We start from the raw sequence: 252,117 nt of genomic DNA on the forward strand, positions 1-252,117 counted from the left end.
GGGACGCTGCGGGGGATGCTGCGGGGGACACCGCTGGGGACACTGCTGGGGACACTGCTGGGGACGCTGCGGAGGACACTGCTGGGGACACTGCTGGGGAGGCTGCGGGGGACACTGCGGGGGACACTGCTGGGGACACTGCTGGGGACACTGCTGGGGAGGCTGCGGGGGACACTGCTGGGGACACTGCTGGGGACGCTGCGGGGGATGCTGCGGGGGACACTGCTGGGGACACTGCTGGGGACGCTGCGGGGGACACCACTGCGGACGTTGCTGTCACTTGGTATTCTCACCCTGTGATGCAGCCCAGCAGCTCTGAAGGGTGAGCACAGGACACAGTTCACCAGGGCTGCCAGGCTGAAACCAAACCTGCACAGCTTGTTTTGGGGAGGTGGTGTAGCATCTACCATTAGCCTTTGGTGTGTGAATGGTGACTATTGGATGCGGCACAGAAGCAAACTGTAAATAAGTGTATGCTCTGAGGACAAGGCCAACATTGCACAGTAGTTTTATTCCTTCTTATGGGGATCTTCCTCCTGGTACTTTGCACAAGTTCACTGACAGGTAGAGGTGTGCTCTGACACATGCAAATTCCTGTGGTAACTGCTCTGGAGCTCTGCCAGAGCATCTGGGCACCAACAGTCCTGTGGGGACATATTGGTCAGTACTTTTCCAGATGCCACATAACTTTTTCAGAGGTGTGTGATGATCTGACGTGACCACAGATGTGGCAATAAATAGGGTCTTTAAGGACACCAGACATTTTCTCTCTGTCAGATAGTTATCAGTCTCATACCCAAGGGCATGTTCTCCATCAGCTCACAAGCATTTCAATGACTTTTTATTGGTTTATATGTGCTAGGGCTGAAGGTGCTTCATACTGTAACAAACATAAACTAAAAAATCATGAGTGAAAATGTCAGATTTCTTCCTCTTTTTTTTTTTTTTTAATATTGGTTTCATGTGTGGATTCCCTGGTAGACAGGTTTATGACCCTGATACAGATCAAGATCAAGGATGACCCTGAGAAGGAGTGGCCTGAAACCTGTTCTATCCCAGATGCCCAATCTGGCATCAGTGTGGGTCCAGTCCAGAGCCTCTGGAAGGCCAGTGTCAGCTCCCTCTCACACAGAGGGCTGGGAGCTCTGCAGGGAGCACCAAATGAGCTGTGGGAATGCTCTTAAGACCTTTTCTATCCTTTGAAATGCAAACCTGAGGGTAAGTCTGCAGTTTCTTTTTTTCCCTTTAAAATATTTTCAGTCTTTTGGGAAACCTCTATCATATAAAATGTCTTTCCTTTTCCTTATTTCCACAGTGCTCAAAACAATCTGCTCCAAAGGTAAACATTTCAGAGCATGCTTCAGTAAAATGTAAGGTGTGTGTTGTGTTACCGTTCAAACTTATTTTTGAAGACCTCTGTGTTAATGCCCTCAAAAGAAAGTGCAGCAATGTTTTTGTTCAGGCTATTTACATCCCATCAGAGCTCAGAGCTGAGTTAATGTTTCACCTTAGACTGCAGTAAATCACATCAAACAGCATTTCCTTGTTCCCAGCGTAGCAGCAGTTACCCTTTTACTTCGTCCACACTGCTCTGTTGTGCTGATACAGGAAAAAAACATTGCTTAATCCCTTTTAATGACAATGGAGACTATTTTTAAACACAAAATATATTTCTTTACTGTATTGCCTGTTGCTGAGGCATTTTTTAAGACTACTAAGCCTCAACCCATGCTAGGTAGTGAGAGCTGACAAACCTACCACCCCTGTTTTATAAGTTACATAGAAAGCTAAGCCCATGCAAACTTCGGGGTGATTTTCCCACCTCCTTTTGTTTCACCCCAAAGCAGGAAATGCTTGCTCCTTGGACATTAATGTTGGAAATTCCCAAAGTGCTCTATAAGGAAGCTTTTCAGAAAGGTCCTTTGCAGTGGAGATCCCACCCACACACCTGGGCTCGATGCAGCTGACAAGGCTGTACCTGAGGGACCTTCTGCCAAAGAGCAGCTCCTGCTGGACCTCCTCAGCTGAGCAGCTCTGGAACTGGGGGTCACCTGTAACAGAGGGCAAGAATCTCAGGTAAGGTATTTATCTGCTCTTTTTCACTCATCTGCTGGGAGCACACATATCCCACAGGAAAAATGGGAAGGTAAGGTCCTCCATGAGCCAGAACTCCTCAGCAAGAATTACTGTTCTTCAATAGTGAAAATAGTAATAGAAATTGTTGTCTTATAACCAACATCCTGAGTGCTGGAGTGTGTCTGTGTCAGAATGGGAACACAGAGGGTTTGGAATTGGCAATGTTGCTGCAATGCTTGGGGAGATCCTCCTGTTCCAAGGCACTGTGGCTGCTCCAGTGGAGACACTGCTGTGCCACGGGGGCATGGATCCCACTGGTCAGTGCCATCTCATTTGCAGAGAAGTTTGAATCACTCAGATAGTAATTCAAAGTGTTCATCCAAGTGTTTTGGCTTCTTTTTTTTCTTAAAAATATTCCCCACCCCCCTCCTGACAGAACAATATAACAACATAGGCCTAGGTCCTTTGGGGGGAAAGTAAAATAAAATGGTCTTTTCATGAAATTCCTTTTATGCCTGTGTTGTTCAGAACAAATCCAAAGCCCAGGCACTACCAATAGAGATAACTTTCCATCTCTTGAACATGCAAACTACAAACTAGTACTTATTGCAGCTCATCTAATGAGTACATCTTGATCTGATCTGCTGTCTTGGAGTGTATTTCATCCTGTTAACATAAAAACATGCGATTATTTCCAATAGATCCTAATCTACTGCAGTTAAAATATCTGCCCAGCTTTTGACAGCTGAAGTCACTTTTATGGATGAAATATTTATTTAAGAAGTTTGAGAGCAAAGAGGAATGACATCATATCAGGTAAGAGCTCTGGCCAAAGATTAAACCAGATTTCTGCATTAATCTGAGATAGTAACAACACATTATGTACTTCAAACTGAGTGTCCAGCTAATTGTCTATTCCCAAACTCATTCCTGTATCTGACAAGAGAAGTGGTTAAACCCACTTTTTTACATTCAAAGTGTATCTTTTACCTTTAAAATGAAGTTTGAAAGCTGTGCAGGAGCCTGAGCATGAACATCGGGTGGTGATGTGCACACAGATAAAATGTTTTCAGCTTATAATAGGCAATGTCATAATGGAAATAATTAAATGGGGTTTCAGATTGGAAACAAGCATGACTGATGCTCGTCCAGAACTTTTGCTCTTGCTTGAAATGTTGCTTTGGTTCTGGCATTAGCAGCACTGGCACATTAGCCCTGCTCAGAACACAGCAGTGTTGGTGACAGAGCATTTGCCGTGTGCACAGCTTGTTTCTCAAAGGGCAGCTGGAACCTGCAGGCTGTTCCACAGCAAGAACTGCCTCTCCACGAGTCATGGGCAGTGTTGGGTAAGGTGCTGCACCAGCAACTCTGAGGGTTGCCCAGGGCTGCCCCAGTGGGCAGAGCTACACCTGCAGGCACAGCAGCTGGGCAGACCCATGGCCTGGCTGCCCTGGGCAGCCCCAGGCACACAGCTGTGCCCTGCCCTCCCCTCAACAGTGAGGATGGCATTTGAGGTAAAGGGACCACAGGGCTCTGTGTTTTATTGGTTTCCAATTAAGCAATTAAACACACTTTCTCACTGGGAAGAAAAAATTGCCGTGTTGGGTCTACCAAAAAATACAGCCCCACTAATGGCATCTCTCATAACTGTGGGTTTTAACCTGTGGGAGGAACCTGCTGCATTGAAGTCCCCTTTTGAGTGCAGCAGCAAACAACAGAGATGATGGGGGGACAGAGCTGTGTACTGAGGGCGTTGGTGTGTCCTGTTCTGCTCCCATGGGGCACATGAGGAAGGGGAGGGAAGGGTCACTCCCCAGATTACACCTTCCCTGGCAAAGGCCTCAGCCTTTGATGGTGATGGGTGACCTGCACTGCAGCCAGGGCTGGGGAGCACAGCCAGGGACCAGCACCTCGGGCAAGCACAGACCAAAGCAGTTCCTGTGCAGTCCAAGTCAGGTTTGAGGTTTGTGTTTGCTTTATCATTTCACCCAAAAAGAGCATACTGGTAACGACTGAGTGGTTTGTTTTCTCTGTTGCTGTAGACACTGTCGTCAAGCCACAGAGTTTGCTGTAAATAAGTCTACAGTATAAAATGGCATTTCTTTTCTCACATTGTCAGTTTTCTGCTTCCTCTTTCTAGCCTGACTTTCAGGCATTTATTTTCGAAATATACAGATAATATATATATTACAGATAATATAGACAGATAAGTTATGCTGTGGTCTGGCTTGGCAGTCCCCTTAAATGCTGGAATGAGGCAGGAATACTGTTGGTGTGATGGCACTTGGCTTCAGATCACTGGTGTAGCTGTACCCCCACCTTGCTCTGCCTATGGTTGGGGTAGTCTTTGGCAATAGCCCCATCCTGATCCCTCCTTGTAGCACAAGTGGGTGTTGCTGCTGTGTTAAGCTGCCAGGAGCCCAATGCACAGCTACAGAAAATAAACTTGCCACCAGCTGTTTGATTTATCTGCATTTTCTAACGCAGCAATTAATCCTGCTTTTGGGAGACAGAACCAAAGCAGCAAGCAGGCTGCACATCCAGATCAGAGCTGATAATGTATTTCTCCCTCTGTGGCTCTGTACTAGCACAGAGATCACCCTATTAAGGAATAATCTCGCAGAGCATTATCCGCCCCAGCGAGGATCATCGTCGCTGCGGAAGAGCTGAGCCTGGCAGAGCTCCGGACAGAGCGGGACCCAGAGGTGCCAGGGACAGAAGGGAGTGGCAGCAGGGGTGTGCAGGACGTGCTCACCCACTGCTGCTCTCCCCAGAAGCCCCGAGGATGCAACCTGCTGCTCAGGGCTGGCAAGTCACTGCTCTAACCTTACATTTTGCCAAATTGCTTTGAAACTCATTATTGCTGCACAGATACACTTTCTGGCCATCTGAAGAGCTCAGTGGCCCTAAATGTGGCACAGCCCTGTGTGGTGGCTGGTGGTGTCACCCGTGAGTGAGCATTGGCCACTGAGGCCAGCACGTGGGGCTGGTGGCTGCATGCAACTGGTAAATGTGAAGCTGGGGGGAAAGGGAGGCAGGAGTGAGTTTTCTGAGGAGCAGCACATGGAAAATGGTGCTCACAGGTGCCAGTGGATGCCCAGGGGCCTCATGGTAGCACAGGCACCACAATGGGCTCTCAGTCCTGGGGCTGTGAGGATCGGTGAGGAGGGAAGCAAGGGAGCTGATCTGGCCACTGCTTGTCTCTGCCCCACCCTGAGCAGGATGCATCCTCTCCCTGTCTGCACACTCTCTTTATCTCAGTTTCTCTGGAGAGTTGCTTTAAATTTATCCCAGCCCTCAGGGAGCTAAGAAGAGAATGCAGAAGCTGCAGGTAAAAACTACAGCACACAAGCACCATTCCTGCTGGGAGGGTTTGTGTCACCATCTCACTGATACACTCATTGCAAATGCAACACATACATGTGCAAAGTCAGTGCAGCAAAGAGAAGACACAGAGGAGGAGGCCCAGGCAAGGCCCCTGAGCCACTTGCAAAATTCCTTGTGTTTATGGGTTTCTGTGTGTGACTTCTGATGAAATTTTCCTCCATCTAAGGCAAAAGAATAAGCCAAATCTATGGTCTCTTCTACAAACCTCTCTGTTTCAGTCAAGTGGAATCTGTATGGCTGTTTTTTCATCACAAATTGTGTACTTTGTGTATATCTTGCAGTTCAGGGCTGTTCATGTACGTACAGAGCGAAAAGTAAAAACCAGAAATATTGCATCCACTTTGAGGGATGCTCTGATGTTCTTAAGTGATGGCCAAGAAAGTCATGTGATCACTTAACCAGCAAACAACAGGTTCTCAAAATTTAAAATCTCGTTAAATCGATACCTGAGCAAAAAGAAAAGACAGACTTTGTCTTCCACAGGGTATTCCTGTTTATTACTACTGCAGAAGGCATCCATTTACCTGCCCTGTCTTAGGAGTGTGTGTGTGTTTATGTTGAATTTTGAGCTAAGGCACATCCTTTGGGGAAATGCTGTCATGCTTCTCTCTCAGTGCAGCACACCCAGGTGTGCTCCATCCTGCTGCATGGACACAGCTCTGCACATCCCGTAGGCAGTGATGCCTGTCAGGTCCCACCAGGCAGCATTACCTGCACATCTCTTGTCTCACTTCTGTGGAGGGTGGTTTGATCCTTAAGGTCTATGCAGATGGAGCAAACAGGCTGTGCTCACCTGAGACAGTCGCTTTCTGAAGGGAGGCACTGAAACCAGAACAGGCTCTGTGTCTGTAGGATCTCCAAGTCTGGGGCCAAAGATGTAAATGGTGGGAGCACACCTAACAGCCAGACAAGGTGTTGCAGTGCTCTGGATTCAGCTTGCCAGGTCAGAGATTGGTAGAAGGATGCAAAGCTGTAATGCTCTTGTTGAAACATCTGGGGCCTTTGGTGTGAGTTTCAGCTCTCATTAACCGTGGTGCTCTGGCTTTCCCATCAGTATGGAGAGGGCAGATGCCATGTTGGGGATGGGCTGATGAATGGGCTGTGCCTGTTTTCTCTTTTGTTGAAATGACAGACACCTGTTGAGTCTGAAGCTTTATGGATGGACACCTGGTGAACTTTGAGGCACAGGAGAGTAGGAGATGGGGTGTTTCCAGCTGAAATGCTACTGCTGAAAGAACCACACTATGGCAGGCCTCGGGGTGTGGATGTTGTATGGGCTGGGCTGGAGCCTGGGTGACCTGGGGCAGGTGAGAGAACAGTAGCACTGGGCTGGCCTGGCCTCTCTTCTCAGCATATTGCAGAAACAGTTCCACCAAGTGTTGCCTGTGTTACCTACGCCTGAGTGAGTACTGGCCAGGGAGCTGCTCAGAGCATCAGACAGTTCTGCAGGGGTGAAAGGTGGCTGCTCTGTGCCCTGTGCCCCAGAGCAGCTCCAGGCTCCCCACAGCATGGGCAACAGCACCATGTGGCAGTTCTTTGCAGAGGGAGCTTTGTGCCCCAGAGGAGCAGCTTCTGGGGGGCAGTTCTGGCCCTGCTTCCACTGCCTGGAGTCCAGGTGTCTTCCCAGTGCTAGCAGCAAGTAAGAGAGCTCCTTTTTGCCAAAATTCAACCTCAGGGCAAGGCGGAATGACTCCCTCCAGCCCCAGGGATCCAGATGAAGTTTCCCAGAGCTGGTGGGCTGTGCCCTGTCAGCAGAGATGGGAGCAGTGCCACCATCCTGTCCCTCCCTGTGTCCTTCACTGTGCCCTGTGCCTGCAGGGATGTGTTGCCAATGGTGCTGGGCATCCCTCTGTAGCAGAAATCTGCATCTTTGCAGAAGTGAAATCATGAACCCAGAGCAAGAAATTGTAACAGTTTTCCAGATATTCCCCCCTCCCTTCCAAAAGAGGTGCCTTGAGTTTAAAACAAAGTAGTCCATTTAAAACAAAAGACTAATGAATATGGTAGCCCTTCCTCTTTTGCAAGTTTAAGCCCCTCATCTTTCCTCTGAAAACAGCTCTAAATCATTTTATTTGCAAGCCCTAAGCAGGAATTTGTATTCATGGTAAGACATTTATTGAGTTAATTTGTTTAAGGCTGGGGCATAATTTCTAATAGTGGAGGAGTCCCTAGGCCCAGTGCAATTGTCTCCCTGATAGGGCATTAATATTTTAAGGGGTTATAATACTCTGTCAATTGATCTGCATCTTTTAGGGAGTAGGTTAGCAGTTATTGATGGTCACTCGTCTGAAGGATTAGCTTAAATAAAGCTGGTGCTCGGTAGACCAGTGCCTGCCCCTCTGGGCTGTGTCCCACACCAGCAGGGAAGGTGCCCAGGGCCTGGGGCAATGGATCTGAATGGAATGTGGAGGGAAAATAACTCAGTGCACATCTGGAGGGTGATACTGCTCTGCAGCCCCAGGCTCAGAGAATGGCATGGGGGAAGACAGTGCTGCTTTCCTGTGGGTGGCAGCTCTGCAGGAGAGATGTGAGACTGGGTGTGATCTGAGCAAGGAGATGGATTGGGTATGATCTGAGAGAGGAGGTGCTGGCACATGTCCTGCAGGGAGCTTGTTCATCTTGCCAGATAGTCTGTTACTGATGATACTCAAGAGACAAATAACTTGACCTCCAAGTACGTTCATTTCTCTGTTCTTAGAAGTGGGGAACATTTATGCTATTTCTTGAGTTATTTAAAAACAGGATAATTCCAAGTAAAAGAAATCTTGCTTGTTTTATACTGCTGTATGACACTAACAAACACGGCCTTTAAAAACAAAGTAATGTGGAAACCAGATGAAATACCTTTTGGTAAAAACCTGTCTCAGGAAAGGCATGATGGGACCACTGTGGCTTGGACAGAGTTGACCAGGGCATGTTCAGACCCTTCAAGCCCAGGCTGAGGGTACTGAACTCAGTACTGAACTATCCCATTTGGGAGTGCCATGGCATAAGATGGGGGACAGTGTGAGCTGCAAAGCTGCTGCCAAACTGTTGGCAAGTTCTGACAAACCTGAAAGGATACCAAGGTGCTTTCAGAGCCTGTCACCTCATGTCTGGTATTTTGGGTGGACTAGCTTTTAAGTTTTTATCCCCCTCAGAAAGACCCAGTTGGTAGGAAGCACTGACTGCAGGAACCTGAGTGACAATTGAGACCATTTGAAGGTGGCTGTGTGGGGCCACAGCTCTGCCCCTTGGACAGTGGCACACAGCCCCTGTGCACATGGAGCAGAGGCAAACAGCAAGTGGGTCACTTGGATTCAAAGCAATGTCTTAGTGGCAACTGCTTTGGACCAGTCAGTCACAGCTCTTCAGTACTGTGTTTTCTTCTAACTACTGTCCAGAAGTGACTTTGTTTGTGTAAGGAGCTCTTTGCAGCTGTAAGGTCACCCAGGTAATGGGCACATGGGGACTGGGCTGCCAATCATGCAGCCAGGTAATCCTGCCATGCCAAAGCACTGTGACAGCATTACAAGTGTTATAAAGAAAGCTAAACTGTTCATACTAAGCTGCAGTGGCCTGTTGTGGGTGTCTTCACTGGCTTTGAGTATAAGGTTTTATTTATTCCTGTATAAATTATACCTCTTAATTCAACAGATAACAGTTAAATTCTAAAAGCTAAATTCTGCCCCATCAAATGCTCGCACTTTGTGTTTCTGTGTGCATGGCTTATCTTTGATATTGAGCATTTATTGAGATAAAATGAATCTTGGTGTGCAAGGACATGCAGCTGCAGTGTAGCTTTGACTGTGCTGCCTGCAAGATCAAAATAAATGTGCTGGGTGAAAGTGGGCTATGGAGGTCCTTAAGATATTACATGGCTGATTTTCCCCTAAAACTTACTGTGGGGAGGAGTGTTTCACTGCCCTGCAGAACCTCAGACTACTAGATGTGTAAGATGAATGATTATGTCTGAACAATGCTCCTTGAGGCCCCATCTCCCATTTTTTCTTCACATGCTCATTTGTTAGCACGTTGTCAGACCTTCAGTTCCTGCGTCACTGGCAGCTCTGCTCACCCTCCTCCCCCCTTCACCCCGCAGGATCCTTTCCCTCCCGGGCAGGTGCTGCTGGGGCAGACACAGCCCTCCCTGCTCGTGCTCTGGAGGGCAGGTGCTCAGCCAGAGCAGAGACAAGATAAAGTGATCCTGTCCATCACTGCTTTACTCCTTGGAGAGGGCAGCGAGTCCCTGCTGCCTTTCCTGCTGCAGGGCTGGGCCAGGGCACGTATCAACTGCTCGGCTGGATGAATTCCCTGCAGATCCCCCCACGGGCACAGGGCAAAAACCTGCCAGCACAGCACTGCAGGGGAAACTGGTTCCCTTTGTCAGTGCCATCAAAGATGGCCAAGGACAGTAATCCCATCTGCACAGCTTGTTTTACATTTACCTGCTACCTGGAAGCTTGGAAGAAAAATTTCCACATGTTCACTGAGGACTTTGTGGCCATATGTTTGCTGTAGCCTTTTGGTGTATTGGCCATGCCCTTGGTCTGATATACTGTGAAAATAATCAGATGACTGATGTGTTTCCTCTATGTGCCTTTGTCTTTCTGTCCCTCTATTCCATTCACTCTGAATGACACACTCTCATTCATTCTTTCCAAACTCTTTTCACATGAGAATCTTTCTGTAACAAGACCTTTTATGTCCCATTTCCTCCTCTAGCACGCTCAGAACTGAGCAGAGCACTTAGTAAAGATCCTCAGTAAACCACCTCTGCTTTATTTACTGTGCTGTTTATATACTGTACTATTTATATAATGTGCTGTGTACCTGTAGTTGTTACCCTCTTCTTTCCACGTGCAGTTTGCAGGTACTCAGGGGACACCTCTTTGTGTCCTGGGAGGGAGTTAATCTTGAGCACACACACCTCACCTGATTGGAAGGAGTGTAATTATGTCTCACATAAAATACTTGCACATACACAATGGACAAGCCACAGAGAGCAGAACTGCCGTGGTGGGAGGGACTGTACATACAGGGTTACAGTCACAGGGCTGGCAACAGAGAGCAGCAAAATCATTGAAAGCAGCGTGGCTGGGCTGTGATCTGTCTGCTGTCGGAGAAGGGCAGGTGACCTCTTTGCCCCTGAGCCCAGCCTGCACTGAGGGGCAGCTTTGCCACCCGACTGAAGCCTGAAGGCACTGCCCATCGTGCCGGAGCTCGCAGATCTGCAGCCACGGGGGAGTGACAATTGCAGGCAAGTTTAGATTAGACCTAGACTCAAGGTATCCAGTGCAGGAGAAAAAGAGCTGCCTGGAGCATGCCAAATTTCTGTATGAAATTGTAATTATTCATAAATATTATGAAGGTTGTATTTGTTCAAATGAATTGCCCAAACAGAAGTCAAACTTGATGTTTTGGAAGAAATAGTTATTTCATGTAAGTAAATCTCAGAATTCCTAGTTTTTATTTATAATTTAAGAATTTCTGTGTGCATTTAAGGAGTTCAGGTGTGCAAGCTGCAGCAGGACTGTGTACCATGTTGGAGGAGCAGATGTGAGCATAATCTACCACTTCCCATGAGCAGCTTGAAGGATGAGACTTTATATCTTGAATGCATTACCCCAGCCTGGGTTAAACATTCTTACAGAAAGACTGAATCTAGCTTTATGCCAACCCCTGTATCTTAGAGTTGCTTCTGGCTTTCACTGGCACAAATAAGGAAGGGACCAGGCCTGTGGTTTATGGGGTGTCATAAATGGCAACCCAGGGTCCCCCCTCTCCCATACTAAGACAGTACTATGTATAAAGGGTATGGATATGATGTACATACCACTCATGGTACCAGAGGGTATGAAACAAGGAGTGGGCTCTGTATCTGTAAGTTATCTGGTGTTGGTTTTTCTCACATATCCTGGGATGCTCTCTGGGGGTGCCAGTGGCCTGTGGGTGCAGGTGCTGCTCCCTGTCACCTGCTGTGGGGGGCTGGTCCTGCACAGCACTGAGGTCAGCGTTGTCCAAACACAAGGGAGTCATCTCAGCACTGCCCCAAACACAGGGGGATCACCTCAGCTATGCCTAAACACAGGGGGATCACCTCAGCCTTGCTTCCTGCTCCTGGAATGGAGAGGTCATTTTTCATGTGATGTAATGACAGTGACATGGATGGAAAGAATCTGTTTTGTTACCAAGAACAGAAGTTCACACGGGGTCTTGAAGGATTTCTGCAGGTACCATGAAGTGACCTTTTTAACTGTCCATGGTCCCAGATAACCACTCAGGGCTACTGTGACACAGCAAACAGCAGAAGGAAGCATTCGCTGTCTGTGCCTGAGCAGGCAGCTCTCAGCTCTGGGGTCACCCTGCCACAGCCAACACATGCCTTGCTGGTGCCTGGGCTGCTACTGTGCCTGCTCTGGAACACAACTCTTGCTCTGCCAGGCAAAAACTGGCCACATAATGATCTTCTAGGATTGGTCAAGTTAACAAACAACCTGGTTGAGTTTATATTTTCCTAGACAGGGAAACCAGCAGAACATAAAGAATTTCATCTCCAACCAAAGCAGAAACTTTCTGAAGTTTTGACAGAATGCAAAAACATGATAGACTTCAGTTAATATGAGACATTCCTTTAAACCCCAAATTATGTGCTTTGGTTTACCTTCTCTTATTTCACACACTGGAAGCCTTTTCTCAAAGATCTTGTTTTAGGCAGAAAATATGACAGGCATGAAAAGAGATTTTTGAAGGTAAAAGATCAGGAACAGTCTCACTGTTACCAACCCATGGGTACAGATGCTGTTTCCAGGTTCTCCCACGCCCTTTACTTCCATCAGCTTCTAATGTTCCCTTTTGTCCTGAACAGGCAAGGATCGACTTCACTTATCTGTTGACACATGGCAGGATCCCACCAGCTCTCTGCTTCTGTGATAATCGGATTTGTTCTTTCTGAATTTATTTTAATGTCAAATAACTAAGGTTTCCAGTAAGTGGCTTGTATCAAAAGGTGCAAAAATGTTTCCCTGTAGTTAACTCAATTCTCTTCCTTGTAGTTGCTTTGGATTTTCTTCTGGTCTGCAAAAGTATATATTCAGCATTCAAAAATTTTAAAATGTAGTAATTATTTTTTTCTTGGAAGAAAAACCTTTAAAGTTTAAAGTATTTCAAATTAAAGTTTAAAATGGAGAAAATTAAGAGGCCAAATAATTTCCAAGACTTTAATTTTCAGTTGATCTAATGATTTGTGTGGTCAAAAGTTAAAATTTGAACAGTCCTCATAATATATCATGAGCATGCCTGATTTCTCACAGCAGCTGTCATGCCATGAACCTTTCCTTACCAAATCCTGCCCATGCACTTCCCCAGAGAAGTTGTCCTTCAGGATCAGACAACTGCTCACAGTTCAGGCTGGGCAAAGGAGTAACAAAAAAAGAAACATTACAAAAAGAGAGAACGTGATATCTGGCTTAAATCACTCAAAACCTCTTCTAGATAAACAAATATGTTGAGTAGCAAGTGACATCTTGGCAAAGCCAACAGTCTGATCGCAGAGTGTGTGATGCTTTGTGCCTCTCCCATAACTGTGTACTTGGATGTGGCAATGATTCTATTTCTGCCAGTTGCCAAGGAAAGCTCAGCACAGCACAGGGCAGCCCTGAGGCTCCATCAGAGGATGGTGGAGGGATGTTTTCTCCCAAGAAGTTATTCTGCAGGACATTCAGGCAGCAAAAGGGGAGCCTGTGACTCTCCTCTCCCTGCATCCCCTTTGCTGTGTGCTGGTCACACTGATATTGGATGAGCAACATGACTGGACCTGGGCAGAGGCTGCCAGGGCTGTGCTGCTCCCCTGGCACAGAGCCATGGCACAGCCCAACAGTGCACAGCTCCATGTCTGGGGTGAAAACAAGCACCCTCATGTGATGGCTGTCAAACCTTGTCCTAGGAATCAAAGCACTTGGGAAAACACTCCAGTGAAATTGCCTGAAATTTTCGTATATGGTCTCACTTGTTTGGTTCAGGCAGGCTGAGTTTTCAGGAGTGAGGGTGTCCTGGGTGCTGTGGGGCCTGTGCAAGGCCAGAGGGGCACAGGCTGTCCAGGGACTGCTTGCACCCATTGTGCCCATGACCCCTGCCCATGGCACACACAGCCTGGGGGGGTTACCTGAAGAGCTTTCACTCCCAGAGAAATAATTTCCCTACAGGGAAAATAGAACAGACAAATTAGGCCTGAAAATCTTAAAATTTTGTTATAAATAGAGGCATAACCTAAATGGACAAATTAAATGCAATCTGGTTTCATTTCAGGATTTGTTTGTCTTCTCTGTCTCACCCATCCAGCCTTCATTCTGAGATGCACAATGCCCGTGCTGCATGTTCTGCAGTCAGAGACAATTTACTTCAGTAATGTTTGACCTTGTGAATTATGATCTCAAGCCCAGTAAATGGCTCACGTGGGCTTGGTTTTTGGGGTGGCATTTTAGCTTCCCATAAATGCTCCCTTTGCCGGGCACTGGATAGTCACTGGCCAGTGGAAAATCAGAGAATGTGCCAATCTGCTGCTGTGTGCAGTGACAAGGATGGCAGGTGGAAGGGGAGGAAGGGCTCCCTGGTCAGGCCCTTACATCTGGGAAGGAGTTTGTCACTCTGGGTTACACTGGCAGTGCTGCACAGGAGCCTGGGTATCACTTCAGGCCCCGTCAGGTGAGTGTGTAGATCTCTCTTACCTCACACCCCATTCCCGATAAACAGAATTACTCAAGCTGCCAGTGATTTTTCCTCCTTTTTTTTGTTTTCACTCCTACCACCCCTCCAAAGGCAGAGGAATAAAGCAGGATTAAGGAAGCACAGTCTGAACTGTAGTGGCAGATGCATACTGTTGCTGGTGGATGGTTTAACAAAGCATTGTTTCACAAAATTCTCTGGAAGTGGACACAGGCTTCCACAGACAACTCTAACAGGATCTATTTTGCCATAATACTTGCACCTTTTGATAATTTTCACAGCCAGTAGGGAGAGCTGAGTGGGCAAGTTCTCAAGGTTTTCCTTCTGAGTCTACATAATGACTGATTTTTTATAGCTTTGGCATTGGAAACAACTTTGGCACCAGTAGTACTGCTCTTCTGTATTGTCTGGGCCATGCTTTCACTGGCCAGACACAAATGTCCACATTAAACTGTGTTTAACAGTATATTTTTCTATTAGAATTAAATCCTTTACTGGACAGAGAAACATAAATACATAATCTTATTATATTTTCGTCACACTATATTGTACTGGAAATCTCTGATGAAAGCTCCTGTCCTGCAAAAGCAGAATTCCTATTGTATTAAACAATACACTCTGGACATTGATGTCCCTTTTTCTTGCCCAGGGGTACTTTGGCATGCCCTGTTTCCAGCTCTCTTCAGTACCTATAGATCTCTCTTTCACTGCCTTGCAGTCTTTCATGTATATCCTGTCTTTACAGTCATCCTGTGAAAAACAGATGGTCATGAGGGATACTCATGAGGTGTTCCTCTCTGAAAGTCATGAATTCTCATACTTGTACTAAAGTCTAATTTGTAAAATTAACTTCTTTTTAGAAGTTCTTCTTTAAACTACCTGGACTAATCCTCCTTCTTTTCCATCAAAATTGTGGTCTGACAGTGCTGTGAGTGAGGAGCACTTGTCAGCATCTGTAAATATCTGAACACCACGTTCAAAGAACAGGCTAGAAGTGCAAACCTTGTTGGGAATTCAGATGTTAGACCAGTATTAGAGCTTATTTTGTTTTGAAAACATATCCTTTCTCTAATGGGATGCCCTGCATTTGTCGTGCTTGAATGTTCAGGTGGGGCAATGTTTTTATTACCTGGAGCTCTGCTGTCTCATGGCACAGCACCAGAGCCAAGCTGAGCACTCACAGTGTCCTCTGGGCTGTGGGGAGCTACCACAGGAAGAATCTAACCCAAGCAGAAGATTCCTGATATTTGGGTTATTACAGAGCAGCCAGGTTGGAAGCTGAGGCCCTACTTGCCCTGTGTAATGAAAGAGGCACAGGGGCTGAAAAAAGGATGTGTGATTGGAGCAGCACTTCGAGACGGGGCAAAGCATTAGTGGGGTAGTGCACAGCTCAGAGCTGCCCACTGTGGCACCTGCTCCAAGGCCAGCATGAGTCCCTGGAATCTTGGGCCATAAGCCAAGGCTTGGTTCCACTCCCAGAAAAGTCAACAAAACCCATTTAAGGTGAAAGGATTTCCTGCTGTGCTGCCAGCACTACTGTGGATAGCGCGGGGTTGGCACTGGTACGAGTCAATGGAGCACAGAGTTCCAGCCCTTCTGCAGAGTGTTAGTGGAGCCTGAGGCTGAAAGGTGCTGAAACTGCCCTCTGTGGGCAGGATTTCACCTGACTGCTCTGGGAACTACCCAAACATTTTCCTGCTTAATAAATCCCTTCCCATGGTGCCATTCCCAACATCATCTAATGGCAATCCCATACTGATAGAAAAGGAGCTAAAATTTGTCAAGGACTTCAGTATCTGAGTTGTCAACAGGGTCTTTTATGTGGTGTTAAGATGGAATGTGCTGAAAAATGACATTACCCAGAAAAAAGGGCAGGAGCCACTGCGTATCAGGAATGTTAAACATCACACAGTGATAGTTCTGACTGTGCAGCATTTCTTTTTCTTATTCCCTTCCCTTAAATAGTCTTTCTTAAACCGCAAAGATCTGCTTTTCTTTTCTGCTTCACAGACAAGCAGAGCACATACAGAAACAACCTCCAGAGATGTTCTGCAGATATTTTTCCTTTTTCAGTCTGTGTTTTATCCTTCCAACTCAAAGGTAAGTAAAGGGTTTGTTTTGTTTTACAGGGAACATCTGAATTATGTTTCACATAAATAATGTGGGGCAAAAGGAAACTATGCTGGATAACTATTTCAGTTATCCAGCCCATCCAAAGGAAGCTGAGTGCAGTGAGGGCTGTGGCATAGAAGAGAGCACCCTGCACAGGTCCCTAAACCACAATAAACCACCATTACCAGTGCAACCCCTGATTTCCTGCTCAAAACCAGCACAGTTTTTAGGGTTTTTTTCCAGAAATGGCCCCTCCACGGGGCTCCCAGCTATGTTATTGTCATCTTTGGACCTACAAGTCTAAAATGTCTTGAATTCTTTGTGTATATAGTGTGTAAAAACTGGATCAGTTCTGCTGTGAGCTCCTGTTTGGCCTTAGAACCTGCAGCTCCAAGGTCTAGTAACCCACTTTTTAAGGGAACAGAAGGAAAAGCATTGGCCAGAGCTGTGAGTAACTCCATGGCTGCTTCCTACTCAGAGCAGAGGTCCTGAGACTGGGGAGTGGCAGAGGCTCTGCCTCCCCCCATGCCCAAAGCAATAACAAACTTAAGGAGTCACTCAATCACAGTTTCCTCAAGGGAGGTGTGACCACCAGGGGACACGGCACCAGGGCAGTACCCCTGTACAGTCCATCCCCCATCTCTCCCACTGTCTGTGTGGTGCTGCAGATCTGCCAGCATCACAATGCCAGCTCCTGGCTTCACTGTCATAGTTTGGACTCTGTAAGCTGGACCCAGGAGCTGGGATGGTGCTGTCCATGAAGCTTTGTGGGTGTCTGTGAAGGGCACTGTGCCCCACCTTCCCTCTCCCAGTGCTACTCCTGACAGTAGCTACAGTGAGATGCCTGCCACAGACATCTGAGGATGAAGCTTCTTTAGGGAGAAGGAGCTGTTGGACAGTAAAATTTGTCTCAGGTTGTCATAGGCAGGAGAAAAAAAAGAAATGCATATTCCTTATATAGATTGTATGAGAAGGAGTGGGAAGGGGAAACTGGGTGTTATTGTTAAGACTTGTGATCAACAGACCTTGTTTGATTTCTCTGTGATATTTTAAGAAGGTCCTTTAGGCAATGTGTGTACAACCTAAAGCTATCAGCTGAGGCAATTTGCCACTTTCCCACCTATTCAAGGTGCTAATTATTCAAGCAAGATAGCAATGTGAGCAAGTGCTTGTGATTTCAATTATCTACTTGTTTTTAATAACTTTTTTATGCAGTTTGTTTGCTTGTTTGAGGACAAGCTGGAAATACAGCTGCACACCAGATGTGCTCAGCTCACTCATAACAGAATGTGTTTGTGTCCCCAGGAGGTGCTCCCTGGGTCACCTCTCCAGCTTGCACAGCAGTGACACGGCATCCCTGCCTGGATTTGAGAACCTCACCATGGGATACAACAAATACCTCCGGCCCTGCTTTGGGGGTATGTTGTGTCCACACACGTGAGCGTTTCAAGAACAGTCTGTCTGCAAGGCTTGTGTGTGGGGGATGCTTTAAGTTTGCTGCAGTTTGAAAGGCTGTGTTTCTCTTAAATTTGGTGTTGGCCAGGGCTGCCCTCCTTCCTGTGCATCCACTGTTGTTTTGAATGGCTGGTGGATGCACGTGTGGGTCTTCAGAACGTGTCCATCCATGAGGCGAGAGCAAGGAATTTATAAACTCTCTATGAAAAACTTGCCTAAGTAACTAAATTCTGCTCTAATTGTACAAGCTTTGTTTAGAGCCTGAGAGTTTGATTTTCTGCTTTACTTTTGTTCATGTACAGCTACTTAGTAGATTACAGCTATAGAGGAACAAAGCCAGGAATTCTTGCCAGGAATATTGACTTTTGGCATGTGTTTCTGTGGTCAGCAACTGGAATGGGCTTCAAAAGTCTGAATAGATGGATGACATGAATGACACTTACTTAAAGAAAAAAGTCTTTTGCAAATGAAATATATTTTGGAACTGCTTAAAACAAATAAACAAACAAACAAACAAAGTGACAACCACCTGGGAAGCAATTTAGAAATTGTGTTCCCAAGTGTGATTTAGATGATGGAAAGAAGTTTTAGCAATGTCGTGAGGAAAGGCATCGCAGTGTTGGGGATGCCTTGGAACTCCCTGCTCGGAACCGCAGGTTCCTCCGGGCGCTCTGGCAAACCAGGCACACTCCACGGGGCAGTTCGTGCCTGTGGGCACGACCCGGTACATCTCTGCGGATCCCGGGCCATTCCTGGTGGTTCCCGGGCCGTTCCCGGCAGTTCCAGGGACATTCCCGGGACATTCCCGTCCGTTCCCCGCCGCTCCCGGCGGAGCCTGGGCTGTTCCCGGGCCATTCCCGGTCATTCCCGCCGGATCCCGGGCCATTCCGGGTAATTCCCGGCCACTCCCTGTGGATCCCGGGCCATTCCCGGCCAGTTCCCTGGTCATTCCCGGCCGCTCCCGGTGGTGCCGCCCTCTCGCGGTGGATCTCCTCCATCGGTGTCGGCTCAGATGCAGGACCCGAGCGCTGAAATTCGGTTTGCAAATAGAACAGTCTCTCGGAGGCAAAAGAGAGACAGAGGCTGCTGCACTGTGGTTTTCAGCCCGCGCCTGTTCTCGGGAGCCCGTGAATTCCCCGCACGCCCCCGATCCCAGGGATCGCTCGGGAGCGCCGGAGCCTGAGAAATGCCCTGTGCGAGGTACCGGCCCCATGGGCTGGCAGGCAAGGGACAGAGTGGCCCTGCCCACCCACCGCAAATGCCACTGAAATGCTGCTAATTCCAACTGCACCAGGCAGAGCTCCAGCTCCCCAGCAGTGGCTGCTGTATTTTGGATCAGGTCACTTATGAGCCTGATGCTCCGTGAAGGACCTTGTGGGTTTGGAGGCAAGATGGGAGGCTGGGGCAGGGCCCACCCCGCACAGCATCCTGAGCCACATTCCCGACCCCTTCTCTCTTCCCTTCCCTCTGCTGAAGCATTTCTTTCCCACCACAGGGGAACCTGTTCAGATTGTGGTGAGTCTGGACATTGCAAGCATTTCCAGTATATCCGAGAGCGACATGGTAAGGGAAAGAATTTTTATTTTATGAGTTAAGAGTGGGATCTGCCTGAAAGAATTTGCATGTATTCCTGTATGTTCAGCACAGAAATGGTGGCAGTGAAGCTCCTTTGCTATTCTGTGGCTATTGACCACTTTCAGAGGTCTGAAAACTGGGCTCGTTTCTGGCTGCAGACTGTAGTAATGTGGGCTTGCAAGTAAATAGAAGTGACTCCAAAGGTCCTACTGGTCAAAAATTCAGGACCTCCTGGAAATCAGGCCCCTTGAAAATGGAAAAAATCAATCTTGTTTGGCATTTTCTCTTCCTTATCTTTCCTCCATGTAGAAGGACAGGGTTTTGGAGGGACAGGGATGGGCTCTGTTGGATGTGCTGGCACTACCTGAAATCCCAGACAGGGTTTCTTCTCAAGGAGGAGAAGTAAGGCTTTGAGCTGTGACACAGTCTGAGGCTCAAAGGACTGGCCATCCCAAGAAAAGAAAAAAAAAACCTAAAACCCAACAGTTTTTAAATATACAGAAAATATCTTCCCACCACTGGTGAGTCTGGCTCATTCCACTTCTGATAACAGCTGGATTTCAAATACTGATCATTGAAAGCTCCTGTTTCAGGCTGACCAAAACTATAGGTAACTTGAGTAAATTCAGAAAATAATTTCAGTCCAAACAGTCAGAAGTTCAGTGAGGAAAAATTTCAACACTTCATTTCTGCATTTTCAAGACTACCACCACTAATTACGTTTTTCTACCCTCTCCCAACGAATTGAACAAGTTCACTAAATAACTTATTTTGCCTTTGCTAAAGCAATTCAATTTGGGGAAAGAGCAGAACCAACAAATCAATTATTCACAAACCTTTAACTTAATTGAAATGCCTTGTAAAATAGTTCCTGTTCTGAAGTTTTTCTTGTGATCCATCTAAATTTCTATGACCATATGGAAAATATTGAAGAGGCTCACTCTGTGCCTTGCTATAAGCTGGAAAATCAACCAGGATTCTTCACTCTTCTCACTACTATAACTCACTGTATTGAAAGCCATAACAATGCATTCTTTAACTTCTTTTTTCTCCATCACAGGCCAAGAGTAAAATTTTAAAAGTTGCTAAAGCTAACACTGATAACCCTTTAGAGCATTTTACAAATTAGAGGTGGAATTAAGCACAGCTGCTTGGTCTTCCACAGCCAGGCAGCAGTTCTGTGGTGAAACAGAGAATTCAGGCTGGTAGCACAAGTCCTAGTGTCAGTCAAACTGAGAAAAATGTTTTGAAATAAAAGGCATTACTGGTTGCATTTACTTGGACTGTAAGGAAGGAAGTTAAATAGTCCAACAGTGCCTGTGTGTGTCCAGAAGTCTCAGCAAAGCATTGGCTTCAGAACTGAGTGGATGCTGCTTATTCTTCTCTGTTGAGGCACTGTGAGAATGCTCCAGTCACTGCAGGTCGATTTTGACAGGCTAAACACAGGTTAATCTCAGTGTCCTTAAATTCAAAACTCAAAAGAGAAGGTACTAGTTTTGGGTTTCTTCATTTGTTTGGAGATTTTTTAAGACATCAATGAAATAAGGTGGGATTCACTCACCTTCCTCCAGTGCCAATGTCTCTTTGATGATCATATTTATAGTGTGTGTGGAATTTCCCAGCTCTAGACAATGATTGATCTGTAATGTCAATGATTTGCTGGGTGGCCTCAACTGTATGTTTCCCATCTGCTTTCATATATGCAAAAATTAACACAGAAATATCAGTCACAATAATTGCTCATTTAAATAAAAAAACCCCAACACTATAAGTATAATCTTTAACCCTCAAACACTAAAGAGGGTAAACTAACACTAAAGGTAAACTGGCAGGAGAAATGAACCCAGCTCAGGAGAGATTATAAATCAGAGTTACAACTTAATAACAATATTACAGTAAATGCAATGACACAAAGAGAAATTGGTTTTAACCCACAAAACCCAGTAGTATAACCCAGCCCCCTGGGGCACAAACACAGTGGAGTTTGTTGGCCTCTGTGCTGAGCCCTACATGTTTTCCCTGAGTCCAGAGCAAAAGGAAAGGAAAAACCTGTTGGTGCACATGATGGTCACTATCTGGTCAAGAGTGGTGGTCGCAGTCCTGTCAAGGTTCTGCTCCTCCTCTGGATCCAACAAAAAGGTCCAGAAGTCCCCAAACCCCAAGATTATATCCCCTCAGGTCCAGGTGGGAATGCCCAGTAGCTCCCCCAGGGCAGGGAGTTCTACAATGGGTGATCCGAGTCTGTGAGTTATGGGGTATTTTGGAATTGTTGCTGGCCCATGAGCAGACATGACCCCTCAGGTGGGTGTGGAGATGCCAATGACTTCCTGGAGAGCAGTTATCACAGATCCTTTCTCACAGGCTTCTTTAACACCCAGCTTATATCCTGAGGGATCAGGTGTGCCCTGGGCCACTGCTGCAAATGGCCCATTGTTAACAGTTCATGGGAAATGAATAGAGGGCGTAGAATACACAGCTTTGGTCACCCCCATACAGTGATAAACTGGTCCCACCTGCTGAACTGGGACAACACCTTAGAGTATAGTATATTAAAATGTTACAGAATAAATAAACCTATGATGAAAATAAAGCTTGAAGCATGGCCAGGACAGGTTAAACGAATGTGTGTTCTGTCCCTTGTCACACGTGGCTGTGTTGTGCAGGTGTCTGGACATGCAAGCCACAGGCTCTCCTCTCTTCCCAGGATTACACAGCCACCATATCCCTGCGGCAGCGCTGGGCAGACCCCCGGCTGGTGTTCCACGGCAACAAGAGCTTCACGCTGGATGCTCGCCTGGTGGCGCTTCTGTGGGTGCCAGACACCTACATCGTGGACTCAAAGAAGTCCTTCCTGCACGACGTCACTGTGGGCAACCGCCTCATCAGGCTCTTCTCTAATGGCACCATCCTGTATGCCTTAAGGTAGGTCAGCCTTTGGCTTTACTGCTCGTGAGTCAGAACAGGCTTCCAGAATTCTGCTGGACAGCAGCAGATGCCACCTGCCATGGGCAATGAGTTTAGGGTCAGTGAGCTGTGACCACACTCTTCCAATCTATTTCGCCCTGGAAATGCCAGTAGAGGATCAGGATTTCTCATCAGGGTATGTGCTGAGTCCTGAGCATGGTGCCCACTCACAAAGCTTACAAGTTTAGATGTCACCCAATAAAAGTCGAGTCAGGTGGAGGCAGGGGAGGGATGGAAGGAGGACATCATAACAGTAAAAGTCTAACTGATAGTGGAAGACTATTTGCTTATCCAGTGCCATGTAGCAATGACTTCTGGTTTTTACCAAAACCTGTATGGTACCTGTCTGTGTATTGCAGGAATGTGCCCCACAGTTGTGTTAGAAATTCCTACAGTGCTCTCTCTCCTTAGCTCACAGTAACTGGGTCCCAGTTACCTCAGCTGCAAAGTAAAACTCATTTACCTCTCCATCAGAGCAAGCCAAAGTATATGTGCAGTTAGTTAATGTGCCTCATGTCACAAAGTGGTGACTTCTTCAGATGTGCAAACTGTAGCCTTGAAAAAAATGTGAATCCACACTATAACTCCCAACAAAGCAAAGCACAATTCCTCCTTGGGTTACATTGTCATCAGGATGGCTGCAGAGAGCACATATTCTTAAGGAGGTTTCTCAGTTCACAGGTCAGAATAACTGATAGAGCAGAATCTTTGTGATCTGTGTAAAGGAGCTATTTCATGACATGTTTTTATTGCAACTTTCGGAGTTCTTTCTCTTCCTACAGAATCACTACTACTGTTGCCTGTAACATGGACCTGTCAAAATATCCTATGGACACACAAACATGCAGACTGCAGCTAGAAAGCTGTAAGTGTAACATTCTAGAAAACTCTGAATTTGTTTATTCATAAATAACTGCACATGTTGAATATTTGGATTCAGCACAGTGGTTTTCTGGGGTAGTCTTTTAGTCCTGAAAATACCAATGCCCAAAAGAAAACAACTCATTCTTCAAATATTTGTGTCAAAATCCACAATCCTGAGAATTTCTGTCACTGTGCAGACTGTGCAAAAAGAGTGGTAATAATGAAGATTTTTATTAAAGTGCAGATAGTTTAATTTTGCACAGAAAGGATGAAGTAATATTGGCTGGTTTTTCAAATTTCCTTTTCAACATAAAGCTTCTTCAAAACTAACTTGTGGGGTAAGTGCATGGGATGGAGGACAGCAAGGAGCAACTTCTCACATTTTTGGCTGTCTACTCCCCTTGACAACAGAAGAGGCACAAGAAAGTCTGGGAAGTCTCAAGAAAAGGAATTACCAGTGAGTTCTGCTCCCAGTGAGGTTAAAAGCTCATCTCTGGCAATGCTGGCTGAGAAAGACTCCAGAAAAATTTAGTCCACTCCAGGGTTGTTCCCCCAGAGCTCAGCCAGTGCAGTGCTGCTGCTCTGTGCCTGTGAAGCTCCACAATGAGCAGCTTCATCTCCTGCTTCATGGCACAAACCCAAGCATCTCTGCACTGAAAAGACCAGATTTTTAACTTCTAGGGTTGCAGCATGAAGCACCTAGGGAAGCACATATTATTTTCACATTAAAATCATATTAGTTCACCATAGTTAATTTTATTACAAAGCACAGCTCTTGAAATAATAATGATTGGCCTCTTCTGCTAAAGCGGAGCTTGTTTGGGCCTGGTTTATAAGTGATTGGGTCTTACATCATGTTCAGTTGCTGTGTAATTCCAATGAAATTGCATAGACATTGCCCACTGGAGATTTCATTAGGATAAGTGCCCAGAAATAATGCTATTTAAATACACGCCAGACGAATTAACAACAATCTATCATTTATTATAAAATTTTCCTGAGTAACCACCATTTATAAAACCACTTAGAAACTTTGAAAACTCACATGCTTAGGATTCTACTCAGGGATTCATACTCTGGACACCTAATTTAGAAGTTCATCACGCTCAAGCTCTGGTAATTTGTGTCTAATAAGAAGACACAATTAGATGAAAATAGAGATGCAACTGCATCTGATTCCTCCTACCAGGACAGACAGGTTATTACCAGAATCACAGCGTCCCTGCACGTGGTCTCAAAGAAGGGCTCTTAAGAAAAGAACTAAATCAGTGAGACTGATGGGCTTGTTTCCTAAATTAAGTGACATTTTTAAAGGGAATGGCATGCTGGCGACTCAGTACGAGCTTTATCCCTTAGACTGGTATCCCTCGGTCCAACCTGAAGTTATACCATCACTTACATTCCTGGAAGCACATACTCAGATGGCATATGGAGTCCTCCTGCCTTGGAGGCAGGAATTTGGTGCTACCTAAATGTAGTGTGCATTTATTTGTCCTCAGTAACTTAATGCCTTTGGGGATAGGAGGAATGATTTGTAGAAAAAGTTGAGTTTATGAGCAAGTTTTCTGGACGGTGTCCAGCCAGTCAGGGGGATGTAGTTCATGGCCATGTAGCAGTCTCAGATTCTCAGCTCTAAGCTCTTGACTAACTGAAAATGCATTTTCTGGTATTTTTAAGCACTTGAATAGATGATTCAGTGAAATGTGCCTCTGCTCTTTGGTAAGGGGCTCAGTGGAATCTGTATTCTGTAGGTTTAACCACTGTGTTTCTCCTGCTCTCAGACTGAAGAGTCTCTGAGGATTAATCACTGCAGTATTTTATCCTGCTGCATGTAATCAAGCTGTGTATTTCTTTAACTCAGAAATACTCCATGTAAATAACTGAAATAGACTCCCTGAAGGCTTGCATGTTGTGTGTCATTCCCAGAGACACGTGTTCCTGTTGAAATGTTATCAGCAGACAAAGTGCAGCAATGAAAGCAGAGCCAACATCCACCCATGGTCCGACATAGCTCAGAGGGCCTTTTTCCTGCCATGCCTGGACTGCGGTTCTGCTCCCCCTCAGGAGGCAGAGCAGGGCAGCAGCCAGGCTTTCACTGCTGAGCCAGTCCCACAGGTCTGTGTTCTCCTTAGGGGGCTATGATGAGAATGACATCATCTTCACATGGCTGAGAGGAAATGACTCTGTGCACGGCATAGAGAAGCTGCGGCTCTCCCAGTACACGGTGGAACGCTACTACACCCTGGTCTCCAGGTCACAGCAGGAGACAGGTGAGGCTGTGAGAGAAAAGCAAGGAAAGTCTGGAGTATTCCCCATCCCGTCTCCACACATACCTGAAGAAACTCTCTCCCTTCTTTTCAAGTGTGCAGTCTATAAATACTGTGGAGAGGAATGTTTACAGTAAATGGAAGTAAAATTAATTTTTAAAATATACTTTTGTTTGTAAATTACGATTCTATCATGATGGAATAACTTCCCTTTGTACATAAGAATTCAATGTCTTTTTCATTATCTGTGTAAATACTCTTCTCTCCAAATCACAGACACTATGAAAGGGGGTGAAACTTCCTTAGAATAACCAGGTTTTAAAATAACAATGTTTTGTTGTTTTGTTGTGTACAAAGCCCAAGAACAACACGGACTTTGTTTCTACATTTCAAAGGGAACTATTGTTTAAACAGCAGAACTATATCCGGGAAACACTACTGAACCAGCCTCAAAACTCTTATGTCAGTATTTACATCAAAATGAGTTTAAAAAAATTGACTGATTTTTTTGAGCACAAAGGGATAGTGTTACCAAAGATCACAAGTTACTAAGGAAAACAGGGGATCTAATTCCTTGTGATGATAAAGTACTGGAATGCTTTAGGACGTGTGCCAGAGCCTGCTGAAGTTGAGAGACAAATCTTTTGCCTGTTTCTCAGCCATCCAATAAGGCTGAACTTGGCAATGCCCCTTCAGAGTGAGTGTTTGGAAAAGTACATGTGCCAAGTGTGAGGGAACAGGTGACAGCACCATCCCTGCTCTGCTCCAAGTTAAAGTGTAACCTGTTCCCACTGTGGCTGAAGCCCAGGATCCCCTTTGCAAACCCTGCATTGTTTGGATGCCTCTGGCCCATCAGGGCTGTGTGTCCTCTCCTGTGGGATGTGATAGGTCAGCACACCCTCTGAGGTGCAAGCAGTGCTCCTCCCACAATCCGGGTGCAACTCTGCCGAGGTCCCCCAGCTGAAGGGGTGGTGCTGGGCCCTTCTAGTTTCACTTCAGGTGTTCTTGGGAGTCTCCCTGTTCACCAAGTTTCCTCCTTTCATGATCAGGCAGCTATTCACGTCTGATACTACAGTTTGAGCTGAGAAGAAATGTGCTTTACTTCATTTTGGAGACCTACGTGCCCTCCACTTTGCTTGTCATGTTGTCCTGGGTTTCTTTTTGGATCACACTGGACTCAGTGCCTGCAAGAACCTGCATTGGTGAGTTATTGCCCAAGGAACGGAGAAGACTTAGGCAGACAGGGCAGCCTCTGAAGGTTGGGTGGATAGTCCTTTTCCTGAGCTCTCTGCTCAGGGATAAATGACCTGCTCACCTTGTGCTGTTGCCTGGGGCAGAGCTGGGGTAGCACAGAGGATGTCCTCTGGCCCACCTGCACGTGGTCCCAGGAGATTCACAGCAGAGAGTAGAGGACAGAGCACACATTCTTTGTGGTGTGCTGTGGAGGGAGCGGGATGCAGCAATTTTTTACTGAAAGTCAGAAAAAGAAGAGAGTAAGAAGACTGTAACGAATAATTTAATGTATCATTTGAGTCAAGTTGTCAACAGCAGGGAGAGCCCGTGTGAAGGTGGTAGCTAGTGCTACAAAACATTTCAGTTGCTGTGATGGATGATTTGCATTTGGTAAGAAGTGATGTGAGCAACAGAATGTACAGAAGGATAGGACAGGACTTTTCCAAAGGGTCCACAAGAGAAGGTCTCTCTTTTTCTGCCTTCCAAGGAGTTACAACGGTGCTTTCCATGACAACTCTGATGATCGGCTCACGAAGTTCACTTTCGAAAACCAACTGTTTCATTAAGGCCATTGATGTTTATCTTGGCATCTGCTTCAGCTTCATCTTTGGTGCCCTTGTGGAATATGCAGTGGCTCACTACAGCTCATCACAAAAATGTGCAGCTAAAGTACCTCCAGAGGTAAGGTCTGATAAGCCCAGAGATCTTGGATTGGCAGCAATTAGTTCTCCATTAACTGAGTAAGACAAATGGTCTTCCTGCCACTGACATATTAACAATGGCTTGTCCTAAATGGCACTAAATCTTTATTTTTGTGTACAACAAACACGTGAGTAGCTCTAGAGCACTGTGACTCTGACAGACTTTGGGCAGCAGCCTCAGCTGGCGATCACATTGGGTTCATTCAGGAAGGCACTTTGGCTGCCACTGGAATTGGATCTGTGGCCCTGAAATGAGCTCATGTGAGCATGAAGCACCTCTGCTCCTTTCAAAATACAGCCAAAGAAGGGCCAGTACAACACCCCTCTTTGCCTCCTATGCAGTAACTCTGATTAGGAAGGTACTTGGCTCTTTTTCCATAAAGGAAAGCTGCTTACTCCCCTCCCAGGAGACATTCCCAAACATCAGCCCCACCATGTTCTGTGTGGATTGCGAGAGTGAATTGTTCAAGTGCTCTGCTTTAGTGTGAGAAATGAAAATAGTCAGATATGACTATAGTCCAGTGGTGATGAAGGGCCCAAATCCTGTCACAGAGAAAAGAGGTTTCCCACCTCAAAGCTGAGTTCTCCAGCTATGAAGTTACTGTTTAAACATGAAGAGATGGGGGTTCAGGAGGAGATGGATGTTGGGTTGCTCAGTGACAGAGCGAGACTTATTCAAGATCTAAAAATACCTCTAGAAATACAGTCGTGGAAACACAGGCATCTCTGGGACCTCAGGCCCTCCTAAAAACAGGTAGCCGCTGAAAGGGGTGTTTGAGTATTGGGATGAACACATATGAAGCTGTTCTCTTTTATTCTTATGGTCTTCTTCCTTTGCAGGAGAAGACAGACCCTAAAACTAACTGTACACTCTTGTTTCCTAGGGGCCAGCAAATGAACTCACTAAAGAGATGGAAGAAGTCAACATCACTAACATCCTCAACAATTCCATCACCAGCTATAAACAGAAAATCAGCTTCACAAGCATTGAAATTTCGAGTGATAACGTTAACTGCAGTGATTTGACTATGAAAAGCCATGACAAAATCAAGTATGTCCTGAGAAACAAAATGCACAGGATCATTGGTTATTTCACAATTCAGAACCCTGGCAATGTGGACCACTACTCCAAGTTGCTTTTCCCTTTGTTTTTCATGCTGGTCAATGTGTTTTATTGGGCTTATTACTTATATTTTTAGTAGAAATCGGTTGCTTCATTCTTCTACTTCAGCAGGAGAGGAATTGTGCCAGTGGGCATCCAGGTACCCAATGTCAGTGAATTCAATGGGGACAAATCATTTGTGTTTCCTGAGGTACCCAGCAGAAGAGTGTGTGAGGTGTGCAAGCTGCAAAGCCTTGGTGTGTCAGTATCAGGAGCCTGTCCAGCTGAGTGGCTGTGCTGGGCTCCTCTGCTCGTTCCAGCACCTCCCCTGGCAGGAGATGGGTGTGCAGGGCTGCATGGGGCAGGTCACAGAGCACCACAGGTGGCAAACTACTTTGGTAGCCTGGTGCAGGCTGGAACCTTCAAATTTAGGTCTCCAAGAAGATGTATAGGATTATAGCTGTTACTCTTTGTTTGCCAGAGATAACAGAGGGACTGTGATTGCTGCCTCAATGGCCTCTGTGTTCCAGTGAAAGAACCCAAAGGCAGCAGCACTGTGTGTGCACAGGGACGTTACTGTGCGTGGTGCTGCTTTGTCCCGGGGCCATGCAGTGCCAGGCCGGGGATTCGGGTGCTGCTGGCTGTGCTGTGCCTCACTGCTTTGAACACCCCTCACTCACTGAGGTAATCCTCACTTACTGAAGTTCTCCATCTCCCAGACAGACAGCGGACTTGCTGTTTGTATGAGCACAATTTTTTCAGACATTTGGGAACACAAAATAGAGGCAGCAAAATCATTTGGTAACCCATCTCTTCTACTCTTCCTGCTGTGCTGCAGTTGAACAGATTCTACCACCTTCCAGGCCTTCCTCACAAATTATTTTCCATCCTGGAGAAAGCTTCCTTCAGCTTTCACTGCTATAAGCAGCTCTTGTTTCTTGCCCGCCGTAGGCACGAGTGGCCCATTTGTCATCCCCTCTTTTATGTGGTTCTGCAGCTGTGGCAAGTCAGCAGTGCTGCTGGGTGAAAAACATCCATGGGCTGAGGGAGGGTAGTCTAAATCACCTTTTCAATCTCTATTTTAGGCCGAAAAGTGTTACTTCTTTGCAGAAATTCAGATTGGAAGTGAGCTCTGGAAACTGCCCAAAGTCAGCTTTGTTTATCCTGCAATCAGCAGGACCCAGTGCTTTCTTTTCAGGATAAATTCAATATGGCACACACACAGTGACATGCCATTTGGTACTGTGTAGCTTAAGGCTACTAGAAGTCTTTATTTCCTGGTTATAAAATGAACATTTTATGGCAGATTCCCCCCCACCCCCCCAGCCTGTTTTGGTCTATGTTATTTTCATAACTGGGAGGGGGCAATCCCACAGTTATGTGGGCAGAACTGGAATTGCCTGCAGTGGCCACCACTCAGCACAGCTCTGGCTCAGTGAGGCCTCTCAACATGCTTGTATTACAGTCTCAGCACACACTGTTTGCTTAGTGTAGGAATCTCCTATTGGGGTTTCCTGTACAAAGTGGGCAGAGCATACAAAACTATAGATTTTTACTTTAATAACTTTTTATTGAACCACTTCACTGTGCTATATTGTGAGGGATCTAAACCACATATTCATAAATCATGGTTTTTACAAAAAGCAGCATGAGGAGACAAAGGGGAACAGACTGACAATGGCAAGTAAATAAACACAAACTCCAATAATGAAATGTTGTCTTGTATATACTGGCATTTAAAGTCCATTCCATAAAATGTAATAAAGTGAATTTTTGTGATATGAACACAACCCCCCAGAGAGATCCTCTATTAAAAAAAATCATTACCTTCTTTCTATATCGGTGTCTTTCTTTAAACCCAACTAAAACACCCTAATGTGCTCTACACCAGCTGGCAAATATTGTTAACAAAAGGAATTCCATTGAACAAAGCCCTCTGAGATTGTGGAGTCCAACTGCTCCCCCAGCACTGCCAAGGCCACCACTGGCCCATGTCCCCAAGGGCCACATCCACATGGCTTTTAAATCCCTGCTGGGATGGGGACTCCACCTCTGCCCTGGGTGGTCTGTTCCAACACCACCACCTTTTCATTGAAGAACTTTTCCGCAATATCCAATCCAAACTTTCTGTGGCTCAACTTGAGGCTGTTTCCTCTTGTCCTGTCCCTTGTTCCCTGGGAGCAGAGCCCGACCCACACCTGCCTCCCCCCTCCATCAGGGAGAGCAAGAAGGTCCCCCCAAGCCTCCTTTTCTCCAGGCTAAGCCCCCCCAACTCCTTCAGCCCCTCCTCCTTAAACTTGTGCTCCAGACCCTTGACCAGAAAGGCCTTTCCAGTGTGAACAATTCCATGACTACAGTGGAGGGTCATCCTCAAGTCTTGCCTTTATTACCTGCAGCTTTTGTTACCACTTTGCTGTTTCCATGTTGCTCAGGACTTACTCCAAGTCACACCTCTGTGCAGTGGACTTTTTGTTGACCTGGCATAGCCAACAGCAGGTTGTCTTGAAAAGTGTCAGCTCTGTCTATTCCCATTTATTGCTGATTTTGGCAACTTCAAGAAAGAAGGGAGGGACAGAAGGTAGTAGGGGAAGGAGAATTTTTTCCAAGTATCCAGAGACATTCACATGAGAATCAGCCAGGAGTGGTATGTAACATGTAAGCTGCAGTGAGGACAAAACCACAGGATAAGCACTGCACACAGCTTGGTTCTGCTCAAGGGTTCAGCCTTGCAAGGGCTCTACAGGGAACAGGAAGGGGTTTGAGTGGCAGCTTAACCTTCAGAAGCGCTTCCAAGCTGATGGTTCCTGGGTTCAGAGCTGTTTCACCTCCCGCTGAGCAGATCTGCCCTATAGCTCTGAGGGAACAGAGGACAGAGTTATCCCTACTGTTCACTCTTTCACTGTAAATTCAGCTATTTACAGGGTACCAGTCTGTTTGTGCTCCTGGCAGAATGTGAATGTACAGAGGAAAGAGACTGACTGGCTTTTTGAGATAATTCAGCTTTGCAGTGATAGTTCTGGTCTGCAGAACCTTGCCTTAAGCTGCAGCTTCTGGAATCTTTGTCTCTTTTTAAGCACATTTCCACTCCAAGCCTTCAAGGACAGATGCTTGTGAATGTTGACACATGGAAGTAGGATGGACAATGAGCAGCATCAGGCAACGCTGTAACTTGAGGCGCTTGCAAGAAATGCAAATGCTTGTAACCCAGAGAAATATAAAGCCTCAGAATATGCTGTGAAGAGTCTGCCTAGATGGCAATCAAAACCAGTCTAGCAACGGCAGCATAAGGCATTTTGGGGATTAATTTATCCAGCAAAATATCAAGGAGCTGCACTGTAGAGGAGAGCTGAAATAGGCTGACACAGGCTACTTGCACCCCTAGTCTAGAGCTAATATGTATGTCTAAGGGAGAGAAGCACCACATTTTAGTACAGCCCAACATTCCCCTGCTTCCTTCTATGCCCTCCACTTGCTTTTCTCCTCACTCTTCTTGTGCCCAGTTCACCCAGCATAAGCAGTAAGCAGACACTGGTCCTGCTGCAGCAGCCACCAGCCTGAGCTCAGAGAGTGTTATTTTTCATTTTCAGGAGGATGAAGGGCTCAGGGAGGAATCCTGCTGTTTCAGAGCATGTGGTTTACATTAACATTTCCAAGAAGTGTTTGTATACATAAACACTACCATCTGCTGAAAGGAATACTCTGCATTTTTACAAGGTTAATTTTGTTTCAAACCTATTATTGAATTGGTAGCCTACACCACTCTCATTTCCTTACAGTAGTTGGTGTCCCAACACACAGCCAGGCAGCAAGCCATGTATTTACAGGGAAAGGCTGTTTAATGCTGGCACAGGTTTTCTCCAAGTTCTCACTGATATAACTTTTCTATTTATTAATGAATAAAAGCTGTTTAAAATTACAGCCTGTTGTTACACCTGGGATCAGCTAAGGGGCTTCTTGTTAATCTGAGGTGAGTGTTAAGACTGTAATGAATAATTTGATGTATTTTCTTTCTTTCTCCTTACCCTTTTCAGATCTTTGCCTCAAACCCTGCACTTTTTAACAAAGTTCCTGTAGTTTCAAACTCTTTTAAATTGTTTTTTATTCTCTTGGCAGTTCACCAGGAGAATTGAATATTGAACTGCAAGCTCCTTTGGTTGGGCCCAAAAGTCTGTGTTATGTCTTACTTTCTTCATCAGATTAGAGCAGATGATTGCAAACAAGAGATCTGTATTTTGGAGCTAACATTTGAGTGCTCATCCCAGTTAGTAAGCCAAATGAACAGAAGAGATTTGAATTGTGAACAGGGAAGAGGAAGCAAATTTAGTTCTAGATATGGAGTTGCTTTTTTATCCTCCAAAAGGAAATGCTTTTGCTTAATGCCAATGTGCTCCATGGGGAGAGCTCTATTCAGAGATGAATGTATGTATACTGGCACAGTTTTGAAGAGGTTTTCAGATCCAGGGTGTACCAGCACCATGAGGTCCTGACTCCTGCCTTTCAGGGACAGGTCTGGAAGCACAGCCTGAGATCCTGGCCCTGTGAAGCCTGGGAGTCCAGAATTCACCTGAGTTTGGTCTTTCCAGTCTGTCACAGGGGTTTTATTTTCAGTCACACTGGAGAGCCCCTCCGTTTACCCAAGATTCTACCAGAAAAGGAATTTGAATGGAAATGGCCTGTATCTGTTTCAATGTGGGATTTTTAGTTCCACTAAATTATAAAACATGTACACTTTATTAATTTGGTAGTCTATTATGTTTTTACTGAATTGAGACCAATCCTCTGATTTCAGAGACCATGGAATTAAAGCTCCATAGGTAGAGTCAGACCATGTGGATGGTTCTCATCACTTCTGGAAGCCCAAGTCTTCCCATCAGTCCAGAATTTCAAACTTACCGAGTTTGAGACATATCCCCACCTGCAGTGCCTTGTTTTAAATAGAGATTATTTTCCTCTCCCTTCCCCAAGCAGATAGGAAGTTTTGGCTTTATACTGTTGGTTCATGTTTCCCCAGAGATGTCATCATCATCATGGCCAGGCTTCGCAAACGAAGATTTGGGAAGGGCAGTACCCAGGCTTGCTGCAAGCTGCTGGTGGCTAAAAAGGCCGATACAGGATAGGCAGGTCCGGTCACAAAAGGCACAGCGGAACGTCTCCCTAGAGATGTACTGCCTTTGTTTTGCTGCAGCCCACCAGCCCTGGCTCTAAAGCACAGACATGAGTGGGTCTACCTTTGCCATGGTCTGTGGCACAGGAGAGCAACCAGGCAGTGCCCTTTCCCCTCTCCTGCTATAGTGAGAGCAATGTCCCACTGCAGCAGCACTGCACACATTTTGACTGGTGCCTGTCATCGGCTGAGGCAGGCACATGATAGAAAGCCTCTTCAGTGCAGACTGAGATTCACGTCAGTTATCATGAAATACAATGACAAACGTAAGATCAGACCAGCCCTTTAGAATCAGCTTTCAGATATTTACTTTAGAACAAGTAGGTCAGCATTTAGCACACAGCCATTCTGCCTTTCAGTGCAAACACAGTGTTTGTGTTTGGTGTCTCCAGCCATGCTGCAGCTGCAATAGACTGAAACTTCCAAGAGTGCTCCATCAGCCTGGGCAGAAAACCAACCCCAAGTACACCCTGTTGGACAGGGACAAAACTGTCTGCCCTGCCAACCCAAACAGGAGCCAGCTTAGCTGAGAGAAGGCACAGGGTAGAATCCTGAGCACAGTTAAGCTAATGGGACTCTGGCTACAAATTTAAATGGGCACAGGCCCTAACTTCTTAATTCATGCTCACACCAAGTCTTCATTCACTTAATGCCATTTCCAGCTTCCATATCTTACTAGGAACAAACATGCAAAGCTAAGAGCTATCCCAGATAAGCTACCTTTGGTACTGTAATTCTTAGCAACATAGGGATAGTAAAGGGAATGGAACTAGTGCTGGGCTTCTAGAGACTAGTAAATGCCACCCACTGCCCTGCCCTACCCTGACCCCAAGGGCACAAGCATTAATGGAAGGTAGGCATAGCAAATATCCCCAGACAAGCTTCATCCTCCCAGAGGCACAACATGGTCACCAGTATTTGTAACAGAGATCTGCCACTGATTTTTGTTTGCTTGTTTTTTACGCTCCGAGTATTCACAGAACCACAGAATATTCTGAGTTGGAAGGTTCCCATCAGGATCAAGTCCAACCCCTGGCCTTGCCCAGGACACCCCAACAATCCCACCCTGTCCCTGAGAGAGTTGTCCAAATGCTCCCTGAGCTCTGGCAGCCTTGGGGCCATGCCCACTGCCCTGGGGAGCCTGTTCAGTGTCCACCACCATCTGGGGGAAGAACGTTTTGCTGCTACTGATCCCAAGCCTCTCCTTCCCTGACACAGCTGTTGCCTCAGGTATTGAGAGAAACGATGTCTGAAGATTCCTCCTTCATGACTCCTTGTGGAGGTATGAACACAAGATCCCAGAGTGCTGATCTGAAGGATTCTTTGATGCGGTTCCGTTTGTCTGTAGACAACTCATGAAGTCCTGAGAATAGCAGAAACTTGAACATCAAGAGGCAACACCTGTGCTCTCAGCCTTTCTTGCAGGGCTAAGCTCCTCTGAGCTTGTCTCAAGTGTTACCTTCTGTCCTCATTCACTCTGAAGATTTCTCCCATCTGCTCTCCCAACTTCCACCTACTCCTGCTGCAACACTCATGGGTGACCAAACCATCTTAATCCAGAAAAGCCTCCCGTCCTCACACACAGCCTGCATGTCCCTCCTCTGGACAGCATAGTGCATCTCTTCGAGGTTCTCTGATCACAGGTGAACATAAATGTTTGTCAGAAGTGTTAAATTTAGGAACAATTCTAAACGAACCGAAGCACGGGGTGGAAGGCAGATTCCTGCTCTCTTCTCCAGCTTCTTTGCTGCATCATTTTGACATGAGCACCACTGTCCAGGCAAGACTTTTCTTGACACTGTATTACCAGGGGTCATAGCCTGAACCTAAATTAGAGCTAATAGAGTCTTTGAAGGAGAAAGGGAAAGAAGAGGTTGGAGTCTGATTTATGATTTATGATTATGATTATGGTTTAGCCCGAGGAAAAAGAGGCTTCAGCACAGCTGGCAGCTCCGGGAGGTCCTGCTCTCCCTTTCCAGGCTGTTGTGGGACTACAGGGGCCCTACCAACATGATGTGGGCTGTGGGCCTCACTGATGGCAGCCCTTTGTTCTGCAAGCTCCAAAGGGATGAGGGAATCATTTGGGAATATCCCATTTATATCATTGCTCTGGCATAGAACAGGAAAGGCTCACACTTTTAAAAATGTTGTGGAAGTTTCAGTGGGAGTGCCAACATCCCTCCTGCACAGATTTCAGAGCAGCACTGGCTGGGGGTCAATCCTGGCTGGGAGTCTGGCACTGGGGGTGAATCCTCTTTGCCTCAAGAGGGAAGAGTAGTTTATGCAAGATCCAGGTGCAGCAGAGACAAGGTGAGAGAATTTTGCTTGTTTCACAACTTGGTTTATAGTTGCTTTCCTCGAAGAGGACTGCTATGGTATATCTGTACATTTGCTGTCAGGAAGAAGCATCTCCCAAGTTTCCTCTCTGTGCCTGATTTCCTGGCTGGTTTTAGGGTCAGGTAGTTTTTGCTAATAAGTCTTTCCATTATAAAGTTTCCCCTGCTTTGGAAAATATTAACTTTGCTGCATAGATCAAACAGGCCCTGCAGTTAGAGTTAGAATATCCTAAAGATTTAGTTCCCAGTAATAACAGGGCTAAACCACAGCACTGCCAGAGGCAAAAACTATATTATTTGAAATGAAACTTCTCATACATATACAGCTATGAAGTCATTTTATATCAGCTGCTCTTATATAAACTGGACATGGCAAACTGTCCTATCCATCAATGTTAAGGTTGCCAAGAAAAATAACTCTATATTCAGTGTCTGCAAGTTACAGATCTCTCTCTCTCTATTAGGCTTTGCAGGGAAACACTGTGGTTTGCACTTTTTCAGAACTTTGCTGGTACATGTCATGAGCAGCATCACCACAGTCACCTTTAGACTTAAACTTCCTGCTGTGTGCCTCCTGTCTGCATCTGCTGGGGAACTGGTGGGCAGGTCCCAGACCCAACCCTGGCTCCCACCAGTTCGAGCCAACATCACTTTTCAGTCTGTTGGGTAAAAGCATTGTCCAAGTCAGACACCCAGCTTCGGAGTTTGGGGTTTTGTTTTCTTCCAGCCCTCTCCACATGCTTAGAGCACATGTGTTGCAGGTCTGTGAGAGGGACCAAGCCAGTTTTCAGACAATCTGCTGAATGTTGCACTCAGGAGGGGCTAAGAATAGCAAGGGGCACACGGGGATATTGCTACACACTCCCACACTCACCCTAGCCATGCCTTGCTGACAGAGGTGAGTGGATGTCACCCAGACCCCTGGGACAGGCTGGGGACTCCAGGGCCTTAACTGTGCCTCCCACCCTTTCCTACTCATTGTCTGCAGCCCCCCAGCCCACTGCCCCATGTCTGTCCTGTTGCTTGAGGCTGGCAGCATGAGCAGGCCATGCTGCTCTTTTACCGTCTGGTTTTGTGTGTCAAGTTTTGACATGTTTTGCCCAAGCTCCGGTGCCTTTGAAGGCCTCCTGTACCTGATAGCACTCCCGTGGTACTGTTGATGTAGAGAGCAAATGCCTTTGACACACAAATTGTTTCACTCTGCATTAAACTGCAGCAGAACATGACACTTGAAAATGCTGTGTTCTGAACGAAGCAGAGTGCTAATGCAAAAGCATCCCCAAAATAAAGGCAGAAGGTGGACAAACCTCCATGTCCCCCTCCCTCAACAGGAAGGGAAACAATTGCTATTGCATTTGTATTGCCTTTGTATTGCCTTTGTGATTAAAGTGTACAGAGAAAGATTTAAGATGAGAAGATGAGATTTGCCAGGCTGGAAATGTGGGCAGGGCACGTGGCTGAAATGTCCTCCAGATACTTTCTGTGCAAGTCTCCTCACTACAACTCTCACCTCTCAAAAGAAAGACTTCAGGGAAATGACTAGTTACCTAATGCTGAGGTTTCCAGGACCACACTCCTTTAATGGGACAGAAGACTCAGGTGTTTCTGGGCAAGACTGTAGAGTTTTCAGAAATTTGGTCTACTTAAAGGACAGCAGAGACACAGAACAGTCTTGAAAAGAACCTTTGAACTATCTGGCCCCTTGGAAAAAAACCACTAGCTTCTGTGAAAAGGAATCAGTAAACCTGTATTAAACCAAACCCAAGCATTTGGTACTAGCACAGTGCTACGAGGCATTTGTTTGGTCTCTGCAGGTTAAAATTTGAATGCCTACAGTGACTACCAACGATGATGCTGAAACGTGTAACAGTACTCTCTGTAGTCAGCCACTGCTGGAGACAAGTGAGCCACCAAAAGCCTGCTCAAAGCCTTTCATCAGAGTCAGCTTACACGCAGAGGATAGACATTAATTTTGAATTCTTTTTCAATTTTATTTTTTGTCAATTATATGTAAGGCCTTAAAATATGCAAAAAAAATGAAGGTCTGTTTTAACTTTACAAAGAAAATAATTAAAATGTTATTAAAATATGCAAAAAACTATAATTTAATTATACAATTACACAGCCTTATAGTCTAATAGCCCCACTGTATGTTGCATATTAGTGAACAATTGCCTTCTTAAAGCTCACAGCAGAATCATTTACTTGATGCGGGAGAATAAGTTAATTACGAATCTTCTGCCTTTGATTAATGGATTTAATAATCATGTTACAGGAGAATTAACTTATAGTTCATGTGCTTACAGCCCTAATGATGAGATTCATGAAAGCAATGTGTCAGCAAATAGGACTGCCCCCAGAAAAGGCATTGATTGGAGACCCCAGGGCTGCCTGAGCTGCACCTCAGACAGTCAGCAGCTCTGGCAGGAACTGCAAATGGCAAGTCCCCTTTCTCAACTCATCGGGCATTAATCACCCCCATTTGCCACTTACTTTAAGGTAAGAACCTTCACCAAAGCTCAGTTCTGGATACTGTGGGGATAAAAATGATCCCAGGAGATCAGGGCAGGACCAGGTAATGCACTTACCCATCAGGCACAGCCAGTAGCCTGCTACAACCCATTACAACAGACAACATTCTGTTTCTTTAATACTTCTTTTGGGCACATAATACAAATGTAGAGTTCCTTGGATGGAGCCAGGATTACCTCTCTCTAAAGGAACCTCAATGCAGGCAGTACAGCCTAAGAGAGATAGCACTCTGGTTTCCAAACTTAGGCTGTTCAAGGAAGGGAACCATTTCAGGACAGAGAAGGTAGAAGGAAGCCCAGCAAAAGCCACATTTAGAAACCTTTACTTAATTAAAACTCACACTGACTCAAATAAAAACAGAATAAAGAGCTGAACTGCATTTTTTCTAAACGAGAAAAAGGAATGACCAGCAACAGGATTTCAAATTGCATCAGCTATGTACCTTTCCTATCACCATGCAAAGCAGAATAATACAAGTCAGGAGCTTAGCATAACACTGGGGCCCGAGGAAAAGGCAGGATATGAATAGGAATACAATTTCCTTAACAAATCGTTTACAGGAATTATTCTGCAAGACATTGCCCATGTCCTGATGGAAGACACAGCCTGAGGGTACAGGGAGCACTGGGCTGCTTTGCCGTGTCCTCTCACTGCCCATCATCCAATTTGTGTAGTGCCCTTTCCACAGGATGGTGGCAGAGCTCCTTGCACTAATCATATCATATGGAAACACTGGAGAAAAGCCAAGGAAGCTGCTGCACTGCCAGCACTACCCTTGATGCTGAGACTGAGGGTACACTGCTGCTGTTCAGCCTTCCTGTTAGAGAAGTTATTCACCCAGGAGTCATTTTCCAGCTGATAGCAGAAAGCTCCCCTCATGCACTGCAGCTCTGTGCCTCCTCCCCTGCCTCCTGTGCACTCCTCAGCCCTTCAGGACATGAATGTTGGTGTCTGAAAAGCAAACAGTGCACTTTGGTGCCTGTCTTACAGGTCCACCAGTGACATTAATCCACTGCTGCTTGTGTTTTGCTCTGGGAGATATTTAGAGTTAAGATAATTCAAGGTTTGTGCTGAAAAGCAACACATTTTTTCACCACAGCAAGCTTCAGGGATTAGAGACATATTGAAATAATGCATATTTTATTACTGAAGCAGATGGCACTAGGCCTTTAGATGTGCCACTTCAAACCCAGCTGTGCCTCCCGCTCTCTCTCCTTTCTCCCCCTTTATACATCTTGCTCTGACTCTGCCACACACTCACTCAGTGTGGAGAGCTCTCCTCAGCTTGTCACCACTGCCTTGCTGCTGGAAGGCACTCAGAGAGCCATCAGGCCACTCCTCCATGTCACACCACAGTGCCTGAACCACCCTTGCCCCAGTTTGTCCCAGGCAGCTCAGGAATCAGTGGGCAAATAAACCTCAGCTGCAGATCCTCTGCCAGTTGGCAGCTGTTTAAAGGAGACCACAGGCATTCCCAGTTCTTAATTTAGAGGCTGAACTCACCAAGAATTCAGATTACACGAGTCAGGTAAATGCCAAATGTGCTTTCTAGGATACCTATGCTGGGTTTCCTCTGTGCCAGCTCACAGGAGGTACCTCCTTGCAATACACTGTTTTACAGCCCTCAGATCACAGGTTTCACGGAGGACACCAGGCAAAGCTCAGCCTTACCAAGGGCAGGGGTGGCCTGCAGCCCCTTCCTGCCTTGGATCCACACCTATAAACACAAGCCTTAGCAAACTCCTGTCCTACAGATACTCATCTCCAACAGCTGTAGACACAGATAATCACAGAATCATAGAATCGATTGGGTTGGAAAAGACCTCCAAGATCATCGAGTCCAACCCTTGGTCCAGCTCTAGTCCATTTACCAGATCATGGCACTCAGCACCACGTCCAATCTGCGTTTAAAAATCTCTAGGGATGGTGAATCCACCACCTCCCTGGGCAGCCCATTCCAATGCCTGATTACTCCCTCTGTAAAGAATTTTTTTCTGATATCCAACTTCAGTTTCCCCTGGCAGAGCTTGAGCCCATCGTGCCCCCTTGTCCTATTGCTGAGTGCCTGGGAGAAGAGACCAACCCCCACCTGGCCAGAACTTCCCTTCAGGTAGTTTTAGACAGTGCTGAGGTCACCTCTGAGCCTCCTCTTCTCCAGGCTGAACACCCCCAGCTCCCTCAGCCTCTCCCCACAGCACTTGTGCTCCAGTCCCTTCTCCAGCCTTGTTGCTCTTCTCTGGACCTGCTACAGCACCTCAATATCTTTCCTGAACTGAGGGGCCCAGAACTGAACACAACACTCAAGGTGTGGCCTCACCAATGCAGAGTCCAGGGGAAGGGTCACTGCCCTGGGCCTGCTGGCCACGCTATTTTTGATACAGGCCAGGATCCCCTTGGCCTTCTTGGCCACCTGGGCACACTGTTGGCTCATGTTGAGCTTCCTGTCAATTAGTACTCCAAGGTCCCTCTGCCTGGCTGCTCTCCAGCCACTCTGTGCCCAGCCTGGAGCGCTGCAGGGGGTTGTTGTGACCAAAGTGCAGGACCCGGCACTTGGCCTTGTTGAACTCCATCCCATTGGAATCAGCCCATCTCTCAAGTCTATCCAGATCCCTCTGCAGAGCCCTCCTGCCTTCCAGCAGGTCGACACTCCCTCCCAACTTGGTGTCATCTACAAATTTGCTGATGATGGACTCAATCCCCTCATCTAAATCATCAGTAAAGATGTTAAACAGGACAGGACCCAACACAGACCCCTGGGGAACACCACTGGTGACCGGCCCCCAGCTGGATGCAGCTCCATTCACCAGCACTCTCTGGGCCCGACCCTCCAGCCAGCTCTTAATCCAGGAGAGGGTACACTTGTCCAAGCCATGGGCTACCAGCTTTTCCAGGAGTATATTATGGGAGACAGTGTCAAAGGCCTTGCTGAAGGCCAGACAGACACTTCCACAGCTTTCCCCTCATCCACCAGGTGGGTCACCTGATCATAAAAAGAGATCAGGTTGGTCAGACAGGACCTGCCCCTCCTAAACCCCTGCTGGCTGGGTCTAATCCCTTGTCCATCCTGAAGGTGCTGTGTGATTGCACTCAGGATGATCTGCTCCATAACCCTGCCAGGCACAGAGGTCAGACTGACAGGCCTGGAGTTGCCAGGGTCCTGCTTGCAGCCCTTTTTGTGGATTGGGGTGAAATAGACAGTGATGAGTAGACCTTATAATGCAAAACTAAATGTCCAATTAGAACTTGATGAGGAAGTGTGATGTAAAACACATTAAACAGAATAAGAAGGTGGGACAAAAAAATCAATTTCCCATTAAATTCAGTGGTTACTAATTTTTTCTGACTCTCAATGTGTAAAGCATCAATTACACACATAATTTACTCTTCTACAGTCCCATTCAAAGTTCAAAGGAAAAACTTGCACTACAGAATATGAATTAGCCCAGTGATCACAGGGAAAAAAGCAGTGCCCTGCAGGTGTCTCCAGGCTGCCTTGAAGAAGTGTTCCACCAATGTAGGCTGGGGGGAATTGCATTATATGTTATTTGGGAGGAGGAAGCGATTTGGAAGCAGCCTGCTATTTCACTCAAAGCAGGAGGTGCAGAAGGGATGAAGCTGATCTTGGGAAAAGCCATGCAAAATGTCTGGGATGGAAAGTAAACACACAACCTGGAAAGCTTTGCCTTTGTGGATGTGCCCGGGGGATGCAAGTATGGTACAACAAAAGGCATCCTGCACTGAGCTCCTGTAGCAGCCAGGCACCATGAATAATAACACAGGAGGAAAAGCTGATTGTGAAAGATGTTAGGACAAGTAGGCACAAGCATGACTTCCCTTTTATTTCACCTTGTTAACACTGTCACAGTTTTATTTTTTAATCTGTGATGTACATAGTTATTTTAAGCTAAGCAAATAGACATTTCATTTGTAGGCAGTGGTGATCCTTGACCCATGGCACTGAGCTCTGCTTGCAGGGTCTGTAGTCCATAATGCTTCATTGCTACCTCCCACAGACAATAGGATGCATTGCTGCTGGGCTGCACGTGGTTTGAACAATGGTAACAGCAGCCTGTGGGCTACAGACACACGATCTCATCAGCAGTGCAAGGGAGGGGAGATTTCTGCCAAGGAGGTAGGGAGCATGCCTAAATCCTGAGATGGACAAAGAAAACTGCAGCACCTGGTGAGAAATGACCCGGCAAAGCCATCTCTCTGAACTGCCAGACATATATACACAGAAAAAGCAGGGAAAACATCAGAGTTACCTCTTTCTCCTCCCTTCATAACTCACAGTGCAACTACATCTTAAGAAACTAAGGTAGAGAAGGGCTATGAAAAGCTGAGTGCAGCATCTAAACCTTCCGCAGAATGTCCTTTTGAAGATGCTGGGGCAGCATGCTCCTGTTTGTCTGTGTTCTGAACCTTTGGCACTTTGTTCTCAGAGCCAAACACAATCTTTGGTTTTGCAAAGCACGGACACCAGTAAACCCTGAAAAGAAGATATATGGAGAGAGAACAATAGAGTTTTTAATGGTTAGAGGCATCTTTCATCTTAAACCCAAGAGTTTAAAGTCAATTCCAGCTGTCTTGGATTGTCTGTTTGTATAGAGCCTGTAAGTAAACTGTTAATTCAGAACCCCCAAGCTGTGATCATTAATGGATGACATTTGGTGTTAAACCAAGCCCAGTTCTCTGAACACTGGCTCAGCCCTAGGGCACTGGGATTTTGGATGTTACTTTTGTACCCATGTTTATCTTTCTGTGACCACCTTTTTCACCTGATGGAGGGGTGGGGCACTTGTAGCAGTCAATTTCTTCGTTTTACACTCCTTGACGCTGTTCCCCTTTCTATAATAGCTGCAATATGTTGTTTCAGTAGAGCAACGCTTTGCAAATTTGGCTCAAGGAGACACCGAGCAAACAGCTTTCCAGCGAGCTTCAACTCAGCTGTCAGAAGGGGCAGTTTGGTCTCTGTGCAAGCAATACTCACATTCCAAACTGCATTAGAGAAAAGCCAGTGGGGTTTTATGCATTTTTATTATCAGTTCCAGACTAGGAATCTGACGCTAATTTTTTCTTAAAGCCTGTGCCTGCAGTCGAGTTTATATTCTAAAACAAAACCAGGATTGTGATGTTTTTCTCTCACTAGCTTGCTCTTTTTTTTTTCTTTTTCTTTTTTTCCCTCCCCCTGGCTTTACTCCAAAGACCTTTTCTGCTTGGTTGTTACACTCTCAAGATGAAGCACCGGATGGTTACAGCAGTGCTGGTAGCACTGGTACAGGTTTCTCAGAGTTTCCCTGCCTTGTACCACCGAGGTTGGTGGAGGCTGTTAAGGGAAGGAGATAGTTGTGGAGAATGTGATTTGGCGCTTTGCTCTGAGCCTAAGGACTGTCCAGCTGGGACTGTGCTGGATCGCTGTGGCTGCTGTCCGGAATGTGGGAACGTGGAAGGTCAGATCTGTGACCTGGACCAGGGCAATCATTTTTATGGGCAGTGTGGAGATGACCTCGAGTGCAGGTTGGATGCTGATGAAGCAAGGTTTGGGGAAGTCCCCGAACCCCAGTGTGTGTGCAAATCTCAAGAAAGCATCTGTGGACCTGAAGGGAAAACCTATGAGAACATCTGTCAATTCAACAAGGCTTATGCTGCAAAAAGAAATATCACCGTGAAACATAAAGGGCCGTGTGAATCAGGTAATGTGTACAGAGGCACTTTCAAACTGAAAAAAGAGCTGATTATTATTTTCAGATGTATTAACTAGCTGCTCTAGTCTAGATTTATTAAACTAAAACTGCATTTTTTTATAATTATCATTATTCTGTTATAATGCTGCTTTGTGCTAAACATGTGGTTTAGCAGCTGCTACTTAATCTTGTGTGCTATAAACCTCTAGATAAGACTAGTGGATTAAATCACATGGTGACTAATAAGCCATCAATCTACAGGCTGGCTCTGTTCTGAATAATCAAAGTATGATTATTATAATCAGATTATGATTTTTGTCTACAAAAGTTGTATATGTAGTTGGGAATCAGTAAACAGAATAGTCTGGGAGAAATGAACAAATGGGCAAATGATTACTATTACTATAAGAGGACTAACCTAATTTTAAAGTGGTGGTAGTAAGGCAGATCTCATTCATAAATATACACACACACACATGTGCACGTATGTATATCTGTCTATGTATGTGTCTATCCACCAGTGAGTATGTATGGTAAGCAGTGAAGCAGGGGCAATAGAAGAAGGTAGGTTTTAATTAACAGCTCTGTTGTTTTTTTTAAAACAAAACAAAACAAAATAATCCAATTACAGAATCATCATAAAATCTAGCTATCCCATGAAACAGAAATCCAAATATTACAGCAATTTTTCTAAAGACACTTACAGTACTTGAACAGTTGTCTGGGATGACTGTTAGTGGAAGGATTCTTAGGTGGATTTAGGGGGGAATCTTGCCTCCTGCTCATATGCTCTCCCCATTCTTCATATTGTGACCAATCATTACTCCTGGGCACCTTTCACCTAAGACACTCGAATATAAAAGGAAAATGTGAAGAGGCTTTTATTTTCTGACTGAGAAATTGCTGTGGTTTAAGTTAATGAAATACTTTCTCAAATGAGGGAAGTAGAAGAAGTCTGTGGGTCACAAATGGGTCACAGTTCTGAGAATCCAAAATTGCAACTCTGACAAAGGACCATGTGTGGGAGTAACTCAGGCATGTTTTACCCACTCTGCTGCAGCGGTCTTGAATGAGCACTGAATATTGAACACTTTAAAGGAAAAGTGAACAGCTAATACCAGGCTTCTTTCCTCTTCTCTCTGGTTGCAAGAGAAAGATCCAGTAAAACATCTCTTATTTGCCATCAGGGTATTAAGCAGCCTGCAGTGCCACTGAGAGCCCATCAGCCCCAGGCAGGAATCCTTGTTTGGGATTAAATAGCACCGTTTCCTGGGGCATGACCTCTCCAGAAAGATTCCTGCTGCAAGTGCCACTCTGTTAGCAGGTGCTGGTGTCTCTGCAGTGGAGGCAGCTGCTCAGGCACACAGCACTGGTCCCCCACTTAATTTAACAGAACTGGCCACACACAAGAAACCTTAATTTGGAAGTACTACCACTTTTAATTGCTGCTGTGGGCACCCACTAGGCCCCCAGTCACCCGTGAGGCGCACCACAGGCTGTCCCTCAGGCAGGAGCAATGAGCTGAGCTGCCCTGCACATGGGCATCACCTACCCCAGTGCTCTCCCACTGGGGGCTCAGAATGGCTGCACCGCCTCTGCAGGAATGCAGAGAGACACCCAAAGGTTGCTCAGTTTCCTGAAGGGCACCGAAGCCTGGGGGAGTTCATGGCCATGGCAGTGCTGAGGCAGAGCTGAGTTCAGAGGAATGGGGCCCATGTCCTCGGCTGCTGGGGAGGGAAGTGCCCAGTGGGTGACTGCACCGAGAGCAGCAGAGACTGCAGCTGGCAGGGAGGGGACACTGATGCCACTCTTCTGCACCTCCCAAGCTGCAGCTCAGCTCCTGCGCTTGTAAGAGCCTGGTGTGTGCCCAGTATGTGCCCAGAGTGTGCCCTGTGTGTGTGCGGTATGAGCCCGGGCTGTGCCCGGGGTGTGCCCATTGTGTGTCCCCTGTGTGACAGTGTGTGCCCGGTGTGTGCCTGGTGTGTGCCCGGTGTGTCCCTGGTGTGAGCCCAGTATGTGCCCCATGTGTGCCCGGTGTGTGCCCGGTATGAGCCTGGCAACGCAGGGGGCACGGGAAAGGCACTGCTGTTCCTGCAGCAGACGAGATCCCAGCTCTGGGAATGCTGCTCCCCTTCCAGCTCTGGCTCTCCCTGACTCTGATTTGCATGTGAAAGAAACCCTGAGCACTGTGGGGTTCTGGTACCAAGCTATAAATATAACTTTCACTCAAGTCAAAGTACTTTGTTTTGTTATTTCTCCTTCAAAGCATCTGCTGTTTTCTATTGAGGCCAAATGGATTAATTGTATACACTGAATAAATAAATAACAATAAACTCCTTTCATCTTTTCTCTATCACCAGAAAACGAAGAGAAAGGCCTAGCTTGCTAAAGAAAAACTGAAAATACCCTTTCCTGAAAGCTAGTTTTGATCATATTTTGATATTTTACCAAAGTTACTAAGTACATTAATTATATACAGATTCTCCACACTTTAACCATCCCCATTCACATTCAAACCTCTCTTGCTCATAATTTAATGAACTAACAGAACAATCTAGCAGTGATTCTCTTATATTTAGCTGTGTCACACCATTTCTTTTAAATATAATTTTTGGAGTAAGACAAAATAAACAAGCCACAAAATTTCCTGCTATTTTTCATCAAATTAGACAGATTAGCAAAAATCAATAGTATGTACAATAATGTCATTCCTTAGTCAGCAGTGCTGTTGGATTGATTGTGAACAGTGAAGCAGAAGCAGTATTTTGACTTTTCCTGGCTTCTTGTTTATGTCTTCTGTAACACATGAGGGTAAGTCATGACTGACTGGGACTGTTATAACAGGAAACAAGCAGCTCCTGCCCATTCAGCTCTGGACAGTGAGACATCCAGAATGCTTTCCATAGCTATCAACAAAAATTTATCTACTCCAGGAGTAAAAATTACAGATCATCATAACAGTAAAGTTCTGTTTCTAATCAGTTATGCAAGAAAAGTACACACAGAGATGCATGGGAGAATTTGTCTGATCACAAAATCTGAAACACTCAAAAATGAAGTTTATAAATTTCTATTAAAATGGTACTTCCTGAATTCAATTTTCTTCTGCAAAATACAGCAAAAGGTTGTGAGACATGTAGTGTTTTATTTCTGAAGGCACTTCAACTTTGAGTGCACAATGCAAGTTTTGTTGTTCAGAAAAGGCAGTTTGGATAGATCAAAACTATATTTGCTGTGGGGTTGATGCCACATGGTGCCAATCCTGGTCAGCCCTGTACTCAGCTGCTGGGGTTCAGACCATCCCCAGGCATTTCCAAACTGTATTTTCCTCACAGTTAATGGCAGAAGGGCCATTTCCAGTGTGGATTTCACGCTGGTTTATGGTGGGCAGTGCTGGGCAGCACTGGGGTGGCTGTGCTGGGCTGAACCACAGCTGGGGACAGTCACACGAGCACACTCAGTCCTGGACCAAGTCAGTGTTGTCAGGGCATCCACAGGACACTTGAGTCAACACCACAACAAAAGCAATTACCAGGCAACATCTGTCTATTTGAAAAGTTTTTTACACTGTGTCTGTGAAGGAATAATTTAAAGAACTCCTGTAAGTCAACGTAGACATTTGGGTTCTTTTGTACATTTTAAGCTTAACTATATGCATGATAGTGGATGTGTCATTAAAGGGAGTGTGGTTGCAATGAGTTTCAAGACTTGAAAGTATGTTTTAATATCAGACCCTCTGTGATCAGTTCACAGCCAAAAAATATTCTCATCCAGATATTCAGTTAATGCTGACTTGAATACAAGATTTCTTAAGTAAGAGACAGATTCTGAACGTACAGTTCTCGTGAAGGAACAAACATTGAAGGATTTAATTATTCTAGTTTGAAAAATCTTACTTTTGAGGAGTAGCAAGATTTTTATTGAGCCATTTATAAATGGGGCAATTGATTGTTTGCTGTGCAATTTGTTTGCAATTAATTTTAATCAGTATGCATTTAATATTTTCTTCAGAGACACCAATCGTGAAAAACTGACCAGTGTGTTAGAAATTATTGCTTGAAAACATGGAAGTGGCTGTTGGAATTTTAAATGCTGAAGCATAAATGCTGTACCTATGTACTGATTCAAATATTGCAAGTTTTTTACTTATTAATAAAATATATTAGTAATAATATAATAGTATATAATTATATAATAATCTATTAAGAATACATTAATTATTTACTGTAAATTTCTATTTCCAAGCATCTGGGATCTGTGCAAAAATAAAATCGCTAATTAAATACAAGCCAAATAACCCAGAAAATACATTCCTTTTTCAGCACTGGTCTGGAAATAGATAGAAAACAGATTTTAGAAGGAAAAACATTTTTTTGCTAACAACAAATAAATCAGGGGGAAAAAGCAGAGATCTCCAAAACAGGAAACCCGTGATAACCGTAAATATGCTGGTTTGTGCTCTGCAGTTAAATATCGTCATCTCCTGCTAACACTCAGTATGTTTGTACGACATGTACTGAAATCATGTCTAAAGGCATCAAAGGATGGTTAGTTTTTCCAAAGCCTTCCAGCCCCCGGGCTGGCTCCCTCTCGTGGTTACCGGCAGCTTGTGCTTCGGGAAAAGGGAAAGCAGAATTCAGAGGCAGTCCATGAACAGTGGAGAGGGGGCGAGAGTAAGAGAACAATAGGAAACAAGCAGAAATATAACAGTTATAATAAACATAACATAAACCCTTATAGAAATAATTGCATTTCAATCCTTTCATTTCTTGTCTCCTAACAAGAATATTGGATGAAATCAATAGCAACTGAGGACAAATGTGGAATGCATTAATGCTCTTAGCCTGCACCTTCTGGCAACGAGTTCCATGGGTTAACATGTGGGACGATGTTTATGACTTTAAGACAATGATGTACTAAACCCCCGAATTTCACAAGCTCACATTAACAGTATTTTGGCTTTTAGCTAACCAAAAGATAACAGACATTCAGAAGAACTACCATAAAATCAAGTCACTCTGTGACTATCTGCTACAAAATTTCTTGTACTTTCCTTTGAAGCCCAGTCAAGTACTGGTGGCTCTGCTGGTGGGCCCCGAGTCCAGCACAGTTGAGAGCTCATAGGCAAAATTAAACTCTTAATTTCAGCCCAAGCTTCATGCTCATGTGCAAGGGGAAGGACAGACAGGTCCTTTGAATAACCATTTTTAAAAAGCACAGACACTGGGTGTTCTGAGCTTTAAAAGCTGCTTGGAATCACATGGCTCTTCACAATGTGTGAAAGGCAAACCGATTGCATCATGTGCAGCAGAAATTACCATTACATGTTTCTGTGTTTCTGTTCTGTTGTGTATTGTCTCCTAAAGCACCACTGTTGGTTCTTTGCAGCTCCTGTTATATCTATGCCACCTCAGGATGCCCAGAATTACACAGGCAATGATGTAATTTTTGGCTGTGAGGTGTCAGCCTATCCTATGCCACACCTTGAATGGAAAAAAAAGGGGAACGACATGTTTCTGCCAGGAGATGACACCCACGTCTCAGTTCAGGTAAAACTTGAGTTTTCCATGGCATACAGTTTGGGAAGAGGAGTGGGGTGGTCAGTCTGTGTATTCCTCCTACTGAACACATGACTGTTGCAATATAGAGATTCTCAATAGGGGCCCTCTGACTACACAAAGAATGATGATTTCAGTCAGTGCTTTGGCAGTCCCAGCAGAAGGAACAACAGCCAGGGTACCATCTGACCTGCTTCGGGGAAGGAAAAGATGGAAGAGTTTCTTCATGTAGGTCTGATTCTGAAAAAAGTGAACAAACATATAAATGGAACCACTTAGGCCACTGCCTGAAAGAAGGAGCATTCTGGGAAGGGTGGCTGTCTGCAGCACTTTGTCTACTCTTGATGCAGGAAGTCCAGGTATCTACAGTTGTCCTTTGCAAGATGCTGTTTCTGAGAACTGTCCTTTCGGTTCTGTCCCTGAGGTATTCGTAAGGAAAGCAAAGAAACTTGCCTATTTTGTGGCTGGCTGGTGTTTTAATCTGAGGGGAATGAGTAGAATGGCATTGGGATAGGCTTCAAGCAAATCTAGAAATAGGCTGAAAGTTTTGGCTGAAATCAAATAAATCAAAATGTTAACTCTTTTAAATGGAAATAACATTTTGAGGAGATAAGCAACAATGGCAGCTGTACAGGCAGCCTGCAGGGAGGGTGAAGCCTGTGCTAATGACTTCTGGAATAGCCAAAAACACGAGCAGAGACTGTGCAGTGAAAGGTATGGCACATTTCTGGATACACAGCCCCAAAGCAATCAGATCCAATTGACATGGGACACAACCTGAAAAACAGGTAGAAAGGAAGAAGACAGAAAAAGCTAATTAAAGTACCAAAAATACCAGAGTACCAAAATCTAAGTTATTTAGAAGTTCTTCCAGAGGCAGCAGGAACACAGGTGGGATTAGTGGACTTAAAGTTGCTGAGAGACAACGGTGCAAGGAGCTCCATCCAAATGCTGGTCACCTCAGAGGCTAAACTGCCCCCTGCTCACCTGTCTCATTAGGACATTCAGCAAAAGAGTGTCTCTGTTAACATCTCTTAATGGGGTTGCATTATCTGTTTGGAAAAGAAGTTCACCCCTTTAGGAGGCTTTAGTCCAAGCCAGCTGGAACCAATTGTCCTGAAGTGTGAAAGCTCCAGGAATGTCATGAGAATCCACTCAGACCTGGCTCTGAGTGGCAGCTTGGGCAGGCCCCTTGGCCCTCAACAACTCACCCAGATCCACTCCCTGCTCTCATCCTGATGACACTGTTGAGCTTGAGAACATGTAGCAATGCTTTGAAGCAGCAGCAAAGACAGGAGGAGTGCTGGGAATCAGCAGCATGAGAAGGAACAGCAATGAGAGCACCATGAAGGGCAAAGAGGTTGAAAGAGCAGAGAATGGGAGCACATGAGCTCAGAGGCACAGAGCAGTAAGAGCAGGAACAAACAGAATCAAAGCACGATGGCACTTAGGAAAAAAAAAGAAAGCAATGGCTGTAATGATATTTAATCCATCCACTATTATTTTGAGAAATATCATGATGTCTCCAAGCTACTTAATTTCAAACATTTCTTTCCCTCTCAAAGGTAAGAGGTGGGCCTCAGAAGTATGGTGTGACAGGCTGGCTGCAGATTCAAGGCCTCAAAAAATCAGATGAAGGCATTTACATCTGCCACACCAAAAATAAGTATGGTGCAACCTATGCCTCTGCAAGACTGAAAGTCATTGATGGTAATTTCTTTTTTTAATTTGGATGTAAAGAATATAAAAATGCATACAAGCAGACTGTAAAAGATTGACTTGTCAGGATACACATGAAGGATAGGAGAAATTACCCAAAGGTGCTCATATTTGAACTTTTCTGTGTGCTATTCTTTTACTTTATCCTCTAACAGGCTAATATTGTAATATTTTGTAATACCAGCTTCCAGAAAAAAGAAAGTTGTGGATTAGGGCCATGCAGTTGAGACATATTATTCCACAATCCTTATTCTACAGATAAGTAGGACAGATGGTAGTAGGACCCAGAACAACAGCTCTTGGAACTGAGGAAGTCTTTGAACCATGGTAGACCTGCTTGGCTGTTTATTTTTTTAAAAATTGGGAAGGAAATAGTTTCTGTTCCTTGATGAGACTGTTTAGAAAGATGTAAGGAACAACTTTGCTATTGTTTTGCACTGGCCCCAGTCCTGCAGAATAACATCTTTCTTCCTTCAGGGAGAACTGGCTTTCTTGGCAAATTCAGGATACAAATGCATTGTCTGGTATTTACTCCCTGATTTAGAGGAGTTTGGTGCTGGTCTAGTTTCCAAAAGTGGCTTTCACAACTTTTCTATCTCTGGTAATACTCGCAGGTGCAGAGTACCTGCAGAGGACTGACCTCATAGTTTACTAGTATTGGGAATTAAATGCATTTTCAACATGTCCTCAGCACAGCAAATGTGTGGACCTGTTAGAGTGGGCCCAGAGGAGGGCATGGAGATGCCCCAGGGGCTGGAGCACCTCTGCTGTGGGGACAGGCTGAGGAGGCTGGTGATGTTAAGCCTGGAGAAGGCTCTGGGAGACCCCAGATTCCAGTGCCTAAACGGGGCTTATACGAAGGAAGGAGAAGGACTTTTATACAGGCAGAAAGAGGTTAGACAAGGGAGAACAGTTTTAAACTAAAATGGGATAGATTTAGATTAGATGTTAGGAAGACAGTCTTGGCTGTTAGAGTGGGCAGGCCCTGGCACAGGATGCCCAGAGAAGCTGTGGCTGCCCCATCCCTGGGAATGTCCAAGGCCAGGTTGGAAAGGCCTGTGGCAGGAGATGGAATTAGATGAGCTTTAATGTCCCTTCCAACCCAAACTACTCTGGAATTCCATGATTCTATACAGAAATTTGCTCATGTATCATGAGCTTCAGGGGCATGAGGTCAAGTCATAAGATAAAACCCCTCTCCTTTTCATGCATAACAAGGATTCAGAAACACTGAGCTTGCTGTATGAATCCAAACCTGTACTTTCATCTTTGTTCCTATCTTCAATTATTTTAATCTGGACTCAATTACATCTTGCAGACCCATCTCCTCCATTTGCATTTACTGCTGGCAGTAGAAGTGCAAGCTACAGCATTGAATATGAGGAGTATTATGACAACTCTGATGAAGATGATGATGAAGACTATGAATCTGGGGACTATAATAATGGAAACAACCTTGAATAATAATTTTTATACATCTGTTGTTCAATACCTTTCACACTGTTATATCTACTAGCAGTCTCTGTGCTGTAAATGGCTCCTCTGATAACACATATCTTCACTTGTGTATCCACCTTCCTGGAATTCAGCTTTGGATGAAGTGTATCACACTGCTTACCAGAAATAAGAACAGTTGTCACAACTCACATTTAGACTATTAAATAAAATTCTTCAACTTTCACCTTCCTACTAAGTATACCAAAAGGATCAAAATTCATGTTAATTTCTTAATTATAATTTTTTCACACATTCTAATTTGTCTAGCAAAAATGTCAATAGTTAAACAAAATGTTTACCTTGTATCAATTTCCTTTTTTTTTTCTATAACGTAGTAAGAAATATCAAGAGATTATTCACATGGCAACAAGCCTAAGTATGGAGGTTGCAAACTAGTCTTAAATCTCCTTAGATCATCTTTTCTCATACGTTTCAGCAAGATTTTCCTTCTCATTTGAAATTTTCCATTATTAGTCTCATCAAAGGTGAATTATCTGTTGTTTTGGTGGATTATTTTGTTTACTTTTAATAGACATATGAAGCAATCCCAGTCTAAAGCAAATAAGTGCTGCACACTCTGAGGCAACTACGAGTTAAATTGATGGTGACAAGGAAGATTTAGGAGCAATCCTAAAGGAGTAGTGCATACACAATGTATAGAATTATTAATGTATATACAGTGCATCACAAATTCCTCCCTTAATGTGCTATTTGTGCCCTTTTTTTTTGCTATTAGAAAGACTTTTCTTTCAATTTGAATTACATTAAGAAATTGGCCATAGACTCTTTGCCCTGAGGTGTTATTGACCTTTGTCCAGGTAGCAAACAAGGAAAGAATAATTTATTTAGTTTCTGACTTCATGGGGTATTGTCAACTTACAAGAAAGCATGCAATGGTGTGACTGAAAAAGATTATTTAAATTAGGAGTATGTAGTAGCTTCATATTTAATTTCTGATTTTGCTTTCACAGACTCTTCTTGGTCTTCTTAGAGAAATGTCTAGTAACATTTTTTGCTTATCCACTAAATATTAACCTGAACATAAAATTATCTAGTAGAAAGCAGTGTTTGTTTTTTATGGAACTATTTAATATGCAGGTATATATATTCAAGATCAATTGTGATTTGCATTGCAAATTAATGATTTAGATTAGTAAAATAATACCTGAATGGTGACAATACATATTGGCATAGCCCAGTACATGGCACACAAAATAATCTTGAAATCATTAGCTATAGAAAGAAAATTAGAATTCTCCAGGGCCTTTTGCTGTCGTTAATGTAAAATGATAGAAAGAAAAGAATGTTTGAATGAGAAAATGTGCAGCACAACCACAGTAAATAACAGTCTGTGAGTGCTTGGCCCAATGGAATACATCTAAGAAAAGCTAACCTTCCCAGAACAAAGGATTCTAAATTAAATATGTTGCATTTCTCTTTGTATGTATTTTTAATATATTTAATAAGCTGTTGTAAACTATAAACTATTCCTTTCAGTAAAAAAAAAATGCATTTTAGGAAAAATCCCAAAGCAATGCGAAAAAAAAGAAGGAACACTGACATACTGAATAATTCCTACTTCCTTTTTTACAGGAGGAGACAGAAATGGCTGTGTCTGTTTATATGCTTTAATAAGTAATTTAATATTAAATTTAAAAAAGCATGGAGAAGGTTCAGCCCTTGCTAAGCAGTGTAGCGACTGAATGGCTCTAACTGTGAATGCTTTGCCTGTAGCAACAGATCTATTCACAAAACACAAAGTAAGAGCAAGTCCAAAAAGCTGGTTTTATTCAACCCAGCAGGAAATGAGAAGACTTGAGCTGAAAACTGTGCTGGTACTCTATCTTGTGAGACAGACCTAAACTCCTGTTTGAGCTCCCACTGAACACTGCAAAACTTTTGTTAGCTCCCATGGAAGCAAGTCTGAATTTCATGGCAGAGCTTCCTCCTGTCACACAAGCATTTCACTCTGTCATTTCCCACTCCCATGTGAAGGTAAAGAAATGCTACAAAAGTTGCTAAAGAAATTATTCTACTTAATGTAGCTTTGTCCTCTGGGCTGGGACCCTTACCTAGGCTGGGGTACTTTCACACTCTAACATTCTTACTTGCTGTGTTAAAGCTCAAGAGTTTTGTCAGGTATTAGTCCAGGAATCCATTAATTCTTCAGCTAGACCAATTTCTTCCCCTTCAAATAATCAGGCTATATAGTTGACAGAAATCGGAAACAGAAAGGCACTTGTGTCTCAGAGATTAAAATGACTGAACTGCTGATTAAATAAGGCACAGCCCCAGCACTGAGCTCCCTGCCCGCCCCGTGGCACTCACTCCGTGCTCTCCTCTCCTCTCCCTGCTCAGCCATCTCCACAGGGACACCCACGCTGGAGGGGAACAGACCTTCCTGGCTGGGAATTAACACACTTACTCCAGACAAGCTGGAAATTGGCTCATCCTGCACCCTTGGGTACATGGGCCATCCACAGACTCTGCTCTTGAACTATTTATTTAACTTATTAACCTAATTTCTGTTTCAATTTTGCTTCTGTCTCCAATAACTACTGAAGGTATTTTGTACAAAAGTTCAGTGATTCAGCTGTGATCATTCATATACAAAGAAATTACTCTTTCTACCCTGAAATTGTAATAACTCAACCTCGCTGCAAATATACCAGCAAATATCCCCAATCCATTTCGGTCTAAAGCAATTTCCCTTTCCAAAGACATTCCAGTGGTGTGGGTCTCTTCTTTGGGGCTGCCAGGATTCACACGGGAATTTTTGCAATGTGGGTGGTGAGCATCAGGGAAACACATTCACCTTCTTCTGCACTGAATTATTCCTTTTACTCCAGAAAGAGAATGTCTTGGATCAGACTGTCTTTGCAGTACTTAGGAAGTAAAATGCCTGTGGCAACTTGACCACATTTGCTGTCAGAGACTACCTGTTCTCTGTACTAGTGGCAAGCAAAAACGGGGTTCATCTCATTTAACTGGAAACTGAAACAACTCTAAATTTAATTTCTTTGATCCTTTATAGGCACCCGTAGAAGAGGATTCTCCCTTTGTGGGATCACAGCGCTGTCTGTCCTTTTACATGCAGGTTCAGGTTTACCTGCCTGAACGTCCTCTGTCTACCCTGCTGGACTGACGCGGCATTCCCGAGTTTCCCACTCTCAGGAACGTCCCCGCCCTTCCCACAGCAGCATCCAGCCCCAGCCCTGCTCCAAAAACCTCCTCACAGCTCCAATCCCTCCCATGCAATCTGTGCGCTGCTGTTGCCAAACGGAGCCATCCTTATACCCCCTCTCGGGCTGCGTGACGTGCAGTTCGCTGCGTGAACCTTTCCCTTCGCTGCTGCCGCCACAGTCTGGGAGTGCATTCCTTGGGGTCTGTGCACTGCCCACACCAAGCGCGGGGTCACTGCCCGCACCCACGGCCCGGCCCGGGAGGAGCGCGGGGGGCAGTGCGGAGCTGTGCGGGCACCGCCTGGGGCGGCCCCGGGCCAGACCCCGCCCGTGCTCGGACCAGACCCGCCCGTGCCCGCCCAGCCCCGCACCGCCCTGTCCAGCCCCGCACACCCGACCCACTCCGCAGCTGCTCCGGCCCCGCCGCCCCTCGGGAAGATGGCGCTGCGTGTCCAGGTCGGTGCGCCCGGCGGGGCCTCGGCCGGCGCTGCAGCCGCGGGGGCCGGTGCGGAGGCGGGAGGGATTCGTGCGGGGCGCGGGGGAGCCCTCGGGTGGCGCGGGGCGGGGGCTGTAGGGTGCGGCGACTGCTGCCCGTGGAGCTGCGGCGGGGCCGGGGCGGGGATGGAGCGGCGGGAGCAGCGGGACAGCCGTGCGGGACACGCCGTGCGGGGCCGGCCCCAGCGGGACACACCGTGCGGGACACGCCGTGCGGGACAGCGGTGCGGGGCCGGTCCCAGCGGGACACACCGTGCGGGACACGCCGTGCGGGACACGCCGTGCGGCGCCGGTCCCAGCGGGACACACCGTGCGGGACACGCCGTGCGGGACACGCCGTGCGGGGCCGGTCGCAGCGGGACACACCGTGCGGGACACGCCGTGCGGGACACGCCGTGCGGCGCCGGTCCCAGCGGGACACACCGTGCGGGACACGCCGTGCGGGACACGCCGTGCGGGGCCGGTCCCAGCGGGACACACCGTGCGGGGCCGCGGGGTCTCGCCCCCAGGCCCGTGCGGGGCTCCCTGGCCGCTTTTCCGCCGAGCCCCAGCGGCCGCCGCGCTGCGGGACCTGCCCGAGGTGGAGATGCCACCGCAGCCGAGGGAGGGACGGAGGGACGGACCGGGGGCGAGGCCGTGCCGGCATCTCCTGCAGGCTCCGGTGCTGTGAGAGGGGCCATTTTAGTCGTTTATTTAAATACCTGCGTACCAGGCACAGCAAACAAAAGGACCACCAAAATATCCTTTTTATCTTTTTTTCTTAAACTGCGGCAATTCAGTCATGCCCATCATGTGTCTCCTGCATGGAGCTGGCAGAACTTTCCCACTAGAGTGTTTTCACTCAGCAAATGCTGCTTAAAATCAGAACGCTTGTGGGCATTTGTTACTGTGAGGAGACCTTCCATCAGGTGCCTCCCTGGTTTCCTGGCGCTTGGCTTGGCTCCTGGTCTGCTCAGGGGTTGCTGCGAGCCGGGCAGAGCATCTCTGCCCGGGGCTCTGGCACAGGGGAGCTGCCGGGGACTGCAGGGAGCTGCAGACGGGGCCCAGCAGCATCCGCCGAACTTTATTCAATGTGTTCTTGAGTGTTACAAAAACGTGACAAGCGGGGAGGGGGCAGGGGGAAATTACAGTGTCTGTTCTTGGAAAAAGCTCTACTTCCTTATGATCAAAAACGCCACTTCTCTTTCAGGTCTGTTTAACTCCCATCTCACTTAAAGCAACCAGCATCTGGCAGCTGGACATCTCCATTGGCATAATTGTGTTCTTAGCGATCACCTTTCGGCTGTTGATAAGGGTTTGAGTAAATGAGATGTCTGAAGGCATCAGTTTCACGTGTTTTGTCTCATAGTAAAGAAGGTATTGTGACAGTTTTGTGTTTTAATATGTATCTAGAGAGAGCTAGTTTTTGACTTCTCATTGGTTTCTCCAATTATTTTTTCTTAATAAAGTTAAATAATACCTCCATTGCTCAGCTGAGTTCCCATCACACACAGGGTGGTTGTATTTGCTGATTTCAAGTTGTATTTTTTGGTTTTGCTCTCAGAATCAAGGAAGAGCAGCACACTTCCTCAGTACTACACTTGAAATACAACTCAGAGAGCATCTAACAAGTTCATTGGCAGTCTGAGAATTCTGAGTGTTTTCTGGCCATGCCTCCAGCCTGTCAATAAGAAACTTGGTCATAACATTCTTCTGAGACCAAAGATGTCCAAATAAAGAGCTGCAGGTCATCAGTCTCAATATCCCATGAACTAAATTTTATTTCAATGTAATCTAGTTTTTGTTCAGGCCTTACTGTTCTTATCTGTCCTTCAGATAAAATGCTTCACAGTTCTGCCTTGTCAACATGAAGTTGTGATCCTTACCTTAATTTCTACATTTTGATGTACCCTTAGCATATTAATGCTGTGCATTAAAGTGCATATGTTCCTGAAATTAACTGTCAGTTCTTTGTGTATAAATGACTGCTTAGCCAGCTTGGCACAAGAAATGAGGGAGTTTAGATTTTTGCCTGTTGGTACCACCAGGAAAGTGGAGCCCCTGGTGGTGTCCGACAGTCTGTCAGTGCCTCATAATGAGACCCATCCCCAGCAGATGCACAAGGTCGGAGGGGACCTTGGCCACCCTTTTGTGGGGGGGATCAACTGAGCCAAGACCCCTCAGCAGGCCCTGCCAAGGTGTTGTCTGGTGCAGGGAACTGCCAGGACTCTCCTCAGTAGTTCACAGAATAACACTTCTTACTAATACAAATTGTGCCAATTTTGTTTGGAGGTTGTCAGTGATAGTGTCTACTGCAAAAATATGTTTTAAAGCAATCTACTAATACATGTATTAAGCAAGCACAAGCTCCAGTATGAGGCAATTTACTAATATGAGCACAAACAAAAGCTCTAGTCCTAAAAGCACTGTTTAACATACATAGAGGACCTTTCTCACCTGGGGTGCCCCTCTGGTGGGGAGAAGATGGGCTCAGCCTATCAGCAGTTTTGGTGGAGATCTTCTTCCACTTTCCCCCTTATGCCCTTTTATACAATTTTCTTTCTATTTGGGTGGAGTTTGAGTGGCTCTAGTCATAAGTACATTTTACCTAATGGGAGGAGCATGGTGGTCATGGCTTGGCTCTTGAGGAAGCCTTCAACACTGTTGGCTTCTGCAGCAGAACATCTCGATTCTCCCCTGGCAGGTTCTGTAAGGTCTCAGTAACCACAGTGTTCCCCCATTCTGCCAGGATTAGAAGGGAGGGGGCCATGTGGTCTCCACTCCACACTCTGTTCTGTTTCTCTGAGCAGGTATTTATCATTGCACTGGGGAGCATGCTGACCTCAGTCCATCCAGGTTGTTGCAAGCTGCTTTTTACCTTAAAGTTCTGGATCGCCTCTATTTAACTCCATCCATCATCCCACACACCTTATACATAATTTGCTGTCTTAATGCCAGTTATTGTACAGGTGCCTTAGACCTTGGTGATTGGGCTGGTACCCCAGTTTAATTCTGTTCTTTCTCGAACGTGTTACCAAGTTTGTCCAGACCTAAAGTCGCATTTCTAATCAAATATAAGAGGATCTTTTACTGGTTATGACATGATAATTTGGTTTGTCCTTCTCAGTTTGTATTGGGCTTTTTCCATTATGGAAAAATGCATTGTATTTATGTCTGAAGACTCATCTTTGCTAAATGTCCTTATTCCCAAGTTTTGCCCCAATTATGTGGGGTTTGTTTGTGTAATATGTTCCCTAATGTATATGATTGCATTTTATGAGTCTTAATGAGCTTTAATTGGTATGGATCTTGCTTCATTTAAAACTACATTACCTGTTCCTTATTTTTCCTTCAGTCTCTCTGGATGTAGGAGAGGGAAAATCAAAAGCAAAAGAGGTCTCTGTTGAACCTTTGAGGTACTTGATCTGTTCCCTCCAGGAGTAAATGTACTGTTTCTTAAAACTGCTCCAAAGGAACAAGTACACAGCTACTTTTTGACTGAAAATCAGGGACTCCTAATATATCATGATTACTGAGATGCAGAAGGAGCTGATCAAATGCAGGGGCTCTATGTGCACAACAACAGAAATGGGGAAAAGACCATGATCTTTTTTAAATATTTTAAGGAAATTACATCCTTTGATTGACAAAACTAAATGTATTTTGGTTGCCAAAGACACTGTCATGGAATTTTAAAGGACATTTGAGCTACAGTGTATGTGAGGTAGATTGTGCTGAAGCCAAATCTTTTATTTAAACTGCAAAATATATTTTTGGAAGGACTGGTGAATAGGATTATGACTCAAACTTTTAAATGAGATTGGTGAAATTCTATGTGCTCTCTTTTCTTTCTAGGCCACACTCAAATCATGAAGTATTTGCCAGGTACCTTCTAGTGATGTGGCCCCTTCTTAAAGAGAGTTCCACAGGCTTTGGGAACCTGATGGATGCTAAAACTCCAGTTTGTGTAATGGTTCCTAAATGTGCTCAAAAGGTTCCTCTCTCTCGTGAGACATTGACTGGTAGATATAAATCGTGTCCCTCATATAGGAGGGAGAGATTACACACCTTCTCTACCAAAGAGAACTTTTTCAGCTTCTAAGCAGAGAGGAGTTTCAGCTCTTCTCTTGCTACTACAGCTTCTAAATTGTCCCATCTTTTGCTGATAGTTGCATCAACAGATGCAGACAAAGCTAATTTTTTCTGAGTGTGGTAATTTGATGAGTAATTACAGATTTGTAAATGAAATTTGCCAGAGGTTTTCCAGGTAGCTTAGCTCAAACTTGATGATTTTCCATCTTTTCGTCTCTGTTTGGAAAACTTTGGGCTTCCCATCTGAAGGCTCAGAAAACCCAATGAATTGAACCCTGGTAAAATATATTGGTAGCTGAGACGGGAAACGGCAGTTTAATTTCCAGAGTTATTTTGGCTTCTTGTCACACAAAGCCTCCTATGTTTTTTGTGATTTAAATGTGCAACTGTAAAGCTTAGCATAGGTAACAGTTCATGTTTCTGCTATAGTATGTAAAATTATAAACAAAGAAATCTTACGTGGCTGAGAAGCCTTGGTGGAAGTTTGAGTTGTGTTGTTTCCTTAACAGAGTCTGTCAGGAGTAGAAGTGCTGTAGAACCACCTGTATGGAAGAACTGAGCCAGCTCAGCAACCACAGGCTGAGAAGGTCCTGTCAGATCTTATCCATAGCCCTGAGTGTCTCAGCCAGTGCCAGCTGCTGTTGTAACAGGGAATGGTAAGTGTCTGGTAGATGAGTTATCCGTAAAGGGATTTGTGCTCTCGTGCTTTTTGTTGGTTTTCTTTTTCCAGAGCACTCCTTTATAGTGTGGTTATAAAATAGCAGCCCCTGCTGTCAAGCCATTCTGTTTCCTGCCTGCCTTTTTTTCAGCTGATGTGGAGATACATTTCTGCTGTATGTCTGTATGAATGTTAAGCCCAGTGTTTATGTTGAGAAAAAAGATTGGGAAAATTTAAGCTTTTTGGCGATTTCCTTCCAGGATTATCCATTATCCACATATGTGTTGGTGATCCTGGTAAGTCACCAAGAAAATACAAAGTGAATAGTTTTTGTTTCTTGCCAATGAGTTTCTCCTTTGTTTTTCAGTCTTACTTTTTTATAATACTGTTCAAGTTAATGTAGTTTCTGAATTACTTTGGGAATGTCTAATAAAAGATACGTTGCAATAATCTGTTTATTAAAAACAAACTCAAGTATACTTCCCCAGCATTTTACAGTTATTTTTATGAATGTACTGTAATTGGAGTTTGCATTTATTATTAAAATGATTGCAGTGTGACTCTTCAGTGTGCAGCTCATTAAAAACAGATATTTAAATACAAAATTTAGCTTCTTAAGAGATTTCTTTAGTTAAATTAAGAATTTCTGTAGAAAAGAAAATTAAGCCATAGATCTAGTGAATTAAATTTTATACTAAAATTGAAGAAATAATCCCTAAACAATACTAATATACATTAATAATTAGCATATGGTAGTTTCAAAGGCATATACATTAGCATTCCAGATTGAGGTTCATCAAGTGTGAATGTGAGTGTAATTTAATATTGAAAAATGGATTAGCAGCCAGGTCAGCAGTTCTTTTCCCAGCTCCTTCATAACTCACCACACAGCTTTTCACAGCTGTGATAAAGGGGAGGTTGCATTTTCTAGTTTTGCATGTTTGCATGATCTAAGGAACATTCCTGTGGACTGTTTTAAGAATTTGAAGTGTAAATTACAGTATAGGATGTAACTTTTGCTTTGGTGCAAGTGATGATGCAAAACAGGTAGCAGTGAGAAGTAGGCCCCTGGATAAGGTTTTTCATTAGTTGAACTCTGTGTGATCTTCAGAGTTGTAAAAATTAGTGTAATTGTGACAAATAACAGGAAAATTTTGACAAAGATAACAATGTTTTGGACACCAGGGGAGCTGAGGCTGCAAACTGCAGCTGTGAAAGTACACAGAGATCTTCCCCTGACTCAGTGGCAAGCTGTAATTGCACTTGATTTTGGTTGTATTTAACAAAGCAGATTTATTTTTTCTATCAATGCTTTGTGGTAGCTCGGTGAAGGCAGTTAAATTTTACTAATTAATTGCACAGTTCTACATTGTATCTGAATTTCAAAACATTCCAAGGATCTTAAATCCTGATGATCAAATCAAAATACTGGACACCTCCTGCCTCACTTTTTAGACACAACTTCTCAGAGGTGGAATGTCTCATTCAATTAAACCAATGCATTGTAAACTACTGTAGAGGGAAGAGAATTAATTTATTTGACAGGTAGCATTAAAAAACTTTGGTTTTGCTGAACGTGCCCTATGATCTTTTTCATCCATGCATGGCTTAGTTTTTTCTAATTGTTTGAATTCCATGCAGTTTGCCTTACAAGTGCTGGAATACTGAACATTGAGAAGTATGTAGCAGTGAATTTCTGCATTGGAGTGTATTTTCAGATGGGTCTTTGTTATCAGACAATTCTTGAAATTTGTGATGAGAGGTTTTTTCAGAGATAATTAGGAAGTTTGAAGGTCTAGTTCCCTTAATGTTGATACAATTTGGCATGAAAGCCTTCTAAATAGCTTAGAATATCTTGGCCTAAATATTGCATTTTATTCTAGAAATGTTGGAGAATATTAAATAACATCTGATTCTGTTAACGCTGGGAAATGGTAAATACAAGTGCTGATGTTTGAGCAATGCTGTTTTTTTTCCCCATAGGTCACTGTGGACCATGGTACAATAGGAGTAATGTTCCTCTCAGAACTGATACAGGAAATGAATCTAGTAAGCATGGTTTGTTGTTTCCTTCTGCAAGGGATGCTGGTAAAGCCATGTGCTGGATGTTTGAGCCCTTCATAAAAATGGTTTGAGAAACATTTCTTAGACATGAAGGGATTAAAAAACACCTTTCTCCCCCCCCCCCAAAATACATGGAGACACAAACAATTCCTAGTGCAGGCACTCTACCAGTACCAGATACATGTTTTCCCCTCATCAGTCACCAGAACTATTTCTGCTAATGACTCTGTTCTGTCTACATCTCAACCTGAAGAAGTGCCTCAGACCTGTCCATCCAGAAAGAGGAACAAACTTGAAGGGATAAAAAGGAGGCAAGTCAGGAACCTCATGAGATCTGCATGTAGTGCTGGACCATGATTTTCATTTCTAGTGTCAAATAATTAATCTGTCAAATATCCTCTTCATCTCTTTTGAGCAAGGAAGGGAGCATTGTTTATTCTGTCCTTTTCTCAGGTTGATTATTCAAGACCTTCAGCAAAATATTGTGAAATAGCTGCCTTACCCTGTGACACATCCCTGAAGAGCATACTGATGCTTGTGTGCTCTCTTTGAAGAAAATGAGGCTTTTTATAATTGAGTCTAAATTGTTAACATCATAGTTGTCCCTTAATATTTTCTGGCTTGTTGAAATTCTGTACATAAATGAATTATGTGCCACCCAGCTAAGCTCAGGTGACCAAAAAGACAAAAATTCCTGTCTTCTTCCTTCTGTCTCTCAATCTCCCTCTGCCATTTCTCTCTTTTTGTATCTTGGCATCAAAGTTCAAGCATCTAAATTCTGAGCTTGTCTTCTTTTTATGTTTTTCTTAATTTAATTGTATCTCAGTTTTGCCGGGTCCTGTCATCTCAGTATTTGCTAAAAGAATTAAGTCATTGAACTAGAAGTCACCAAGAAGAAAGACAGATTCTTGAGGTAAAGCATTGCAGTCAAATCAGGCCAGGATGTTTTTCTCCTTCAGTAGTTCCCTCATCCTCTCAGTAACATATCGGGGTAATTACAGGCACTCAGGAGCCTTGACAGGAGGTGAAGAGCAGCATGCAGCAAGCTGGGTCTTCAGGGACCAGGCTGATCTCAGCACAGGTTGAGCTGAGAATTACTTTGTGCTGATCAAGACTTTCCATAGCAGTGGAAGTGGCACCATTAGGTACCATTCTACTTCTCTTAAGCTCAAGTATTTCTGCTTTTGAGAGCAACTTATTTTTTAAATTGCATGATTTCTATTTTGGGAGTGCTTATTTATTCAGTTTTTCTGAAAACCAAATTAATTAGCTGTTGAAATTTGGGCACAGGTGTTTAGGCTGGAATTTGAGCACAGCTGCCATCACAGTGGGTCAGGAGATAAGGTAGTGATTCCTTTTTGGCCCAAGGTGTAATTCTGAAGGTTGAGATATGTGATTGAGGTAGTGCTGCAAAAATGAGATAAACCGTGTTAGTTTCAGTTTCTTTTTGATCTAAGTAGCATGTTTTGCTCCCCATTTTCAGTAAGTTTAAAGGGCTGTGGTTATGCTATGTTGGATATGTTACCATGGTTCTTTGCCTTAATCATCTTCTGTCTTAAGCATGTGCTCTACAGCTTTGCCAATCAATCATTGTGTCTGCCAGATGAAGCAACTCTGTCTGGAAGAACTTCAAGTGCTAAAACTCTTTCATCTTTGTGAAGTTCTAGTGCATACACAGTCAAATGTGAGACACAGAAAAGGATTTACCTGAAACTCCACCCCCTGACGGGGTGGCCCAGCAAGCTTCTGTTCAGGAGCTAACAAAATTTTCCCTCACAAAATTTATTGACTAAGGCAAGGTATCCTTTCTTCTCTTCTAAACAAAAGTCGAGGCAGACAGGTAAGACAAAGCCTCTTAAAAAATCAAAAACGAAAGCAAACTATCCTTTCTTCTCTACTAAACAAAAGTGGAGGCAGACTGGTAAGACGAAGCCTCTCACAGAAGTCTCCAACTAAAGCAAACTATCCTTTCCTCTCTTCTAAACAAAATTTGAGGCAGTCTCTTTTCCTACAGCAGTTCCAAACTATGAAGTGTTCTGTAGGAATTTTCTGCAACCTTCCATAAGCAAAAAAGCTTAAAATACTAAAATCAACTCCTGAAACACACAAAAGGCACTTTCCAGAAGACTATAATCTGGTGCTTTCAAGTTTTGTCTTACTGTATTGTTATGTTCTTTCCTAGTGGTGACAGCAAAGTGTGGTAGCCCTGGATCACTGAAGTGCCTGTGTAGCCCTTCCTACTTTCTTGTAGTTGGGAGGTCACAAGGGAGGGAGAAAAAGGGGTAACACAAACTGTTGATCGCAGCATAAAAGTTTTCTCCAGCTGCAAAAAAGCAAAGATCTCAGGGAAAAACCACTGGAGTGTTTTGGTAAATTCAATGAGTTTGTAGGAACGGTCTTACCCAGTGGCAACTAGATCCTTCTGTCACCGAATACTTCTATCCCCCAGTACATCCCTGTATCTCCCCCTGAAACCTGCTGGGTGGGAGGGATGAGGGTGGTGGGCTAATGGTCTGGGATATGGGTATTTTCAGCTTAAGTGAATGCTTACCAAGTCCAGCTGCTGCTGAAGACAGAATAAGTTTTGTAAACTTTTCCCCACATTCACAGCTACTTCTAAGAATTACAAGGTGTGGAGAATTGTCAAAATAGTTATTACTGCATTACTGTTCTCACTCACTGATGATTGTTGAGTACTGTTTCTAAGTATTGGCATTGCCCAAATGTTGATGTAAACGCGCATTCCCCTCGCTTTCCTCTCTGTTCGCTGCCTCTGTCTCACCACCAGTGGATAATGTCCTGGTCAATGTTAAAACACGGGGTGGACCCTAAGAAACTACCCCGTCTCTAACCAGTTTGGTTTTTTCCCATGGTCCGGTGCAACAAGCAATTAGCCACTAATGAGATAATTAGTGGTTAGAAACGCCATAAAATCGGCGGGGCGTGAATGGGGCCATTAAGCGGACACTGTTCGTTTTAGTTAAGGCTTGTTTGTAACCATTTTAAGACTCACAGAAGGAACAGCTCGGCATTTGACACCTCCAGAGCTGTTCCCATCACCTGGGGCACGTTCTAAAGGCAAGCCACGCTCTGTGGGAGACCCACCCCCAGCCCCACCTCGCCGAGACCGCGACACCTTGTCCTGCACAGGAGCTGCCCCGCACCGACCGCCGCTCTGCGGGGCTGCCTTCGCCCACCGGGGCACACCGTGCGCTGCTTGCCCACGAAGGTTGCCACGTTTTCCTGCCTTGGCAGAGCCAGGCCTGCATGGGTACCATCCGCATCGCGGACGGGTCTGCCCGGAGCCCAGCTGGGCAGGGAGCGCCCACCGGAGGGCATTTAAGGCAGTCTCAGAGGCGCCCGGGGGCCAGGCCAGCTCCGGGCAGAGCAGGTCCGTTCCGACTGCTCGTCGCTCTCCTCATCTCTCTGTCCTGCCTGCATCCATCCTGCAGATCCTGCCTTCCTGCCCCCCGCCCGCCGGTGTGTCCTGACTCCCTGGGTCGGTTCCTGCTTCCCTTTAGCTGCTGGCAGTGTTTGGGCTGAGGATGCTCCCCTGCCTGTTGCTGCCAACACCTCTCCTGACTGCCCACAGACACCAGCTTAGTTCCCACGGGTGGTGGTAGCTGTTCTGTGCTTTTATTATATACAGCCTTTCTCTTTTCCATACCTCTTTTCCCCCCACTTTTCCCCTTTGCTTGTTGTTATTGCTCAAATAAAGCGTGTTGTCTTCTGAGATCCAGCATTTGGTGTTGTGTACCTTAATCTCGCCTTCGAAGCAATCGTCCAAACAAACCCACTGATGCTCCAGTCCCTGACTGGACTGTAACAGTTCTCAGCTGCAGCAATACCTCGTTTCTGTTAAAAAGATGTTTCTTTAAAAATAAAAATACGTAATCATAGCTTGTAGAGACTTTTCACATAGTCTTCCTGGAGCCAGAGACCTTGGACCTGTTTTTTTTTCATTTGTGTTATTCCCTTCCATCAATGCTGTTGCAGTTAGTAAGTGATATGTAGTGCTTTACTCTTATGGAGTAATTATGGAGAACAGTCTTTTACATCTATACTTTTTCCAAAAGTCCCTCTTTTAATGGGCGTTTTAGCTTGTTAGGAGTCCTCTGACTCAGTGCCCTTTCACAGTGTCTTTCCTTTCAACTCCAGCCCCAGTTTTCATTTCTGAATCTGAGAGCATTCAACTCCTTTCTCACCCAATTCAGCACTACTCAGCCACGTAGAAAATACCCACCCAATTATTTTGATGAAGTCAAAGCTTTTTTAAAAAAGAATTTGAAAACTGAGCTGTATTTGTGTCCAATGATTATATAGGCACTGCTGCAAAAATGTTCTTCAGCTACAGAATGTACTGCAGACAGCAGTAGGTGGGATTGGGTCAAACATTAGGATGGTTGTTCTCAAAGTTTAAAATTGTTACTCTTACAGGTTTTTTCTATTCTTCTGTTTACTTCAGGAACTTTCATTTAGTTCAGTTTGCTTCTGCAAGAATCTTTGTTCAGCAATCCAGAATGGGCCAAATACCTGGCTAAACCCATAACACTTGGTAATCTAATCAAAAGAGAAACGAATACTTGAAAATCTACAGGTGTCCCTTTTTTATTATTACTATTTTATTTGGAATGCTGAAACAGCTGTGGATTTGTTTTTCCAGTTACTGTCTTCATTAATCTACTGAATCTATCAAAACCACTTTCAGCCAGATATGATTGTTTTGATTTTATATTAAAAACAGAGCAAACCCCTTATGCTAATTAAATTGTCACCCAATTAGCAATAGTGCTCACAAAAATTCTATTAGATTAAGTTGCTAACTTCTGAAAATTTGTCTCTTCAAATTTAGGTTTTATCTAATCCGGGTAATTACCATGAATTCTGTTGGGTTTTGGAATGGGTAAAGACAAATTAACCAACTAGGAGAGCTTGTAATGGTGAGAAGTTACCCAGAAATCATCCTACTTACAGCAAATTTTACTGTTATTAGCCTACAAGTAAGAATGTATACCAAAGTGTTCTCTTTTCTCAGCTCCTGAATAACAAAGTGGACTGATCCCTCACAAAGAAGACCGGTCCTGGTTCTCTGTGTTGGTGTTTTGAGGAGGTGGTGAGACTTTTCTTTATGTGAAAATGTATTTTTTCAGTGGAACTGGAACCCACTCTTCCTATGAAGTTTTGTAATGTAGGCAGATTTAATGGAGAAAATGACAACTGAAGTAGGACATAAGTGGATGTTAATCCTCCAGCCTTAGTCCAAACCCTTAAAACAGTATCCAACAAACTACCCCGTTTATCCAACCCTGAAATACTTACCCCTGTGCTCCCATGTAAGTGCTGAGGTGTCTGCACTAAGTTCTTGTGTTCTGCTTTTGTGCTTCTTTATACACATACAGACATCCACAGTTGCCCATATGCAGAGCTGCTGAGTGCAAGTTCTCATCAGGGCTGGCTTCAGAAGTTCTGTGGAATAATGGGAACCCACATCTCTATGACAAGGGCACATCTGCAGGATCAAAATTCTCACAGAATTAAAAATTGTAGATTTATTTCAGAAACACAGCAGGATAAAGTTCTGCACACTGTTTGAGTAATACTACAGTTACAGCATTTTTACAGAGTTTCTGAACTTCAGTTTAACAGCTGAAGATAGTGACCTTTATAAGAATATTTTGACCTTTCAGTTCCCAAGTTGCTAATTCCAATCTCCATAAGCTTGGAAGAAAAAAAAAAGTTGAGATTCACTTCTGTCCTTTACATTTCCTGTTAGGTGGTTCTAGACAGTTTCCCACTGTTTTTTGAATTGCCATTTTACAGCACTTAAACCTATCTCACCAAGCACTGTGTAAGAATCTGGGTCTGCCTCTGAGTTCTGAGTCAGGGATTTCACTGGAGGGGGCAGAATGCCTGCAAGTTCCTCTGAATCCACTCTATGCTGAGCACCATGACATGTCTCAGGTGGGACTGGGTCCCTCAGTAGCTGCAGGAATGAATAAGGCTCCTGAAGATAAAAGTATTGTGTTACTCAATTGAAATGTCACACTGAGGTGCCTTAACAGAAGTGTTTTGTTTTCTTACAGCACTGGGAGTTGGCCCCAAACAGTGTTCCTGTCACTTGCTGACTCTGTGACCAAGGGTGGTGACATCTGTACCTCTGTGGGAACAGCAGAGCCCCACCTCTTAGGCACATGTGCACCTGAGAGAACAAAACCTTACATTGCTCCTAGACTGGAATATATTCCTCTAGTTATAAGGTAAACTTGTAATTGCAACTTTCAAGCTGTAATATGGAGTGTTTAATTTTCTGATTTGTTGGCATATTTTGGTATAAACCAATTCTGCCAGTTTTGATTGTCATGGTGATTTCTTTAAAGTGTCTTAATGGCCTGATACAATTTTATTCCTTTTTCTTATTAAATTCAGGCCAAAATATAAATTCTATTTGCATTTTCTTTCATGGGCCTTTATGTTTTGAAGAAAGCCTATTCTCACCCCATCTTTTTGGTTTTTTATAAGATTTTCTACATTAACTGTAGTGTTGAATTGTGACATGTTTTCCTGATGGGTCTCTTTCTAGGGCCTCAGAGGGTGGAGTAATGGGTGAATACAGGAGGAACCCCATGCACAAGAAAGGGTGAGAATGAGTAGAACAAGGTAGATAGGGGAAGGATTGAAAATGGCCAATTCATTAATTCATATCTTCTTTTTAATAGTTTCAGTAAATGACTGTGCATTCCCCACTATAATATAGCAAATAAGTAGCACCCAGGGGAGCTTCCAGTGATCCAGGGCTAGGGCAGGGAAGAACAAGCAGCTGATTGAAGGTGCTGTCAGTTTTCCTGGGTCTTCTCTCAACCAGCTACACTTCATTTGGCATCTTTAGATTATTTTCTCTGTTCAGCTTTTCTGTAATGGAATCTCATGGTTGAACCTTCATGTCTCAGCCTTTTTCTCTACATTCCATACCAGTTTCCAGACTTAAAGAACTCCGTAGGGGTGAGCTACTGGGTCAACCAATCTGGCTTGAACAGCTCCACTGAAATGTGCTACTGCCTTCATCAGCATCACCATCAGCACTGACAGTTCAGTTTCTTTCTTTGGCACTGATAAGAGATTCTTCTTGATGTCCATGTTACAGTGTGGAGGAGTAAACTTTCTAACCTGTGTAAAAAGCCAACAGGGAGAAGATGAGGAAGGTACTGACCTTAGCTTCTACCATTCTTAGGACAGTCTTGGCAGTGCTGTTTCCCTGTATCCCTCCTTGTCTCCAAGTGATGTGTATCCCACTGTTATGTGGTCTTTTGTACATGATGAAGATCCTGAGTTGTGGCATTTCTGTAGACAGCAATATCAAATGTCGACTTCATTACCAAATGCCCAGGCCATTCTTGAGGAACATGGGTTGTCTGGGAGCTGATTTCATAAGACTTCTTTCAGTTGCTCCAAGGAGATTGGTATGTTCACAAACAAATCCTGTTTTCTGGAATAACCATGTGTCTTAAAAACCAGGGTAGTTGCTAGCATCACCCTCCATCCCAGGGCTTCCATCAGGTTCTCCAGAGAAAGAACTGGATTGGAACAATGGAAGGAGAGTCACTTTTGCCCATTTAGGAGGTTTGAATGGCTGTTCTCCCCTTTGTGTAAGAGGAGTGAGGAATTAGTGATTCTTCAACAAAGGGTCTACAAGAGGATGCTTCTCTACGAACTAAAAGGAGAACTTTTATGTTAAATCTTTGTAAATACCTGAGAAGAGGTCTGTTTCAGCCTATCTGGAATATGATTTTCAGCTGCAGTGTATCTTTGAAAGTTTGGATGTTGGTCCTGTTGGCTCTCACTTTTTGTCTGTAGATTGTTTGTTGTCTGTGCAGTAAAAGGTAACCTTCTGATGAGCACCTTCCCTTTTGTGATTTATGTAAGGAGTGTAGATGCACTTTATGGCAAGAGCTGTTGGTTTAGTTGTTACAGGCACTCCATAGGCACTCAACTGGTTTGCAGCAGAATGAAAGGCTTATAAAGCAGTTGCATGGAATTTTACTAAAACTTGCTTTTTGCCTTTGGTATCACAGTCTTGTGCTTAAATTGATGAATAAGCAAAATTCATTTCTACTAAATATTCCCTTCCTTCGTTCCATCATCCTCTGAAAAAGAGGCTGTTTGTTATAGTCTATTGAGGCACAGTGGATCTTGGTTACTCAGGATTTACCTTTCTGCATTCATACTGCCAACCTCATCTCCCCTTTGCTCTTTAAAATATGTGTGAAGAGGAAGGCTTAAGCTGAATACTGTTCTGTGTTGTTGTCTACATACATTGGTATGTATGTAAATAAAATGAGATCTGTGTCTGTTGTGTTCACCAGCTGCAGTGAATTCAGCAGGTCAGTGACAGTGGTACAAGATCTGGGTGGGAAAACAGCTTTTAAGCAACAGTAGCTTGTTCTCTCTGTTCCAGAGGTGGCTTGGAAGATCCACTGGGTGATTTCAGCTATGGTTTTCCCACAGCTGGAGCAACTGTGCAGTTCACAGAAGTGAATACCAAAAGACCTGTACACTTCTTTTACAGTTGTTTGACCAAAATGCACAAAACTGCCAAAAAGTATTGTACTCTTCTAGGAGGAATTCATTAGAAATTGCAGCTTAGGAAGGTTAGTATTTAATTTGGTTTTTAGACTGTTTTATGTGTCAATAACTATATACTTGCATATGAGAAAGAGTTGTGATTTTATGGCAGATATAACTAGGCCTTTTCTCAAATGAGCATTAATTATCCAAGAAGTTGCCTTGTATCACATTTTCACTTGTCCTTGTATTAAACAGGGTACATTGGAATTAATGTGTTTGTTTTAACATCTTGTTACATCTTTAGAGTATAGACACGAGAGCTGTAAAAACTTTTTAATTGCTGAAAATCGACGTTTTGGTTCCTCAATTGCCCTCAAGGGGCACCTCAAGTTGCCCTCAAGCTGCAACTTGATGAACATTTTTTGAAAATGAAGATGTTGCCTTTCATTCCTTTTGCATTTATCTGTCTGTAAAAATTAGTGCAACATTAAAAACCTTATTTTATTTTATATGGCTCTGTTGAGGTGAATTACCTAATTTTCAAGAACCTGAAGTTATTTATTGTAGTGTAAGTGGTAAAAATATACATTTTCATATGTTTTTTATATACCTATTTCCATACTCTCTCATTTAAATTGTTTTTATATATACTGGCTCTTTCCTATTATAGTTATCTTATGGCTGTTGCATCTTTACATGGATAAAGGGTATTGTTTTGAAAAGGTGAGACAGGTTACTGCATGAGACACATTATAGCTGTTTCTTTGCATGCTCTGAAATGTTTGTGCTTTATTTTGCTGTTCTTTTGTTGAGTTTGAGTATGCTGATTTTGTTCTATGTAGCAGCCATTTCTTCATTAATTTATAAAAGACCCACTTTTTTCCATGCATCTGTCAACTTCCATCCGGAAGAACTTTGAGTGCTGCCCTGATTTCATGGAGTATCTGCAGTTTGGATTGACACTGCACTGCCCAGTCGTGGGGGCCAAAGGGACACCAACTGCTGCAGTCTCGTGTCGGTGCTCTGGGGATGCTGTTGCATGTTAGAAAGTGTTCTGTGTGGTTTAAATGTTGTTGCTTTTCTACAAACTAAACGTTTGGTTTTGCATTGAACAACAGCTGTTATATCCCCTTGATATACATAGTTAAATTTACATGTTTAATGGCTTTTGATGTTACAAAATAAGTCAATGTAATATTAAAATCTCATTTTATTATACTGTCTAGGTCTCTGTATCAATAGTGATGTGGTCATGGTTTATTTACTAAAACAATAGCAGTACTTAGTGATTACTTGTGATCTATGGTAATGACTGATTTCTTTGGGATTTTTGCTGTTATAAAAGATAATTGCAGGTTATTACGGCAATAATTATTTTCTAAAACAAAAGGTGTCTGCCTCAGAAATTGGAAAAGCAAATGCACTGAAAAAAAATGGTGAAGGTGTGATAGAGGGACAGAAGTCATTCCTGTTAATTGGTATTGTGCTGTGAGAAGAGGGTTGCTATCAGAAAAATATCTGCTTAAAAACCAACTCCTGCAATTTGTAAAAAAGAAAGATTTTATTTTTAAAAAGATTATTGGCCACAGGGTTGGCTGTTCTCTCTGAACCAGCTGGCACCATCTCAAAGCTGCTTTGTGATACCCTCTTCAAATGGCCATTCTTTAGTAGCTGAATTGATTTGAGTAGTGTCTGTCCTTGAGACCCTTCAGCTCCTCGGGGTTTTGCTGATGATGGTGCAATCTCTCAGTGCCCAAACGAAAGGCTGCTGTAATGCAGTGTGTGGTTTGTCTGATGGGTTTTCCTTGGAAGTGTCCTGTTTGTCGAGAAGCACAGGTCTCAAAACTGGGAAATACATTGATTTTTGGAGAACTGATACTGCCCTTCCAGGTTCTTAGGAATGGAACAGGAACAATATGGGAAGATATTTAGTAGTCTTCCTCATAAATCTTGTTTTCTCCCAAAAGTCAACACTTACTCCCTGTCACAGTGTTGACTGCTACAGATGTCAGTGTGTGTTACAGTTTCATGTGGTATTTAAAAAAAGGACAAAGTCTGAGATTTAAAGCAAAGCTCAATGGTTCCTGTACTTGTGTTGGAATCATCTGGATGTTATTCCACACATGGTGTACATCTGTCTCTGCATCTTTCTGATGTATGGAACACACAGTGCTATACACCTCTGACTAAAGCAGAATTACTTATGATGTGTTGGCTGAGGATACTGGAACCTTTTGGAACTGTTCATTGTTCCTGGTTGAAGGAGGTGGAATGAAAACCCTCTGTTTTGGGTTTTTCAAAATACAATAATGCAAAACATGAGGAAGATTGAGTTATGTTATGTAAATATAGACTAGTTTATCAGAGATTTGAACAAACATGAAATAAAATCTCATGACTTTACGAAGATACTATCCATGTCTTGATATTTATGTAGAAATATCAAAAATAAAGTATGTTCTACAGTCATATCATGGTTTCACTGGTTTATCTGTAGTTTCTCCTTTATGTTAAACTTCACAATGAGTTTGCAAGACACTGTTTTCATCAGGGCATTGTCTTCAGTCTTGTCGGTTAAGCAGTTGTCACTTTGTAAAATCTTAGAAATGAGAGCAAGACATCTTTTAGTTTATGTGAGTATCTCACTTATTAAGAAGCCTTGTTTGTAGCTTACATGGAAACCCCTCCAAGTTGTCTTTTCTGTGTTGTCATTGACACCCAATTAATTTTAATTTATTACAAAGAGTATTTTACCAAATGAAAGTAGAGTCTGAAAGACAGCTTTACTGTAATGTAGTCTCACTACCTTTGAGTTGAGGAAGAAACCTATAACAGCATCCTGACGTTGTAACAGGTCTCTGTGTTACTTTGCTCTTCAGGCCTTAGTATTGAACTCATCTCAGGATAGAATATTGCATCCTTCCTGAGAGAAGATGCCACTAGTTACTGGATTCACACCTTAAAAAGCTGAAACAGAAAATCTACGTGGCTTAAGTAGGGTCAAGAGGTCAAATTTAAAGATATTCTAACTTAATGTGCCAGAGCGATTAAAAGAATCCAAGTTTTGCAACATGACAATGATTTTCCAGCAAAGAGAGGCCGAAAGAATTCCTCTGAGTTCAGTGTTTGTAAACTGCAGAGTTCCATATTTATAAAGAGTGATTTCAGTATTTGAAAGCCCACACAGAATACACCACATAGACAAACTCAAGGAGTTAGTTATAGAACCTTAGTTTTAGAGAAATTGCCATCCTCACATTGTACTTGAGAGAAGGATTTTGCCAGTGGATCCTGTAAGTGCTTTAGTGGAGATTGGCAGCTAAATGATCTGGAAATTGGAAGACATGGCAGCATAGTTTGAAATAGATGAGCTCTGTCTTTCAAACCCCTTCAGAAGTAGTCCACAGAGACTTTCAGAACTATGTGGTAGTTCACAGACTCCTGTTGAAGGACAGGTCTGATTTATGGCATAAATATTTTCTTATGTTCAAATCACTTTAAATGGTAATTTAAAATTACAAAGAATTCTTTATTTGAAATAGAACTAAGAAACAAATAGATTGGAGTGAGTCTCAATTACTTCCTAATGCTGTGATAAGTAGATATAACAGCCCCACTGTAGGTACAATTGTTCCATGCCTTGAAGTAACTTGTGGCAGGCAAGTGAAGATGCTGGATTACTTGTCTGTTATCCAGGCTGAGTTTGCTTAATTTCTATTTTAAGTTAATTCTTTGGTGTTTTATTCATAAGCATGTCCTTGTTAATAGGCTGTTCTAGTTTATATGTCAGTTGTGCTCAGAATTTTTTGCTTGCTGATTTGCCTGCATGGATTTTAAATCTGCTAAATGGGAAAAACTCACTGATCTCTTGACAGTGCCCTGTAGTTTGGTATCATGTAGAGCTGCTGATACCTCCTGGGAGTGTGTTGTACTGGCATCAGGCTTTATTATGAACTGTTCTTTCTTTCTGTGCAGTGCAGGAGGCTGGCATGGCTTGTCTGATGTGTGGGCACATTTCTAGGAGCACAGTTCACACCCAGCAGCACTGATGAGCACAATGCCATGGATGGGGAACTGCCCTGATGGTGAGTAGGGCTCAGTTTGAACTGGCATTGTTTTTAGTGATGTATCAGGAGATATTTGGAATTTAAATGTCTCAGGTTTTGACCATTTCTTGAGTGGTGGGTGTTCAGGGGCTGTGCTGACTCTGTGGATTGAAACCAGGCCACTGGCTTTGGTCTTTCTTGATGCATCATCCTGAGCCTTAGTCACTAACTTAGTGACTGAGTTTTCTCAAAGCTGTTTCAGAGGAAGGGGAAGGGGATTAAAGACAGAGATGTTTCTTACTGTAAGAAGTGTTCAGCTAGGCCCACATAGCTGCCTGTTTTCATTTGTGTGTTACGCAAATGTGAATTTCATAAATTACAAGTTCTGGCTGCTGTTTTATGCAGTACTTCCTGTACACTAATTATTGTGGGTTGAGAGGTGCAGGGGAGCTGCTGGTTAAAAACTTAGACTGATTTCTAGGCTAGAGCTTGGAATGAAAAAGAGGACTTTAGGTTTAGAAATGTGCATACAGAGTCCTCTGTCTGCAGTGATCTGGGGATTGTTGTGAATGACCAATTTCTTGTAGCAAACACGCTCTTAATTCTTGTGCATGTTTGCTCCTGGTCTTTACACCCACCAGCTAATGCATGAAGAAGGACATGCAACTTAGAACTGGAGAAAAAGATCTACATTTTCTCCATTGTTTCTTGCCTTCCTAATCTACCCTGGGGCTCTGTGGTGTTAGCAATCTTCCACTACGTTTTTATTAAAAGTGAAAGGTTTTAATATCCAGGCTTACAGATGAAGTAGCTGCTGACTTGTAATCCAGTGACTATATATTTCAGAATTGACAAAAGGTGGGAATTAGTTTTTGAATTGCTAGGGAATTAGAATTTCAAGGAATAGATAGTGGAAGAACACTGAAAATTAAATAAAGGAATATTCCTTTTAAAAATTAATTAAATTTTCATATCTGGCATAGACTGAAATCGATTTCGAAATCAGTCCTGATAATATGGAGATATGTACCAGGTAAGGATGTTTTAGGAGAGAGAGAGGTGGGAAGAAGCAAGGCTGGCAGTGCATTCAGTGTATATAGTGCATATGTAAACTTGTTTCTAAGTACAATTGTTTCGGTTTTCAGGGAACGCCAACAGCTTTTCTCTTTTACTTGCAGTTTGAGCCTCATGCTTCTCAAATTTCTGTTTCATTCATCATGGAACAGATGGTCTAAGAAAAAAACCCCACTTTTACAAATTCACCACAGTGTAACACATGCAACTGAGAACATTTCAAGTGGCAAAGCAATTAGAAAAGCATTATGTTGATGTTTATGTTCACTACTGGTCACTTAACATGATTAGCAGCTGAGCAAACAAAATCTTAGAAGAAACTTAAACTTGGGCAAACAAAAACTGGCTGACGGGTTCCTAAAGAAATTGGCAGTGACAATGCAATTTAATTTGAGAATTCTTCCTGGAAGTGTTTGTTTCTGTTGTTAAGAGTTTTCCAGCTGATCTCTTTGATGGATGCCCAGTTATCCCAGTGTAGTAGTGAAAAAATAGAACTGGCCATTCTGTGGTTCTTGGATCAGTTCTGTAAAACACAGGAGGGAGAGCAGCTTCAGCACACCTCTAAGGTACATACTGGCTCTAAGTCACAACATTTGAACTAAAGTCTGTGCAGAAATCAACCTGCCAATATATCTTACACATAAAAGCTCTTGAGCTCAGCTGAGGACAGATTGACTGGATATATTTATAGAGAGAACTACTTAATGTGATGTTCATCTGATCAGGCTTCCTTCCATGTCTGCTTTGGCATGCAAGGAGTTAATATTTTAACAGCTATGTTCATTAAACAATTTTAGGTTACTTTGCATTTCAATTTTTTATTTCAAACATTTAGCTGGTTTCTGCTATATTGTGTTATATTTCACAGCTGGGTACACAAGATTTATTCTTTTAATAGTTCTGTTCTTTTGACAGTTATTCATTTATGTGGTTTCCATTGTATTTCTCACATTACTTGGCTTTTCTGCATTTTAAATAGGGAAGAGGGAAAAGTAAGATGCATTTTTGAAGAAGCAGCAGTTAATTCACCTTAACTGTAGGGGACAGTCATAATATGGATGTTATAAAGAGAATGTCAGTGAGATGAGATCAATTGATCTTGGGAAAGAATTCTGTGGGAGCCTCAAGCAAATCTTTGGCAACAATTTTGACAGTGACTGAGGTTTGGTTTCATTCCTTGCTTTCTGCTGGACAGTGACAGTCTCCAGAATTCTTTTACCCCTTCAAGTTTGAACTGTACTTCTACTTTATTAAATGGTTTCTCACTTAATAGTAAAAATAAAGCTTTACACTATACTGAAGTACTTTTTCATTAAAGCAATATGTTCGTTTCAATTGTCAAAGTTGGTTTGTTATTTTTAAATATGGTGGACTGCTCTAATGTTAAGGAAGAGGAGCTACACAGTAAAATGTACTCATGCTCCAGGTATTTTCATGAGCAAAATTCGTACTGATGGCAACTCAAAGGCAATGTGGCTCTACAGGAGCTGTCATCGTGATCTGTAATTTCTTTTTATTATTATATCCCTAATTTTATTTATTTATTCCTTCTTTTATGTTATTTTTATTATGTCATTATACTATTATTATCCTTTTTCCTTTATCCAATTTTGAGGGTTTCTATTTCACCCTCTACTCTGACTGATGGAGTTGTAACTGCATGGAGAAATCCCAGTATGCTATGGGGGCTTGGTGTAGGAGTTTGTATCCTGAGCTTTTTATGTCCATCCTGAGAGAAAGCAGGAAGAAGTATCTGTGTGTTGGTGAATCAGCAGGGAAAGACCTGAAGTGCATTATTTTTACTTAAATCACCTGTAGCTCTATCATCAGTAACAAAAAAGTTCAAGTTGAACCTTTGCCATCTGAGCAATGTGCTGGAATGACCATAAGCCTGGATCTGCCACTGCACTTTGTGGGGAGGGTTAAATGGTTGATTATTGAGTAAAATGCTGGCTAATATTTCCATTTGATTTATTGAAGAGCACTTTGAACAGAAAGAATGAACTTGTACTGAAAGGACATTGGGAAAAACTGCAGGATCAATTTAACAAAACAGTTTTGTGTTGGTTTGTTGGTTTGGTTTTCCTGCCATACCCCAATCAGTGGACATGAATAAACTTGTCATAAATCTTATTTCATATATTGCCTTTGCTTATGGCATGTGCTTGTATGGAACCAGACTCGGACAGTGGGAGCTTTGCAAGGCTCTCATGGTGTGTAACCATTCCAGTCTCAAACTCCAGAGTTCATTTCAAAGGCATTCTCAGTGTCGATTTGTTTGGGTTTTTTAACAGTTTGATTGCATTATCCACCAGTAACATTTACTTTGCAGTCAAATTACACTTTCTTTTTTGTTTTGTTCTAGTAGGCCCTCATTTGCATGGACAGAACCCTGTAGTGCAGAGCACAGCATCACCAGCTCTCCCACCAAAAGCTGTGTGGAAAGGCATCTGAGCTCCCAGTTTTGGTGGGTTTTTAAGCATTTTTGACAAACTGAGCTGTTAGTGCAGGCTCTGCAGTGAAAAGGAAGGCAGAGGCAGCCCTGATGTGGTTGCTGTGTCTCTCCTGCTGTAGCAGCTCAGACAGCAGCAGATGGCATGCTGCCCCCACGGTTGTAAATCCTCCCATACAGGGGCTGCCTGGCAGCTCTCTACAAACATGCAATAAAAAGGCTCACACTTGGAAGCAGAAACATCAGACATATATCAGATGGCTAAGTTAACACACATTTATATAAATATTCAGGATTGCTTGAATTGTTTTATTTACAGAATGGATAATGGAAATTCTGCGTGTATCAGCCATGTTGGAAGGATTTCTCTGCTTGCTCATATTCTTGCACAGACAGACAATGGTTAGAGAGGGCTGAACAGCCTAATGAAAATGTGGAACAAGTTTTCTATATAAATATACAAATTTTCTTCATTAATTACCTTATATTCTTAAGTGTGTGCTTGTAATAAAGGCAAACTGATTACAGAATAAGAGAATTGGCTGGTAAATGAATGTGCCCTTATTAACCAGCCCACTGGGGCTTGCTGTCTGAGGAAAGATAGCAGAACCTTGGAGGTTTCTTCCATGATGCTGTAATGCACTTTTACTGCCATAGCATTTCCAGTACAGAAATAATACATCAAGATACTGGCTTTTGGAACAGACAGACCTTTGAATGAATATATATATTGAATTTCTGTTGAATGCTAGACTGGATTCTCAGGTGCTGTACAGCACTATTAATATTTGTCTGTCAATTGACTATGGGTATGTGTTTTGTTTTAATGCTGGTATGACTTAGCTTTCGTAGGGCCATTGTTTAGTGGCATTTTGCTGGTTTGGATGCTGTAGGGTAGTAGGAAATAAGTTGTCTGGGAAAGCACTGGGATGGCTTTACTGAAATTCTAGTCCCAGGTGCTGTCTGTGGCATTACTGTAGTCCCACTGCTCCGGGTAGTGTAGAAATGCACTGAAATCATCAAACACATTATTTATTAGATAAAACATTGCTGGTTTGAGTGAGACTGATCCTTTGCAATAGTCTTAACACATCAACAACTATACAATTATTTGTTCTATTTCCAAGTGGCACTGGAGGAAATTATTACCAAGGACAGCAATTGAATTCAGAAGGATCTTCACAAGCTGGAGAAATAACCTAAAAGTTTAAAATGCTGGTGAAATGCCATGCTTAGGAATGAAAATTCCCCCTTAGAACTGCCACTGGGTCATCTCTGGCCAGGCAGTGTTGTTTCAGAAGGTGATGTGGAGCATGAGCAGGGGAAACTCAGTAGTGTGGGTTGGTTTAGTACATGAGAAAAACATCATTTTTGTGGCTGAAGTAGCAGGGATATTGTGTCAGGTGCTGGAATTTGGCATTCTGTTTTGAATATTTGGCTTTAATTGGGGTTCAACTGGAATAGTGTGTCCAGTTTTTGGCACCACACTTCAAGAAAACTGTAGACAAATGGGAGAGTAGGACAGCACAAATAACATGTGGAAGGTGTTCCTTCGGTTTAGAAAATAGAATATTGGAGAGGGATAAAAATCGAGGATGTCAAGGGCTGTTTTAGAAAAGCTGATGATCAGATGTTTTCAGTGCCCTTCAAGGGAAAGATGGCATGAAATTGGCTTAATTTGGAGTCAGGAGGACTTAGGGAGAGGTTTTTTTACCATGCCAGTAAGGGGCTATTTGTGCTGCCCAAGATGCAATTAGGGCTTGAGTTTGATGTCTGAGTAGACTTAATCCATTCATCCCTAATTTAGAGAATAACCCAGGAATCCTTTGCTCTAATCTCCTGCTCTGTAATCAGCCTGTTACAATTGGTCATGGTTGTTTGCTTTGGCTTCACCAGGGAAAAGCTCTGAGGAGGGAGTGAGCTCTCCTCTTTGTGGTGTGTGTCATGTCCATCAACTCATTAGAACTTTTTCTGTTTTCTGGGATCTTATTTTAGCCTGGCATGTGTCAAGTAACTCATTACATGCATTTTATCAGGAAAAGTAATATAAATACTAAGAGTGAGGAATTGGAAGAATTAATAAGAATTAGAGTATCTTTGAACAGAGAGAGTTGAAAGAGAAGTTTGACTCCTTCCCCCTAAAACATGAGTTCACAACTCATTTAATCATGCTAAGGAAGATTTCTTTCTAGTTATCCAGCCACACCAGTACTTTCCCTGGATACCCTGCAGTATAAACATTATCTGGTGACAAGTTGTGTAACTTCCCAAGGCAGCACAAAAAAGAAGTTGGAGGTGCTAAGAATGTTCCAATCTTGTTTGTTGTGAGGTAGAGCTGAGTTGTCTCTTAATAAGCATGTTCTTACCTACCCTAACCCTAACCCTACTTGTTAGCTGGGACCTTCTCCTGCTTCCAAAATCATCAGACATTTGCCCTTGGAGGGGAAAAAAAGCAGCAGGAGGGAGTCATAGCCTTCCCCGGAGCAGTTCCATGTGCAGCTATTCCCAGCTACCCTGAGAGAGGCTGCTCAGCAGCTGATGGCACAGGCAGGGCTGTTTGGCTCGGACTGTCCCTAATGGGCCCTACGAGATTGGCAAGGGCCAGTAAAACTGGCACTGCTCAAGTGAGTTTGGGCAATTAATGTATCCTACAATAGAGTCAAGTTAATTACTCACATTTCTGAAGTTCCCTTAGAATCGCTAACTTGAAACAAGTTTTACACTAAAGCATCTTCATATCCTGGAGTCCTGACAGTTGTAACAGGGTTCAGGTTTTCATGTCTATAGTTACAGTGACTGTGGAAAAAAGATTGCTTTGGTTGAAGATTTTTCTCTTGAGCCTCCATTCAGAGTTATTCTAACAGTGTGCTCTTGAGAAGGGTATGCACACAGACAAAAAGTTCTTTTTACTGCTAGTTCCTTTGCACCTTTAGTTTTTTGGAGGGATGCTTTTAGTTCTTAAATACGTTGTCATTGAAAATAGAATTATTTAGTCGACAGTTCAGTGAGAAATAAATTACAGTAGTACTATTAATTCAATTAATGGGTGTGAAGTGGGGTTTAGAGTGAGATTGCGGCGCTGGTTGGCACGTCCCTGATGTGCAGCGCTGTCTGACCGAGGTGCAGGTTCAGCCCGTGCCATGTTCCCCATCTCCAGCGTGTGGAGCTGCAGGACCGCACTTGTCACACACGGAGCCCAGCGGGGACCTGGTCGTGGGCACGGCCGTGTTTGGAGTTGAGGCTGGAGGTCCGTGTTCAGCTTTTATAACCAGAGGAATTTTTAAGAAATGTCACCCAAATCTTAACCAGAATAGTTGCATGTGAAGGGTTGGTGTTTGTTGTGTCTACTGATTTTTTTTTTTGTTAAAATGCATTTAGGTGGACTCTTTACTGTGAGGCAAATAATGGTTCCCTGTTCTGATCTTTGCAAACCAACAGTGGCCCTGAGTGAGTTCAGAGCAGTCTGGAGGTGGGTGGGTATAACCCATCCCAGGGATCCCTCCAGAAGTGAACATCTCTGGCAACAGGATGTTCCAGCAAGCCATGCTTTTATTTTGCCCCAGCCTTAAGGAGAAGGTAGGAGAGCAGGAGGCAGAAATCTGCCTGCTCTGGTTCTGGGGAGCAGCCCCATGGACACAGGGAGAGGAGCAGCATGGAGAGCTGCCTTCAAGTGAGAATTGCAAACTGAAGCATTATAAAGTGGGCTGGGACCATGCAGAGGGCATTTCCTACCCTATCCTGCATGTATTTTATTTGCTTATGTGGTCAGTTGTAAAGAAGTCACTGTATTAACATTTAGAATTGCATCTCTATGTGTTTTTAAAGCTTTTAAATTACATATTTGAATTATGAGGTAGAATAACATTATCATAAAAAAGTAGCTGGAGGGTTTAGAATTTACACTACAGTGTGTTTAGAAGGGAGGAAAAAAATAGAGTTTCCCTGCTGGATGGTGCTTGCAGTAGCTGAAAGCCAAAAATGTGTGTAACCAGGTATCACTCAGCACAGGCTCATCTCCTCACCTGGCATGGGTGTTCTCTCAGGTTATTTTGATGTTTCGTCAGTATGTGTATATTCCCTTGGTTACATTGCCTGCAGACACATCAGCATGAGCTAGCAAAAGAAGAAAATATACTTGGTTGTGCAGCATGTGACCACTTTTCTCCCTGTGCAGTAGAGATGAGAGATGTGCAGCAGTCCCTCTGGCTCCAGTGGGATGGATCCTTGCAGATGAAGGGGCTGATGTGGGAGCGTCTCACCAGAGGTTCTGGGTCCGGGCATCTTCATGATTAATGATATCTTAACACTTATGAATGATTATCCTTTCCTGAGCTGTAAAATACATACACTGTTTTATTTCATTACCACGAGGTGAAGATCCCAACACTGACAGGTTCTGGGAATTAGCAGGCAGTTTTGAAATTGTTCTGTGCACTAGAAATTAGATCTCATTTTAATTCAGCTTTTCCAAACTAGTAAATGAGGTTAATGCCATACATATTCAGCTGATATGGATGAAGAAATTGATATAAAGTAGATCAACATAGCTACAGGGCCACTTTAATTTATACGTAAAGAGGCAGTGATAAATGAAAGTAATGTAGTAGTGGTCACTAAACTCCTCAGCCATTAGGGATTCAATAGTGTTAGCTGCTCATTAAAGACATGGTCAGGGTTACCTCACATAGAAATTTGAAAAGAAATAGCCAACTAACCCTTAATTATCAAAACATAGAAAATACTAATTATGCCTTAATTAGCTTTTCTTTTAATGTACTGAAATTGTTACTTTTTGTGTAGCACAAATGGATAGTTATATCAACAATAAATAGGTTGTTTTAATAACTTTCTTTTACCTCTGGGAAAACCACACTCCAATTTTTAATATGCAATAATGCTTCTCTCTAGCCTGTAGGAGATGAAAATTATTAAGTAGCTTTATTTTTTGAAGATCTTACAGCAGCTTTGGGAAGAATTATTTCACCATGCATCAATTATTTTTAATTGAACTGAATATTTTTCAGATTGCTTGAAATGCTTCTCATTTCAGTTTAACATTTAGAGTTTTTTAAGGAAACATCACTGTGAGAACTGGGCACAACTTTTTTCAGTGGCATATTCTAGGAAGAATAAAGATTGGTTGTTACTGTCACTGGTGTTTTTCCCTTCACTGGGCCCAAATCTTACTTTTCCTCTGTTTCATGGCTCTGTTCTCTTCTAATCATTGCAGTTTATAAGGGAAAAGAAAGATATTGTTGGCCAAAGGTCGCAGGTTTTTTCCCAGATATGTAGAAATTGCACAAACATCATTAGAAATCTTATTAGTGACTTCTTCTGAACTTTTCCTTCTAAATAGTTTAGCCTTGAAACAGAGCAAGTGTTATATTTGCTTACAGAAATTTAGATGTTACATTTCAAAGAGATTTCAAGTGGTTTACATACACCCCCACACTAAGAATGGTCAGAATTCAGGATATAAAATGAAATGGACAAATACAGTTTTATTATCTGACATTTTCCAGGTGGTTTTAGTCATATCCTGAAGGAAAAAAAAAAACAAAACAAAAACAAAACTTTGTTTCCAAAACTTTAAACAGCAAAAATAAGATAAGAACATTTAATGTTTCTTGAATGAAATGTCAGTTTCCAGCACGGAGACAGCCACAAAATTAGTCAAATCTGCAGCTCAAACTTCTAAATGTAGGTTCATTTTGTGGGATTGGAGTTATCAGTTTGACAAACAGCAGCTCAGGGTTTAGAATTATCATGTTGTTTTGAGCAAAATAATTGGAAATGAGTTTTTCTTTATCCTAGTCCTCAGGAAAAATGTTGCTTTGTGTGTGTGAATTCCTTGGTTCCCTCCTCTTTGAGGCTCTGCCCTCTTGACTGACTCACCAATTTCTAGCAAGTTTAGGAGCTACAGATTTACTCAAGTATATGTTACTCAGGAAAATCTCCTTTCATGTCTTTATCACAGTTCCTATCCTGCCATGAGCAGAAAGACTTTCAGCAAATATTTCTGAACTAATACTTGAACTTATTTAATTGCCTGAAGATTGGACAAGCTAAGTTAATTGTGCCAGTGCTTATGAAATTGTATGGTTATTTTTAATTCTGGATTGTGGCTTGCACTGACAACCATCTTGCTTCATGTGAAGAATAATTGAATTTCCTTGGAAGAAATCTAATACTTTGGAGGATTACCTAAGTACTGCATGGAGAACTTTGGGCTTTTCTGTTTTCAGATTTGGAAAATGGCAACAAAAAAACGAGGTAGAATTTGTGACATTATAATTCATGGGACTGGACAACAATACTTATTAACAAAGCCTTAATGAAGTGTAAACCACAGCACACCATGTCTGTCCTTCAACTGCTTTGGGAAATTTCTGTATTGAATTTCTCCATTACTTGGAAATTCTGTACAGCCAAAAAACTATCAGGACATAAAGGCAAACACTAATAATGATGGAGTCATAAACGTTGGTTTCCTCATCGGGTTGAGTTGAAAAGCATTTTTCCTTTTACATGTCCTCAATTCTGTCCTTTTTGTGTGTGAATTGATGCATTTCTCTTTGGATTATACAGCACATTCCCTTCTGCACTGGATTGGGGAATTTTTGTTGTGCTTTCTCTTTTCCCACATTTTACATAATGTACTCCTGTCTTCCTCCTTTTCTTACAATGCTGTGTAAAATATTTAAATCCTGAAAATCTCATTTTCTTGGTTTTTCTTTTTTTCCTTTTTAAGTTTAGTGCTTTTGCTGTTCTGTTTCCTACACCTTTGTCTCACTAACTCAGTATCTTTTGGCCCTTTGCTCTTGACAACTAAAACCTGCATGAATCTTCATAGAGATGTTCTTTAATCACGTCTGTAATTAAAGCACAGGTTTAAGTGCCATGCTATTTTATTTTAGAATTTTATAACACAAATCAGGCCATCTTAAAAAATAAATAATTTGCATAGTTCAGTTCTTCACTTGGCTGTAGCTGAGCTTTATTTTGTAGCTGCTAATAAAGGCACATTATCATGTTCAGGGATTGCAATTATCATTGAAATGAGTATGTCCATTAACTGCAACATTAGGCTGAGGATATAATTACTGTCTCGAGCCAATATCTGTGTGAAGTTACGTCTGTGATGCTATTAAGCTATAAGCAATATTTGTAAACTAATCTTTAAACATTTCAGAATTGATACCATCACTTGCGGACTTAAAAACTAATCCTACTTCCTACCCCAAATTATTGAAGATTTAAGTGTTTGGCAAATGTATTATTGAGTTATTTGGATGTGAGTATAATTTGAGATCTGAGAGACAAACTGAACTGGTGGCAGAAGGAGACAGAAGCTGTGGGGACAGCAAAATGCTGCTAACATTGTTGTACAGTGTCACAGAATGCTGCAAACAGGAGTAATTTTTCTCAGAGTTACATTTCAGACAGTTTAGTACTGTCAGAAAATCCTGTTGCATGTGAAGGAGAGAATAAGGAAAATACTTTCCTGATAATGTTACAAGTATGTTTTAAAGAAGAATGATGTTGAGTCTCTTCATTGATTTGCTTTCTGAAAACTTCTGGTATTTCTGCCGACAGAAGAACATGAAATTGTCTGTGAAACTAGATGGGTAGTCCATTTGCAAAACTAGGCTGTCACCTGTAATTCCACACATGTGGAGATGTTTGGATCTGTAATGAGGTGCCTTTTTCCATGTTTTATTTTATATGCAAAGTAACAAAACAAAACTACTATGTGTAGTAGTTGACTTTTAAGTGTTTGTGTAAAATAATTTCCTGTTGGATTTCCTTGGTATGTGAGTGATAGCCACTACTTTGGTTAATTTGGTTACTTGTCTCAGAAATTAATATTTCAAGAATGCTGTTTGGGGGGTAAATATTAAGAAAATTCATAATTTTTCATATTACTTTGAATGCAAGTGTTCTTAATTTTTTTCTAGGAGAGAGGACCTATTACATTGCTTAGTGATTTTTTCTGGTGTAGCCTAATACAGTTCCTTTTTCTGCTTTACAAAAATAGTTTTGAATTTAGCTCTCACATGGCTTTGTGGCTTACCTGCCTCTGTCTTTGATTGACTGGATTTAGTTGTAATGACACTTCCTATGTTTGCTGTCCACATCAGTAAATACTACTTTGTGTTTATTACATGGTTCATATTATGTTGATTATGCTCTTTGTGTAAAAATTCACCTCAAGCAGATTCCTCTGAGTAACCTTTAACTGCTTGACCTTTTCACTCTGCTGTCTATCCCAAATCAACTTAGAAAGAAGGAATAAACAGCAAATAAGGTGTCTTGAGGAAAAAAAAACCCAAACAAAATGGGCTGATTTGTGTCTTACACATCTAAAATGTATTGGTTTTGTTGATGTACGTTGGCCTCATATCCTCATTATTTAAGTAGCATAATGAATTAATTTCCCAGACCTTGCAGTAAGTAAATTAACCATCAGAGTTCAGAGCAGAGTGAATAATTCTTTAATATTGGACTATGGCAATTTTATGACTCAAGTTAAACTTAATTATGAAATTGCTTATTGCATATTTGTGTAACTCAAAGAGAAATAGTATGCAAAATAACAGTGAGTACTTCTGTCCAAAAAGGACAAAGCAGTAAAATCCTAGGTGGGTAGACAATTCTTGTTGGCACTGGTTGAATTATCTCCCATTCTCTGCAGGTCCTGAGTTCTCAGCACTGCTGAGGGTGGTTTGGGTGATTGCAGCTCATCAGCTGCTTGGCCTCTCCTTCAAAACTACTGAAGACTTGAATTGAGTTACTGGCAACAGCCTTCTAGATGATCTTCTAGATTTCCCTTTAAAACAGTTGTTGTCATCTTAGATTTATAAAGGGGAGTATGTATTTGTGTGGCAGTTCTTAGTGCTCTAGGAATTGTTCCAGAGCACTAATGTCAGTTCATTGAAATATTTTTTTTCTGAGTAACTAGTTTATGCACTGATGGTTTCTATTTTTACAGGTGAAATGAATGTGATAATTAAGCAGATAAAGTACAGAATTCTACCCTTTGTGACCTCAAGGTGAGTTGGTTTTGATATTGTAGAAAGGTGAAGTTTCTGCCCTGCATTAAATATTGCATGGGAACTGTCCATCATTTGGAGTATTTTCTGCTTATTTTGTTACAGATGTAAGTTCTGGGATGATCCAGAATTGCAAAGAGTGTCTGTGTTTCTCCTTTTGCCTATTACTCTTACATCATTACTCCTGGGTTTTTTAACTAAGTTAGTTTTGATAGTTTGCACTCCTTTTATGGTTTATTCATATTTTTTCATGCTTTTTGGAGTTATTTACAAGTATTTGTATGGAAAGACCAGTGCTGACCTGATCAAGTGTTCGTGGAGCAGCATGTGCGGAAACCTGTGTCCCTTCCATGAAGCTGCTGCCCCTTCACCATCCAGCCTGAGCAGCAATGCAGCACTGCCACTTCAGAAGAGATAAAGCCAATGGAGCTGAGTTCCTAAGGACTATTTCCTTCAGAGCAGCAGCACACAGATCCAGTGTATAAGTATGAGAAACCTTTTGGGGTTTGAAATATAAATGTGGCTTCAGCTACTTCCTCTATTTTGCAGTTCCTTTGATCTGGAAACTTTCCAGTTGGATGAAATCATTAGACTTAAGTCAAGTCTTTAAAGATTTTTTATTTGGACTGCCCTTGCCTTCACATGACTTCTACAGATGGCCTGAAATGCTGTCTGAGTGTGTCACATAAAGAAAACATACACATCATTGTAAAATGCTTCATGATGAATTAAGTTAAAAGACTCCTCTCTGTCACATGAGATGTTGCACCTACATCCTTCCTTTTGCACCTGGATGACAATCATTTTATCAAGAAAAGTCTTGATAGAAATCTCTGCAGAAACTGTGTTTTAGTCAAGGAAGGAGCTTCCAGGAAGCACTGCTGTTCTTGCTTGTGTGCCAGTTCATGGCTCATCCAAACATTTTGATAATGCCTACGCTCTGGTCTTTTTTTTTCTCTTTCTAGTGAGTATTTGAACCATTTTCACTTCTCATCCCATTTTACTGCACCATTAGGAAAAGCACTAAAGTTTTCTCAAATGGATCATATTCTTCTGTTGTCCTAAATATTAAGAAATGTCAAGTTCAACTGGGAAAACACTTGAAAAATCATAGATGCAGATGCTACTTTCATTTATGTGATTGGTTTTGATGGTGAAAATCTAAAGATCATACAAGGCATGGTCTTAGAGGGCACCCAGATATGGTTTTTCTCTCCAAGAAAAGGAAAATGAACCCATTGCCACTGTACTGTTTTCTTTTTTCATGTTGCACAGGAAATTGGCTTCTTTCTGGGAGATCTTGTGCAAACCATCCTGCATTGGGTCATCCTCCTCCTTAGGGAAGATTTGTCTTGTCACCAGCAGTTCCAGGACCATTCATAAAGTTCCAAGTGACAGGTCAGTGCCTGTAAATGTGCTTTCCATCCAAATCAGGTAAACCATGAGAGAGGAGCAGCTTCCATTTGCAGTAGTGGTGGTATAGATATTTTGGAGAAGCTTGATTCTTTAGCAGGTTTTCAAGCTGCTGACATGAGTTCATTTTTTCAAGGCCAGACTACTCAGGCTAGAAACCTTTTCTCATCTCTTGTCAACCATTTTGAATACATGTACAGTATGAACATGTTCAAGGTTAGAAATTCCCATGGTCTTCCTTAAATATACGATGTTTTGCTCTTTGTTCAAACAGAAGACAGGATTCTGTAACTTTGACTAAGGAGACTCATGAAGGTGTTCATGTCATGCTTTGAAATCAGTGATTTCAGCTGAGATCAGGAGTCACCTCTTCTTCTGGCTGTGCAGTCCATGATCTTGGCTGTACAGGGCACTGGAGAATTTCCCAAAGTGGAAACTATGACAATTTGTCATTTCCTTGCAGCAAGAAACCTCACCAGTGAGTTTCCATGAACTAGAGGTTCCAGCTCCTGTATTAGCTGCAGCACACACACCATTCTCCTTCAATTACTGTTACCAATGTTCAGCCACAGAATGAGATGAGGCTCTTCTCAGACTTCTTGAGAGTCATTTCAAATCTGCTGGTTTTTTGCATGAGAATAAGATGTTCTGCTTCCTAGTGCTGGTGTGAAATGCTGCCTTCTATTATAGAGCATAAATCTCAGATACAGAGAAGAGGAGCTTGTACAGAGATCTACCCCATCATTTCAGACTTTCGTGTGTTCTTGAAAGTTGGTATAAAAATTTTCAAACTAATGTTTAAACAGCCACACACATCCTGTGTATTATAAAAGAATACTGATTTCACCAACTCACTTAAGAATTAGCTGTTCCTAGATCAGGGAAGGGATTTTAGAGTTTGTACTAGAGAACAGTCACCAAAGATGTCATTCACTAGCACTTGTAATTCCTTCTATCTGTCTCAGAGATATTTCCTGTCTTTCCTTGCAGATGCCTATGGTAGTATATTAGTGTATTGCTGTATGTAGCTTTTTTGATTCATTTATTTTTTTACTATCTTTCCAATCCTTCTATATTATGATCTAATGCAGTGAAGTGACAGTGGCCAGTTGCTTCTGTGGATTCTCACCTCATACCAGTGATTTCCTTCTCATACTGCTCAGGAGTTTCTGAACATGGTGAGGTCATTTGCTCTGTGCCAATCACTTCAAAATTTATTGAGAGGTGATAAACACTGTTTTTTTCCTCAGCATCATCATCTTTTAGGGAAGTTGTTTACTAAAATATGGCTGTAGTCTTCAATGTGTTAGAGTCTTGTTCTGACTGCACAGGCTGTGCAGCTGCCTTCAGTGTGCACAGCCACCTGCACGAGTGATGTCTGAGTGTCAGGGCACTGTGCCTAAATCTGGTGCAGCACCAGGATTGCTTTGTAAGGCTGCCAGTACCCCTGGGAGCAAACCAGGAAAGGTGTTCTCCTGAACTACTGGGATTTCAAGGAAGTTCATAGTGGGCAAAGTACATCTAGTGATTCATATTTATTAGTACTTGTAATCCTTTTAGAAATAGTTTTTAACTGTACATGTTGCAAACCCCACCATTTTCTTTATAAATAAATAAATAAGTCACATCTATTGGGAAGGTATGGGATGTATGACAGGGAGAGAGTCAGCAGAGGGAGCACCAGGAAACAAATGGGCTGGTGCTCGGTGTGATTCTCTGAAGGTGGGAGTGGTTCTGGTGAACACACTGAATAATCAAATACGTGTTTGTTTTGTATTCTATGAAGATTTAATCACAGTAACATTTTCATACTACCAGTGTGAATACTTAGATGGTAAATGATCTGAAGTTTTTTCTAGAGGTGCATAAAACTGTCAAGTAGGACTGAGCTGTGATGTGTAGGGTGTTTGTATCACCAACCTTGGATTACTCTTGACGGTTCAGCTTTGTTCTCATTTGCCTTTTGCTCTCCTCCTGTGCCCACAAGCAGGTAACTGTGCAAATACATCCCTCCTGTTCACCCCTGGAGGGCCAGGGAGAGGGGAAGCAGGTAGGAGGAGGCTCCTGCTCTGTGGTGTTTCCACCCACAGGCTTCCTTCTTGCCTTGGCACTACTTTGGCCCAAAGCGAGGGAGAAAATACTTTAGAGAAACACATGTTTCATTTTTAAACATGCTTAACCTTAATAGTTATGACAGATTTAAAAAAATCTGTGCATTTGAGACAGCTTTAATAATTCATGTGTGTTTCATTAAGAAAAAGAACAAACTGTCTGTAGGGTCATTAAATTCTTCCTTGGGTAAGATCATCAAAGTTTAGTTGACCTAAAACGGTACATTGTTGGGGTTGTAATATGCCACTTGAAAAAAAAATACCCTGTGATTTAGTTTTGATTCTGACAATACTCAAAAGGATTTGTTATGTCTTACAGACCTTTCTGCAAACTACTAATGGGATGAACACAATATATCACTTTTATAATAGTGAGCTATTAAAGGCAAACATAAAGCAGTCTGAAGCCCATAAGTGCTGCCAACAGCTCCTGCTTTAATGAATTCCCTTTTAGATGTCCATTAAATGCTCATGGCAAATGTACTCATAATGGAAATGGCAAATCTAAATGGGTAGATATGAATAATCCATGGAGTTTAAATTCTGTTTATGATCATCTTCACATTTAGTTTTCAAGACAACGCAGTTTAGTTTTCATTACAGTTTGGAATAAAGAGGACAGGGAGTAATTGATTGCTTCAAGCAGATTAAAATCAATGGGTTGCTTTTCAAAGAACCCGTTCAATGCAGTAATTTCAACTTTAAACATTGATTTAGGAAACTCAACACAAAATGTTTTGTGCCATGTGAACTTTTATGTGGAAAGACTAATACTAATTTTATTTCTATATATCTGTATATAGAAATATATAGAGGTTGTTATCAGTATGTGCATGAGTAAACAGTGATCTATATTAAGTTATTTTGGTATTATTGCACTCATATAATGAATCAGTGAGATTCCCGTCATCATTGGAATACTGTTTGTAAACCATTAGCACACAGAAATTACAGCCCATCATACATCATTACTGTGATTGAGGCTTTATTACCATATTCTCAAATTGCTTGCTTGCTATAAAACTAAATAGACACCAGACAACTATAGGTAGACGATAGACTGTGCATTATTGTACTGGAGTAATGAAGGATTATTGAGGCATAATGGGGCACAACTTATGAGGAAAATAAACTTGGCAGCAAAGGAAAGCTTGAGTGTTTTTAATATTTGTTGTTACTGCTTTAAAGGTCAAATATATTTGTTATGATCGAGTTACTGTTTCCTTATTTCATGAATCATACACTTTTTGTGTTTCACATCAGCCTCGGTTTATATTTAAGCACTTAAGAGGCAGGAGCTGCACTGCCCCTCTCAGCCCCAGGGGCAGATTGGCAGCTTTGGGAGCAGTGCTGTGGTTTGGAGGTGGTGGGGTGGGCGAGGGGGTGTCACAGCCCTGCCCAGGCATGGTATTGTTCTGGAAGGAGATAGAGAGGAGAAACTGCATCACCAGAGCACAGCTGTTAAATGTGATTAAGTTCTTCAAACAGACAGAGGCAAAGGATACATTAAGAATTTTGGGAGCTGCAGTGAAAGGATTCTTGATATCTTCCGTTTAAAAGATGAGAAGACATACTGAATTTGGACCTTGGGAATCCAACAATCTCTTGTGGCAGAACTGAGGGCTTTCCTGTACCACATCAGGGCTTGCAGGTGTTAGTTTCTCCAGCTCCAAAAATTTGTATTTTAGAAAACTAAATTACTTTAATTTTCTGAACTTTGGAGTGGCTTTAGGCCCCACAGGTCACCCAGTATTAGTCCCAAAGACTCAATGGAGAGACAACTCCAGCTCCAAAAGCAGTTTTGTGTCATTCTTTGGAAGTACTTCAAGCCCTCACCTACCTCCTCTCTCCTTCCTCTGTCCCCACACCCTTCCTCACACCTTTCTCTCCCCACTTGCTTATGCTGATTTTCTCCTGCTTTTTTCACCAGGAATTCCCGTGACCCATGTCTTTGGTAAAACTGAAGATCTCTCATTCAGAATCCTTGAGGAGTTTTTTGTTTAGTTTGGTTTGCTTGGGGTTTAAGATCTTCCCTAACAGGATTTATTCTGAATGTGCCACGGAGTTAGTGTTTGACTGAGGAGTAATGGAAACATTCCAGGTTTATGAAGGGGTTCCAGGTTGTTAGCATGATTAGTGCCTTGTGTTTCAGTAGGACCTACAAGCCTTGACTGTGTTCAAGTACCAAACAATTAGTGTACACATTTGGGATGGTCTGTAGTAACACTCTTGGCTTTACCAAGGGATGTCACAGCCACAGTGAGAACATAATGACTGCTGCTTAGAGCTTGTAGATGAGTGTACAGCAAAAGACTGAATCCTTAAAAAAACCCAGAAAACAAGACTGTTCCTGTATCCCCCTGTACAATCTGGGAGTGGCATTCAGTCTCTGGGAGTATTATTTTATTACAAAACTTGAATGGTTGGCTGCTGGGTGATGACAATTCTAGTTTACCCTACTATAGCTTGGCTGCAATGTTGAGGACTCAGTTGTGTGCTCCCAACCTCTGTTTTTATTCTCAAGTAGCAGTAGGTGTGTTGGTTCTAGTAACTTATTAAAGGTAGACATCTGACATATTTCTTGTGAAGGCATAATTTTTAAATATAAGTATAAAATTAACTTCACTGGGCACTGCTAATACTCTGTCATCCAAAGTAGAAAGTGTGCTTGAGAACAAATATTGGGGTTAGATGTTGCATTTGAAAAATAGTCTTTCAGAAGGCTTGGTTACAAGAGAGTGTTGACTTCTTTTATAGTTTTCTTTGTATGAAAGCTACAGAAGAGAATGGGTAAGAGTACTTAAATATTAATTCAATTGTTTGTGTAAGTATTTAACTGTTTTAAAATATACTCCAATTAGTTTTATCAACACCATGTTTGAGCAGAAAGCCAAAGTCACAGATCACAGAGATCACAGAGTTGGAAGGGACCCACAAGGATCATCGAGTCCAACTCTTCAGTCAATGGCCCACACAGGGGATTGAACCCATGACCTTGCATTATACAACCAAGTTTTAACCAACTGAGCTAATCTCAGGGTCAAGACAGATTAGTAAGAATATAATTAGAGCCAAATATCTATTTATTCAGAGCTTTCTTAGCACACACAGCTGCTTCATTCCTAATTGTTGTCAGACCTAGTTCTGATTTTAGCATTGTCAGTCCAGCAGTTGTTCTAACAGTAAAGCCCTGGCACGTTCTAGAGACAATTGAGATTATAAGGCTTTCATCTATTTTTTTTAAATAACACTTAACCTGCCAATCACTCAGTTGTGATTCATGATCCATTTTTATTGAAAGTTAGATTTAGCAAGTGTGAATAAGGCTTTGACTGTATAAACAAGTCTTTTACAGAGGTAAAGGTGTTGTTACTTTTGGATTTGTTTTGTTTTGTTTTTTTCTTTCCCCAGTAGTGGAAAGTTCCTGTATAGTTCCTGTGCACATCTTTATGAGTAAGTGACCTCACTGGAGTTACATTTTCATTATGAATGTTTTTTGCTAAAGAGGGAGTGTGTAAATAGCCTTTAAACTTCTGGCATTTCACATGTTGCTGTCCTGTAAGGAAACAGTCTTTTTTCCCCAGCACAGTCTGTGGCAGCACCTCTGCTCTCACAGTCCCATAGGGAGAACATCAGGGATGTTCTCTGTCATCCCTTCTGCATGACTAGGAGTGGAAAGGCAAAATGTGATTACCTCTGTTTAACTTCTTTTTTTTATAATGAAGTCTTTCTTCACGTACTTTCAGTTGCACCTCTAGCCTTCCATACCATTAAAGTGTTCCAGCTTGGTCCCCTCCCCTGCACTGACAACCCAACTGAAGGCAGTTGTTGTCTGCCCCTTCTGAGGGAGGCATGTCCTTTGAAATATAAGTACATTTTCTTTACCGCTTTTAAGATCCACATGTCCATATCCTTTTTGTGAGCCTGAAGAGAATCAGAGTATTTGGTATTTTCTTCTTAGAAAAGGGTTGATATCCTTTACTGTAGGTAAGTGAAACATTGAAATTAGCTCTGTACTTTCTGGCAAGCTCAAATGATTGTTAATCTGTTTACACAAAAATGACTGTGATCTTGTCCAGAAGAATCCTTCCTCATCATTGCTACAATGAAGGAATCATACTCAGCACTATCCAAACTGTAACATGGGTGTGGTTCTCCACTCCTGACATCTCTGTCCATGTGTGTGCTCATTTATAACATTTCAGCATAGATATCCAGGTCATGAGCTTGTATTCCTTTGATTGCTCTCTCAGGTCACAGCAAAAAAGTTCTCTTTCCTTGTTTTAACAGGCAGTGTTAAAACTTCTCCCAGGCTGTCAAAATGAAGCCTTGTCCATTTACCCCAAAGCTTTCCTCCAGAAATAAATCTGTTTCCACACAGAAAAGTTTAGTCATTCCTATCAGCAGCTGTGTGGAGCTTTCTATGACGTAACTATGAGTCTATGTGTTGCTGCTTGGTTTTTCTCACTGTATGCACATCCATCTGAATTACTATTCAAAAAAAGAATTGCTTACCAGTAATAGGAACATTTGAGATGCATAGTTCAAATACACATGAACTTCTTGTTTGTCATCCCTTCCTAAGCTCACTCATCTCCAGCACTCAGGGAAATGGTGCTGGACATACTTTGCATTGAATAGCCTTGTGACAGGTGCAGCAGTGAGGACTTGAGTCTAATCTTGTGGGTCTGTGTGTTTACCTTCAGCAACATCTGTGGGACACTCCCAGAGAGGCAGAGAGTGGTGCCTGTGCTGTGCAGGGTTCTGGGCCTGGGAATGCTCTTATTTGACTAAAAAGTGCTGTTTGTGTGGCTGAGGAGGGGTTACTGTCTGTCTGTGGCAGGCGTGGCCTTTGCTCTGGCTGCAGAATTGCCAGTGGGAGCTGCTGGAGATGTGGCTGTCCTGTGAAATGTGGGTTAACCATTCTTCTATACTATTTGTTTCTATTGTACTACTATTCTCAGGCATGTGTATTGCTGTCAGAAAGGAGTTTTTAAAATATATTCACTCATTTCAGAACTTTGTAATTTTATTTACAGATTCCCAGTTAAAGTAATAGATATGAATTTGGGACTTATATTGAAAGAACTTCTGCATTTCTTCCTGTCAGATGCAGCAGTTGAGCAGCTGTTGCCACAAAAAAATGCTTCAGATACCCATGCTCTATATAAGTGTGCTGCAGCACTGATGCATCAGGACTTTTGTAATTATATGGCAGTAAAAGCATTTATGTGAAGAGTCCTGTTGAGTTCTCTAAAACAAATATTTACTGTAGTGCTATGTGCCTTACAATTCCAGTTTCAATAACAGTGATATTCCATATTTTTGCATGAAAGCTTCTAGAGTTCTTAATGGGAACCAGTGAAACCATCAGGGTAGAGTATGCAATTACTGAGAGGCAGTGAGCAGCTTGACATGCAGCCACTTTTGCCAGGGGTTTGGGAAAGACATGCTTTTTAATAAAGTACATTTGACCTTTCTTTTGCTTCCATTTGGCATGAATTCACAATGTCATTTCAGTTCTTAAAGTAGAGACAATGTCTGTAAATCACAATACATTATTATGCACCAGTCCAAACAGGAGATAAAGGATAGGGAAGGAAATTGTGAGTTTGTTGTATTTCATAGATGTTTGACCATAAATATGTATTAATATATTTTTAAAGAGGATGTAACAATAAGAGCATTCCAAGTTGAGCAAGGGTCACAGCATGCTGCTAATATGCAATCAATATACAAAGCCATGCTTGCATCTTATGAATAGAATGTGTTACACCTGGGAAATGTGAAGAGCTTTTGTCAGAGGTTCCCGTGGACACCTTTGGTGGGGTCACAGTGCAGAGCTGTGCCCTGCTGAGCTCACACACACTCAGAGTGTGCTCTGCTCTCACTGTGGGGTCCTCACCCCTCTGCTGCTGAGCTGCAGCTGTAAACCTTCCTGCGGTCCTCTCAGTTAGAAAAGCTACCTCCTTGTCTCACAGAAAAAGACTTTGAAGTACTTATGATGTTCTAATGTATTGATAGAGGTTTGTGTAATTCCATTGTCTCCGTAATGGGCATTAGTTTCGATAGGGCTTTCCTGCTGCCCTCTGGTCATTTCATCAGAATTTGGTACATGAGTCAGTGTTTTATTTCTCCAAGAGAGCTGTCTTGCTGGAGGTTTGACTACTCTAGGAGTAATCATTGTTAGGCAATACTCTTTTCTTGAGTTTAAGACAGCTGTAATTATAAACATCTCACCAACCAGGTTTTTAATGGACATAATTCCTAACAGCAAATATGCTCATCTGCTGGGTTTGCAGAATCTGTTTCTCTTTACCTTCAGGCAGGTCTTTCATGTAGTTGCAGGAGCAGTCCCTATGCTGTGTTAATGCCATTTGTCTTCTAGAATGCTAAATGTATTGTATGTTAAATCTCCTGATACGTATTGGTAATATTCATATATATGTGTCTTTAGTTAGTGGAAATCAAATAATTTGCTCATTTCTCAGAATTGTGGGGTATGTTTGATTTTTTAATAATTTCAGTTATTGTGGTTTAAAATATTTTTTGAACATTTCGTTTCGAAGTATCGCTCAGATTTTGACTATTAGATTTAACACATGATTGCATTTAGTTTGCTCATCAAAAGTGGGGAACATTTAATATTTATTCATAACAAAAGTATTAGAGAAGCTGTCAATAAATTTTCCATCATAATTGAATCATAGGATATCTAAATTGTTGATAATATGATCTGCTTGTTAAACAAAAGTGTCTGGAGAAAATGATGGATTAATTGACTGATGGCTAAGGTTTCTCTCAAATATAATGGTTTACCCAGTTTGATTTGATTTGTGTAAAATAACTTTCTCTAATAAACAATTTGCTCAGAGGCAATAGAAGAAATGAATGGTTATCAAACCAAACTTAATTAGTCTCTCCTAGATTGATATTACTTGGGGAGTCTTCGTTTTAATTGTGGAGAGCTGGATACGAAGAGTTTGGTTCATTATATTTTTCCTGTATAAACACTATTGTGTAACTACCTATGGAATATAACATGTAAATTCATTTTAATAAATTCTTGTAAAGTGAATTAACTAATTATGCCAGGCTAAAAATGATTCCTTTAATTATTTTAGATATTTAACTAGTACTTCAATTTTATTATTGTTAGTCTGTAAACATAATTTGTATTAGCTTTGCCAAACTAATTAGAATATATAACTGAAACAGTTTCAACACTTTTTTAATGCTCATAGTGCACTTTTCTCTCAAAAACATGTTGCTCTTTAAAAAAAAAACCATTGAAATGGTGAAGAAACTGTTGACATAGATTTTTGAAATTTGAGGAAGAATAACTTTTCCTGAAAAACACAATTTCAGAAAAGTTGATGTGGTTCAAGACTCTGCAATATTTGTCAAGAGAAGGAAAAATCCCTTTCTTTTCTTTAGAGATGGGGTCAAACCAAACGTAAGTCATTAAGTAGCAATTTTGTGAGATTCCAGGTCATGAGGTTATCCATGTATAATATAAACCACAAATACATCACATTCCACTGCTTTCAGAGGTTAAGCATATGCTTAATTGCATTAGGAGCTGAAAATCTGCACGTTCAAAGTAGGAAGAGTTGGTCTTAAAGGCTTCCAGTTCATTTAATGTAAATAATTTTCTCTTTTCTTAAAAAAAATCAAAACATCTATAGAAGATCTACAAGATTTTAATATAAAATGTACATGAGAGGGCTGTTGTTTGAAGCTGAGTAAGTGTGGAAAGCAAGACGTTCGTGAAGAGTAATTTAGGTGTTCTTAATTATATTCCTTCGTGATTAATCTTGGGTTTATAAACCCAGAAATTAATCTGGTTTATTGCTTCTTCTCACACATGAAGTTTTCATTTTGACAATCTGTTACCTCAGTTTTCCTTGGTGTAGGAAACTACAGATAGCTGAAAATGTGTGGAGGAAATGAGGAGCATCCTTTCGTTTTGTCATTGAGTGTCAGTGTGTGCTCTGACTTTGAGAAGCAGAGATTTATGTGCAGGAGCTGCTGCTGTGAAAGTGGAGTGTCCTGGCACATCTGTGTGAGTGACAGAAACCTGCTGCAAAATGGCACCTTGGGCATATCTTTGGAGCAGAAACAGGAGCAAACACAACCTTTGGTGTTCTCAATTAACGTGTTCTCAGAAATTCCCTCTGAGATACAGGAATTTGCTTTTCCTTATGTCCTGTCAGGCCAGCAAAGGAATAGATCTGTAGCAGATACACACATATATACTCACAGTGAGGAATACACATATATAATGTATATGTATATATGTGTATTCCTCACTGTGAGTCTCAAAATGGATTTTGGGAGCAAAGATACTGAGAATGTATAGTAGTCTTTGGAGTATTGTAGGTTGATGCAAATAAACAGAGAAGTCCAGCAAGTTCCTGGACACTATTTACATATTAGACTTTATCAGTTAAATGTCTTTAAAATCAGTGAGAGTCTCACAAGTACCTTGAGGTTGAACTAGCATTTTCACTTCAGGATTTTGGAAGCTCTTGTTATATGGCACATCTTGTTTATGGTGGTCTGAGAATTTCTCCCACCCCAGAAACTACAGGAATTCTGTGCTAATTTTGGAGGCCCAGAACTAAACCTTGCTCTTCTGCTCAGATTTGACAGACTCTTTTCCTCTGGCTTTGGAAAAAAATGACCATTGCATTTTTTTAAGGCTTGGTTTGGGTTCATTTCTTCATCATATCAACATCCAATATGTGCTAATTAGGCTGCCCTGAACTTTGTTGCTTGTACCTGTGGATGTCCTTCCTGCTATGAGTGAGCAGTGCATGGAGAGGCCATGAGGCCACCAAATCTAATCCAGGTGGCAGATTCTTGAATACATGAACATCATCCTGCTGAAGATACTGTGTTATGTTGACCTGGTATGCTGTGCCATGAAATCTCTTGTTAGAGAACTCAGCCAGGGGCTTTCCACAAAAATGGGAAGTCTTCACAACCTACACTAGCACAGAACACACCAAGGACTCTGAGAGCCAGGAGAGCAAAGGAATTAGGGTGTCTTACAGGGCAGCAGTTTATTTACATAATGAGCATGTAGTGTAAAAATTAAGGTTGAAGTTTAAACTCTCTGATCCATCCTTAGTAGATCTACTTTTGCACTGAAATCCTTGTAATGGGAATTTCTTCCACAGCATTGCAGGTCATTCTTTACCTACCCTTTGTACAGAACAGCAGCTGGAACACTCCCCTGGTGAGTGGATGCTGTTCCTGGGTTTGGGGGAGCTTGGGGGGAGTGGGGCTGCCCCCCTGACCCATGGAGGGGGCCTTGAGTGCCAGACCCCAGGGCCAAGTGGTCTCCATGCCCTTGTTCTGCTGCTCTGTTCTGCAGACAAAGCTGGAGAGCAGAGAGAGCTCTGCACACACAGATCTTCTGTCTGGGATGCAGAGAGGGCATCAGGAATGTCTTTTTAACACTCATTGATTTTTACAGATAAAATCAAATGATCCTGGAGTAGGGATCATAACTAATGGAGGGCAAGGACATCACAGGAAAGAGCACAGCAAGATTGTGTGGCACTTCCAACTAAGATGAGTAATTTTAAAGATTCTTAACAATAATACCTTTGTTTGGCAAAGTGTAGCATTTTCCTTTGCAAGTCATTATTTCATTAAGCAATTTTACTGAATTTGAGTATTGAGGAAATATTAAACAGTATACACATGAATATAGGAAGTGATCTTGAAATATCTAAAACAGTCAAGATAAAGCATGAAAATTATTTGTGTTAAAATTATATTAGACTTGTAGAATGTTTAATCTTACAGCCAGGGTAAACACAATTTTGAGGTCACATTTTCAAGTTGTAGTCCTGCAGAGCTGTATGTAGTAGTAGTGCTTAATTCAGGTTATGTGCTGTTCATTACCATGGGCACTATTCTGAATTAGCATTTCTCACCTCACTGACTAACACAGGCTAAGTATTTGTAATCTCTATTGTTATCCAGCCATACTGTGTGTAGTTAGATAGCTGTGTATAAAGCTTCATGCTCTGATGGTGTTGCAGTTAATATACAAGCACAATGTACAGCAAGAGTCATGATGATTATTTTTTTAGGTTGTTTAATATTTTCATTCTGATAGTTTCAGTTAGAGTTTCCAAACACACTTAAGAAGAGTTGTGTTGCTCATTGTGCTTTCCAAGGAGTATTTTACAGGAAACTAAATGCCTCATTAGATATATCTCAGAACCAGTGCAGAGGTTAATGGTTCTCTGCATTCTCTGTTATGGCATAACCATGGCTAACAGTTTGTCCTGGATTTACTGTCTGCTGGACAAAGCATATGAAGCAAACAACTTGAGTCAATGCTGTATTTTACAGCCGAGTTCCTTCGTGGACCCTTCTCAAGACTCCCGTCAGAGTCTTGTGGGAACAAGGCAGAACTCAAAAAAAAGGTTGGCATATAACAATTCCTAATTCCCTGTGTAGTGATTTTGATTTGAAAGCTAACCCATTGGTTATTAATTAGAAGAGTAACAATTTTGGTTTTACTACACTTTGTGGGTTTTTTATGATCTGTGGTGAAAACTGATTGCATTTTATTAATATTCCTAGCTTGACATTAAAGCCTATCACAGAATCATCATCCTTGTTCTCCACTATGATGTCCTCCCGCACCTCTGAGCATCTCTCAGAGAAGTAACACAGAGCACAGCTCTGACAGAAACTGGGTTAAATTGGTTGTTCATCCTCAGAAGGGAGCAGTTAAGAGTTAAGCAGATCTGTATTGCTTATGGAAATCCATGTGCAATACTCTTATTGTCTTAATTGACTTCTGGGCAGGGGCACAAAAACATGCCTAGTTCCATAGGTGACAAGTGTGCATAAATCAGTGGAGCTGTTTGCACCACAAACTGGGTATTCTGTGTGAGTGCTTGGCAGAGAAACTCCCTGTCATGGTTAACCCCAGACAGCCACTCCCTCGCTCCTCATGGTGGGACTGGGCACAGAAATGGAAGGGGAAAAGTGAGAAAACTTGTGGGTTCAGGTAAGAACAGTTTAATAATGGAAATGACACAAAATAATAATAGGAATAATTATAATAATAATTATTGGTAATTAAAGGTGAAATAACACAGAGAAATAAAACCCAAGAAAGAAAAATTATGCAAATGGAAACAATGCTCACCCCCAGCCACTGTATGGGTACAGGGGGTGCCAGTCCCCAAGCAGCTGCCTCCTGCCAACATCCCCTCTCTCCCCAGGTTATTGCTGAGCATGACATCCTCTGGTCTGGAATATCCCTTTGGTCAGCTGTCCTGACTGCATCCACTCCCAGCTCACTGCTGGGGTGGGATGAGGAGCAGAAAAGGCCCTGACTGTGTGATAAGGAAAACTTCCCTAATTACCAACACTGCTTTCAGCACAAATCTGCAATAGCCCATAGTGGCTACTGTGGAGGAAATTATCCCAGCCAAACCCAGCACTCTTAGGGTGACAAGGCTGAAAGTCCCTTACATAGGACATTACAAAAACACAACTGGCTTCAGTTTTGTCATGTAGAACTCAGGAACTATAAAGAAATTCTTTCCTCATCCTAACACCTGTGAATTTCTCATTTATGTTGTTAATGTTTCCTAAACTAGAGCAATCTTTTCTAGGTTGATTGGCCTGACCAGAACTTTAAAGTTAACCTGCTGAAATAAATTCTGCTAGTTACACCAAGCCAGTAGTTACTTGTGGCCATCTTGGTACCTTATGTAAGATTTGCCTTCACAGTTTATTATATCGTTACTTGCAGGCGTCCAATCACCCTGCAAGTTTGGCTCTGTACTTGATGGTTTCATGCTTTTCCTCAGGATAGGATTAACTGTTTAAAAGGTTGAAGAAAGTAATTAGTTTTAGGATTGAACTTGATAAGTTAATGAATGAAGTAATATGGTCTTGAAGTAGCAGCAGTCTGGATAAGAAGCCCTGGGAAGCCTCTTTCAGGGCTATGTTCTACATGACTCTGTTCATGTATGTATATATTCAATGCTTTCTAGTTTAAAATGCTGCATAGATAATTAGCAGTAATTTTGGGTTTGATTTAGGAGGTTGCTAGGATGTCTTTTGGTTACCTATATACTGGCTTTGTATTCAGCAGCAGCTGTAAAAATAATTCTTGCTTCCTGAATGAAGTTTAGAATGAAATAAAAACAATCCTTGTAATACTTCAGTCATACAGCAAATGGCATTTGGGGGTAAATAGAGGAGACGACTGCAAGCTTTAATGGAAAAAGGATTTTTAAAAGGATTGTGTCAAACATAGTACAATAACTCTAAGATAAGAAAGGGGGTTAAAGATGCAAAAGTGAAAGAATGTGCTCTTACCTGTTGCCAAGTGGTTTTTCATGTATGCATTATAGCTCTTTTTTTTGTGATGGTCAGTATTGCCCTTATTGTGTTCTGTTTACATGTCTGACTTCTTGTTTGGATTTTACTTGGTGATTTGGTATTAATTTTTAATGTGAAAGCACTTAGCATTAGGAGTTTGACATTTTGTCTGACCTTAATCACCAAGAGGATCATGAGAGGTTTATTCAGTGGGAAGAGAATTGTTACAGCTCCGACAGAAATGATGGGAAATAAGTAAACAGCCTTTTAAATCTTCACCAGAAATCAATAGAGTTTAAAGATGATGGACGTTGGTGTTTTTTGCTGCTTAAGGACTTCAACCTTTTACGGGAAAATATCTTCTCTGAGTGTCAGCATTTTTTTGCCCAGCACCATGAATCACCACTGCAAATAGAACACTCTGCATAGAGCACTTCATCATTGTTACACAGATGATGCTGTAGATCTGTCTCTCTGTGATACTGCAGATGGTTTGTGTTTTACACAGAGGTGTGGGGCTACCTCATAACGTTGCTAATTAAAGGATGGTCAGCAAAATATGTGTATTTGATAATACTCAGACTGATGAGCTCCTGCCTTCATTCTGTCATTGTAACAGCTGCTGTTTAGAACTTTTTATGGTTTAGTTCTTTTCTCTGTGTCAATAGAAATACCTTCATTTAAGTGAGAGTTCTCAACTTTTGATAACTGGTAGTCAGAGCTGCTCTGAAGTCTCTGCACCAGCAGGCCTTTAGAGACAGGCAGGTTTTGAGCAGTTGCACAGCAAATTGTGTACTTTGGCTTTTCATGAATGATTTATTAGATGTTAGGCTGGTACAGTAGTTAGCAATATATCCAGAAACAGCACTATTCAGACCCAAGTATTTGTACATTTGCATCATCATCAATCATTTGTTGTGCTATTTGGGGTTTTATTATACAGTATTGGATTCCGTTTTAAAACAGCCAAGTATATAGTAAATTATATTCAAATATAGTAAAGTTGCTGTTAAATAGTAATTGAGAACTTGACTTTCAAGCTTTCAGTTAATTTGTTTGCATCCTTATGCAGCCATTTACTCTGAATAAAGTGAAGGGGATTTAATTTTGATTTGTAGACAACCTTTTGTATTGAAAATAACTGTAGCAACTGTAGTTTTATGCTAATATCTAAGCATGCCACATATACTCTTAGACAAAATTGTCCCCTAAGACCTCCTGATATGAAGTGATCTTTGATTTAAGACTGCAGCACTTTGGCTGCAACTGTGTTCAATGATTATTAAACTGGAGTTATTACACAGCAGCTGATGGAATATTTTCCGGAGTTTATCTCCATTGATCAGCCCTGTTGAGCACAGAGTGGCAAAAAACATCCCAAGCTGTTCCTCACGCTCCTGGTGCACTGCCTTTGGCTTTGTCCTCTCCTGGGATTGCAGTGGTGGAGCTGGAGCAGAGAAACACGGCTGGCAGATGTGCCCCTGGGCGCTGGATGCCGAGGCTGAGCCCTCCCGAAATCCCTGGGACTGTTTGCCTGCATGAAGAGTGTGTGTGTGCAGTGAGTGTTGCTGTTGTCTCCTCAGCCAGCTAATGCATTGCAGAGTGCCCAAATGGGAGAGCAGTGCATGGAAGAGAAGGAAATCTTCCAAACAGGACAGCTCTGTAGACATTTTCCTGTATCTCATCTGCTGTGTGGGTTTTTATGGTAGTATGTAGTCCTGCTTTCACTTAACATAAAGTTAAACTAGCAGAAATGACAGTGATATTTCAAGACTGGGATCTTATTTTTGGCTGACTTTGATGTCCTTTACTACAAATACTCCTTTTTAATAAGTAATAATACACAGCAAAGAAGCACAGAAAAGAGAAATATGCACATGATATGCCTGCATTTAGCTCTCATTAAGTGATTGGGCTGATCAGGTCCTAGATTTGCCACTGTTAAGTAGATAATTTTGCCTACTTTGTAGTAGATTTTGGTGTGTTCAGGGAATTCTGCTCTGGGATGTCAGTCTGAAGTTTTGCCTTGGATTGTTTTTCATTATTTTAAGAGGAAACCTGTAGATACTTGATGCTGAACCAGAGACATTTCTTTCAGAGCTAGAAGTTTGGACTTCTTTGGAGGTTTTCCCTGGATAGCAAGCACTTCTTGTCATATTTTTCCGCCCTTCAGCATCATTATCCTTTTTAGCATTTTAGTATTTGCCACATATTAATGTTGAGTAAGGATTTTTCTTTACTAGCCTTTTATGTTTTCATGTAGCTTTGCAAAAGATGAATAAGCTTTCTGTGGGTTGATTAACCAGTGAATGCCCCAGTAGCAAGTTGTAAACTTTATTTTTATCAATCTATTTATTGCTTTCACTTTAAAACCCATTTATGAAGCTCATGTCGCCTTCAAAAATGCCACCTCCTTTGGAAGTCGCGTTGCAGACATGGAATGCGAACTGTGTGAGCCCCCTTTGTTGAGTCTGTGGTTACAGCTGCTCAAGAGAGATCCCCCCAAAGCAGCACAGATGTGCAGCAAGGCTGTCCCCATCCCATGGAGCCCCTGCCTGGCTCCGGGGTGAGCCCTAGAGTTGAAGGCTGGGCTGGGATGGCATCGATCGCCCTAAGAGTGTGTGGGGGAGGGCAGGGACAGGGCTCCAAATGCTGCGGAGGTAAAAGAGCTTTTTCAAGTAAGGATGCTGCTGGCACGGGAGCAAATGGATATGGCTATCAATAACCTTTAGCTAGAAATTCAAAAATGGTTTCTACTCATGCAGAAGAGCCTCCCAGAGGGGGAATTATGGAGGGAAAATTGTTAGCAGATTTTGAAATGAAATTTGAGTGATTTATAAAAGGATTAAGGGACATGGTTGCCTGTATTGGTATGAAACTGTATTTGGCATCCATAAGGTCCCTTCCCTATTTTAGGTCTCTTTATAGACTTTAACTGTTCTTCATCACATTTGATTCATATAGAAGTTAATTTTACATTTCCCTTTTAAAATCTTATGTTAATACTTGTGAATCCATGAATATAGAGCATAACCAATGAGATTTCTGTCTCCTTCTTCTATGTAAAAATAACCCCTAAGTCACATATTCTCCAGTTGGAGAGAAAAGGAAGGTAGAACTTGTGGAAGTGTGTTCCTGCTGATGGAACAGCATCACTGAGGAGATGCAGCTGCTGCTCTTGTCTTTTCTCTGCCTGGTTTGCCTCCTGAGCTGGCAGAGTTCACTGTTTTCATGAGTGCAGTGCAGGAGTCAAAAGAGGATTTTATTCATCTGTGCTCTGTAATGTCAGGTTAGGTTTGAAAACAGTATTGCTGTTCTCCAGTGTACCCCACCAGGTGAGTGTGGTGCTGAGGATCTCTGAGATTGCTGTGTTGCCTCAGCTGCAGTTTGTGCAGAGGCACAGACTGAACAGAGCACACGGTGCCTCTGCAGTGCATTCCTGCTTTACTTTGGAGTAATGGAAGTGGATGTGTGGCTGGAAGTGTGAGATTGGTACAGTTGCTGTAGTGCTGAGCGGGATGCGAGGTCTTGTGTTTGTTCTGCTCTATCATCTCAGATTTTTGGTAAATTGTAACATCTCTTCTTCACTGCAAGGGCATGTTCTGCATGGAGTGTGTCTCTTTGCTGATCTTCTGGGTGAAATCATTGAACAGTTTGTTTATGATGTAATGCTTGTTCTATCTTCCCTTGCCTTATAAGTGGTTTGTTATGGTATTTTTCAGATGTCTTTAAAATTCATATCTGTTGTGCTTGTGTGTTGTTAAGTCACCGGGACTCCTTTCTGCAGGATTGAACTCAGTGTTACAGGGGAGGGGACTGAACACAACAAAGTGTTGATCCTTCCACAATGGTAATTTTGTTGGATATTAATCAGTAACTCGTTTTGGATTGACACACAATTATCGATCCCTGGATTTAATAGAATAAAAAACGTGAAGCAAAAGGTACTGGAAAGGACACGCAGAGCAATCTGTTTGCTGACTGAGCGTGGGCTGTGACTCCGAGGCTGTGGGTGACGTGACGGGGGCCAGGGTGGGAGTCATTGCCAGCTGTGGGTGCTGCAGGTCCCGCTCCATGTCGGTGGCTGCTGGAATCACACTGTCCATCTCTATTAGCCGGGCGGGAGCAGCGGCCGCGCGTTCCCGGAGCTGCGCCGGGGCCACAATTAACCTCCTGAACCCACATTTGTAACAGGATGTAAAACCTGCTCAGGTTATCAATTACAGTCACACCCCATTGATGGCTGCCCAAAGAGGGCTTCTGAGGAGGAAAAAGACATTATGATTTGCTCGTTTGCTCAGAATGTGGCAAAAGAGGTTAGAATTCATTAAATCAGAACTATAAATAATAGCTAGTCCATAGATTTAATATCACCTTATTTTGGTGCATTACTCACAGAAGGTCATGAGCAGTACTGTCTGCCATTAGCAAGGTTCACAAGTAATTGTGTTATAAAACTGAATTAGGAAACATTTTATAAACAGAAATTAATATTCCTTTAAATCGAGGGATTTTATCAATTATTTGAGATTTTAATATAAACATTTTGATCCATATTGCAAATGCTTAACCCTTCAGTCTGTGGAAAACTAGTTTTAGATACTTCAGGGACTTGAGTCCATAAATTTATTGTAGCTTTTAAGCATCATCGTGAATAAAAACAATATTTGAGATTATTATCTGTTGAGTGTATTAACTGTCCTCATGTAAAATGAGTTTACATATTTATTTCTAATACTAATCAATGATAATGTTTTACAGCTACTTACTGCATTGCATCCAAAGCAAATGACAGTCCTGTAATATTAATTTTTTTATTGTTACACAGTACTGTGTGAAGATGCAGAGTATTTTTAAACAAACTTTTTACATTTGTTTTCCCTGTAATATACTTCATTCATCCTAAAAATGAACAAGGCTATCAGTCAAGGGCTGACTGCTTTTTCTTAGGCTGATTGCTGCTGTCACCAATGTTTTACAAATCTGGAAGGATTTCCCTTTAAGAGTAGTTTTTCATTATTATTCTATGAATATAGACAGTAATTTATCTGTCCACCCCTGCAATATCTTATGATGGAGAAAAAAAATCCTATTACATGTCCGTAATATATAGAAGGTTTTTAGTATGCACTTCAATAATTCTTATTCGCTCTTTTCTCTTGTTAGTAGTGAAAATTTGATTATAAAGCCTACTTAAACAAATAAACACAGAATTACTAGAATATGTCATCTTTGAAAGGCAGTAAATGTTATTTGCTTGAGAAGACTTGTAACATACTTTCGATCTTTCACATCTTATTGTCTTTACATACTCCTAATACCCAAAGTCCATGCATGAGCAATCTTTTCTTGTATTTCCCTTAATCTTTTTCCTTACTTCATTTTCTGTAAGTATGGATTTTTTAACTGATTTAGAGATACTTCAGCCATAATTTTAATTAAGTCCTTCCATCAGCAACCAAGGAAGGGGCCTTTAGGAGACCATTTGTTCTCACAAGGAAGGATCCTGATGACGTTGGGGTTTTTTGACCAGCCCACAATTTAATATAGTCTTACTTTAAAGAAACCCATTGCTCTCATGTGAGACTTGTTCATTCATGGTAAATGAATTCAAAATATTACATTTCTGTCTGTAGCCTTATTTGTTAGATTTAGGGGGGAAAACCCCAAACCATATTTAAGTCTCTTTAAAGAAATTACTGATTCCTGTGTAGAACATGGCCAAAACATCTGAACTGTGAAAATCAAGTAACACAAGTTTTTGCTTTAAAACCCCCAGAAAGGGATTTAATTTTCTTTTCAGCCAGGATTTAGTGTTATATATTTTCATACTCTATTTCAGCAGATCCCTGCCCACTCTGGTGGTATTTCCCAGCTGCAACTCTGCCTTCTGTGTCACTCAGAAGGGCAGCACAGTTTGCACGAGGTGCTGCAGGACCTTGTGAGCAAGCAAAGGGATATGGGGACGTCTGAGGAAAATCACTATTCGTTAGCTTAGATTTTGTGTGTCTGGAAAGAATTCCCAAGGGTTATGTGCAAGCACTGACAGAGGATTGCCACCTGCAATTACCAGGGCACCACGTGGCACCTAAATTCAGTTCTGAACCTTTGAAACCAATTCAAAAATATTTTATTACCTGTTGAATTTCTTTCCCTGTCATTCCTTTCTGTCCTTCTGCTGAACTAAAGACTATAAAATATTTGCTACAAGATATTCTGAAGAGCTTCTTGAATAGTAGTATAATTACCCCTCTAAAATGCATTTGCACATAGGTGATACATGAATTATATAAACAAAAACCTTCCAGTTTCTTCTTTAGCTTGTGAAGACATAGAATCTTGGATAACAGGATTCCTTAATGTGGGTTTGGGGTTTTTTCCCCCCCCTTTCATCTCAATTAGGAAAGAGAAAGAGTTTTCTCTAGAAGTATAAATGTATAAAATACAAACTAGGCTTCCATATCTGAACAGCATTTTCTGCATTGTGCTTCTAGAACAATATTTAAGGTATGTGGAATGGAAAGGCACATTGGCCTAATCTTTGGAAGCAAAGAGCATTATTAATGCCATGGAAATCAGCAGAACCTGAAAATCAAATTACTTAATATTAGAATCTCTTCTCTTGCATTTGGGAACCTAAAACTTGCTTTAATTCTCAGGTTTACTATTTCACACTCTCAAAGTTCATTTCTTCCCTCAGTCTGAGGGTGATTTATGGTTGCTCTGTTATGGATCAACTAGTTTCATCTTTCAAACCCACTGCATTTTTTCTAACATTTCTATCACTTAAGACCTTGATTCTCAAAATAAAGGCAAGAGAAGATGAATGTGTGTGTATGGAAGAACTCTCAACTGGACCCACCCCCAGGTATCTGAAACTTTGCAGTTCTCAAAGTTTAATGAATGTTTATTGTGCTCAGCAGAGCAAATCTGAAAGGTCAAATGAAAACCAAAGGTATTATTCCACTGAGTTTCATCACTGTGCCACTACTGGTAATACAGACAAAAAAAAACCCTTTGGTCCAGAAATTTGTGACTGATGCTGTGGTTTGGGGGTGTGTAAAACAATCTGAAGCAAACTGCTGATCTTAAGTGGCATTATGTAATTAAAGGTAAAGGGAAAAAAAAATCCTTAAACTCACAAGCAACTGCTTGGACAAGAATTGACCTTCCCCCTGTAATTCTGTGTGGTCAAGGGGCTCCATGCACAGCTCCTGGGGGGGGGGGGGTTCCTGTGCTGGGAGTTGTACCAGCTGCTGCCACTGAGCTGTTTTGCTGCACAAACTGAATGGGGATGAATGGGGATGTTTGTCTGCAAGTTTCCTTATTTTGCTTCTTCACTATGGACTTTTCAATCCTCCGTCATAATTTTTGAGATACTTGAACTATATTTACTGGTGTGCTAAAAAAAACCCCTGTGGTCTGTTGGGGAAGATAGTATAGAAAAATCACACGGAGAGTTCTGTGTTTGTCAGCTGTCCCCTGCTGGTAGGGCCACTGGCTACACTGTGCATGGGGAGGGACAACATTCGGCGTAACCTAAACAGAACCTGCTACAGCCTTGGCATGTTGCAGAGTTCACTCAGCTCTGGCATCACAGAAAGCCCCATCACTGAGAAGATGTTGTCTGAACATGCAAATTCCTCTGTTCACAGGCTCTGCTTTCTATTGGGGTTTGTTACAGGCTCACCTTCAAAGGAGGACTTAAAAATTCTTTCACTCTGATCGAATTCTGCTCTTGAAGTTCAGGGATATGAGGCACAAGGTGGCCATAAGTTCTCCTGTTGTTGCCTTCTGTTGGCATCCCCCATACCCAGGTCTGAGGTCCTACTGCAGCGTCGTGCCTGGTGTGCCCCCACTCCCAGGTGGGAAGACATCTCTCCCCATGTGCACTTGGAACTATGACTGTTGCATCTGCCCTGCTCTCTGAGTAATAAAAAAGGAAGGTCCTGAAGTGTATTTAAACCTAGATACACTCAGGTGTAAATAGCCCAAGGCACTGCTTTTTTCCTAGTGACTTTTGGGTCTGCTTTAAAGTGTTCTTTAGCTGTCCCCTGGCCTGGATGATGGCTTCAGTGGATGTGTGTATGCCCCAGTATTACACATACACACATACCTCTTTGTTGCTTCATTTCAGCCTCTCATTATATTCCCAGAGATGTACTGGAGGAAAAGTATGTTTTGTAAGCAACCAAATGTTCTTTTACCCTCATCAGGTAGTTGGCACACATGGGGATGAACACAGGCAGAGCTGACACACCTGCACACTCAGCTGGGCAATTCTAGCAGGGCTTTTCTGAATTTCTGTGGTCCTTTAAAGATTCCAAGATACAAATATATGCAAATAATCTGAGTGTAAAAGCAGTAAGTGGTTGTGTAAGCAGAGGAAAATGTGCTGGGTTTCATTTGTTGTAAGCAAAAGGCAGGAATCTGCCATGAGCTGTTCTGGTGTGGCACTGTGGGGCTGATCCAAAGGCACAGACAGGTCCTGGGTGCTTCAGTGGGACTGCTCAGTGGAACTGCCATCCCTCCATTCCCAGGGATGCTGAAAGCAGGTCTCTCAGAGGCAGGGGTGATGGTTCCCTCCCTGCAGGTCTCTGTGAGACAGGGGTGATGTTCCCTCCCTGCAGGTCTCTGTGAGACAGGGGTGATGTTCCCTCCCTGCAGGTCTCTGTTAGGCAGGGGTGATGTTCCCTCCCTGCAGGTCTCTCAGAGGCAGGGGTGATGGTTCCCTCCCTGCAGGTCTCTGTGAGACAGGGGTGATGTTCCCTCCCTGCAGGTCTCTGTGAGACAGGGGTGATGTTCCCTCCCTGCCTGCACTCACTGTGCTGCAGACCCTGCCTGGGAAGGCTGATAATGAGCAGTGCAGAGGAGAGGGGTGATTGATGAGGGCTGGTTCTGACAGCTCCAGTGCCGCCGTTCCCAGGGTATCCAAGGCGGCATTAGCATGCTGACAGCTCAGCAGTTAGGACATTATGGTAATTTATCCTGCATGTGCTGTCACCTGCACTGTCAGAGTTTCTTTTTAATGATGGTATAACTATTTTGTTTGTTTGTACTGCATTCTTTTCATTTGGCTAATGTCTCCTCATTAGATTGCACCTAGTAAATGAGAGTAATTAAGTGTTTCCTATAGCTCAGATGCAATGATTAAGTTGCAGAGTTGGTGCTGATTATGTTTTGTCATTTATCTCTATTAATCTGAGAATAATCCAGATGATGAACACACACAATTTTTTTAGCTAATGTTCAATAGATGAAATTTATAGCTTCTCAATGGAGGCAAACAATAAGTGTATATTTATATATAAATAGTAAGTTATTGTACTTGTATTTCTGTTAAATAAACATAAAATTATTTGTGCAACTATGCAAAGAAACCAGAACATCTATTGACTATAGAGATTTTCACTTTTTTAAAATGTATTTGTATACGGAAACTACTATTCATAATTCACAGTTCAGTGATTCTCTTCATTCTGAGGTCTTAAATATCTACAGAGCATCCTATGGTGATATTTTTTAAGATATTTTTCCCTGCATTTATTCTCTGTGCTTGTTACTATTAATTCTAGAATACAAATCTCTTGTCTAGTAGCAAAATGTAATTTTTGTATAAACACCTCCAAATCACTCAATTTAAAAACAAAAGTATTACACTAGAGCATCAAATGAAGCACCTTACAACAATTTGTAAATCTTTAACTTTTCAAGCTGCAAACAGAGTTTTAAAAGTAGGTCGAGCTTTTTCTTCAACACATAAAGTAGCAATAATTAATGTTGATACAAATAGTAAGGGCAACACTAGATTTCAGGAGCACCCTGAGTTGTTTTATGATGTTCCTTTGTTTTCCTGGGTCTGTGAACTTCCCAGCACATCACACTGTTTTTCTAAGCATGTAACTGGGGGAAGGCAGACACCATAGCCCCGTGATTGTTTGGGCTTCATACATCAAAATTCAGATTGGTTTCAAAAGTAGAAAATTCTGTTGTCTCTAGTTAATAAATTGCTTTAAAATGTAGCACTGGCACTTGGAATAGCAGCTGAAGGAGAGACTCTGGGCTAGTTTGAGGTTTCTGTTTAATGTGTATCAATAAATGAACTGGACAATTTTGAAGGTCTGCCTACCACACTGTATTACTGCCCAGCATAGGAATGTGTGTCCTTGTGGTATCAGAAACACTGTTCTGTTGTGAGGAGTGTCACTGGATGGCTTGGAACTGCAGCCCTTTGCTGCAGGCATCATTCCTTGAGTGCTGGACTTGCAGTGGCATTCCCCGACACAGTTACAGTTTTATTTGGAACACTTCCTCTGATTTGGAAAATTGTTTCTTCTTTGGTGTTTTTCGCTGAAATAGCTACTGGCCCTCTTTGGGGGAGTGTCTCCCTGGACAATGTTGTGCAGTGGCTCATTTTGGTTCCTTGAGCTGCAGAACTGCCCCTGTCCCCCCAAAGGCACTTGGGCTGTTTGGGGCTCCTGGGTGGGCTCCAGGCACTGCCCATGGCCAGCCCCCTTCAGGCCCTGCTACTTCCACTGCTGAGGAGCTGAATCTGCTCTGGGCTTTGTCCAGAGTGACTCTTTGTAATGCTGTGAAGACTGGTCAGTAAAATCATTGAGATTGGTCATTTGTGCCCTGGTTTTGGATGCTGCCACCCTCAGCAGTTGAAGAGGGGGAGACAGTGGGTTTGAGCTACAGAAGGGCAGTGGGAGCTGGACACAGAAAGCTGTGACGAGATTGAGCATGGTGTGCAAAGAGAGCTGAAAGGGGCTGAGCAGGAGAGCCCAGGGGTCTCATGTGCACAGTCCAGCCTTAATCCAGAAATTTAAGGGTTTTTTTCGCTTTTGTGCACATTTGTTAGACTAGCTGAGATTTTTCCAATATGTCTCCTAGGTGAGTACACAATTATTTAAAGATTCAATTTTCCTTTTTTAGTATATCTAACTGTGTCATTGATAGAACTGGGTAGACTTCTAGCTTGAAATACATGTTAATTGAACGAAATTGTTACTCATTAGAAACTGGTTTCTTCCTATGAACATCAATTTTAGGGCATCAGCATTCTTTCTGGAAAAGCAAATACTCTGCTCTGTGTATGTGGGTCAGTTCTAGAGTAGCTGCTTAATATCCCATGTCTGGAATTCTGTTATCTTTTCTCCTGGGTGGGTCAGGAAGGCAGTGGAAGGCCGTGATGGCTGCTGGGCTTTCATTTCTTTGTGACTGGTAAATGAAACACATGCAGCCTCACCAAACTACATGACTAATGACAACCTCCAGTGGCTCCTGCAATCAAAGATTAATTTGCTTTATCAAGTTTAAAGAATAGTAGGCGATAAATCATGTCAAAAAGAAATAATCAGTGTCAGGCTGATGTTCTCTTGCACAGTGGAGGACAGGTGCAATAGAGGATTCATCTGCCATAGACTTAATTTTGTTCTCATACTGTTGTGTTAATTTTTATTTAGTTGATTTTTAAGCCCAACTGGATGCATTGTCAACTAATACTTTTGTCTGAAATGTGTAGTATTGGTGTTTAGCTCTAAAATTAAACATGTTTAGAGCCTATCACTTGGCATCAAAACATTTTCCATTTAATTCCTTTAATAATTGATGGATATATTTCGTTCCCATTGGGTTTGCTGTCTTGGAGCACAGCTTAATGTGGACAGGAATAAAAATGTGCTGTATGTATCTAGTGCATACATAATATATTTTTTTCCCTGCTATTGATTCTTGCTTAGCCAAATCTCTGCTCTTGTTCTGTCTGTGGGAGAAGGCTGATGTTAGACCCAGCAGTTTCTGTGCTGTTGCAGCTGGTTTGGGTGTTGGTCTTTGCATGGCACCCTGATGATGCTGGGCCGTCCCTGACCTGCCATGGGACCTGCTGCCATGGGAGGGATCAGCAGGATGGAGTTCTGTGTGCTTCTCACTTAATGAGAGGCAACATCTCCATCACTTGTGCAATTACTGAATGCAATCATCCCAATAAAACCTGCAGCTAAAAAACCAAAACCACTGTAGTATGAGATGGCAGAGCCTGACACTGACTAACCTGCATTTGTGTTGAGCCCTGTTGTACAGAAAGCAAAGGCTGCAGCTGTTTACCTTTCAAGGGAAATGCAGATATCCTCTGCTGGCTTCGCACTCCAGCTACACGATTGATTGGTGATCATTCTCAGCCTGTATTTCAGTTAAACCACGGCCCAGTAACATATTTGGCAACAACGTTTTCTATGTTTAAAAGAATTTTAGTAATGGAATAATGCAGATTCTGTAAACTTCCATCCTGCATAGCAATGGTGTGGAATTTTCTACTAATAGGTGAGCCCTCTAGTGGCATTCCCCATGCTGGAGATGTGGTAACGGTGCAGGATGTGCTGGCTGCCGTTGGATAGCTGGGATCGCACAGACAGAGGAGCCTCTGCTGAGCACGAACCTGGCGGCTGCTGCGGCTTTGGGGCAACCCAGGTACTGCCTATGAATCCTTTAACACTGATGGAGTTGCCTTTTGTAGGGAGAAAAATTGCAGAATAACCAGTTCCAGTAGCTGGCTCTTGCATGTGCGATAATGGGCTTATCAAGACCCATCTGTCCCAGACTGATCGCATTGACATAAAAAGAAGTAACACCATGCATATATTGGAAGTTATAAACATTAAAATATTTCTGAAAAAAGACTTTTCGTTTGAAATAAAACATTTTGCATGGAGGCTGAGCTTGGCAGAGGCAGTTTGAAGCAGGCCATTAGCAGTGCAGAGCAGGCAGGTCTGGTCCGTATCCTTTCCCTGCACTGTGGGAATCTCCTGCCCACCTTCCTGCCCTACACAGGATTTGTGTGCCTTTAGCCTTTTGGTGCCAAGACTGAAGGGTAAAAGGAGAGGAGTGTGGCAGGTTATGTGTTTGTTCTGTAGGTCTGTCCTGTTTGTACCTCCATCTGGGCTCACCCTCAGAGCCCAACAGCTGCTGGCTCCTTAGTCCTGCCACGAGTGCTGCAAGAATTAATGCAGGGACGAATGGGGAGTCCTGAAAGTCCAGCTCTGTAAAAAATGGCCTCCCTCGCTTTCTATTTTCATTCATTTTATTCTTAGCAGTGCAGACTTCTGAAATGATGAAGCAATTCTGGTCTGATTGCTTTGTGCCTTTCTGCTGGTGCTACAAAGCTGAAAATTCAGGTTAATCCTCCAGTAAAATCTGGCTGCTCATCAGTCTGCCTTGAAAGAAGGGGAGGAAGGAAACCACTTTTTACTTATTTGTGTGTATCTTCATTTGCTAAAAAAATCATATTGACATTTTATCCTGGCTCCCAATTTTTAATGTAAAAGTATAACATATAAATTAGTGATTAAAATAATTCTCAGTGCAAAACCTTCAATTATAATTAAATGTGAGTTCATGTTAGTGATTTAAATTTGAAACTTTTAACGGTTAAAACAGAACTACCTTAAAATAAGTTATCAACTCACTCGACATGCTGGGGATGCTCTGTCCCAGCAGCCCCACATGATGCTGCTTCATTTAAAAGCCATTCAGATGTTAAGGTAAGAAATGCCTCTAAAGCAATCTTAAATGACATTGTGGCATTGAAGAAAGGAGGGGGGAGTACTTAGAAAGGGTTCTTAAGAAGCACAGTCCTCTCCCAGCCGAAATCACACATTGCTGTCAGGCATCAGCTGTGGCTGTGGAGTGTGGCATGAGACTGCTGTTCATTCCCACCACTTCATATGCCAGAGCTTGGTATCTTCTCCTACTCCAGGCCTTAGAGTGCAGTGCAGCCCAGGATTGAAGATTGTCAGCCTGGGACTGAGGTCGTTACAGTTATGGCTGTTTTACTGTGATGTTGCTCATGCATAAGTTGTGGCTCATTCTTAATACAGCAGTGGCTCTGGGAATGGATGTAGGGAGCAAGATGGGAAGAGTCTGTATTTGTCTATTTGGGGCCTAAAAATAAAAATATCCCTCTCTCAATTTTAATCTATAATTCCATACCTGAATTAAGACATTTCATAAATGTCTTTCAACAGTCCTTGGAAATGCAACTCATCATAGCAGCACTTTCACCCCCCAAAAAATCTGTAGCTGGCTTCAAGTTGGTAACAGATAAGTGAAGATAGGAAGTAAATAATAGTATGGAAACTCTTCTTGTTTGAACATATTTTGCCAAAAGCACTGAATATGAAGTTGGGTGAGAAAAAGGAGAAACATTCTCTGGATATTGCTACATAATTTATGATGACTTAGTGGAACACCTTGTGCCAACTGTTGCTTTTATTCACAGGTGTTTGAAAGCTGTCACAGCATCAATTCTTTTGCACAACAATGTCAAGAGCTAATTCATCATTAATTGTTCAATGATCCTTTTTATGGTATCCCAGAGGCAGCTTAGGAGCCACTTGGCTTCTTTAGCTTGTGTGTAATGTGTTCAAAAAATGGTAGAGTCACAACTTTAATGTTTAAAGCAGTATAACTTGGATTTGTCTGTGGAGAGCTTGAACCTAGGAAGAGCTGGGGTTTTTCACTTATGAAAAATACTTATTTCAGTTAAAACAAAAATGCAAATAAACATTTTCTCCATACCATCTGGTTGAGGTTTGTGTTAGACTTTGTGTGTGGTGTACCAGGATGTGATTTTTGTACCTAACTGGATTAGTAGTGGGCAGAACAGTTAGTGCATCTCTGTGTATCTGCCCAGGAAGGAGCAGTGATAAGTGGTCTCACCCAGGCAGTGCACAGGCAGTGGCAGTGGAGAGTGTTATCTTGTCTATAACCATTTTCCATATCCTGAAATCAAATTTGCAGAACAAACAGCATTTGGGCTATGCTTCATATTTCACTAGATACGTGCATCCTCCCAAAATTATTTTTATCAGGCCATGTAGAGATCTATCTGACACTTGCTTTTGTTTTCTTATAGAGTAATCAAAACATGTTAGTAATGTGGCTCTGTTTCACATACACAAATGTATTTTTCAAGTACACTTTCAGACTTAAATGTGCTTTTGTTAAACATCAGAGCAAGGCAATCAGTTGTGTGTATTCTTCCACTTGCCCTTCTTCTGAAACAAGGAGGGGTAAAAGCCCCAGCCTGACAGTGTTCTGTTTCCCATTGGTTTCACCTGTATCTCACTGCTGGAAGAGCCTGTAGTTGGCATCAATTTGGATCAAAAGAACTGCAGTTAGGAAGGCCAAGAGGAAGGTTCCATATTATTTCTCCAGAGCATTCTCACCACTGACGAGTTGTTTCTTGAGGCATGTAGCTCTATTGAGAAAGATGTCTTCTGGGAACAAAAGTTTTATTTCAGAAGCAGGGTTTTATATCAATTTAAGTATTAAATGATTTGTACAGATATCATCTACACGATGATGTGGCTTATTGCAAGGTATGTAGAAACTTTGGTATGTAAGTCAATATAAAATCATAGGATTCTAGATTTTGTAAAAATATGCAGAAGAGCAGATATTTTAAGTAACATTAATAAAATAGACCATCTTTGAATGAGCTCTTAACAGCACAAGTCCGTTCTAGTTTATGCATTTTCTTGAATAACCAATTTCATTTAATCTGCTGAATAACAGTAACATTTAGATTATTAATTAGATTTTAACATATGTAGTTTTTAACATTATTTTAGCATTTGACATCTCACTATATGTGCTGTTTGAGCTAAAAAATTAGTTTTGCAATATCCCATAAAGTAGGGGCAAGTCAGCAGCTGATGGCACATCCCCCTTTCCAGCTCACTCTGCTTCCCAGGTGCTGCAGATTCTTTAGCTGTTGAGAGAAGCTGTTTCTGACAGTGTTGTGCTGTCTGTCATCTTTGCAGAGATGTCATTATTGTGTTTGCTTAAGAGGTCAGCAAAATAAACCAAAATGCTACTCTCTGTGTTATTAAAGACCATTGTTACCATCATACTGTAAAAAGGTGATGAACATGAAGGCCTGGGTGTGACAAGCAGACAATGTGGCCACACTCCTCCTTGATGTCCTCCTCAATGTGGAGGACATTGGGGCACCTGGGACTGCTTCTGGCCTCTGTGCCCTGAGCCTTGGATATATTCACTCCTCTGTGTCTCATCCAGGTGTGGGATGAGATGGCCTTTATTTAAATTGTCCTGCATTTTTCTCTCTTAACCTAGGTGACAGTCTGTGTTTCTCCAGTCAAAGACAAGGCAGTGTGTTTTAATTCAGGGTGTCACCCTTTTGTCTCAGCCTTTAACCTCAGAGGCTGGAGACTGAAACTTCCCATTTGTTATTGAGAATAATCGTTGATCAAGTTTCTTGACCAATTTTGATTGATTGATTTCATTAGTTTCTATTACTTCTTTAAGCTTTTTGATAAATACTCATGTAACTATAATTCTGCTCCCTGATGGTAATCCAGAGTTGGATCTCTTGCTGTGTTATCTGTACAGCATATCTGTGTTTGGAATTCCTTGACTCACAGCTCTGTCAAATTTTGACAATATTTTTAGTTACTTAATTCCAGCAGAAGCTTAATATTGACAACTTTCCCTTGAAAATACACCTCTCAAATACATTTGTGTGTTCATAGGATACACCAGATTGATCCTTTCTCCTAAGCTCTTGCTTGATTTCAGTATCCTACAATTTAGTGTAAATGCTTGGGTGAAATTAGGAGTTGATATCCAATGTCTGAATATCACTATGTGTTTTTATATTTAAAAATGGCTGCAACTCCTCTTGGACCAAACTGTTGTTTCTAAGGGTCCTATTAAATTCTTTCTCCACTCTGCATCAGGTTGTCTCGACCACCTGATTTGTTAAACCTTGTTTTTGTCTGCTTTAGGTAAGGAATTTCTTTGTCTTGGTATTTCAGCCACTAATGCAAAATACAAGAAAACTTATTATCAAAGTAAGCCTTTGGTTACCACAGGGAACGGTACCAGAGGATTAAGGGAGCGGAAAAGTGTCTGAAAACTCTTTCCCATCTGATTTTGCATCGAGCAGTGCTCAGTCAGAGTGAGAGATGTGCCCCACAGCATCTCCATTCAGAGTGATGGATGGGGCCAGGGGTGCTGGGCTGGGGGAGGAATTCACAGTCCTGCCGTGTCCCACTGCCATGTCAGGGGTGTTTCCTTAATGGGAACAGCAGCATCTTCAGCGTTTTAATGAGCAGGGAGTTCAGCTTGGTTTTCATGCTCAGTCAAAGAGCTGCCATTTTGGAACTACAGAGGAAAAGTTGTGTGAGCAAAGCAAAACAGAAGCTGCAGAGGCTTCAAAAATCACTGCGAATGAAGGAAACTATTATTGCAACTACACTTCTGAAATTTAGATGCATGACGATATAGAGACAATTAAAAAGAATGTAATGCTCAGTTTAGTGATTTATGAGACAATCAAATTGTGAGGAATGAACGTATGAAGATCATTGAGCATGTGAGCCTAAAAATAATGCAGATGGAAAGGCAAAGACAGTGCTCTGTGCGATCAGCTGTGAGGGTTGGGCTGGCCATGGAGCAAAAATGTTTAAGAGCAGTTCAATGAGCTTAATAGATACATCTAGTTTAAAGCTTTTCTTGGAGAGATGCATGATGAAGGAAGACTGCAGGGGTTTTTGCTTTAAATCTGTTTTAACAAAAAAATGCTTTCCCAAAGCTCTGATACTTAGTTTAATTAAAAATACAAATCGTGGTTTGCATGGTATGTGCTGGAGAATTATGGTTTTATATTACAGTAATGTGTTGCAATTATTATTGAAAATCTTATTTAATTTTTAGATTCAGGTGTAAATCAGAGTTATCATGCAATAATTGAAAAATGGTGCTGACTTCTCTGTCCTGAAGGTAGCTTGAAGGGCATTAGTTAAAAATGCAATTTATTTTAAAAATACTTTTCACCTGAACTGCTGAGGCAAATTTTATGTTTAGTTATGTAGATCTCTAGGAATGCCTTAAAAAGTTGCCTTTTGTTTCATCTCCCGTGTAGCCCCTGGTTCATATTCGGCTGTTTAATAAAGGGTCAGATTTTATTTGCGTGGTTAAATAGAACATAAGTGTAGACACTTCACATGATGTACCATGTAAATGTAAGCCTTTGTAGTTACAAGTTTTTGTAGCTGGAGAATTGTTTTAAAAGGCATGTAATTTATTAGCTATCAGTAGCTGCTTTATTGCCTTGCCGCGCTGCAGTAATAAATAAAAGAAAGTGAGCTGATTTTACAAATGGCACACAAGGTGCACATTTTGTGAAAAAAGTCTTTTTTTAAAGAATTGGCATTAAATCCTTTTTTGTGATGACAAAGAGGCTAAGAGTGCAAACTGTATTTTCTGTTTATCGAAAACAGAGTCTCTTTTTCTCGAGGGCATTTTTTCCTATGATCATCAAGGGATTTCAAAAGCAATAAAGTGTGGAATCATTGTTCGACTTGAACAGTATTAAAACTTAGGTTTTAATTTCAGTGAAGTAATAAGATTTGAACCTGTCTCACATTACAGCACTGTAAGGCATTTAGCAATTGTATTTTAAAGGAGGTTTTTAAAATGCAGCTCACTTGAAAACTAACCGTCTGTTGAGTAATTAATAGTTTCTCTTCAACACAGGCTGTTGTGAATCATACTAAGAAATCTTGGTTTTCTTAATAACAAATTAGGATAATTGCAAGGACGCTCATTCTTAATTACTTTAAACCTACAATCTTTTTTTGCCTCTTTCTGAGATGGATTTTCAAATGAAGACAAAAAAATAGACACTGAGGGTTTCAGCACGATTTTCACCTTAGAAATAAAAAGAAATTATCTGTGTTTATCTGTGAATGTCAAAAAATTGTATTTCTTGGTTAGCAGCATATATCAGCTTGCACCTAAGCAGCAGAGAAGTATTTAATCTGTAACCATACTCTATAGCATTAATGCAATTTCTTTTCTAAAATTGCACATTGAAGATAATTCTGCAGACCTTCTCTTTCCTGTACCGACTTGGGGAACTTACTGTGCTCAGTTTGGCACAGATATTCTGCAGGTTCAAACTGTAGATATTTCTTCATGTTGGTCAGTAAAATGTGGGCTGCTGAGAGCATAGCAGTACCTGTGCCCTGCAGCTGGCCATGTGTGATTTTGGAGAGGGGAAGGTTTGGGCACAGGTGCCCGTTCCAGGCAGCCGTCGGGGTTCGGTGCCGGCGCTGAGCTGTGACCTCCCATGCTGATCCTGAGTGGTAACTGCCTCCATTAGCCACCAGGTTTGTTTCTTTATTTTAGTAGATGGCCTAGACTGTAAATATTAGAGGATCTAAAATAAATCAACATATTATCCTAAGGATACAAAACTTAAGAGCTATTTGTGGCTGGGAGCCCTTGACAGATCGCTGGGCTGAGGCGGATGATTGCCGCCTCTGTTTCTGGCTCCACTGCCGTGCCTGCAGGCACTGTGGTGTTAGAGTTGTATATTGATGTCAGGGTTACTACTGAGTGGCTAGCAATGACAGATGTCTATAATTACAGGCAATGCTGCCAGTATTTCAGAGGAGCTGGCCTATGTTGAACAATTATCTTATTTCTGGCTTGCCAAAGAGGGTTGTTCAAATTGCTGGTATTAGCTGTGGTGGCTGTAACACCTCTCCTTATGCCCTGGGATAAATGTGCAAAAGCGCTCTCATGTAAAGCCCTGGTGCAAAACCTCTTCAAAATATGTGAGTCCTGCTGAATTTCATGTTCTTGAGGCTTCATCCAGAGATGCAGAACACCTGCACTGATGTCAGTCAATGCAGTGGAATAGTTTTGGAGAGAGGTAATTTAGAGCTATGCCAAGTACCCTGATTTTTATTACTCGTTTTTCAGTGCCAGACTAATGAGGATGCTTTAGCCACTCATTTAGATACAATTAAGCATCTGAATAAAATTTAGGTGGACACTTGTAATAGTTACAGGGGCAAGTCAGAGTGTCCATTACTGCTATTGAAGTACCTGTGATACTGTATCTTTTGGAGTGTTCTGACAGGCACAAATCTGCTCCTGTAATCTCTGCAGCAGTGCTTCATTTCAACCATGAGAGGATTCTAAAGCAGCATTTTAGCTTCTTGTTAAGCAAATACTTGACTGCAGACATGGCTCCCTTTCTGCAGTGCAGTGTGCAGCCCAGAACTGTGCTTCAGTAGCTAAAAATCTTCTGGAAGATGCTCAAAAAGTAACAGCTGTTAATAGTATTTCTCAGTTTTCACTATAGTATTTGTTCTTTAAGCCCTGAAGGGGAACAGAAGAGATAGTGGAATTAAAACTCTCTAACAGTCCTTTAAAAAAAATAAAAGTCTAAACAAGATTTTTAAAACTAAGCACCATTTTAACTAATGGCTAACTGAAAACCTAGCATATAAACCCATTTCTTTTTTCTTTTCTTCTCTGTTTTTCCTAGAGTATGCACTCTCATGCTGCATCAGGAATAAGATCAGATAGTTCCTAGTAAGACTCCTATGTAAGTTCAGCAGAATTGTAAATCTTTCAAGATTTCCAGAAAACAGGGATTATGAAAGGAATAAACAAACAAATAAATAAAAGCTGAGAGAAAGTCATTGAAATAGAAATCTATTTCCATGTGAGAGAAGGTTTATTGCTGGCACCACATGGGCATTTTATAGAGCAAGAAATGGGGAGTTGATCACTCAGGCACCCCGGACTCCTCTGAATCCTCTGGCTCAGTTGAGCTGACAGGGAAGGGCTGGGGAAGAGGGCCTGGAAAACAGCCTTTGTGGGAACTGCTAATACCTCTTTACTGTCTGAGCTGGTGATGACAGAGTATTTCAACAGACTAGGAGGGAAATAACATCCCTAGCAATGACTGAGCCACACAGCAGATTTACCTTTCCCCTACAACAGAACACTTAGCTGTGATAGTAATATCCTAATTTTGAAGTGTTATTTGGTAATAGGTCTCTTTCAATTGAGGATGACTTTATGCAATATTTTACTTAAGCTAGGTTTATAGGTAAGACAATAAATAGTATATCATTTACGTGATTGGTGTGGGTCCTCTGGCTGCTTTTAAACACACCTGTGTGAATGGGATGGGAGAGCAGACCCTCTACAGAGCAGCTCAAAGCCCACCCTAATCTCAGAAACCCTTTCTGAACTAACCGAGGTGTTTCCTTATGGCCTGTTTTGGAGACTTCCTTCTTTTAGGGAGTTAACTCTAAAACAACACATTAGCTCATTCTCTTGGTTTAGGCTCCAAGTTAAGGGTATTTTGAGATCTCACCTTCTTAAGAGAAGCTGGTTGGCAGTGGAAGTGATCAAGGTTTTCCTCTGCTAAGGAGAGGAGAAAAAAGCCAAGGCTTTCAAAGCCCTCAGTTTGATCAGAAGATAAAGGTGAACAATAAGGGATTCAGTTCCCATTTTCTGACGTTGTCTGTGGAAGCTGTGTGGTAATGGAGCTTTTAAGCTGAAAATTCAAAATACCTGAGCGTGTTTTAAAAAGCAGGGGAAATTACAAGATGTGTTGTGGCACTCAACACTTGCAATTAGTGTGGAGGTTTAGTGGGTGCTGCCCAGGGGTGAGGTGGAGTGGCAGAACCCTGTGGCAGTCACCCCTGCACTGCCTGGATTCCCAAAAACACCAGGGGGATGGAGGGGCTCCCTTCGACATGCTACGTGGGCTTCAGCTCTGTCAGACTGTGGTAAACGTGGTGAAGGTCTGGTTTTGCCCTCAGTGTTGATGACAAAACACTTTAATGTTGCAGTGATAGTTCTCTGCAGCGAGGCCTGGAGAGCTTCAAGGAAGTTGTAATATCTTTAGCATTTACACTGTGCCTACGGGTAATAACTTTACTGTAATTTTCTGAAGATTCATTATCCCAAATCTTAATTCATTATAATAGCCCTTATGAAACATATAGAAACCAACATTTTCTTGTGTTTTCTTATTTGCACAGTGTGAGAGATTCATTGCTCTGTTTTAATTTGTTTCATGGGGTGCGTTTGAGTACATTCCATACAGTGCTGTTATTGAATTTCTGTGACTGTCATTACAGAGCCATACAACCTTTAGGAACTCATATTCTGAGCTTCCCAGTTCTGTAATCTGCTTCACATTTAAGAATTGACATAATTAGCTTCTTCACAGTTATAATGATGGTGCCAAAAAGAGAAGACCTCAAAAGGCAAAGCAAAGTTAAGCATATCTAAGGCCAAAGAGTAGGGAAAACAGGGAAATAAAGTTCTGGTGTGACTATTGAATTATTTTGTTCTCTTGGTCTGTATTTACATACAAGTAGTTTGCTTTATAGACTATTGCTTCCACAATTTTATTTCCTTGTCGTTTTGGAATGTGGCAGGAGCAGCTCAAGGAGTTGGGAATTATATGGTTATGTAGCTTGAACAATTAATAAGTGGTTGCCCAGAGAAGCTGTGGCTACCCCATCCCTGGAAGTGTCCAAGGCCAGGTTGGACAGGACTTGGAGCAACCTGGGGTGTGTGTCCATGGCCCATGGCAGGGGTGGAATGGGACGAGCTTTAAGGTCCCTTCCAAACCAAACCTTTCTGTAATTCTATGAAACTTGCTAGATCTTAAAATCTCCCTGGCACAAGAGCTTGTGAACCTGCTGTCTTCCTTCAGCATCCTGGTCCCAGTGAGGTGGTTGTAATGGTACAAAGGGAAAAAGGAAGGATCTCTGAATACTTTGCTTTCACACTTGGCTCAGGATGTTTGAAATTGTTACTGATTATTATTCAAAGTGTTTTGCTGGTCTGTTCTTTCTCTTCACTGTCATGACCATCCGTGTCACCTCTGAGCACAGGAGTGCCTCTTGGGGTTGGAGTGCAGTGGTGGGACCAGCTCCAGCTTGCTTGAAGGATCCCGAGGCTGTACCTGTGCCTGTGAAGCTCCTGGACATCATAGCCTAACGTTGCCCCTTCTGTGGATGTTTCCCTCACGTTCAGAGCTGTGTGGGGATGGTGGGGGCTCTTCTGCTGGTAGCTGACATTTCTGGTCCTACCATGACTTGGTCACATAGCACTCTATTGACACAGGAATTGTTTTGGAAGTTGTAAATCTTGCAGTTGTAAGGATTTGGGACTGTTTGTGTCAGAGTTTTTCTAGGAGTCTTGAACCAGTTGTCTCTTACTGGAAGGTAATTCCTTGCTCCTTACTGGGAGTCTGGAGGGCAGTAAGGACATGAGCCTGGGGCTTTTTCCTTGCTGGCAGAAGGAAGGGGGGTGTGTAGGGAGTAGCCCAGGGAGAGGGGGCTGAGTACCACAGCCCTCTGCTGCCCTTGCCTCTGTGGCTCCATGTGGGACCCAAACTGACGATGAGATCACTTCCACGTGTGATTTCACTGCCTTTTCTGACCCCTTTTATCAGGACTTTTCTCTGCCTTTTGAATATGTAGCATGGCCTTTGTTGTTATTATACATCTAAAATGCTTTATCATTAATTTTTCATAGCACTTAAAAGTCCAGGGGCATTGCATTGCTGTGGTTGGGGGTGTTTACTTTTCTATTTTTACATGCTAAGAGCGTGTGTGGGTTTTGAAAATGATTTTGAAGAAGGTGTTTAAAAGATCACATTTATTTCAGCTTACAATCTGTCACACTCCAGAACGGGGTAGTTTTTATTGCGAGTGCTGTATTCATGCTGACTTGGAATGACCCTGTCACACGTGAAAACAAATCAGATTGTTGCTGTTAATGAGCTTTTCAATTTACTATTCAGTGGATCAGATAAGTGGATTTAAGAGGTAATGATCCTGCTTAGCACTCAGGCTTGGCTGTCAGATCCTGGTAGTGTGGGAAATCCCCAGGGACAAAAGCGTTGACACAGTTCTTGATGGGATAATGGGAATCAAAGCTAATGGATGATAAAAGGAGTAGTAAGAGTTACAAGGATAATTGTGGATTAAAGCACTGCTCTTTGTCAACACTGACTGCTGTTTTAGTATTTTATTTGTTAAACTCTGATGTGGGGAGAGCCTGGTTTGACAGCAGAACACAGTGCTGGGAGACGGGCTGGCTCCCGCTCCCTCCTCCCAGCGGCAGGAAAGGGGCTTGGAACGGGCAGGGGGGGCTGCTCATGGCTGTCAATTTTTCTATTGTCATTGTATCAAACACAGAAATTCTTAAACGTTGCTAAAATTGCAGCTGCTGTAGCATTTCAGCAGTGCATTATTTGGGAAGCAGATTTTTTTTTTGGAAGATATTATTTTTCTATTTCAATGTATTATTGTTGCTTTGTTGAACTACTGCAAACAACTTCACATTTATAGTTTGAGTACGGTATTTTGCAATGTTTAAAGGATTGTATTATATACTATTTCTTTTATATTTTGATTGACATTTCACTGCTGATTTTGTCACCATAAATTACATTCGTACAATTATAAAAGCATACTTTAGCTAGAAAATTAAGTTATTCTTCATCTTGGTGCAGTTTCTGTTTGGAGCTGCAAGGTTATCTACTGATGCCTTTATTATGCTGGAATTTAAAGTCTTTGGGATGTGAAAATACAATTGTTACTTTCGTTGTTGTTATTATTGTGATTAACTTCCTCGGAGGTGGAACACTGGTGGTTGGTTTCTAAGCCATGTGTCAGGATCAGATGACCACCAGAAAAGAAGATGGTATGAGGAGAGGTGTGTGCGGTGGCAGAAGTCCCGAGTTCGCTGGAGCTGGGATGTGGGATGTGAGGGAAGGCAGCTGGCAGTAGATGGCACCAGGCTTTCACCGCTGGGAGCTCTCACTGACACCTCACCGGTACTTGCCTCGATCACATCAGAAGGAAGAATTCCATGTAGTCCATAACACTGGGGTTAGTGTCACTAAAGGGTGGGATGCTGCAGGGGCTCTCTGGCCCAGGGGCTGAGCTGCAGGGTTGGAGCAGCACTTCTGCACTGTGTCGCCTTTCTGTCTCTGAAGGTGATTTAACCCAGCGAAATGTTTTTATCCAAACTAAATGTGAGGCTACTAAAGCTGGCAGGAAATTTCATGAAGATTGCACAGTAAGGAAAAGAATACACTTGCTCTGTCCTGTGTGTTTGTAACTTCATCCTAAGCACAGGTGGGTTTGGCAGGCAGGGTGCTGGGAGAGCTGGAAATGGGCCTCTTGCATCTGAAAGAAAAGGGAGAAGCAACAACTGCAAGTTATTTGGCTGCCAAAGCCTTTGTTCGCCATTCAAGAACACAAAACAATGTCTGAAGAGTACCAAATTTACCAGAATTTGTTATAGGCAGTGCAAGAGCTTGCAAGCTCAAAACCAGTGCTGATTAGATGAGTACAGGCCAACACAAGGACGTTTTCTCCATCCCTTTGTAATCTTTTTAATAATAAACCAGATTTTTTGAATAGAGACTATTCTGTGAACAAAAAAAGTGAGGTTAATTGTGGGAAGAAATGTATGCAAGAGCAAGTAAAAGCCTCAGTCCTCAATCACAGGACACCATCAGAGAGTGAAGAAGCTTCAGCTGGGTTGGACGGACAGGCACTTAAGACTGTACTTTTCTCCCACAACCAAAAATGTTAATACTAATAAATATCTAATATGTTATTGTTGTTTATTTCCAGGTCTGTGCCCAAATGTCAGAAGTCTTGGTAGTAACAGGGGACACCCATTTATGGAAGCTTTTATGACAAAAATGTAAGCTTGTGCTTGGATTCTATTCTGCATGTATTTTGTTTTCTCTTTAACTTTTACATGAAAACCACATTTTATGTTGTTAAATTTGCTCTTTGCTGGAAAAATGAATTTGAACTGTTTGAAAGGCAGGAATACCATTTTCAGAAGGACCCAAATCTCATTTTCTGAAGGTATTGCAGGCCTCTAAATGAACAGCTGCAGCTCAGTATTTCCCCCACAGTGCCTGTGTCCCTTCTCAAAGTGGCACATGGGACAGTGGAGCTGAGATGTCACAGCCTCTTGTCCCATGACAGCCTGGCCTGAGCACTTCCCATTCCTGCACCCTCAGGAGTCCATGGAATTTCCTACAAAGTGGTGAACTGACCAGGTTAAACTAATCTTCCTTTGTTTTGGGGAGGCTCTTTTGAATTGTTTTTTAATTCAAGATCTGGCCAAATTTGCTGTCTAAAAAATACAGGTTCACAAAGGAGGATTCTAAGGCCTCATACTGAAGGAGACAAGAGGGATTAGTATCATCTGCCTTCTCATCTCTGGCATTTGGCAGAATAAGATGGGGTGTTATTCTGGCAGCTGAGTGTTGCAGTCCTAAAAATATTCCTAGAAAATAACTCTGGAGAACCCACCTTTTCCTTGTGCCTCTGCTGCAGCCATTTTCCTTGGCTACCTGCGAAATTACCAGGATTTTGTCTTTTACTGTGTATGGCCTTATGAGATTCACTGGTTTCTCCTGACACAACAAGAGTTTAGTCTAAACTCAGTTTTCCTCTTGAAGCAAAACAAAATGATCCCTCTGAAAAATTGTGATTATACATTAAAAAATCTGGAAGTCCCCAGGAGACAATGAACTCTGTGTGTGCCTGGAGAAAGAGAAACAAGTGTCTTATCTCTTCGTTCTGCAGTGAGGAAGATACTGCATCCTGTCATTTACTTTGTGTCCTGTAAGTCTGACTTACAAGACCTTTAAATGCTTCAGTGGACTTTGCCTCACTGGAGGAAGCTCTGTGGTGTCACCTGTTTGGACAGTATTGAACATGACTTGTCTGTGCTGCCAACCTTGAGAAACAGTAGCAATTACAACAAGGTCATTTTCTAATATGGCTTATCTTCTATGTGGAAAATAAGGCATAAATGCTTTGCTTCCTCAAAACCAGAAACTGAGTGTTTTATTTTTGCTCCAGGATAACAATAGTACCCATCCAACCTTGATATTTATCTGGAGTCTGCTTTGAAGACAGGTAAATGGAGGGCAGTGGATGAAAGAATATGGATGGTATTACTGTAGGGAAGCGGCTCACGCTGTGGTGAGAGGGGCAAGGCTTTGTTTTGTGATGTCAGACTGCAGTGAAACTTGAACAACTGAGGAGAAAGGAGGAAGAGGACTGTTCTTTGGGTACCAGATGCATCAGTTTGCTTCCCCTTCTACTCGTGGCTGCCACTGAGAGCAAATCCCTGTTACGTTTGCCAATTGAGGAAATAACATATCATCTAACAAGTTGGATGAGCAGTCCTACACTTCTTTAGGTTGCATAGGGCTGTGTTTGCAAATTAAGAAAAAATAGTTTTTTATTGTCACAAAGCTTAGTGTTAATAAGTTTTAGTGTTACTTGGAAGATTTTAAAAGAAAACAAGGTACATAAAAAGCAAAAATCAGTGCTGCTTTTATATTACACACTGTAGCTTTATTTTCTCTTTCCTCCTAGCTTACTGTGTTTTTCTAAAATCATGATTTGTTCATTGATTAGGCTGAAGATCATTTGGTTTGACAGAATGGATGTTACAGCCTGAAATGGACACTTCAGTCAGTGGCTGTAGGAGGGAGCTGTGAATCTGCTGGATAAACACAGTCGTGTTTGTGTCAATTAAAATAAACAAGCTTCTTCCCAGTGGTAGCATGCCAGGTGCAAAGTCTGGGTGTGAAATCCTAACATATTGATATATAATGCAAACCCAATGGTCTGATGGGGCAGTCCAGCCTGGCAGCATTCCTGGTGCTCTGTTCCTGGGAATATTCAGAGCACATTTGAACCAGCAGTGGGCAGGATCCCTGACTGTGAACCCATTCACCTGCATCTGCTGTGGGTGCAGTCACTGCTTGTAACCAAGCCACTGCCGAAAGCCACTGGTGTCCTATTCTGTCTTACCCTACAGACCCAGTTTTTCTTTCAGTAGGTGAAATTTGTAAGTTATTTCTTAACAGTAGGTTAAAAGGAAGCCCTAGGGAATGTTTAGTGTGCACTCTGTTGAGTGGTGTTGTTCCTGTGGAGTGTCTGCACAGCGTTTGAGACTGTCTAGTTCCTGCTTTGTTAATGCCAAGGGTCATGTGAGACAGAGGAGTTAACTTGACAGAGTATTCGTGCTTGACTAATGGCATCCAGTCTTTCAAACCCCAGAGTGTTGGCAAAAGTACCTTATGGTAGCCTGCCATTAGTGTTGTGGGGTAATCAACAGACATTGTCAGATTATTTCCTTCCATTAAAGAATCCAATGCAGGATGCATGCAGCATGCATTTTACACCTGGTATGAGGAGTAAACATGGACATTGAGTTCATGGTAGTGAAACAATTTGTAGTCTTCCAGGACATATTAGTTATTTTTTGTTCTGCTACTGGTGACTTGACCTGTTCCTGTGATTACTTACTGGTTGACACAAGGAGTTTCTAATTTCCTGTCATCCAGTGTGAGCTCAGTAATGGTTAGGTGGATAAATGGCATTTTGCCATATAGTTTTAATCTCTTCTTTGGAATTTGTTAGTGGTAGCTTTGCAGTGGAGTATTGTTGGTCAAACTCAGTGAGTTCTTTTATTAACAGAAAAAAAAATTAAATACTTGTGTCATAGCCACCAGTAGCTACAGGAGCCACTGTTCAGTTCATGGGTTAAAGGCTGTATGAAATAGATATTCTTCAACATACAGAAATATTTTGAGATTTGTCACTGCAATAGGGGTGCTTTAGACCTTCAGACTGTAGATCCAAGTACTACTGTCACATCAGATCTTAGATCTTTTATTACCTTTCCACTGGAAGTTAATGAATATGCCTTTTACTGAATTCCTGTTAAACTGTTTTTGAGGGGACAGCGTTTTATGTAGCCAGAATATCTATTAGTGGCTGTATTTCTACCACAGTCTTGAAATTTTCCAGTATGTTTCTTTTAACATGCACTGAGTACACGGCTTGGCCACCACCTCATGGGAGGTGTGTGTGGAAGGGGAAAGGCCAACTGAAAGAAAACCTGCCCTCAAGCTGAATTTTCTAATCTGCAGGACATTTGAAGTTTCCTCACTGTGTTCATTCAGCATTGTAGCAGCAGCAGTGAAGGTTCCAGGAGGGATAAATGGGGGAGAGTTCCCCAAGGGTGAAGACAGGTAGGAGGGAGCAGTGGGATTTTGAAGGAGGCAGTAGGGTTGCAGTAGATGACACAATTCTGGAAAAGGCCTGTGACTTAAGGTACCAGCCTATCTCCTTGGACTTGCTTTCACCCACCCTGTTTCCCTGAGGTGCAGGTTTTCGTAGCCACAGACAATTCCTCCATCTCTTTGGGATTCTCTGTCCTTGTTGCTCCTACTTCCAAAACAGCCACAGCACATGTTCTTGTGTCTCTTGACCTGCTCCTAAGAGATCATGGCAAGGAGCAGGGCACTGTACCCAAAACCAGCAGTAGTCCTCTCCTTCCTCTGGTCATCCCTTTGAACAGTAGCTGCCCACCTGCCTTAATCCTTCCCTGCGTAGATAAGAGACCAGAAAATACTGAGACTGGAGTAATTTTATTTCTGTCTGCATCCAGAGGATGTCCTGGACATTTGACAAAGTGTCCTGTACTTCTTTTGGCTGCAAGCACCTTTCCTTTTCTTCCCTTACCCTTTTTGAGCCTCTTCTGGTTCTTTTCAGTTGTTATCAAATTCACATGGAAGTGATTTATCATGAGGTGGATTTACAAAATATCTGACCAAATATTGAGTATTTTTGGTCATCATAAAATAACTGAAACATGAATGAAAGATTCATGGCTGTTGTGTGTCACTGTGGTGGATGCACATACACTACTTACCAATGGAGGGATTTCCCATGTGACAATGTTTAAGTAATACATAAGAATAAAATTATATCTCTGAATCTTCTGAACACTTATACTGATAAGGCTTCAGGAATCATGGTAAACTGAAACTCAGTACTTTTGCAGTTTTTAACTCTTTATTTTTGTCCAGGTCTAATGAAAAGGGTATATCCCATCACTGCCTGAGCCACTCAGAGCTTTCCAGGTAAGTGATGATAATCTGCCAGAAATCATTAAAACATGACTGTGCAGAGCTTTCTTGCCAACAAATTGCCATCTGTGTTTTTACTGAAACTTCAGCACTGCATAAGGAAGAGATTTTCAAAATCTTTTCAGGGGATTTGGAGGCCCATTTTTCTTACACTGTAATGGGAATTGGACAGCACACACCTTATGCAGCTTTGAAAGTTTTGTTTAAAATGTATGATTTTTTCATCTTTCTGATTTTTGTAGTGCAACTACATTTGTTATATCCTTAACTTGTGACCAAGACTGTTCCTAAATTTACATTTCAAATTAATGTAATTCTTATATAAGCTTAAAAGATTTTCACTCTCTCCTTTAGTTATTTAACAAACAAACCAGACCCAAAACCAACCACCTCCCCCAAACTTGGTGCTTTATGGCAGTTGTCATCTTTTCTGGCTGGGAGCAATTTACCTTCTGCAGCTTCTTCTTTGGCACAGTCCCAGGTCTCCTGTGCTTGGGAGGTGCAGCAGCCTCTGCACGTGCAGTGTTCCCTAATTCCTCAGCCCTGCTGTGGCCTGCTGGCACCTCTCAGAGAAGGAGTTCAGGGCCTGCTGGAAAGAGGTTGGGTGAATTCTTTAGACACTTAAAAATGGCCTGTAAGCCCCATTTGAGACCGTGGCATGCGGTGATAAATGGAGAAGGTCCCCACCCTCCATGTGACCAGATGGATTCCCCCTCTTTGCACACAGTAAATCCCCCTCTCCTTCTCTCAGGCTTTGCTTTTGCTTTTCTCCCCTGCATCCCTGATTCTGTTTCCTCATCTGATTGTTTCCCTTTTAAATTGCACTGCAGTTTTTTTCAGTTCTTTCTTTTAAGCTGAGCATTGCCCTGCTGTGCTTCCCCAGGGTCATTCCCATGCTCTGCTGCCAGGGGACTGCAGGCTCTGGGTGAAGGGTGACCTGTGCTGGGCACCACAGAGCTGTTGGCTGGGGCACAGCAGTGTCACACAGTCCTTGTGCTTGAAGAGGGGGGTCCCTGAATTGTAAACTGGGGATTAGACAGGAAATTAAGGACAGTAGAGGGGTTTTGAGGGGCAAAACCATTATTAAATGGATATAGGAGGCTGGAAGTGGATATCTTTGCCTTGATTCTTTCCCTGGCTGAATACATTAATGTCTTGGAATGTGCAAAGAATTTTGATTCTTCTGTGGATGATATGGTAACTCTTTCCCCAGAGAATTATAAATTGGACTATACTATAATTTTTTGTCTTCCCTTTTTAGATTTTAGGTTAAAATACACAGCCTCTTAAAATAATACTTTTAAGGGCCTGTATTGAGGGCAGAGGTGTTTGGTGTGCTGAGGGGTTTGGTGGTGTGAAGAGTAGGCTGTCATGGTCATACAGTCTCAGAGTAAGATGGGAGTTCAGAGTCTGGGAAGCTGCTTTGGTTCAGCTTTTAGACACTGGGGTTTTATTCTTGTCTTCTTAATAAAGATAAACTGAAGCAAATATTTGACTTGTTAATGCTATTCCATTTAGATTTTTCAGTTTCTCATAACTTTTCAGCACAAAGCAGAGTTAGTGTTGCTCTTCTGGGCTTTGTGTCTGTGAGTAGTTCAGTATTTTGATATTGTTGTTATCACCAAAATTGCAAATATGCTGCCATTTTTTATTTCTACTTTTTTTTTTTGCACTTCCATGTTCATCTCCCATAGATGTTTTGGTAAATTTGGCATTGGTGTAGCTTTTGATGAAGCTCTTGTTTTTCAAGACTCATCTGAAACTTCATGGTTGGTTCCTTTGACTTTGTTTCACTTACTTCATCCTTTAAATCCCTAACCCACTTGAGCAAGAAAGAGGCAGGGACACTGGCACCTGGATTTCAGTGCTGCCTTACCATGATTTCTTCAAGAGCTGTATATTTTTCTCCTCTTTCATTCCATGGCTTCTCTTCCTTACATAGTGGAAAACTGCTTTTTGTATGATGAAATTCCTCTCTAGATCTTTAGAAATGTTCTCAGATAAAGTTTTGTGAATGTTTCTTAAAATACTACATTTTATGTGTCTTTCATCTTGCTTGATATTGGCACGGCAGAAACAGAAATGGGAATTGCTGTGATTGCCTCTGTTCACTCACGAGTACTTTCTAGCTTTTATATTATTGCTTCATCTTTCAGCAACCAAATACAACCATGAACTGAAAGCACAGATGTATATGAAAGTGCCCTGAATGCTGGATGAAGAGACTTCCTTACAGAGTTTTAATTTTCTCTTCAATTTGTCTCTGTGGCTTCTTGTTTCTCTTTAAATGTCTTGCAACTGGCTACCGACGGACAGAAATTTTGCTCTTTTGCAAAATAGCCCTTTTATGATTTTGATATTGATGTCAAATCTGGATAGTTCAAATTCCTTTTTATTGCTTTGTATGGTATATACTTGTTAAGGATTTAGTGCAACTATAAACATCTCCAGGACTCCCCATAGTAGGGATAAACTGTGAATTATGGACTTATTAGAATGGGCTATTTCTTTAAGGCAATCTGAACCTCTATAGCTCTGCAAAGAGATTTTATAAAGTAAATCAATGTTTCTCCATAAAGTTAAATTGAGGAATTACTTTGGTAATTGCATTATTTGCCTTTTTCTGAGCAAATAATACTAAAATGTATTCTTGAGTTTATAACTTCCTGAAAAAGAAACTTAGTTTATGTGTTGTATACAATCCTTAGACCATGATTATGTAAAATCAATAATCAGTGCTGGTTTTAAGTTGTTTAACAGCTTTTCTTCAGGTTCTCTATTCCCCAAACTGAAATCCTACTGCATCACAGTATAAATAGCTGGTACTGATGATACCTCTTACACCTTGGTCTGCCATCAATGGATCTGACAGCTTGAAGTCAGAATCATTGTGCACATTCTACAGACACTGAGATATAGGAAGCTGAACTGACTTATTTGACTGACAGTTTGAGGTACCTCCTCGCTCTCAGGCACAGGGTGGGATTGTTGGGGTGTCTGTGCAGGGCCAGGGATTGAACTGGATGATTCTGGTGTGTCTCTTCCAGCTCAGGATATTCTGTGATTCTATGAATTTGATGTCATGGTCAGGAATAAGTGTCAGGGCTTCCAAGCCAGGGAATCGTGGTGCCTTTTTATTTGGCTGGGCTCATGTCCAAAGGGAGGGGGCAGAGCACGGCCCAGGCTCTGCTCGGGGGGCCCAGCAATGGCAGAAGAGGAATGGGCAGGAACTGATGGCCAGGACGTTGCAGCTGGACAGGAGGAAGAACTTCTTTGTTGTGCAGTGACTGAGCTCTGAGCAGAGCCCAGAGAGGGTGTGGAGTCTCCTCACTGGGGATGTTCCGGAACCATCTTGACACAATCCTGTGCCGTGTTCTTGGGGATGGCCCTGCTGGAGCAGAGAGGTGGGACTAGATGAGCCACTGTGGGCCCTCCAACCTGAACCATTCTGGGATTCTGTAACCTCATTTGAAAAAAAATGTATTCCTCCACTTTACTGCTTTCAGTTTACCCCTTTCACCTGAAGGCCAGTGCCACCTCTTGCCTCCTAATGAAATGAGCAGATGAGCACACCAGGCTCCATCCCAGCCCTCTGAGTGTCTCTGCCCTGAGCCACTCTCAGCTCAGCACAGCTCTGCAGGGTCCTGGGTCTGTGTCCCACATCTCACGCCTAACCTGGGGGAGGCAGTAGGGCAAGTGTTGGCTGCAGGATTGCACCAAAAGGCTGACTGAGTTTGCTGTCAGAAATGGTAAGTGGTTTGATCTGGTGTTCCCCAGGAACCGATAACAGGACTAGTGTTTATCCTACAGCAGAACTTCTACATTGGTTGTTGATCAGAATGTGCTTCTCAAATGTCTGTCTGAGAGGGGTTGCAGTCAGGGAAATGCAGTGTCCCTGTGTACCTTAAGTGAAGTGTTTGGTGCACAGAAGAGGAAAGTTATGGATTAGTACAAGAACTGCAAGGTAGAGTATCATTGGGATTGGGTATATCAGGAGCTCTGTGAATTGGCCTATAGTTTTTCTGTGCCCATTTTCTCCCATGAAAATTTTCTTACGAATTTTCTTGTTTTTATCTTGTGAAATAATTTATTTCATTATGTCAGATGGTGGATTTTTTTTTCATTAATTAATTTGTTGCAATATTGCAAAAAAGTTTGAATTCCTTGCTCAGGAAAATGATGTGACCTGTTTTTGTAGTATTTTCTATCTCATAAATGGAAAATTCTAAGACCTATCATAGAAACACATTTGTAATATAATCATAGAATCACAGAATGCTTTGGGTTGGAAGGAAACCTAAAGATCATCTCATTCTGCCCTCTGCCATGGGCAGGGACACCTTCCACCAGCCCAGGTTGCTCCAAGCTCTGTCCAGCCTGGCCTTAGACACTTCAGGGATGGGGCAGCCACAGCTTCTCTGGGCAACCTGTACCAGGGCCTGCCCACTCTCACAGGGAAGGATTTCTCCCATTTAAACCTGCCCTCTGACAGTGGGCAGCCATTCTCTCTTGTCCCAAGTCCCTCTCAGGCTCTCTTGGAGGCCTTTTAGGGCTTTGGGGTCTCCCTGGATCCTTCTCTTCTCTAGGTGAGCCACCCCAGCTCTCCCAGCCTGGCTCCAGAGCAGAGGGGGCTCCAGCCCTGGAGCATCTCCCTGGCATCCTCTGCACTCACTCCAGCAGCTCCACATCCTCCCTGTGCTGCCCCTAGGGCTGGAGGCAGCTCTGCAGGTGGGGTCTCACCTGAGGGGGCAGAGGGGCAGAATCTCTCCTGCCCTGCTGCCCATGCTGTGGGACCAGCCCAGCTCAGGGGGTCCCAGCACACACAACGGGGGCATGTGGAGCTTCTTGGCAACCAATGAGCTCCTACACTGAGCTTTTAGTCTGCACTTCTCAAAAAGAGGAAAATTGGTTATAAAATCTCACTGGTTTTGTTTTGTTTATTCTAGTGTTACAAACATTAACATGTGAGCCTGTGATTTCAAGAACTCTTCAGTTTCTAAATGGCTTTTCTGTTGGGTATCCTTTTTATTAGATGTGTTTCAACATATTGTTTGAAAATAATAAGATAAAATTAATGTGAGACTTCTGTTGGTTTTATGCCACATTTTTAAACCAATTAGCATGTTAATATTGATTCATTTTGGTTTATTTTTACTATGTATAGTTTTTAAAAGGTGTGTTTATTTCTCCCTAGTTTTACCAGCAGAACAGAAATCATATAACTGGTTGCTCATGGTCATCTGTGCAATTCCCAGTCTTCTTGAAGTCAGTCCCATTGATGAGTTCAGCAATAGTGAGAACAGGATTGACTCTGCTGGCAGCTCAGAAGAGGATTGGTGGTTCTTGGAGGATGAGTGAACTAAGATATGAAACATGAGTTGGATTCCAAACAGAAGCCTCCTCACATCTTTTGTTGCCTGATTCAAAGTTCCTCACTATGTCAACGTTATCATTACTGATATTGTTACTGCTGATGTAATAGCCTGACTTAGCATGTTCATTTTTGTCTGGGGTCAAATATATTTGTAACATTTTTACTCAGTCATTGGTACCAACTTGCTATCTGTTGCAAACCTTTTGTGTCTTATTCTAATTAATATTCACTTACCATGAGTTGGAAAGGAATGTTTGCTCTTTGAATTTTCAGTCAATAAAGCAAGAAGATTGAAAAGTAGTGATGACTGATGTAACACAACATTTGAAGGTATATGACAGATAATAAACCACCAGGGCTCATGAAAGCATTCAACATTAAAATCCTATGCTGTTTTAAGATAAAACTGGCTTTTCAGTAATTTTCTAGAGGAGAAAAGAAGAGGAGAAGGCATCTGGAATATGACAAGTGGTATCATTTTATTTATCCATAGATCTGTAATCATGTAAGAATAATTTTAATATATTTCCTTGGGTTTAAAAATGAGTGTGGGTTTTCACATTCCATAAGTGAATTTTATTTAATGAAAACCATACAAGGTGTACTTCTGTATGTTTTCTTGAAACAATATTAAGCAGCTCACTTGATACTTTAAATATATATGTGTTTATGCTTTCATGGCATCACAGAAATGAGACTGGAAAGGACTTGGAAATGAAACTTTAAGAAAGAATTGGACAAAAACAGAAGAGGAGACATTTATTTCATTAACAAGATTTATGAAGGAACTAATGAGCTCTCTCCTGTTTTCTACCAGATACTTATTGCTTTTCTAGGGTTCAAAACACTTTCAGCATCCCCTGAGCAGTAACACTGCACCCAGACTGTGAGGGTGGTTCCTCCTGTGTGTTTGCTGGCAGCACCAGAAGCATTCAGCATTTCTGGTTGGCTTCTGGAGGCTTGCAAAGGCATGCATTCCTGTGGGAGCTCTCCAAAAGGAGGATTGGAATAAACTATTGGTGCAAATAATACTTTGCAAGGCTGAAATGTCTGGATAGTTTCAGTGTTCAGATTACTCAAATTATATTTGCTGCAGATGAGTTTCTGCTCATGAAACAGATGTAATAATATCAGGACCTAGAAAGGATGAAAACGTAGATATTGAATAACCTGAGTTCTCTTGAAAAGTAGCACTGTGATGAAATTGGGGCATTTTTCTTTGCAGAAACTTGCTGACTGTTGACAGAATGGGTTTAGACCCCTCTGCATGGTCGGGATGTAAAGCAGCACTGCCCTCATAAATACACACTTTTAACAGCAATTTGAAGTGTTAAAAGACTGGCAAAAAGAGAGATTAGCTAAAAACATAAATAATCAAAATGTATTCAATGACTTTTCCCTGGCAATGATTCGAACAGGAACTCTGAGGATGGTGGCTCTGCTGCTTAGAGGGGTGGGGTTGTGCCAAGGCAGCTTTAAATGCTTCACTTCACCATGATCTTGTATTAGTTAAGTTTAAAATTGTGTTCCCGGGCAAACCATAAAAGATTTCAAAAGTATTAGACACCCACTTTTGTGCTGGAATTTAATATGCAACTTTTTATTGGAAAATAATCGTCCTTGTCTGGCGAAATCCGCCATGCAATATTTCTGTTAGTAGGCATAATGCAATAAAGACAGGGAGGGCTATTTATCACTACAAATTTTGAGGATTTCAGGATTCTTTTTATTATTTTAATATATTTCTTTGGTATTAAATCAGAAAAATGATAAATTACACCTGTCGAGGCTGTTTTTCCTTTTTCCCAGAAAATGATGTACAACCTAATTTCACTGGTCATTTTGGCTTTTAAAGATATGTATTTTTTCCTATTAAAAACTCTACCAATAGGGGTTTTTTTAATAAGAATACTGAAGTACTTTTTATTTCAAACATATGAAGTAGTTTATAACTACTTCCTGGCATTGCAAACTTTGGCCTTTTCACATTGTATTAGGGTTTTTTAAAAGGCATTAAGTATATTGCTTTGAAAGAAGTAGTGTATTGTTAAGATGCTGGATCCAGTGGATCAATTTTCAGTATTTGAAATAGATTAAATTGTGGCTAGCCTGAAAGGTTAAAATAATAATTTATTTCATTTCAGTACTTTCCTGTATGCCAATCAGCTTTTTCACAGTCTTAGAACTCTTGGTAATTTTCTTTTTTTATGTGTATAAACATCTTCTTCTAAAGGATAATGTGGAATTAAAAGAAAACTATAATTTCAACAACTGCACTGTAGAACAGGGGAAAAAAAAGGAAGAAAAACCATAAGAAGGCATCAACAACAAAGGCAACAAATGACTGGGGCTGGTGTCACAGTTTACATTACTTTCACAATTATTCTGGGTTTGCATATTTCGAAATGTATTAGTCCAATTGGATTTCAAAGCTCAGTTATTTGAATTATAAATCATTATGTCCCTCCTAGCTGGTCAGTTGTGAAATATCTTTGAATTCATTTGCATAATGGAATATGTTAGTCATTCCTTTATGTCTGTGAAGCCACAGTGCTCCCTTATACATGGTTAGTTCTTTCTAATAATTAACTTTTCCTCTGTATATTTTTGTAGCAAAATAACTACAGTTTTATTATTATTTTGCACAGTAACATGGGTTAAAATGCTTTCAGTTTTTCAAACGTTCTTAATCCTCATCTTTGTTAGCTTTGTGTTGTAAAAGGCTCTGCCTTGTAACAGGGCAGGAAACCAACTATGTAGCTTTGCAAGATAAATCCAGGTAATGCCACTCTGAATGTTATAGATTGACAAGAGAAACAACTCTTAAAACTTGATTAGGAGATTTTCCAATAGCAGGAAGCTATAAAACCTACTCTTACAATTTTACCTCTTTAAAAAGAATTTAATCTACTTACAATGAAAAGGGAAATTGTTTATTCCCATAAAAGTTATCTAACTGTTCAGTCAATGATGTGGAGGAATGGCAGAGTGAAGCAAACACTCAGGACAGAACCCCAGTAACTGGAATAAGTGTGGTGGGGATCTGGGGAGTCTCTGGGACTGCAGGGACACACCACTGGTGTTGTTCACGAGCCCATCAGTGCCAGGCAGCAGCACTGGGCAGGGAACTACTGAGTCCTCTGCAGTATTCATTGGAGAATGTACAAGCCCAGAAGTAATTTCCTTCACTTGGTGCCTTCCATGCTTAGGAATGTTTCTGAAGTTTGAATTTTTATATGGCATTCCTGAAAAAGTGCACAGGTGTACTGGGATGTCCCAAAACCTTTTACCATCCTCATTTTACAGGTGCAGAACTGAGACAGTGGAATTTAACTGAGTTTCTGTAAGTCATACAGGGATTTCATGTCAAATGAAGGAGAATCAAGAGGCAGAAGATCCCAACCATTGTTTTGGCCACTCTCACACTCCTGTTTTCCAAATGTGGCTTGCAGCAGCCACTGCCTCAGAAAAGAGCTCTCAAAGGTGCCAGCATAGCAGTTTTTGCAAAACACAGGGTTATCTCCTTTGCCCATCTCCAGATCACCTGAGACAGGGAATGTGTGTGTGTGCTCGTGCTGTTAACAGATGTCATAATTCACAGAGCTAGGAAAGAATTTGAATTGTGAAACAGGTCTGAACCATCTGATTTAAGGGCTTCTATAACAGAGTTTTTGCAAACTCAACTTTTTATTTAATGTGATTTCTTGTGCTTTGGAAAGGAAACCTTAAGAAAACGATTACATTTTGCCAGGTCTAAGTAGCTAAAAGATGTGACCTACAGAATTACTGCAGTCCAGTAGATGTGCTAGTTCCGTGTCAGTGAGCATCTCTGGGGTCCTTGGTATCCAGGCAGGTGCCCACACACTGGAGCTCCTCCTGCTTGACCAGAGCCAGGATCGGGTACCTTGGCTGGTCAATGCCCAGAGTACACAGCAGACCTTCCCCAGGGCCCATGGGGATCAAAGTGTGGTGGCTGAGGCCAGGTGGTGCTGCTGCAATTCCCTTGGCTGTCACAGTTATGCAGTGGGAGATTTCAGGGCATACATAGCAGGAGTCAGTTCCTTTGCTTTCTGTTGTATCAAGTTGGAGAAACTGGGGTTTCTGTGGAAGTATTCAAAGATATGTCCAAAATTCTCAACTGTACCCCCTTGGCTCTGAGGCTGGGTGCTTGTAAGAGATCCCCATTCAGTTCTTACATGTCTGAAAATACTTGCACAGAATCACAGAATTGTTAGGGCTGGAAGGGACCTCTGGAGAGCATCCAGTCCCATCCTCCTGCTGAGGCCAAGTCACTTGGAGCAAGTGACATAGGAGCACATCCAGGTAGGTTTGGAACGTCTCCAGAGAAGAGACTCCATGACCTCCCTGGGCAGCCTGTTCAAGGCTCTGCTGCCCTCAACATAAATAAGTTCTTCCTCATGTTGAGGTGAAACTTCTTGTGTTTTAGTTTTGGGCTGTTGCTCCTTGTCCTGTTGTTGGGCACCACTGAAGAGCCTGGCCCCATCCTCTGACACTCAACTTGTAGATGTTTACATGCATTGATGAGATCCCCTGTCTTCCTTCTCCAGACTAATCAGGCCCAGCTCCCACAGTCTCTCCTCATAAGAGAGATGCTCCAGACCCCTCATCATCTTTGTGGCCTTGTCTCTCTTGTCCTGAGGAGCCCAGAGCTGGACACAGCCCTGCAGATGTGCCTCCCAGGGCTGGGCAGAGGGGCAGGATCCCCTCCCTGACCTGCTGCCAGTGCTCTTCCTCATGCCCCCAGGATCCCATTGGTCCTCCTGGCCATGGGAGTGCATGGCTGGCTCATGGTCAACTTCTCACCACCAAGACTCCCAGGTCCTTCTCCTCAGAGCTGTTCTCTAGTAAGTTGGTCCCAAACCTGTACTGGTACTTGGGTTGTTCCTCCCCAGCTGCAGGACTTGCACTTGCCCTTGTTGAACCTCAGTAGGTTTCTCTCTGCCCAGTTCTCCAGCCTATCAAGGTCCCACAGAAGGGCACCACCTGCTCCCCCAGTTACATATTGTCACCAAACTTGCTGAGGGTCTGTGCTGCTGTCCCTGCATCCAGGTCTTTGATAAACAAGCTGAGTAAGGCTGGACCCTGTATTGCTCCCTGGGGAACCCCACTGACTCCAGGTGTCCAACTGGATTCTGCGCCACTCATTCCAACCCACTGAGCTCTGCCATTCAGCCAGTTCTTGATCCACCTCACTGTCCATTCATCTCAACCCACATTTCCTGGGTTTGTCTGGGAGAATGTTGTGGACGGCAGTGTCAAAGCCTTGCTGAATTGAGGTAGAGAGCAGCCACTGCTCTAACTTAACCTTGAATAAGAGTTTAACATAGCTTCGTATGCATAAGATGTATTTTTATCTTTTATAACTAAAACCAATGAAATGTGTTTTCTGATGGGACTGAAAGATCACCTGTGTGACTTTGAGGCTGTCCCTTCAAGGCTGCACCAGTGCCATTGCCAAATGCCAGTCGGTTCCAGTGCAAGCATTTGCAGAAACAGGTTTTTTTACATGCTGATGACATGGATCTGTCTGGGGAACAAGTACCATTTATTATCCAAAACTTTCTGTTTATTTATAAAAGTATTTTTTTCATTTATCTTTTCTGTGATTAGGACATATGCCATCAAAAGTAATTGTTTTAAATAATAAGGGATTGTGGTCTTAAATGTTCTAAAGAATCTCTCTATTATATATATTTCTAGATGAAATTCAGGTATGATTTTAATATACCTTTGTTGTTTTTTCAGTTAGGATTTTTTTTTCTCACTAGAAGTTCCAAAAGTTTGTACAACCTGCCAGTGTAACTATAATGCTGCAAGGCTGCTTTTTCCTTGACCCCTGCCACTTACAGTCTCCTGAAAAACCTTATGGCAATTGACACTGGGAAATTCTTGCTTCAGAATGACACAGGAAGTTTTCCTACTATGTTAAAATAAGTGTGTAGTAAATTTTGCAGAGCATTTAACTTTTCACACACTCCTTTTTTGACAGAGGAAGTGCTTCCCTTTGCTGGGTGCCAGTGAGGATTGGAGCCTCAGGGACCTGAGGTGCTGAACAATGTCCTACACTCAGCTTCTCCTGGTAGTCTTTGGTAAGGTCACCTCCCATGTCCCTGAGGTACCTCACTGTCTTGTGTAGTGCCGTGAAGTTTTAGGGTTAATAAACCAATCAAACAGCAGTTTAATTGAACTTAATTAATAAGTTAGAGTTTGTATTTAAAACACTGCCTATCAGCTTCTGAAACTCATGACACTGAGCAGCAACATTGCATTTGGTGCCTTCTGTTCGAAGAAATAAGCAAAATGAGTTGGGTTTTTTTTATTAAATCTTGACTGGCAGAATTTAATTTAGTAGGAAAGAATGGTAATATCTGACTGCCCCATCCATGCAAGTGTCCAAGGCCAGGTTGGACAGGGCTCAGAGCAACCTGGTCTAGCTGAAGGTGTCCCTGCCCATGGCAAGGGGTGCAACAAGGTGAGCTTTAAGGTTTCTTCCAATACAAAGCGTTGTGTGATCATATAGTTCTGTGATATTGATATTTGCTTCAAAATGCACTTAGATTTGTGTTGAGCTACTTAAACCTTATACAAATATAATTAGACTTTGTGTTCCTTGTGTGTCCCAAGTTGTGTTTTTAATAATGTTGTGGCCATTAGAATTGCATAATTTTGTCCAAGATTCTTAGTCCAAGATATTTTGTGTGAAGTGTACAGTAACCAAAACAAATACAACAGCACAGGTAAATTTATGTTTAAATAGATTTTTTACTAGAATTAATAAATTTTAGTCACTTCCTTTTTCTGCACTACCAAAAGAAGTAGATCTAAGCTGTAGGAAAGGTCTCTAGGAGCTACTGAGTGTGGTTTGTCAGCATCCTGGACTTGCAGTCTTGCTCAGAGCCAAACCTCTCCATGTGAGCCAGGCCTAAAGCTATTGCTGTAGCCACACACAGCTCTGCCACAGCTCACCAGGGACACATCACTTTTCCTTCAAAGTCCATCAGGACCTGTATGTCCAGTCTGAGTTATAGAAAATGAACTATTTACCATGGGAGGTTTGTTTAGGATAATTTCTTTCTTTCTTTGTCAGGAGTGAAAAAGAAATGTATAGGCAGTAATTTCTGTTGCTTTTCTAAAACTTACACATTATTTTTTTAATAGGGCAATACCACAGAGGTTCCTAATTCTATATTCTTTCTTCTCTGCCTTTACTGAAATTGAAAACAGACCTAGAACATAAAACTTTCCCTCACTTGATGCCCAAAACCAACTGGTTTGTCACTGGTCACAATCAGCATTGGACATTCTGGTAGTTCTTTGGTTTTCTTGGCTTTTTGACAAATTATGGTTTTGATTCTGCCTTGGGAAGGGATCATCCTGAATTTGGATGTGGACACTTTCTTCCAGTGGTATGCAGCACCCTAGAAGAGAAGGAGTGTGCCTTTTCCTGTCTTGGGATAGTTCAGGTTCCTCCTGGCAACTCTGTGAGTGGCAGCTGAGGCCTGATCCTGCACAGGGCAGGACCCAGAGGACTCCTGCTAGTCTGTATGTTGGCATGGGACAATACCACCATGGGACTCTTTCTAAATAATTGGGCCTCATTTTTTTTTTCTCCAAGGAAAACCAGATAAGGAATTAAAGGGAGAAATCATCAGGAAATGGAATGCACATAGGAACAGGAGGGTAAGAGGAGGGTGGTGATGATCAAGATAGGGGGCACAGAAACTAATAGTATATTGGAACTGCCTGAGGAGCTGGATTGGCAAGGGAGGAGATGGAAACAAAAAGCTGCATTGGAAGAAGACACAAGGTCCAGAAATGCCAAATAAAAATACTGACTCCAGTGGAAAGGAGCAAAGGACACAAGTGAAGATGAAGAAGGATGGATTTCCTCAAAGTCCACCAGACTCTTTGCTGCCCAGCAGTAGCTTTGAAATCCAACACACCGGAGCCCCTCACCCTTTGGGGTTTGCTGCAAGTGCAGGTCCCAGATTTGGGCAGTTTATGAAAGCTCTTGAGCACAGATGGCACTTCCAAGGCTCCCTGACTGAACTGACCAGTGCAGCAGCAGTAAGTTACTGACTGTACTTCCTTTGCTTTTAAAAACCTGGAAAGCCCTTTGTTAGAGAGGAGCAGTTCAGGTCACAACGCCAAATGTTCAGGGCTGAGGGAATGCCAGAGCTGGGATTGCCACTGCAACTTTCCTCTCCATTGCAAATACTGGCACTGTTACAAGGCAGTTTGAATTGTAGGATCACAGTTATTTCTCTCAGAGGATGTTTGACACTTTCAGTCCCAAAGATGTGTCATTTGAGCTTCAGGAAAAGCTACTGAGAGTGCTTTGATTTTCTTTTTTTCTGTGTTGCTGCCCAGATTTCTCGGTCCCCTCTTTGCTTTCTCTTTGTTCTTCCTGGCATTTTTTCTTCTTAGCTTTGTCTGTCATTCTTCCTTTGCACTGGGGTTGATCTAAGCAGTATCCCTAAGGATGAGGGGCTGAAATTAGGCCCGTTTTATGGGAGTGTACATGAAATGTGGAAATCAAACTGCAAAGTTCACACCAACTTCACACAACGAGTTCAATGCACAAAGACTCCTCCTAACCTCACTTGCAACTTAGTTTGCAGACTTTGCCGATGAAGGGAGGAGGGAAAGAAGCCCTATAGCAAAGAGCTCTTTAAAGAACATAAATTAAATTCCTGCTCTGAATTAGTCTCCTGGGAATCGTGCAAGAGTCAGGCTGCCCTCATTAGGGCCCAAAGATAAGTAGTGAGGACCAATCCTCATGCAAATTGCCTTTCCTGAAGAGTCCACATTCAGCTCATGGTTCAGTGTCATGACAAAGCAAAATCAATCCAGACTTCCAGGATATCTCTCAGCTGTCTGACAAAGACAATCTCTTCTTCCCTACTCACAGCGTCTTGTTTCTTTTATCCTGAATTCATGCCCTCTGGAATAAATGAGGCAAGTGTCATACAAATAACCACAGCACAGTCTGGATTCATTTCCAGGGCAGATTCACTGTGTGTACCAGACAGATCGAAGGCAGGAAAAATAGTGTATGATCATAAAAGATTGTGATATAAATATCATACTCAAAATACACCTATGGAATGAGTCTAATTTATTATTGTTGTTTAAATTTACCATTTTCTGAGTCTTGACTTTCTTACGTGAATATTCTTGTAGAGCAGTGGACAAATGCTGTCAGGTTAACAGAGGAAAGAGAAATATGGGAAGGAGAAAGCTGTGAAATCTGGATATAACCCAGTCTCAAATACAAGTGGTTTGGAATCAACAATTTGCGTCCTTTGTTTATAGTTGAGTAAAAATACATCATATCTCAGGTTTTTGCTCCTGTAGCTCACATGGAGTTCCTGTGATGTCAAGTGAGATTTCTCTGTGGAACCCTCAGAGCCTGACCCTTCTGAACAAGTGCACAGATGTGTGTGATGCTTTTGCTGGTTTGGTTTGCTTTCTTTTCCTGTAGGTGACAATGAGGATGAGTTTGAGAATGTAATTCTCCCCTCTCGGTTTCGTTTGAAAGTGTGACTCAGATACTCAACAGTAGTTTTGAACAAAAAGAAGCAAAGGTAGGTTTATTTCCATTGTAGGGGAAGAATTTATTGATGAGGGAAAGTGCTGGGGGCAAGCACCCAGCAACAAGCTTGGTACTGTTTGTGTTGGACTCTGTTGATATGTGTACACCTGTACCCTTCCATGGATATGGACATGAATGTACCTGTCCACAGGTATCTAACTAGGAATGCAGACAGTAGGGATACAAAGGCTAGGAATACTATTCTAGATAAACTTTGTGCAAAGATTTTATACAGACCTTGGGATTTTCCAGTGCTTTGCAGAGCAAGTGACCCCATTTAAAGTTCATTTATAATCAAAGAGACAAATTTTTCCTCAGTGATAGCTTATCTGTTCCATGTGTAATATTCCCCTTTGCCATGTAAGTTTCCTGTTTGTGTACATTAACCTATTTATTTGGGGGTGTGAGCAGACATGTAACACTTGATAAAACACTGCTGCTTTAAAGTATTTTTTCCAAGCAAGAATTTATTATATAAATCAAGACTTTATTAAATGGCTGGGCATATATGTATAAATAGGAACGGGTCTTGAAGTATGGCACCCTTAAACTGAACAAAGTGATTAGGATAACTGATAGCTAAATAAGGTTTTTATGTGCCTGTGGGAGCCATATTAGGATTGATTTGACAAGGCAGTTCAGCTGTGGCAACAGACATAATATCTAACACAACATTATGTTTTATTAGTAAAATCCTTAAGTGTAGCAAGCTGTTTGTGTCAAAACAACAGTATATTTTAGGGAAGAAAAAGACTTGCTAGATAGGAGCTGCATCATCAGGAACGATAATATATTAGAGCACTATTGCATTAAAGAGATCCCCTTCTGCCACCACTGACTCAGTAGTTAACAGTGCCCACTGGAGTGCTCACTTCAGCTGCACGGGCTTGTTTTGAGGAAACCCTGACAGTAATTTTTAATTTGCTGTTTTAAAATATGATGGCGACTTAAATACTGCATCCTCATATACATCCACTGGTCTATTTTTTTGGTGTTTTTTGTTGGTTTTTTTTCACAAGAAAACAAACAGATACGCTGGAAGTATTTAGTAAATAATTTGGCTGCAATACATTGCTGACATTACCTGAAGATGGACAATTCACAGTCATGGCTTGAATTAAGCTTTTTTTTTTTAATGGTACTAAAGGTTATTTCAACAATTATTTTTTTCTAGTTTCCATTTTTGTTGTTGTTTTATGTATTTAATTGTAATTACTTTTCATTTACAAAATAGAGTCAGTTCATCTATCATCAATTCATCTCTCACGTGTTCAAGTTATAAACCCTAAAAATTAGAAGAGATCATTTGGTAGAATTACCCTTTCTGAAGGAAACTGAATTCTCTGTGTGAGGACTCATTTTATTGAAATAATTTTGCCATAGTCCTATCTGGATTGTGTGAAACTATCTTAGCTGAGAAATTTTAATGGCGTGCCAGTGATATATTCCTAAACTAGCAAGTTCTTAACGACCCTGGAAAGTGACTGCTTGATTACACTTTAACGGTATTTGCAAATAAAATCACAAGTAATTAAGGGGAAATCTCCAGGCTTTTGAGCAAGTTTGATGCATGATAACTGCCTGATTCAGCTTCATCTAGAGTAATGCTGTGTAGACAAGAGCTACTGAGATCAATAGCAACATAATGATAGTGGCAGAATTAAGTGAGTAACCTGAGAACTGTGTCTTCAAAATGCATGCAGCTGCCACCAGCCAGGGCCACACAGTGCACTCCTGCTTCCGTCCTAAATGTTCATCAAAAGACGCCCTGCAGGAAAATGGAGTTAGATGCTCTTTATTGCTGATCGTGTCTCTTGCCACATTTATCAGGGAAATTGGATTAGCAGTTGGCAGCTGCAGGTAGACAAGGTTCTGCAGTGATTAAATATGCAGCTTGGCTGCATTTGTTGTGACAGACCTTTAGTAAATTCTACTGTAAGCACCATCTGTCTAATTTGTATAAAGAAAACTTGCTGCTTTAAGCTACTGATAAAGAACTAAATCTGTTGCTTTATCATAAACAAAACTTTAGCTCTAAATTATCTTAAACACAATTTATTAGGTTAAAGATCTTTTTCTATCATAATGAATAAATATTATATGCAAAAGTGCTTTCAGGTACTTCATTTTGCAAGTACTGAAAAACAAAATCAGTTCAGTTCTTCAATAAAATGCTTAGTATTGCAATCCACAGGGAGATGACACTGTTAAAATATCACAATGAAAATGGTCTAGGACTGCCAAATTCATTTAATTTGTGGGTTTTACTAGGACTTTCTAACTGGCTAGGTGGGGTTTTTTTTGTTTTTTAATATTTCTGAAATATGCCACTGAAAAACAGTAGTAACAAGGGAGTTTTTTCTATTTAAAACACATTTGTAATCATTACATCTGCATACAAAGCATATGTTTAGATTTCTTTTCCAGGGAGATCAAATGTAATTGAAGATGGCTGAAGTAATTATGTGTGTATATGTGTTGCTTTGCTTTTTTCTTCTTCCTTTTTTTCTTTTTTTTTTCCCTTTTTTTTGGCTACTTCCTTATCCACATTTTTGTATGAATAGAAAAAATTTCCAGTATTAAACCAGTGCCTGATTTTCTCCTAAGAATGTCCGGGTTTCTCTTTACAAAGTGGTTAAGTAATCTATTGCCTGGGCAGCCAGAATCTCAGTAGTACTTTGTTTATGGTTGTGACATCATCAGGTTTGCTAGAAATGCATGGGAAAAGGATCTGAAGGAAAAGCAGTTAAATAGCAACATGCTATCTTTAGCTGGTTTGTAGAAACTCCATGCTGTTAAATTATTTAAAATCCTTGATTTTCAGCTTGCACACATTAAAAGTTTTCACACTAAGTGCCAAATGTTGCAAACAGCACTTTAACAGAATGATTTTGCTTTGATCCCTGTAGCAGTTCCTGAATAATTTATCACAGGTTATTGCCTTAATTCTGGAGAGGGATAGAGCAATAAAGGCAGATGAAAACACTCCAGTTGAAACACCTTGGGGCCTGCTCATTCCTCTGACACGGCTCTTTTGTTGGAACTATTTAGAGGTTATTAAGATGTGTCTCCAGAATTAAGAGTATGCTGTAAGGATGAAGACAGCCATCTTAATTCTAAAGACAAAGCACAATGACCCTTCACCTTTTTTTTCCTTTGTTGTTATTATATAGTAGAATTATGAGGGTAATATTATAGCTGCACCCAGTAGTGCCACTATGGTTAAGGGTCTGTCAGACTCTCCATTCCGAGACCCGTTTTGGGGATGGGAGGTGTGAGGAGACTCGTCTGTTTTAGGCTGTGTTAGTCAGACATTGGCACATGTTGGCAAGTCATAGGGGCTGTTCTGTAGATATTTAAATCTTCAGCTCCTTTCCTTTGAAAAAAATACAGGGAAAAATGTTCCTCAGGACTTTGAAACAAAATACTTGGATTTATTTTTTAAAAGGCTTTTTTATACTTAAATCTTAAGGAAACCTATCACTGACATTCAGGGAAGGATATTTCGAAAATGAAATCTGAACAAAATTGCTTCATTACTAAGAAAAGCAGTGTATGAAGTTCTCCTGACAAGCTCCTCTTGCTGTTTCCCTTGTATTTACTGTTCTTCACTCCTCCTTTCGCTCCTTTGGCTGTTGCTGGTGGTGCCATTCCCTGTTCCGTTGTCCCAGGAAGGAGCTGGGGGGGCAGCTGGGAAGGACATAGCAACTCCTTGTATTCTTCATTTTGCTGTGAAGTTTGCAAGGCACTCCAGATGCCATGGGATGACACAAAAAGGAGATGTAGAAGTGTATAATGTTGTTTGTCATTAATAAATTTTATGCACACAAGTGGGATTACTCATACTGGACTAAAACTAGACTGTCTTAAGATTTTAGGGGTTTGGGGGTAGGTTCTTGCTAACTGTGACCTAAGCAAGGATGGATCTAGGGGGACTTTTGCTCCTATTAGACTTTAGTGACTGAAATGCATCAGGACTCATCTTAGGATTCTGGAGGTTATTTTATAGGCCAGTGCTGACTCTGGTAATGTTATTTTACACAGTTGAGTTCCAGTGGATCCCATCCAAACCACTGGTTTGCTGGGGGTTTACAGGACAAGAATATTATGGTGCCTTGTAGTCTGAGGTAATTTTTTAAGAATAGTGTGACTAATGGTGTGGGCTTTTTAATAACAATATCTGTTTTCAAATAGTAGAAAACTAAGAAATGTAGTTTATGTAGTAGTTTGTCTCCTTTCTTTAGAATTTGAAGTCCAGTGGTGTCTGAAGTTGCCTGGTGTTTGTCTGGGACCATAGTTTAAAGAAAGTTGCACATCCACTTTTATTAATAGTTTTTAAACTCTCACAACTCAACTGGTTTTTAAGTATATTTGCAAAAGAGTGTTTTCTTACAACTAGTTTTTGGGTTTTTTATAAAGACAGAACAAGCATGTTGGAGGAATATGGATTGTGCTGGTTGTCCTTTTCTAAGCACGCAAATATGGGGAGCTCTTTCTCCCTGAGCAAGTGCTCGAACAAAGGCAAGTTCATGTCTTGCCAGGGGCTGTAGCTCCCCTTCTCCCCAGCTCCAGACTTTCTTTGTCCAGCCTTCTTTATATCCTTTTTTGTGGCTGGAACAAGCAAAAGAACCAATAACAGCCTGAAATATTTTCACTCCCTTGTATCCATTGCTGGATCTCTGCCTGCCATCAGAGAGAAGGATGAAGTGTTGCTGCCCAGTTCTTTTGATTCTTCGTGGTTTGGCCACCTTGTCTGCTAAACAGTCATTTTCTGTATGGGCAAAGCAGCACACCAAGTATGAAAATACAGATGAGTATAAAGTTACAATTTTATATTGCATCTTCTCAGTATTGAACACTTCCTCTCAAGTGATTTCAGAGTCCCATTAAAGTTAATGAGAGTTGAGACCTCTGAGCATCTTTGCAAGTTCAGGCCATTTCAATGCACAACAGAAAGGAAATGCAAATATTAAAATCCTCCCAGCAACCTCACCAGTGCTTGGTAGAGAACTGTTTGCCCTGGGATAAATCTGTGTGTGCCACCCAGTTCAGCCAGACTGATGGGGCTGTGTATGAAGAGTAGAAATTAGCCCTGGTTTAAGCTCACATGGAGCATTTTTAACAAGGCATCGGCCATAATTTATTCTTTATGTGATCAGTTAAAATGAACATATGAATCTTATCTTTCGTATTTCTCAACACTATAAATGTTGCAGTGTTAGCACCAAGTGGTGGTACATTATTGAAAACTATGGGTTTAAAGAGAGAACTCCTTGCTGGGTTTTTTGCCAAGCTTCTGTGATTATATTTTTTTTCCCGGACTGCAGAATTGTGGCCTTTTATTGTGAAAAGAAGTACAAACCCCACCTGCAACATATGGATAAAATTCATTAAAACTACTGAGTTCTCAAAAAGAATGTGTCTGAGTAACTTGAAAAGTTCGTTTATGTTGTTAAAATATTTTTCACTCACTAGTGGTTCTTAGTGATGTCTATTAATTATCCTGGAAACATCCCTTTAGTAGGGGCTAATTTTCTATGCATATAATGTAGTCTGCATTTGAGCTGGAAGGACTCTGAAGCCACACTTCAGTCATTAAAGGGGGAAAAATGCATCTCAGAACTAATGTTAACATGGACAGAAAAAATGGAAAAGTCTTTTTCTGAAGAAACTTAACTTGGAAAATTATTTTAAAAGAAATCAACAGAACAAAAAAGGTATGTTAAAATAACAGTACCATGGGAGTCTCAGTGCAGCCTTAATTGTAGTTTGTTACGAGTATCAGTTAGTCTTATACCTCATTCAAAATATTACAAGCTTAAATTAACATTTTATTATTATTATTACTTTAAATATATTAATACAGGAAGCACTTTTAAACGTTAATACACAGTATTCATGTATTACGTTTTAATTTGCGTTATTCATTATGAGAGCATATTGAATAATCGAAAGCACTTCCTAAGCATTTTGCCAGTGTTACCCCTGGAAAACTTGTGGCAATCATTTGTCCAAGGATCTTTGTGTTTTTTCTAAAAAAAAAAAAAAGAAAAAAAAAAAGGAAAAAAAGGTTTGAGCGAGACCTTTACACTAATGAATCAAAATCAGCTCTGTGGTCATCATTGGCTGATTATTCCCCCATCTGCTCCGTGCTAACGTGAAAATCAATTAGTGGTCCCTTCCCGCTGGCAGCCCTTGTGGCGGGGCTGGCGCAGCATAGCCCGTGTGGGGCACAAAGTACGCCTGTCCAGGGGGTGTCCTGGGGGTGGTGTGTCCTGTGTCTGTCCTGTGTGTGTCTGTCCTGTGTGACTGTCCTGTGTGTCTTGTGTGTCTCTCCTGTGTGTCCTCTGTGAGTGTCCTCTGTGTGTCCTGTGTATCTGTCTTATGTGTGTCCTGCATGTCCCCATCTTCTGTATGTCTGTCCTGTGTGTTCTCTGTCCTTTATGTGTCTGTCATGCATGTCCGGTGTGTCTGTCCTCTATGTACCATGTGTCCTGTGTGTGTGTCCTGTCTGTCCTGTATGTCCTGTGTGTGTGTCCTGTCTATCCTGTATGTCCTGTGTGATCATCCTGTGTGTCCTGCTGTCTGTCCTGTACGCCCTCTGTGTTTGTCCTGTCTATCCTGTATGTCCTGTGTGATCATCCTGTGTGTCCTGCTGTCTGTCCCGTGTGCCCCGTGTGTCCTGTGCGTCTGTCCTGTCTGTCCTCTGTACCCTTTGTGTCCTTGTGTGTCCTGTGTGTCCTCCTGTCTGTCTCATGTGCCCCATGTGTGCTTTGTGCCCCGTGTGTCCTGCTGTCTGCCCTCTGTGTCCTGTGTATCCTTTGTATCCTGTGTGTCCTGTTGTCTGTCCTGTGTGCCCCGTGTGTCCTGCTATCTGTCCCATGCATCCTGTGGGTCTGTCCTGCATACCCTTTGTGTCCCGTGTGTCCTGTTGTCTGTCCTGTGTGCCCTGCGTGTCCTGCTATCTGTCCCATGCATCCTGTGGGTCTGTCCTGTGTACCCTTTGTGTCCTGTGTGTCCTGTTGTCTGTCCTGTGTGCCCTGCGTGTCCTGCTATCTGTCCCATGCATCCTGTGGGTCTGTCCTGCGTACCCTTTGTGTCCCGTGTGTCCTGCTGTCTGTCCTACGTGCCCCATGTGTGCTTTGTGCCCTGTGTGTACTGCTGTCTGGTGTGTCCCGTGTGTCCTGCTGTCTGTCCTACGTGCCCCATGTGTGCTTTGTGCCCTGTGTGTCCTGCTGTCTCTCCCGTGTGCCCCATGTGTGCTTTGTGCCGCACAAAGCCTGCTCTGTGCACACAGGGCTGCCAGGCCCCTCGCATTAGTGTAATAGTGTGGCACAGCAGGGAAGAGGAAACAAAGCTAAATGAACTAATGTGTAATGAGCTGGAATTACAGCACAATGGACACCGTGCAGTTCACTGGGAAGGACCACGCAGAGGGCACTTTTTTGTTGGGTTGCACTGCTAATCCAGCACAAATGCCCAAGGAGGTTTCTTTCCTTCACAGGTCCTTGATGTTTTCATAGAAAGAGGGGGAAAAAAAGCCATGTACCTCCATTTAGCTTCACATCAGAAGTGCTTAAAAATTACTGTACAAGTGCTATCTGGGGAGATTTCTTTCTCTAGTATGAATCATGTCTTTAATTCAGTCAGTTACTTTCTATTTATGTCAACTCTATTAATATCACAACACTTGCAGTCATCTTAATCCAGAAGAAAATGGATGTCTAAAAACAAAATCATAATCTTTACTTTGTAGTTTTCTTCAGTAAGTAATGATAATGAACTCTGTTTGCTTTAAATATTGTATACATTTTTAAGCCAACACATACAATAATAGTCCTGGGTATTTTCTTAACATTACAGAGAAATATTTTGTATTTTTATAAATACAGTAGCAGTAGTTCTCTCTCAGGCACACAGTCATGTTGGTAATAAACTGCTGAAACACACGCTATGAAAATGTTGGGTTTATAATTTAAACCTCACAAAACTATAAAAATTAATTATGTGTTTGTTTTGTGGACGGAAAAAATAACACTGAAGAACAATTACATACTTCACAAGAAATCAAGCTTTAAAAAAATATTTTTATTCTAAGCAAATTAGGAAGCTCTCCTATTCACTAATAATCTTCCTGGTTAAGAAACAGGAATGCAATTGCAACTAAGAAATTAGCCTTTCAGGACTGAAAAGCTGCACAGCAGAGCCTGATGTTCTGAATGCCACCCTCGGGTGGGGGCGAGTAGGGTGTCCTGGTGACCATTCAGAAACCCCCTGTGTGAGACCTTCCCGAGGCTGCAGAGGTTCTGTCTCTGTGCAGGCTCAGCTTGCAGAAAGCAGAGCCAAAACAGAAAGCAGTGTAATCTTTGTCTCCTAAAATCACTGGAAAACATCCCTTATTTTCAGTTTTAGTGGACTAGAGGGAAAAAAACCCAAACCACCAATACCAAAGCACCCAGGTCCTGAAGCCAGGCTGTGAATTAGCATCTCATTTTCTCGTGGGCACCACTGGGTACATTTAACTTCATTAGCACCGTTCGTGCTTGTGTTACCCTAAAACTTAATAAAAGGGGAAGATGTGTAAAAACAGATCAGTGCTGCTTCCATTTCAATTTGGTTTTACTTTCGTTTTTCCTCGTACAGCATGTCATTTTCCTGTGCAGAGCTGCAGATCTCCAGCTGTGGGAGGAGTAACAGATAACCTTCTCTCCATCTGAAAGAAATGGATACATCCATGGAACTGGCTTTTTAGGGAAGGATATGGAGTCCTCAGTGCTTTTTCCCAGTTTTTTGATATTAATTTATTCCTTCCACTTCATGAATTAAGTTTACTTCAAATAAATAAAAACAGCTTCCGACTTTTGGATTTCATTATTCCATATTCACAATAAAAATAGATGGAAATGTAGCTTTATGTGTGGAATTCAAAGCTCAGGCCTCCTCAGTTCTTTTTACTTTGCACAGGTTCAGAATATTTTTCTTCCTCACTTTTGTCTGTAAAGGATAAGCACATGGTTCTGTTCAGTGGATTCCTCCACCTTTGGAGGAGTCCAGCTGCATCCAGGTATTGATCCCAAGCATTACAGCAGAATGAGCTGCTTTTATCACAACTCTCATTTACTGCTGTAGGTAAAGGCAGAAAAGTAAATGGGAGGAGAAGGGAGGGTCAGGTGCCAATTCTGTCTTATCAAGTTTAAATATCCTTTGAGTAACACATTTCTTTGGTAGTTACAATTGTTTCACCAGAAAATGGTTTTAAAAGCAAAGAAAAACTGTTTTACAAAGAGATTTTATTCTGTTATGTTTGAGGCCCTAATATTTCAATATTGAAAATTGCAAATACAGAATATTAGCCAAAATAAATCCATTTAGTTATATTTGTTCAATAAATAAACAATATAAAGAGGCAAGGGATAAAAGGCTAAGCTTTTCCTATATTGTAAGATTATGTTTATTCTGTATTGAATACAGAAATAGTCACTTCTAAATCATTGGTAGAAGAATGTTTTGATAAACTTTTCAAGTGATTGCAGGAAATATTTTGGGTCTAAGGCCTGTCCATAACAATTACACTGGGTAATCTCTCACCTGATCACAGTGCTTGGGATTTAAGCTTTGTCCAGTAGATGGCAAAAATGAGCAGAAATAATTTCTTTTAAGTCCTTTTAAGAGAGGGGAGGGGGAAGGCACAGGGTGGGGGGACACTCTTGTATCTTGTATTTTGCCATTGTGATTGAGTCGTGGCTGTGCTGTAGAGGTGTGTTGTCAGGTATTGCTGAAGATGCACTGCATTGCCAACTGGGGCTGGTTTGTAGCAGTCTTGCTTATACTAATTGAGTTTCTCCAGCAAATCAGGCTCCTTGGAAAAAGGCCAAAGGCTTTTCATAATTGTATTGACAAGAAAATGAATATGATAAATGGTGTTCATTCAGCTGAGACAAGATTTATAGTTTTCCTCTGGCAAGGGATGAAGAGAAAATATTTATAATAATAGTAAAATTTGTTTTAAAGTTGTATTAGGTGATCTCTCAAATACTTCATTAAAATATTTCCAAATATTTGAAGCAGCTTCAGGTGTTAAGTGTACCATCTTCCCAAAGTATCTGGTAACGAACAATGAGAAAAAACCATCACGCAAACAAACAAAACAAAACAAAAACCCCAAACCCCTGGATATGAAAGTCATTTATTCTTCCTGAAATATTGATATGTCAAGCTGTCAATGACGATTGCAGTGCCACAGTTTGGGAAAGTTTATTTGCCTTTTGTGTTTGGCACATGTGGGCTCTGGAGTTTGTGGGTCAGTGCTGGGTGGGTCAGAGCAGGGGTGGCCTGGGGAGCACTGAGGACCCTCTGCTGAGGAGGCAAAACCTCCTTTGCCCCAACAGTGGTGCTCCTCCTTCTGTATTTTATTCTGCTGTTTATTCCCAGGTTGCCTGGATAAGATGGTGCATGTTTAATCTGTTTTTCCCATACTGATCCCAGGCTGCAGGCTGAGGCCCTTGTTCTGGCAGGCAGATCCCTTCGTGGAGATTCAATTGGGAGTAACACCCACCTTTTTGTTCCTTTCTTTTAGTGTTTCTTACAGTTAGGTGCTAACACATGGGCAATCTTCTCCTGTGTCCCTCCCAGCTGATTCTTGGTATTTAATGATTTCTGTTGTCTGCAAAAGCAAATGGTTGCAATAAGAAGATGGGTTGCAAGAATTAAATTATTACATTTCCTCAGAGTTGCAGTCAGCTCCATAGCACCCAATGTCTGTGGGGGAGTGCCTGAAACTGCCTGTAGAAAATATCTGTGTGCAGAGACACACACACTGAGCTCTTGGAAAAGTGGGGTTTCATCTGGTGGTCATTTCAAAGTTCCAGCTGACCAATATGCTGGGCTGTCTGATCCTGTGCTGCTCCAGGTGTGGATCACTAGAACAAGCAATACTGTCTTTTCACCAAACTACCAGTGTTACATACTTAGCCACATTCATACTGTATTTCTTAACAAAATAAAACCAGGGGCAGCAATAGGATGGCTTCTTCAAAATTATTCTGCTTTTGACAAATTATATTATTTTAGTTGTTCAGGATTAGGTACAAACTTGAAAGAACCAAACCATTGTAGAGGTTGAAGTTTCCTAATCATGAGAAGAGAATGCAGTAATCTGTTTGTAAGAGCAGTTATTGCCCATTTGCAGGGATTCAAGCCTCAGTATCATTTTTTGCAGTTTGAATTCCTTTGAGCTTGAACTGATTGCTCAGGTTAAGTTCATGACTTAGTCAGATTCCTTGAATTTTGTGGTTAAACTTAAAAATAATACTCTCCTTGGAGCCAATTTATTCCACTTTATTTGATTTATAAAAGAAAGAACAAATTGCCAAAGCCTTTCTGTTGACCTGGCTTTTATGAAATCTGACTGCAGTTTCCAGTCTTCACTGGCCAGTGAATATGGACTCAATGCTTCAAGTTTTTGAATGAATATAGTGAATCATACTGGACGTATGAGCAGCCTTTGGTACTGCTGGTTTTTGCTTGGAGGGTTTGGCTGTCAGGTTACTCTCCTTACCATGAGACCTGAAAAGACAATTGCTTTATGTGCACAGTGAGGCTCCTGTTGTGTTCATGGGGCTGCCTGGAAGGTCAAGAATAGGGATGGCTTAGGAGACTTTAGCAGCACAGCTGAGTTCTTACCTCACGTGGCATCTGCTGCACCTGGAGAATGTGGAGCATCCTGTGCTGACAGTGAGCTGGGCTGGACGTCCACTCAGCTTTGAGTTTTTAAAGGTGTGCCATGGCAGGGGCCATCTGTGCCCTCTGAGGGTGTTTCAGATGAGTGAGATTTGAATTTAAATCCCAGTTTAGTACTGGACAACTCTCCATGGTATGTTTAACTCCAGTTTGTGTGATTTACAACGTAAAGAACCCCATAAAGGAGCAAGAAGAAAGGCCTAAAAGTTCTGTCAGCCTCTTCCACTCTATGGTTCCCACTGCAGAGCCTCGAGCAGTTGGCAGCAGGTCTGACCAGCCTTTGTTGGCACTTTCCTAAGGATAGTCACCATTTCTACTGCTTAAACAAAACAGAATTATATGAGAAGAGACAAAGTTGAAAATTTAAAAAAAGTTTATTATTAAACAAAACCGTTGACTAGAGTAGCTAGATCATGTTTTAATAGCAAATTCTATAGTTAAGATCTCTTGGTTCCATATAAAATCCTGTTCAATTCTTTGCCAGTCAAGCTTTGCTGCCTCATCCTCATGTACCACTCTGCATTCTTGTCCAAATCAACTCTTTTTCAGCATGTTGGGGAAACAAGGGATCAGCTTTTTATCAAGTTGATGCATTAAATATTTTGATACTCTCAGTAACTCAAAATACTTTTTAAAGTTACATCGCAGAGTCCACTTGACTTATTTTTTCCTGTATTGTATTTTTTGAAGTCCTGCTTTGAAAGAACAGCTAACTCCTGGATGCTGATGACCAAACAACACTCCTGAAAGAGTTCCTAGAAATCTAATTTACCTGGTCTCCCACACACAGTTTGGCCAAATTCTCTTCTTGAATGCCCTGGAAATAGTTTCATACTATCAAATACATCGTAGATATATCAGGTGGCACTGACATTTGGGGCCCAGGATTTGCAAATATGTTTTAAATTGATTTGCCATTTGTGAATTAGGCTGTTCATTAAAAATCTGGGGCCATATTATATATATACATATATACATATACATATATGTATAAATTTTTATAGGTTGGCTTCTTACAAACTTCTTTCCTTTTCCTGCTGTGTTAATTGTTTCTCACTTAACCATGAATGTTTCCAAAGGATTTAGTCTCCTAAGCAGAGAGCTGCCCAAATGTACAGGTGCTGGCAGAGCCTCTGCCAGGGGCTGTGTCTGCCCTGGCCCCACTGGTGGCGCCGTGCTGGGGCAGCTGTTTGGCAGCTGTGGGTTTATCACTGTGCCCTTGGGCTCAGCCTGGTGGAGATACCACACCCATCCATGAGCTGCAAAGGGCTGTGGTGGTTCCCTGAGCCAGCTGCACAACCCCTATCTCGAAGCTAATGGGAGAATTAATGCAAAATAGGTGAGAAGCACATGGAAATTGGATCAGTGATGAGTTCTGTAGGGGTGTGTGATTTCTGTTCCTTCCTTACATTTTGCTTATCCTTATGACTTCTGACTTTGCCTTTAAGGATGTTCCTTCTGTACTTCAGAACAAAACTCACAAACAGGACCCAGTTTTCAGTGCCCTTGTGTTGTTACACTGAAGTGGGAGAGAGCACAAAATGAACTGGTAAGGGTGTTACAGGAATGTGTGTGAGGGACTGCTGTGATTTTACGTTCAATGTTAGTGAAGTGTGTGCTTTAACCAGGGATAAATACTGACTATACAATTAAATATCAGGAAATTGTCTGATGTCAAGATATGCTGCAGGCAGAATTGCTTTCTTAGGCCAAGCAGCACACATATGTGCCTGTGAAACCACAACTCCCTTCACAGTTCCTTTTGCAACTCAACTCTTCCACCAAAAAGGGGGAGAGTAGTATCTAATACAGCAGTATTTATAATCAACATGTGGTGACTCCTCCTGCATCTGAACTCTGCTCTGTGAGCTCAACAAAGAGGCCTCAGCATGATTTTGAGAGGTGATTTCAATACTTGACATTGCAGTTGTTAGAACAAAATTCCTGGTTAACCACAAGTAGCAGATCAATTTATTTTGGGAAATAATCATTACACATGGAAATATTTGTATAATGCCCAAAGGAAAAAACAGATTTTTTCAATGGCAAATGGATAGATAAAGTCTCTGCACTGGGTATCTTTATGAGCAAAGTAACTGGAGTTTTCAGCAAGGAGGCGTGGTCTCTCATTTTGCCTTGAAATCAAACTCACATGGAAAAAAGCTGAAATACTTGAAATTTGAAAAAAACACCAAAAGCATTAATCAAGCAACAGGAAACTGATGCCTGAATGTTCAGACCTGGTGCCCAGACAATCACCAGTGCACTCAGTCCCTGAGGGGTTGCCCGAGCTACAGGAGAGAATTCCCTGTATGGTTTGTGTTGACTCTCCTGCTGGGGCTCCCTTTGCTTTGTGTGGACCAATCATGTATTTTATCCTGGTAGGAGCAGGGGAAAAGCTTAACCTGTTTTTATTTGCTTATGCACTCTAATAGTGCTGCAACTTATTTGGAGGAGGAGATTGTTAAAGCATAAACACAAAATTCAAATAACAGTGAGCAAAAGCCAGGAGGAACTAGAACAGGAAGTCTTAGGCAAGAATCAGCTCTTCAAGCCACTTTCCCTGTTCCTGCCCATTGCTCTTCAGAAACTCTGCCTTGTTCCCTTTGGCAGGTGTCACCTGGGTGTTTGCACAAGCTGTGTGCTGGGATGCATTATACAATATACAGTATTACACAATGTACTGTGACATGCTTAAAATGTGTTTGAGAGTATCAGAGTGTGCTTCAGGCCACTCTGATAGGGAGATGATGGGCTAGTTTGGGGGTTTGCCAGCCATTATCATTTTGTATATATGGAATACACAAATGTTTTATACCAGGGATGTTCTATTCATTCATAAACAGCCAGATTTACTCTGGAGTTTGCAGCAAAGGACTCTGCAAGTGAGGATTAAGTCATCAGAAAATGGGACTTTTAGCAGAGAAGGATCTGTCCTGTTCTCTGGGGTGGGAGAGACACCGGGGTGCACAATTGATGAGAGGTGGATGAGACCAGAGAGGTCACAGAATCCCAGAGTGTTCTGAGTTGGAAGAGACCCACAAGGATCATCAAGTCCAGCTCTTCAGTGAGTGGCCCCTACAGGGATGGATCCCACAAGCTTGGCATTGCCAGCTCTGGTTTACATCACTCAGCGGTGATTCTCTTCCCTTTCAGTCCAAATAAATGCTGAGGGTCTTTCTCTAAAGTTACTTAAAAACTTAATAACTATATTTGAGGTTAACTTTTAGTCCTGAACTAGGACTTAGGCTTCCTTGTCACAAAAACAGATCAGAATGAGGCAAAGGGCCTTTTCTTGTGTTTCCAGATTGAGAACAAAGTAGTTCTTGTTGTCTTTGGTGGTGCCTGTGATTCGGCAAGACAAAATGGTGCAGTTTCCTTCAGGTCTGAATGTTCCTAGAGAGCATCTGGTACAGTTTACCCCTGGAGAACTGCCCTGGGATTGCCACAGGTGTCAGCAAGCAAAATAACCAGTTGGGATTGATTGATTTTTAGACACTATACAAATGAAGAAGGAGGCAAAAGTTAACCTGACCACTTGGGTTACAGATTTTCTGAACTGTGTTCAGTCCACAAGGCATTCCCCAGCCATGGAAAGCTGTGTATGTATTGTCTGTCCCCTTTCCTGGTTAAAATTGTTCTGACTTCTGTCACAGGACCGTGACTCTGGCAACACATGGAGATAACTAGATATCGCTGGACTGAAAGCTGGAGTTAGTTTATCAATAATTGTACCTTGTAATCAGCAAATGTTTGGGGGTTTCTTTTGTTCTAGGAATGAATCCATTACAGTTTTCTGCTCTGACGACCATCTGAATGTTTTTGCTTTCTTTTTATATCACAGTATTTGAGTTTCAATGTGTCATCTTCAAACAGATTTCTGCTCTTCGGAGAAGGTTGGAAAATTATTTGTACCTGTGGTAGGTATTCTTTAATGGTTCCTGTGATGTGTAGCTCTTTGCCTGGCTTGTGATATAGAACTCCTGTAAGGTGGAGGGCACTGCTGGAGCTGTGGGACCCACAGCAGACTGTGCTGTGCTGCCAGTGCCATCCCCTGGGAGTGCAGAGCTCCGGGGTCAGCGCTGGGAGCCCTCCTGTCTCACACTCAGGGCTCATTCACATACCAGTGCTGCCTGTGTCACTTTTTCACCTTGAAGGCCTGTCTTCTGGCAGCTGCAAATGTGTTTCAGCGCAAATATACTCATGAGGTGTTTGATCTAGGCTGCTGATTTATAGGTGTGGGTTGATTTTATGTATTCAAATTATATTCCAGCAGTTCCAAAACATAATAGGACCATAACAGCTTTACCCTAGAGCACTGTTAGAAGTATTTATAATAAGTTGCTCCATTTTACTACTCCCACTCGTGCATGCAACTGCAACAGGTCTCTGACACCAGCACTTTATATTACACTCCAGCTAACTTTGTAGCTGGTGATTTTGCTTCCTAAATAGTTCGAAAGGAACATTACCAAGTTTTTGTAGAGAAACCTCATTTGTAGTCTGTGTAAACAGGAAGAGCCATAAATCGCCTGTTTCTTTTAAAGAAAGAAAATTGGTGCATCGAGTTTGCTTTTACTGCATTCTGGTTGCTTTTTAGGTCTGGAAATTGCGTGTTACAAAAACACACCTATATAAGAGACTTCAAATGTGAACGTTGCATTTGATCTGTAGGAAATGGAAACATTATCTGTGGAATGCATAAGGCATTTATTTGTAACAGGCAAAAATTGCAAGTAACTCTCAGTCCGTGCAAAATCATTTTTCTGTTTCTTTTGCACAGCACAGTTTTTCAGCTTTGTTCTTAAGTAAATCTGTTTGAATGAACAAGCAAAATAAAAATAAGATTTGAAAATTTATGAAAAGATAAAATGTAAATCTTTAGATGACTTAAAAGAAAAATCAACTGTAGTCATGATGATGATTCAGTCCTACTTGTCTTATGCTACCTGATCCCATTACAGTCATATTTTCCTTTTTAATTTATTATTTTAATTTATTTCAGTCAGCTTTCACCATCCTTTCTGCACTTAGGAAAAACATAACTATATAATTGGGCATCCATTCAGCTCAGTTGTTGGCATCAAGTTTCTAAACCTTGCTGAGTAAACCACTTGAGCTGGTTTCAACCTGCTTAATTTCTAATTCATGCCTAAAAAAACACCAAAAACCTTTGTGAAAAACCATTCTGCTTTCAGTTTCAGCTTTTATGGGGCGTATGTTAAGCCCTAAAGTATTGGTAGCCCTTGCACAAAAGGACCAGACAATATTTTCTGGCTCATGCTGGGATTTAATTGTGGATTGTGAAAGGGAATCTCAGGCCAGTGCAGATCTAAGAGTTAAAACCAAGCAGCAGAGCTGTGGAGCTCTGTCCAAGCTCCTGTCACCCTCTTTCTTAAGTTATGTGAAAGATCCTTGGCAACGTGTGGCATCTCCCCAGAGATGTGTGCCACAGAAAGAACTGAAGTGACCACAGAATCCCAGACTGGGTTGGGTTGGAGGTGACCTGTTAAAGGTCACCAGTACAATGAGCAAGGACGTGTTCAGCTCCATCATTCCATAAGAGCTTTCTCTCATGGTTCTATTCCATGTATTTAATAACTTCCTATGGAAGGATGCCCTGTGACTCAGCACAGCTTTAGGAGAACTGTACTTAATGTCCTCCAGAAGAAACCTTTAAAATCACCTATGAGCTAAAAGTGGAGAAAAGAAGATATGGGAGAGAACCTCCATTCAGTATCTGGGGAGGGGAATTTCTTTTAGAGCATATTATCATCAGTGTCCAAGAGGGTGCCATCAGTGTCCAACACTGTCCCATCAGTGATCCTTCCACGGCTCAGATGTGACATTTAGAGGGATCTTTCAGGTTTTCTGTCCAGAGTTTGCCAGTATTTATTCCAGGACTGGCCTCCCTGTAGAGTCCCTGTGATCCCTTCCCATGGGATGAGGGATTTCTCAGGATGCAGCTGGCTCTGCATGGCATAGCTGGCTCTGCATGGCACAGCAGGGTCTGCCCATCACCTGCTCAGCCTGGGCACTGGGATGAACACCCTGGCTCAGCCCTGGCTCACACTGCTGCTGATGGGTCACTGCCTCACGCTCTAGGAAAGTTTTACTGCCCACTTGGCAGACGTCTGGGGAAAACTAAACAAGTAAACAAAGTCATGATCATAAAATTCACTTTGTGTTCTTGAACAATGTTTCCAGCCCTTGAATTTTCCCATCCTGCAAAATTGTGTGATTCGGATAAAATAATTAATCCATACATGCCTTCTAATCCTTGGACTCTGTTTTCAAGTTTCCTTCTGTACCATTCCTGCAAGTAACTTAAAATTGCAAAAATAGTTGAGAGAGAGGGGTAGAGTGATGTGACTGAAACATTAGAAGAGAGAATAGAAGATGCAGCAAATGTCAGCAGATGACAACAGACACTATGTGCCCATTTATCTTACAAAGTCACTGACCTCTTGTATATGCCTGCAGCTTATGATGAGTTCCTCAGAGCTGATCAAAGACACACTTTAACTCAGGATAGATTTACTGAAATCTATATGATAATAATTACCTTTCTAAACTGAGGGAAACACCAAATGATGGCATGAGGCAGAGGGGGATAAATAGAAGTGAACATCTCTTTCATCACACTGTCCTTGTGGGAAGTTCCTTCCTTTTCCTCTCTATCTCTGTTAATCTGAGTGGTTGCTGTAGACTCTGCCCAAGCTCCTCTCATCCTTGAGAAGTTCTCCTTTCCACCACCTGGAGACCTGGCTGTGTTTGCCCCTCTTAGCAATCCCCTGTCTGAACATCAGGCTTCCAGCTGTGCTTGTTATCTCTCACCTCTCCTCCATGCAGTGAGAGTTTCCAGCCCCTGACTTTGTAGGGAAAGATTTGGTCCCACTCCTACAGGTAGCCTAGCCTGGCTGTTTTTTTATCCTGAGAAGAACATAACATAAATCAATAAATGAAAATATGGCTTAATTGTATTATTCTTTCATTGAGAAGTGAAATTTAAATTTGTTTTAGGACAGGATTTTTCTTCCTCTCTCACATGTAATGATATACAGAAAATGCATGTGAAAGTCTTGTTTACAGAAATGTCATTTGCACCAAATAAAACACAAAAATTTCTGGTTATCATTGGTCAGCTGGGAGCTTTCTTGCTGTGTTAAACCTACAGGTACATAAAATGTGATCTCAGGTATGCCTCTGTCCAGTCAACAGTTAGACAAGGAATTAGTGACTGAAATGAGGTGACATCAGGTGATTCTTCTTGTCAGGGCACAGTGTGATTGTGGCATCATGTTCTTTAAGTCTGACCTACACCCATCAAAGCAGTTTTGGATAACACACAGACACTGCACACATGTGGCCTTTCTCAGGTGATGAAAATCAGCCAGAATTTACCATGGCTTTGTTCTGTGTGCGTCCTCTTGTGTACAGGAAATCATGGTGGAAATGGCTCTGAAACAAACATTTGGTCCTTTACTGTGGCACTTCTTTCCATCTTCAGTTTTGCCCAACTTTGTGCTGTCAATTTGTGTCCAAAGGGTTTCCATTTCGTTTCTCTATGAGCTGTGAGGTCTGTTCTTAAACTGAAAATAGAAGAGGAACTAAAAGGATAGAACCGTGTTGGGGTGCTGGGAATGTAGGCAAAACTTTGTGAGTATGAATGCTGAATTCTTTAATGCCAGACTAAAGCATAGCATCTTTTCTCCCCAGACTAGCACATAAAGCAGAAAAAAATCCACAGTGCTGATTTTTAAGGTTCAGTTGTCAGGGAATAAAATTTGAAATATTAATTTTTTTTTTGTAGTTTTGAAAAGGAGCACCTCAGCCAATGTTTAGTTCTGGTGTGCATTCAGGGGAGTGCCTCTGTGTCCTTTCCTGCTCATTTATCACTGCTACAGTGCAGCAGACAGGTCTGAGATGCCTCTGCAAATGCTGTCTGTTCAGAAGATGGGAAGCCTGGTGTAGGATGCACTTAGCCAAGCAATTATCCTTGTTGGGGCTCCACAGATTCTTGGCAAGGGCTGTTGTGTCTTGTCCATTAAGGCTGGAGCCAGTCTGAGGGAGGGATAGAGTGATTTAAAATAAACATCTGAGAGGAGAGAATTGAATGGACTTGGAATACTGTAGTTCCCTATTCTTCATCCCCAATATATTTCACTTTTAATTCTGTATGTACAAGTGTCCTTACTATATGTTTTTGAACTCCCAGTGGTATAGGAATGATGTTCTGGTGCATCTTGGGCCCATCCATTTTTGTGTTGTGCTTTCTTTACATTTTAGTAAACCTCTTCCCTTTCATTAGAAGAGGCTGACATAAAAATAATATTTTCAATATGCTGTTTTTATTTATCTACATTCTGTCATGATATACTTTGATGTAAGTTTTTAATTTTGCTTCAGCTTTCAGCTGCTGTAGCAGTTACTGCTCAGGGTCAGCACTGAGGTTAGCCACAGTAGCACAAAACAATTTCCTGTGCTCACAGCCCAGGTAGCATTTGGATGTGGATTAAATTTTACCACATTTTCCAGTAGCCAGACACAATTATTTCTAATGAGCTTTAAATTGCTTCCAGAACATGTATTTCAAAACTTAGTGTGGTAATCCATTCAGTGCCAACTTCATGAGATAACGGGTCGTCTTCAGAATTTTGGTTAAACTGATTCTTGCTAACAGGTATTTCTCAGCAGCAGCTGAGCTTGGCAGTGCTCACTGCTCTCAGCTGCAGTGCTTTGCCTTCCTCTCTCCTGTGACAGTGGGTCCAGAATGGATTGCACTTCATTACTGACTCAGGTTTTCGAATTGGTTCCTTTTGGCAAACCTACCTTAGTGCTGGGGATGCTCCTTGGGCTGATTTGAGAGGGTTTATGCACACTTTGTTGTTGTGGAAACTTTAAAAAATCATTTCTTGAAGCTCTCATCCTTATGATTCATGATTTCCCTTTTTGTCTGGCCCCTTCTTTACACTGCCCAGCATTCCAAATGCCTGGAAGGTTCAACCATCTTTATGGGCAGTGGTGAATAATAAAAATAGGAAAGGGGAAAAGGCAAAAAACACTTTTCTCTATAAACGTGATACATTTTCACAACCTTAGTTTAATCTCACCAAAGTCTTTTTATATCTTCATCTAATTCACACATGCTAAAATATGATTTAGTTGTATTATTATCCAAAGTGCTTATTGGTCTGAAATCCAGAACAAGCCCTGCTGAAATGAAACTCAGCCATGAGGAAATCATTTTGTATTATAGCTTCTCTTGTAAAAGCAATTAAGGAGGAGAGCTGAAAGGAAAGCTGTGTGTCCTGATGTGCTCCCATGTCCGGGGGGAAAGGGAAGGAGCTGGGAGGGCCCTGCAGTGCTGAACCCTGGGGTGCTGAGCCACAGGGATGTTCACTGTGGGCAGAGCAGCACACACACGCTTTTTTCTTCCAGCTGCTTTGATTGTACAAAGGAGTCTTTCATTAATTTACTCTTCAAAATTTGCAGCCAAATTCAAGCCACTATTTCCTCTCCAGCAGTTTCACCAATATCTTTAAAAATCCTTTTCTTATTCCTGTCAGGATTTTGTATCACCTCTGGGGCTCACAGAGTTCATAATTTTTGTAAGTGGCATTGCTTTCAAATGCAGGACAAAAAGTTGGATTAAAGGAAATTATTGAGAATTTTGAAAGTCAATATATTTTAAGATTGTGTGATGCAATTTCTCCCATATTAAGAAGAAATTGGAGCAAGTTGGATTTTTTCATTTATTTTTTAACTCAGTATTAACACTGAGGCTTCACTGATTAGTCTCTACAGAGTTTTTGTTTCAACAGGAGCCATGAATTTAAACCACAATTTTTAAATTCAACATGTCAAAAGTCACTTTTATGTTGATTTAAATCCTTTAAGTTGTTTCTTTTAACAATAGGAGTTTATAAAATTGTGTTTTGGTCTTCCACTACAGGAATTATAAATGTAAGAATATCCTCAGTAACTGAGGAGTTGTTCTTGACCTGATTCCAAGTACCTCAGTAAATTAACTTATGTTCAGTAGTATCCATGGTGGGTAAAAATATTCCCCTGAAGCTCTTGCTGGATGTTACACGTACATGGTTCTTTTTTATTCTAGTCAGGCATGCCATTGTATGTCATATTTTTTCCAACAACTGGTGCTAGAACAGCACTGTGCTGGAGCTCTGCACCCTCAGAACTGCAGCCCTGGGACCTGGCACCACCTGGGCTTTGCCCTCTGCCGCGCTTGGAATCAGCAGTTCCCAGTCTTAGGCCCTTTTAAAGTGAGCCCATGAACAGGGAACAGTTCTCTGTGCACTCTGTGCACTTGCAAGAAGCAGCTTTGGATCTTACATAGACCCAAATTTCTGCTCAGTGTTTCACTGAGGAGGGACAGGTCTTGCATTCCCCCACTGCCAGGGCTGGGCCTTCCCACAGCTCATCAGTGGGTTTTAATTATAGGGACATGTTTTGATGAAGTAATTAAAATCATGGGACCTGAGCACTAGTGGGTACCTCCTAGAATTCATGTTCCCAAGCTAAGGGACTCCGAGGGTTTTTTCCACCTTCTCTCATCATCCTTTTTCACATAGACTTCCTGTTAATTTCCATATTAAGTACATAATTGCCTTCTTGACAAACTACTAAACTCTTTCCATCTCTTGTTGCTTATTACACCAAGTCCTTGAAGGACCTGGGACAGAAGGATGTAATGCTTGGACAGCTCAGCTACAAACTCAAGGTTGCTCCTTTCTTGGATTCAGAGCTTGTTTCTGGAGCCGGGTGTATGTTTGTGTTAGAGCAGTCAGGATTTGAGAGTGAGTTTAGTAGTGAAGACCAATTCAGGTTAGTTTATAACTAGATCAGGTTAGTTTATAACCAGTTCAGGTTAGTTTACAGCACTGTCACCTTTCTGTCATGTTCATGCCCTGAGAATTTTACTGTTCAACAGTGTTTTCCAAAACCACTGTGTGCCTTCCCACTTGATCTCACAGACAGAATTTTATATTTAATTTTAATTTTTTTTCACAGAATTTATAATTCACTGATTTTCTCAATAACTAGATCAGGACTTGTCAAAAAGATTAGTGCTAATTAAGATGATATATCCAGGATATATTAAAGTAGTGCACTGTATGAAGCTAAATGCAGTTTAATTTTTTGTAAGTGTAATTTCTCAGTAATGTAAAGTATTAAATTAATATCCAGGTACACTAGAAGACTTTCTGATTTTCTGCTATGTTTTATTTTCCAAGGACCTTTTGGATACCAATCCTGTTCAGTGTAATAGGAATTTAACACCATTTGGAGCTAATCACTGTGCAGCAGCAGTCACTGCAATGGTACCTCTTCCCCAGGTTTCACTGTGTGACTGCAGCATTTGGGGTAAGGGAGGTGTTCATATGACCATTTGCAAATGTAAAAACAAGTCGATATTCTCATTCATAAATTTTTATTGTTTTATTAAGAAGGCTTAATTTTAATTTACCATCTTTCCCAGCTAAATATTTGCTTTTCTCTTCCCTTCCATAGTCCTAATTCACCATTCTGGCTTCTTACAGACCCCAGTTACTTCTTCTATACAATCCTTGATCATACTCACAGTCCTTTTTTGTAAATCTACTTTTCCTTTACAACCTCATGGATAAATGACTGTGTATTTGCTTGAAGTGGTAAAAAACCTTAATGTTTTCAACAGTAACTTCTGCCTTTCCATTCTTGCACCAAATGACACCAAAATGGGTGGTACTTCCATGCATTAGATATTTAGAAACAAGATTTTTTCACTCTCATTTTTCTATATGATGTAAATTCATCATTGCTGATAATCAATAGCATTAAGGGAAAGAATTAAAATGAGGCAGGTAAATGATGTGCAAGTGGAAATTTGCATGGGTAGAAAGGAGAGCTGAGTAGAGTCTGACCCAGCTTAATATTAGGCCTCAGGATGCATTAAATGATGCCACATCATCTCAGGTGAGGGTTTAGGACATTTTTTAATTGCCTCAAATCAAAACTGCACTGTCATGGCTCCCTTTCCCAGCTGGCAATGTTTGGATTGTGAGCAGGTAATGCCCATTTTGCTGCTTGCTCCTTGATCAAGTTGTGATCAGAGCCAGAACAACATGAGCTGATGCAGAGAGTGACAAGCCAAGTGTCTCATCTTTGAGCTGTTGTTTGTAGGAATGTTTTAAAATATGTACAGCTCTGTGTTATTTTCTGCTAGTTAAAATTACCACAAATAATGAGGAGCAACAAAGCAAAGACCTGGTGCTTGGGTCCTGTGCAGGCCAAGCTTGACAAGGTCAGCATCAGTTGGGCTCAGCCTGGTCAGGCTTTTCACAGCAGGACGAGTGTTTGGCTTTGCTGCACTCACACCACTCGTTTCCCTCTTTCATTAATTGCTTCAGGTTTAAAAAAAAACCTGTCATGAAGACAAACTCACTCTGGGGTGCTGTGAAGATGAGCATTCAATTGTTACAAGATACTTAGAAAACTTGGTAATGAGACCTTGTGAACACAGAGATTTGTACAGGGAGTTTCAGTGGGATCTGCTGCACGGTGGATCCAAAGTCATTATTGCCTGTTAATAGCAATAACAAGTATTTACCAGTAGCTGTTATTTTTACATTATAAACATAGAGTTGACTTAAAAAGTTGGTCCCTTCTGTGACTGGAGAAATACAGGCTTTTGTAATGGACGTGTCTGTTGTCTGAGGAATATATTTAGTGTGTGTATACATCAGCAGCAGCCCGAGAGAGCATTATGGCAATGGATCAAAACCAGGCTTTTTGCTGCAGCTCAAGAAACTGTAAAACCATGTGTTGCAACTCTGTTCAGATTAAGGAATTCCTGTTCAGAGACCCAGTCATGGTTTGGCTGTACATCAATGATGGGAATTCCAGTGCTTGTACTTTAAATTTTGCATATTAATTGCTTTGTGGCTTTCAATCTCTAGTCATGCTTACTTAACAGATCCTTTACATCAAATGCAGAAACAATTCTCTTCTGAATAGTAGTGAAAATAAAGACAAAAAATAAGTTTAGATAACACCATCAACATATTTTAGATTTGCAGCTGCTTATTTAAGTTTCTTTTTCTTTCTTTCTTTCTTTCTTTCTTTCTTTCTTTCTTTCTTTCTTTCTTTCTTTCTTTCTTTCTTTCTTTCTTTCTTTCTTTCTTTCTTTCTTTCTTTTTCTTTCTTTCTTTCTTTCTTTCTTTCTTTCTTTCTTTCTTTCTTTCTTTCTTTCTTTCTTTCTTTCTTTCTTTCTTTCTTTCTTTCTTTCTTTCTCTTTCTTTATTTCACAAAAACAGGTAATCAGATCCTCTCTCTTGGGACTTTGTCAAAAGATGAGGTTTATCCATTGAAACTCAAGGGCATTCCCATCTGTTACTCTGCACTGTCTTATGTGGAAATCGTGTCAGCTTTGGCGTCGGTGGGTTGTGTGGGGACAACCACTTTGACAATGTACTTCAGGCCTTTGTCCAAATGCTGCTTTCAGTATCCCAGAGTGACCTGCTAGCAAGCAATTACTCATCTTGGGAGTCTTTATGTGGAATGTGAAATAACACCACCGCAGACTTTGGATTGGTATAATGAGACAGAGGCATCTAGAACAGCCCAAACACAGTTTTCAGTTCAATTACTTGAATTTATTTATATACTGACATCTGAAACACAGGTATGGCTGAAGTGCTTTGTGAAATGGGAGCTTTTCCAGAACTCTCACTAGGCTTGTAAAAGAGAGAAATGCAATTTTTCCCCCTTTCTATACTTGCAAACCCATTTCATTGGCTGCATGCACTGTAAAGCATCCTCTGCATTTAGTTTCAATCTGCAAATTATCACTGTGTATTCCCCATAAAATGGAAAACATTAAAGTACACCATACTCCTGTCTTGTGGGAAGACAACAGATCTGAGCTTGAACTGTGACTTTTTCTTCATGACAGTTTAGTTCAGAGCTGTCATTGTCTTGGAAGGGGCAGATCTGGGGTAGTTAAAGATGGTTAATACCCAGATTTGTTTTCACACATAAAGAAATTCTGTGGAAGTGAAAAGTTTCTCTGAATTTAAGTTTGTATATTGGCCTAATTGGCACATTCCCAGTCATCCAATGCCTAATTCCCTAAACAAGAGGAAGATGCTGTTTGGATTGGGCTGGTGGGATCCAGCAGGTGCCTTTGCCTGAGCAAACCTGTTATAGGAGCTCATCTAAGCACCAAAAAAAGTCCATCTCTGAGCTAGTTTAGGGAACTCAGTGATGAATTTTAGTGGCATTTCCTGCAGTGTCCGATGTGTCCAGAGGCCTGGACAGAACATTATCCTGCTCTTCCCAGATCCACAGCTGTGTTGAATGGCAGAGCACTGTAGTGGTTTTGGGCTGTCCTGAGCTTATTTTAAACTAATAGCAAGTTACATTCAATGGTAAATTTAAAAGTTGAAATCTACTGAAGACAGAAAAATATTTTATCTCTATAAATATTCTGATTTATTGACTAATTTAGAATCTATCATATCATAAAATCTATAAGATCATTCTTCTGTCATCTGTTAATGTTGCTAACATTTATCAATGGTAATATCTATATTTTCTATGAATGTGTACTCTTTTTTCAGCAATGTCAAAACCTAAGCCAGTCTTAGTACCCACTCTGGAGTGTCTGAGTTTCATTACCAATTTAGAACCTCATGTCTTAATCTACATGCTGACCACAGTATCTGAAGGACTCACTGCACTAGTTAAGAATTACTTACACTTGGCTAAAAAAAGAACTCATGTATTTAAATATCTCAGATGTTCTAAGCAGCATATTCATTTGTATCTTAAAAAAAATAGTATCAGGGGACAGTGGGAAATGCTAGCTTTTGAACATTTAAGGAATGTGACTATTTTGTCACTGGAACTAAGTTCTTTTAAACCTGTAGGTTTTTACTGGTAGTATTTTTAAATATTCTTTTCTTACAAGCCTGAACTGTTGAAATTATTGATGTGTCTCCACTAGAATTGTACTGAAAATTTGTTATTCAGAAGTAAAATATTAATGTGTGTACAGGTATCTGTGGGGGTTTGTTCTGATTTGATCAGCATGGCTGTTGTATAAATAATGCTTGTTCTGCACAGCTGTGATGTGATTTGAGGGATGTAAAGGAATCTGCCCGTGGAAAAAAGAAACCGGTTACTCGGTGCTTACTGAATGCACTTCAGAGGAGGATCAGAGCCAGGGAAGGATACTTGGAGTACAATCCAAATACAGCTGGTCTGATTGCAGTTTATTTAATTTGCTTACACTGTTAAATTTATGCTTTTGAACTAGATGACTGTCAGACTTTTGGGGTTTGGGCAGGGGGTGATAGTCTAAAATAATTTTGCAGATGCAGAAGTAGACAGAGAATCTGGGGGAAGAAAAACTAAATCATTCAGGTACATTCTGGTCACCCAGGAATACCATGCACAGTTTTTGACTGGGAAGCTGTTCAAAACTTTCAGTTGTATTTTAAAGTAAACAATTATTCTACAGAGGAAAAGAACTTCACTTAACAAGCCATTCTGGTTTATGGTGAAGAGTCCCTTATTACACACTGCACACGGTCTATATAGGGTTAAGGCTATGTTCTGTTGGCTAAATTGAACCTCACACCATCAAACTACAAAGTCCAATTGGTGATAATCCATATCTCACAAGTCCAATGTTTTGATGAACTCATCCTGGCTGTTTTCAGGTACATTTCTGGTGTCCTGTGAGAAAGTACTGTTTGAACTCCTGGGGAGTGATTTCTCCTTTACTGGTCAACAGCAGGTGTGGCCTTGTTTATTCTTAGCTGGTAGCTGCTTCAGTCCTACAGTGTCCATGTAGACTTGAATTGCTCACCTTTCATTTTTCTCTACCAAGAGTAGTTATTGACAACGGGGTTGTTAGGGGGAGAAAAAGAGAAGCAGAGAGCATTAGTGTGTGTGGATGTTCCTCTGCAGTAGCTGGTGTTGCTCGTGGCTGCCCCGGGCCAGCGTGGGGAGGACCGAGACTCACGGAGCACTCACTGTTTTAAACACACTCAGCATTTGGGGAGACCCTTGAGAGGACTCAGGCAGGAAACAGCTGAGCAGCAGTGCTGAGCAAGGATTCAGGTTATTCTGTTATGTAATACCTAAATCCAGCCTGTCCTAGATATTCTGGGTGCTTTGTCACCTGCAGTGCTGGTTTCTGCCTGTGGCTGGTCCTGCTGGGAGCCTGCCTGTGGCTGCAGGGGGATATATTGCCCTGAACCTCAGCCTGGCCAACAGCTGCCAGTTCATCTGGTCCTGGGCTCTCTCATCCTTCACTTCTCTTCCATCTCAGAGACTGGTTATGTCCATTTTTATAATTCACTAGCTTGCCAAGTTTACTTTAACCATTTCTTTGAAACTCAAACTCAACTGATGGAAAAGAGAGAGAAGACAATATAAAATCTAAATAAGTTTTAGTTTTCAACTGTTCTGTTTATATTCCCTTCTCAAAGTGTGTTGATCTCTCACTGAAGGCAGGTAGGAGGAGTAAGAAAATTATCTTTCCAGCTTTAGCTTCAAACATTTGTTCATGAAGAATTACTAATTTTTTAGGAACATCTTAGATAACTTTTGTTCTGTAGAATTCCTGATATTCTGCTGAGAAAGTTATCAAGAAAATTTTAACAACTCACTTTTTTTCATATTTCATAAGCCACAGATCTACTCAGACAATGCTCTCCTTCAGTTCATTTCAATGTCCTTAAAGCACCTAAAATAACCACAAGTATACGAGACCAAACCAGGATGTGGAATGCCATCCTTGGAGATACTCCTAGACAGTGGACAAGGTCCCAAGGAACTGTCTGGTGTTGACCCAGTTTTTGACAGAAGGTTGGATGGAGGATGGTCCCATTTCATTTCCACCTCCATCTTTAGGATCCTACAGGTACTTTTCACTTGTTTTCACTTCTGTCCCAAATGCCTGTGCAGCCCCTGATCTCTGAGAAGGTCTCTCACATGTTCTGAGCAGTACTTGATGGCTGATGAGAAACTCCCCATGAGCTGGCAGTGAGCACTGGCAGCCCAGAAATCCAGGGGAATCCCAGGCTGCATCCAAAGGAGTGGGGCCAGCAGGTCGAAGGAGGGGATTCTCCCACTCCATTCTGCTCTCCTGAGACCCCACCTGGAGCACTGAGCACAGTCCTGGTGTTCCCAACACAAGAAGGACATGTAACTGTTGGAGCAAAGCCAGAGAAGGCCACAAAGTTGCTGAGGGCACTGGAGCACCTCCCCTACAAAGACAGGCTGAGGAAGTTGGGGCTGATCAGCCTGGAGAAGAGAAGGTGGTGTGGAGACCTCACATCAACCTTCCAGTGTCTGGAGGGACCTCCAGGGACAGCAGAGAGGGACACTTTGCCTGTGAAGGAACTGTAGTGACAGGACAAGGAGAGATGTGTACAAACAGAAAGAGGGGAAATTTAAATTAGACATTAGGCAGAAATTCTTTCCTGTGTGTGGTGAGACACTGGCACAGGTTGCCCAGGGAGGTTGTGGATGTGCCAACCCTGGGAGTGTTCAGGCCCAGGCTGGGTAAGGTCTTGAGCAACCTGGTCTAGTGGGAGGTGTCCCTGCCCATGGCAGGGAGGTTTGAGATTAGATGGTTCCTTCCAACCCTTAAAATTGTATGATTCTACTTCTTCCCATGATTAGTCAGCTGAGAAATGCTTCTCTTTTTTTCACTTTTCATCTTAGAGTGATAAAGTGATTATTTTTCCTTTGTATCATGTTTCTTAATACTGCATGTATCAAGAATTGATATTCAAGCCAGTCATTAAATTCTTCATTTTTGTTAAAGAAATTTAATTTTCCCTACTCCTATAATGACATGTCCACAAGAATTACTCATTGGCTCATAATGTTAATTTACTTGGTTTTAGTTATCTCAAGAATTAGTAATCTGTCACTGTGTTTTCCTAACAGTCTTTCTTTTAAATGTTTTACCCCTTTTAAAATGTTGGTATTTTTGACGTTACCAATTGTGACACAGTGAAATATAAATTTATTTCCTGTGTGTTATTTGGTCACATACATCCTTCTGCCTTTGGAAAATGGGTAAGTAGATCCAAGCATTGACTTTTTCACTGAATTGTATCAGTGCCACAAGAACTTCTCAGAATAGTAGGGCTCAGGGCTATAAGCCATCTGAGGGGGAATTGTGTTTTAAACTGATTAGAACATACAAGTCATTTCCAGAAATGTTTATAAAAATTAAATGGCTGTCTTTTTATTTTAAAAATTAAATACCAGGAGATCACTTCCCTTTCACAGAAAACAGTATATGACGTTTTTCTCTATTCTCTTGACGTATTTGAAGCCTTTGAGCCTGTCATTGTTGTCAGTTGTAGGACAAACAGTCCCCAAATCCTTTTTCCTAAGGAGTGTTCCTTCTGTTGCTGAGTAAATACCTTGCTTGATTCCCCACTTTGTGAGCACTGGGAAGGAATATGTATTCCTCCCTGTAAATCAGCTGTAATGGAAGCCCTCAGCCGAGTTTTTACTGGGAGGAGAAACACTCCAATAGTTCTCTTCTAAAGTGTTTACCTGGCTTTTTCATAGCTGACTCAGTGGATCAGAGCCTTTTAAGGCAGTCTGCCTGGCATGTTGTCACTAATCTCTGAAAAGCTTTTCTAATTCTTATGTGATTAATAGTATAGTATGCTATTCATTGAGGAAAAAATTAAACTTTTTTTTCTGTCTTACCACCTAATTTAGATGTTAAATTGCTAAATCCATTTACTTTCCAGCTTTAGTCTCAAAGACAAGTAATGCCAGTATTGAACTATAAGCAGCTGATGGCCACGGAAAATACCATCGAACTCCCTCTCCTTACCTTTATAGGAAAAACAAAACAAAATCTTTTCATTTGCCCAGATTCAGCTGTGTCGTTAAACTATTGAAAAACAATTCCCTGTCAGCTTGCTGTTGTCATATTGCTGAGACCAAAAGGCATCCTCAAGTCTTCTGGGGGTTTTGTTGGCTTTTTAAAGATAATCTAACCCATTCTAACATGCATGCTCAACTTGCAGCTACTTGAGGTAATGGCTGTTTGGAATTGTGTACATAAGGCAAAACCAGACAGATAACAAAGAAGTCCATGTAAGGTTAGTCCCCAGACAAGAGATGAATGCACACTGGCAAAGAAGAAACCCCGAGAGCTGGGGACTGGTGTCAGAGTCGTCATCCATGTCCTCTGCCCATTACCAGCCCCCACTTTGCCATCAGGGAAGTCCAGAGAGCTCAGTTTTGCTTGACAAAGCTGCTTGAACAGGTGCTGGGTCCTTGCTGACACACACAGAGCTGGTTGTGGTGTTACTGTAAAATATTAGTGCACAGGTAATGGAGCTGAGTTGACCAGAAGTGAGAAATGTGGTTTCACTGCATTCTTCCTGATTATCCTGAGCTTTTATCTCAGTTCCTTTTATAATTCTTTTTTTTTTCCTTCTCACCCATTTATCTGTCCATAACCTAGAGCTGGTAGCTCCTCATTGCTTCTGTTTGTTCTATTTATTTAGTTGGCTTGTCTCACTAAGATTTAGCGAGAACACTCTTCTGTCCAGCACAGGGTTCCACATGCCCAGAAAAGTCATTCAAGGGAGTTTGCTTGATGCTCCCTGTCTGCAATCAAAAGGAAAAATGAGCATAGGGAAGCATATTTGATATATAGTTATGGGCAAATTGAAGTAGCTCTTAACACTCATATCAGATTCTCATGAGCAAATGATAGTGTAGACCTGTCTGCTGTCCTGCTAAAATCACTTACTGTCGAATGTAAAATACCTACTTGTACAGTATCAGCATGTTTAGAACTACTGCTGTTTTGTAAACTGATGATAGTGATTTACTTTGTATTATTCAATTTAAAAAGAAATATCGAGTTAAGCACTGGTTAGGAAATACAGCAGAGCCCTCCTATGAAATATGTATTTTCGAATCTCTCGTTGTTATTGATGGTGATTCAATTTCACCATGAATTGCATTTCTAGTTTACATGCAGGACTGTTTTGGTTGAGAAGATGGTAGTGCTGCCTTTGCTTTGGCAAGACTGACAGCTTGGAACTCAGCCCTGTTCCAGCCATGTCCTGCCTCCTGCCCTGTTGGGCTCAGCCCTCGGGAGCTCACGAGACCTGTGGAGACAGAGTCGAGATGCTCCAGCTCCTTTCTGTGAGCTCTGAGATCACTCCCAGTGCCTGCTGCTGAGGTAGCTGGTTGCTTTGGAAGATCAGGCCTTAGGAGACCATTTGCATCTTCTCTGCCTGTAAATGTCCCTTGAGTGTTTCCTCCAAAACAGCCTTAGCAAGATGCAATTCAGATATAGATGGTGAAGTGTTAAAAGTGTCGGCACAGAGCTTAAGGAGTTAAACAGACACAGATCAAAATACTTCAGTGTCTAGAGGGATGTCTTTAAATGAACACTGCAAGATTGGCAGGCCTCCAAATTAGCATAGTTTAAAGAATTCAAGGTACATTTAATTGGATCCTTCTAATCCCTTTTCCCTTAGAATGAGCATTTTAACAGTTTAATTCCTTTTGCAATCCCCACATCCCTTACTCCAGTGGCCCATCTAAAATAAATACTGTGAACTATAAAAGGCCTAGACAAGTTCCTGCTGAAGCCAGTGGCAACAGGATGGAGTCCTCAACACTCTACTCCTTTGGAACTGATGTTTGGAATTGCAGAGAGTATCAGATAGGGCTGAACCTTGCACCCAGCAGCAAAGCTGCTGCATGTATGTAAGGAGCTTCCATCATCTGGTGTTGGGATGGAGCTGGCAGTGGTTAAACGTGTGGCCCTGGACACGATGGCAGGATGGGAGCTGAGAGGCAGCCCAGAGGCCCATGTCCAGGTGCCCAGGGAGTCCTTCAGTGCCAGGACAGAGGAAACAGTCCCTGGGCACGGGAAGGTGCCTCGCTGTTTGCCAGAGGAAGGCAAGAGGAGCCTGCATGAGAACCATGAGCCAGGACACTGTTCTTAGTGTATTTTAACTTTATTTAATGTACTTTAACCCACTTGACTTACTAGTTATTAAGCAAAATGACATACTGGCTGTTTTGTGATGACCTTTTTACTGCCCTCAGTGGCCCTTGTTCAGTGTTTGGCACCTGGCACAGCCCTCCTTGGAGCAGAAAAGCACCGTGACACACTGTGCGAGAAAAACCTGGACAGCAGCTCTGCTTGTCTTCTCAGTGGGCAGATCAAACCAGAGTTTTAATTTTCAGGAATCTGAAGTATTTTGAATGTGAAGCTGAATATTAATAAAATGTTAGCCCTCTATCCTGCACTTCTCAGTACACAGAAGGGCCACTGTGTTTACATCTGCAAATAACACTGACTGGAGTTACAGGATCCTTAGTATGTGGAGCTACCAATCCCCCAACAGCAAAGATTTAATACCACTGTGCCTTAGTAAAAGCAGTCTCCAAAGCTAGTCAAAACTGGACTTGATTTATCAGTTATCCTGATGGGAGAGTAAACGCTGAGCTCTGCAAGTGCTTTAAAGTGTCATTATTAGTTACTCTTTTATAAAAACAATTTCAAAACTGTTTCATTTTTTACACAGGTACAACTGTCTCCTCCAGGTGTTGTGCTGGTTTAGACTACATTGTCACCTACCTCTTCAGGAACCTTTGTTAAGAAGGCAAGAAGACTCAGATGTGCAGACCTTTCATGGGATGGACAGAGATTGCTCCATTTCAGGCAGCAGAACGCAGAAGTTCTACAAGAGATGAATTCAGTCTTTTCTATGGGTTATTATTATGTTTCTGAATTTTTCTTATTTTTTGTGGTACTGAACACCAACGTAGGGTGAAGTAAAATAACATGCAGGTACCCCTCAAGTGCCAGGCAGTGGAAGTTCAGGAAAATTTATTCCAAACGTCAAGAACACTAGACTTACAAAGGAGAAAACCTCTAACAGTGCTGCAAAGCACTGGACCTGAGAAAGACATGCCTTCTGATCTTTTCGAGGCCTTTTATCTCCTCTGGCCTCCCCCCAGACCCTCTCCAGTGTGCCAGCCTGTCACATCTGTTCATCTCTCCCCATACCAGAGAGAGAGCCTGCGGCTTTCTCTGGAATGCAGAAGGAAAAGGAAAACATCCAACCATCTCTGAGAAAGGTACTTCTTGGGCAGGAAAGACTTGCAAAGTGAAACAAGTCCTTACCTCCTTGTTACAAATCCTCAGGAAGGGTATCTACACTTACAGGAGCATCAGCTGTTCAGTGACAGAGCAAACCACCCTGTGCTGGTGTGCAGCCCTGACCAGCTTCAGCTGTGTTCTCATGACAACCAGAGTGGAGGTATTTCTTGTCATACTGAATGGTGTAGGATCTGTACTTGGCTGTACTGTATCTTACAACTTCTTATTTCATTTTTGCTCATAAAAGGAGGTGTGTGAGATCAATACATTTTTACACACAAATGACAAGGAAAGTCTCTAAAGTGTTTTAGGAGGATGAAGAACGAATTCTGGCATTGAAGCACACATTTTGGTAATGAAATGTGTAAATTGAATGTCTGTATTCTGTCAAGTTTGAATATTTTATTTTGCAGTACCTGACTGGGACTTTTTTCTATTACAGGTACATACAATAGAAATTAAATCTCATGCTTCTGAAAAGGAAGTGGGCACTGTACTGCTTGGGAGAGATTGCCCCTTCACAGCTCCCCCTGGTTTCCACAGCCCTAGAGCATTGCAGGGAGATCAGGATGTTCATAACTACAGATCTCCACGTTGGCTCTGTGCCATATGCCCTTAAAATCTCATCAAACTATTTGGAAATGCATATTTACAAGAATCCCTGGATTCCTAATGCAGTTGCAAAGGTGCTGTTTGAGGAGGTGTTTCACAGGTCAGGAGGCTTTTAATGGAAACATTCAATGCAACTGACTGGTGTGGTCATCTTTGTGTTCCCCTAAGAGACCGGTGTCATTTGGAAAAACCCTGCCATACAATCAGTTACTGTTGGCATTTGCTTGCTGTTCTAACTGAAGGTGAAAAGGAATAATGGCAGCTAACATATTCCTGGCACCATATTGTGAGAGTATTAATGACATTTATTATTGACATCATTATCAGAATATTACGTTTTGCATGCCCAGGAGGGGTGCCCCGGGAGCAGCAGAGAGCGCTGGGGGTGTGAGATTGCTCCACACTGTGCCACACGTGCCGTGGCTGAAGGGAAGGGGCAGAGCAGCAAAGCTGGGCTCTGGACTACCCTCCACTTGTGGCAGTGCTGATGTAATACTTTGTCTGTTAATATGCAGTAATCTTTCACTTTACAGCCATGACTAGGCGGTGATCTGTCTTTATTAACTTCAGATTCTGTGGAATACGTTATATTTATTTTGAATGCAGGCTTTCACATACTCTTTTAAATATTAATGGCTGGTCTCTAGCAGTCAGCATAAATATGATTTGCATTAGCACTAGTCATATCATATTGAGTGCCTTTGATGTCAACTACTCAGGGTACTAATATCTGACATCATCTCCCGAGGTCACTGACAACTTTGACCTTTATTCTCATGCACAGTTTCTGTAGTCTCAGAAGCTCTTTTGAATTGATTTGAAATTTTGACTCTTCCCTTTATGAGGCAGTAAAATTGATAATTATTCAGATGGGAACTGAGCACCGAGCGAAAAATCAATTCCACCAGCTCTCTGCTGCGTATAAAATTACTTCTGAGTCTGCCGGACTGAACGGATGGCCAAGGTAAAAGCAGCAGGCAGGAATAGTGGAGAGGATTAGCTGGACGAAACTAATAGCCTAAAGGGATGGCTTTGGAGATGAGGGAGTGTGCCGGCTGGGGGTTATTATCGGCAATGATGGGGCTCATTGATCATATGTTTACATCAGGTTTCCATTGGGTTATAAATCAGCCCTGAATAGAAACGGAACCCAGGGCCCCGCACTACCGGGGGACGGCGTATTAGATTATTCTCACTTTCACACTCGGATGAAAAGTGAGACATTGATTATTCATCGGCTGGCCATTAAACACTGGGTTTATAGATGATTTGACTATCGTGGAAGCTAATGAACAAGATTGCTGCTTCCTAACCAGCGGTTTCAGTTTTCAGGACATCTGTTTGGGCTCAGTAATGCGTAACCCTGTTAAGGACTGGGGTCACGAGCGCTTAATGGCCATGAAAAACCGGGCGCTGATGGCAAACTGTGCTCGCGTTTGGAGGTTTGTCACCGCTTTGAGTTCCTGCCCAGGGTTCGCGTTCCCGAGGCGGAGGCTCCGCCCGGACCTGGAAAATGCCCCGTCCCCGCCCGGCTCCTGCCCGGGTGCGCTCCCGGCGCCCGCGGACCGTGCGGGGCCGGCCCGGGATAGCTCCCGGGGCAGCTTCCGGGGCGGGGACAGCGGCGGGGCCGGACCGGGGCTGGGCCGGGGCGGTGGAGCCACGGGGAGTCTGTGCGGAGGTCCCGCTGCTGCCGAGCCCGCCTGGCGTCAGAGCTGAGCGGGTCCGGCACAGCGGCATCGTCATCACCGTTGTCATCCATCCCCATCACCATGACGGTCCCGTCCCGCTCCGCCGTGTGCCCGCGCCCTCTCCGAGCGGCAGAGCGCGGTTATTGCACCGCTCACGCGTGCCCGGCAGCAGCGCAGGGTTCAGTGGGGTGGCGTGACTGTACAGAGAGGAGCAATGGAGAATATGGAAGAGAAACAGCTCCTTGATGTTCAGGAGCAGGTTTCAGCATCCTCCTGAAGCTCAGCAGTGGCTGTTGGCTTGGCCCCGGTGTTGCCGGTCCCAGCGAGCCGCTCAGCCTGAGCTCTGTCTGCAGCCACTTCGAGAGATGTCCTACAGCTACACTGAATTAACGTGTGAAGTGATTTCACATATATGGGTAGAATGCGGTATTAAGTTTATTATATTCAGCTATTGCTGCTCTCTTATGTTCTGTTCTAAGCACTTTGATAAATAATTTTAAAAGGCTCCTACTTTGCTGTTATTCTGAGATATGAAGTGAAGCCTCTGCTGTTTCACTCTATAAATGAAAGTGTAATTTTTTGTCTTAAGATGCTACCTTTATTGTCTGTTAATGCTGATCTTGCTGAACTGTACACATTTAGGCTGTTAGCTCAATTTCGGTATAGTAAGGTACTATTCCTGTTAGTTCTTTCCAAAAATCAATCAGTTTTGTATCATCTTTGTCCTGTAGTTCTAACAAAAGTTCCTAAGATTAAGGCACAATAGGTAAAGAACTCTTGCTTGCACATCCATGTTTGAAATGTTTCTCTGCTGGATGTGGAGGGGATAAATGGTTGGTTGGTTGAATAGAAATGGGATTTCAGTGTCATTCCAGTGTTCACTTCCTTTCCTGGGCATTTCTTGGCCAGGGATGTAAGGCACAAGGTCAAGTGAGCGAGGCCAGTGCCCCATGATTACAGTGCATCATTTTCAGAAAGGCTACGTGGACAAGAATGAGGTGGGTTTTTTATGAGTTTGAACATTGTACCAATGTTTGGATTCAATCTGCACACACCTTCTGGCCCGTGGTCCAGCCAGGTCTGCTCTGTGTCTCAGCCCAGACGGGCCCACAGCAGGGGACAGTGCTGGCAGAGGGGCTTTGGGTGTTTGTAGGATGAGGCTGTGTCTGAGCTGACCCCTTCGAGGGTGCAGCATTTTGGGGGAGGCAGTGGCTGGGGAGTGCTGCAGGAGGGGACCATCAGCAGGGATGTGGGAAGAGCAAGGTCAGTGATGTAGGAGGATCTGGTGGAATACAAGAGCTGGAGAGGGATCTCTGGGAAAGGAGTGCTGCAGTAGGGAGGTGGGAAGGCGTGTGGTTGAACAAAGAATGTTGAGGGCATGAGTAATGCTGGAAAAGGGAGCCAGGATCGGGTGGGAAGTGCTGGGTAAGAGGAGGGTGTGTGGTGTGACAGCGCTGGGGGAAACTTGCCTGAGCTGCCTAGAGGAGCAGAGCACTGGTGAGCAGGGACTGCACCCAGGGTAAAGAGGCACCAAGTGAAGCAGCACAGCAGCACTGCCTGGCAAGTGTAAAACAGAAAGTAAAGGTGCCTGTTGCAATGAAAAATCAAGTGCCATTACTATGATAAAAATTACTATAAATTGCGTCTTTCTTCCCCTTTCATATAGTAAAATAAGTAATGTTTTTGTTTTTGAGGTGAACCTCAGTGCCATATACAGCTAGGGTGAAGTTACACACAGTAATGGAAATAAAAACCTGCAGCAGAACTGTGTTTATAACATGCTCCATGGCCCAGGCAGCAGCACTTGCATATAAACACATCACAAAGAAATCTGAATTGCACTGACAGAGGGTACTTGTGCAAGATGTTGAGTACCTAAGCACCTTGACTCATATATGTGAGTATATTCTTCATTTTAAGAGCAGATCAAACCCATAGATGTGACTGTTCCTGTGCTTAAAATAAAATGTGTTTAAAGGCTCAACTGAATCCGTATGAGGGTGCTCAGCTTTTGCTGGCTTGAGGCTTGAAAGGTTTGATACAGCAGTGAGAGGAATTTTCCCTGGGACATCTGTTTCAGCCTCTTAGCCCAATTTAAAAATGTTATGCAATACTACCATAACTTTCTTTATTAATTGAAAGGGATGGAGAGATACCAGCTGTAGCCCAAGCCAGTAGAGACTTGGGTGGCTAAGCAACAGAAAAGGCACCATATTGAGTGAGCCAAAATTCAGTCTCAAAGTCATTTATTTTAACCAGTGACAATACGTTTAGACTCTAGTGTTTCGATTTGATTGATGGTTTAATATCATATATAATCTTTTTAATGAAGGGAACCCATTTAAATATGTTAACATTTGCACTAGTAGTCTCCCATGTACATAACTGCATTTAATCATTACTCTGATTGTTTTTGTGGTTGTGTAATTTGTATCAGCAAAATAACTATGTCAAAGCTGTGTTATCCTAATGGAAAATACAGTTACTTCTGTTTTATATGTGCTTCTTAGTGTTCATGGAGAAAAGTGGCAGCAGCCTCAGTCTCAAATATATTGCTAAATGTATAGTTATCACTATGTGTGCTGTCAATTAAGAAATCAAAAAAAAATTAATGAGCTTAGTGTCTTTTCTAATTCTGCTTTGTTTAAAGCCTCATTGTGATTCGTTATCATGTGAATCGAGTAATTTAATTTTAAGACTTTTAATGTTAAAATACATCATCATTAGTGATGTATCTGAAGATTTCACGCTCTTAATAATGGCACTAAATCAAATTGGGAATCCCCTCTTAATCATGCAAGCTGTGCTATGGTTCACACCAGCAGTTTTGGGGCTGGAGAGAAGTTTCGTTCTGCACAGTCCCAAGTATTGTGCCGAGCGCAGGGTGGGAACAAAGGGCCGCGTGCCGTGCGTGAGGTGTTGGCGCTGGATGTGCCGGCGGCGAGGCAGCTGCTCTGTGTATGCTTTTGTTTATCCCTTGCTGGTTTATGTAGCCTTTAGGCCAGCACATGAAACAATTGCTTCTACAGGGTCAGCTGCTGGTCAGAAGCAAAGTAAGAAAAGACTTTGCCTTAAAACGCCTCAGCCATCATTTCAGTGCAGCTGGCACCTGCTACTGGTGCGCAGCGGGAGGGTTAGGGGTCAAAGAGGCAGTTGTTCTAAACTCAGTGATGGCTTAGAGGGACTTGTAGATTAATCTGCTTTATTAACTTCTGTATATTAGATAACTATTGCAGTGAATGACAGTCCGTCTTTCTGAATAAGTCCCTTCACCTCATTCTCTTTTAAATTGGCTTTTGAGTAATGAATATTAAATAGAATACATTTCAGGGTAATTAAGTGGAAACATTAGGATGATGTTGTTTTACAATCATATCTATAAGTTTCTTGTATATTTATCTTGCATTATTGCTGTTCATTGCTTTTTGCTAGCAGAACAAAAAGCATAAATGTTTCAATTAAAAAGGAGGAACTGGCCATATTTCTCACTAAACACATGTCTTTGTGCTGCATAAATATTTTCAAAAAACAAATAAGTTTAGGGAGAAGTATAAAAATGTTTTATTTCTTGTTTACTCTCTGCAATGTAATACTTTACGTGGAAATGTCTGATTTCTGCTGGCTCTGGTTGGTTTATATAAAACACTAAGAGGTGCTGGTTTGGGGAAGGGCAAAAAATATCACTGTTCCATAGAATCTAACTAGTGATATGAATAGCACCAATAATTTTGTAAAGTTCACATTATAATTCAAAATCCAGTTAGAAGTGATGCTTGCAGTCTGGAAAGAAAGCAATATCTTTACAAAATGGATAGGGAAAGGTAACAATCCATTCTATGATCTGCTACTGGCAGATTTGCCATGTGAGTGATGAAACTTGCTCTCAGTGAATGAACACCCTCCCTTTTCCCCCATTTGAGGGGAAAAAAAGTATCTAAAATTCTAGAATAGCAGCCATTTACAAGGATCCTTAATTGCTGTTGGATCTGACAGCAGTGGCCAGGGAAGCTCACAGAGACCGAGGTGATGCCAGTGTTGAATCCAGTGCTGGATGAGGAGATTCCTGCGGTGTCCTGACAGTCAGGGCTCACTGTGATCCAGAGCAAAGGCACTGTCAGGTGAGGGCACTGATTTGTGCCCAAAACTTTGGAGTGAATGGCATGCACTAAATATGTGTCCCACCTAATCTTGGCAGATGACTGATTTTCCGGACTCTGGATTTGAATCTGGAAATCCACATTTTTCCTAGGCTAATAAATTGATGTCAGTTTTATTTGTGATCCTGAGAGATATTGTGTGCTCAAGGTGTCTCCTGAAATCATGGCATCCTGTTGGGTTTTTCCCCTGGGGTTTATTTCTTTGGAGTTTTTTACTGAAAATTGAGATTCTTGTGTCTTTGCATGTGTGTCACCAAAAACCTGCACAGTTTTAAAATAAAATAAAATACATATGAAAAAAAAACACTGTCACAATGGATTGATGAGATTTAAGAATGCTGTTACTTTATCTCAGCTTGGCCCAGCATAGTTTAGGTGAGGTTAGTTTAACGTGAGCTTAGTTTGACATGAGGAAATCCTCCCAGTGCTTTGTTGGGCACATCAGACGAGAGATTAGAGCTGCTGGAAGAGCACCACACACAAAGGGCTGCAACACAGCCAGGGGTTTGACCTTTCAGTAGAACCATGTTTCTGAATTCATGAGTCGTTTCCCTTTAAAAAAAAATAGAAAAAATTAAAAATGAAGTGTGTGCAACCATTCTTTAAAATCTTTTTAGTGTGACAAGTAAAGTAATCTTCCATTGATACTTAAAAGTCCATCTGCAGAAATTCAGGCAGAATGTTAGAGAGATGCAATATCTATTGAAATGTTGAGTGTCAAACTGCCAGGGTAATGTATTTAGTATGAAATATAATATTCAGTGCATTTTGTTTTGATGACTGCATGAAATAGCCGTGTGCTCTTACCCTTTGTTGTTGTTGTGAAAGATGATATTCACTGAGAAGTGTTGGTGGCTGCTCAGGACACAGGAGCAATATGCTTATTACCAGCTTTATCATCTGTCTTTTGTGTTTATGTGCAATAGCTTTGGTTACAGTTCAGTTCATCAGGATAACAAAAACACTTTTAATTGTTCCGCAGAAGAAATTAGATTCAATTTATGAACAGTTTGAAAGCAGAAGAGGTTTGCAATCTGTTAGGCAATTTGTAATTAATACTCGGGTTAGGCTTTTTAAGTTGCGTGCTGGTGGCAGCAGGGTGGGTCCCTGTGCCCCCGGGCCACCCTCACAGAGTGGCCACCCCCCAGCTTCCTTTACTCTGCATTTCCTTCAAGGTGTGTTTGAAAGCCAGGAGCGGCCTGTCCCTGCTGATCATCTCCATATCAGTGCTAAGCTAAGGTAAATATGGGTAAAATAATTACCCTGTTTCTAATTGTGTCTGTGCCACTGGTTACTGTTGCTGTGTGGGGGAAGCCTCTGGCTCTGCTGCTGGCGGGAAGCCACACGGGCTGAGCCCACGCTCGGTGCTGCAAGTCCCAGTGCCCCGGGGCAGCAGCGCCAGCACCGCCCTGCAGAGCTCCTGGTGTGTCTGCAAGGCTGGTGGCTTGTGTGAGAGATATTGGGCTGGGCCTGATTGAGGGTGAGCACAAGCTTAAGCCCAGTTTACAGACGCATGGAGTTTCTTCCCAAGGGGTCCATGGAGCACACATCACTGGGTGTCAGCAAGTGCAGGCTCAGGGATAAGCTCAGCATGAGATACCTCCGGGTTCCCTTGACAGAGGTGTTAGAGCTGATCTCATGCTCGGCCTTTCCCTCCATATGCAGATTTTTACATTTCTGGAACCTTTCTGTAGATTTGAATTTGAAAATAGCCTCATGCTGGTTCCAGACTATATTATTTTATTTTTCTAGTAGCAGCATTTTCTGATCTTGTGTTCCCTCACCATTTGACTGGCATTTTGGAAGGCCTTCCTGTAACAGAGAGTTCAAAGGACTAATGATACAGCAAGCAAAGATCCCAATTCCTATGCTGAAAATCCCCAGATGCTTTTGTGCATCAACCCCCAGCACCTGGTGCAAGGGGAGACAGCAGGAATTGGAGAGGAGAAAGGTGAAGGCTTGAGTTTGAGGAATTTAAAGAAAGTGCACACTCCACGTCCTGATGTCAGTTAAGGGGAAGCCTGAAAGAGACAGACTTGGGACCATCTACATTCCTGAAGATAGGCTCTTGCTGGAAGGTGTTGGTGGAGGTGAAACCAATGTTTTCTTCTCCCCAGAGGTTTAAATAACATGTAAGGTGTCATTTGGGTAGAGACACTCGTAGCAGACACCAACTTCGTCCAGTGTCGCCTCTCAGATGAGAGTGCTGGCTGTGCAGTAAGGGAGAAGCTCTTGCCATGTGAACTGGAAAAAATGCTTACAGATCTTGGGAGATGAGCCTGTGTTTACAAAGCCCTGAACCAATCTGCTTCTTCATATACTGCCAAAAGCAGAGCGGAATCGGTATTAATTTTTTGGTAAGATTTTTAAAGAGCTCAGCCTTCTCATACATCAAACCATCCTGAAGTGTTACAAATTATGGCAGGTTGTGCATTCCAGAAGTCCCAGTTAATCACAATTCTGTCTTCTTTGAAAGCAGCTGTAACACCAGATAGTTACAGCTACTTGCTTAGAAATGGGTGAATCTTAAATAAACAGCTTAGGTTAATTTAAAATGACACTCTAGTAGCTGTAACTGAAAATCTCTGCATGCTACCAGCTAAAAATGCAGATTAAGGATTGATGTCACAATCTTAAATTATTCCAGCCTGAGGTGGAATAACTTGCTGTCTATCAGGGAGCACAGATGGATAGGCAAGAAGAAGCTGTGCAGATACACGAGTTTGTAAACATCTGTCAGCTACAGCAGATACCCAAATACAAAATCTTACACTTCAGGCAGTGTGTATGTGACATTCAACAGAGGGTATACATGAAATTCAGTGCAGACAGAAGCAAGTCAACACACCCTGGAAGGTATTAATTAATGAAACGTATCCCCTCCTCCCTGCAGAAAGAGGAGGGATTTCATTCATCAGGCATTGTCAGTGTTGCTGCTGTTAACTGTTCTGCTTCCAGAACTTAATGTAGCCAGTCCTCAGACTAGGCAAAACCACTCCATCCTGTGAGACAGTGCTTTCCTAGGGGTAGGTGCTTCTCCAGCCCTCATGGGTGCCAGTCCACCCAGGAGCGTGGTCTCCCTTAACAGAGATGGACCTGGTTCTGGTGGGTGAGATTGGCCCTGAGTATGATAGTCCTTCCAGTAAAGGTAGGGAATGAAGAAAGGAAGCCTTAGCTTTGGAAAGACCTCTTTGCACTACTGGTCTGTGTTACTGTGCTATGAACATGAAAACTAGAGACCAGTGGTGGCTCCGGTGCAGTAAATGCCGTGGCACAAGGCAGGGACTGCTCACTGGCACTAAACTGTCCTGAACGTGTCCTTCGGAGGCTGTGATTACATTTCTCTCTCACAGACTGACAGCTGTGACCTAAATTTATACAATCTCATCATTATTTCTGCTGGGTCATGGTTTGGGCCTACTTCAAGTTCCCACACTCAGCCCTTTGGCCAGGTTTAAAGACATGTGCAGGGAAATGCCAAGACTCACGTTCCCTGTAGCTGCTCCTTTTTTTCATTCACAGCCATCCTTTTTCCATCCCTTCTGAACACTGAAGGAATGGGACTCTCCCAGCAGGATATAACATATAATTGATGGGAATACCCTGTGAGAGATACACTTAAATATGCTGCAGGCATTGCTAGTTCATGGTGCATGATGTGCCAGCTGGGTGCCTTGCCCTGACACCAGGATTGGGTTTTTCTCAGCCACTTACACCTTGATTCTCATAAAAGCAAAAACAAGGCCAGTGCCAGTGAACTATTGCAAATGGAGAAACTGGATTGGGTCCCTTGTAGGTTTTAGCTTCAACTGTTGAATCATGACATTTAAGTTACTGAAGTTTATTTAAATATATAAGGGGAGTGTGCCCAAATAGGCTGAACTGCTGCATACTGTGGACAGAATCTGGAGGAATCTGTCCTGTATGTGTGGAAAGCCAGGCTTGGTCTGAGGGCAATGTGGGAGGCTGGTGGGAAGGGCTCTGGGTGCCATTGCCTGGGCTCATGGACTGCCCATGCCCTCTGGGGAAGGGAAGATTTGGGAAGGGAAGGTTTGAGAAGAGAAGGGAAGGTTTGGGAAGGTCTGGGAAGGTGGGGGACAGGGGACGGGGGACTGGGAGGAGAGGAGAGGAGAGGAGAGGAGGGGAGGGGAGGGGAGGAGAGGGGAAGGAAGGGAAAGGGAAAGGGAAAGGGAAAGGGAAAGGGAAAGGGAAAGGGAAAGGGAAAGGGAAAGGGAAAGGGAAAGGGAAAGGGAAAGGGAAAGGGAAAAGGAAAGGAATGCAGTGTCACCAGCCCTCTGCACTTTGGCTGTTCCAATAACACTCTTTCTGGGACTGATGTGATTTCATCATGCAGGGGAAAGGCACATGGTTCTTAAACTCTTATCTATTACAAATCTCAATTGATGTGCTGTTTCTGACAGTTTAATATTTTTAGTTCAAGAATAACGGGATGATTCTGGCTTTCATGGTAAATAAAGGCTTTAGTTTTCTTATTTCAACTGGAAATTTTAGCTTTAAAGATGGAAAATACCAATGTGAAAGTCAGGCTTTCTAGTAAAATAAATATTTTAAAGCAACAGATTAAATTTTAAGGTATTTAATAATCTTGAAGCATTTAAATCTTCCGAGTGTTATTAGTAAATGATGATCCATTTACTGATACAGGAAGAATTGATGATGAAAGAACAAAGAATTCAAAAGGTTATTTAAATTAATAATCACAGCTCTTAAATTAAAAGTGGACTGTCAGAAGCTGGAGCTGTAATAAACAATGAAAGGATCAGATCTGAATGGAAACAATAAGTGTTATTACCAGACATGTATTTGTTTAAAAGCCATGCGTGTTCTTGACCATTCTAAATCCTTTGTAAAGGATACATCCTGCTGTCTCTGGTGTTAATATAATGTTCTTCATGTTAAAATGTGATTAGTTGCAGCAGAGTAAAAGATTCATCCCAACATATGGGAAAGAGAAATGAGTCACAGGACCCACAGTGATGCAAATGTTCTACTGATAACATTGCAACCTTTTTAGTGGAAGGGCAGCTTCTCTTCCAGCTTCCTTGAGAACAAGTTTTCATAATGAAGGTTATCTTGACCAACATTTTCCTCCGTTCATCCAAGGCTCTGAAGGAGGAGAAGCTCTGAAGAATTAATTTATTGGAAGAACAGTTCTTCATTCTTGCCTGTTCTGTCAATAGTTCCTTTTGTAAAGAACAATTATGTCAGGAGAAACATTATTGACCCAGATAAAGTGATGCCCTGTGTTTAAGAGAACAGAGGCAAGGTCACTGTTTTGAACTAAGTATGAAATAGATTATCTGTTCCCCCACCCCCTTTCTTTTTAGTGTCTTTCCCCTCTCTGAGACCTTGTTTTGTGCCTGAGTCAGTCCCAGGTCTGGGTCAGCCCCAGCTGTCGCAGCTGCTGCAGTGCTGCGACTCTGGGCACGGTCTGTCATTCTGTTGAAGGAAAACATTTCCATCTCTACTTAAAGGACATTTTCCACACAGGAAAAATATTTGTGTGTTGGATCAATTCTGTTTCTGTGCTCCCTGCATTGTCCTTGCCACGGAGTTGCTTTGTGATCACCAATGCAATGATGAGACTCCTGGCGAAGGTGGGACATGCACGGAGTACCATAGCCTGGCCTTCCCTTTTACACCCACCTGCTAAATACCTGCCAGTACCCCTGAGCCCCACCAGCTGCTTCTGCTGCCCGGGAAGAGGGTCTGCAGGGTTGGGTGATTGTTGGCAGGAGCTGGGGAAGTTGAGGGGCTGCCCCAGGTTCAGTCTGTGTCACTGTAGCTCTGCACACAGACTTTGTTCCTTAATCAGCCCCTCTTTATCACATCAGGGTAATGATGTATCTCAGTGGTGCATTTTACTGCAAAGTAACATCTGGGAAATGCTCTGGGAAGCAAAGATGCAGACAGTGCTGCTGAGGGCTTCTCATTGCCTGAGTTGGCTGTTGGCCTGGGAGCTGAGGCAGCAGTGCTAGCCACAGAACTGCTTTTATCAACTTGTTCACAGGTGTTATTGGGCAGGATCTCATCTTCAGAAAATTGCAGTTACCATGTCTGTTCATCTTGCCATCACAGATGTAAATATATGTAAATGCGTATCAGCAAATGAAGTAGGAATCTTTCTGATCCTCTTCAGAAGCTCAAAGAGTTTCAGTTCCTTCATGAATGAACGACTCAGGGGAGCAACAAAAATGGGCATGGGTATGGAGCTCTGTGTCAGGGATTTTCTATCCTGCATGGGTCAGCCTGCTTCTCCTGATTCCAATGGAGCCAAATCAGGGATGACATGAAGTCTGAAGGAGAACACTGCAGGGTCACTTGTCAGTGTGGGAAGAAGGTGTTCTATGTTATGTGAAAATAGTAGAGATGTAAGAGAGGGAGTGTCGGTGAGATGAGTTTAAATGAAAGCCTGGTACCTCTGCCCAAGGAAGAGTTAAAGTCTGGTGCACCCCCAATAAACCAGTGCTGTTTGCTGGGACAAAGCTCTGATAGAAAGTAGGATGAACCTTGTCCGGACGAGTAGATGAATTGGTGCAGGCTGTCTCCCCCAGACAGAAGCTCTTCTCCAGCAGGGTGGTTTCCTTGGCTGCTTTGCAGTGCAGTCTCTTGGGGAGTGTCAGCAGCACCATAAAGCAAAGAAGGGTTTACAATGCCCAGTTTGCTCTGGGTTCATGCAGAAGTTGCACAAGAAACCAGAACTACAGAATAAAACAAAGCAGTGGCAACAGCTGAGAGAGAGAAACATGGAAAGCAGAAGAAGGGAGTTTAAGGCTGTTATTATGGACTTTGTTGCCCTTCATCCTGGAATTAGGCTCAGTAATTGCCAATTGTCCTCTGCTCATGTGGCAATATACTCTTGACAGCCCCCACAGAGGTCTCGGTGTGACAGATAGCTTTGCCCTGATTTTACACATACAACTCTTAGTGCCGAGCTGTACACCCTGATTATTTATTTTTTAATCTTTGCAAGAAGTGGGATGTCTGAAGCACCTGCAAAGACAACATGATGGGATTCCAAATTGTCCACCTCTGCAAGTAATAAACTAATATAACTTCAGAACAAGCTGTTGCAGAGCTCAGGGGCAGATGTTCAGCCTTGTTCCCATTAGTGCAGAGGTTCCACTGGTCCCAGCAATTGCTGTCACCACAGCAGGAGTGTGTGGAAGCCCTCAGTTACAGTTCATTTGATAGGAATGAGTTGGCCCATGAAGAAAACAGCCATACACGTGTCTGGGACGAATCCCCGGTAACTCTTGAACAGAGTATGTTTCCATACATGGCTAGTGATTTCTGGAAGGGTTCTCTGTCACTAGTCCTTAAGTGTCAGAAGTGGAATTACAAGTGTTTGAGAGTAAAATCTTGTCAGAGAAAAAGCTGAGTGGGAGGGAGGGTTTCACTATTGCCTGTCCTGGTTGGCCAATATCAGAACACACAGAAGTTATTGGTGTTGCATAGATTGCTTGATATTGCTTTGTTTTAAGAATGAAAACATTGATTATATTCCTTGCTCCTTTCATTGCTGTCAGCACTACTTACTCAGAGAGACAAATAAGTGTTTTCCAGATGAATTTTGGATATTTTGGTCATCTTCCATAATTAGGTTAAGGGCTCCTGAAGTATTTGCTTTGCAGTTCATTTGCAAGTTAGAGCTTCTGAGCTACAGACCTTAAAGACAGTCTCATGAGTTATTTGATAAAGGTGAAGTTTGAAGAGGTGGTCCTTTCCTTTCAGGTCAGCTGGGACCTGAGCATGCCCTGTTTATGTTAAGCATCACATTGGAAGTCTCTCCATGGTTAGCACATTTTTTAAGAAATATGGGCATGTGAGCTGTGGTGCTCAGACAAATTCACAGCTTGAGTGAGTTTGGTTTATTATTTAAAAAATGCTTCTGTCCTAAAAGCTGGCTTTGCTACAGACTACAGAGATAAAAACCTAGTGAGAAATGAATTATAAGAAGTCATGATTATTCTTCATGTATGGAAAACAAGCCCCTATTAGTGTTCATGCCGGGGTTTGGAATTGTTTGCATCGGTTCCAAAGCAGCATGGAACAGCTTTTGCCCTGTGAGTGATGGAAGACAGTTTGCCTGGTACCTCACTGTGAAGTCAAGCGAGGGACTGGCCTTTCCCACGCCAGACCATATGTTCCTAACCTGAAAGCTGCAATGATTTGTGGATCTCTCTGTTCCAGGTGATTTGTAGTGCTCGGATTCATCTTTTTCATTTAGTGAAACATGCTGTTTGACTTCGCCTTGGTCAGTTATTACAGGCTGGTTTGCAGTGTGGCAGCTCCCTGGAGACCTTGCTCGTAGCTACTCATTGGCCTAGAAGAAAGGATTTAATGATTTTCTACTTCCTCTGTGTTTGGTTTTAGGGTGTAGATATTTTATAAACGTGAGTCAAACTGTTTACTGGTGACATTTTACAAATTTTCACTCTGTTTAATCTCTGAGTAATGTTTTTACGTTTGTATATGTTGTGGCCTTTGGCATTCTGGACCAGTGTATCTCAAGGATGTCTTAGAGCATGTTATCTTGAAATGGATTCGATCATTATTTTGTAATTTCTTTGTACAAAACTTGTGCCAATCCCCAAAATAAGCCCTATCCTTCCCAGCTACACACACCAGCGGTACAGAAGGACAGCAGGGCAAGAAGAGGGCTCAGAGATTTGGTGCTCCATGGACTGTGGGTGGATGCCAGCCAATGAGCTTCTGTTTGGGTGCCAACAGAACCTAATTCTGTGAGCTGATAGATCTCAGAGCTTTATAAAGCTGATGAAGTGGCTTTATCCCCGCTCTGCAAAGCAAGTCACAGAAGTAAAGTAAGATGTCTAAACTCAGAGGTTGGGTTTCTAACTGTGGTGAAAATGGCACAGATTTATAGACCTCTTGCTGAAATCACAATTGCCTTCACTGGAACAGGGAGTGTTCCTTCCAGTGCAGTGTCATATACGGAGAAAGGGGATGTGAGGAAACCAGAACCTTGAAGAGCAGCCTGGGATCCCTCTGAAACTCTCACAGATGTGGCCACACATGTGTTGCTCTCTGAAAACAGTGTGACAATGACGAAAATACCCACAGTAAACTCCAAAGCCTGTACCTTAAATTCACACTGCTCTAAATCTCAGTTCTTATTTGGTTTTACTTCAACTTTTGCTTTGGCATTCATTTTTTTTAACTTTCTTCACCTGGTAGTTTTGGTTATGGAAGGTTTTTTTTGGAAGAATGACTTTTGTAATACCATGTTCTTATAGGAAGTGTCAGTGATTCCAGTGGGCTCAGTAAAGGTTTCATAAATTTTTTCCTTCTCAGCATATCACACAGTATGACAACAACATCCATGTCCGTGTAAACTGTCTGAATTTTCTTTCAGATGATGCCAATCCTAATGAACACCATCATTTTTGAGGAAACCAATGGTCTGTGTCAAGGCCACTTCTCAATGAGAGTGTTTAATGAATTCCACCAGACTCACTCTTCATATGCCAAAATAGTTGAAATAATTATTTCATATCGAACAGAGCTGCTTGTTGCCCTCCAAATTGCCCATCTCTCACCTTGGGGCCCCACTCCATTCTGTTCACATTAGGAATGGAGAGGAGGTTTCACCTCATGATCTCTGTATCTTACACATCAGTTCACACAGGTTGAGTGGCTTCATTTTAATGAAAAATCCTCTCAAATTTTTCCTTCAGCTTTTACACCCAAGCTTGGATCATGCAAGTATACAATTAACCTGTTTCTAGTAAATTTTATGTCTTCATGTTTCCAGAATCAAGCAGGCATAGAAGTTATGAAAGCTCATTTAGCTTTTAGATAGAAAGGTGAAAGAACACAGTGAAAATCCCATCAGAAAAAATGCTTCCTAGTAAAATGGTTCACCAGTTTCTCTCTCTGAAAGATTTCCCAGGAACAACTAGCTGTGGGAGGGATTATCTGAGCGTGAGTGCCTAAGTAGTGACATTGATTGCAATTTGGATTCTGTACATCCATGGCAGATTCTGTAAACCAGGAAATACTCTGCAATTTTCCCTTTCAATAAAATCTGAAGCTCTGAATTTAGATATACCCATCATGTTTCCCTGGTGACTTAATAGAGACAATATTGTCTGGAATTGAAGCCATCTGAGTAAATGCATGTGTGTTGATCTGAATGTGTGCATTTTTGTGTGGCAAGGAGTTGTTTCTGAAGATATTGACCTGTTGTCTGTGCCTTTCTGCAGAGCTGGCTCTAACTTTATTCTCAATTGCTTTATCTCCTGGGCAGTCACAAGCCTCAGTGTATTACTGCTTTGGAGAATGAATTGTCTATACAATAAGAGGGCGCTGGAAAAAAATCCGACACTAAGATTAGCAGCAACTGCATACATTAAAATTCAAACTGAAATCCCAGCCATGGAAGGAAACTAATAGAAGAAGAAAATATATCAGGAAGAGAAGCACTGTCTCATCATTCACCTGTGCTGAAGGATCCAATTTTAGCCATATCCAACAGCACTGTCATTCATCTTCTCGGTGTGTTATTGTGATTTAAATCCAAGCTCTATAAGAGAGAGCAGTTCTTTTAAAATGATTGAGGGGGAATAAGGGCAAATTCAGTGTTTAGGAAAACTTTATGACATCACAATATTATACTTTACAGATGGAAGCAATATTTCCTACTTTGGAAGGAAAACTAATCATTTTCTATCTGCTCTGAGTCACTGCATCATTATAAAAGTGGGAAATAAGTAGTTTTGTGCATTCCCAATCTTGTTCAAGACGACACTTTTGTTTATGTAATGCTTCTGATTTATAGTGTTTAAGGATTAGCCTGACTACATATTAATTATGTGGGTTTGATGCTTCAGTATAAGAAGAAATTAAATATTTCACTTGAAGATAAAACCATGGAGCTGTGAGTCATAACAAATAAATTTGTGACTGGCAGAATATTCTTTTTACTGAAATTAGACTAGTTCTGATGATTATGTGGTTTGCTTAGCAGACATGGCTCTGTACAAGCACCTTTACTTACGAACAAGTCTTGTATTTCTTTTGGAAGGGTGGAAAACAGGATATGGGATTTACAATATTTGTATTGCCCCTTTTGCATCAAGGGTATTTATTTCATGTTCTGAAAAAGTAGTACAAGTACTTACATATAGCTGTAAAAGTCATCTTTGGCTCATTTCAGGGCACTGCTGATTTATTTATTGGGAATGGTTTCCTTTATTTCAGGTAGGGTCTCTGTCTCTACAGTTCCTGACATGGCAAGCACACAGTTACCCTGTTTTACTCTTCTCCTTTTGTTTTAATGAGATCTTTTTTGCCTATAATTCATTTCAACGGGAATGCATCACATTTACTTGGGGACTCACAAAAATTGGCATTGATACCTTTACACCAATAGGGTTAGTTAGGCCAAAATGGGAATCATACCCAGAGCCCACCCTAAACCAGGACTAAGTCTTTGGAGACAGCACCAGCTCACTGTGACTGGGATGGTTACACGTGGCTTCTGGCACTGTTTTCTTGCTGGAGTGCAGTGGCAGATTTAATTTAAATGCTGGGCAAGAGTTTGGCAGGAAAACCTGTATCCTGATAATGCATTAAGTGTCTCCCTCTTGCTGTTGTCCTTCAACCAAAGCACACAGGCATTGCCTGCACGGGCAGAGGTGCTGTATTTGAGGCCTTGAGCAACCTGGGGTAGAGCAAAATGTCCCTGCCCAACCCCAGCAGGCACTGGGACTGCATAATCTGGGGTTCTGAGGTTGCAGAGAGGCCTCAGAAGCTTTTATGGTTCTTAACTGAAGAATGGTCAATTTAGATTATATATAAGGAAAACATTTTTTACATTGAGGGTGGTGAAACACTGACACAGGTTGCCCAGAGATGTTCTATCCATGGAAACATTCAAGGTAAGGCTGGACAAGGCTTTGAGTAACCTGACCTAGCTGAAGATGTCCCTGTCCACTGACAGCAACTTTTAAAGGTCCCTTCCAACCCCAAACCATCCCATAACTCTAAACCCCAGGGCTCAGAACAACTCCCTGGTGTGGCTACACGGGTGCCATGGGGTGCTGTGCTCAGGAATGGTGGGCAGAGATGTTGTTCCTTGCTGTTCCTTGAGGATGCTGATGATGCTTTCCACTGGGGAGAAGTTGGCTGAAGTTCTTGGGACAGACACAGGACAAGGTCTGAGAGTTGTGGCCTTCAGGGTAGCCTGAGCTTTGCATCTGTCACTGTGAGACAAGGCTTCTGTGTTTGGTGCAGATCCTGTGCTCCCAGAGATGTTCAGGTTGGGGTTCCTGAGTGGTTTAGGACCCAAGTGTGTGCTCAGCTCCTGCTCTGCTTCCAGTGCAGCTGCGCTGGCAGCAAAGGCACTAACACAGAACACAGTGTTTCTGGTGTGAGAGCAACTGAGCTGAGGGCACAGAATTTGCCAAGGAGACATTAAAGCAAACACTTCCCATCATCCTGTGGAGTTGTCACAGCTTATCTTTAGTGTTGCAGTTTTATCACATTATTTTTGCTATCCCATATTTTTGCATGTGTACAGAAGAACTCTAATTTTTGTTGGTAATGATGTGTGTTTAATTTGAGTTTTGTTTACGGTTTAAACAGTATTAAACCTGTTAAAAGTCTTTAAAAAAGACTGGCAAACAAATCACAGACTTTTGGGCTTTCTGAGACTGTGTATGACACCCTTCAAGTTACATTAACTTCAAAAGTCTACTAAATTTTGCATACTGAAAACTGATTTTCAGCCTATCCTTAACAAGTTCTCTTTCTATACACCCAAAATTTTTGAAATATGGGCAATATTCCTCTAGACTGCAATATCAGACTGGTCAGAAGCCTTGCCAGGTATGTGGGCACAGGTTCATCAGAGTGGCTCATTCTTCTCTGAATAATTGTCTGCAAGTGCTTATCCCAGGGATGTGCTTATGCCCAAGGCATCAGGCCCTGACTGACACAGCCAATGTAATAAAGACTAAACAGGGTTATATGACTTGCTGGGCTGTAGTGGCAGGGTAGTGGATAGCACTAAAGGTCCCCTTCTGTTCCATATTTCTAAGATAAACCAACATTCTTCTAAGGTAATAAAAAGTTCTGCTTTAAATAGTCCATAGATCTGCCAGAATATAATGGGAATAGTAATATAGAAAGTGGTAGAGGTGATGGAGTTGCTTGAAGCCCACAGCAGAGCCCAAATTTGCACCACTCTGAAAAGACTTGAAAAGTACTCAAGGGTGTTTCTGCCACCTCTCTTGGGTGGCTTTCTGTATTGGAATTGGTTAGGGACCAAAACCCACTGCTGATCCCACCTCACTGCAGTCCTGCTGTACAGCTGGTGCTGGTGTGGGTCAGGCTCAGGATCCCAGCTGGGTCGGAGCCTGCCTGCTCCTGGCAAGGCTCCTCTCCCAGAGGGCAACACAGGACTCGCCCAGAAGTTCACCAAGCGAGTAACTCCGGGTTTAAATTTCCAAACCTCATTTTGAATATTGTCTGCTTTGCCCCTGCAGTCCTTCAGTGGCCTAAGGGCCACCCTGCTGAGCAGCACGTGGAGTCCTGGGGCAGTGCCTCAGGAGCCTATTGGAAGGAGCTGAGCAACACATTTTGGTAAAGAACTGAGACAGGTAAGTGCATAACACATATGTTAAGCTGGAAAAAAATAAAAGACAAATAGAAACTAACTGGAAAAAATGGTAACATAGGAAGCGTTCCAGGTAGCCTCAAACTGCAGTTCCTTTAGAAAGAAAAGATACTACCCTGCCAAACGATTCATCCCTAGACTTAATAGAGCCCAAACATCTGATTATTATTTGTTTGCTTGATGAGAAATGTATTTCCTAATTTAATTCCAAAGTCAAGCTTGACCAGACTGCAGCTGCTGCACTTGGGACAAACTGCCTCATTTCTGCAGATGAACCTCAGAGCTCCCCTTTTCCCACTGGAGCCCCTCTGGTAAAGCCCTTGCCTCAGCCTCCGATGCTCCCATTGCTCTGACAGAGCCTTTTCTTGCAGGGGTTGGGGGTCAAACAACTGCTTGGGAAGTGGCAGAATGAGAAGGGGTCCAGAGGGACCACTTGCCCATTGTAGATAAATGAGGCAAGGACTGTCTGTTCTCCTAAACATAGATCACAAATTCACCCAGTCTTGCCCTAATTTGAAAAACAGAATAGAAGCCTCCACAAAAGAAATTACAAGTTTATCTGCATTTCTTGATCACACTCATTTTCTTTTTCCTAGCTAGCTATGCTTTCTCTTCCATGTGCATTGTTCAACTAAAGCAGACTTTGAAAGAGAGTAGAGGCACAGTCTGAGTCCAGACTGGACTTTCCTGGAAAGCTTGAAACAGACTGGAAAGGGGCTTGGAGAGAAGTGATGGCTAAAACATTTGGGTGATTTTATTTCTCTGATTTCTTCTCTGTTAGTTGGTGCAAAAATTATGTTGGAATTTTTTATATCTGAAATGGTTTTGCATTGATTATGGTCTCCATAACTTTGTTTCCTATTAAACTCTGGTACTAAAGGTGTAAGTTCTCTATGGCCTAGCTGTGAATGGTAGCCAGAGAAGGGGGAATTTGGAAGCCAACTCAGAGAACCAGAGAGATCACATTGATGGCACTAATAAATCAGACAGACTGTGTAACTCATACTGCAGATCAGGCAAAGACCTGGGGGAAAGGCAGAGATCCACTGAAAAGGAGGAGAAACCTGCTATAACAAAGGAGAACTGAGCTGGCAGTGGTGAGCTGTGGGATGCAGTCTCACCTGAGAGCTGTAAATGCCCAGGAGATTAATTTGACTGAGTGGTCTTTCAGGATTTAAAAAAAAAAAAAGTAAAATTAAAAACTGAGTATAATTCATTTTTATAACTTTATAGATTCTTAGTTCAGTGTCTATATTTACTGAAGGCAAGAACAGGATAAGAGGAAATGGCCTCAATTGTACCAGGGGAGGTTCAGACATAAGGATATTAGGAAAAACTTCTTCACAGGAAGGCTTCTCAAGCACTGGAACAGGCAGCCCAGGGTAGTGGCAGAGTCACCATCCCTGGAAATGTTCAAAACCTGTAGCTGTGGGCACTTAAGGACATGGTGTAGTGATGAACATGGTGCTGGGTTGGCAGTTGGATTTGGTGATCTCAGAGGGCTTTGCCAGCCTTACCAATTCCATGACTCTAACAAAGTCCTTAAGATAATACTGTTTTCTGAGAAGAACATACTTGGATGTGCTTTTTCTCTGAGTTGCCTTGTTCTGAGCCCTGAAGACCTGCAGGACAGGATGGAGATTGTGCATGACCCAGCCAAGGCTGGGGCAGCTGGGTGGGAATCAGTTCTGCTGCCTGTGCTTGCCCTGCTCAGGGGACAGACAGAGACTGCCATGGCTCCAGCTGGCAGCAAACACTGCATTGGCAAATGCTGGACTCAAATATTCCTGCTTTTAAAGGAGATTTTCACCTGGAAGTGCTGCAGAGAGCTCTCAGATAGACAGTGGGGTGGAAGGTCTCTGAGAGTTTTTGTGGAAGTGCAGGCAGGGAGGGACGGGTGTGAGGGGCAGAGGGATAACTGGGCTGAAGGAACAGCTTCTCTCTTTCAGCCCCACCCACGTGTCCAGCCGGGGGACACCTCCAGGCCAGCACTGCCCCGGCAAGCAGAGAGGGAACACGATGGCTCTCTGGTCTCAGCTCTGGGTTTGGAACCCCTCTCAGAGTTACTCTGTGGAACAGGAGGCTCCTTTGAACTGTGATTGTTTAAAATTGTGCAGAAATCAATTTCCATCAGTAAGGAAATAAGCACAAATGTAAAGAATTTTGAACAGAATAAAGAATAAACTGGTAATTGCATCCTGTACCTCCACACACAGCAAGCCCCAGCTCCCCACGCTGCTGCCAGACATCCCCAGGCAGCAGAGGCAGGCAGGATTATTGCCCCTGAGCCTGCAAAGAGACCTTTGCTGAGATCTTATCAGTTCTGCAGGCACTGTCCCCACAGTCCTGGGCAGGAAGGAGCCCTCAGGAGCTGTTCTTGGGGAGACTTTATTAGTTTCACTGTTGTGAACCAGCAAAGTCTGACACAATCACAGCAAAGAGCGTGGAGGCAACAGACAAAGAACATTTGAAAAACTCTAAATGCAGAATGCAGAGTTTGGTACTTTTAATCACTTCTGTGTGTTTTGGGGATTGTTTTGAAGTTTAGTTTTTTTAAATAGAATCACAGAATGGTTTGGGTTGGAAGGGACCTTAAGGATCATCTTGTTTCAATCCTCTTGCCATGATCAGGAACACCTTCCACTGGACCAAATACACAGAAGAGATATGATAAATGGCAATTAAACTGTTCATTTCAGGTGAGGATTAGACCAAGGGAGTAGTTCATATCTGGGCTGCTGTGTAGACTGTGTGAGTTGTCCTTCAGTCTCAGATGTGATGCCTCTGGACAGACTTCACGTTCTACACTGGGGGGGCATTTTTGTGTGCTTGTTCTTTGCCACATGAGTGGTGGTGCCACATTTCACCAAGGCAGGTTGAACTCTGACACCTCTCCTGAGCAAGGAAGGTGGGTCTGGGCAGGGAGAGCCTGGCCTTTCTGACCATCTGGACATGTCCCAAAGAGCCCTTTGCTGGAGGCTGCGGAGCAAGGACATGTCCTGGGTCACGTGAGATGGGAGGGTTTCTTGTCACAGTCATTTCCCAGCTGACCTAAAATGTTTCACACGTCTGTAGGCTGTTTCAAACACTGCCTGTACTTAATGCTCCTTGGTATTTTATAGAACTGTTTTTTGAGGGGCAGACAGTGATTGTGTTCATGACTCTGACTTTCTTTCAAGTTAACATACATTATAGTCATTATTTTTAACAGTTTTTGCAGTGCATCTCTGGCTCTCAGGTCTCCCTTAACCAAACTTTGGGGTTTCTTTTTCCCAGGTTCACTCAGAACACATTGGTCTTTCAAAAGGACGTGGACAAAACTTTGAACGGAGAAGGTCCCTCCGTTCCCAAGGGTCTGGATATGAGGATTTGACAAGGACTGACTAATAAACCAACTCTGAAAGTTTTGGGGCCCTGTTATACTATTGGAGAGATTTTTGACCCCTGTGAAAACTATTTTTTTAAGATGCTTCTGCCTTTTTTGTCTCTGGCCTAAATGAAAGGATTTATAATAGTGAAAACAAAAGAAAATCAGCCCTGGTGTGATGAATGTTTTCAGTCTTTCTTATCAAAATTTATAATCCTGTTATTTTATCTTTATGAAACCGAGTAGAATACTTACCCAAAGAACAAAATAAATATGCATTGTTTCTAAACTTGTATCAGTTAATGAGTCTCAGTTCTGCACATAATGGTAAGAAATATCAGTTAAAACCTGAGCTCACTCTTGAAGACAGATTTGTTTAAAAATGAGACAAAAGCCAGCACAAACTTTATATGACACCTTTTTGAAGTAATAAAATTATTATTTTTCTACAAAATGTTATCTATTTCTTTTAAACACAGCTGGTTAATGACAATGTGGACAACAAATTAGAAGACTAACAATAAGCATTTTAGGCTATAAATGTTGCAAGAAAATTGAGAATGTTGCACAGAGTGAAGTAAGAGGTGAGGGAGTAAGACTCAGTGAAGCACTGATGGTGTTTTAATTCCAGAAATACACATTTTCCAGGTCTTTGGGAACTGGAAAAAAGTGCAGGAGAAAATAAAGTTGTGAGAACACTTTAAAAAGAGTGAAGTCTATCCACCACTACAAAAAGAGAAGGCAGATATTTGCAGAGACCTAAAGTGAGAAGCAGGGGGTGTCCCCCCCTGGCAGGAGGGGCACTGTCCGCTGGGGAGATGCAAAATGAATTGAAGGAAGATCTAACAAACACTAGAACTGCTTAAGCAATCAATTAGTTTACAATGTGGAAAAGCTAATATGTACAATTACAAACTTGGTTTGTAATTGGGGCTTCAGTAATTTTTCAATTATTTACCTAAGAAAAATAAAGATATTTTATGTGTTTTTCATGCTTGCTGACATCTGTGAATTTAGTAATATTTCACCACTGTTTAGAAGAATGGAAATTAATTGTGCTCAACGGAGGAGCAAAAGTTCATACCTGTGTTTCTTACAGGGTTTTTTCCATTTTTTTTCTTTGTAACTGTAACTTTTCTGCACGTTTTTGAACAGCAGGAACTACAGCTGCAAGGAAGGTGTTTTGTTCAGCTCTTTGCTGTTTACATTTAAGCTCAGCTCAAGGAAGGATTTCACCTGCAGCCGAAGGGTCTAATTTCCAGGAGTGCTGAGCCCCTGAGATGTGACCCATGGAGGTTACTGGAGAGCTGAAGTTTGGAGTGTTCCAATGCAACCTGGTGCCCTGTGCCGAGGTGTGTGATGTGCCACCACCTCAGACACTTACAGATTAGTGCAGTTGTTAACTCTCCATTTTGGTCCTCAAGGCAAACTGGCATCTGTGCTGCTTAGTTGGGGTTTAAAAGCTGCAGAACTGGAGGGTGCCCTGGCAGTGCTGCCTCCTGTGCCAGCTCTGAGGGACAAACACTGCCCAGGCCTTGCAGCTCCCAACCTTGGCATTAAAGGCTCAGGTGAGAGGCAGTGGGTTCTGTGACTGCACTGTGTTTGTTACCTGGTGACACATCATGGGCATGTGCTCCCAAACCACCCCCTTTTCTGGGTAAATTGGCTGCTTTGCTGGGAGTTGAAGCTTGGCATGTGGAAAGTGGGAGGACTCGTGGCCCAAAACTCCTGCCCAATTCAAACCTTGCTCTAATACCCGGCTGCAGGATCTGTGGAGCACTCAGACTCTGAAACATCTCTTCTGATACGCTCCTGCTACAGGCGAGGCCCCAGAGAGCATCTTCTAAACTGGGCAAACTGGAGAGGTGTATTTAAAGAGCATTTTCACCTTGGTTAACAATTGACAATGGGAACGTATTTAGAGTAACTGGTTGTGTAAATACATTTGTTTTTAGGTTAGGAAAGGGAGAGTAGAGCAAATAAAGAGGTTTATGGTTCCAGGTTATTTGTTAAGAATTTACCCTCAGTTTTTTAAGGGTCTTGGTCACAGTGGGGGCAGCCCAGGTTTTCCCCCGTGTTTACAAAGCATATGTAATGCCTTAAACTCTTTTTGAAAAGACATAATTGCCTTCAGGACTTTGGAATGTTTTTCTCGCTTAAAAAAGTTGGAAACAATGGAATGGGAAATGTCAAAGGGAGATGCCACTCAGAGCCCAAGCGATTTCCTTGTAAGGAACCAATGTGGTAATGCAAACAACTGGGAACTGTAAAACAGGGCTGATTCTCCCCCAGGTGCATTTTTTGCCCTCACAGTGAAAAGCACTGACTGCTGGGGCTCAGGGGAGCGTCTTTCCATCTGTGAGCAAGAGCAAAGCACCCCAGAGCCTCCCAGGGGCCGGGCTCTGCTCTCTGGGGCAGCCCAGGGCAGTGCTGGGGCAAGCACAGTTGGAATACTGTGCCCTGCTTGCAGAAGGAGGCTCTGAAGAACTCAGCCCCAGCACATGCACAACTTACAGAGTAATTCCTTAGCCTCGTTAATGTTTTATTGCACAACGTGTTTACAGTGACAGCAAACCTTTCAAACTGCAGCGGGATAACACGCTTCCTTGCCATATTAAAAAATAATGTTAGTGTAGATTTTATGTACCAGGGTGTAGACTGCTGCTAAGAGGCTGCTTTGACAACATTCTTTTTGAGGTTTACAGAAAGCATAATAAAATATGTAAGTTACATTTCTACAAACAAAAGCTATAACATAAGTTATTTATAAGTGTGAGATACAAACGGTATCACGATAAATAAACCTTAATGGATACCTGTGGCATCCATCCTAATGTAATTTGCCCAGCAAAAGTCACATTTAGTAGAAAAACCTGGCAGCAGCTGCGTGTTGGTATATAAAACAAGAATGAAAGAGGGAAGGAAGTGGTGCTGAAACCTCGGCTGCTTCCCTGGGCGTATCCACGTCCCGCGATACCTCCCTGCCCTCTCCTTCACCTGGGGCAGGCACTGCTGCTCAGGGACACCAGATGTCTCTGCATCTTGCAGGACTTGTCCACAATACCAGGATGTTCCCTGTTGACTTCACTGCAGCCTGATTTTATCAGAGGTGGCAGAAAGAAACTGCCCGTCATCCTCTGTGCTCTCTTCCCTTACAGGGGTGGCTCTTTCCCCAGCACCTCACTTGTACCCTCCCCATCTCTTATCTCACCCACTTAGGGAACCATGCATGGATTTTGAACTTAAAGAAAATCTTGGGTTTTTTAATATAAAAGTGAAGGTTACCAGTCGCACAAAGCTGTGCTTTGGAACAGGACTTGAAACCACTAAGACATTCCTCTGTCAGAGATTGCAGCCCCCATGAGCACTGGCTTTGTGAGTGAGGTTTGACTGCCTCCAGCTGCTGGGACACAGAGCACAGAGGGTTTTATCAGCTTCCCTGTGTCCGGCTTGTCAGTCTGGACTCATGGGGCAGGTGTGCTGATCTCCTTCAGGCCAGGTATAGGGAGTATTTTGGGTTTTGCAAGGTAAAGGGCTGCTGAGGGCAGAGCTCTCCTACCCCACCCTGCTCTCTGCCTGTGTGGGGTGAGCCTCTCCTCAGCTGGAGGCAGGATGGGCACAGCCATCTGAGCCCAAGGGAAGGGGCAGAGGTGAATGACCTTCAGCTCCACAGCACCAGAGCTCTTCCCTCCAAAAAAGAGCAGCTGATTTAACCCTTGTGGGCTGTCAAAACTGGATCTGCTATGCTGAGCACCAGGAGCTGAGTGCCTGACCATAGTGTTGCCCTGTCAGAGCACAGCCACAGGCTGGCACCAGGGTCCTGCTCCATCACTGGCATGGGACACTCACACCACTGCTCTGTCTTGGGGCCTGTTGGCCACAGTGGTCCCCATTCAGGAGGACCAACAGGGTCTCAGAGAGCCCTGCAGAAGGTCCAAGGGGAAGGACTACATCCCTTTCCGGTGCACACACCCCAGCCCTTGTCTGTCACTGAGTGTCCCTGGCTGGGCACAGCAGAGCTCAGACAGCATCTCGCTGCACACAAACTGGTTTTTGCTGCCCCACTTCTCCTTCCTCTTCCCCCACCAGGACATGGACTACCCATGTTCCTCTCCAGCCTCAACACCAGCATCACCTGCCAGCTCCATAAGAATCCTGCTGCCAGGGTTATGGCTGAAAAGCAACTTGTGTCCTCTGCTGTGCTGACTTCCACAGGAACTGCATGTAATCACTCAAAGCCATGTTGGGTTTATGCAGCAATGTCCATCCAGAAAAGGCTGTGGCAAACAGGACTGGCCTTGCCTACCCTGAGACCTGCTGCCAAAGACAGATGTTCCCGCTACAGTAGGAACACTGGAGCTGCAGCAGGAACATCTCAGCATCTGCTGCTTCCTTGAGCAGTGAGATATCACTGTTCTCTGTCACACTGTAGGAAAAAACAAACCCCAAGGCAATGAGCAATGCCCTTGGGGGATGGCACATCCCAGAAGCTGCTGGTGCCTCCTGCACTATCAGGGAGCCAGACCAGCTCATAACCCTGAATTTATGCAGGTTGAGAGGGTCTGTGAACAACAGATGAGTCTGATACCTGAGAGCTGACATGGCCTTGAGGAGGATTTATTTGTGGCAATGTGACAGCTAGTGAGGCAGCAAGATGCTTCTGAAGACCTGAGCTGTAAGTTAGACACTGATCAAACCTCTCTTTTTCCAACCACTTCCTTCCAGCTGTTAGGCAGTACCTTGGGTACCACTTCTGGTTCCAGGCCAGATGGAAGGAACCATTGGAGGAATTGGAGCTTGTAGAACCTGGACATACAAGACAGTGTGCTGGGGATGTGGCTCAGAACATCACAGCCAGAGTGCTGAGGAAGGGGCGATGCAAGAGGAGCTGGAAATGCAGAAGTGCAGCTGATCAGTGTACTGGGACAGCTCTGAGGACCACTGAGAGTCAGACTCAGCTGGACTAAAGCCCCAGCACAGCAGTTCAGCAGTGGTCAGCAATTCCAGGTATGAAGTGATCCAGCCTCTTCACTACCTGGGCTCACTGAAGCCCCTGAGCCTGTATTTCCACAGCATTGTCACAGGCACATTTCCTGCTGCCAACTCCCAGGATGAGCCCTGTGGGCACCACAGCCCTGGGCACCACCATGACCACTCGACTGTGCAAACTTGCTCCTCTAACCTCGCAGCTGCATCACAAGCAGACTGTAGGGCTGTTCAAAGCAGGTGCACTGGACAGGCCTCGGGCTGTGGGGTGGTGTCTCCTCTCCAGCCAGGAACAGCATTGCAGCATGTGCATGAGCAGCCATGGTGGGTGGGCACAGAGTGTGACTAGCAGTGTTTATCATGTGATTTTACTATCTCATCCTACAGGAAGCACTTTGAAAGCCAAACGGTGGCACTGGGTGCTGCCAGGCACATGGAGGCATCCTGTAAGGATGTGGGTCTTTTGAGGACATGGTCCTGCAAGGATGCTCTCCCTGCAGGCCCTCTGTGTTTGGACCCCAAAGGTATTTCTGAGGCTGAGGAGTGCATGTGTGCACCATAACCAAACCTAGTGACCATGGCAGGCTGTGACACGTCCCCCTCCATGTCCCCTCCATGGCAGCCAGGCCTTGGAGAAACTCTGGGGCCTCAGGGATGAGTGAGACAGATGCTGCATCTCTGTCCCCAGTGACTCCCAGTGATAAACTGGATGGGATTATCTTCTGCCCAGTGGTGCCAGGCAGATGGTGGCACTCCTTTTACACAGTGCTGTTTAATTCTTTTCCCTGCTTGGCAATGCCCCCCGGTGCCTTTGCAGGTGGCTGGGAGCAGCGCCCTCTGGCCCCAGTCAGTCTCAGTGCCTGACCAGCCCAAGCAGCGTGGCAGGGCTGGCTCAGCCACACTCCCTGACAGGCCAAAGGAGTGGCACAGCAGCGAGGCTGCACCTGCTTCTCTCTGCCAGCATCCCCTGCTGGGCACCACATCTCAGTTAATACTTGTACAACACGCAGGGTTTTACCAGAATAACAATGCCACCTCTTGCTCTACAGCAGCCTTCCCACACATCCCCAGAACTCTCCCTTACCAGTCTCCTCCTGCCTGCTTGGCACTGGTGGCCACCCCACTGGCGCTGTGGGCCTGCCTGGCCACAGGGTGCTGGGTGTGCACCTCTGCCCAACTGGGCAGTGTCCTGAGAGTGCTGTACCTGCCCAGTCCACTGTGCTGGGCTTAGGGGCACCTGCAGCTCATGGCTGGCACTCACAGGCTGGGCTCGTGGCATGCTGTGCTACACTGTGCTCTGCAAAGGCCATGCTATGCTGTGCCATCCCATTCCACTCCGTACACAGGCCATGCCATGCCATGCCGTGCCATTCCAAAGCCGGGCTATGCTATGCCACGCTTTGCTTGCCATGCCTGGGGCCTGGGCAGAGTCCATCTGCGTACAGGATTCCTTACAGCCACTCCTGCGATGGGGAGCTGAGCCTGCCCGGGGGTCCTGCTGCCTCCTCCTGCCCGGCAGTGCCAGCCCTGAGCTGGGTCCTGCTCCCTCTGGCACAGAGTGGCCCAGGTTTAGGGGGGCACGTCCATCACCGCTCCACCCGCCCAGCCCCTCCACTGCTGGGTGTCGCAGCACCGCACCGCGCCGGGAGGACGCGGGGACCCGGCTCCGGGCCAGGGCGCGCCGTCGGGGCCGCAGGGCCGCTCGTTCCGGGAGGAGCCGGCAGGGAAAGAGCGGAACCCGACATGGAGCCACGGACCGCGGCATTTGGCAAAGCGGAAGCAGATTGTGGGTCGGAAGCGGTGCCGTGCGGGGCTGTGCGGGGCTGTGCGCGGGGCTCTGCGCGCCCCCAGCCCGCGGAGGGGCGAAGGAGACGAGACGGCTGCGGGAGAGCTGCATTTAAGGATACCATACGTCCGGGGTTATTAATTATAAAACATAATTAAAGTAAAACTGCAGAACGTCAACATATTAAATTTAAAAGCTAATATTAAAATACCTTTAATATTTAATAAGGTAGCTGAGCGTTACAGAGTTGTACGCTGATACTCTATATTTAACTGTGTAAAACCAGGAGAGTTTTCCCAAAGAAAAATGTATTGTTTAGCTGATTATCAAAGACTCTGTGATATATTATCCATTTCACAAAAATAATATAGATATCTTTTTAAATATAGTAATAAAAACATACTAGCGCCTTTTAAATATACTATTACTTACCACCCCTTTTCATATTGTACTATCACAGACACTTTGGAATTGGTTTAAAAGCACATCATTCATTATTCAAAGCTCATCTTTGCATATTATTCCAGCTCAAGTCTGCCAGGCTCCCTGTGAAATCGTTCACAAAATTGATAACAGCAGACACACACGCAATAAAAAGATCGCCTTGGGCAGCCCGAGCTCCCATTATGCAGATCGAGCTGCAATTTTCTCTAACAAAGCCTGCCCTGATCCAGGACTGGGTGGCACTTTATTTATTTATTTATTTATTTATTTATTTATTTATTTATTTAGCATCCACCGGTTGCCTTTCCCCCCCCTCCCCCCTTTTTCTCCCCTCTATTTTTCCTTCTGCCCCCGCCCGCCACCTTCCGCCCGCTCCGCCGGACCGTCCGGCGCGGGGCCCGGAGGGCGGGGTGCCTGCGGGGCTGGGCAGCCCCGCACCAGCTTGCGGGAACGTCTCAATCCGATTAGCTCCGCTCCGGGGCAGCAGCGGCTCATGGCGGTCCCGCTCGCACCCGCCGCGCCGAGCGGGGACAATCCGATTAGGCTGCCCCGGGCCGGGAGTGGCATCGGGCGGTCCCCCTGGGTGTACGGGCGTTTAATAGCCGTGATAATGACCGCCGGGAGGGGCGGGGCTGGTGTCCCTCAGGGGCGTGAGCCGGGGAAGCCTCCTCGACGGCCCCGGGCAGGGATGAGCCTTCGTCACTCCTCGGGACACTCCCGGTGGCAGCTTTGCCGCGGCCGCCAAGCCCCGTCGGGGGAAGCGGCCGGGCGAACCCCGCGCCTCGTGAGGGGCAGGGACAGCGGGGAGGGCGCACGAGAAAGGCACTCCCGGCCCCGTTCCTGCCGTGGGGTCGCCGCGGGGGAAGAGCCGCGGGCCCCGCAGGTACCGCCGGGCGGGCTCCGAGCGCAGCGCCAGTGCCCGGCAAGTCGGTCCCGCTGGCTGCTGCTGAAACGATTTGGAGCGTTGTGGTAATTGAATCCTAAGGTTTAAAAACTAATCAAGTCCTTCCTGTCACCGCTCCGGCATCCCGGGCTCGCCCTGCCAGGTGCTGATCAAATGCCATTACATTCTATTAACAGGGAAATTCTATTCCCTGTTTTCATTTCCCTTTATAAGAGGGAACTAAGTAAATGCACTGAGCGTTATTTAATTGTTAACGCCTTGAGTCCCGTTCGGCCGTCGGGGACCGGTTGCAAACGCGCTCGGCGGCCGCGCCGGGCTCCGTAAATTGAGCCCAAACGGAATCTGCCCCTGCAGGGCCCCGGTCGACCCCTATCCCGTCCCCGGGCACCGCTTCGTCCCGCCGCTCCGCGCTGCCGACGGGGCTGGCGCCCGGCGTGGCCTGTGCAGCTGTGGGGTGCCGGGACTGGGTCCTGCCTCGGGTCACCTCTGGCGGGCAGCGCTAAGAGCGCCGTCGGGGAGTCCCGGCTCCGTCGGGCTGTTCGGGGCCATGGGGCTGTGCTGCCCGTCGGGCCTTGCAGAGCCATGAGGCGATGCGGGGCCGTGGGGCCATGTGGGGCCATGGGGCCGTGCGGGGACATGAGGTCGTGCCATGAGGCGGTGCGGGGCCGTAGGGCCATGCGGGGCCGTGGGCCAGTGCGGGCCCGTCCCGTCCCGTCCCGCCGCGCCCCCCGCGCGGCCCCGGTGTGCGCGCGCTCGGTGATGTCACCGCGGCGGCGGCGCCCCCCGCGCGCGCGGCGCGGGGCCGGTGCGGGGCGGCGGCGGCAGCCAATGGGCGCGCGGGGGGCGGGCGGCGGCGGCCAATGGTGGCGGCGGGGCCGGGGCGCACGCGGTGCGGGGCGCGCGGGCGGGGCCGGGGCGGGGGCTGCGCGCGCGCCCCGCGAAGTTTGGTGTCGCGGCGGGTCCGGCCCGGCCGCGAGCGCAGCGCGAGCGGCGGCGCCTCCGCAGCGGCGGCCGAGGATGGACCCGCCGAGGATGGACCCGCCGGGGCCCGCGCAGGGCCAGCACCAGCACGAGCCCATCAGCTTCGGCATCGACCAGATCCTCAACAACCCCGAGCAGGACAGCGCTCCCCCGCCGCCGCCGCCGCCGCCGCCGCCCCCGCGGGGCCCCGACGGCGCGACCTTCCTGGGCGGCCCCGGCGGCCGCGGCGGCGCGCCCTACCCGGCCCTGCCGGCCCCTTTCCCGGCCATCGCCGCTCCCTTCGAGGACTCGGGATCGTACAGTGTGAATCTCAGCCTGGCGCCGGCCGGCGTGATCCGGGTGCCGGCGCACAGGCCCATCCCCGGGGCCGTGCCGCCGCCCATCTCCAGCGCCATCCCGGCCATGCCCGCTGTGCCCAGCCTGGGCAGCCTCAACTTCCCCTGGATGGAGAGCAGCAGGCGCTTCGTCAAGGACAGGTTCACAGGTAAGGCGCCGGGCGCGGAGTGGGCGAGCCGGCTCCCGACAACGAACGGAAGGGCCAATAAAAAATATAAAACGAAATAATAATAGTAATGCCAATAAGAATAAAGGCAAAGGCGGCCGCTGGACCCTTCCCTCCCCCGCGCTCGCAGGGAGCCGAAAAATTGCTCTCCTTACGGAGTGGGTAGCGTGGGGCGCCCCGAGGGTCGGCCGGGCCCCGCTCGCCTCCGCAACCCTTCGGCGAGAGGTGGAAGCGGGACCCCGGGAGCCGCGGTCCCTCCGGGAGCCGGCGGGGCGCGGGCGGCGGCCCCCGGGGGGGCGGCCGACACCGTGCGGGCGCGGGGCTGACTCCTGTGCTTCCCACCTGGGCAGCGGCGGCGGCGCTGACGCCCTTCACGGTGACCCGGCGGATCGGGCATCCCTACCAGAATCGGACTCCGCCGAAGCGTAAGAAGCCGCGGACATCCTTCTCCCGGGTGCAGATCTGCGAGCTGGAGAAGCGCTTCCATCGGCAGAAGTACCTGGCCTCGGCCGAGCGCGCTGCTCTCGCCAAATCCCTCAAGATGACGGACGCGCAGGTGAAGACCTGGTTCCAGAACCGGCGCACCAAGTGGCGGTGAGTCCCGCGCCCCCGGGTCCGCCCCGTCCCTTCGCCGCCCCCGGCGGAGTCCCCCACCCGCTGCCCCGCGAGCCCCGCTCCGGCCGGGATAGTCCCCGGAGCTGGCTGTTGGCAGCCAAACAGTTGGGGGTACATTTTTATTAGTAGAATATCACAGTTATTGTTGTTACTATCTTTATATTTTTCATAGTCTCCCATTCGGAAAATGGGGGATTATTCGTTAAAGCGAGGGGTTATTCGAAAAAAAACCGGGAAATTGTTGGAAGAAACGGGGAAATAATTCGAAAAAAAATCCGGGGAACGTTGGGAGAAAACGGGGGAATATTCGGAAATAGGATTGCTGGGAAACAGCGGGTTTCTAGGCGCTTCCCGCCTCCCGGAGTCCTTCCGCTGGCGGTCGAGCGGCGGTGCCCGGGCCCGGTAGGACGCGGTGCCTGCCCCCCTGCCCGCCGGGGATGCGCCAGCCGCCCTGCCTGGTTCCCGCGGCCCCGGGCCGGCCGCTGCCTGCGGAGTCCCGGGCGGAGCGTCCCCGGTGTCCCGGGCGCGGGCTGAGCGTGTCCCTCGGCAGGCGGCAGACGGCGGAGGAGCGGGAGGCCGAGCGGCAGCAGGCGAGCCGGCTGATGCTGCAGCTGCAGCACGACGCCTTCCAGAAGTCGCTGAACGAGTCGATCCAGCCCGACCCGCTGTGCCTGCACAACTCGTCGCTGTTCGCGCTTCAGAACCTGCAGCCCTGGGAGGAGGAGAGCGCCAAGATCCCCCCGGTCACCTCCCTCGTCTGAGCCCGGCAACCCGGGCATGCAGCGGACTGGCCCGCGGAGCGCTCCCGGCGGCTCCCCCTGCGCCGGGGACGCGGCTCCCCCGCGACGGGGCGGGTGCGGGGATGGCGAGCGGCGCCCATGGGGCTGGGACTGGGACCGACCGAAGCCAGGGCCGCAGCCGCTTCCCGAGGCCGGCGCGGAGCGGAGCCGCTTGTATATTTGTGTCGATGTTCCACTAGGAAGCGAAATATGTCACTTTTTGTAAGAAGTGTTAATAATTTAATTTATTTATGCATCGAGATTTTGGGCACTATTAATATGGAATTATATAAAACCTCGATTATTTATATCGAAATCTGAACATAGGTATTTTGTGTTGGCTTTGGAACAAAAGGCTATTTTTTTTCCTGTTCTGAGGATAGTGTAAAGAAAAAATACCTCCCTATCACTTAGCGGAGGGGACTCGGTGGAGCCGGTGATGACTCATTAGCTTTGGAAACCCTATTAAACTGAAAAACGGTAGCTCCCATCTGTCCCAGGTGAAGTTAATGTCATCTGTAATTTATTCACCATAGTAATAAGGGCTCCTTCCAGGCACCACACGCCGTTCTGTCCTCACCTTCCCAGCCGATGAGCTTTAGCGCCCCGAAACAGCAGTCGCTCCCTGCGCCACCGGCTCTCGAGAAAGCGCCTTATGTTTCATAATAAAGAAGATTTGGGGTTGACACAGACTATGTATAATACTTTGTACTTGCCGAGACGTGTAAATAAACGTTTTCTTTACAAACGCCTCTCTGCTCCCTGCCTGCCACCGCGCCTGGGAGAGCCGACCGAGCCCGCCGGGCCCGGCGCTGCGGGGCGGGCGGCGGAGCCGGAGCTGACAAGCCGGACCGGGGGCGGCGAGAGGACCGGGGCGTGTGCCCGGAGCGGCGGGCGGACTCGCAGCGGGGCCCGATGGTACGCGGTCCTGCCCGTGCGGGGGGAGCGGCCCCGGATTTGGGATGCGGTCGGCAGCGGCGCGGGGCGGGAGGTTGCGTGGCCGCCGCTCCCCCGGTGCGGACCCCGCCGGTCCCCAGTAATTTCCCCGGCCGGCCACGCGGTCCCACCGCCGGCTCTGCCCGACTGTTTTCGTTTCGCTGCCTTTGCCACCGTGCCAGCAGCGGGACGGACGCGGCTCCCGGTGCCCGCCCGCAGCACCAGAGTACGGGAGAATTTTTTAATAACAGCCTCCTGTAGTTCTCGGGCCCGGGTGCCCAGGCCTCCAGCAACGGGGGAAGCTGCAAAACTGATATTTTGAGAAAGCAGCCGCAGTGCGGACGAGTTTCCCCCGGCCTTGGGCAGGACGCGACGCGCCCGTGGCCGCGTTCCCGGGAGCCGGGCTCTGCCGCTCCTACGGCCGGTCACCGGGAGGCTGCAGGAGCGTAGCACCGTTCCCGGGTTCGCTGGTCCCGGCCGCGGCACAGGGCGGTTCAGGGCCAGGCAGCCCCCCCAGGGCGAGGGATGGAACAAATATTTCCTTAACCAGTCCTTTCCTCAGCGGGACCAGGGCGCCGGCTCCGGTCGTAGACGGGATTTGGTTTGTCGCGGGGAGGCTGTGGAGGTCCCACGGCAGGGCCAAATCCAGTCACAGCGGGGTGATGGTGCTGGAGCAGCACAGCTGCTCGACTAGTGCCGTTCATCAGCCAGAATGTGCAGCCTGAGCTGAAACACCGATCGAGGGGAGGTCTCTGGAAGGGAAGGGGGAAAAAAACAACGGAAAAATCCATACCGGATGACAAGATGTGGGGGACCACTGCTCTACGGTCCATTGTCCCCACCAGAGCCCTATGACTGCCTCGCCCCGGCCTCAGCTCGGTCCCATTTGGTCCATTCGTTATCCCGTCGCGCGACAATGCCGGGGCTGCCGGCCCTCGGCGTTTCTCTCTGCATCAGCACTGTATGCGGGGCAGAGAGGGAGAAAAACCCCTGGTATCGTACACAAAACAGCCCGGAGAAACCCGCGTGTTAGCGAAAACCTGGCAGAGTCAAGCTCTGAATAGGGATGGAATACACGGGCACCCATATTCACGTGTGTACTGGTGTTGTGTTCTGTCAGTACCCCCGAACATCTATAAACTGTATTGTGTTCAACACATCATTGTTCTTTAACTGTTCGAGCACCCCATAACCATAAACTTCTATATTCCTGATTTCCCTGCTGTTTTTCCCAAACTGCTGTAAGCCAGGAGCTTTGTATTTGCAGAGAACAAAATGACGCTGCGTTCTGCAGTAACCAGCTTTGTGGCAGGCGAGGATCTTGCGCAAAGCCGCCGGGTGCTTACAGCGCTGTTAGGAACGGTAGTGCCCTGTGAGTCTGAACTCGGCGGGAACAGACCAGGCAGGTCCCATCGCCACTGCTGCCCTTGGGCTGTGCCAAAGGCAACGGGATTGAGCCTCGGGTCACCACAATTTGTCAAAGGACTTCAGAAACCAGATCCAAATTTCCGTTTCAACCATCTGAGTAGTCATCAAATAGTGGGACTCATGTCCTGGCAGCTGCCTTGGGCTTGCTCGTGTCTTTGTTCCCGAGAAGCTGGTCTCAAGGTTTTGAGCTGTGCTGAGGATGAGGGAGACAGACGGTCTCGTGCATCCACATCTTGTAAGACAAGAGTGTGTGGGCAGGATGGGGGTACTGATGTGTGTGTTAGTGCTGAAGGGGACAGAAGTGGGGGTTGCCTCCAATTGCTCTGTCCAGCTAATCCAGAGTTTACAGGAGCCTCAGGGAAACAGCAGTTGGAACAAACAGTATTTCCCTCTGTGGATGAGTGCAGTGTTCCCTGCCAGTCTGGTTCAGGTGTGACAGAGTTGTCTGATGGTCCCTGCTGTGTATCTCTGAAGGTCTGTCAACAGAGGGAAACCCCTTTGAGGGCTTGCATGCACTTTAGACCCTACCAGCTTGAGCCTCTTCATCCCAAGGAATGTAATCTTGGAGGATGTGGGTGCCCTGTAGAGGAGAGGACACTTTTGGGGGGTAGACTGGCTGTTGTCCTGATCCTGTTAATTGTCCTGTCCACGTATTGCACTCGGGCTGTGGGGTGGACAACTCGAGTTGAGCTGCTGTTTGAATTCCCAGTTTCTGAAACTGCCTTCTTGCAGCATGGGCCCTGGCTAGCTGTGGGACAGCATGGTTTTTCTCTCACCCTCCCATTCATTACTAAATCCTCCTTTATTTCCATGGGAGACTCCTTAAAAGAGTCAGCAGAGGATGAGACCCGTGGAGTGCAGGCAGTGTGACAGCAGCAGCAGCTCCTGTGGCTGTGTTGCTGCATGGCTATTTCAGAGGGAGTCATTTAAGTATAGGCAGTGAAAGTCTTGTGATGGAGATGTGGTCTGAGAGTGCTGCAGATGCTGCACATTCCATCAAGCTGAGTTTTAATCTGTTGATGTTTGATGCTGCTTGGAAATTGGTAATTCTTAGCATTTGGATGATCTTTCCAAAGCAGTCTCAAATATTCAAGTGAAACAGCTCTGTTCATTTGTGCCATGGAAAGCTCACACTATGCACTCACACTCCCCCCCAGTCTGGAAGTTTTAAGTCCAGAAAGACTTGTGTTTGTTGAACAAGGATGGAAAACTGCAATGAGAGTTAAGGATTATTGAATCATCAATGGGACTTAACTTTCGTCAGGTTCCTTTCCAAACTTGGCTTAATCATGAGTGTAAGTGATTTTCCACATAGGCCCAAGCAGCTGAGTGGGAGGATGCAGAAGGCAGAGCTCAGAACAGCTGGAGGAACAGCGACCATTTCCTCAGATCTCCTCTTAACTTTGCCTGAGCCCAAAGCAGCTCTCACATGATGCCCCCACACACAACCCCTCTCAGGATAAAAATGGCTCCACAGTTTGCCTCTCTCAGCATTATTTTGTGCCCAGGGTATTAAATGTTACAAAGTAATGCATGGTGATCAGATCTGTATAGGCAATTCTTTTCCTAAATGGGCCTTAAAATCAATGGGATATTAGCTCTCCTCCACTCCGTGATGAAAGCCTGGTCCTGTTAAACATGCAAACTACACAATATTCTATTCCTTGGTTTACAAGAGTGTTTTGCTCAGCTAGGTCATAATTTAGCTTATTTATATCTGTCATAAATAATACTGGGGTTTACATCTTGCTCACACCTATGAATTTTTTTCGAAGCATGTATTTCCACAATGAAATCATCCCCACTGCTGATGAGTAATAATTTAAGGGCTGTGACTCACCCAGGTGAGGACTTGCTCAGGTAGCTGCCCCTCCTCAGTTGGTAGATCGCCTCCTTATGTGTTGCTTGAGCAAGCTGAACCAAGCGGATGAAGTATTTGTACCTGTGCAGGTGAGCATTTTTTGGAGAAGAGGTATATAAACCCTTTGGTTTAGGTATTTGGGGCATTCCCATTCAATTCTCTATGCTTCCCTTGCCCAAACTCTTGAGTCTGGTAAGTTCCTAACTTTTTCCTGGCTCAGCAGCAGAATAAATATTTCTACTTACTGCTCACTCATTTTTGAGGATCTGAACTTGCCTCCTAAGAGCACCCAGGTATCTTTGATGGGCAGAACTATTGTGCCATTTGTGGCAGTTTGGCAAGCATGTGCTTTTCCCCCATTTTGAAGGGGTCTCTCTGCATTTCTAGGCATTTCAGATGTCTTAAAAATTTGCTGTTAAGTCAGCAGTAATGGTATTTAGATATATACTGCCACGAATTTAATTTAAGGATAAGAAATAAAATATTCTTCCCAGGTCATTGTGACAATATGAGACATCTGCCTAAAGGCATCTCTGCACTGTGCATTCAGAAATGTCAGTGTGTCCTTTATAGGTTGTGCTCAGAGCTGGAAATGCTGTGAGCGTGGAGCAGAGGCATTTGAGAGGGGTCTCTTGCTCCCTGGGCAGCACAGGTGGATGTTTCCACACTCCTTCAGGAGTGGTTTGTGTCGAGCCTCGTGAACTGCTGTGCTCATGGAATCACAGAATGGTTTGGGTAGGAAGGGACCTTAAAGTTCATCTTGTTCCACTCCCTGCCATGGATAGGGACACCTTTCACCAGCCCAGGTTGCTCCAAGCCCTGTCCAACCTGGCCTTGGACACTTGGGTGTTGGTGATATTGGGTGTCCACACACTGTGGCCCACAGAGCAGGGCCTGAGCTTGCTGGGGTGCTGAGTGGAGTGTGCTCCAAACACCCTCACAAGCCCAGACCTCAGGCTGTTCTTCAAAAGAAAAAACTAAAATCTATGTATAGGTAGTGGACTCACACAGATCTCCCAGTAACATCTGGAGAATCGATACAGATGTCAAGGGTGCTGTGTGGGTCCTTGGTGAATGTTCTGACCTGAGCCTGCAAGTATTTAGCTCCTGAGAGTCCAATGGAGTGTTTCTGCTCCACTGTGGAGCACCTTACACTTTCACATGAAGAGACAGTGACAGTAGGATCTATTGCCAGCATGTGGGATTTGCTGTGTCCTTCACTGCTGCTCTGCCTGGTGGCAGGACCACAAGGGTCAGATTCAGCTGCCTCTGTCCCTGTGCCAGCCAGTCCTGCAAAACCACCCCTGTGCTTGCCACTGTGCCTCATCCTAGCTTGGGCCAGTTGGCTGGAGTTTGGGAGCAGTGTGCTGTAGCTCACTGGGAGGGAATGGACATGTGGGAGAAAACTGCCCTGTCTCCAGCACTGCCACATTTGAGCTCCTTGAACAAATCTCTGTACCATCAGGTAATTCTGGGAGTTACATGTTGACAGTGAAATGTATTTCACTCCATGCTGTGACCAGATTCCCTTGTGAACTACTCCAGGTAGAAGGCAGTGCCATGTAAATCAGTGTGAGCGCTGTAGCCCAGTGAAGGTCCTCAAGGTTAGCAGGAGGTTGGACTGTCTGGTCCATCATCTATGTGCCTGAACATCCAGCTCCCTGCCCAGGCAAATGTGCATCTTCATATACTTTTTATTAGGGACACCAGGCATGATCTCACTGTCTTGGTTTTATTGTCTTTCATCTTTGGGCTAAGTAGCAGCGGGATGGAGGGGATAAAATTCATTACCATGGTGTGCCTACAGTATTACTAAACTGCTTCAGTCTTTTGAAAATGGAAGGTCGTCAACCCCTGCCAGGCTCCTTAAATGTCTTAAACTCAATGCCACAAGTGTTCCAGAATGCCCAAATGATCCCATTAATTTGGCATCCAGTATATGCTGCATTAGACATACTGACTTCCACTGGCACATGCCACATCCAATCCATTAGTTGTGTGCAAATGCACTTAAGTTTTTTATTGCTCTTAGTTTTGTGTCATCAGCAAAGAAAGGTAAAGTTGATCTTCATCTAAATCACTGACATGGATTATTGCAATTGATTACAACAAAGAAAGAGCTTTTCAAGTTTCAAAGTTATGTTGTCTTTTATTTCCCCAAGTAGTAATCTGTACTGTTTAAGTTATTGCACAAGAACCGTCTCTGTAAGAGCTGCTGTGTACCATTCCTCCGTGAGAACATTTGTGTGGAAGGCTGTCGTGATTCCCCAGTTCTGCAGAGAGCACTGCTTTTATTCCTTCTGGTGGCAGAAAGGTACTAGATATTCTCCACTCACTTCAGATAGAGAAGGAAGAAAAGGAGCAAGCTGTCTACCTGCTGAAGCTAATGTTTGGGAGGTTGTATTTTAATCTGTGATTAGAAAATTACTGTTGTAATAATAGTTTAATCTACCATTCTACCCAAGCTTAGCCCCTTAATGGGGTTAGCATGTTACCTCTCTCTAGATTCCTGTGACACTCAGGTATCCAGAGAGCAGCACACAAGGGAAGGATGTGGCCCAGATTCACACCATTTTTTGTCCACTGATCATGTTCAACTGTAAACAAAAAATGAGTGAAACTGCCAGTCTGTCCTTCCAAATCCCCATTCTTGCCCTGTGCCAGAACTGCTCTGTGCACACAGGCACTCCTTTACAGCTTGATGATCCCCAGTGTTTACACTGTGCCCTTCTTAGGCAGATACTTGCACCCAGGCTCATCTTTGCACAGCTCAGGAGTCCTGTTAAAATTGCATGGTTAAAATTGCATGGTTAAAATAAACTCTGTGTTTGCAAGAGTAAAGCCTCAGCTTGCATTTAAGGTGCTGAACTTCCAAGTACTTATACAAGGCAGTAGGTGCCAACCTGGTTGTGAAAAGACCCTCTGCATCTTCAGGGCAGCCTGGCAGTGCCTTGCCTTGGCTTCTCTCCCACAGCTTCAGGTCTCTCCAGAACTTCACACCTGCCCTAAGGGCAGCAGTTCTTAAAACAGGACCCTGAAACTTAACTGAAGGACTAATTATTAGTTAATAAAGCTTGTGGTTTATGGACTGGAGTGATGGAGAAGTCTGGCTTGAGTACAAAGCTGTTAAACACTAGGACTGCTGAAATGGTTCAGCTGTTTTAATATAAGCAAGAGAGCCAGCTCTTCAGTTGGTGTAAATCAGCAAAGATCCATTAAGTTCAGTGGATCTCATCTACTTTACATCAGCTGAGGACATGACCCTGAGAACTTAATTGGTGGTATAATATAAAGACATTACAGTCTCTTCTCTTGTATATCTGCACACGTCGTTCCCATTAATGGAAATGGGAGCAGCCTGTAAGGGAATACGCAGCCGCGGGTGGGTACGGCTGATGCCAGTCCCATGGCTGCTCCCACCAGGGCCAGTGCTCTTTTAAGCTGCTCTCAGCCTTCAAAGAGCCCATGCTCTCAAGGGAAGTGGGAAAACAAAGCAAAACAGTTAATAATTAAAGAATCCTTCAACTCCCTTGGAGTGGTGGGATGGAGCAAGAGTTCCAAGGGTGCCTGCATAGGGCTTGGTGTGTGCCGTGGTTCTCGCCACACTGGCACCCTGCCAGGGGGGGTATGGCCAGAGTGGGTGGGGGAGCAGCATCTCTCACTCCATCGCTGCGGGTTGGTATGGCATGAGCCATGGCATGAGCTGTGCTTCCCTTGGAAATCTGGAAAATAGGGATTTTTGGCACAGCAGAAAATGTTTTTTGATCTGGACAAAAGGCATCCCAGGAGCAGCCTGAGATGAAGCTTCCTGCCTACAGCCCACAGGCAGAGGCTCCAGGTTGCGCTGTTCCTCCATGCCAGCTCTTCCCTGTTCCCTCCAAATGTGTGCCCAACTCTGGCTCTGGGGGCAGAGCAGAAGCAGAAAGGATGGCGATGCTTTAGCTGTCACAGAGCTGCAGACTGGCAGCAGGCAACAGTGCTCCTTCAAGACTTTTTGTCAAGTCCCTTTTCTTATGCCTTTTATAACCTTGAGGTTGGCATATGGGCAGGCAGGTGGGTGCACCTGCAGGGTGATGTGTAGGAGGTGATTCCTTCATAGACAGCGGAGACCTGTTGGTAATTCATCTTGTTTTGGTTCTGGCATCTAAAAATCTGTCAGAGGATCTGCAGTCCTGCACCCTGTTTCATGGATTATCCTAATCTGTGCTCCTGAACAGAACTCCAAAGAGGTGCTTAGTCATGTTTTTCCTCTAGTTTCTTAAAAATATTCTTTCTCCTCCTCATGACATGTGGGCATCCTGTCTCCATGTTGCCTCTCGGCTTCTGGCTGCAGCACATGTTTCCATCTCTCAGGTCACAGCCTGGTTTTGTCTTCCTGGTGTTGTGCAGCTCCTCAGCCTGTATTTTTGGTCAGTTTTGGCAGCTGCTGAGCCCCCTGCTCCCACATTTCCTCTGCTTCCAGCCTTCCTCTCAGCACAGGTGCATGTTTGCTCTCTGCCTGGAGCCAAGAGACCCCTCAGCATTTTACTGCTCAAACGGCATCCGAATGTTGCTCTGCCTTCTTTTTGTAGGGTTGCAGGGGGGAAAAAAGTGGGATGTTGCATCTTGCCCAGAGAAGCTGAGATGGGTAATTGATTCTGAAAGCAGTTTGCACAGTCGGGGACTCGCTCACTGAAGCTGCCGCACGGCACTGGGGAGCTTTGCTGTTTCGGTGCTCCAGCGGAGCAGCTGTTGTGCCCGGCACTGCTTCCAGATTGTCACGGGCTGTGAAGGTTCTCCTATCCTCAGACTGTTCATCAGGAATGCTTTCAACTTGAATTTGGCCCCTCTGTTCAGCAGGAGGCCAACGGCAAACATGGGGCTGCTGGGGAAGGAGCCTTTTCTGTTCTGAACTGGCACATCAGGGTTAGTGGTTTCACTTGCAACTCCATTTTAGAGCCATCGACCCCAGTGCACACATGCCTCATAGTACTTCTCCATGTGGCAAAGAAGACTGTCTCTGAGAGCCCAAGCAGGGAAAAAGCCTCTTCTGGACCTCATAGGTTGAAATATTTCAGAGTACCTGGAATAAGTGAAGTGTTCAGGATAAAAACACTTGCAGGACCTTTTTGGAGATCTGAAACATGATCCTTCTCTAAAACATTAGGGGTAGAAATTGTAAGATTTTAGGGGTTTTTTTCTGCCTGGTCATGCTTGTGGCTTTCCTACATTGATCTTTATGCAGTTGACCTTCTCTGTCTCCATCTCTGCCAAGTGCTCAGTGGGGAAAGGATGTAGTTCTGCTGCATGGAGAGGCTGGGGAAAAATCACTGCCCTCTTTTCACTGCCATACTGGATAAGGCAGGGGAAATAAAGCAGCCTGTGTCCCTTCCTCATGCCAGGACTCTCTTTGAAGCCACAGGCAGTTTTTCAAAAACATTCTTAGATGGAGTTTCCAAATTGTGTGTAACCAACTCTCAAACTGCTCTGAGAGATCCTTCTGGCACAAATCCCCTGTTCCCCCAATCAAGCTTTTATTTTCCTATACCATTCAAGATTCACATAGACAATTGATTTCCCGTTTGCCCTGCCATGTACCCAGAGGTCTGTGCAGGCAATTGCCCGCTGCAGCCACACAGAGCAGAGTCTGCCAGCCCTTTGCCAGACCCAGGTTTGTGGTCCTACAGCTTAGATGGGACTTCCATGAGTGGGAGCCCAAACAGAGGAACCATGTTGAAGTGCACAACACAAATCACTGTACACTAATTCAGATGGGAAAAAAGAGAACCTGCCTCAGTCTTGTCTGTTTACTTCTGCCCCCTTGCTTTCTTTGGATGCTTTCTTTTGGATGCAGCTTTCCAGCTGCAGCTGAACGCCTTCCATAGCACTGGCTCCTCCTGACAGTGGTGTTTGTTGCTTTGTTCTTCTGTTCTGGCCAAGACTCTTTCTTCTTATCACTTAAAATTAACTATGGGTTAAGGGTCAGGGGGAGAAATGCACATGAGGTGTGATGCACACTCTGGCCTTGTTGGTTGTGGCAGCAGGTGAGGTGGGCAAGTTCTGACAGATTCAGGGTGAGCGGAGCACAAGTTGGTGGGGCTGGAGGGCAGGAACTGATGGAAGCCCAGCAAGTGGAAAAGATGCAGGTGAAGGTCAGCGAGAAGAGATATCCCAGACCTCTGTCCATGCACAGAAACCAGAGAAGGAGCAAAGGAGGCAGGAATTAAAAAGAAGAGCAAAACTGGAGGTGGGAGTGATGGGAAACATCTGGGAGAGAGCAAGGGAATGGCTGTGGAGAGCTGCACTGGTAAGGAAGGGACACGAAGATGCCTGGAGCAGTGGGAAGCTCTGCCATGGGGCTCTGCTGGACTTTCAGGTGGAAAAGAAATCTTTTTTATGCTTAAAACCACAGCTCAATGGGGCTGTATGTGAGCAAGCAACCAGGTACTTTCTTGGAAATGGAAATGGTTTGGCGTAAGTCCATGCTGAGGGACGGGGAAGGAGTGCACAGGGCACTGTGCTCAGTGTTTTGGGGTCCTCTTGGATAGTGAGCACTGGGATCAATCAGTGAGTAAAATCCTTACTCAGAGTGAGTACAGCTTAGTGGCATTTACATTTACAGCTGCAGTTGACTGTATCAACTGTAAATTCTCTCTATATGTGTTGAGGTGCCCATACACATATTTCCATGCTCTGTGGTGAAATCACCAGCTCACTGGGCAAGACAGAAAAAGCAAACAACCCAAATGTGAGGAATATCATCTTTGGCAAGAAGGACTCAAAAATCCTGCAGAGTGGAGTAAGCAGTGGTGATGGAGCAGCTGAAGAAGGTGAATGGAAGGAAGAGAAATGGGGCCTGAGGAAGCCCAGGCGAATTGCCTCTAACAACAGGATGCTCTTAGAAGCGGTTCCACCAGCACTCGCAGTGAGCGGCTGGAGCGCCCCCGGGCAAACGGGACGCGCGCGATGCTGCCCAGCGACATCTGTGCTCGCTGACAATAGCACGGCCTGACAAGTTCATTGTAGCTCGGCACGGGGCAGCAGGTGGGAGAGGCAGCGTGTGCAGCCACCTGCTCGGCCGCCTGCGCGCCCGTCCCCCGGGGCTGCCGCGGGAGCTCCGCTGCATCCCAGCCCCGGGGAGGGGCGGCCGCTGCGGGGGGCTGGCACCCACTGATGGGCTCTATGCTGAAGGGGAGCTTTAAAGTAGCTGTGGAAGTGTCAAGCCTTTGTCTTTTATAGATATCACTTGGTCAGAGAGCAGCATTCTTTTTTTTTTTTCTTTCTTCATTCCGAAAAAAATAAATCTCCTTTAAGGTAGTTTCTGTGTCTGGAATTTAGTGTTGTGTCATGAAAGACTCAGACATGTATGAAAATAGATGAGGCAAAAACAAAGCAGCTAAGCCAAATTCTACACCTGTAACTCTTCCTGAACCCACCAGGCAGTAGAAGAGCTCAGCTGCTTCCAGTGCTTGGCTTGTGCTGCCTGAATGTCATTAGTGTACAATGGGGTTTGATCGGAATTGGCATCGCTCTTGCCAGGGAGTGAATGGGCTGAGAGCGACTGAAGCAGCCGAGGATCCAGCCTCCTGCACCGTGCTCTGTAAGTACTCGTGCAACAGTCAGGTCTAGCTTAGAGGCCAAAGTCAATTCTGAATAACACCAATAAACTCGGGCTCTTCACTCCTAATCAGCCCTGTTGTAGCTCAGGGAGAGCCACAAGGGAATTTTTTCCCTTCTCTCTGTGTAAATACCAGGAACAGCAGGGTCTGTCAGACTTGGGGCAGCATGAGGAACTCGCTGTGTTGTGATGCTGGCTGTTCAAGTCTTTCCTGAGCTCTTTGACGATTCCTCGTACGCTGGGACAGAGCGTTCAAAGAGCTGTTTTGATTTACTGAAAATCTGGCTCGGGGGCCCCATTTAACAATCCTGTTGGCTGCCAAATGCTTCAGTGCACGTTTCAGTTTGAGTTTTCATCTTCATAACTGCATGTGTTTAGTTTTCCTGGTTGGGTGTACAAACGCTCCCCGTCCCGACAGCCCCGAGCGGGACCGGAGACAGCGGCAGCGCCGCTCCCACCGCGCGGGCGGACACGGCAGCGTGTTTGGGGCCGGCTGTGACCCGCCCGCGGCTTTGTGTGCCGCTCAGGGGCAGTGCTGGAGAGGATCCCCTCGGGCTGTGCTGCACACAGCTGCAGGGAGCAAACACAGCCCCAAATGCACAGATTCCAGTTCTTTGGTGGCATTAAAATAGCAGGCTTGCGTCTGGTGTGACAGACAAAATATCCACTAACGGGCGGGGGAAAAGAGTAGCTGGAAATATTGCTGTCGTCACGCAAAAGCCAAGAGCCACGTTGCTCGGTTTGATGCCAGAAATGGTATGGCAGAGCTGGTTTCGCAGGAACAGCTGCTGGGAGCTCAAGGGGATGCAGCACCTTTCTCGGGAACGCAGCCTGTCTGTCCATCCTCCTGTCCTCCCAAGTCTCTAGTTTTAAACTGCTCTTAAAAAGTATTGCAAGGCTTGCTTGTTCAGCTGTTCTTCCCCAGCTCCACGAGCACAGCATTTGAGTTCTCTAATTAAAAATTTGTTGCCAGATTTCAAGGAATCCCAGAGTTAAAAGTTTTGTGGTACTAACCTCTGGCGTTTTAAGATGTTCGTTTAGAACAACAGGAAGATTTAAATGGGTGTTTAAAAAATCAGCCTAAGGTATTTGGAGATTTGCTTTTAATTATGAAGAGTAAATTAAAATGTAGTTGTTCCATGGCAAGGTCATCTTAATTCAGCGTCTAATTATACAGGTATTAAATTTCTCCTGAATAAAGCCTTATTTGAGCTTACATAATTCGTTTAAAAGGTAATCCAGTCTTCAATGAAATATCCTTAATGATGAAGAATCAATTCAAAATTTAAGTGCTTAATCACAGCCACAGTGAAAATTAATATATTTCTCCTTTTTTTTTCTTCTGGATTTGTATAATTTTACCTTCTAGACCTTAAACCAGTTTGCTCAATGCACCTGAGTCTTATACAGGAGACTCAGGTTTACTTCACCTTCTGATTTCTCTTTGTTCAAACCTAACAAACTGCTCCCATCCTCTTTCTTTATTTCCAGTGCCACCTTTCCCGCAAGAAATGTGCTTTGTTGGAGGCCAAGGCAAAGTCCTGGAGCAGAGGATGCTCTCAGGAATCATTGTGATGCTTCCCCGCGTCTTACATATTCTGTTGTACTTCAGGGTTTGTGCTGTGGCTCTTTTAGGGGTTGAATTAATCTCCCCAACATCAACTCAAAATTAGCAACAGTCTGTTACCAGGATGGCTTGAATTTGTTTCCCCCGGAAATTACACATGTGATCTTATTCTATCTTGGAATGATGTGTAACCACATCACATTCCAGAAACTATTGGGGGACAAGCTGAAGAGCTGAGACTCCTCCCAGCAGCTCTGAGACCATGAAGGAGTCACTTTGGCAATGTGGGATAACAACCGTAGCTAGATCTTGATTATGGTAAAGAGGCCAGGAGTGAAATAGATCTAAATAATCTAAATAATCTAAAACCTAGATATTTGCTTTCTCCTGAGTTTCAGCACTAACAGCCCATTCTGCCAAGCGGGGTTTCCTCACGTGTCAAGGATCTCAGATGATTCAGACATGGAAAGTTGCAAGAATATTAATCTCTCTTATTCTCGAGGCACAGGATCAGTCTACAAACAATTAAATTAGATTTTAATTTTTGGGCTGAGTTTGTTTGCCCATTCCATGAGCAGGGTAAGATCAGGGTAAAGCCCGTTTGCTCCTGTTCTGCCCATTCCCGCCGGCCCGGGCCGGGAAGGGGAGTCAGCCCGCGGTGGGTACCTGGGGCCGGGCGGGGATGCGGCTCCGCAGCGGGACCCCCCAGACAACGCCTGCGCTGCGCTCGTCAAAGGGGCTCTTGTTCTGCCCGGCCAAAATTTATTGATGGGAGCGCTGAGAATAGATGGCTCTGAAAGCTGCATTGTGGGCTGCTGTGTCGCCGGGAAGGGGCATGTTAATGGGGTATTGTACGGGCCGCCCTGAGCCCGGGATGCGCTGCCGGCCGGGAAAAGTTCGCAAGGAGAAGCCTTGTTCCGTCGGCGCTGCCTCCGCTGATTTACGGCTGCTCCCCTGCGCGGAAGTGCTGCGACATTCCCCAGTAAATAGGGATGTATGAACGATTTTCTCTCCCTCCTTTCCCTTCTCTTATTTGCTCTTCCCAAATATGTAAACTCTGAGCAGGCTTTATTCTCCTTCAATGATCATTCAATTGTCTCCGAGCTGTATCTTTTGGTAAATTTATTGCTGGCTATTTAAAATAAAAAAAAAGCCCTCAAATGCATTTTGCATATTAACACGTAACTCTTGTTCCTGTGTGCTCCGTTTGGAAATGGTGGGATTGCTTTTATAACGAAAAAAATGGCTAATAAAATTGGCCTCAGCACCGTTGCTTTGCAATTCTTATGAACAGTAAAGTGCCTCTTACAGTCATTGATGTTAAAAGCTATTTCTAAATTATGGTGCCATTTATTATCTCTAGTGTCCAAAGTAAGTTTAAATGATGCTTATAATTCATGTTTTACCAAATTTCCTTTTCCCCCTGAGGATACCTCTGATTAACTTATGCACATTTAAGCGCTTTTTAAATTCTTCTTTTATTGCCATTATGCTCTGAAAACCTCAGCGATTCTCAAAAATGGGTAATAAACTTGAGATAAAATGCTGCAGTTTTAGATCAATGCTGACATATCACTGTGGTGATTTCTTCAGAGCTAAAGTGATAATGCTTCATATTTACCGAATATATACTAGGTTATTACTACAGTATTACCATTTCGTTCTAAGATGAAATGAGTAATTTACCAATTTATTAAACAGTTACATTTAAGTATTGCTTAGGACATTACCACACCAATCTGTTTACTTAGCTTGAAGAGTTACCATTAAGAAGCCCTGTTTATTTAGGTAAAATTTGTAATGATCGTCCCCTTCATTAAGAAACTTATTTTTCTGCAAGCCTAATTGCCTGGAAATGAGTTTCTCCTTATTTACTATGGTGAATTTTGCTAAGCCAGCTAAAAACATCACCCTCACAAGAAGTGCTGGAGAAATTAATAATACATACATGGAACAGTTTTAATTAGTATAATGCCAAATGTTAATAAAAGATTTATGATCCAGTTAAAAGTTCTAACGATCACAACAGGAAAAGGGCTGAAATGTGGTGGTGGAGATCTGTTAAAAATAAACAAATGCTGCCAAACTGTTCAAATTGGGGATAAAGGAGATTTTTTTTTCTTCTCATGTCCTTATGTGAGTCCTGGCTCAGTGCTCTCTAAGGCCAGGCTCTGACCCCACACAAACCAGAGTAAATCCAACATGGGAAAGGGATAGCTGAGGGGGTTATCCTGGTGTGACAGGAGGGAGGGGAAGAGGCTGCATTTAACTCAGCTGGTGCTGCCAGGGAGTCCCAGAAGGGTTTAGCAGAGCCTCAACATTGCTGGCAAAACCTCCTAGCCCAGTTCTAGGAAAATAATCCATGTTTGAAGTAGCTCAGAAGGCCAGTGGTGGAGGATGGAGGCAGAACCAGCTTGGCCCCGGCCAGAGGCAGAAGTAATAAGCAGTGGCAGAATTTCCAGAGGTTGTTTCCTCTAGAGTAGTACATCAAATAGCAGCTCAAGTCACAGATATCTCAGGTGCACTTTGCAGCTCAGCCCTGTGTAGCACAGAGACAGTCCCTGCCAAAGGCCCAACCTGCAGGCAACCAGGAGTGAAGACAGACCAGTCCCTGCTGGACTGGTGAGGGCTGGTGAGGGAAGGCACCACATTCTCCATCTCAGGTCTTTGAATCTTGGAATGAGGTTTTTAAGTGAGAGAGAGACCCTCTGTAGCTGCATGGGTGGATGGCAGGGGAAGGAGGTGCACAGGGGTACATCAGGAGATGTTGGCCACTGCTGAGACTCTGAGGGTCTTCAGTCAGATGAGGCAAATTAAGATCTTATCTTAAACTCCCTGGAATGTACCTGGTTGGGCATCTCACTGGTGTCTTCAAGATGAAGCCCTGAAATATGATGTTGGAAACATGAACTGTAAGATTAAGAGCAGAAATGGATATTGTTTGCTTGGGGTATTTGGGGGCAGGAACAAATGTTGTGATCTTTATTGTGTTCTCAAATGCTGCCTGGATTTGGCTTCCAGCAGCACTGACAGGAGTGGACTTCTCTCTTATGGCACAGTTTGGGGATACTCAAAGCAAGTAGGAGAAGCCAGTCTTGTCCTGCATCCCATCAAGGTGCTCAAGCTCAGATTGCACATGCTGGATCTCACTGCCTGTGTGGATCCATTGGGAGCACAGGACCATGCCACTGCCCTGGGCAAAGACAGTGGGTTATCTGGGGTAGGATAAGCCAGGAGTGTGCCTGACATGAGGGGCAGCAAGTTCAGAGACAGGCTGGGGATGCGCTTTCACAGCAGGTTTCCTCCAGCTGAAGGTCTGTCCCTGCAGATATGCAGGACGTGTAAGATGAATGTCTTGCTCCTGGGGCTGGGCTTCTTTGCTGCATTGAGTGAGGCCAGTACTCCAGAACAAATAACTGATGGAAAGGTTTGTGCCCATAATACAAATGGATGTCCCATGCCTGTCACAACCTATAGCTTTTGCAGCAATGGTTTGTAGTAAACCAGGAGCACTTCGCCCTTTCTTTTTCATAGGGTGCCATGCTGGGCACAGCTCGGGAAGGTACTGGTGAAATCCTCTTGTTCTTCAGTGGTAAAACCCTTCCTTGTCCAGAGTGCAAAGCCCTTCTTTGAGACTCAGGATGCTGGAATGGATGCACACTACGTGCTGGGGCCTGTTTCCTTTTTTAAAATTCCTCTTAGGGAGCTCCCTGTAAAAATACTGAACAAAATTCCCAAACTGAGTCTTGGGGTGCCACCTGCCCAGAGCCCTGCCTGGGGAGGTACTGGCTCTGCTCTGGAGAACAAATGAATGTCAGAGATTTACTGAATTGTCAGGTCAATGCAGAGAGTTTATTCATTCCTAAACTTCAGAATGTGACTTTCCTTATTTGTTCTTTCCTGGGCCACAAAAGGAAACACCATATTTATTCTTGCTAATGTAGCAATATTGATTAAGTCATAAAGCACATATAAATACATATTGACTCATATTACATTAAAGTATCTATCACTTACTATTTGTTCCTCAATAACACTATAGTTATGTAAAAAAATTGCAATAAAATTGGCATTACCTCAAGGAAAGTAGGATCTGTCATCACTATTAATACTGGCTTTTGGTGAAAAAAAGTTTTAAAGAGAATGCAAGTACTAAAATGGAAACCCACCTCCCTTTTCCTCCAGTAGTGACCAGATATTTCTGGCTGTACCAATCATTCAGGCACAAGTCCTGACCTCTGTTTATCAGGTCAGTACTTTAGTTGTGTTGGAAAACCTTGTTGTGGGTGATGTCTTGAGCAGTGGATGAGGGGATGGATACCTCTTCAGCATCAGCACAGCCCCTGCAGAGCTGGAGGGCTGTTGCTGTCCATGACTGGAAGAGGGCTGGTCTGTGCTTGGCTGGGTATTGGAGGACAGTGGGCCTCTGCCTGCCCACAGCTGTGTTTGCATCTCATCTGCTTCCACTCAATGTTTAAACCCTAAATTTCAAAATTCAGACACTCACAATCCCCACTTAATTCTAGAGTTTCCTCCCACTGCCAGGCACTCTGCTTTCTGACTCCCAAGTCTGTCAAGTGCCAAGATTTTTGGAGGTTTCAAACACTATCTCAGACAGATATCTGCACTCTGGTTGTGTGCAGCAGCATTCAGCCACATCCACAATGGCATCCATGGGCAGTGGGGTGGCCACTTGCTTGGGATCTGTTGGGTGCTCAGCGTCCATGTTCCAAAAAAGCTGATTGGATCTCGCATGCAGTTGTGGTGGGCACAGAGCAAGGGCTTTCTGTGTTCACCAGATGAGGGTGTTGGCTCTGTAAGGCAGGGAGGGTTTAGGGCACAACCTTCAGAAAATTGTAGTAGAAAAGGGACTTCAATTTGGGTCTTTGTCATCCTAAGGACAGGATCACTTCACTGTGTTTTGAGTGAGAAAAGGCTCATGTGGTTTACAAACCTTTGAGCAGGGAGAGCAGCCACAGCCATCCCCCTGGTAGGAACAGATTCCTCTCTCCAGTGAGGAGAGAGCTTTGGTGCTTTCAGCTTCTGTCTTGATATACTGGATTTTGTCTCCCGATCTTAGAAGTTGAGCTCTTCCCCCAGATATAACCTGTGAGTGAAATGCACAAGGTGTTGGACAGCCAGCCCATTACCCTTTCTTTGTGAGGAGGGCATGGATGCTGCACAAATGATGCTTCCTGTGCACTGGAAGCCACTGGGTGCAACGGGAAGGGGGACATGCAGGTAAGAGACCATCCAGGTGGTGAATGGCAGTGAGAGGTGGTGCAGTTTAGAAATGGTATTCCCCAATTCAGTGTCCTCACTGAGACTCTCCCAAACCACACATCTCTCACTTCCTCCCCTCTTCCTCTCCCCCTTCCTGCTCCAGTGGAATTGAGTTGAGAGTTGGAGGCATAAAAGTTGGAGATCATGGGCTGAGATGGGAACAATTTACTGGAAACAGCAATGAAATAAGAAAATGAACAGTAATTGCAACAATGTTAATGACAACAGTATACAAACATACACTGTGGACCCCGAGAAAATGAACAAGGGTGAACAAGGAATAAGACTGGACAAGAAACAAGGGCGGACAAGGAACAAGGATGGATGCCTCCTTCACACCCTTCTTCTCAAAATCCAGAAAGCCAGTTTCTCCCATCCCTGGCAATGACTTGAAGTGGTATAGAACAACCTCCAGGTCCTGACCAAAACTAGGACAGCAGCATAAACCTCAATTTTGTGAATGTCAATAGGACAGAAATTGCAGAAAGAGCACTCAGTTTCTTGCTGAAGAAAATTAAGCACCTTTGGGCTTCGGGGCTGGGCAAGGTGTCTCCGTTTAACACACCACAATCATAAGAAATTAAGTGTTCCCAGGCTCCAGGAATGCTCAGGAGCTTCTGTGGCTGCTCCAGAAGAAGAATGTGGCCATGGTGAGAGTATAAGCTGGAGGTGTGTGGGATGGGCTGTGCTGCTTTGCTTCTTCTGCTCTGCAAAGACTCCAGGACCTGGAATTGTGCTGCAGGTTGATTGTGCAGAGATTCAAGGGTTTCTGACAGGTTAGAGAAGCTTGGCCTGTATGAGGATTCAGCTGCTCCTTCACACAGCCTGGGAGGCTACCTGAACACGTGCTGCCTTCTCAGGTACAGCACTGAATGAATGAAACCAGAAGAGAATTGGTTTTAATATTCATATTTCATTTTTGCAGAATGTGTTTAACTTTTTCTGTGCAAAGAAAAAATCCAGCAAAATACTATCCACATGGCTATTTTATGCTTCTGCTTGTCTTGTCTTCTCTTTATAATTAGCCTAATATGATATCTGATCCCTGCTCTTTTTAGTGTTTGTGTGCTGCTCTGACAGCACTACTGCTGTTATTTCTTAGATAAGTTAATCACTTCTTAATGACTGGACAAGGTATCTTTATTTAACTGCATAAAGAGATTTAACTTTTCCTGTTAAGATGTGACCGCTGGTTTATGTTTTGTTAATGACATGTAATGTTGGTGTAAGGCTCAGGTGGTACACACGTGGTGAAGAGAGCTTGGGCATCTGGTTTTGGAAGCTGTGAAAGAGGCAGGGAGAAGAGGAACTTGTGCTCTATTAATCTGAATTTATTAGGAAAGCCCTATCGTAAGCCTGGCCAGCTGCTGCTTCATGGCCCAGCATGGCCAGTGCTTCAAAATCAGAGGTGGTTGAAGTCACATCACCTCCCTCATGCTCATGGTTGAGCACATATACATGCTTATTTGTATGATTATTTCAAGTGCTTGCTGCAAGATTATTGTCTTCTTATAAAGAAGATAAACACATTCTTAAAATGTGCAAACAGCAGGAGCTGTGCTCAGTCAGACCCATGTGTGAGCAGAGCACGCAGAGGTGGACGTTTCCTTGTCAACATGTCAGCCCCTCTGGCACGGTGCTCACAGGAGCAGGACTGTCTGTGACAGGCTGGTGGAAGCTGGAGGATCACTCTGGTATCAGGTGTGGGGACCAGAGAACTGAATTTAAAACCGTGGTCCTCTGTGCCTTGAGGTAATGGACCCAGACACAGAATGTTCACCCTGTAGTGCAAAATGTGATTTCTGGGCAAGGTTTACTCAGTGTAAAAATGAAAGAGCAGAATGAGACCAGTGAGACCAAATCAGAGCATCTGATCTTTGAGAAGTTACTGGGGATTGGCCAGGAACAAAACTTCCAGCACCTCTGAGCTTAGAATTGGTGAATCCTCCTGCTCCAGCTCCACAAGTCTGCAGATGTCAATGGGGACTGGTGTTTGAATTGGTTTTATCTATCAGCCCCCCATGCACATTTGCTATTGGATTCTGTGTGCAACCCCAAGCTCAACGGGCTACTCTGAGACTGGTTTTCTCCAGCATCATTTAGAGCAAAGCTTTTGAAAGGAAGCAGAAACATGAGATGCAGCAGCCCCAAGCGTGAGTGCCAGTGCCTTCTTGGGGCTGAGTTGTCTTCTGGGGCAGGAGGAAAAGCCCTCAGGGGGAAGCCAGGCCCTTTAAAGCATCTGAACCTGCTCTGCCAAAACTGAAGGCAGCAGACTCCTTTCCCTTCCTTATTTGAAAGTTTTGACCCTAACATTTATGAGTATCTTGAAGTGTTTGGCCAGGAATCTTTATTCCTCCCTCACAAAGAAAAGGCCAGGCAACTTCTTGGCATTTAATTTTACTGGCTGACTTTCATGTCAGTCTGATCAATGGTATCTCTCCTTCCTCAGTAGCATATTCTAATAAGAAACTAAATCAGAAAACCAGAAAACTTCTGGCATCTCCATTTTTTTTGGCTCCTACCTCCATCTACAGCATGTTGACAAGGAAACATTTATTGTTGGAGGGCAACACAATAAGGAAAAGGGTGATTGGAACATCTTTGAAAGCGGGGTCCTGCTGGCTGGGGTAGTCTCTGCTCTGCTCCATAGGCTGGTACTCGGGATCAAATATGGACCAGCCCTCAAACCATCCCCTGGAGCCTCCATGCCAGGCATTGGGCAAGGAGAAGCAGCCAGAGAGTCACTTCAGAGGAGCAAGAGAATCACCTGCCTGTGTGTTTGCAGGTTGGTTGTGTAAGTATGGGGCAGATATGGGGCTTCTTGCTGGATTTGTAAGGGGTTTGCACCTGGAGCAGTGTGGGTGGTGGAGTGGTCTGAGTGTGAGCAACAAGAGATCCAGTGCATTTCAGAAATACAAAATTAGACAGCAGCTGAACCCTGCTGGGGGCACAGGACTGCAGTGGCAAAGGGGAAAACATCCTGTAGTGTGTTGTAAAGAGCTCTTCAAACACTACAAAATGGGGTATCTTATGATGGTTTTAGGCTGCACTGCTGTAAAACCGTGAGCAGGGCTCGGGCAGCCCTGGCAGCCCTTGTCAAACCCAGCCCTGTCCCCCTGACTGCCTGAGGTCAGGAGCATTAATACCCTCTTTGGAGATCGGAGAATGGGGTAGCAAGAGGTCAAGTGGCTTCATTAGGCCCCAGAGGATTCCGCTGTTGGAGCCGAACTCCAGAGTGTGGCACAGTGGGAGAGCTTTGTCCGGCCTCAAAGGGCCATCCCTGTAAATCCTCACGTGCTTTGATCTCCCACTTGAACTTGCAGTTAACTCTGTCCTTCACGATTTTGGTTGCTGTGTGGCTGGTGCTGAGGGTTTGTGACAAGGCTTTGCAGGCTCAAGCGTGGCTTCAACACCTTTGCCATGGAGGGGGTCTCTGCCAAGGGAACCACCACTGGTCATGGAGAGATTCAGCGTCCCCCCAAATCTCACAGGGATGCAAACAGCAAGAGGCATCTCTGGGCAATTCTGGCATCAACTGCAATAGTAATAACAATTAGCAATTATGCAGAGTTATACGCCTTTGGTGCCTATTACAGGCATCAACGAGGAGTTCTGTTTCTGTTTCCTACTTGTAGCTGGCCTGATCTTGCATTTCAATGGCAGATGCTCTGAGATAATTTGAGCCACTGCAGATAACCCTGGGGGTGGTTTGCTGTGCATGCAGCGTGGCGTGGCCAGTCAACCTTCCCAGCCCCCCAGTAAGTGCCAAGTCATTGATGGTGGAAAACTGTATTTTGGAGAAGGGGAAAGAAAGAGAAATGGTTTCTGCTGCCCCCAGCAGAGTTGTCCTGAGATCCATCTCCGGGTGATGAAATGGGTTGGTGGGTACTCCTCTGGAGCTGGGGGGCCCATGGGTATCATCACTACTGTCTCCTTACCTGGTGTGCTCTCTGGAGTCGGAGCTGCCAGAAACAAACTTGGAAATCTGGCTGGGAGGCTGTGAAGGCTCCCCCAGGCTCTGCGGGCTGACGGTGCTCCCTCCCCGCCGGCGCCGGCAGCGAACGCTCCTTTGCTGAGGAGATGAAATGCAGATCTGCACTTCAGCTTCTCCTCCCTTCCTCCAGCTCCCCCAGAAAAAAAATGGTTAATGTAATATTACATCAGATTGGACTCTGAGGAGCAGAAAGCCAATTTTGGGGGAATGTGAGCCAACCTACATTTAACTGGGATGCTGATATTTACTGTTGCATGATCCGGGCCTGTAGCATGGGTGAAGTCACTGGCTGGGGATTCAGAGTCCAATTAGGCAGTGTTAATAGAGGAGGCAGCGATGCTTCATTGAGAGAAATTACTAAAATTGTACTTTCAGGACAGTCAATTAGATGTGTTTTGACAAAGGAACAAAAAGATGAAACTGAAGCCCTTGGAAAAAAGAATGAGAGAATTCAGAGGGAACATGTCTGTTTGGGGAATCCTAATATTTTTTGTTGAAATCATTAAGTGAAATTAAATACTATTTTAAACCAAAGGGATAGAATATCTAATTAAGATAGAAAAAAGGTTTGGGGAAGGGTATTGTTGAGGGGATTAGAGAAATGCTTTACAATTCATGTTGACTGAGGCGAGGCCCCCTGAATGTATTAGGTATATTAGTAACGGGGGTATGAAAAATCTCTTGACAAGCAGATCTGAAGTTTAGAAAGGGTTTCTTTAGGGTGACTCCAAGGCTCCTAGACTCCTAGAGTGAAGTGTGGGAATGAAGCCAGGGAAATTAAGGAGATTGAGGACGACGTGTGTTTTTGGAGCCGTGCTGGTGCTCCCATGTGGTCCTGGTGCTGGTGTGGGAGTTGCTGCAGCAGCAAAGCGGCTGCAGGGCTTGCACACCCCTGGGATGGCCAAGCAGCAAGTGGGAGGAGAATTTGGAGAGTCAGGGTACCCTGATGGTGGGGTGAGAGTGGGGGAAATCCTGCCATGGGGCAGTGCAGACAGTGGACCCCATTGGCACGCCCTGTGTCCCAGGGAGATGTGGGATGATACAGGAGCCCATCCCTGAGCCCTGGCTGAGCTGCCAGAGCTCTCCTGGACAACATATGGCAGGATCTTACTTGGCTTCATGTGCTCACTTTTGATCTGGTCGTGTTTCTTCCAAGACCTACATCTCCGCTTTGCCATTATGTTTCCAGGAGCTGATCTTAGTCCCTTTGTTCCTCCAGAACAGAGGACAGGGTGATGGGCTGGGGACCCATCCCTGACATTTCCATGATGGTTTGTGAGACCCTTGCCACCATCAGTTCCAGTGCACAGGTTTGCCCTGCCCTCAGGTAGGCACAAGCTGGCCAGAAAGAGCAGGGGTGTTCTCTAGCAATTCCTCTTTAATCTGGGATGATTTTTCCCATATTTTACAGTCAGAGCTCCAGAGGCTGCCACTCTTAACACACAGCTCCAGTAAAACTCTTCTGCCTACAGGCCTCTCCTAAAGACCTCCATTTTTGACCAATATCATCATATTGCTTAATTCATTTGATATACAGAGACAGTTAGTGAAATATGCATGCTATATTATATTAAAGAGAAATGTAACCTTCAATTGGTATCTGATGTGCACTTTGCAATAACTGCTATTAGTTGTCTATAAAACTCCTAGACATCATTTGATTTTATTACCATTATATTATTTTACTTGAGAACATATAGGAGGAGTGGTGATTGCAGGTCTTCAAGTGCTTACTGGGAAATATTTAACACAGAATGTTTTATTTATTAGCATAAAGAGACACAATGGATTGTTGGTGATTAAAGTGATGATACTGCTGCCATACTTGTCAAAAATATAGACCTAATTCAATAGAAAGGCGACAGTCAGTCTCCATGTTGATCTATGCTGCAGCAAACTGCCTCTGAAAGCAGTACAATGCCTGAATTGGCCTCTTAATTTTATGCTCTAGGGCATAGTATAAAAAAGGGAATTCTTTCTAAGTGCGTGTAATTGCATGTTACCAGAACCTAAAATATAAGCCAAATTTTTGAAATTATAAGTGTTAAGTTTTCCATTTCAATTCCTTTCCCTCCTCCTTCAAAAAATCATCAAAACAAAAGAGCTTTAAAATGCCTTGCTGTCCCACATCATTAATAAAATATAGAGCATAGTCAGCCTTTAATTGCAAATGTACATTTTGAAAGAAAATAGTTTTTAAAAAAATAACTGATTTTCCCTCTCTCCCGGGCATGAAGCACCGGAACTGGGACCCACTTGTCCCACCACACATTCCACCCTCTCTTTTGCAGTGATGTGTTTCAAACCACAGCACCCTCCTGCCTGGCTTGGGACTGCTTGGATGGGCTGGAACACCATTTCCCTTGCCTGGCTGGGGAAGGCTGGGAATTAGGTAAGTCATGCAGCTCAGCTGGGGCTTGCTAAGCCCAGTGTATCAAGAGGAGGGGGCAGCCCCACAGCCCCCCGGATGGGTTTGGGGTCACTCTCACGGCTGGTAGGGCTGGAGCTTCTGCCTTCTCCCAGAGGCTGAATCAGGGAAGTGATGCCAGACAGGTGGATCAGCAAGTCCACGCTGCTCAGGTGGAGCAGCTTTTCAGAGGGAGTCTGGAGTGGGAAGGGCTTGTGTCCTTCCTTTGCCCTGTGCTAAAATGGGATTCGCTTCACACAGACACAAATCAGCATTTGCCTTGAAAAAAATCCACCCCTTGCCACCCTCCTTGCACGGGTTTGTGTTTACAACTTCACTCCTCTGAACAGAAAGCAGGAAACAAAAAGAAAGATTAACCATTTTGTACACTTGATGGCTTCATTGGACAGGCAATAAATCAATACAATTGAATTGGAGCAGATAGTGTTCAAATGCTATTATCCATGTCTCTGTTATTGAGCTGGGATCCTCAGAATGACTTAGAGAGATCCCTCCAGCTCCAGGAATCCCTTTCCTAGGAAACCTGCAGAATTCAACCTGCTCCAGGGCTCACCCAGCCCACAGTGCAGCCCTGCACCTTGCTGAAGATTTGATCCTTTCTGGGTTTGTTACCCAAACCTCATCCTCTCTGGGTTTGCTGTTACATGGTTATGTTGTTGTAGTGCAAGCAGAAAATCATCTTAAATGCTAATGCTGATGCCATTTGAGACACTGTGCTCATAATAATGGAGGAGAAATCTGCTGGTAGATCCAAGAGTGGCAACACAATTTGCTCCAGGAAGTGTTTCCAAGGCTGGAAGCAGAGGCTTTGGAGCTAATCTGGTCCTGCATGTATTTGCTTTTGCTTTCTTGCAGTGAGATTGCCAGCAAAGATCTGGCTGCTGCAGTCCCTGCAATGGTGGCCCCTTCTTTGTTTGGGGCCGTTTGGAGACGACAGGGATCCCAAAGGAATTTCCTGGTGCTTCCTGCCCGATTCAGGTGTCTGTATTTCCATAACTTCCCAGGATAGACAATGGCTCTCTGAAGTCTGTGTTTTTGCAGAACAGAAGAGTCATCTGTAAAAGCTTAAGATACCCAAAAGGCCAGATTTAATGTTGATTAAATAGGCCTGACTCCAGCATGGTTCCTGCTAAATTACACCTTCGTAAAAGTAAGGTGAATTAAGCCAAACCCTAAACACTTTAAGGTCTGAAGCTGAGTTCAAGACTTCAAAAATGTTTTGTTAGTAAAATATTCTGTTTCTCTAATACAAGGTTCGGTATTTTGAGGTCCCCGTTTCGTGGGGGCATAAAGGTTGAGTTCTCAGTTTGCAGTTCAATTCCCAACCCGGAGCTCGTCCCGGCCGCTATTTTGGATGTTTTCCCTTGGACATCTGTAATTCCAGAGCGCCCTCTGGTGCCCAGACAGCTCCAGCGCACCGCACACGCCCCTTCCAGACCAAGACCTTTCCTTGCTCCTGACACGGCATTTATCTATCCCTGTTCCTCCACGTTCCCCACGAGGGGCCATCAGACCCCAGGAGGGGCCACCAGACCCGAATGCGAGTCCCAGTCTGCAAACTCACGGACATGAACTTGGCTTGAGCCGCTGGTGCTCCCAGACTTTGCAATAGTTAACAAAGGGTACTGCTGATCTGGATGGTGAGATCAGAGCCCAAAACCGTGATGAAAATGGTTTCACGTTGCCACTGATGGGAATGAAGCCTGGAGCATGGGGCTTAGTGAGCTGAGAACTGATCCCTGTATTTCAATGTATTCCCAAGAAACAAGGGAGCCAAAATCATCCCTGCTCTGCCTCCAGTAAGCTTAACATACCTGGAGTATGATGTTGTTACAGTGACTTATGATATTTATATCAGCTGAGAATCTGAACCCTTTTCCATTACATGAAGTGACTTTTATTTTAAGGTCTATTAGTTTTGGAAACATAACTACAACAGGGTTATGTCCTGTAAAACAAGACTAGTGGAGCCTCTGTGGAGCAGAACACCCTTCAGCATCACAGGGAGGAGGAGCGATGCTCTAGGATGGTGCTGGGAGCATGAGTGGAGGTTCCATGGCTTTGCAGGGACCTTGGATGCTGGCAGCAGGGGGCAATAAGGTATGCCAAGTCTAACAAGTAGGTGTCTGAGACCCCTTCATGTGACTTTTGCTCCCCTCTGGCAAGTGTACACTGCAGGTTTGCAACTGCATCTGTTTAGATTGTGTGTGACATAACCTGTCAGTTGACACCACGATTGCCATGGCAGCACATGGAGGGACCTCATGGTGGTCCTTGAGGAGCTGATCCACCTGGTATCCTGCTCAGCCCCAGCACAGACATGTGCCAGTTGTTCTGAGGGATGTTTATGCATATGGGGGGTGTCCCTGCCACGTGCCAGATGGATCTACTTGACAAGAATGAACAAGAGTGATGAACCATCCTGCAGGTGAGTGTGACAGTCACAGCATGTGGGGGCAGTACAAGACAGAGAGGAACTCTTATTTTGCAGTTGCTGTCAGCACTCAGCCTTCCAAATCTTAGATAAAATTCAAGAATTTCTTCTTGAGGAAGCTGGAAATCCTCTGTCTTGAAAGGAAGTTGCCTGTTATTTTGAGAGCTAACATACCACAGGACCTCAACTCCTGGTAAACCTACTTTTCAAACTCCTGGTAAACCTACCACCTGGTTTTTAAAAGCCTGTGCCACACAGATATGCACCATTCATGGCCAGGGCTCACACCTGGTATGGCAAATGCAGAGAATTAAACATGGAGGGTCGTGTGTTTTTCCTTTATGTCATCCAGGAATCAGGGGCACTGGCTAACCTTGCCTTTGGATGTAGCTGCTCCAGGGGTTAGTTTTCCCTGCTATAGGAAACAGCCATGAGAAAAGCATTGAGATGATAGTGTGAATATTTTGTCACCTTTCTGTCTTGAACTGCTGCAAATTACCACCAGAAGAGCAACAGAGACTTCATTTGAAGGTGTTGTTGGAGCCCCTGTGACCACCCAACAGCTTCCTACTGTGGGGTTGTCAGAACTGGCTGCACCTGGATGGAAATGGCTGGCCAAAATCTCCTAGAAAGCTCTGCTGTGTGTGACCAGCCGCAAAACTGAGCTCTGTTCTGGATCTGGGTCTCATAACCAGCACTGTGGCCCACACTGGGTGGCACTGAAGGGCTCTTGAGCTGCAGGTCTCCTTGGAATATCTGATATTGAGTCTGGGTGGTGGAGTCCCTTGCCTGCCCCTGTTGGGATCATCCTCAGCCAGGCCACTGTCTGCCAACAGTGCCTGGGAGAAATGTATGAGAGCAGATAATGATTTCAGTGATATTTTCCCCAGAATATCTTCCCAAGCAGTTCAAGGATTTATTGAGCCACAGAACGGTGTCTTTTGCCTGCTGTCCCTTAACTGTCTTTTCCATTCCCATGAGTGTGGCTGATGCACATAAAGTTCTGATGTCCCCAGCATCCTGTGACAGTGAATTCCACAGCTCTGCTACATGTTGGGTGAGAATCTGCCTTTTTTTTTAATATTTAATCTGCCACCTACAAGTTTCATTTTATGTCCTCTATTTCTTGTATTAGGAGAGACAGCAGACAGTTGTTTCTTGTTCTCCATGATTCCTGTTATTGTATAGCCCTTTCTTTTTTCTTTTTTTGTTTTTTTTTCACAACGTGGCTATTGCTAACTATAGTAGTCAAGATGTGGTTGTACCCTGCACTCATACACTGACCTAATGATATTTTCTCCCAGTGATTCCTAACATTCAATTTGATTTTTGACCTTTGCAGTGCTTCATGCAGATCATAGAGCTTGTAGATGTATTATGTCTCTGAACTCACACTCGTGATCAGAGATCCAACCAGAGCCCATTGTTTCATCTGTAAAGATTTTTCCAACTGTAGTTTTAAAATGTGATCATTTGTCCAAAATCTTGCTGAAGCCTGTAAGCATATATATATAAAAATATCTAAAATACATATAAATATATAGGTATATATTTATTTATCTTTTATAAATATATATAAAACATATAGAGAGAAGTAAATAAGGTGATCTGTGAGTGTTTTGTGTGCCGACGTCAGTAACCCACCTTGGAATGCTGCTGCAATGATAAAGTCCCATCCTGCTGCTCCAACTGGACATGTGTTCAGCCTGCAGAACAGTTTAATACTGTTGCTTACATTAGACAAGCTCAGGAAAGTCCAGGAAATAAATTACTTTATGGCTTTAAACATTACATCGCATTCTTTATCATTATTTGGATGAGGTTTTAAAGACCTTCCCTAGGCTTGTCTCTGCAAACTTGAGAGAGTGATACAGATCTGTGTGTGTAACCACATCTCCAGATTCCTCGTTTCCCAGAGTGTCCTCTAACATAATCTGGGAACAGGGAACTGTTTTAGTCTAATGAGCAAATAGAAATATAAGAGTTTGCCTCATGTGTCCCACATAGTACAGCTTCCCTGGCCATGACCTTGGTGATGCACCAAAATTCCTTACCAGGGGCCATCAGAAACATGGGGTCCTTTTGTTTTCCTCCCTGCAGCATCCTCAGCTTGCAAGATACCCTAACGAAGAGTCAAGGAACTGAGAGAATGCTGGAGTGAAACCTGCACATTGTGCTGGCTAGGAAAAGTAGAAACACAAAATGAGAGGTGAAGAGGGTGGAAAGGGTGAAATGCAGCAATGCAGGAGCTGGAATGATAACAACACATCAGCCTCTCCAGGTTTGTGTGCAGATTCTGCACATTTTTATTTTTGTGGGGTTTTTTGCAGTGAGTGGGTGATGGGGAGGAGAACAGAAGGGCACGCTGGAGATGTGGAGCTGCCTGTGCTCTAAGCTGAGAGATCAGAAATAATGGTGGTCATGGTTTTTACTCTTCTGACATCTGTACTATGCATGCCAGTGGGGTCCTGGGGACAAAACATGACCTTTGACTGGTGTGCTTGAAGTCCTCACACAACATGTTGAGCAAGGTCAAACACAGCAAAGAACCAAGGGAAGGATTGTTTTCTCTCTCTGAGCAGAGTTCTTTTAAATGTGGAAGATGCAAGAGATGTCCAGGAGGGCAGATAAGATTCTCATTGAGCCAAATGGGGTTTGGCACAAAGCTCAGCTGTGTTTCTTGGCCTGCAAGTTAATTTGGATCATGCCATCCCAGCTAAGGTCTGTCACTGTGGCCGAGTGCACTCAGGCTCCACCATGCAAGACCTTCTCGTAAACAACCCTCTAGCAGGAAAGGTGTAGTAGATAGGCACAGACAGACAACCCCCCTCTGGGAGTCCTGGGGGATGGAGGAAACGTGGGATAAGGCAGAGAAGTACGTAGGAAGCCGATTTGGGAGCACTAGATGGTGCTGTTGATCTTGAAATGAGAACCGACAGCACTGAGAAGAGGGAACGCGAACATGCACAGGCGCCTGGCACCGCTGGAGCAGAGTCTGTGGGTGGAGTTGCCTCACCAGCTTTACAGACACATGGCTTATGGAGGTCTTCACTGCCATCCCCCTTTCTGGCACACCTCAGACCCACCAACTCCAAACTTTTACTGCTCGTTATACCACGAGCTGGCCTCACCTTTGAGACCAGCAGGGCACAGAAAGTTTAAAAGTATCTTGGCTTTTCTGTTGCTTCTGGCCAGGAGAGGGTAAATTTTTGCAGTAGCTGGGAGAGGACATGCCCAGGACCCTGAGATTATTCTATACCACCTCACATTATTGTCAGGGGCGGGGGAAGGAGTTTCTTCTGAGGAGAAGTGGTTCCCTCCACTCGAAAAAATGTGGTGGAAGGAGTGCTGAGGTATTGGCTGTTTCTGGGGTTTGGGGGCGATGGTGTGAATCACTTCTTTTCTTACACCCCCCATCATTGCTGTTACTGTTCACTTGCTTACCTCATTGCTGTTGCCAGTAAATTGTTCTTATCTCAGCCCATGATCTTTGGGGTTTGTGCCTCCAGTTGGTGAGGGCAGGGAGAGAGTTGCTCGTGGCTTTAGTGGGAGCACTGAATTGGAGAATACCACTCCCAAACCATGGCAGCCTTAACTAATGACCAGTGTTGGGCACGAAGGGTTGAAATAATTCAGAGCAGGGAGAGGGATCAGGACTGTTTTGTTGCTATAACCTGTGATATCAGTTTACGGCATGATAACATCAAGGGCAATGAGGGTCATTTGGGGTGTGCATTCAGTGTTGCTCTCCTACCCTGACCTCAGGTACTACCTATGGGAGTCCATTAATAATTGTCTGTGGAAAGAACAGGGGAGGATGATTTTCCCCAGCTCTTCACCCTTTTTTCCTCCTTCAGGCCTGGTAAAACAGCTTTTGAGAATTTTGGATTCCCTTTGGATGTTAAGGAAAGCATGTTATTATTGCCAAGTCTGCCATGTCTCCTTATTGGGCTTCACAACATGTTTAGAGTTACAAAAGAGATTTCTGGAAAGGTCATTCAAAGATCTGCCCCAAGGGTGGATAGTCATGAGTTGTGTGGAATGTGGGAAGACATGGGCCAGTATTTGAAGGACTTCTCCAATGGTTTGGAAGTGCTGCCCCAAACAACTACAAGACCCTGTTAAAGTAATAAAATATGTGAAGGAAAAATGCTGAGGGAATTCCAGAGAGACTCAAAGTTATGCAACGTGCCAGGCCTTGGCTACTATTTATAGGACACTGCTGGTCACCAGACAGCACCCTCAGAGGGAGGGGAAGGGGAAGGAAAGCAGAGCTACAGCCACCATGGCCACTCAAACTGCAGCTGAACCAGAGGAACAACCCATGCCAGCAGCAGTTGCCCCAAGGCCAAATCAGTTCACTCAGTCAGGAATGAAGGAGAAGTAGGACCTTCAGAGACATTCAGAAATAATCACCCAATTCCATCCCTGAGTGAGCTGTGAGATACGTGAAAAGATTTCAGCCACCAGTCAGGAGAGACCCCGGTGACCTGGCTGCTCCAGGGCTGGGGTACCACAGTCCATGCTGTGAAACCAGATGGGAGTAAAGCCAAGCAACTGGAATCCCTGTCACTGAGAAGGGGATTGGGAAGAGGACAGAAACTCAGCCTCTGGAGTTGACTCCTGTCAAGTGTGAGGGAAGGTGTTCTCTCAGGGGTCATCTAATAGTGAGCCCAAGCAGGTGGAACACCATGGAGAAAGGTACCCAGTACCTGAGAGAATCAGCTGTGCTGGAGCCAATCCATAGGGATCCAAATACTGAGAAGGGCATGTAGATCCAGATGAAGTCCAGTTCACACAATCCATGTGGCAGAAGCTCCTACGGAGCACACCATCCTTGTACACCAACTCAGTGGCAGTGATGTCGTAGAAAGAAGGAGGACAAAGTGTGAGTAATTTGGTTACCAAACTCCAGCTGTATGAAGAAAGTATCTCTTCCCCCCTACAGGTCTGCGTCTCATCCCTGGAAAGACTGTCCAAGGACTTCCAGCAATTTAAAGAGGACATAAGCAATTTAAAGAACTAACCCGTGTCCCACCAGTACCAACCAGAGTCTCTGCTATTGGGAGCCACCATCCTCCTGCTTGAGAGAGAGGGGACACACCACAAGGTAACCTGTGGTTTTACCTGCATGACCAAGGAGAGCATATGAGGAAGTGTGATGGAAAACCCAACTCTGCCCCAGCAGCTCAGGTATGTGAGTTGAGAGGAAACCCAACATTTATCTGCAAGGATAAATGCCACTCCAGTTTCCAGTGGGCAAGTCCTTAGACAGAATAGGAGGGCTGATGTTAATTCTGATTCTCTTGAAGGGACCTCCAGTTCACCCAAAGGGTAGTTGGGCACTGAACAGGATCCCCAGGGCAGTCATCATGGTCTCAAGCCTGACAGAGTTCAAGACACTGTTCTCAGAACATGGTAGGATTCTTGGGTTGTTTTGTGTAGGGCCAGGAGATGGACTCAATGATCCTTGTGGGTCCCTTCCAATTCAGCATGTTCTGTGATTCTGTGAATTTTATATTTACAAGAAGTGATCAATGAGTACTATAACCAGAACTAGAGGGCCCAGCCTCCAGTCAGGTGGACCGAGACTCTGTGACCACAATCCATGAGATGATTTGTGACTTGGAGAGCCAAGGGGTGGTCAGCAAGACTCATTCACCCTTCAATAGCCCCATATGGCCAGTGTGTAAGCTCAGTGGAGAGTGGAGGCTGACAGTGGACTATCATGGCCTGAATGAAGTCACACCCTCCCACCCCGAGTGCTGCTGTTCTGGACATGCTGGAGCTTCAGTATGAGCTGGAGTCCAAGGCAGCCAAGTGGTGCCACCATCGACATTGCCAATGCCTTTTTCTCCATTCCGTTGGCAGCAGAGTGCAGGCCGCAGTTTGCTTTCACCTGGAAGGGGGTGCAGTACACCTGGAATCGACTGCCCCAGGGGTGGAAACACAGTCCCACCATTTGCCATGGACTGATCCAGACTGCATTGGAAAAGGGTGAGGCTCCAGAACATCTACAGTACATCGATGACATCATTGTATGGGGGAACACAGCAGGGGAAGTTTTTGAGAAAGGAAAGAAGATAATCCAGATCCTCCTGAAAGTGGGATTTTCCATAAAACAATGTAAAGTCAAGGGATCTGACCAGGAAATTCAGTTTTTAGGAGTAAAATGACAAGATGAACATCATCAGAAACCCATGTTGTCAACAAAATAGCACCTCTGTCCCCACACACCAGAAAAAAAGACAACACAGGTTTTTCTGGGCACTGAGGGTTTTTGGAGGATGTATATTCCAGGGTACACTCAGATTGTCAGCCCTCTCTATCATGTGAGCTGGAAGAAGAATAGTTTTAAGTGGGGCTGGAACAACAACAAGCCTTTGAGCAGATTAAACAGGAGTTTGCCCATGCAGTAGCCCTTGGGCCAGTCAGGACAAGACAGGATGTAAAGACTGTGGTCTACACTGCAGCTGGGGAGAATGGCCCTTCCTGGAGCCTCTGGCAAAAGGTACTGGGTGGGACTCAAGGACCAACCCCCAGGGTTATGCAGCTGGGGATACAGAGGATCCGAGGCCTGTTACACCCCAGCTGAAAAAGAGATCCTGGCAGCTTATTGAAGGGATTCCAGACACTTTGGAAGTGAGTGACACTGAGGCTCCTCCTGGCACCTTGACTGCCAGTGCTGGGTTGGATGTTTGAAGGGAAAGTCCCTTCCACTCATCATGCCACAGACACCATGTGGTAGAAACTTGAGGATAAGTATTTAAGAATGGGAAAACCCAACATGGACAACAGCAAGTTCAGTTAGAGAGAGGAGTGAGACTGTCTGAGAGCAACATCTCTTCAGACCCCTAGGTCAGTGGAGAAGA

The 252,117-nt window shown here is 43.5% G+C and overlaps 3 protein-coding genes and 1 pseudogene across 5 annotated transcripts; all 4 read left to right on the forward strand.

The window, feature by feature from the left end:
• The first annotated feature begins 1,973 nt into the window (after positions 1-1,973).
• GABRP (gamma-aminobutyric acid type A receptor subunit pi) lies at positions 1,974-30,259 on the forward strand. 2 transcript variants are annotated; one of them, XM_071570110.1, is made up of 11 exons: positions 1,974-2,076; positions 2,778-2,892; positions 16,177-16,266; positions 17,584-17,696; positions 19,229-19,296; positions 22,013-22,230; positions 23,055-23,137; positions 25,269-25,406; positions 26,453-26,605; positions 27,124-27,317; positions 28,222-30,259. In XM_071570110.1, the coding sequence occupies exons 3-11, from the start codon at positions 16,211-16,213 to the stop codon at positions 28,534-28,536; spliced, it is 1,338 nt and encodes a 445-aa protein (XP_071426211.1). In that variant the 5' UTR covers positions 1,974-2,076; positions 2,778-2,892; positions 16,177-16,210; the 3' UTR covers positions 28,537-30,259. The 2 variants fall into 2 exon arrangements, with proteins under 2 accessions (XP_071426211.1, XP_071426212.1); XM_071570111.1 differs by lacking the exons at positions 1,974-2,076; positions 2,778-2,892 and adding an exon at positions 10,814-10,884.
• Positions 30,260-43,446: 13,187 nt separating this feature from the next.
• On the forward strand, positions 43,447-53,188 carry LOC139678959 (kazal-type serine protease inhibitor domain-containing protein 1-like). 2 transcript variants are annotated; one of them, XM_071570256.1, is made up of 4 exons: positions 43,447-44,164; positions 49,544-49,704; positions 51,279-51,423; positions 52,751-52,966. In XM_071570256.1, the coding sequence occupies exons 1-4, from the start codon at positions 43,708-43,710 to the stop codon at positions 52,894-52,896; spliced, it is 909 nt and encodes a 302-aa protein (XP_071426357.1). In that variant the 5' UTR covers positions 43,447-43,707; the 3' UTR covers positions 52,897-52,966. The 2 variants fall into 2 exon arrangements, with proteins under 2 accessions (XP_071426357.1, XP_071426358.1); XM_071570257.1 differs by lacking the exon at positions 51,279-51,423 and having other exon boundaries at positions 52,751-53,188.
• Positions 53,189-56,549: 3,361 nt separating this feature from the next.
• Positions 56,550-182,904, forward strand: LOC139679147 (ran-binding protein 17-like; annotated as a pseudogene).
• A 32,953-nt stretch (positions 182,905-215,857) lies between these two features.
• On the forward strand, positions 215,858-217,699 carry TLX3 (T cell leukemia homeobox 3). The gene is made up of 3 exons (XM_071570294.1): positions 215,858-216,305; positions 216,674-216,917; positions 217,489-217,699. Exons 1-3 carry the CDS (start codon positions 215,858-215,860, stop codon positions 217,697-217,699), a joined length of 903 nt encoding a protein of 300 aa, XP_071426395.1.
• Positions 217,700-252,117: the final 34,418 nt, after the last annotated feature.

The sequence above is a fragment of the Pithys albifrons genome, chromosome 15, assembly GCF_047495875.1.
Source record: "Pithys albifrons albifrons isolate INPA30051 chromosome 15, PitAlb_v1, whole genome shotgun sequence".
In the NCBI taxonomy this organism is placed as follows: domain Eukaryota; kingdom Metazoa; phylum Chordata; class Aves; order Passeriformes; family Thamnophilidae; genus Pithys; species Pithys albifrons.

Coding starts and splice junctions, on each gene's coding strand:
- GABRP (XM_071570110.1), top strand. CDS start 16,211: ATGTTCTGCAGATATTTTTCCTTTTTCAGTCTGTGTTTTATCCTTCCA. Junction 19,297..22,012: donor GTATATCCGAGAGCGACATG/GTAAGGGAAAGA, acceptor CTCTCTTCCCAG/GATTACACAGCCACCATATC. Junction 25,407..26,452: donor CAGGTCACAGCAGGAGACAG/GTGAGGCTGTGA, acceptor TTTCATGATCAG/GCAGCTATTCACGTCTGATA.
- LOC139678959 (XM_071570256.1), top strand. CDS start 43,708: ATGAAGCACCGGATGGTTACAGCAGTGCTGGTAGCACTGGTACAGGTT. Junction 44,165..49,543: donor TAAAGGGCCGTGTGAATCAG/GTAATGTGTACA, acceptor GGTTCTTTGCAG/CTCCTGTTATATCTATGCCA. Junction 49,705..51,278: donor ACACCCACGTCTCAGTTCAG/GTAAAACTTGAG, acceptor TCCCTCTCAAAG/GTAAGAGGTGGGCCTCAGAA.
- TLX3 (XM_071570294.1), top strand. CDS start 215,858: ATGGACCCGCCGAGGATGGACCCGCCGGGGCCCGCGCAGGGCCAGCAC. Junction 216,306..216,673: donor CGTCAAGGACAGGTTCACAG/GTAAGGCGCCGG, acceptor CCACCTGGGCAG/CGGCGGCGGCGCTGACGCCC. Junction 216,918..217,488: donor AACCGGCGCACCAAGTGGCG/GTGAGTCCCGCG, acceptor GTCCCTCGGCAG/GCGGCAGACGGCGGAGGAGC.